Source organism: Mirounga angustirostris, unplaced genomic scaffold, assembly GCF_029215605.1.
Source record: "Mirounga angustirostris isolate CCGP_5_RB_7025 unplaced genomic scaffold, mMirAng1.0.hap1 SCAF_7, whole genome shotgun sequence".
Lineage (NCBI taxonomy): Eukaryota > Metazoa > Chordata > Mammalia > Carnivora > Phocidae > Mirounga > Mirounga angustirostris.
Genome location: NW_026991715.1, coordinates 126,168,972 through 126,441,487, shown reverse-complemented (window position 1 = coordinate 126,441,487; position 272,516 = coordinate 126,168,972). Strand labels below are relative to the sequence as shown.

The following is a 272,516-nucleotide window of genomic DNA, read 5'->3' as shown; positions in this document are numbered from 1 at the left end:
CCCAAATTCCCATAAATCCCTACCATCTCTTCTCCCAGTCAAAGGATAAGATGCCCCTCTGTCAGTAGAAGACCAAATCAACCATTACTGTCCTTTACTCCACCCTTCCCTCCCACTCCAGAACTTTGCCCCTTCAATTATCTGATATCTCCCATACCTTTGCTATTTTCATTACATTCATTGGCTCTTTACCTTCAAGATTTTCTTGTCCATCCAGACCTACACCCTGAGCTTTAGAATCATGTCTACTAAGCTGAACTTCAATGAGTAAATATATCATATGTCTTTTGTTCAAGGTTAAATTTCCAGCACCTAGGACAGTACTCACTGGTAGTACTGAATATTTGTTCAATAAATGCTTGTTGATTGAATGAATGAATACCCAACTGCCTATTGGATTTCTCACCTAGATATCCATAGATCTCAAAAGTGAGCTCTTCATCTACCCCACTGGTAGCTTCTCAAAGTTGTCATTTCCCAAGTATAGTAGAGAAGCTACCATGATTGGATGGACTTAAGAGACCCTGAAAAGAAGGATGGTAGATGTCTCAAGGATATCCTATATGAACTGAAGTTATACCCTTCCCTTCCCCTGCATGCCACATCTAAGAACCTTAGAACAGGGGGCACCTGGGTGGCTCAGTCAGTTAAGCATGTGACTCTTGGTTTCAGCTCAGGTCATGATCTCAGAGTCATGGGATCAAGCCCAGCATCAGGCTCTGCACTCAGAACAGACATCTGGAAATATATAGGTCAGAACAAATTACGGAGGCCTTAAATGCCATGCCATATGTCTGAACTCTTAAATGGGCTTGGGGAGTTACTGAATGTCTTTAAGAAATGAAGTGACATGATTGAACCTGAGTCTTAGGATAAATCATCCTGGTATTAGCATGAAGGGTAGAGGAAAAGGTATAAGACTGTAGGCACAGACTTACCTGGGGACCATTTCTTTATTTGAAGTAGGAAGAACTCAACATGTGCCATGGGAAAGGAGAGAAAGGACACCAAAAAAAAAAAAAAAATCAGTTGACTCTAGAAAGTGATGTAAAATAATAGCAAACCCTCCTATAGAGCTTATTTAGTACCAGCTAAAGTTCTAAGTGCTTTCCATATATTAACCCATTTAACACTCACCCAATTATATAGTTACTATTATCTCTACTTAGCAGATGAGGAACTGAGATGTGAAAGGTCAAGTAGTTCGCCTAAACTTATAAAGCTAGTAAGCCACACAGTCAGATTTTAAACCAGGCATGCTGACTCTGGCATTTGTACTCTTAACCATTTCTTGGCAAGAGAGGGGACAAAGATCCTTGGGTTTCTAGCTCCTGTAGCCAAAGACACAGACTGAGATAAAAGCATGCTCAGTGCAAGTAGAAGATGGGATGGAATTAATGGAGGGCAGGGAAAGGAGTAATGAATTTTATTTTGGATCTGCTGATTTCAAGTGAACCTGAGCAACATGTGCAAATGTCTACTACCTGGGCTCTTGCAACCAAAGAAAGTAAAGTCTCCCTTCCTGCCATTTTTAATAGCTGGCATTATGTGTTAGAGCTAATATCTTAATGATGCCCTGATTTTTAACTCTACTTGATTCTAAAATTTTTCCCTACAATTTCTATCTGTAATAATAGTCCACTTTGTCAGTATACAACTCTTTCAAACCCTGAAATCTTCCCATGATTTATTAAACTAGGATGATTAATTATTCTGCTGAATTATTTCCATATAAGATGGTTCTGATTTAATTTTCCCCTCCAATATGAAACAAGAAAGTAACTGATGTCTGTGGTCACTTCACTGTGGCTTCAGTAAGGTATACTCCAAATAGCATGGAAATAAGATACCCTTCAAAGCAATGTTATCTTTTTTTTTGTAAAGATTTTATTTATTTATTTGACACAAAGAGAGAGACAGCGAGAGAGGGAACACAAGCAGGGGGAATGGGAGAGGGAGAAGCAGGCTTCCCGCGGAGCAGGGAGCCCGATGCGGGGCTCCATCCCAGGTCCCCGGGATCACCACCTGAGTCGAAGGCAGCCTCTTAACGACTGAGCCACCCAGGCGCCGCAGAGCAATATTATCTTTACGTGATGTTTTATATACAATTATTTAAAACAGAGGTACATAAATTAACCTACAGAGACTAACATCACCCTCAAATGGCTGAGGCAGGCCAGATCCTGAGTGAGTTCACTGACATGTCTAACTGACATATCTACAGTGAAAAGTGTGTCCCTTCAATGGGTAGTTGCTGAGCTATGAAGCCCTGAGAAAGAGAGGGGTCAGGGAGGGAATCTTTTTTAGTTCCCTCCAGGGATTGTTGTAAAAGAATTTTATGGTCTCACTGGCAAGATGAATGCAATAAACTGTCAGCCTAATTTCATTAAATATTCTAATCTTCATGCCCTTTGTTCTTATTCCAGTGACCAAAAAACCTTATAATTATGTTTCCAACAAAGATCTGCCTCTAGAGCAAAAATTTTCTCATTTACTAACATGGATAACCTAGTTCCAGTATGCAAGATAGCAAATAGCTACAACTCCCCGCAGAAAACTCCTGCATGGACAAAAATGGAAAATTCCTAGCCCTAAACTGTAGAGGCAGATAAAGGATGAATACTTGCCTCAGTGTTGGTGTAGCATGAATTTCAAGATCTGGAATAGGGCCATAAGGCCAGTGACAAGGCTGGCTAAGTGGGGAATCATTACCTGATATGGTTATAGAAGCTGTTTTCTTGGTTGCTAACATGGCTAAGGAAAGAAAGACCCCAGTTCTATACTCCTCCAACTTGGCAAATATCTTACTCCACATGGGTTAGCAAGACCACCAAGCATGCCTCCCTAAGAAAATGGAAGGCAGGGGCACCTGGGTGGCTCAGTCGGTTAAGCATCTGCCTTTGGCTCAGGTCATGATCCCAGAGTCCTGGGATTGAGCCCCACATCAGGCTCCTAGCTCAGTGGGGAGTCTGCTTCTCCCTCTCCCTCTGCCCTGCTCATTCTCTCTCTCTTAAAAAAAAATGGAAGGCAACAGGGACTGCTATTTTAAGGGGCAGAAATAGCTAGTGGTCCACTAAAATTTGTACTCTCCTGCTGTTGGATAGATTTGCACTGGCAGGAAGATTTCCTGACCAGTACTACACTTCCCAGCCTCCCTTGCACTTAGATATAATCAAGTGACTGTTAATCATCAACAAAATGCAAGCAGAAGGGATGTGTGTCCCTTCCAGACCATAGCTTTTCAGAAAGTTCCTCAAGCCTTCTCTACACACTCTTCTCCTTCAGGCACCTGGATATCAGTGACTAAAGAGCCCTGAAAAACAGCAGAACTACGAAACGGAGTAATCCTGCAACCCAGAATCACCACCCGGAGAAAAGCTATTCACTGACCACAAACAGCGGATATGTAACACTGCTTCATGAATGAAAAAGAAATATCTATTTAAAGCAAGACATGAAGAATTAAACACATCTGAATTTAAATTAGGGAGGAAGAAGGGATAATAATATGTAGTGCCCAAAATATATTCTGTGGTCCTCACGGTGACAGTATTAACCAACAATTAGTCTCTATTTTAATCATTAGCACATAATCAGTTTGTTACATTAAACTGGTAGACTGTATTCATCAAAGAATAATAAAGACATTAATTTTCAAACAAGAAAAAAAAAGAAAAAGAAATATCTATTGTATGAGCTTTTATAAATTTTAGGGTTTGTTTACCACAGCAAACATTACCCTAACATGCCAAGTGTATGTCCTCTACATTGTTTAGTAGCCTCTGAGAATAAACTGCTAACAGTGACTGAACTGAGAGCTGAATTATTACTCTCTCTCATCCTCAAGCCCAGGGGAGGTCCTCTGATCTGGTCTTAGCAGATGTGAGAATTGCATTCTTCATAGTAGATGAATGACTTGGCATTCCAGTTTTAGCATCAGTTGCTATGAGCTTGCTCAACGTAGGTCTGTCTTAAAAGATGGACCTACTCTCAGTGCGCTGACACATTCAGATCCTTGAGGCTGGAAGGCTGCAGGACTCAGGCTGTGAGAAATGCTCCAATTGAAATGCCTCCACACAAGGCCTCTTGGGAGTTCTATTTCTCTCCTACACATGCCTGGGAGATACATACATTTTCTTGGTACTTCCTTCATATTTTCAGGACTTTAAGGGCAAAAAGAGGATGGCCCAGCAATCAAAAATCACAAACTACGATGGCCAACTAGAGATGGACAAATAAACAAAAAGCACTGGAAATATACAAGCTGGTATCTCTATCCCCTGCTACTTGAAGTGTTGTTACCTGAAGACCAGAGGCATCAACATCACAGGGAAGCTTGTTAGAAAGGCTAAAGTTCGAACTCCACTCCAGCCTTCTGAATCAGAATTAACATTTTAACAAGATCTTCCAGTGATTTGGGGGCTCATTAAAGTTTGAAAAGCCCAGCATTTCATCTCCTCTCCCACCTCATTTCTCCAAGATGAAGGCCTGTGGTTATATGTGTAGTCAACTTCCAGCCACCTTTCTTTTCTGAGAAGTAAATATTAGAGGAAGACAAATGGGTCAGGAAACCTTGTATCATCTGCCTTGTGGAGGAGCCTAAAATTGGGTTCCAAAGATGAATTCCCAAAACAGTTTTGAAGTCTTCCTCATTGATGTACCCTAAAGCTCCAAGGCTTCTCATAGGCACTTCGATTTCCCTGTATACTGCTTTATGTCCTGATAGGCTGGCCCAGGAAGTGATCCTACTCCATGAAAGCCTAGCCTTCTACCAAGAGGGCCAACTGAGCTCACCTTCTTTTTGTCACCAGAATCACTTATGTCCCCTGTTCATGCATGTGTGGGCATTTGTTGACTTTAAATCCCTAGATCAAAATATGATGATAGAAAAAAAAAAGGCCATTAAATTTCCGAATAAAATAGATTTTATTTGTATTCACCAAGAGACCCATTAAAATAAGTAAGCTCAGGAAATTTTACAAAGTCAGATGTTCCTCCAATCTTTTTATCATCACCCCCTGCTAAAGACTGTGAAGACAGGGAATAAATAAAGATGTGGGGAAACATCTACATTTATCCCTATAAGAGGAATAGCTGTAACAAGAGGTACATTATTTCACCTAAGAACCACTTTCTAGTCTCACTTCATAGCTTCCTTCCTTCCATCTGTTCTTCCTTTCTTTCTGATTTAAAAGTATATCCCCAGGCATTTAAGCAAATGATATGTTCCAGATCATTAAGTAAGATGACTGAAGATCTATTGCTTTTAAAATCCTAGATCTTTCAGAAACTTTAGTTTACACCTTATCAAAAATCTATAGCATTGGACTTCTTTCAAAGTCATTCCACTCTCTGAGAGTCCCCAATTTCCAAAAGAATTAGTAGATAGAAAGTCATAATCTCCAGGATTTTCTCATCATTAAAATGAAATAGGCATCGGTGTCAATAGAAGCACTAACACCAGCATAATAGTTCAAAAATTCTTCTTTTGAAACCTGAGAGGGATAAAAGGCAGGGGAAAAAGAAGGAAATGGTGTCAAAATATGTGAGGCATAGTGAAGCATTTTACATTGTCCCTGAAATGTTTTCTGGGGAGTCTGATTTGCCACTGGCAATCAAGCAGAGTCAGGTAACTGGGGATCAGGGAACCTGGCTTACCTCTCCCCTCTGAGGTGGGGCATTTGCAAGGTATGCTAAAGACCCACCTGTCCACTGGCCATCAGTTGTTGCATTAAGATAAAAATAATTAGAGCTATACTATCCAATACAGTAGCCACTAATCACATATGGCTTTTTAAATTTAAATTTGTTAAAATTAAACATAATGAAAAATTGAATTCCTCAACTGAACTAGCCACATTTCATTTGCTCAATAGCCATATTTAATTTGCTCAATAGCCAAGGTGGCTAATGGTTGACATCTTGGAGAGCACAGATCTAGAATATTTCCATCATCACAGAAGGTCTTATGGGACAGCACTACTCTAGAGCATACTTTGTATGATTATACTTATGATTATTATTACTTTAGAATAGAGAAATTTATAGCATAAATACACAGATTAAAAAGGTCTTTAAAGAAAGAAAGCTCAGACCAGTCACATAAATAAGGGATAGAACTAGAGCATGGGGCACTTCCCAGGATCCTTGGACGCCCAGGAATCCACAATGCCTGGGATTCAACAGCAGGATGCAAGGCACTAGCCATATGAGAGGTGCTAGAAGGCAAACTTCTCATTTTGGTCAGGTTGTGTATTCGTGTTTCATAGTTGGCCCTGTGCATTCTATAATGAGCAATTAAATTAAAAGAGCAGAAATCAGCCCCTAGGTTCCATTCCTTTTTCTTCCCTCTTAACCTCCCCTGTTCCTTAATACCAGCACACAGAATATATTCTATTCCCCCCAGTCTTAGGGGTACCAGTCAGAGGCTAGGCATTGTGGGAACTTGCTTGGCTTGCTAGATGGGAGCAGTTCAACCCTGCAGGAAAAGGAATATTGACATCAAATTTTCAAACTCTCATTCTTGGCTGTCAAAATAATTGGGGCGGGGGGAGTTACATTTTGTCCTTTTAAAAACATGAGCAAGTACAATTTGAACAGGGCCTTATCATTTTCAAAGAAGAAACTTCATCCCCTTCAACTGAAATATCACACAAGTAACATTTTTAAATGATCCAAAAGCACCCCCTGGGAAGCAAACTTTTAGAGAAGCATGATATGTAACACATTAGCTATTAAGAAGAAAAATATTTTGGAAAGACTTTAAAACAGAAACAAAAGCTAGATGAATTCTTTTGGCACGAGAGTTGTTAATGTTTCAAGCCTTCAGTTGAAGAAATTCTATTACATTAGAAAATCATGTGAATGGCAAAGCACAATATGATAATATGATAAATTGACAAAGTTGGTATTAGATATTAAACCATATCTAACTTTGTAGCTCAAAATCTTCTCAATTTCTGGTTCCTCAAAGCAATACCCTAACTGATGCCATTATGACAAATTCTTGCTTTCAATGCATACATAGCTTACCACTACAAGCATGTATAGCTTTTTAAACAGAATATTTGAAAATTTATATCATAAATGTCATGGAAATTCTGCTTTATAAAACATTGTTTTTCGGCTTCAATTTCTATTAAAGATACTATCTAGATAAGATTTACATATAGGAACTCCACACTATCTAGAAAATAGTTTATGTCACAGGTAAATAAAGTATTACCAATGAACAATTGGTCTAGGGCAGTTTTCAGATATGTGGGAACTTTTTATGACTAGCATGTTAATTACATTTATGTGCAAATAGATATCTCCAAGTACCTGTAAAACATATGTGCACATAGGCAGGCACAGCTCTTATAATCTTTATATACTGACTTGCTTAACAAGCCATTCTTTTTAGTATAGATGAAACAGAAGTAAATTTTCTCTCAAACCCTATCTAAGTGAGCTCAATTAGAGAAGCTTAAATTAATGGTGATTTACTATATTTACTGTACAGCTTCAAAGATAATCTTAAATAAATGGATGTGGAATGATATTGCTAAATGAGATTTTAGGCATGACTAAGGATGAAATCTGTGGAACAGAGTTTATTCCACAGTCCCCTTGGAAACTAAAAGAATGATCTGGGTTTCAGAAGGTAATGCCTAGCATTTGGTAATGCCCTGAGTTTGTGTTGCACTTTATCCCATCAAGGTGGAAGCACTCGGAGGCTCACTATAACCCCAGCAAGAGCAAACTGCTCTGCCATCTGTCATTTTCTCTCAATTACAGGTTCCCTTTCTGTTCTAAGTCTCTCCCAGAGCACTGACAGTCATCAGCTCTGCATGTAGCCTGAGTGTTTCTAGGAGACCAGCAACTCAAACCTTTCAAGTTTAAGAGCAAGATGTTTCCAGAATCAATACCAGTGTCTGAGTGCCAAGTGCTAAGGCTTATAAAGAAAAGTTGCTCAAGTCTTTCATGACAGAATTACAAACTACAAACTCAGATGTTGCTTCGAAATTTCAGTTGCTTGAGCTCTAAGTCACAGAGTCCCTCTTAAATTTATTATGGGCTCTCGTGCAGAATGAAACATCTGAGCTGCGTGCCACGTGTCTCCATGTTGGGAGCAAGAGTGGGAACAGGAAATGGTGCTTACAAGAACTTCAGTGAAACAGAGATTGCTTCAACCGTGTTCAGTGGCTATTAGAATTTGTATCATACTCCAGAGAAATCATAAACAAATAAATTCCATTTATGAAGAGTAAGAAGAATCTAGAACAAAAGAAAATAGGCCAGTACATTTTGTGATTTTTCTTTCCCTGATACGATATACCTTTCTGGTTCTTGCAAGGTCCATTATCAAAACCTCAGTTACAGGTCGGTGGCTCATATTTTTGGTGGGGTCACTCCTAAAGAGCACCTTTCACTCTATTCTGCTGAAGGAAGATACTGGCTTTGGCGAAGCAGGTGTGAAAATAAAACAAGAAGGTCATGCTATTCTGAGAGAGGAAGAACTGCTTCACCACAAGCTTCTCACCGCACCAACTGAGGTGGCAAAAGAACTCTTCTCACACAGCAGTGTTCTCAGAACCCCCATCAATCATTTGTTTATGTTTCTTTCAACAGATTTCACCCGTCATCTGTTTTACAAGACATAATTTTAGGGGATTCACTTAGTGAGGTTTTTTTTTTTATGACAAGGAAAAAACTAGTTATCTCTATCAAAGTTATGTAGCTTCCACATCAGCAACTTGGAGTAGAACTACGCTTAGAAACATTGGCTTCCAAAGGATCAGTTGCATGAAGATAACATTATATGACAACCTATCAGGTCCTTTGGCACCTTTGTTTTTCCTTGAATCATAAGCATTTCTAAAATTTAAAACTTCGCTGCTTCTTTCAACAAGCTTTTAATTTACAAGAACAGCCTATAATTTCCAGGAAAGCATGTTTGTTGACCGATCTGAGAAATTGGAATTTGTGGGGGTTTTCATTCTATGCCCCAGAGTGTTGTGTATAAATCCAAAAAGGTATACCACTCAGAGGGTATTAGTAGAATTTCATAAAGAAGGAGCAGAAGGGCACCCACACACCAGTCAAGAATACATATTTGGTTAATTTCATCTCTCCACTTGATTAAACATCAGCAGAACGAACTGCATCTGTAGGTTGCCTAAAGAAGGTTGAATCATTACCTACTTGTACTCTCATGGCTCAGTGAGGCTATCCACACTGGCCAAGAGAAGTGAAGGGCTGACACGATGATCTGCCTCCAAGAATAGAGGGGTATTTTCCTGGCAGTGTCTTGATAGATTGCCTACATTCATTAAATTTACTACATGGTCCTACAGCACACTGCTATATAAAGGGCCCCAACTGTCCTGGCTTCAGTGCCTATGCTTCCCCTCCTCTCTGATCTCTTAACTGGGGACTTTTAGTTTGGTTTCAAAGCCAGTGGTTTGGTTTGCATTTATCCTAGCCCCTTCCTCTATCCCCACAGCCTAGGGTAGAACAGGGCACATAGGAGTGACTCAATAAATATTTACTAATGGGATGTATTCAGCCTAAAACTGTAATGTGACAAAGCCAATCTACAGCCTACTTGGTGGGGACCCAGCTCTACTTTAAAAAGCTGCTCTTAGCTGGGGCACCTGGGTGGCTCAGATGGTTAAGCGTCTGCCTTCGGCTCAGGTCATGATCCCGGCGTCCTGGGATCGAGCCCCGCATCTGGCTTCCTGCTCGGCAGGGAGCCTGCTTCTCCCACTCCCTCTCTCCCTGCTCATGCTCTCTCTCCCTCTCTCTCTCTCTCTGTATCTCTGTGTCTCAAATGAATAAATAAAAAATCTTTAAAAAAAAATGCTCTTAGCTTTGAAGCTGTTCTTAGTATGAAGTGTTGCTCCATGCTGCCACCAAACCACAAAGAGCCAGGCATCATCCTCCAGAGTGCCATATGGGTCTGGGACAAAATCCTATCAAGGTTTGAATGTCTAGGAAAAATAGCCGTGCCGATGGGCTGGAAGAATTCTGCCTCAGGCTACAATACCAATGCTGTGGGATTACTCACTTGCACTCTGAATGGAATTCAGGCAGGATGGGAACCAGCCCTTAAAGAAGCCCTTAAAGAGGTTAAAGAAGAAACCAGCCCTCCATCCTTGCCTAGGTTTGCCTTTTGGGGGGAGTTAGAACTCAGATTCAGTACTGATATTGATGGCTTCTTCTGGCCAATCCTGATTCTCAGAATTTTTACATACACTGTTCTGTTTTGTGAAAGCTGCCAAGCTCATCCTCTTCTCTTTGGCTTGTTACTTCTTATCTGGGGTCCAGACCCCACAGGTAAGGTGCTCCTAAGGGTTGGGGATATTTTATTGTGTTTTATCTTCTGACCTCGGTATTTACTTTTTAAACTGCAAATGGAGTAATATTTAAATTGTGTAAGTTAAATAAACAGAAAATATATCCAGAAAAGTGTTGTTAGCAAATGATTTTTCTTAAATGACTCTTTGTTTCTCCCACTGCTACCAGAAGGAGTAAGAGTTAAATAATGAGTGAGTCCTGACTAGACCAGAAATCACTGGCCTAGAAGACTCAGAATGGGAGTGGAGTGATCCTTAACCATCAGGTTGTTAGATATTGTTTATGGGGGACAAGAGGACCTTGGTGGAATCCTCGCTTGTGGGCCCAGGACCTGACCTGCTAGAAGGGAGACAACTGAATGTGGCCAAATACACTCTGAGGTACAGGTTATCTGAAATCTGAGAGCTGTGCCCCAATTAGACAGGAAGCAAGAGTACGACTGGGGAAGACGAAGCTGATAGCTACAACCTAGTCCTTGTTCGGAATCACATGCTAACTCTATGGCCCCAGTTAAGCAGAGGCATGAGTCATTCCCAAAATCAAAGACACAAATCTATCTAGAGCAGTAAGCTTGAAATCATGGCCAGGAAACCAGAGACCTCTCCTTAGCCATAATCTGCAAGGTGCAGGTTACAGAAAACATGGATTTTTTTCCTATACACTCCATCATAATCTCTTCTAGATTTCTACCTCATTTCTACATATTTCTTCATAACACTTGGCATCTTTTGGCTTGTCAATCTCCATATAAACCTAAATAATATAAAGCCAGTGGAAAGCCAGAGTTGTACAATTAATTTCTGAAAAACCAGCTTCCCATAATTTGGGAATGCTCCCATCCTCAAGAAAAAGATCACTTGTCCAGCCTGTCATCAGAGTAAGTGGGAGATTAGCTTCTTGACAACAAACAAACTGCTATGATTCTCATCTGGAAACACCTGCTTTCACAAATTTTAAATCAATGTGTATCTTGATCTCCACTTCCAACTCGGCAATATAAAAAGTAAACAAGTGAATGGTACAAAATACAGCAACTGTGTTTGATTGACCCTAAGCCCAGAGCTACTTAAATACATGGGATCTTAAAGGGGACTATTATCCCAATCCATGTCCCCGAACCAGGGGATGAATGCAGCCAGGGACAGCGGTGACAAAAAGGACTGTCCTTGAGTAATAAGGCAGGTGGTCATTATCTCCAACACCATAGCCAAAGGGCTGGTCACTGTGCTTTCACCTCTGGCCCCAGACACAGAACACACAGAGGGACAGTGGTGTTTTCAATATCTATTTGCTAGCAGCTGGGGCTGCCTTTGCTTGGAAGCCTTTCATGGGGAGAGTCTCACACATTGACAATATGAAGCCAAAGCTTAGAGCTGGAAAGAGAACACTTTGGGCCATGAAGTTTTGTCAAGATGGAAAACCCTCTTTGGGGTAGGCCTGCTATCCTTGTCTATGTCATACCCCACCCCCTTGTACTGGTGGGAATATCAACATTATAGGCCCATGGCAGGGAGGGGGAAGATGAACATTCTGCTGGACAAAGGTTTGCTTATATGGTCTGCCCACTCACAGGGCAAGAGGTCCCACATAAAATCTGAGAGCACAGCCCAGCCTCAAACTTTAACCACATGGATGGTCCTAGCCCTACTGCTCAAGGAAATGGCCTCCCCTCCCACAGACACTTTAGATGACCCAAAAATGTCATTCTAAATCTATTCACCAAACTGAGGCTTCCCTAAACCACTGGCAGAGAAACTCAAGATTCAGGTATAAAAATTGAGGCTAATGTGTGGTTCTCTTCCAGTCCCCAATTTGGAACCGAAGCACTTAAAGATTTAAAGTCAGTTGTAAAAACAGGTGAATTCTCCCACCGAGAAATGGACCATCTATAAAGGAAGTGGAGAAAGACTGTGGGTGTGTGGGTGGGGATTGTAATTAAAATAGTCAAAATTTTATTCACGGCCAAGGAGGGCACCTATGTTTATTAGACATGTGTATGCATCCTAGACCTGGCTCTAGTAGCTTTTTGAATCTTATTTTCTTTAATTCCTCTAGTAGAGCTAAGGAAACAACTTCAGAGAAGTGAAGTACATACTGCCATTTCTGCCCTAGAAAATGTAGTGTGTCGACATGAAAGAAACACTGGGATGAACATGAAATCAAATGTGATTCTTGTTTGGGGCTGATGTTTAACCATTTGGAGCCAAGTGGCTTTACCCAAGGCCCTGTCCCCGGGGTCCTACATTTAGAGCTTCCAGGCAGTTCTCATCACGACAATGAAATACACATCGGTGTCAATGGATGCGCTCACCCCTGCATAGTAGTTCATAAACTCCTCGGGGGTCACCTGCAGGGGAAAAGTCAGAAACAAAAACAAAACTTTGCCTCCCACCACTTCAGTGGAGGCCCATCTCCAGTACCTGTAAATGGGAGGGAAACTTTGGTCAAGGCTTTTTAGTGACACAGATCAAGAAGAGATCTCAGACAAGAGGAAGCAGTCAAGTTGAGGATGACCGTGAGGGGTACAGAGGGGAAGATGGGTAGAAAGTCTTGAAAATTTCCAGACCAACCTAAATGGAAAGTGAGATACAGGTTCTCGCCTTTCTTTAAGAGCAGGAGCCCATCTGTTTGGATAAGTGCGACTGAAACTCAGAATAAGAAACAAGTTTCTTTAGCGGTAGTTAGTATGGGCTTTCTGTGACACGTCAGAAATAGCGCCTCAGGTTCTGGGTCAGGGCAAATAACGTTTCACCTTTCAGAAAGTGGGATTCTGTCCTGTGGATAAAGAAATAGATTTCTAGTGAAATACTCCACGGCTTCACGCTTTTTTAAGATAGAACTTACTCGTTTCAAGGCACAAAGTGAGTAAAAAAAAAAAAAGGCACCCGCTGCTCCATGCGTCTCCACCTCACCGGGGGTGGGTGCTCTCTCCATCCTGTGCCTATAACGGTCTCTTTGGAATATCAATTAATGTGTTTACCTAGGCTAGAATTTTATATTACTTTCTTTTTAGAAAGAAGAAACAATAGTTATCCATCTTATTTTTGACTAGGTGTAGGCAATATATACGCTGTAGTTCAACCATACTGGCTGAAGTGATTAGGTGACTCAGGAAAAGAACTGTCTTCCTGTTTGGCTGAGCTCTCTAACCAATCAATTTAGCCCAAAGTACAGCCCGGCTTACATGGGAGGACACAGAGACAATAATGATGGCTGTTTAAGAAACGTATTGTTCTCTAGTTAGTCCTCAATTTTAAGTGTCACAAGGGATTAAAAACATCACAAAAAGTGAAACCCAGAAATAATTCAAAACCCTTCTTCCACAGAGTGCCCACCTATATCTTCTAAGAATCATAGGAGCTGATTAACTCACTTACCTTTTTTTGCTGCAATCAGAAGTGAACAGAGAAAAAAAGTCACAGGATCCATATTTCTCTCCCTGTACCTACCCCTCACACAACCCCAAAATAGTAAAATGCAGAAGGAAGGAAGTCATTGGACTGAACTAATAGTTAAGCTGGGCTTTTCAGTGGCCTAGAAGTAGAAGTAAATATGTGCATAACTTTTACTAAAATTAGAATACCATTAATGTTCTCCTTTCTTCAATCTCTTTACTTACGTCCTCCTTTGCATTCCCCCTTTATCTAGCATTAAACCCCATCTGAGAGTCAGGTTACATAAAACTGGACATCAGAGCTAAGACATTTGATCACTTCAGAAAAGGCCATCAGTTATTCTTAGTGAGGGTTCTGCTTGTTTCCTGAGACTCAACTTATACTGAGGATAGCCTGAATCACAAATCCTATGATGTCCCCAAGTTTGCCCTCATCGTAGTAAATCACTTTTCAGTAATAATGACTACTTAATTATTTTGTTGGACATTAGTAAAAAGTAAGAAAGTGGACACCCCTGCCCTTGGCTAGCCTCTTGACTATGCTACCTTTAGTGGATAGAATATTTATCATATAATGGAGAAAGTCCCACATGGGAGCAATGGAAATATTTGAGTCATGATACAGAATACAGTACCTTTTTCTCTGCTTAAGACTGATTTTAAAAAATCATCAAATAAGTTTAGGTTATTTATATACACTCAGTAATATATTTAAAATAATTTTAATTATTAAAAAAATCTTATATGATATAGACTAGACAACAAGACCCATATTCTCTCAAAGGCTAATCTACTTCTGAGAGATTCTTTAAAAATATTTGTAATTGTAAAATAACATATAAAATGAAAACTTCCATACCTAGATATTAAAAAAATAAGAAGTGAAAGTTTCACCCAACTAGGGTAGGGTTTAGAGATAGAATAGGAGAGAGGGTGGCACCTGAGTGGCTCAGTCGGTTAAACGTCTGACTCTTGATTTTGGCTCCGGTCTTGATCTCAGGATCATGAGATTGAGCCCTACCTTGGGCTCCATGCTCAGCAGGGAGTCTGCTTGAGATTCTCTCTCTCCCTCTGCCTGTGCCCCTCCCCCCTGCCCACACGCTCTCTCTCCCTCTCTCTCTCTCAAATAAATAGATGAATCTTTAAAAAATAATCAGAGTGAAGAAGGTTCACTTCATACATTATTTGGTTGCTTTCATACCTCCATCCGCATGGTTTCTGGGACACAGGGTGCTCTGAGGGTAGGATGTGGGGATTATTAATACAGGATCCATTATGTCAAAATCCATGACTACTGTAAACCCCAGGAGCCTTCACGACTACTTGAGAGCTTAGCCCAGACTACTAAAAGTTCACAAATTTGAGCATAATACTTAGTTGAGGAGTCTACTAAATTTCTTGCCTTATTTTAAATTCTGTCTTACTTGGATATCAGCTATATTTTTTAACCATAAATGAGTGCACTGGCTTCAAACATAACTATGCTTCACCATAAGAAATCTTAATGTGTAAAACAACTCAATTTGGAAAAGATAAGTTAAGAACTCATTATTCTGTTTATAAAAGAATTTACCATGGAGTTTCTTTACACCAACAGTTCCTTGCACATTTAAAATATGATTCAATGTACAAAAGTCTGAATCACACATCACTTTTCAGAAACATTTTCATTATGTCTTTTGGTGAGATCTCCCTGTAAAACCCTTAGTACAATACCCAGTAGATAAGTAGTCAATAAATGATCCAGATCCATAATTATGCAAATGAGGTTCATGTGCGTATTATATGTAGTAATTAAAAAGAGGCACTTCTGAATCTTTTAGAGACAAGGATCTCAAATATGAATGTGAATAAGAGTCATCTGGGGCACTTACTAAAATTGCAAATCCTTGATCTCCACCCAAAAATGATCAGATTCTGTAGTTCCGTGGTGCACCCCGCAAGGTACATTATTAAAACATACCCCCAGATGATGATCATGCACTGTCAGCTGGGTATTAATACAGGGTCTGTGATATTCAGGTGATACCAAACGCTGTAACTGCTAAAAACCCCATTGACCTTTATGAGTATTTGAGAATTTAAGATGGCTTGTTAAAATAAATGTCAAAGGGACAGGGGTGGGAACTTTAAATCAGCTGAATCATAACAACCAGCCACTTTGACTTGGGTTAGAGCAAAGGGCAGCTGAGGTTTCCCCTGGCAATGAGGAGAAGGAACCACCTGCAGAGAGGAGGCAAGTACACCCTGGGATCTCATGTAGAGGTGGGCTAATTTGGGGGAAATGGCAGTTGACTATTTTTCCACTGCCATTTCAGAGATCAAGGGCCAGCAATGTTGGAAGAAAACATATGTTCTGTTATTTCTGTCCCTAAGCATTAGGCTGCCCTACAGAATCTAGAGCACCAGCCCCCCTTTCTTTTAATCCACCTCTGTAATCCCCTCAACTAAAAAGAAGGGTATTTCTCCATCCCCAGCAGGAAAATGTCAGCAGGAAGGAAATAAAGTTTGCCTTCCTAGGCCCCTAACCCCTTGCTAATAAGACTTACCATGAAGTTTCATAGAAAAGTTGGGGGAAATTCCCTTCAGAAGGGGAAGCCTTGTTTCCTATTCCTATCATTGCCATCTTTTGTTCCTTGCTGTGTGACACAGGGGGGTGAGGAAGAACCGTCCCCAGGGTTCTGTGGCTCTGACTGTCAGCCAAGGAGAACACTCCCTTCCCCATCATCAGAGCCTCCAAGACACTTAACAGCTGAACTGGGGCCGAGTTCAGAAGTCCAATCACGGCTGTTGATAAAAGTCATCTCAGCCTGGACACGGTCGCAGAGATACAATGCCTTACCCTACCCAGCTATGCATTTGTAACTTGAAGATACCAGTTAATGGAGGTGGGGTTGTGGCTTTTGTTCTTAAATTCACTGTAGTTTCGAAATGCAAGTTAATCTCAAAGCTCGCTATAGAGGAAATCAAAGTAAATTCTGTTATCTGGCATTCCCTTTACTGAAAGCCTCCCTTAAACGTCATTCCTACATAGCAAAATGTGATCATAAACAATGTTGTGAGGATGAGTGTGAAAAGCACTGCCACCTCCTGAAACACCTTGTGAATCATATTCCAAAAAATTAAGTTATGGTTTCATTTTGAAGTTCAATAAGCTTTGTTGTAGTCTAGTTCATTGGAACGTGGCTGGCTAAGTATGGTAACCATGAAACGGAGTGTTAAATCAAAATATCACATTCTCCAGATGATGGGTATTTAGCTGTATGTGGATCCCTTACCAATATATTGCACACACATATATCTTATCACTTTCTCTCCCAATTTTCTAGATAGTCTCTGAGGAAATATTTTACTTCTATTTATAAAGAATATGTTATACGTATTTCTTAAGGCTTTGGTCCTATTTCCTAATTACAATTACAAATTCGACAAAAGAAATTCCACTTAAACTCCTGTACTTACCAGTCCATCTTTGTCATAGGGTGAATCAAAGTTATCCAGAAATTTCCTGAACACTTGTTCCTCGGTCCATTCTCCATTTTGATACTTAGGGTGGTGTTTTGCGTTATATACCTCCCGAAGATCTTCAATTGTTATAACTCCGTCTCCAGTCTTGTCTAACTTCCTAAAAGCTTGCATAACTACCTCTTTTCTGGCTCTAGACATTGGAGGCTAGATAAATAGAAAAAAACACATACAGAGACAACACAAGAAAATGAGCTTGTTTTGTATCATACATCATGAAATCGCTGCTTCCTCTCAGTGTTGTATGAAATGGTTTGCATGTTTGTTTGTTAACAAATAAAATGTTTGTTAAACAACATTCATGACAATTACTCCAAAAAGACCCTCAACCTGTTATCAATCTCCTTCCCATCTCCTCTACAGTACACTGACAATTTCTGAAAACAAAACCTCAAATAGCCAACCCAAACCATGTGAAAGCCAAACTTAGCAGATACACTGATTCATGAGGCCACTTACTCTTAATGTAAGAAGAAATTCATTGAAGTCTATTGTTCCATTTCCATCTCTATCAAACCTCCGGAAGAGCTCTTCTGCCTCTTCCTTTTCCATGACCACGGCATAATCATTTAGCCCTTTCACAAATTCTTTGAAGTCAAGGGTTCGGTTATTATTGTCATCCATAATTCGAAACACTCTAAAGAAAATACACACACACATACACACAAAGAGAGAAAGAGAAAAAAAAAAAAAACAGAGAACAAGGTGTAAGGATGGAGATTTAAAAATGAACCACTCTCAAGGTTTTTCAAAGTAAAATACAGAAGCCCTAGATTTTGTTCTGTACCCTCCTTCCAAAATTAGAGAGCCTCTTCCCAGCATCTCATAAAATAAAATGTACTATGTGATTCTAATTCTATGACATTCTGAAAAAGGCACAGTTATAGAGACAGTAAAAAGACAAGGGGAAGGGGAGAAGAGAACAGGCAGAACACAGGGGATTTTTAGGGCAGTTAAACTATTCTGTACAATTTTATAATGGTGGATACATGACCCTATGCACTTGCTAATGCCCACAGAACTTTATAGTACAAAGAGTAAACCTTAATGTGTACAAATTTTCAAAAAATTATTTAGGAGGTCAGGGGAATTTAACTTAAGCAGACAGTGACAAGAGAACCTAACTGTATTACAAAAGTTTGAAACAATCTCACTGAAGGTGGGGGTGGGGTATGCTGACTTAAGTAACTGTGGAAATGAGTAGAGTCTGTAGGACTAAAGGGACAAGGAACCACACATAAGCACTGAACTCTAGTTGATAAAGATATTTCCCATGGAGATTTGAGTTAACAATTCTGATATGCTATAAGGTATACTGGAATTGAACAATTAAGTAAATAGATGGCAGATAGTGGAAGCTAGGTGTATCACGGTTGAAATGGGAATTTAGATAAGCTAGTTAGGTGTCTGACTCTTGATTTTGGCTCGGTCATGATCTCAGGGTGGTGGGATGATCGAGCCCTGCACTGGGCTCTGCACTCAGTGCAGAGTCTGCTTGTCCCTTTCCCTCCCCCACCACCCTCCCACCGCTTGGACTCTCTCGAGTAAATAAATAAATAAATAAATAAATAAATAAATAAATAAAATCTTTTAAAAAAGGAGAGAGAGATAAGGCACAGGATCTGACCACTGGAGGCTAACAATCTCTTTCTCCTTAGATTTCCTGGTCTTGAGGACTTCTCACACTATCAGAGGGTCCGAGGACAGGCCCTACCAAGCCAAGGGGATATTCACTGCAGTGGGATTCTCTCCCGTGGCCCCCCGGAGGTGAGCAAGACCGGACTGCCTGAGAACAACCTCCTCCCTCTTCCACGCCCGCCGCTATGGTCACAGCTGCTGGGAGTGTCTCTCTCCATGTCCTGCTGGGGGCCTCCTGGACCTGCACATGCCTCTCCCTTCACTTCCAGTTGTCCCGGTATCTGTATTCTCTTGTCGCAGACACAGCCTTGCTGAATCTGCGACGAAGACCTAAAAATTGTCACAAGGGACTTCAGAGATCACTTCTTCCAAACTGCATTTTATAACTAGGGAACGGAGACCCTAGGAGGCCAAGACTTGCTCAAGGTCATAGAGCTGGTAATAGCCTCACCCGCCTGTGTCCTGCCTCTTTACTTCATCCCCCTGCCACCCCCTGGCCTGGATCTTACCTGCCAAGTCCTTTGATGCCTGCAGAGCCCCTGGCCAGGCACTGCAGTCGGAGTCTTTCAATGGGGTCGGTGGCCGTGGTGAGCTTTTTCTTGGCCTGGATCGCCATCTCCCGATCGTGGCGTGCTGTCCCTGCCATCTGAGAGAATTCACAGCACCTTAGCAGAGCTTGGGCCTCATCACCTGCTTCTGGCTGGGCAAAGGGTCAGCAGCTTCTCCCAGAAGGAAAACACTCTCATCCATTTCCCCGGGAAAAGCCTCGAACCTTCCAGAATTTCCAACTTTTAGCTAGACCAACTATGTGCCTGGTGTATTTCTTGCTTACTTATCTAGTCCTGCGGACATCTGACTTCTCCAGCCTGGAAAACAGTTATAAATAAACAGCCTTTCCCGGATACACTTTCATCTTGCCGAAACCCTCCTCCTGCCATAAAATGAAAAGTCCCACTTCCCTATACTCTCCTTTTTGAGCCACCCTTCTAGGCTTTATTCTTATATTTAGCATTCTACACATTCCCTTTGACACCACATTTAGTATTCTCTTCTTTGGTCTAAACATTAATTTTTATTGTTTCTGTCTTGACTGAGATTCTCCATGCTGGGCCTTCATAATTCCTGCCCATAACTAGCAGGTTTTAACAGGTTAGTGTTCGTTGATACCTGGATTCTTAAGACAGAAAATGGTAAATAGACACTATCTCCTGACAAATAGATATAATATCTTTTTTTGTCTACAGTTTGGCTTTTGTGTTTTAAATATTCAGAAATAGGAGAGGATAGGTAAAGGGAAGCTCCCTCCTGAGAGGTCCCTGAGCCAGATACAAACTCTTGCAGTGAACTTGGGTTTTCAGAATGTGCAGGACAGTGGAAAGCTCTCTGGGCTGGGGGCCTGGAGACCCAAGTTCTAGTCCAGACTCCAACCCACTCCCTGTGACATCTGAGTAAGTCTCTGGGCCTCTGGTTTCTCTTCCTCTGTCAAGTGGAAGGACTGGATTAAACGATCTTACACTTCCTCCCTGTTCCAAAAACAACTAATCCTCCTATGAGCTCACTGACCCAGTAAATGAGGGATTCTAGAAATTACTTTTCTTAATGTGAGTTGTGAATGAAGGAGCAAGACAGTTGAGGGGTAGGCAGACACAGCATTCAAATTCAGAAAAGATGGTGTTGGAATGGACCTGCCCTTGGCTCAAGGGCCCCTCCTCCCTGGCCAAGTGCTGGCACTTCTCCTGAGGGCCACACCAGGAGCAGATTCTTTTCAGCGGGGATAACAACCCTCAGATTCATGCTCTCTAAGGCTATTCCTCTCCAATACAAGCTGTGAGTTCTCCCCACAAAGATGTCATTATTTAACTTTAGAGAGAGGGAATCTCAGACTGAAACCTGAGACCAGAATAGATAAGTCAGGGATGCGAATGCTCAACTGCCTCATTTCCTACCGCACCTCCTAAGAGCCAACTTATAGGTTCCCTCCTTCTTGATCTGCATTCTGATTCCCACGACATGAATGCAAGTGGGAGTAATTCTTCTCAGTTCTCTTGGACACCAGGGCAAGAAGGAGGCCTTTGTCTGTTAGGTCCTGGCTGCTTTATTGCACAAGAAGAAACTGCTCTGCCCAAAGCTGGGTGGATCCTCCCTTGCTTTCTCCAGCACCGACCGCACAGGTTTACCAGAATTCCAGATGGCCACCCACCACACTTTTGGAGACCTCCCTCTCTGCTCCTAGTGGGCCTGTACAGACAGTGTTCAAACTCATCCAACAATCTCACCCATGGCCCAAAATCACCTGTCTTCCTGGCAGCATTAGCTTTCTTAAAACCTGCGTTTTCGGGCGCCTGGGTGGCTCAGTTGGTTAAGCGACTGCCTTCGGCTCAGGTCATGATTCCGGAGTCCCTGGATCGAGTCCCGCATCGGGCTCCCTGCTCAGCAAGGAACCTGCTTCTCCCTCTGACCCTCCCCCCTTTCATGTGCTCTCTCTCTCTCTTGTTCTCTCTGTCTCAAATAAATAAATAAATAAATAAAATCTTAAAAAAAACCTGCATTTTCCCGTTACTATTTTGTCACCTGATGTCAAGGTGACAACTCCTGGAGGTTGATCCCAGCTTCCAGCCCTAACGCCACCCCCATGGAAGGCTTCAGCCACAGTCGGAACTCTCTCCAATACAAGCACTTCCTAGCCCTGGCCTTGGGCTGCTAGGGGCGTGGGCCCTGGCCTCACCCCGCCCGCCCTCTCGCCACGGGAGCTGGAACGGAAGCAATCAGCAATTGTGTGCCCTCCTCATTCTTAAACCCCCCTCAGGGTCTGCTCCTTCCTGCCCCTCCCCCGCACTCAGCACTACCTGCCCAGTGGTCGTCCCCCGCCACTCACCTCCACATCCTCATGTCCACTACTTGTCCCCGGCCTTTCGCACCCCGCCGTCCCCACTCTGGTTTCCCACACCAGCCTATAGGCAGGCGGGGAACGGAGAGACACACAGGCTAAAAACCAGTAATGGGGAGACAGTGAAATCTGGCTCCCATGTGTGTCAGACACAGCATGAGAAAGAACCCATGTGGGGCTCTTTTTACACACCTTCAAGATAAAATTAAGAACATCAATCATCAATGTTTATTGTGCACCCTCTACGTGGTAAGCGCGTGCCCCGTCCTCACAAACACCTTAGGAGCGGAATTGACAACAGAAACTCAAACAAATACACGTGCATCATGTTCGCAACAGCATTCCTCACAGTAGCCAAAAGGCAGAAACAACCCAAACGTCCATCCACAGATGAACAGATGGACAGACCGTGGTTCCGCTTGTCCAAGGCCACCAAGTGTTCAGATGCACTACTTCCATGTGGACCCAGGTTTAGGATCATATTAACACTGCGTTATCCTCTACTGTTCCCATGCTCCTGCCGGGTCCTTCTGTGTAATAAGTGTAAACATGACCCATGTGAGAAGAATCGACTCATTCACTAACTCAACAGCTATCTGTTGGGTAGATACTGTTGGTCAGATTCTGCTAGGTGCTAGGAACCCAAAGATGGACTAAGGTCTGTCCCTGTTCCTCAGGAGCCCAGATTTCACTAGCAGGTGGTGGTTCCACAACATTACAAACGTATATTTGTACGGTATATTTTTAAATGACTAATTTCATGTTATGTAAATTCCATCTCAATTTAAGAAAAAAAAAAGCCCTATGGGTAGTTACAGCTATGATTTCTATTTCACAGATAAAGCAACTGGGGCGCCATCGATGTGGCTCCCAGGAATTCACACCCCCCATCAGGACAGTGAGATGGCCAAGCCCCTCCTCCCCCAGCAGACTGGGGAACTAAGGCATGCGCTGGGAAAGCAACTTGCTCCAAAGTCTTCGCTGACACCCAAACGTAGACCTTCTGACGTTCAAGCAGAGCTCTTTGTACTTCACCACGTTTGTGAAATAAGACGAAAGAATCTCAAAGCACAGTTAGATAGGATCCACCCACAGGAGAGCAGGGCAGAGTCCAGGAAAGCATCCTGCGGGTTCTAGCCCCCGTGGCCGACCCTACACAGTGACCACGCACGTGGTGACCTCTGGAGGTGACTTTGGTATATTCAGGAAGAAGAAGTCCATCCTCTCCTGTCATTCTTGAAACGCCCATGCTGACCATTCGCTTTCATCACTAGTTACCCAGTTCATGGACAAACAGCTAATATGTTCTGTGTGCTGTTTTCAAGTCACGAGTGTCAGAGAGGAAGGATGACTCTGAGAAGCAAGCCCTTGAATAGCGTAGAATCTTAAATTTGATTTAAGATTAACCACTGAAGTCCCATGTTAAGCAGGACAGGAAACAAAGTTTGGTAAGAACTGGGGGTTTCAAAGAAAGCACGGCAGGGAAGGGTTTGGGTGAAGAAGGGTGACACCCTGGGCTTCTGGAGTGTGCATTAAGTCTCCGGGCACGTGGGCAAGAGTCTGTCCCCAAACGTGAGTCACCGACATCACTGCACGGCATGAAGCGTCCCTTGACTGCAGAAGGCCCTCCCTGAGCCTCTAGGAGCCCGCCCGATGATGACAGCAGAGGCGGTCCAGCCCGGCCAGAGCAGGGTCAGAAAGAGGATGCCCTCCCCAGGCACGTGGCCGCAGCGCCACCTGGTGTTGGCACCGCATCTGCGCACTTCAGCAAATGTTTATTAAGGGCTTAGTTTAGAGCGGGTCACCGGGTTAGACTGGGGAAGAAGGAATAAGAAACACAGTGTTTCCAGAGGAGGTGGGGGGAGAGCAACCCACTACTCAGCCACCGCAAATCAGAAGAGGGTGGCTAACCTGCCTTGGAGCGGGCTCTCTGAAGATTTCTCAGAGGAGGTGATGTCTAAGCTTTAATCCTAAAGGAAAGAGTAGTTATCCAGGCTAGGGTCGTGGGGGACGCAAGAAGGAAGGGCACGGTGCACTTCCCAAGTGCCAAGGCCCAAGCGAAAGAGAAAGTGGTATAATTACGGACATGCAAGCGTTCTGGCAGGATTGCCGCATGGTGGGCGGGTGGTGAGATGAAGCCGTTGTTGGGATAGGGAGGGAATATGGGAAGGGGAGATCTGGAGAAAGAGGGCACTGGGCAGGTAAGCAGGCATCAGATCACAAGGAACCTGGGACACATGCTGGGCAGTTTGGATCCTGAACTGAGAGCAACAGGGGACCACAAAGGGCTTCAACGAGGGAGTGACAGTTGGCGTTGTCAAAGAGCCCTCTGATTCAGTGTGGACAACGGGCGGGAAGGTGGCCCAGACTGGGGACAGCCAGCCAGGGGCGAGGTCCCGCTGACTGGGTGAGGTATGGGCAGCGGGGACGGAGAAAGGAAACGAGATCTGAATGTGTGGAGGAGAGGGAGGGCTCAGCGGTGGCCACCAGAGCGCTTGCTTACTGCTCCGCGCCCCCGGCCGCCAGCCCCGCCGGCTGATGAGGAGGAACGTTCACCGAGCAGCGAGAAGCAGAGGCCTGGAGACGTGGGGCACAGACCGGCTGGAGCCACCAGCAGCAAAGCCAAAGGAGACTTTGCAGCAGGGCTCACCAGGTCTCCTCCCGCGGGAGCGAGTTAAGGCTTCCTCATCCCACCGTCCTGGCGCACAGCTGCCGGCCGCTGCCAAAGCGCTCTGCTTGGATTTCAGAAGAAGCATTGTGAGGCAGGATATGGAAAAGCAAAATTGCATGGAGGTCTGTCTCTTCACGAGTCTCGGTGAAAAGTCTTCTTGGCTGAGTTCAGGGCCAGATTGAAACTCACTGAACTGTGGACAGCTTAAGCCCCAGGTTATGGTCTTCGGTGTCCTCTTGTGGTAATAATCTGAATTACATCTCGCTCGTGGCCATAAGCTGAGTTAGGTCTCTGTCTTCGTCTCTCTGTCTCTCTCTCATGAGACTACACCCAACAACCTGCACACAGACGCGAATCTTAAAACCCAAGAGACTGCCCCAGGACTCATTTATCCAGACATCCATAAAGAGAAAGCACCAAGATCTTCCACATCCTCTTTGATGAAATAACCCAAGGAGACGTCTCACTCCACCCTCTAAAGCACACTACCCTCTTTGTTTTCCGGGACATTACACTTCTGGTTTTCCTCTTTTACAAAAAGGATGGTTGCGTGAAGATGCAGAGGGAGCCGAAGCAGGTTTAGTCAGGTCAGACAAACTTTAGAGAAGGGGAGAGTTAGCCTGTAAGAGTTGGGGTGGGGCACGGAATTAGGGAAACATGGTAGGGGGAGCAGAGGGGAGATGGGTGGTGTGCCGAGGAGGAGGAGGGAAAGCAGGCTGGCCTCGCCTGGCTGGGCAGGGATGTGCACCATGATGATTGGACCTGGTTTTGCCTGGACAGTCCTCTTTGCACCCCACTGCCTGGGGCTCTGAGGCAGGGGGACAGGGTAGAGTGAGGGAACCTCCTCGTGAGGAGGTCACACAAGCCCAGCACTGTGAGAACAGTAACCATCCAGTCTTTCCCAAGACTTCTCCTGCCTCTTAATGCCATCAAGCCCAGGCCATGTAGTGAGTTTTGTCTCAAAAACATTTTTAGGCATTTCTGTAACTGTTAAATACCTGCACCATTACACTAACCATTCCAATAGCAAGGGACCCAGAGTTGCTATATAGTAGCTCCGTGTGATTTTAAACATTCTTCTATTTAGAGAAAAGAAAAGAGCAAGGCAATGTCACAAGTAGGTAGCTGCTGCTTAAACTGTAGAGCTTCAAAGTCATTCTTAGGAGATGAAAGGCATACTGGCCTTCTCTCAAGCCAAACCTTTCCCCATCTTCCAGCTCAGGCTTGACCCGGTGCCTAAGGCCATCCCCATGGGGAGGGAGGACAGGCGGGGGTCTCTAGCCTTTCTCTACTTGGGAATGGGATGTAAGACTCAAATTTTGATTTAGACTCAGTGCATCTTTTAATAATTGAAATGCCATCCAGGGGTGGGGTGAGGCATACAACAGATGGTGTTTGAAGGCAATGGTTGGGAAATATTAAGCCATCTCTACTGACTCCATCCAGTCCATTCGATAAACTAGTTACTGCTATGTGATAGATGGCAAAAGCCTGTAGTTCCTCAAGAGTTTCCCTTAGAAAATGCTCCTCTGGAATAAATTAGATCCCAGGGCTCAGAATACCCTAGCAGGTGGCTAGGAGGTGTCCCCTCTGAGACTGAAATGAAAGACTCAGACGATTTGAGGAAAGACATGGTTTCTGCAGTAGAGTCCGGGAACCCGCACCCCCAGCCCCAGTATAATCACAGGTGTGGGTCAGTGTTGTTGACATCCTGGGGATCCTTCGTTGAACCCATCTGAGCTCAATTCAGCTAACCAGACCCTTAGCATCTCTAGCTACTAATAAGGGACCGTGCTAATTCTTCAGACAGTATTATAGAGCTGTGCTTCCATTGATTTCACCCACCCTGCCCTCCCTCCCCGTCCCAGGGGATATTTGACAATGTTTGGAGACATGTTTGGTTGCCACAACAGGGGTCTGGTGTCCTACTGGCATCTAGCGAGTAGAAGCCAGAGATGCTGCTAAACATCCTACAATGCACAGGACAGCCCTTGACAATCAAGAACCCTCCAGTCCAGAATGCCTGAGGTTGAGTAGCCCTGCTGGAGAGAAAGAACTGGGAGCATCAGGGACAATGAGAGCATTAGAGGTGTTGTTGAAAAATAAATGTCCATGCCCCACCCCAAGCACAGTAAGTTAGAATCTCTAGGTGTGAGTGCAGGGATGGGCACGGGGCTCAACAGGGGGCTCAAATTCACGGCCCTGCAATCAAGACCCTGAGCTGAGATCCAGAGTCAGACGCTTAGCTAACTGAGCCACCCAGACGCCCTTCAGAGGGTTTTAATGTGCGCCAGAGTTTGAGAATAGAAGCAACAGGAGCTACAAGGTCCCTCTAGTGGCAGGAGTGAGACCTTGAGGGGAGGGGCTAGAGGAAAGACTGTAACATAACCCAGGATAAACAAACTGAGGGTTCTAGAGGGGAGGGGGGTGGGGGGATGGGTTAGCCTGGTGATGGGTATTAAAGGGGGCACGTACCGCATGGAGCACTGGGTGTTATACACAAACAATGAATCATGGAACACTACATCAAAAACTAACGATGTAATGTATGGTGATTAACGTAACATAATAAAATTAAATTTAAAAAAATTCAGGCATGAAAAGAAGTGGTAGTAACCGCAATTCTAACAGCTCCAGGGCCACGGCCGTGGCTCAATGCTTTACACGCACGAGCACATGGCCTCAGGTGGCAGGTTCTATCAAATATTGCCGCCCTGTTCCAGGAAGTCGGCACTGACCCAGAGAACCCGGCTCACTGGCCTGAGAAAGTGCCAGAGGCGGTGACAGTTAGCTCTGACACCTGACTGTGCTCTGCCTATGTCCCCATGTTCAACAGCGACGTCACGGTGCTCATACACTGCTTTGGGAATTCAGCGAAGGTCCATGAAATGAGAAGGAATGCAAAAGCTTCAAGGAAGTGACTGCCTCGGAGGTCTGAAGGCTTTCACAGCAGGGGAGGGAAGGGGGGAGCAGAGCAGAGCAAAGCCAGGCCACAGGAGGGTCCTAAACGCGCACCCTCTCCCTCCGGCCTCAGGGTCCTTGCTCAGTTAGTAGAGTGATGTACAAGGTGTTGGGTTTTCGTTTGTTTGTTTTCTGAAATCTAAATTCAAAGCTACTGTGCTGATTATCTTCCATTATATTTACTCTTTTCCCACAAATTATTTTTAAAATTTTTCCACAGCATATGAATAGAAGAAACAGCTGGGTTTTGTTTGGATTGCTAACTTCCACGTCGATCTAAAGTATGACGGTGTGTAATCCATACTTTAACATGAGCACACTGGAAATGAGATGTCACTGAAGTCTGGCATCTTATTGGGTTCCCTCTGTGCCGAAATACATTTTCTCAAGATGTGTAAAATTCATGCTTTAGCTGTTGTCCACAGGCACGTTTCTCTAGAGCCCATGTCTGCTCAATCATAGTCTTTTATTCTTTCTGCTGATCTTTGGGATGTGATTTAAGTCCTCGTGTTACTGTTTGTGATATGGCATGATTCGAGAATAATGTTTTATAAATATCAGTATTGTAAAGTGCCTACTTCATACATCTGCTTGAAATTTCATTTTATTAATTCAACCAGGGCTGGGATTCAGGCTCAGTAAGGTAGGTGGCTAGGGTGCAATGTTTAAGGAGGCCCTCAATCTCAGGACTGTGCAAATGTCAACCTTGCACTTGCCCAAGCCTAAGAGTCAGTGCCTCCTTAAATATTGTGCCCTAGGTGCTACTTTGCCTCACCCTAGTCCTGGTCCTGAAGTCAATGTATGTTTATTGAACACCTGTTATGTGCCACACAGTAGTAACGAATGAGACAGCCAAGGTCCCTTCCAGGAGTTTGCATTCCTCAGAGTAGTTTTAACTTTGTTGAATTTGAACTACATCCAAACATTGCAATTGGTTTATTCTAAGGTCGTTCCACTCTCCTGTGACTGCTGCATTCCTCTTTCAGTTGGGTGGCCACGTGAATGAGTTCTGGCCAGAGACTCAACTAAAAGTACTGAGGATTCTGGGAGAACTCTTCCATCTTGTTTGCCTCTTCCTGCCTTGAACAAGAATGCAATGTCCGGAGACATGGCAGCCTTTGTGCAGTCATGAGGAAAAAACCAAGGGAATCACAGAGGATACCAACTTGTAGCCCTAATATCACTGTGCTGCTGAACCAAGTCAGCAACTGCCTAATTCCACAGTCCTGTCATGAGGAACCTATTTGCTTAATACACTGTTGGTCAGGTTCTCTGTTACAGCCCAAAGTATTTCTAACTGATAGGATTTGCAAGAAGTTCCCCCTGAGAAGTGGGAAGGGAGATAATGTAACTCCATTATAATCTGTTCTCTCCGTAGAATTTTATCAGCATTTAGCAACCTCTGCAGCATTTTTGGCTACAAAGAGAGTGAGAAATACTGTTTAGCCTTCTATTCAAGGACCCATATAACTAACACAATGTGATACCAGGTTTACTAAAGCACAGAGGCCCCAGGGTTATGAGATCCTTATAATGAGCATCCCCTGGGAATCTCTGGAGGCAGGAGGCAATGTAATAACACTCTCCTTGCTGTCTCCTTCTCCATCTTGCTCTGCCTTGAGTCTCTGGGGTTTTTACCAGGAAATTGCTTGCAATCTATTCTGGTCAGGCATCATGATACATGAAAGATCTTAAAGAAGCAGAGTAAGAAAAGATCTAAGCTACACAAAAGTAAGCAAAGATTTGGCTGGATTTATGTACAAAATGCAAAAAAATAATAATAATAAGACAAAAGAAAAATAAAACTTTTGTTCCAAACTCCCTGGTTTTAGTGACCAGGCAATGTTCCAATATCCCACTTTTCAGGTACTGTGAGACCTTGGCCTCAGTGATTTCAAACCCACTGTGAAGATAAACCCCAACTGTGTATCTTCTACTGCTTTTAGATGGGAGTAAAGGTCTGACTACCATTTGTATTTTTGCAACATTAGAAACAAAATAACTTACTTAGTAGCTATTTTATAGTCACTTATAATGCTTCCTTTGGAGTCATTTGTCTATATAATGTTTATTTTATTGCCACTTAGAAATCCAGCCAATTATTTGCATCTTGCAGGCTCTTAACCCATACTTCCAGAAAACCAACAAGTGTTGATGGATAGAAATCCAATATCAGAGTGACAGCATCAGTGTAGACTGGCATATCAGACAGGAATTGTGTCCAGCTACTCATAAAAGAAACAGGTAATTTTCTCTGAAAATGATAGAGGTTTGTTTTCCTCTCACGTAAAGAAGTCCATGCCCCAAGAAAGTATGATCTTTCTACCTAACTGTTGTTTTTAGCCTCAAGGTTGCCTCCAGTTACAAAAGAACCATAGCTGTTCCCACCATTGCATCCACACCCCAGGCAGCAGAGAAGAGTGAGGACCAGAAGAGTGTACTTGGTGGCTGAGTCATCCCTCCTTAATGGCTCCCACAGGACTCCGCCCAACTCCTTCCACTGAAATCCCATTGGCCAGTCCCATAAAGGAAGCTGGTGCTATGGTCTAAATGTTCATACCCTTCCAAAATTCATAAGTTGAAGTCCTAACTCCCAGTATTAGGAGGTGGGGACTTTGGGAGGGATTTACATCATGAGGGTAGCACCTCCATGAACGGAATTAGTGCCTCATAAGGGAGGCTCTGGAGAAATCCCGTGCCTCTTCTACCACCTGAACAGCAGAGTGAAGGTGATGGCTCTAGACCAGGTAGACGGCCCAACCAGGCTGGTGTCTTGGTCTTGGATTCCCAGCCCGCAGAATTATGAGAAATACACTTCTGTTCTTATAAGCTAACCAGTCTAGAGCAGCCCGAACAGATAAAGACAGCTGAGAAACCTAATTTTGGGCTGGGTACTTTGCCATCCTTCAGGTTGTGTTTATAAAGAAGAGGAAACTGGCAACTGGCACTTTCTGCCACAATTGGCACAAGAAATAGAGTCCTTCTAGAAAGTGTGTGAGCACATCCAGATCAGTTTATTCCACGACATCATGCAAAACAACCAGATCACCCTGACGGAGGAGACTGAAGTGAATCCTGGAATCAGAAGTTAGCACATTGATGATTTCGGGGCTCTCAACCTCTGTTCCCCCAAAGAAACTAAGATCCGCTTTTCTCTGGGTAGTTATCAAGAAGACCCTGAGTTTAAACCAACATAACCTAAAATGATCTAGACCTGGTGACATCAAACCGCAGCCCATGGGCCAAATTTGCCCCTCCACCTAGTTTTGTAAATAAAGTTTTATTGGAAAACAGCCACGCACATTTGTTTATGTGTTACCTGTGGCTGCTTTCATGCTACGACAGCAAAGTTCAATAGTTGCCGCAGAGACCTCTGGCCCACAAAGCCCGAAATATCAGTTTGACATTGATTACATTGCTCTTTCAATCTTCTCGACCTATGCCACTCTCTTCCAAACCTTGTCTTGAAAATCACAGTAAAATGGAGATGAACTCACTCACATCACCTGCTCCAAGTCTATAAAGGTACAGACTGACTTTGTCCTCCCTCCCCCGAAGGAAGTGAGAATTGCCTCCCATATAAGGATAATCTCCACCTACAACACAAATTCCAACCCCTCTTCAACCCTCAGCCATCAGTTATGCCCCTTTCCTCCCCTCCACCAGCTCCTCTTTTTAGTTCATGAATCTGCAGTGGTCCCTCCATCCTAGGCTGCCTCTAGCTCTCTCCCTTCAAAGCCCAACTATCTGAAGGAGTCTTGCATTTCTCCACTTTCTCACGTCCCATTCATACTTCAGTCCACTGCAGTCTGCTCTCCACTGTCCCTCCATTGAGCATTCTCTCAGAAGCACTGCCAACCTGATTGACAACTTCAACTGTCACTTCTAGTTTCTATTTCACTTTGCCCAGCAGTTGACTCTATTGATCATTCTTCCTTCTTGAAACTTCTCTCTCAATGTCTATGAATCTACTTTCCTCTGTCTCCCTTCCTCTCAGGTCTGACCTACTTTGCCTCTCCCTTGTCCTCTGCCTGCTTTTTAAAATGCTACTGTTTCCCAGGATTTGACTATTTATCCTCATCATGCTCTCATGCCATCCCATGGCCATTTTAGCCACATCCACTGACAGAATGACGACTCCCAAATCTTTAACTCATGCACTGTCCTAGCTTCAGAGTCAGATTTCAAATTTCCCACAAAATGTGTGCACTTCAATGACCTACAGACAACTCAAGTTTAATGTTCCAGAACCAAGTTCATTATTTTTTCCTCTTACTCCTTGCCTCAGGAAATCATACCACCATTTCCCCAGGTCATTACCTTTGACTCCTCCTCACACTCTACATGGAATCAGCAGCCAAGTCCTGTAGAATTTCACCATCTTGACACCCCTTGCTTCTCTGTTCCTTCCCTCACCTCCATTGCCATGGATACCACCTTAGTCCAAGACCTGGTCACCTCCCATTTCCACTATTGCAGTTACCTCTTAGCTGATTCCTTGTCTCTAATCTTCCTCCCCTCCAACCATCCTCCAGATGACTGTCAAAGCAATCTTTAAAAATTGGAAATCTGAACTTCATACTCTAAAAAACGCTTTGGTGGCTCCCCACTGTGTGCAGGTAAACAGAAAATATCTTAGCATTTGAGGTATATTCTGGCCCTGCCTGTCTCTCCAGCCTTGTTTCTAGTATTTCTCCACCCCTTTAAAATCTATTCTGCATTTATACCCACTCACATTCCCCAAACACCCTATGGTTTTCTGTCCCTGTGCCTTTATACATGCCATCCCACATTAAGGAATACCTTCCCTCACTTGTTGGACTAGAGAAGTCCTGTTCTTCCTTGTATAGTCACTATGGTGAAGCCTCACATAACTACTCTTGCCAGAGTGAAACAGCTTGCATCTTTCTTTGTATAATCTGTGCAAAACACAAACAGTGTCCATGTTGAATCCTGATGCAACTCTTCGCTTTCAGAACTGCCTCTCCTACTAGACTGTGAGGTTCTTAAGGGCAAAGGCTGTAAACTTTGTGTCTCCCATCATATCATCAGCACTTAGCAGGATGCTACTAGATTGCTATTGGAATTGATCATTGCTATTGTTATTAGATCACTGTTATTTGAATATAAATAGAAATTAATGTCCACAATTTAAACCTCAATATTTAAGATGCACAGTTACAAAATAAAGACATTTCTGTAGTAATAAGATTTTGGTTAAAAAAAGAAAAATAAGAGCTCTAAAAACAGGAAACAATTTCATCTACTTAGTATGATTTAACTACACCCCAGACTAAAGGCAAGATAAACGGTATTGCTATTTAATAAGATCCTTTTCAATTTTGTGATCAGTCAAATCAACTCCACAATTTTTAGCAAGCTCTGTCCAGCCCACTTTAATACGAATTCTGTTTTTGTTTTCATTTTTTTAATCTAAGTGGTTAGTTCAGCAGGGTATGGCAGAAATACCACATCTTCCAATGTCGGAAAAACCAAGGTCTGAATCAAAGCTCAGTCTCTTAATTGTATTATGACTTGGAGATATTTCATCTTCTTGAAGTTCAGTTTTTTCACTGGTCATACAAGCTAGTGGAAGCAATTCACCCAAACACTTCCCACCTCGGTACCCTGTGCATAGTGACTGCTCAGTGATGTTTATTTCCTTCCCCTTTACAGACTAAAATTGATTTCTATACCTTTTTATCTGAGCATTTCTTCACAAAGATGGCAAATCCTCTCCCAGAACCATGCTATTTCCTCCTTAGACTGACAACCAAGAACTCTCATCAACTGCTGGTTTTCTCTTTAGAGAGTAACACCTTCCAGTCTTCTTTCTCTTTCTTTCTTTGTTTAGCTAAAACTAAACAAAGTGGTCAAGTCAGTATAATAGATCAAAAACATTGATTTACCTTAAATGCTAACCTGCTGCCACCAGTTGCTGGGAACTGAAACTACGGACGCTCTCCCCAGGTGTGTGTCTGGGAGGGCTCAGCCCCTACGATCCCCCTTGGCCTCCTCCCAGTCACCTTCCCCCGCAGTGTTGCTGGCCGCCCTCTTGGCGCTGATTGCACAGCTTGGACTCACTGAAGCAGAGTCACAGCCTGATTGGCTCAGTTCACTGTCAATCCCTACCCTGGCCCTGCCTTTTCTCAAGTTTACACTTTTGTTGCCTAGGAAATGCGGTGGCTGTGAAAGCCCAAGCAGCTTCCCAGGGAAGGAAGCCAGCAGGAAGAGTAGCTGGCGATTGTTTGGTTTCAAGGACATCAAAACTTGCCTCTTGGTTGTATAAAATAATGTTCAGCAAAAAAATAAATAAATAAACTTAAAAATAATAATAATAATAATAATGTTCAGCAAATTGCCTTACTCTGTTAGGCAACCCCTTCCTGCCCTTCTGTTGTCTCCAGATGGCATTCTGCTAGGATGTCTCATTATCTCTCGGGTGAGACTTAAAACCTCAACACACAGGAGATGCCACGTGTAATTCTAAGTGATTCAAAGCCCTCTCTCCTTCTCCACAAGCTCACACTGACAGGATGCCATTCCGTACAGTTTCCACCCTTGGTGTCCTCTTTTCTTCTTTCTTCTCCTCCCGCTTCTCATTTCTCTTTTTACACTTGTTCCTTAGCAATGAATTTGCCAGATTAGAAGCAGTCTAGTGTCCTGTTTAGAAAACAGTGCCTAACTCACACTCTCCTTCATTCTTGCACCCATGACATCCACCCAACCTCATCATTTCCACCCTTTCTCTCACTTCTGTCATGAAGTAGTCCAAAAAAACTGGGACTCTAATGATGAAGACTGGAGTTCCACATTCTCTTCTGCATTGTATGTTATATGGATTCTCAGATGAGTGTGGTCATTGATTTCTATAATCTCTACAGAGGACATTGTATTTGTCTTGTTCACTTCTCACCCTCGCACTGGAGATCAAAGAGGTATACTCTCTGTGGATTTTAATGAAGATTTGCCTTGGTTGAAGGAATTTCCATCGGAGTGTGACTTGAGGAACAAGAAGGGGCCACTTGCAAAATAAGTCCTTTGTCTCTCTTTTAGGATAAATGCTGTTTTCAGAAGGCCCCTCTCTATGGTACATGACACCCACCAAGCAGTAAAAAACTATTGACACTGACAAGGTACTTGATGTGCGACCCACTTCCACTTCAGGATAGCTCTGAGTGCCTTCCCCACACACCGTTAGCTTTTCATCCAAAAACATGCCTCCTTACTGCAGCTGACCTCAAGGTACTAAGCTGTATCATTCCATTTTCACTAAGTGAAATTACTAAACTAAACTAACCACTGAGACAAGATGCACTGCGAATATCAGATAGTGTACCTTTCAATTAATTAATCAGTAAGACTGCAGGAAGCCACGTGAGAGGGCCAGCATACTCTGGATCATCTTTGCATCTTCTACAGCCCACAGCACGATGCCTTGTACAAACAGGGAATCAGTCAATGTTGGCTGAGTCAAATTGTTGAACTGGGTAAAATGTACTCATATTAAAGACATTCAAAATATGAAATCTAGAAATTGTTCCTTGGACTAAGTAGAAGTTTGCTTAAACAAGTGGGTGGCTCAGTCGTTAAGCATCTGCCTTCGGCTCAGGTCATGATCCCAGGGTGCTGGGATCGAGCCCTGCATCGGGCTCCCTGCTCAGCGGGAAGCCTGCTTCTCCCTCTCCCACTCCCCCTGCTTATGTTCCCTCTCTCACTGTGTCTCTGTCAAATAAATAAATAAAATCTTTAAAAAAACAAACAAACAAGTATTCCATTTACCTCCTTTTTCAAGGATAATTGGTTGACATTTAAACAAATAACCATCTCACAGTAGCCTGCAATTAGGATGTGATAAACCAAACAACAGAAGATTGACATGGGGGGAAAGCACATCCATAAGAGCATTTACTGTAGGAACCAATACGTGATCGTAGTTGGTGCTAATGTAGAAACAGATAAGCAGAAGAATCATTACATAATGAAGGAAAACATAAATGACAAGTTGAACCTCATTTCAGAGTCTTAAAATGTACCTCCAAATACATGTATTTTATATGTAGATACTTACTTACTGTGTGTCATATTTCCTGCCATTTAAAGATCAACAAATTAAATATTTTGCCTGTGTTTATCATTTCTCAAATGTGTTATTTTAGGTTATAATTCTGGAACCATGCCAGGTCCCACGCACAAAATAAACTTGGATTAAGTCTGATATATGAACCTGATCCCTTAGTCTGTTTACCATCAGTCCTCTGATTCTTCAAGAAGTACCTCCAATTCTTATACACACTACTTCTTCTCTCTTCAAAACTATGCTAGCTCTACTACTTTAGAAATTATTAAAATGTATCTGTATTTCTAGTTATATTCAAATATAACAATAATTCATGAATACTACATTTTAAGGGACTCAACAGAGTGACACTGAAAAACACATCTCACACATAGAGATTTTCAAATCAATTTTAAAGTGTAATTTGTATACAACAAGCTGCATCCATTATATGGATATCATACAAATGTTACTCCATTCACCTACTGATGAGCGTGTATTTTTTCTTAGTTTGGGGTTATTATAAATAAAGCTGCTATGAACATTTGTGTACAGATTTCCAAGTGGACATAGGCTTTTATTAACTTGAGTAAATATCTAGAAGTGGAATGGCTGGGTCATGTGGCAAGTGTGTGCTGAACTGGGAAACTACAGAGCAATTTTCCTGCGTGGCTGCACCATTTTCATGCCCGACTCAGCAATGGAAAGGGTGTGAGTCCCAGTAGCTCCGTCTTCCTGCTAACTATTCATATGATCAGTCTTTTACATTTTAGTCATTCTAGTAGGTGTGCTATGATACTCTGGTTTTATTTTTCATTTCTCTAATGACTAATGTGTCAAATAATTTTTCTTTTATTTATTTATTTTAATTTTATTGTGTTATGTTAGTCACCATACAGTACATCAGTAGTTTTTGACGTAGTGTTCCATGATTCATTGTAATTTTTCATGTGATTATTGGCCCTTTGCACATCTTCTTTTGAGAAGTGTCTGCTCAAACCTTTTTGTTCATTTTTATATTGGTTGTAAAATTTGTTTAGATATTCTAAATACAAGTTCTTTGTCTGAGAAATGTGCTGCAATATTTTCTCCCAGTTGATAGCTGATATTTTTGTCTTCTTATGCATGTCTTTAGAAGAGTGAAACTTTTTCATTTTGATAAAATCCAATTTATCAAATGTCTTTCTTTTATGATTTGAGCTTGTGTGATCTGAACAATAAATCTGTACTACCGTACGAGTATACTGACTTTCCTTTAGAATGTTCATAGTCAGTGTTCTCATTTAGGGTGATGATACACTTTGAGTTCATTTTTCTGTATGGTATGCACTAACAGTCAATGTCTTTTTGTGTATGTTATTAAAGAAAAAGATCAAAGGCCATTCAGATATCAGTTGTTCCTGTACAATTTGCTGAAGAGATTTTTCTTCTCCCAATGACTTGTCTGTGTACCTTCTTCATGAATCAACTGAAGACGTCCTTGTGAGTCTATTTCAGAGTTTTCAAGATACACTTGGGAGTGGTAGCCAGAAACAAACCACAGAGGGCTTGTATTCCATGCAGTGAGAGCCAACAAAGGATCGGAACCAGGGAATGATGAGATCAGATGTCCATACCATCAAGGCCATGTTGACAGTCTGCCCAGTGGAGGAGGTTTCAATGGAATGGGCTGGAGGCATCATCTCCGCTCACTGGCTGCCTTGGATCAGATTCCCTGGATGGAGGTGGAGCCCAGGGAAGCAGCAGGCACAGAGTTGGCCCCCCTAGTTATAACTGTTCAGGGAGGATGACATGGTGGGAGTGGGAATAAGAGTCGTCAGCTGGAAGCCCCATCCCTTGATCCCTTTGTTGGTTATGAGGGGAAAAAATCTTGGCTATTTATTCTAATGACAACACAGAGAAAGCTTCAGGTCTGCCTTTCAAGGAACTATTACCAGAGACCAATTTCAAAGATTTCATAAGAATTGCAGAAATAAGACCTTGAATTATACACACACACACACACACACACACACACGTGTGTCCTCATGGGACATGCTTGTGTCTCTAGGTGACACTGAAGCAAGAGAACTCACAGAACTCAGTAGACACCTGGCACCAGCTTTGCATTCTACCCAGAAAATCTTATCCTGACATGGGCAAGGGTGGACCTCTTTCCACTTCTGCAGGGAGTATTCTGTAGTAGCATCCTCCATTTGAATTATTTCAACATGTGGTCACAACTTCGAATTGAGCAATCAAAAACTGTGGTGTCTGGGGCCATTCCATATATCTACTGTTTTCTTCACTATGTTTCATATACAAGATACTGTACATTTGAAACATTTAAGGATACATTGAATTCCACATGAAAACACAAAATCAAATATGATGGCACAATCATAGGAAGGTAAAATATATTAGACAAGGAACCTACCAGAGAGGGAGCCTGGTGTCTAGTAAAGGAGATAGAAAAGTCCAAAAAAAAGTGGGGGGGCGGGGGCTACACCAGCCTTTTTCAGAGAATCAAATGCCAAACATATAAAAACCCTGGTGGTTAAGGCACATGTTTTTGGGTGTATTTTGTGAGGAACAGAATGTAATTCCTATACATAGAGGAATATTCTGTGCCATATTTGGGGAGCAGACGGATGCTTCCTAAATCAATAAAGTCCTGGGAACTGTTGTTATCACAGGACCTGAGTTTCCAGAGCTTCATAGGGAGGTCCGGGATCTTCAAGTGAGGTTCTCATAACTATATCTTAACAGGGGCAATCTTGAGAAGGGAACTGTGAGAAGTGAAAACCACAGCATTAGCTGTGACCCAAAGGCAGGCTCCATGTCTGACCAGCAAAGGAGGTATTCTACACAGGAGGGGATTCAGCACAGAAACCACAGGTGGAGTCCTGGGAGGGTCATCCCTGCCTAGCTGCAGGGTGGAGACCAGACCTCCTGAGCTTGGAGGTGAGGTGAAAAAGAGATGCAAGAGGAAAACCCAACATGGAAGTACTGGCCAATATCTTATGTCATATCATGAAATGTGAGAAGGGGCAGAGAGACTGAGAGATGTCAGACACCGAGGATGAAGTAAGCATGGCCCTGTGTCTAGAGACAGAGTAGGGAGGATGGTGGGGCTGTCTGCTGAAGGTTTGGGTCTGAGTGAGGAGACCCCTAAACAGAGGCAAGTCAAGAAGCCGAGATCAAATTCATAGACACAGAAGTAGAACTGGGGTTGCCAGGGTGTGGGGCTGGTGGTGGGAGCAGGCATATGAGGAATTGCTGTTTGATCAGAGTGGAGTTTGAGTTTGGAAGATGAAAACTGTTCTGGAATGGGTGGTGGTGATATTTCCATAATAATGTCCGTGTGCTCAATGCCACTGACTGTATGATTACTGGCTAAATAGTAAGCTTTATAAAATATATATTTTACCACAATTTGAAAAAATAATCCCAAGATTACTTCATAACAATTTCCAAACAGAGGCAGAAACAGTGAGGAGATGTTTCTGCACCACCGTCAAGTACCACCAGGGGTGTCCTGCGCTGGGGAAAGCCTTCTACAACCAGTGGCTCCCCAAACACCCATCATGGATGCACCTCCATCAGGCCTTCTTCAGCTTCCTGGCCCCACACAGCCACCTGGCCACCACACCCAGCAGCTTCCCCCAGAGCCACAGGGTGCCCAGGGTGACCAGCAGCAGGAACAAGAAGACGTCCAGCAGGTACTGCTCATGCCATGGCTGCTGCAGGCCGTGGGGCTTGAGGTGTGCCGCACCCCCTGTCTGGAGGATGTGGTCGATCCAGCCCACCAGCCTCTGAGCAGGGGTCAGGGGGTGGGAGCGCCTGATGATGCTGGCGGCCACTGCTGCTGACTTGTACCTGTTGGCAGAGACAGAGGCAGGGTGTTACTCATGTGCTCTCAGAAGTCTTAGAGACCTCGTATCACACACACACGCACACACACACACACATACACTTTCATCCATATGCACAAAAGACTCAGTTTCAAGAAAAGTGGTTAGCTTGGCCTTGTCGCAGACTAGCTGGGTCCCATTGAAAAGTTCTAACTGGTCTTTCCATGCAAAGATCCATGCCTAGGGCTAAAAGTGTTAAATTATAAAAAGGTGACTAAGCTGTAAGGACAAGTCTTTACCCAAGGACACTTATGGTACAATAAAGGAAAAAGTGTATAGGAATATATGTGATGTAACATACATCCAATTCAAGGTAAATGTCCTTGAGACCCTAATAAGATATTCAGTCCATCATGATTATCTCATCATTGTGCTGGATGGCAATTTACATAAGAGAACATGAGCCCTTTTACTGACTCACTTAACAGAAATTCATCCCAACTTACTTTTGTGGCAGGCCCTGTACTAGTCCCTGAGAACACAGGGGAAAACAAGAGACACACTGGGCTGTCCAAGGGAGCTGACTCTCTACTTTCTGGGGGACAACCAATAAATTTAAAAAGAAAGAAATGGGGTAGTTAATGATCCTGAGAAGTGTTAAGAAGGAAAAATGAATTATGATTGAAGAGGGTGGGAGAGGGGAACACATTTAAAACCGTCACACAAAGACATCCTGCCTCTCTGCGGGGAGGATATTGGAGATGAGTCCAACTGTATGAAGGAGCTAAGTCTGTGAAGAGAAGGGAAGGATATCTTAGGAAGCAGCACTGATAAACCGTCTGAGGCAGGAAACACTGCGGCATATTGGGGGACAGGAAGGTGACCTCCTGCTCAGTGTCATTCTACTATCAGTAGTCCCAAAATATAAGACCTGTCACAGACCCTATGTAAGTAGGTCAGAATCCTCACAACCCTTAGGGAGAAATTGTTCTCAACATCTAACCCGAATTGCCTAGTCTTGCTCTCAGAGTAAACAAGTCAGCTGTTAGCATCACACACATACTATTCCACATCTTGGAAGTTTCAGCTTTTATTGCAAAAAAAGTGACACACAGTGCCCTTTGTGTTGGATGTCTTCATCAGCCTAAGTGAACACAAGCCCAGAGAGCTCCATACCTCTTGTCTTCTATGACTTCCTTCATCTTCAGAGCTAATGTCTTTGCCTTAACCTTCTTTAACTGGATAGAGACACCAAACTTTTTGGCTTCTACTCGGACCAGGTTTTCAGTCTGTTCTCCAAGGACAGGAATCCCTACCATGGGTACACCATGTTGGATGGCCTCCATTATGCTATTCAATCCACCATGAGTGACAAAGAGACGGATCCGTGGGTGAGCTGTTGCAAATCAGGAACAGAGCAGAATATTTCAAGGTGAAAATTTTCAGAACATCTTTGAAAGTATCAAGGGCAGAAAAAAATACAAAGGGATCTTAAAGTATGTTGGAGAAAAAGAATTTGCTGAATTAGCTTAGGGCACACTCAAGGGCACATATTTCCCCAAATACAAAATTCTGGTCTTGTCTCCATACAGAGATTCCTCTAAATCAATCCATCTAAGACTCAGAACCCAGGGACAGCTGCTGAGAACAGTACTAAGCACAGCATTTTCTTCCATCCATCCATCCATCCCTCCATCCATCCTTATCTATCCACTCTGTCTCTCCCTTTGCTCCTCTTTTTTTTTTTTTTTTTTTTTTTTTTTTTTTTTTTTTAAAGATTTTATTCATTTATTTGAGAGAGAGAGAATGAGAGACAGCACGAGAGGGAAGAGGGTCAGGGGGAGAAGCAGACCCCCCGCCGAGCAGGGAGCCCGATGTGGGACTCGATCCCGGGACTCCAGGATCATGACCCGAGCCGAAGGCAGTCGCCCAACCAACTGAGCCACCCAGGCGCCCCTCCCTTTGCTCCTCTTATGTCTGTTATCTCACTGTTACTTTCTCCCAGTGTCACTCTCTTTCTGTTTGTATGATTTACTATCTCTTTCTCTATCTCTCATTCTGTAGGTTTCATGCTCTCCCTTTCATTGCCCATTCATTTCCCTCTTATCTGAAGGCTAACACTTTTACTGACATCACATCTCATGTGGCATTCATCAAACTTACACTGTATGTCATTTCTACTCAATTTCACAAGAAATCCTCTAAAGTAGGCAATGATGGATCACCCATCTCAGTATTTCCAGTTCCTATGTGCTCATCCCACTCTTATTTAGAGAAAACTAAAACAAGTGCTAATAATGAAGAGTTCATCTCAAAACTGCCTCTCAATAGGGATGTGCATCAGAATCTATTTGTGTTTCTTTGAAAGTCAGAATCCTTTTCCCTACACCATGTCTTGTGAATAAATGTGCAGAACCCACTATCTTAAGTTCCCAATATGTTTGTGAGCCATAATCTTGGGGATGAATGTCTGATATAGTCAGTAGTTGTGGCACTGAGGGACTCCAAAATGTTGCGCAAGGACAAAGGGGTGTGAGGAGCTCTCTTTTGCCAGAGAATGTGATGGACAAAATAACCAGCTAAGGCAGAGAGCTTACTCAGCTTGACACTCAGATGTTTGGGCACACCCTTCAGACACTGTCAGCAAACCTTTGTGAAAGTATGAGTACACCTTTTGGGGCAAAGGAGAATGAACCAATATGTGTGAGGGTGTTTCTATAGTGGCATGGGGCCTAATAGATGCTCAAGAGTTAAGGGAAAACAGTGGCAACATGTCCCTTGGTATGTGATCGCAGAATCCATAAACTGTCTTTGACTAAGTTTGGGTAACCTTGTTGAGTGCCAAATATGGTATGGTCAAAAGAGCCTGATGACAATCATTTCTAGAAGCAGGTATCAGGACTGCAAATGAAAGAAAGAAGAAAACATGGCGGTTTTATCCATTTGGGAAACAGTCTGATTTCCCAAGAACTCCAGCTGGCTGCTCCATTCCTGTCCTCTAAAGATTACCTTTAGCTACCAGCTGCCCTTTCTCATGCTCGTGGGGTTGTCCAGTGTAAACCTAAAGATAATAAATGGAAAGAGAGAAGTAGACCTGAACAGTCCTTACCCAAGAGGTCATTCTGAGGAAGCCAGTCCACAATTTTCACATTTGCTGCCAATTTGACGTCTTTGGGCCAATGAGAAGGATTACACTTCCATATCACCCCTTGAGACAGATGAGCAAAGGCGCTGTTCATCTCCCTGACAACTTCTTGGGACTGACAGATGCTCACCATGGAGCCCAGGGCCACAAGGACAAAACCAGAGTCTCCAAACTTGGCAATGAAATTCTCAAATTCCTGGAGAGAGGTAACAAAGGAAAGCAGGTGAACACAGTTGCTCATGAAAGCCTAGACAGCCTTGAAATGAAAGTCAGCTATATACTGAATACACCCTCCTGTCAGTGGCCTAGAGCTCACTGTCTTGAAGAGGTTCTCAATAGCCCCTGGGACAGCTCAGTGCCCTCTGCACTGTGCTCATATCCATTGTGTCTGGTGGCCTTGAAGTCATTTCTCTGAGACCTCAGGACACATCCTACCATATAAACACTTTCAATAATCACAGATGAATGGGAAGACAGCTGTAGGTGTCCAGTCACTACCACAATAACCCACATTGCCTTTGAGGCACTCAAAGCACACTGTAGCACCAACATCTAAATCCAGGACTTGTGTGTGTAACAATGTTTTATAGAAGAGGAAAGCAGAGGTGGTGGGAATTTCTTTCTTCATTGAAAACATGGTCTCAGTACCAAGGTCATCCTCATCTCTCGTTCTAGGTGTGGGGAGATATGGTCATTTAGGAGGGTTCCAATGCCAGACCAGAGGTGCTAGTGCCTGAGAGAGTGCCAGTTGCTGTCCTGGCCCAGTAGGAGGCAGCATGCCTTCTGGAGGCTGAGGTAGATGCTGGGGAAATGTCTCTGGTGGTGTGTCTTCTTCATATGCTTATTAGCCATCTGTAGGTCTTTGTTGAGGGATCTGGGAAGGTTTTTGCCCCATTTAATTTATTGGTTTTCTTATTGTTAAATTTTAAGAGTTCTCTGTATACTATGTATATTTGTGTGTATAAAGTGTTTGCATATTTTGAATAACAGTCTTGAACAGATAGGATTGTTCCAAATATTTGCTCTTGTTCTGTGGCTCCTATTTTAATTGTCTTGACAGTGCCTGCCCAGAACAGAATTTTTTTTTGAGATTTTTATCTATTTATTTGAGAGAGACAGAACATGAGCAGGGGGGAGGTGCAGAGGGAGAAGCATGCTCCAGCTAGCAGGGAACCTGATGCTGAGCTCCATCCCACGACCCTGAGATCATGACCTGAGCCAAAGGAAGAAGTTTAACTGACTGAGCCACCCAGTCAGAAGAGAAATTTTCACAACAGAAATTTTCAATTTAGCACACTTATCAACTCCTTCTTTCATAGAACATGACTTAGGTTTTTCATTTAAAAAGTTTTCATCATCATGAAACACTACATCAAAAACTAATGAGGTACTGTATGGGGACTAACATAACATAATAAAAAAAAAAAAAGAAAAAATATCAAAGGGACTCCCTAAGTACACCTCCTCCTTCTGCCAATAGTGAAGGTGAAATAAATGCTTTTTTAGATAAATAGAACTGAATTCGTCTCCAATGTAAAAAAATAACTAAAAAAATAAGCAAAAGTTTTCATCAAACCATAGTTCATCCAGATTTTCTCTGATATCATATCAGAGAAAATTTTTATACTTTTGCATTTTATATTTAAGCTTGTGGTCCATTTTGAGCTAATTTTCTTGAAGGGTGAAGGGTATGAGTCTAATTTATTCTCTGTGTGCACATATCCATTTTTCCAGCACCACTTTTTTGAAAGTCTATGTTTTCTCTGTACTATTGTCTTTACTCCTATGTGAAACAGCAGTTCACGAAATCTGTGTGCATCTCTTTTGGGGTTCTCTATTGTGTTACATTTACCATTTGTCTAATCTTTTGCCAATATCATAATGTCTTGATTACTGTAGCTTTATAGTAAGTCATGAAGTTGAAAATGTCAGTCCTCCAACTTTGTTCTTCATTTTCAATATTGTGTTTGTTCTTCAGGATTTTTGCTTCTCCATGCAAATTTTAGGATCAGTTCATTAATATCTGCAAAACAATTTGCTGAGATTTTGATTGTACTTGCATTGAAGGTATAGATCAATTTGGAGAGAACAAATTCTTGACACTATTGACTCTTCCTATCCATGAACATGGACTTTCTCTCCACTTATTTAGTTCTTTGATTTCCTTCATTAGAGTTTTGTAGTTTTCCTCAAATAAATCTTTACATATTTTGTGGATTTATTCCCAAGATCACATTTTTGGTGGCGCTAATGTAAATGGTTTTTACATGTGCTTTTAATTTCACATTCCCCCATGCATTGCTAATATATAAGAAAAGTATTGATTTTATACATTAAACTTGTATCCTGTGACATTGCAATGATTGCTTTCTATTCCAGGAATTTTTATTTTTTATTTTTTGGCTTTTTCAGATTTTCAGAATGGACCATCATGTCATCTGCAAACAAAATAGTTTTATTGCTTTCTTCCTAATCTATATGCCTTTTATTCTGTTTTTTTGTCTCATCACTTTTGTTAGGACATCCAGTATGAGGCTAAAAGGTGGCAGTGAGGGGACATACTTGCCTTGCATCTGATAGGTTGTCCTCTCATTTTCTATATAATGTCCTTTGATATAGAGGTTTTTAATCCTAATGAAGTCCAATTTGTCTATTTTTTCCTTTGTTACTCATCTTCTCAATGTCATATCTACAAATTCATTGCCAAATAAGTCCATGCAGATTTATCCCTTTCTTTTCTTCTAAATATTTTATGGCTTTTAACTCTTTAATTATGTCATTGATGTATTTTGAGTTAATTTTGGTACCTGGTATGAGGAAGGCTCAAAATACGTTCTCTTTCATGTGAAAATCCAGTGGGATCAGCACCATTTGCTGAAGAGACTATTCTTTCCTTCATTGAATGGTTTTGGCACCCTTGTCAAAAATGAATTGGTCACAGATGTATGAGTCATCCAACTGTGTTCTTTTTCATATTGTTTTGGTTATTCAGGGTCTCTTACATTTCCATATGAATTTTTCGTTTCTATAAAAGGAAGAGGTCATTGAACTGTTGATAAGGATTAGACCAATTCTGTAGATCACTTTGAGTAGTAGTGCTCTCTTAACAAGATCTTTCTATTTATTTAGGTGTTCCTGAATTTCTTTCAGCAAATTTGTAGTGTCCAGTGTACATGTCTTTCAACTCCTCAGTTTAATTGGATCCTGTTGTAAATAGTTTTCTTAATTTCATTTACAAATTGTTCATGGTTGCTGTATGGAAACACAAATCATATTTGCATATTGATATTTTCCCCTGCAACTTTGCTGGGTTTGTTTATTAAAACTAATAGTTTCTTTTTGGTGTATGAATTTTTTGGTATTTTCTACATAGAGATTTATGTCATATGAAAATCAAACTATTTCTACATTGTCCATACCAATTTGAATGTCTTTTCTTTCTTTTTCTTGCCTACTTGCTCTAACAAGGGCATATTTGAATAGCAGTGATATAAGTGGGCATCTTAGACTATTGATCTTAAGCAGCACAATTGCAGTCTATCATAATGAGTATGATCTTAGCTGGGAGTGTTCCATATACTCTTTATCATGTTCAAGAAACACCTTTGTACTCCTAGTTTTGTGAGCATTTTTGTCATGAATGTGTGTTAGTTTTGTCAAATAACTTTTCTGCATTTCTTGACAAGATGCGTTTTTTTCTCCCATTCATTCTAATAATGTATTACATTGATTTTATGTTAAACCATTTATAAAATATCTTTTCTCTCCTGCAGAAGTTATGACATAAGGCTATTTTGTGTGGTATTAATTAGTATATAGCCACCCATAGATGATTCTTAAGAACTCTCTGATTTAATACCCTAAAAGCGAGCATTAATATATTTTTGTCAGTTCTTCAAAAACATTAATTTCTTCTTCTTCTTCTGCATTGTTTGGTTGTCCCTAGCTCAAAGCCTTTATTCTATTATTCAATCTGGCTCTATTTGACTCCATCCAACACCACACCATAAGACCTACCATCCCAGGAGACCACTTAATATCAGCTTTGCTGTCTTTTGATAATTATAAGATCAATGTAAATCTATTTTTTTAAATTTAAAATAGTAGAGTGTGACATCAAAATAAGAGGCTCCATGCTCTCATTCCCTAAAAGAAACATTAAAAAAGAAAGAAAGAGAAAAGAACTAAAGACGGACTGCACCCCAGGCAAATGTGTAACCAGTCTCACCAAGGCAAGCAAATAATTATGAAAACACCTTCTCACCAGAATCCCTACCCCCAGCATGTGGATATCCACATGAACAAATATAAAGTTCGATCCTCAACTTATACCATGCAAAAACTCAACTCAAAATTGATTAAAGATTTAAGCATAAGACCTAAAACTACAAAACTCTTCGAAGAAAATAAGGGGAGAAAATTTCATGATATTGGCCTTGGCAATGATTTTAATGATATTGTACAATGCACAAGAAAATGAAATATCTAACTCAAAACTAACAAATACTGAAACAAACAATAATAACAAAGAAACCAATTGAGACTACATTAAACTAAAAAGCTTCTGAAAAGCTTCTGCACAGCAAAAGAAACAATCAACAGAGTAACAGACAACCTACAGAATGGAAAATATCTGCAAACTGTATTCCTGATAAGAGATTAATCTCCAAAATGTATAGGAAAGACCTATAGCTCAATAGCAGAAAGAAGAAAGAAAAAGAAAGAAGAAGAAAGAAAGAAAGAAAGAAAGAAAGAAAGAAAGAAAGAAAGAAAGAAAGAAAGAAAGAAAAGAAAGAAGGAAGGAAGGAAGGAAGGAAGGAAGGAAGGAAGGAAGGAAGGAAGGAAGGAAAGAAAGAAAGAAAGAAAGAAAGAAAGAAAGAAAGAAAGAAAGAAAGAAAGAAAGAAAGAAAGAAAGAAAGAAAGATCTTATAACCCCATTAAAAATAGGCTAAGGACTGGAATAGACAGTCATCCAAAGACAACATGCAAATGGCAAACAAATATATGAAAAAATGCTCAGCAACACTAGTCATCAGGGAAATGCAAATCAATTCCACAATGAGATGTCAATTCATATCTATTAGTATGGTTATTACTAAAAAACAAAAGACAACTGTTGAGGATATGTAGAAAGAGCAACTCTTAACTACTATCATTGGGAATAAAAAATGGTGAAGGCATTATGGAAAACAGTATGGAAATTCCCCCCCCCAAATTAAAAATAGAACCACCATATGATGGAGCAATCTGATTTCTTTTTCTGTACCCAGGTGAATGGAAATCAGGATCTCAAAGAGATATCTGAATTCCCATATTTATTGACGCACTATTCACAATACCCAAGATGTGGTAATAACCAAAATATCCATCCAAAAGATGAATGGTTAAATTGTATATAAAATATATATGTATAATGGAATACTTTAAAAAGAAGGAAATTTTGCAATATGGGAAAACATGGATGAAATTTGAAGACATTATGCTAAGTGACATAAACCAGAAAGGCAAATACTGCATGAATTAATTTATCTGAAACATCTAAAATAGTCAAATTCTTAGAATCAAAAGTGGAAGTTGGTTTCCAAGGTTGGGAGAGGGGGAGCAATGAGGGGAAAAGGTAGTTATTATTCCATGGAGGAAGAGTTACAGGTAAATGAGATAAATAAGATCTCGAGATCTGAGGCACAACATGGTACCTAAGTCAGTAATTATATATTGTACTATTAAAAATTTGATAAGGAGCTAAGTCTAATATTAAGTGTTTTTTACCACATAAAATAAAAGTTAAAATATAATACAGTAAAGTCGATTAGAAAATTAAAAATAAATAAAATAAAATAATAAAAATGTATATTCTCATTTTTTTGCCTGTCTCACCATATTTCACTCCCTGTTCCCTCGGGCAAGGGAACCACCAATTCTGCACTGAATAGTTCTGCATGAAGTCCATATTGAGACCTAAGGTTTTACTTACTTGTGGCACTTGTTTAACAGCTCTGGCCATTAAGCCTCCAACATACACAGTGTTGGGAAGCAGGGGCCGAGCAAATTCAAGGGCAAAGTCAGAGTTAACAAACCACAGCTCTGCTTTCTTTAGAAGATGAGACAAAACTGGCCTAGAACCTTCTGGGAAGTGTTCCTTGATGGTGTTGTCAAATGTAGACTGGATTCGCCATTGCTTCATGGAGAAATCAAAGAGCATCAGAAAATTCTTCACTCTGCCCCAGAAGTCCATGTGGTCGGTTAGCCAGGAACGGTATACTGGAATATAAGACACGGGAATTGGTAGCCCATGGTCCACACTGCCAAACTGGGTGGGCAGAATTGACACAAATGGCTTCCCAAGCTTCTCAGCAACCAGGAAAGAACAGAAGTCAAATGCTTCAACAAATACCAGGTCAAAGTTCTCATTTTTTAAGAAATCCATGATATCACTTCTCCTTAGCAAATCACTGCATCGAATCCCCAGTTGTCCCATTAACTTTACAAAGTTGTCAAATGCTCCTCTGTTTAAAACAAAAGTAATGACAAATATTCATTGAAGGTGTTAATTTCACAATACTTAGGAGAATCTTTGGCTCAAAGAAAATAGCCCAGGTAAGTAAGACCATATCTGGCAGCAGCCCACCTATTTTACCAGTGTTCAAGGAATACTCTGCTCTGGGTGTTTCTGCTTCTTAAAATGTTCTCACTTCCTCCCCTCCCCTTTCTCTGACCAATCCATATGCCTGCACTAGCAAAGCTAATTTATGTCCTTCTGCATTGAAAACATTCTCTGTCACTAGTAGATATCAAAGTCCCATGTCTAGTTGATACATTCTGTGATGTTCTGTTTAACTTTCATTTGTATACTGACCTTTTCTGAGTGACTGTCCTGTTTCCTAACTAAACTGTGAAAGTAACTTCAAAGCATCAATATTCATGATGCAGCCCTTTTATCTGAAACTGGGTATATCCTAAATTTGACAGATTGCCTCACACAACGAACTTTCTGATGGTAATATTAGAATCCAACTTCTAAGCTGAACAGGAGATTTACATCTTCCTACCTGAAAAGATTAACATTTAAAACAAACAAAAATAAAAGCCTATTTGAAGCTAACTACTACCTTTCCACATCATTCCAGATGGAGTATTCATGCTTATTCCAAAAGTACATGCTAAAATTTTACCAATATCTATTAAGACTCTTGCCTATGGCACTATTCCAGAACTATTCTCTCAATGATTTCCCATCAATGCCTGCAAGAAAAATGATCTTTTTCATACAGCACATGGGCAACAGATGAGAATATTCCTGACCAGAGATTACAGGTCAGATGCTTTGGAGACCCATGGGCTTCCTACTTGAATGAAGGACTGAGAGAATCAATGACCTGGCAAACCTATAACCTGTACAACATTCCACCTTATCAGCCCACTGAAAGAAGACCCACAGGTGAGAGCTCATTAACAATATGAAGATGCCTACACATGCTATAGAATCAACTACAAGTGAAAACAGATAATTAACTAAAATTATCCTCTATAATATTTTAAATGATTTTCATAAAGAATGATTGCTAAATATTATTGACAAATTCAGGATATGAAGTAGAAATTCCTCTAAAATAGAGCATGAATCATATTGAAATTAAGATAATAAATTGAAAAAATACAGGAAAGCACTTTGTTCAGTATATTGCACCATATTTAACATGTGTGTGAAACCAGTCTTCAAGGGGCACCTTGGTGACTCAGTTGGTTAAGCATCTGACTCCTGATCTCAACTCAAATCTTGATCTCAGGGTTGGGAGTTCAAGACCCTTATTGGGGTCCATGCTGGCCATACAGCCTACTTAAAAACAAAAACTGAACAAACAAACAAAAAAAAACAGTCTTTGACACAATAAATCTGAGGGAGAAGAGATGAGACATATAATTCAAACATATATGAGTAACAATACAAGATAAAATAGACGTTTCAAGTGAGTACTTTTAGATCAGATCTCTTATAGAGGGGAGAATTTGGTCATCTAGTTTGACTAAGGAATTGGGCTTTATGAAAAAAGCCAGATTTTAGGACCACCTAGTAGCAAATAGAATTTCTTTATTTTTTTAAGATTTTATTTATTTATTTGAGAGAGAGAGAGCGTGCACAAGTGGGGGAAGAGGCAGAGACACAGCAGACTGCCCGCTGAGCATGGAGCTCAACAGGGGCTTGGTGGTAGGCTCAATCCCAGGACCCTGAGATCATGACCTGAGCCAAAGTCAGATGCTTACCCAACTGAGCCAACCAGGCACCCTGCTAATAGAATTTCTAGGGAAAGAAGGGGGATGGACATTAGGCCTGTGTATTAACCAAACAAGGGATAAATTTGGGTCTTTACCTTCTAATGTCAAAGATGAAGAACTTTCTATACATCTCAGATAATGACAAAATCCCTCAGGTTACTCACTGATTGTATATCACCAAGATATTTGGTTTTTTTAAATGAGTTTAAAAGACAGTGGTTCAAGGCATTAAATAACAATATTCATAAGCATCTTTCCATTCTTGAATTTATGTGAGGAAAAGGTAGGAAAAAGAAGTATAACCTGGTGGTTCATTGCGTACCAACAATGAGAAATTAAGTTGTCTATCCCAATTTCTGTGTTATGGAGAATATATAGGCAAACACTGTAGATGGAATGTTGCAAGGAAGATCCAGAGGAACAGTCCCCCTCACTATACAGAAATACATTCATGCTTTCAGTGGAAGAGCCACAGGATACACAGACTAAATGATTGGTAGTGCAAAACTCTACTCTATCCATCCACTGCCAATATCATTGATCTCCCCATCCATCCACTCATCCATCCATCCATCCATTTCTCCTAAACTCACACCAAGCATGCAACTATTCATCCCTATCACTAAAGTGGTAAGTCTTTCATTCAGAGAATAAAAGAAATTACCTGCCATGCAAAGCTTCTGTCACAAAGAAATCAAAAGTGTTATTAAAATCTTTTCTATGATCTTCAGGTGGAAGCCAACTGATAACTTTGTATGAAATTTCATTCTTTTCTAAAAATAAAAATAAAAAATAAAACACCAGTAAGGAAATGTTTAATTATACCATACAACCCAAATTAACATTGGCATGATGATATCATGGTTTCTTTATTCCAAGGATTGTATATATATTCAAATGTTTGCTTTTTGAACTTTGGTTTGGTTTGGTTTTTCTGCTTTCTCATTTCTTCAATCAGGCAACCTGCCGAACTTTACTGAGAACCATATAATGATATAGTCACTTTTATTCATTTTAAAGCACTGGGGGTTTCTACTTAAAATTTACACTTACAGGTGTAATTATTCACTATTTTATAGGTGAGAAAGGAGTGCCAGATAATTTGTCAAGAGTGCACATATAGCGAATGATATACTTTGTATTTAAATACAGATCTTAGTTTATGCCAGCTCCCCAGTCATTTCTCATTTAGAAAAAGAAATCATTTTCATTAAAATTAAAAGTGATACATGCAAAGGTTTTTCATTCTGCCAAAAATATGCCAAAAGCTAAATTAAAAATAGTAGTCCTCTGCAGCCCTACTTCACATCCTGGCATTTCCCCAATAACTCATGTGTAATAGAGTCTGACACCATTTTTGAGGTTGGACTGATGACAGCTTAGCAAGCTCCATCTCCCCCTTAACCTTCTGTGACGTATCTTGGCAAACACAGAAGAAAGCCTCAACATGCCATCCTTTTTGTGAGCAAGAGTTTCAAGCCAAGCAAGCCAGACCCAAGTAGGGGAATCCTCACCTCCACTCTACTCAGAAGCTTCCATAATTGGCATTTAGAGACAAAAGTGTGGGTTTAGCCTTTCAGTGGCCCTGGTCACGTGTCTCACACAAACCTATTTTCTGTGTCAGCCTGGGTTGTGCCTCTGGATCCCAGCATGAGCCGTGATTGACACTAAGCTAGGTAGAACCCTGTGACCAATGGCTGTGTGTCTCAAGGACTGCCCCCATTATAAACAGTGCTCTGGGTAAGACTGATACCAGTTTACAAGCCCACAGAACGGTGGAAGAAGAGTAGTCACTGTGTCATATGATGAGATTCACACCTGTAAAAGTAGAAGGCGCATACAACCCTAGAAAATGCCTTTGCTGCTGCTGCTGATTATATCCCTGTAGCTAAAAGAAATTATATCCCTTGCTTAAAAGAGGAAGAGGGAAAAACACTGATGACATGCCCATGGGGTTAATACAAGGGGTTCATTCAAACTCAGGTTAATTTCATGTCTCTCAAAATCACCACTAGGGAGGCCCCTAGCCTTGATGATACTAATTGGGACATTCTGAAGAAGAAACTTAAAAATATGAGCAGGTTAAAATGGACACCATCCCCAAAATACCTCTAATAATAACCCAAAGAAAGAGGAAAGAGAAGGGCAAGGCAGGGTGGGAGAGTCAGGAAAGAAATTAAAACAGAGTTCTCAGTTTTGATACATGTGGAATGTAACATTACTTTAAAGAAAAACTTTGTAACAGAAGAAAGGCACAGATTGGTTTTTGTGCCTTTAAATCAGAGCTTCTAAATACTTTTAACATCAGATGAGATGAGCCACTGACAAAGATTAATGGTCTTAATCAATACTGGGGCAAAAATAACAGGATGAGAAGAGCCCACTAAATATATCCAGAAAATTTCAGTACTCTTAGGAGTCAAAAATGTTACATAGAGGACAAATTTACATGCCCTATCTTAACTACTGAAATAGATATCCCATAGTCATAACAGCCATTTTTTTACATTATTTCCTAGTGGCTATGATTGCTCTTGATATGTAACAAGTCAAAAATTAAAATAAAATTAAAGTTTTGGCATTTACAATCAGCTTGACAGAAAGGGACCCTTTGAATCTGCCCAACATATTAAAACTGTTAATACAACCCATAAACAGTGCCTTTAAGGATTAAATCCCATTTTAAACAATCTATTAAGCAAAGGAGTGATTATCTCCACTGGCTTTCCACTTAATGGCCTAGGTTAGACTATTCTTAAACCAGGAAAGAAGTAATGATGCCTTGCAGTGGATTACTATAACATTATTGTGCCATGACACATCATATTAAGCACCCCCCCATTTCCAATGTTACTGAAATTGCTGACTACATCTAAGTACTAATAGATACTTTACATGCATAGATTTGGTAATATGTTCTGTTCAATTCTTATTTCAACAAGCTCTCAGCTGCAGTTTCTCTTCACCTTTGTCTTGGCAGGATACAAATCACTTGTAACTGGCTTCTCATGGACTACCTCAACAGTCTTGCTCACAAGCTTTGCCAGCAAGATCTTAACCACCTTCAACTTTCTCCAGAAACACACATATGACACTGCATTGAGGACAACCTTCTTTTGCAGACATTCATTGAGCACATTCATTCAGGACACAAACATTTACACAGGAGCTCACAAGAGGGTTGTGTTGCTGCCCTACACAAAGCACAAGCCATGGCACCTCAGTTGAATTCCTGGGAAGAATTATTTGTTGGTTGAAGGTCTTTCCATCCCTGACACCATCAAGAAACAACTACTGGGGTTCCACTTCCAGCATGAGAGTATAAGGAGCTTTCCTGGACACACATTTAAACAGAAACTGGTGAAAGTTTTCTTTTATATACACACACACATATTTAACTACATATATATATATATATATTCTAAAAGCAAAAGATAAGTCAAAAGTGTAGTAGTGAAGATTCTGAGAAGATGGTAGAGCACCAGGAATCTGTCTCCCCACCTAGATAACAATTGACTGGCAGAATCTGTCTAAAATATCTATTTTGGAACCTTGCAGTCAACTTCCAGGGAAGGCCTTAAGTGTAAAGTGCGGATAAGTTTAGTTAATTTCAGTTATTTCGGCTCTATCACAGTACCAGCTACCCATCTTCCGCATACATTTCATGGCAGGCAGCTGAACATGTGTTTGTAAAGCAGCTTGCCCATAGGTTTCAGAAGCCAGAATGGGTTAAAAAGGACCTTCAAATCTCAGATATCTGTGCTCTGACTGTGGATTGCTGCTTCTGATAACAGAGATGCAGACAAAGAGTAGGCAGCAATGTTTTTGCATCATGCTCTTTTTTTTTTTTTAAGCACATTCCATTCTGGCTGAATGGACTTCCAAGGGTCTTAAAAGACTGATGTCCTTTTTTTCTCCCTGATTTTTCTGTTTTTTCTATTATGGGAGACAAACATTAAGGGCTAGGACATTGGACAAAAACTACATATATGATGAATTTAGAAAGTGTCTACTCATGTCCAGGAAAAGATTCAGAAAAGACCTAAGAGACCAAAATTTACACCTCACATTGATCCTCACCCAAAGGCAGCTTAAAACAATCACAAAATAAAAACAAGAAACAAAATTAATTTTAAAAGATCTGCAAACCCTGGAGAAAGGAGGAGAGTCTCATCTCTAGATTTAACACATTGTTAAATTCAAATGGTTAGTGTTCAACAAAAAACTCAAGGCATTGGGCACCTGGGTGGCTCAGTCATTAAGCGTCTGCCTTCCGCTCAGGTCATGATCCCAGGGTCCTGGGATTGAGTCCCACATCGGGCTCCCTGCTCAGCGGGAAGCCTGCTTCTCCCTCTCCCACTCCCCCTGCTTGTGTTCCTGCTCTCGCTGTCCCTCTCTCTGTCAAATAAATAAATAAAATCTTTAAAAAAAAAAAAAAAAACAACTCAAGACGCACCAAACAACAGGAAACTGAGGCCTATTCAGAGGAAAATAATAAATCAACAAACTGTCCCTAAGAAAGACCTGATGGCAGATATACTAGATGATGACTTTAAAATAACTGCCATAAAGATTCTCAGAGAACTAAAGGAAGATGTAGAGAAGGTCAAGGAAAAAGTGTATGCAAAATAGAAATGTCAATAAAGGCACAGAAAATCCAGAAGAAGCCAAAAATAAAATTTAAAACTGAAAAATGCAATAAATGAAATGAAAATTTCACTAGAGGGATTCCAAGGCAGATTTGAGCAAGCAGAAGAAATAATCTGTGAACCTGAAGATAAGACAATGGAAATTATCAAGTGTGAGGAACAGAAAGTTAAAACACTAAATAAAAGAGAACACAGCCTAAGGGAAAACATTTGCAGTGTGGATGCTCAGAAGGAGAAGACAGAAATAAAGAGATAGAATATTTTACATAATAATGGCTGAATGAAAGCCTCCCAAACTGAATGAAAGATATGAATATAAACATCCAGGAAGCTCAACAAACTCCAAGGAAAATGAACTCAAACACACACATTATAATCAAACTTTAGAAAGATAAAGAGAGAATATTAAAAGCATTAAGACAAAAGTGACTTATCACATACAAGTGATTGTCAATGAGATGATCAATAGATTTCTAATCAGAAATTTTGGAGGCCAGAAGGCAGTGGGTTAATATATTCAAAATGCTAAAAGAAAAAAAAAGAGCAACAAAAAATTCTATGTCTGGCAACACTGTATTTCAAAAGTGAGGGCAAAATTAAGACATTCCCAGATAAACAAAAGCTAAGGTAGGTCGTTACCACTAAACCTATACTGACAGAAATATTCAAAGGAGCTCTTCAGAAAAAACGAAAGGATACCAGATAGTAACTCAAAGGTGTATGGAAAAATAAAGATTTTAGTATATGTGCTGCCGAAGCGAGCACAAAAAATAAAGGTTTTAATAGAGGTAAATGCATATGAAATTATAAAGCTAGTATAATAGTAATGCTTTCTTTTTTTTTTTTGAATGTAAATATTTTTTTATTTTATAGTGCTTAACCTATTTTTTTAATTTTATTATGTTATGTTAATCACCATACATTACATCATTAGTTTTTGATATAGTGTTCCATGATTCATTGTTTGCATATAACACCCAGTGCTCCATTCAATATGTGCCCTCTTTAATACCCATCACCAGGCTAACCCATCCCCCCACCCCCTCCCCTCTAGAACCCTCAGTTTGTTTCCCAGAGTCCATAGTCTCTCATGGTTCATCTCCCCCTCCAATTCCCCCCCTTCATTTTACCTTTCCTACTATCTTCTCTTTTTTTAATATATAATGCATTATTTGTTTCGGAGGTACAGGTTTGTGATTCAACAGTCTTACACAATTCACCATGCTCACCATAGCGCATACCCTCCCCAATGTCTATCACCCAGCCACCCCATCCCTCCCACCCCCACCACTCCAGCAACCCTCAGTTTGTTTCCTGAGATTAAGAATTCCTCATATCAGTGACATCATATGATACACGTCTTTCTCTGATTGACTTATTTCGCTCAGCATAATACCCTCCAGTTCTAGCCACATCATTGCAAATGGCAAGATCTCATTCCTTTTGATGGCTGCATAATATTCCATTGTATATATATACACCACAACTTCTTTATCCATTCATCTGTCAATGGACACCTTGGCTCTTTCCATAGTTTGGCTATTGTGGACATTGCTGCTATAAATATCAGGGTGCACATACCCCTTCGGATCACTACACTTGTATCTTTGGGGTAAATACCCAGTAGTGCAATTGCTGGATCATATGGTAGCTCTATTTTCAACTTTTTGAGGAACCTCCATATTGTTTTCCAGAGCGGTTGCACCAGCTTGCATTCCCACCAACAGTGTAGGAGGGTTCCCCTTTCTCCACATCCCCGCCAACATCTGTTGTTTCCTGACTTGTTATTTTAGCCATTCTGACTAGTGTGAGGTGGTATCTCATTAAGGTTTTGATTTGGATTTCCCTGATGCCGAGCGATATTGAGCACTTTTTCATGTGTCTGTTGGCCATTTGGATGTCTTCTTTGGAAAAATGTCTGTTCATGTCTTCTGCCCATTTCTTGATTGGATTATTTGTTCTTTGGGTATTGAGTTTGATAAGTTCTTTATAGATTTTGGATACTAGCCCTTTATCTGATATGTCATTTGCAAATACCTTCTCCCATTCTGTCGGTTGTCTTTTGGTTTTGTTGACTGTTTCTTTATGCTACCTAGAGCAATCTACACATTTAATGCAATCCCTATCAAAATACCATCCACTTTTTTCAAAGAAATGGAACAAATAATCCTAAAATTTGTATGGAACCAGAAAAGACCCCGAATAGCCAGAGGAATGTTGAAAAAGAAAAGCAAAGCTGGTGGCATCACAATTCCAGACTTCAAGCTCTATTACAAAGCTGTAATCATCAAGACAGTATGGTACTGGCACAAAAACAGACACATAGATCAATGGAACAGAATAGAGATCCCAGAAATAGACCCTCAACTCTATGGTCAACTAATCTTCGACAAAGCAGGAAAGAATGTCCAATGGAAAAAAGACAGTCATTTCAACAAATGGTGTTGGGAAAATTGGACAGCTACATGCAGAAGAATGAAACTGGACCATTTCCTTACACCACACACAAAAATAGACTCAAAATGGTTAAAAGACCTAAATGTGAGACAGGAGTCCATCAAAATCCTAAAGGAGAACACAGGCAGCAACCTCTTCGACCTCAGCCGCAGCAACTTCTTCCTAGAAACATCGCCAAAGGCAAGGGAAGCAAAGGCAAAAATGAACTATTGGGACTTCATCAAAATAGCAATGCTTTCTAACTGCACTTGTGGTTTCTACGTGATTTATGAAACTAGTACATTTTTAAAAATTTTTTATTGTTATGTAAATCACCATACATTACATCATTAGTTTTTTATGTAGTGTTCCATGATTCATTGTTTGTGCATGTTCAGTGCTCCATGCAGAATGTGCCCTCTCTAATACCTATCACCAGGCTAACCCATCCTCCCACCCCCCTCCCCTCTAGAACCCTCAGTTTGTTTGTCAGAGTCCATCATCTCTCAGGGTTCGTCTCCCCCTCCGATTTCCCCCCTTCATTCTTCCCCTCCTGCTATCTTCTTTTTTTTTTTCTTAACATATATTGCATTATTTGTTTCAGAGGTACAGATCTGTGATTCAACAGTTTTGTACAATTCACAGCACTCACGATAGCACATACCCTCCCCAATGTCTATCACCCAGCCACCCCATCCCTCCCACCCCCCACCACTCCAGCAACCCTCAGTTTGTTTCCTGAGATTAAGAATTCCTCATATCAGTGACATCATATGATACATGTCTTTCTCTGATTGACTTATTTCGTTCAGCGTAACACTCTCCAGTTCCATCCACGTCATTGCAAATGGCAAGATCTCATTCCTTTTGATGGCTGCATAATATTCCATTGTATATATATACCACATCTTCTTTATCCATTCATCTGTCGATGGACATCTTGGCTCTTTCCACAGTTTGGCTATTGTGGACATTGCTGCTATAAACACTGGGGTGCACATACCCCTTCAGATCCCTACATTTGTATCTTTGGGGTAAATACTGGTAGTGCAATTGCTGGATCGTATGGTAGCTCTATTGAAACTAGTACATTTTTAAAAGCCAAGTATTCGTTTAAAAACAAGTCTTAGATAAACTGTAACTCCAATCAAGTTTTCTCTGCAATTTAATATATTAATGCATTTAAATTAATGATAGTTTATGATTGGGGGCATACAATGTAAAAAAATGTAATTTTGTGATATCAACAATTCAAGAGGGTTGGAATGAGCCAAACATTATAGGAAGAGAATTTTTGAATGTTATTAAACTGGTAAAAATTAAAATGTGAGTGACATATATTTATCATGTTAAATTAAATCCCCATGGTAACACACATAAAAAAATTGTTATAGAATATACACAAAAGAAAATGACAAAGGAACTTAAACATTTCATAACAAAGAATCAACTAAGCATAAAAGAAACAGTAATACAGAAAGTAAGGGACAAAAAGCTATAAGACATTTAAAAATAGCAAAAGGACACACTTAAGTTTCTCCTTCTCAGTAATTACATTCAATGTACATGGATTAAATTCTCCAGTGAAAAGACAGATATTGGCACAATGGATAAAAATACAAGAACCAATTGTAATAGCCTTGTATGGTGACAGATGGAAGCTACACTTGTGGTGAGCACATCATAACATGTACAGTTGGAAAATCACTATGTCTCACAGCTGAAACTAATGTAACATTGTGTATCAGCTGTACTTCAATAAAAAGTAATACTTTAAAAAATTAAAAATAAAATGGGTTAACAATGGGGAAAGAGGGTGTGGGGTGTATGGGAGCTTCCTGTACTATCTTTGTAACTTTTCTGTAAATTTACAATTATTCCAAAATAACGAAATGTATTAAAAAATAAATACAAAAATAAGAAGCTCACAAACACACACACAAAGAAAAATATGATCCAACTATATATACTGTCTACAAGAGACTCACTTTAGATCCAATGACACAGACAGAAAGGCAAATGATGGGAAAAGATATTCCAAGCAAGGAATAAGCAAAAGAAAGCAGAAGTAGATGAGCAAATGCCAAACATAATCGATTTTAAATCAAATAAGATTGCAAGAGACAAAGGACATTATATACTAATAAAGACTCAATATGGCAAGAAGATATAACTATTATAAATTCATATGCACCTAATGAGAGACCATCAAAATAGCTAAAGCAAAAGCGGCAGAATAGAGAGAGAAACAGACACTTCCATGTAATCACTGGAAATTTCAACATCCACTCTCAATAATGGATAGAAAACCAGAAAGAAGATCATTAAGGAAATAGAAGACTTACACACATTGATCCACTAGATGTAGCAGACATATATAAAACACTCTACCAAACAACAGCATACACATTCTTCCAAGGGTACCTGGGACATTTTTCAGCAGAGTCCATTGTTCAGCCACAAATAAGTCTCAATAGATGTTAAAACATACTTACCACAGGCTATCTGACCACTCCAGGATAAAGTTAGAAATCAACAACAGACAGAAAACCGGAAAATTCACCAATTATGGAAATTAAACAACATCCTTTTAAATAACTCATGTATCAAAAAGAAATCACAAGGGAAATCATAAAATACATAGAGACAAATAAAAATGAGTATACAACATACCAAAGCTTATGTGATGTGCCAACAGAAGGAATTAAAAAGGAAATTTACAGCTTTCAATGCCTATATTAAAAAGGAAGTTACCAAATCAATAACCTATTCTGCCACCTTAAGACACTGGGGAAGAAAGTGCACTAAACCTAAAACAGAAGGTAGAAGTAACAAAGATTAGAGGGAAACTAATAAAATTGGAAATAGAAAACCAACAGGAATCAATGAAAGCAGAGCCAGTTCTTTGAAACTTTGAAACAGATCAAGAAAATTCACAGACAAGGAAGATACAAATTATTAGGACCAGAAAGGAAAGAAGGAACACCACTAATGACCACACCGAAATGAAAAGGACTATAGGAGAATTCTATGAACTTTAGATGGCAATCAATTAGACAATGGATGATATGGACAAATTCTTAGACAGACAGAAACTACCAAAGTTCACTTAAAGAAGAAAAAGACATTCCAAAGAGACCTGTAAAGAGGAGAGGTTGTTCCATTTGGGTAAAGAGCACAGAATCTCTTGCCATATAGATATCCAAAATATAAATGAAGGTTACACATGTGTCTCCACACACCAAAGGCACAATACACAGCCTCAAGCAAGACTCCTTATCGTCTACAGATTTTCAGACATTACTGATCATGACCAAGGCACTGATTGCCTTCTCTACATGCAAACACTAGTCTTTTAAACAAGACATTCAGTGAAACATTCAACTCCCTCACCAGCCTCAGGCAGCAGGTCTCATAAAATGCCATAATGACTTACTTATAACAGGTTCAAACTGAAATAAATGAAACACAGAACGTTCTGGGCATCAGTCAAACATGAAGGGAAATGGCCATTCCAGTCCCAAGACTGACCACCATAAAAGCCCAAATGCATCCTCCTTTTCCTGCTCTCTCAGTGTATGTTTGGACCAGATTGAGACTTGCTTTACTCTCTCCGTGAAGTGTGATTATATTATTAATAAACCATTGTGGGTTTTTTTAAAGATTTTATTTTGAAGTAATCTCTACACCCAAAGTGGGGCTGGAACCCACAAAGCTCAGATGGAGAGTCGAGCTGTTGAATGAGCCAGCCAGGTGCCCCTAATAAACCATTTTATAACCTCTTTGTGTATAAAAGGCCATAAGCCTCAACAACCAAACCTAACTTTGGGGTGGGTGGAGACTGTCTCTCGGAGTAGCTAAAACAATTTAGGAAGAAACAGTACTAATTCTAACCAAACTCTTCCGGAAAATTGAAAAAGGAACACTACCTAATTATTCTATCAGGAAAGTATTGCACTGTTTAACACTGCCAGAAAAGAAAAAGAAGAAAAGAAAAGAAAAGAAAAAAGAAAAGAAAAGAAAATCACATAATGATGGCCCATGTGGACACAGAAATAAAATTTTAAACCAAAATTTAAGCAAACTCGGGGCTCCTGGATGGCTCAGTCAGTTAAGCGTCTGCCTTCAGCTCAGGTCATGATCTCAGGGTCCTGGGATCCAGCCCTGCATCAGACTTCCTTCTCAGTGGGGAGTCTTCTTCTCTCTCCCTCTCCCTCTGCCACCACCCCGCTCCACTTATTATCTCTCACTCTTGCTCTTTCTCAAAAAAATCTTTTAAAAAATATTTAAGCAAACTACGTCTAAAATTACATAAAAGTGAAAATACACCTTGACCAATTGGTATTGTTCCCACAATACAAGTTTAGTTTAACATTTGAAAATCAATTAGTGCCATTCATTATTTTGACAAAATAAGTAAAAAAAAAAAATCATATATTCTTACTAATACATGTAGCAAAAGCATGAAATGACACTTCAACAAATTAAAAATTGTGCTCTTCAAAAGACACTGGTAAGAGTGAAAAGATAAGTCATGGACTGGGAAAAAATATTTGCAGATTTATACTTGATAAAATACTTATATCCAAAATATATGTCAAGAACTCTGAAGACTCTAGAATAAGAAAAAAATGGCCCAATTTAAAAATGGGCAAAATTTGGGAAACACTTCATCTGTGAAGATATATGGTTGACAAATAAGCACATAAAAAAATGCGTAGCATCATTAGTAATAAAGGAAATGCATATAAAAACCACCATGAAATATACCCACACAACAATGGCTAAAAGTAAAAAGACTAACCACACCAAGTATTGACAAGGATGTGGTGTGCATGGAACTTGCAGTCACTTCTGGTGAGAATGCAGAATGTTACAGCCTCCTGGGAAAGTGTGTGGCCATTTCTTAAAAACTTAAACATATACTGAAACTATGGTTCAGCCACTGTACTCCTACCAATTAATTTGGAGAAAAGATAGTACATATTCATACAAAAGCTTGTACACAACTCTTCAGAGCAGGTTTATTTGTAATAGCTCAAAACAGGAGACAATCCTTTTTTTTTTTTTTTACAGGAGACAATCCTAATGCCCATCAACAAGCAAATAAATAAACACATTGTGGTAATTCATGCATAGAACACTATTCAGCAATAAAAGGGAATGAACTATGCATATACACGCTATATAGGAAACTCAAAATATTTTTTGCTGATGGACCCCTGGAATGCTCAGTCAGTTAAACATCAGTCTTTGGCTCAGGTCCATCATCCCAGGGTCCTGGAATGGAGCCCCACATCTGGCTCCCTGCTCAGCAGGGAGCCTACTTTTCCCTCTCTCCCTCTTCCTCAGTCCCTCCCCCACCTTGTGCTCTCTCTCTCTTATATATGAGCTCTCGCTCTCTCAAATGAATAAAAACTTTAAAAGAAAAATAAATTTTAAAAATTCAAAAATATATATTTTTTGCTGAGCATAGTAAACCAAAATAATGGTACATGATTGTGATCTCATTTATATAAAATCTACGTGATACACTCTAACACATGGTGACACATTAAGGATTGACTGGCAGTGGGGAATAGAAAGGTGGGAGGGCCTGGAGGAGAGATTGCAAAAGGACATTAGAAATCTTCTGGTGGAGGAACAAATATATTTGTTATCTTGATTATGTTGATGGTTTCACAGGTATACACACACACGTGTGTGTGTGTGTGTATACATATATGTATATATATATATCAGCATATGTATATGTCCAAATATATCAACATGTATATTTTAAATATATGCAGTTTATTATATGTCAATATTACTTAAATACGAAGATTTAAATAATGAAGATAAGGAACTTCAGTCTGTGGCACAAGAAGGCCACAGGACCATATTGAAATTCCTGCTTTAAACAACTAAATAAAACCAGACCAAATACATGTTAAAATGGTTTTTAGACATTGCACCCCAGGTAGCACACAACATTCATGGATGGCTGGAGAAAACGTCCAGGATACAGCTCATGGAGGAGAAACCCAGATGTGGTCTGGCCATCTCCCCCAGGGAGCACTTCAGATTTGGGGGAGGACATGGCAGCTAGAATTCACAGGGCAGAATACCAGAATACCACAAGAGAGCTACAGGGAGAGAAAGCTCTGGGGTTGGGGTCTTCCTGAGAATAGTCAATGCAAACATGGGAGGAAACTACCCAAGGCACCATAAAGAATAAACAGAACAAAACCCAGAGGTTATACAGAGCCTCTTTTCAAGCCACTACTCAGCCTTGACAGTTAATGAAGATCTAAAGGAAAGCTCCCTGATCAGCTAGATAAAGGTGCATTTTGATCTAAGTCCTGTAACCTTCTCTCAATAGGTTCTAAAATTCAGAGGGAAAGGTGGTTGTAATTTATTAAACTCTATAAACCCCAGTAATAAGATTTGACCTGGGATCACCTGGGTGTCTCAGTTGGTTAAGCGTCCAACTGTTGGTTTCGGCTCAGGTCATGATCTCAGATTCCTGAAGATGAAGCCAGGCATCAGCTCCATGCTCAGCAGAGTCAGCTTGGGATTCTCTCCCTCCCCCTCTGCATCTCCCCTTCACTCGCTCTCTCTCACTCTCTCTCTCTCAAATAAATAAATAAATTTCTTCTTTAAAAAAGGAGAGAAAGAAAGAAATTGACCTCACCCTGATAACAGCAGACTAAGATACGGGGTTTTTTAACTCCTAGGGCTCAGGTGAGCACTACTTGATAGATTATCTGAGGAGCCCATGAGTCCAATCAAAGCCTGAATTCCAACACAAGGGCTTCCTAATGTAGCTGCTGATTTGCTCTCCTACCTCCATACCCAACAAAAGCAGAACTAACTGGCTGAAAGGGGTAAAACTACCTAGTCCCAATAATGTACCTCTAGGCAAAACTTTACTTCAGTGTTTGTAGGCAAGCCTCTGAATCAATGATGTAACTGCACAGATCCCCCAAAACAAAGAAGACCTGTCACTTGGAGAATGTCTACCTGGTAGACGGAGAGGTAGAGCAAGCTCTCTTAGGAAAAGGAAGAGTCAGAACTGCAGACATTTAAGTCTGCTAAGGGTGGCATCTTATACCTGTGATTTCAATTACTTATTGAAATAATCTTACAACTCAGTATTAGAAACTGAGGTTACAGTATTTCTGAAGTCATTTATTCATTAAAGTTGTAAATAAAAACCCTAAGGAGATTATCCAAGAGATATTTAATACAGGTTTAAAAGTTTCGATACTAAATGTTGAATCAGGTCAACAAAAATAATCCAATCACATGTTTCCTTATTTGCAGACCTCTACCAAAGTCTACTGCTGAAGAGAAAAATAAATAATCCATTTCAAAACCTCAGAAATTCCCAGTGAATGGTAAATATTGCAAGAAATTCTGGACTATTAAAACTTGGAACCAAGAATAAAACTAAGGGAATCCATGGATACCCTGGATGGTTTGTAGTTTGAGTGTGGGTATGTGTGTTAAAGTGGTAGAGGGTCTCAAGCTTTCAGCAGTTCCTCAATCCCTGGGAACCACCAAATGAAATGATGATGGACTACAATTACCATGGCTGGCAGTCAAAGCAAATACATAATCAGACTGATAAGGCAGATACAAAGGAATGTGTACAGAAAGGATATCTAGTGTGAACCTGATCTAGAGGTTGATTGAACAGCAACAGAGCCTGAAGTTCATCTTCAGAATTTCATAATTGCTCAGACTTGTTTTTCATCAAAAGTGATTAATTTTGGATGGTTTTTTTTTTAAGATTTTATTTATTTATTTGAGAGAGAGAATGAGACAGAGAGAGAGCATGAGATGGGGGAGGATCAGAGGGAGAAGCAGACTCCCCGCTGAGCAGGGAGCCCGATGCAGGGCTCAATCCCAGGACTCCAGGATCACGACCTGAGCCTAAGGCAGTTGCCCAACCAACTGAGCCACCCAGGCGCCCCTTGGATGTTTTTTTTAATTAAAGCTTCAGCAATTCTGAATGAGAAACCCAGAGCTTAAAGTTCCAGATCCACCCACTCTATTATTAACCTGCTGTGTGGACTTGAACAAAACTTTTGAGTTCTCTGTGTCCTTATCTGTCAACCGAGAAGACTTGACAAGATTGATGAGCTTCATCTTAGCTACAAACTTTTTGGATTTTTTTAAATTTAAATTCAATTAGCCAAAATATAATACATCATTAGTTTCTGATATAATATTCATTGATTCAGTAGTTGTGTATAACACCTTACATCAGTTAGAATGGCTAAAATTAAGACAGGGAACAACAAATGTTGGCAAGGATGTGGAGAAAGGGAAATCCTCTTACGTTGTTGGTGGGAATGCAAGCTGGTGCAGCCACTCTAGAAAACAGTATGGAGGTTCCTCAAGAAGTTAAAAATAGAGCTACCCTATGACTCAGCAATTGCACTGCTGGGTATTTACCCCAAGGACTCGAGAACTTCTGACATCACTATGCACAAGTCATGGGCTGCCAGTGACGCCTCAAGAATATAGGGTCATCTCACTGATAGATTCTGATCCTAGGACATGATTAAAAGAGATCCTTTTAAAAAGCTTTCTTAAAGTTCAGGTCTCATAACAGGAGAAGAAAGTAACCTCTGAAACAGGAAGAGCAGCTCTCCTTACATAACAGAAACTATAAATATGGCTGAACACTTCTGTTCAACACAATTAAAGTCACACCACAGAGTAGTAGTTATCAAAATGATCAATAATGATATGTAGAGTTTTGCCTAAATGAAGTGACACCTAGCTGAGGGGGTAAAACATGGAGTTATGGCATGTGAAGGCCAGGTCTACAGATCCTAATATGATATCCAGCAGGTAACATAAACATACGCCCACACATTTTTCCCCTTAATTCAATATAGCTAGATTCAAACAGATTTTATGCTAAGCAGAGCTATATAGAAGACATTGTCTCTCTGGGATAGAAGAATTCAATGATTACAAAAACAAAAAAACAAACAAAAAAACAAAACAAAAAAACATACCTGGGATTAAAAATTCTTCTCCATAAAGAAGCATACTGACATTATGACCATGATCTTGAAGAATCTGAGATACCCGGTCCAGCAGTAGATAATGGCTTCCACCTAGGAAAAATATGAAATTTCATTTTGTAAAGATGAGAGGAGAGGGTCTGAAATTGATGTGGTGGATAGATAAATCCAAGGCAAGAGGGCAGAGAGTGGATGGTGAACAGAGGAAAATGAGTTTCTTCAGTTCCTCTGTCTCACTTTGGGTAAGCAGCAGCCAAGACACCTACACAGTGTCTGCCCAAATCTTAACCTGTGGAAGTCCTCCATCAAGATTTCCTTTTGTGACTCATGGTCTCCATGTCAGTGTGACAAGTTTTTCTTCTTAGGCCTTAGGAGTTCCTGATCCTAGGTACATACTGATTTTAGCCAGCTCTTATGGGGACAGAGTGGAAATTACGCACAGTACTGTGTATGGGAATGGGAAGGGTTCTTATTGGTCAGAGTTCTTTATGGAATCCTTCCCTTTGGAAATTTATGCTAGAGTCAGACAGGAACTGGGAACTTGAATATCAGTCCAAGAAATGGCCATTGGAGCAGAAGGAGGTAGACCCACCACTTAGAATCAAAATCTTTGAGATTCAAAAATATTTGGCAGGATGTTTCCGGTTGGAGCTTGAAAATTGCTGAACATCAAATTAAGGCATTCAGGATAATTGTGGGCCCTTGGGAGGAACTACAGGATCCTGCACATGATAGACTGGGGTAACACCCCTCCTAAGATTCCTGAGATTCTAATGAAAGAGAAGCTTGATCCTCTAGGGAGGTACAGGTTCTATCACTGCAATGACTGTGTTAAGACCATAAGCCATAATGGGGATTTTTGTTGAATCTATGGGGTCAGCAGCAGAGAAAGTCAAAGTAGGAGGAAAGCAATAGAATTTGCCCACGTGGGAAGTGGGGATTATTTGGAAGATGAAGATCTCATGATGATTGGGTTGGCATAGAGGGATGTCGGACTACAGTAACAGTGTGTATCTGTGGAAATTAGTTTTTTATATCTATACTTGTCTTGCCTGAGGTAACACCAGTTATATAAAACACAAACCCCTACTCCCTCATACTGCCTTCTCTGGCTCACATTAAATCCGTGGAAGAAATGGATACAAGGGAGAAGCCATCCCACAGAGGCAGCCATTACTGAGAGTCTTGGTGAGCCCAATGCATTCTGGGCCAGAGACGGGGCTTCCAGCGCTTCTAAACCACACCTGCTCCCTCCCAGAATCCAGAGGACACGTATTTTCAAGCAGTGAGGAAACTCTTTTTTCCTGCTACCTCTATCATTAAAAACTAGATTGAAAATAGGAAACAGAGTTTTTTAAATACTGATTTTTAGGAATTCCCTACTGTGAAGAGTAGAGATTGGAGAAGAGGACAGGTTTAAGGTAAGAAACGGTGAGTAAAGTCTGAGTGTGTCCGTCAGGGAGGTCTGATGTGCTCCTGCAAAAGGCTCCTAATTTCCCTGACCTTCAGGTTCCCTGTCAGGAAATAAAAGGGGGATGCCTACACTTATTGCCCAATTAGATGAAATTTGTGGTTTTTTCCAGCTCTAGGATCCTCAGATTCAGAGGGATCTAAAAGTGATCCTGAGAGCCCCCTATCCTTTCACAATGGATCAAAAAAATTCATGGGGAAAATCCATCCTATGATGACTCATTATCCTAATAAATGTTTCTGTTTCCCTTCTGTTCCCTTTGGGGAAAAGTAGGGGGATAAAACTTAGTTGACAAAACCAACTGCTTCACTGTCCTTCAAAACCTTCCAGCAGCAAGGGCAAAAGAGAGGGGGGCTCTCAAGAACTTGATTGTTGTCCTGGGGCCCCTTCCTCTGCCCCATCAGTCCTCCAGGTATCCTATTGATGACACATTTTCAGTCTGTGCTGCCTCCTCCAGCTCTGAACCCCCATCCTTGGCCTCCAGAAGCCCAAAACTGACCACAACTTCCACTTTCTACTGGCACCTATTCTGCACCCCAGATTTTTAGGGTGTGCCTCTGCAAGTATCCTCCATTGGAGTAGATGACTTAAGGTCTCCAGGTCAGCACTGGATCTAAATTCTGGCCCAAGCTATGTACAATGGGAAGCACTTCCAGAGCAGATAAAATGAGAGGAAAGGACACCACTGATTTCTCCACAACTAACTTCTCCACCACCAGCAGGAGGGACCCCACTCTGCCACTCCAGGCCCACTCTCTCTTCTCCCTCCTCTAACCTGGGACCCAAGCCCTGTATGGAAAACCACATAGAATGACCATCTGACCCATGGGTGTGTGCCTGAGTCCTGGCTGAGGTGCCTGGGATGCAGCTGTCTCTGATTCTCCTGCCAAACACTCACCCAGTGAGGATACAGTCAGAATTTTGGTGGTCTCTGAGAGCAGGAACCCCAGCAGAAGGAAGCCTGCTAGCAACAACATTCTCTTCCCCACCATGCTAGCTCCTGTACCAGCTGTGTCGCCCAGGCCTGTGCCCAGAGCCCTGTGTCCTGAGCCCTGCACAGTGACCTGTGGGCTCTGGGGACACGTGCTTCACTGGCAGCCAAGGAAATGTGCTGGCAGGCAGCTGTGAAGAGGAGAGGGGTGGATCCTTCCTGTCTTCTCTGCTGTTTGTCACTTCTGGCCCTTCTGCTCCTCCTCCTAGGTGCTTACTCTACTGGTTAATCTGTCCTCTCTCTCCCTAACCTGGAGCAATGGGAAAGAGGGGTTAGTGAGCTCTCCTTAACCCCTCTCTGCCCCTGATATCACCACAGTCTCCATAGAGAAGATTCTCTGAACCAGGAATGGTAGGGACCTTAGGAAGTCACTTCCAAGATAGTTCTACCCCCAGGTGACTCAGTTCAATCTCCATTTTAGGGAACTTTTTATGAATTTTCCACTTTCTAACTGCTCTACTGACCTCATTGTGACATCCCCATGTTCCATTTCCCGAGGTACCTGCTTAAAATCTTTGCTAGTATTCCAATCTCAAGATCCCACAAGCTGATTCTCAAAAGAAAATTACCTACACTTATTGCTCAGAGAGTTTCTTTGGATACTAACTATTGGTAACAAGTCCTAGTGTCTCCTAAGTGTTAAGCCCCCCCTAGAAAGCCAGGTCTTGACCTGAAGCACTGAACCCTCTAAAGGCCACTCTGTAATTCTGAATGGGCATCACAAAATAGGACTGGGCAGTAGGAACCAAGAAGTTCTAGTCTTATAAATGTTTGAACTTATTCATTAGAAAGGTTGTAAAACTCTCCCAACATTATTCCAGTTTTCCCTTATACTATGTGATTGCATTCATGTGCATTCACAATTATCATCTGTTCAGGTATTCTATCTTCCCAGTGAGAAAATTAATCTGCATTAGGAAGGCACCATTTAATATTGATGCGATCACATTACTTTGTCTACAAACCTTATTCCAATCCCTCCAATTGTCTGATTAATATCCTCTGTTGTGATATGAATTTGCTGGCGCAGGAGCCAATCCAGGATCACACATTGCATGGAGTTATCAGGTCTATTCATCCCCTTTAGTGAGGATTGGTTCTCAGCCCCTGTCTTTCATGTCATTGATATGACTGTTTATTTTGAATGATGGATCCCAAGTTGGGTTTGCCTGATGTTTCTCATTATACTTCAGGTTACTAGGGAGTATGGTGGGAATACCACAAAGGTGGTGTTGATTTCATCTAGTGAATCACAATGGGAAGTACATGATGTCAGATGGTCCTGTCATTAGAGATGATAACTCTATCCTTTGTTTAAGGTGGTGCTCACCAAGATTCTCCACTGTAAAGTTGCTAATTTTTACCCTATAATTAGGAAGTAAGACATGGGGAGACATTTTGAAGCTGTGTAAATATTTTGTTCCTACCAAATTTCACTCACTCATTTTATCATCTTTTATACTTCTTACCTGAAGCAGTTATTACTGTCATGGTGGCCAATTAGTGATTTTAACTGCATTTTTCTTTCTTTTTTTCATGTTGCATTGTATTGTTACAAAAACCCTTCCTTTGCCCCATCTATCTAGTTGTCAATCCATCCATCCATCCATCCATCAATCTATATACCTATCATCTGTCTGTATCTGTTATCATTATTTATTCATAGATTTATATTTATTCAGTGGTCTATCATCTCTTACTCTCATCATGTATCAGGTTACTCCTGCTTAACCTCAACCATTTTGGAACTTTTTCTTTATTTCTTGCACACAATTTCCAGACTCCTCTTGTACTTTTCTTGTCTCTGTCTTAAAATCTTCCATTTCTCAAAGAGACCTTTTAGTAAGAAATGGTATTTAGAAACCTGAATGTGGTTGACAGAAGTGCTCATTGCTAATTTAGCTCCACTGTTCATAAATGCTCCTCAGTGGACAGAGTTATTAAATAGATATGTATATGGATATAAGTATTACAGATGTACATTGCCATATTTGTATTTGTGAAAAACTGTGAATTCATACTGATACCTTCCATTCCAATACACCACCACAGAGGTGATTTTAAGCTTCCCCATTTCCACATTAGTAAATTCCCCTTCTAAGATTAAGAAATCTCCTTTCAACATCTTTGGTATATTTACTCATTTGCTCAATCGTACTATGCACTGAAAAAAGGTTACCATGTACTCATCCATCAACAGTGAATATCAGCCCTACCCAACAAACTACTCAAAAAATAGTCTTCTCAAAAAATAGACTTTTTGCGGTACTTTTTTTCTTTAGACTGACAAGACAGATATTCAAAGCAATATGTTCAAAATGCAGTTGTGCTCACTGATGTTTTTTAGTACACTGCAATTATGTTACAACATTTGAAAACATTTTGAGAGTTACTCAGTTGGTTAAGCGTCTGCCTTCAGCTCAGTTCATTGTCTCAGCATCCTGTGATCAAGCAGGCATCAGGCTTCCTGCTCAGCAGGGAGACTGCTTCTCTCTCTCTCTCTCTCTCTCTCTCCCTCCCTCTACCCCTCCCCACCATTCATTCTCTCTCTCAAATAAATAAATCTTTAAAAAGAAAGAAAGAAACATTTTTAGTTCTCTTCTTTCTGTTTGTATTCCATTTTAGAGTTTTCTTCTCCATTATTTTTGTTTTAAATATAATTTTTTATGTAAAATACTAACATGCTTTGGAAAACCAAACTATGTAAATACAGAAATCCATAGGCCTTCATTTGTTTCCCTGACCTTCATGTTATTCAAAAACAGCCTTATAGATAATCTATCACATTATTCTGTTTTTTCCCTCCTCTCCTTTTCTTTTGCAAAGGAATGCAGATAGATTTATATTTCTACTCTCTCTCCCCCCTTTCTCTTGTCTTAAACATAAAAGTTAGTTTATTATATTTATCTTTAGACTATATTCTTTCTTTTTTAAAATGATTTTATTTATTTTGACAGAGAGACAGCGAGAGAGGGAACACAAGCGGGGGAGTGGGAGAGGGAGAAGCAGGTTTCCCGCTGAGCAGGGAGTCTGATGTGGGGCTCGATCCCAGAACTCTGGGATCATGACCTGAGCCAAAGGCAGACGCTTAACGACTGAGCCACCCAGGTGCCCCTAGACTATATTCTTTCTTACTGAGTAGATTACAATCCAGTCAACATTAGTTTAAAGTTGTTTTGTTCCGTGTAGTTTATAGCTGCCTACCATTCCAATGTGTGCATTTACCATAGCTTCATCCCTCAATTTTAAAAGTTTTTTTTTAATGTTGGGAATAATAGTCCTGTATATGTAATGAAAGTTACATATATTTCTCTCACTATTTCATTTGTATTTTGACCCTACTTGTGGTGATTTAGCCATGCAAAAGTATTTTAATATTGTCAAATTAAATTAGGTAACTTTTCTTTGTGGCATCAGGATTTTTAAGTCGTACTTAGAAAGTCTTCCCATACACCGAAGTTATGTAGAAATTCACCTTTTTCTTTTAGCCTCAGTATGTAGTCATTTTTGTATTAAATCATGTGTTTAGCGCTCACTCTTAAATATGGTATTAGATATGGATCAAATATTGTCTTTTTTCTAAAAGATTATCCAGTATTCTCAGCACTATTTGTCCGAGCCACCATGCCATGTGCTATAACAACAAGTCCCTGACCATTAGGGTCTTAGAGTTTCTAAATACAGACACATAAATGTTAACAAACAATTTCAAAATATTAAGAAAAATGCTTCAAAAGAGGATAGACAGTGAGCTCTGTTGCAAGTGTCAAAGTCAAGTCCAGTCACACTAATGTGAACATAAATGTAAAATAAATGTTTGGTAGGAAGGACATGTAGTTTTTGTTCCAAGGAAAGCCGAATGACATTTCTGACAGAGGACACAGCTGGGTCAAAGACACAAGGGTACAAACAACACAATGTGTTGGGGTGGGTTGGACAAAGCTTCCCTCCTTTGCCAGATTTTATCAGGATCCTCTGAATCTTCTTCTAGACTAAGATTCAACTTTGGCCAGCTGCCCTGCCCTTGGCGCACTGAGGCTGCTTTTAGCAAAGAATCTGCATCTTCCAAAGGCCCAGCATGGTGCCTTCTACAAACATAGAATCAGTCAGTGTTGGCTGAATCAAATTGTTGAACTGGGTAAAATGCACTCATATTAAGGATATTCAAAATATGAAATCTGCCTTTCAGAAAGAGATAGTTCCTTGAACTAAGTAGAAGTTTGCTTGAGAAAACAAGTGTCTATTTACCTCCTTTTACATGGATAATTTGTTGACTCTTAAATAACCATCTCACAGTAGCCTGTGATTAGGATGTGATAAGCCAAACAATAGAAGATTGACATGTGGGGAAATCACAACCATAGAGCATTTAGTGTAACTAGGCACACAAAGAATCAATACGTGATCGTGGCTGGTGCTAATGTAGAAACAGATAAGCAGAAGAATCACTACATTATGAAAGGAAAGATAAATGACAGATTAAATTTCATTCAGCATCTTAAAACATACCTTCAAATACATGTATTTTATATATAGTTCCTTACTGCATGTCATCTTTCATGCCCATGAAAGATCAACAAATTAAATATTTTGTCTGTGTTTATAATTTCTCAAATGTGTTATTTTAGGTTATAATTATGGAAAGACTTCAGGTCCCACTGACAAAATAAACTTGAATTAAGTCTGAACACGAACGCTTACTCTGTTTACCATTAGTCCTCTGATTCTCCAGGAAGTAACTCCTGCTGTTATACACACATATCTCCTCCTTCATCAAAACTGTACTAGCTGTACTATTTTTGAAATTATTGGGGCACCTGAGTGGCTCAGTTGGTTGAGCTTCAGACTCTTGGTTTTGGCTGAGGTCATAATCTCAGGGGCCTGGGCTGGAGCCAGCACCAGGCTCCCCACCTCAGAGGGAAGTCCTCTTGTGGATTCTCTGTCTCCCTCTTCCTCTGCTGCTCTCCCCATTCATGAGTGCACTCTCTCTCATTGTCTCTCTGGAGTAAATAAATAAATCTTAAAAAAAGAAAGAAATTATTAAAATGTATTTGTATTTCCAATTATATTCAAATGCAGCAGTGAATCATGAATACTACACTTCTAAGGACTCAGAGAAAGACACTGAGAAACACATCTCACACACAGAAATTTTAAATCAAATCAATTTTAAAGTATAATTTGTATACAAAAAACTGCATCCATTATATAGATATAATACAAATGTTACTACATTCACCTAATGGGCATGTAGTTTCTCTTAGTCTGGAGTTATTATAAATAAAGCTGTTATGAACATTTGTGTACAGATTTCCATGTGGACATAGGCTTTTATTAACTTGAGTAAATATCTAGAAGTGGAATGGCTGAGTCATGTGGCAAGTGTTTGCTGAACTGGGAAACTACAGAGCGATTTTCCTGCGTGGCTGCACCATTTTCATGCCCGACTCAGCAGTGGAATGGGTGTGAGTCCCAATAGCTCTGTCTTCCTGCTAACTATTCATATGATCAGTCTTTTTAGTTTTAGTCATTCTAGTAGATGTGCTGTGATACTAGGTTTTATTTTGTGGTTTTATTTTGCATTTCTCTAATGACTAACATGTCAAGTAATTTTTCATATGATTACTAGCCATTTGCATATCTTCCTTTGTGAAGTGTCTGTTCAACATTTTTTGTCCATTTTTGTAATGGTTGTAAGATTGTTTAGATATTCTAGATGCAAGTTTTTTGAGAAATGTGCTACAAAATTTTCTCCTAGTTGATGTTAATTTTTGTCTTCTCATGTATGCCTTTAGAAGATTGAGTTTTTCATTTTGATAAAATCTAATATATCCAGTGTTTTTCTCTATGATTTGAGCTTGTGTGATCTGAATAGTAAATCTCTGCAACCATAAGACTACAGTGACTTTCCTTTAGAAAGTTCATAGCTTCAGTGTTCACATTTAGGTCGATGATACACTTTGAGTTAATCTTTGTGTATGGTACGCAGTAACAGTCAATGTCCTTTGGTGTATGTCATTAAGTAAAAATCAAAGACCATTCCAGTACACTTTGCTGAAGAGATTTTTCTTTTCCCATTGACTGGTCTTTGCATCTTCTTCATAAATCAACTGAACATGTCTGTGTGGATCTATTTCAGAGTTTTCAAGATACATTTGGAGTGGTAGCCAAAAATAAACCACAGAGGGCTTGTATTCCATGCAATGAGAGCCAACAAAGGATCAGAACCAGAGAATAATGGATCAGATGTGCATACCATCAAGGCCATGCTGACAGTCTGCCTCATGGAGAAGGTTTTGATGGAACAAGGCAGTAAGCATCAATTTGGCTCACTGGATGCCTCTGATGAAATTCCCTGGATGGGAGTGTAGCCCAAGAATCAGCAAGCACAGAGTTAACCTCACTGAGTTACAAGTGTTCAGAGAGGATGACATAGTAGGAGCAGGAATAGGAGTCATCAGCTGGAAGCTATCCCTTGGTCCCTTTGTTGGTTATGAGAGAAAAAATATTGACTATTCATTCTAATGACAACACAGAGAAAGCTTCATGTCTGCCTCTGAAGGAACTATTGCCACAGACCAATTTCAGAGATTTCATAAGAATTGCAGAAATAAAACCTGAATTACACACACACACACACACACACACATGTGTCCTCATAGGACATGCTTGTGGCTGTAGGTGACATCATGCAGCATGAGAACTCACAGAACTCAGTAGACACCTGGCACCAGCTCTGTATTCTACCCAGAAAATCCTATCCGGACATGGGCAAGGATGGGCTTCTTTCCTCTTCTTCAGGGAGTATTTGTAGTAGCTGCTTCATCCTCCATTTGAATTATTTCAAGGTGTGGTCATAATCCCAGAATTAAGCGATCAAAAACCAAGGTGTCTCAGGCCATCCACTGTATCTACCATTTTCATCACTATGTATTAATACAGAAGATAACATACATTTGAAACTTTTAAGGAGACACTGAATTCCATGTGAAAATGCAAAAGTAAATGTGAAGACACAATCATAGGAAGGTAAAATATATTATACAAGGAAATTGCCAAAGAAGGAGCCTGATGTCTAGTAGAGGAGAAAGAAAAATAAAAATAAAAACTTAATTAATTTTAAAAAGAGGAGGGAGCTACAGACAATAGGATGGAGCCACTACACCAGCCCTTATAAAGAAACAAAGCAAACAAACAAAAACCCTGGTGGTTAAGGCATACTTCTGGGGTAAATTGCTAGGAACTGAATATAATTCCTAAGTGTCCACCACATACAGAGATACTCTCCGCCACAATTGGGAGGCAGATGGGTGTTTTATCAACAAAGTCCTGGGAACTGCTGCAGACACTGGACCATGAGGCCTCAAAATTCATGCAGAGCTTCTGCACTTGAGGTCTCCATGACTAGATTTTTAAGACTGGGGATCTTGAGATGGGAACTGTGAAAAGTGAAAACCAGAGGAACAGCTGTGGCCCAAAGGCAGGCTCTGGGCCTGCCCTGCAAAGGAAGTGCTCTTCACAGGAGGGGACCCAGCAACAGTGACCACAGAAGGAGTCCTGGGGGACCATACCTGCCTAACTGCAGGACAGAGACCAGGCTTCCTGTGCTTGGAGGTGAAGTGAAAAAGAGATACAAGAGAAGGCCCAAAATAGAAAAACTGGTCAATATCTTCTGTCATATCATAAAAAGTGAGGATGGAGAAAAGGAAGAGAGAATGAGAAGTGTTTAGGCACCCAGGATGCAAGAAGCAGGGTCCTGTGTCTAAGAACAAGAAGTGGGGAGGAAGGTGGAGCTGTCTGCTGAAGGTTTGGGTCTCAGTAAAGTATCCATTGATGAGGGGCAAATCATGAAACCATGATATAATTCATAGACACAGTAAGTACAACCGGGGTTGCCTGGAGCTTGCTGAGTTGGTAGTGGGGGCATGGATATGAGGAATTACTGTTTGATCAGCAGGGTGTTTGAGTTTGGGAGGCTGAAAACAGTTCTGGAATGGGTGGTAGTGATGTTTGCACGATAATGTTAATGTGCTTAATGCCATTGACTACACTAAATGGTTAAAATGGTAAATTTTATGTAATATATATATTTCTAGAATTTAAAATAAGAATCCCAAGAGTGCTTCATAAGAATTCTTAAACACAAGCAGAAAATAGGGAAAAGCAATTTTGTGCCACCCCCAAGTGTCAACACAGGGAAGATGCCAGGGGTGTCCTGTGCTGGGGAAAGCCCTCTATAACCTGTGGTTCCCCAAACACCCATCATGGATGCACCTCCATCAGGCCTTCTTCAGCTTCCTGGCCCCACACAGCCACCTGGCCACCATGCCCAGCAGCTTCCCACAGAGCCACAGGGTGCCCAGGGTGACCAGCAGCAGGAACAAGAAGACGTCCAGCAGGTACTGCTCATGCCATGGCTGCTGCAGGCCATGGGGCTTGAGGTGTGCCGCACCCCCTGTCTGGAGGATGTGGTCGATCCAGCCCACCAGCCTCTGAGCAGGGGTCAGGGGGTGGGAGCGCCTGATGATGCTGGCGGCCACTGCTGCTGACTTGTACCTGTTGGCAGAGACAGAGGCAGGGCGTTACCCATATGGTCTCAGAAGTCACACGCACACATTTTCATCCATATGACAAAAGACTCAGTTTCAAGGAAAAGTTGTTAGCCTGGCCTTGTCACAGTCTGGCTGGGTCCTCTTGAAAAGTTCAACCTGTTCCCTCCATGCAAAGATCCATGCCTAGTGCTAAAAGTGCTAAATTATTTTAAAAAGTGACTAAATGTAAGGATGAGTCTCTACCCAGGGAGCTTAGGATAAGCTAAAGGAAAGAGTATATATGAATATATGTGATACAACATACACCTAAATCAGGGTAAATGTCCTTGAGACCCTAATAAGATATTCAGTCCATCATGGTTACTACATCTTTGTGCTGGATGGGAATTTACCTAAGTGAGCATAGGTCCTTTTATTGACTCACTTAACAGAAATTCATCCCAACTTATTTTCTGGCCGGCCCTATGCTAGGCCTTGGGAACACAAGGAAAAACAAGAGACACACTTGGCCATCCAGGGAAGCATACTCTCTACTTTCTAGTGTGAGGGACATACAATGAATTAAAACAGAAAGAAATGGGGTAGTGACTGATCCTGAGAAGAGTTAAGACAGAAAAATAAATTATGATTAAAAGGGGTGGGAGAGGGGTGTATTTAGGACAGTCAGACAAAGACTGCCTGCCTCTATGAGGAGAAGACATTGAAGATGAGTTCAACTGTCATGAAGGAGCCAGCCCTGTGAAGAGAAGGGAAGGATATCCTAGGGAGCAGCACTGACAAAGGGCCTGAGGCAGGAAATCATGTGGCATATTGGCGGACAGAAAAGCTACATCCTGCTTCACTGTAATTCTACTATAAGCACTCCCAAAATATAAAACCTCTCAGAGACCCTGTGTAAATAACTCGGGGTGGTCACAACACTTAGGGAAGAAGTTGTTCTCAACATCTAACCTGAATTGCCTAGTATTGTTCCCAGACAGGTCAGGGGTTAGCATCACACACATAATATTCCGTGTCTGGAAGTTTCAGCTTTTATTACAAAAAAAAAAAAAAAAAAGCCACACAGTGCCCTTTGTGTCTGATGATTTGTTTCGGCCAAAGTGACTATAAGCCCAGAGAGCTCCAGACCTCTTGTCTTCAATGACTTCCTTCATCTTCAGAGCCAATGTCTCTGCCTTGATCTGTTTAAGCTAAATAGAGACACCAAACTTTTTGGCTTCTACTCGGACCAGGTTGTCAGGTTGGTCTCCAAGGACAGGAATCCCCACCATGGGCACACCATGTTGGATGGCTTCCATTAGGCTATTCAATCCACCATGGGTGACAAAGAGACAGATGCATGGGTGAGCTGTTGCAGATCAGGAACAGAGTAGAATATTTCAGGGTGAAAATTTTCAGAATACCAGGTAAAGTTCCAAGGACAGAAAAAACTACAAAGGGGTCTCAAAGTATGTTGTAAACTTGTATTTATTGATTTAGCTTAGGACACACTCAATGGTATGTATTCCAAGATGTAAAATTCTGGTCTTGTCTCTCTACAGAGATTCCTCTAACTAAATCAATCTAAGAGGCAGGTCCCAGGGAAAGCTTCAGATAACAGTGCTATCTAAACAAGACATATTCTTCTTCCCATCCATCCATTCATCCATCCATCCATCCATGCATCCATCATTTTCTCTCCACCCTGTTTCTCACCTTCCTTCTCTTATCTCTGTCCTCTTTTAGTCTCTCCCAGTGTCACTTTGTCTGTATCTTCTCTTATTTTTTATCTCTGACTGTCTCTGTTTCTTGCTCTCCAAGTCTCATGCTTTCCCCTTCACTTCCCTTTCACTTCCTTCTTATCTGAAATGTTAACACTTTCACTGACATCACATCTCACATGTCATTCATCAAAATTACATTGTATGTGCTCTCTCCTCAACTTCAGAAGAAATCCTCTAAAGTAGGCAATATGGACCACCCAACTCAGTATTTCCAGTTCCTGTGTGTTCATCCCACTCTTATTTAAAGAAAACTAAAACAAGTGTTGATAATGAAGTGTTCATCTCAAACACTGTCTCTCAATAGGGATGTGCATCAAAATCGATTTGTGTTTCTTTGAAAATCAGAATCCTTTTTACCTACACCAATTCTTGTGAATAAATGTGCAGAACCTTCTATTTTAAGTTCCCACAATGTTTGTGAGCCATAATCTGGGGATGAACCTCTGTTGTAGGCAGTGGTTTTGGTACTGAGGGGTTCCAAAAGGTGACACAAAGGACAAAGAAAATGTATTGGGGCATAGGGGGCGCTCTGTTACCAAAGAATTTGATGGAGCAAATAACCAGCTGACAGGTTACTCAGCTTGACACTTAGATATTTTGGCACACTCTTTAGAAACCATCAACATCAATTTTGAGAAAGCATGAGTCCATCATTTGCAGGGTAGGAGAATGTACTAAAGTGTGTGGGAGTGTGTGTCTCTAACGGCACATGGCCTCACAGATACTCGGGAGGCCAGGAACAGCAGTGGCCACGAGACACCCGGGATGTGTTCTCAGAGTCTACAAGCCATCTTTGATTGTGTCTGGGCTACCTTGGTCTGTGCCAAATATGGTAAGGTCAAAACAACCTGACAACAACATCATTTCTGGCTGCAGGTATCAGGACTGCAATAGAAAGGAAGAAAACATGGCAATTTTAGCCATTTGGGAAGCATAGCCTGATTTCCCAAGAACTCCAGCTGGTTGCTCCATTCCTGTCCTCTAAAGATTACCTTTAGCTACCAGCTGCCCTTTCTCATGCTGGTGGTGTTGCCCAGTGGAAACCTAAAGATACATAAATGGAAAGAGAGAAGTAGATCTGAACAGTCCTTACCCAAGAGGTCATTCTGAGGAAGCCAGTCCACAATTTTCACATTTGCTGCCAATTTGACGTCTTTGGGCCAATGAGAAGGATTACACTTCCATATCACCCCTTGAGACAGATGAGCAAAGGCACTGTTCATCTCCCTGACAACTTCCTGGGACTGATAGATGCTCACAATAGAGCCCAGGGCCACAAGGACAAAACCAGAGTCTCCAAACTTGGCAATGAAATTCTCAAATTCCTGGAGAGAGGTAACAAAGGAAAGCAGGTGAACACAGTTGCTCATGAAAGCCTAGACACACTTGAAATGAAAGTCAGCTATTTACTGAATACACCCTCCTGTCAGTGGCCTAGAGCTCACTGTCTTGAAGAGGTTCTCAATAGCCCCTGGGACAGCTCAGTGCCCTCTGCACTGTGCTCATATCCATTGTGTCTGGTGGCCTTGAAGTCATTTCTCTGAGACCTCAGGACACATCCTACCATATAAACACTTTCAATAATCACAGATGAATGGGAAGACAGCTGTAGGTGTCCAGTCACTACCACAATAACCCACATTGCCTTTGAGGCACTCAAAGCACACTGTAGCACCAACATCTAAATCCAGGACTTGTGTGTGTAACAATGTTTTATAGAAGAGGAAAGCAGAGGTGGTGGGAATTTCTTTCTTCATTGAAAACATGGTCTCAGTACCAAGGTCATCCTCATCTCTCGTTCTAGGTGTGGGGAGATATGGTCATTTAGGAGGGTTCCAATGCCAGACCAGAGGTGCTAGTGCCTGAGAGAGTGCCAGTTGCTGTCCTGGCCCAGTAGGAGGCAGCATGCCTTCTGGAGGCTGAGGTAGATGCTGGGGAAATGTCTCTGTGGTGTGTCTCCTTTATATGCTTATTAGCCATCTGTCTGTCTTCTGTGTTGAGGGGTTAGCCCATTTTTAAATTATTGGTTTTCTTACTGTTAAATTCTAAGAGTTCTTGTATACTGTGTATATTTTTGTGTATAAAGTGCTTATTTGCATATTTGAATAACCATTTTAAAAGATTAAGGAGGATCGGTATTGCAATGAGCACTGGGTGTTATACGCAAACAATGAATCATGGAACACTACATCAAAAACTAATGAAGTACTGTATGGTGACTAACATACTAAAATTTAAAAAATGAGAGTATATTGTGATCAAACAGGATTGATGCCAGGAATGCAGAAGTGGTTTACTATTCAGAAATCAATAACTGTGATCATATTAGTAAACTATTAAAGCAGAAAAAAAAAAAAGATGTCTTCCAAATATTTGCTCTTGTTCTGTGGCTCCTCTTTTTATTCTCTTGACAGTGCCTGTCTGGAACAGAAATTTTAATTTCAACTTCACACACTTATCAACTTCTTTTTCTTTATAGAACATGACTTAAGTTTTGCATTTTAAGTTTTCACCAAACCCTAGTTCATCTAGATTTTCTCTGATACCATATTCTAAAAGATGTATACATTTACATTTGCATTTTATATTTAGGTCTGTGGTCTATTTTGAGTTAATTTTCTTGAAGGGTGTATGTATGTATGGGTCTAATTGTGCGCGTGCACACGCATGCAGATATCCATTTTTCCTGCACAATTTTTTGAAAGTCTGTGTTTTCTCTATACAATTGTCCTTACTTCTTTGTGAAACATCAGTTTACTAAATTTATGTGGGTTTATTTTGGGGTTCTCTATTCTGTTACATTGACTATTTTCCTAATCTGTCAATATCATTCCATCTTGATTATTGTAGCTTTATAATAAATAATCAAGTTGACAATGTCAGCCCTCCAACTTTGTTCTCCATCTTCAATATTGTGTTGGCTCTTCAGGATTTTAGCTCTCCATGTAAATTTTTTCCCTCTCCCCCCTTTTTTTTTATTATGTTATGTTAATCACTATACATTACATCATTAGTTTTTGATGTAGTGTTCCATGATTCATTGTTTGCGTATAACACCCAGTGCTCCATGCAAATTTTAGTATCAGTTCATTATTATCCACAAAGTAAGTTGGTGAGATTTTGATTGTGATCGCATTGAATGTATTGATCAATATAGAGAGAACTAAATACTTGACAATATTGACTCTTCCTATCTATGAACATGGACTTTCTCTCTACTTATTTAGTTCTTTGATTTCCTTCATTAGAGTTTTGTACTTTTCCATATATAGATCTTGTACATATTTTGTTAGATTTATTCCCAAGGCCACAATTTTGGTGGTGCTAATGTAAATGGTATAGTGTTTTAATTTCACATTCTTCTGTGAATTGCTTATATATAAGATTGGTTTTAGACATTAAACTTGTATCCTGTGACATTGCACTAATTGCTTACTAGTTATAGGAATTTTTATTTGTTTTTTCTTTTTCAGACTTTTGGATTGGACCATCATGTCATCTGTGAACAAAAACAGTTTTATTGATTCCTTCCTAATCTATATGCCTATTATTCCTCTTTCTTGTATTATTTACCTAGGACCTCCAGTATGAGGCTAAGAGGTGCTAGTAAGAGGACATACTTGTCTTGTACCTGGTAGGTTGTCCTTTCATTTTCTATATAATGCCCTTTGATACAGAGCAGGCTTTAATCCTGATGAAGTCCTATTTATCTATTTTTTCCTTTGTTACTCATGCTTTTGGTATCACATCTACAAATTCATTATCAAATAAAAGTCCATGCAGATTTATGCCTTTCCTTTCTTCTGAGATTTTTATGGCTCTTAGCTTCTTATTTAGGCCATTGATCCATTTTAAGTTAATTTTGGTATGTGGTGTGAGGAAGCCTGAAATACATTCTCTTTCATGTGAAAATCCAGTGGGATCAGCACCATTTGTTGAAGAGACTATCCTTTCCTTCATTGAATGGTTTTGACACCCTTGTCAAAAATGAATTGGTCACAGATGTATGAGTCATCCAACTGTGTTCTTTTTCATATTGTTTTGGTTATTCAGGGTCTCTTATATTTCCATATGAATTTGGAAATTGGCTTTTTCATTTCTATAAAAAGAAGAGGCCATTGAGCTATTGATAAGGATTAGATCAACTCTGTAGATCACTTGGAGTAGTAGTGCTTTCTTAACAAGATTAAGTATCACAATCCATGGTCTGGAGATGTTTTTCTATTTATTACATCTCCCTGAATTTCTTTCAGCAAATTTGTAGTGTCCTGTATACATGTCTTGCAATTCCTCAGTTTAATTGGATCCTGTTTAAATAGAATAATTTACTTAATTTCATTTATAGATTGTGCGTAGCTGCTGTATGAAACACAACTCATAATTACACGTTGATATTTTCTCCTGCAACTTTGCTGGATTCATTTATTACATCTAGTAGTTTCTTTTTGGTGTATGAATTCTTTGGGATTTTCTATATAGAGAATTATGTCATATGAAAATCAAACTGTTTCTACATTGTACAATTTGGATGGCTTTTCTTTTCTTTTTCTTGTCTACTTGCTCTGTCAAGGGCATATGTGAATAGCAGTGATGTAAGTGGGCATCTCAGACTACTGATCTTAGGCAGCACAATTGCAGTCTATCATGACAAGCATGATGTTAGCAGAGAGTGTCCCATATACTCTTTATCATGTTCAAGAAGTACCTTTTTACCCCTAGTTTCTTTAGTATTCTTATCATGAAAAGGAGTTAGTTTTGTCAAAAATCTTTTCTGCATCTCTTGACATGATGTTTTTTTGTCCCCTTCATTCTAATAATGTGTTGTATTACATTGATGATTTTGTTATATTAAACCATTTATAAAATATCCTTTATCTCCTGCAAAAGTTATGATATGTCTATTTTGCGTGGTATTAATTAGTATGTAGCCACCCCTAGATGATTCTTAAGAAGTTTCTGATTTAAATCCCTAAAAATGAGTGTTAATACACTTTTGTCAATTCTTCAAAACATTCATTTCTTCTTCCTCTGCATTGTTTGGTTGACTCCAGCTCACAGCCTTTACTCCTTTGTTCAATCTAGCTCTATTTGAGTCCATCGTTCACTGCACCATAAGATCCACCATCCAAGGGGACCACTTAAAATCAGCTTTGCTGTCTTTTGATAATTATAAGATTAATGTAAATCTATTATTTAAAATTGAAAAGAGTAGAAAGAGTAGAGCATGACATCAGAATAAGAGGCTCCATGCTCTCATTCCCTAAAAGAAACACTAAAAAAATATATTAAAAGAACTGAAGACGGACTGCACCCCAGGCAAATGTGTAACCAGTCTCACCGAAGCCAGCAAATAGCTATGAAAACACCGTCTCACCAGAATCCCTACCCCCAGCATGTGGATATCCACATGAACAAGAATAAAATCAACCCTCACCTTACACCATACAAGAAAGTCAACTCAAAATGGGTTAAAGATTTAAACATAAGACCTGAAACTACAAAGCTCTTAGAATAAAACACAGGGGGAAAGTTTCGTGGTATTGGTCTTAGCAATGATTTCAGTGATATAGCACAATGCAAAAGAAAATTAAATATCAAATTCAAAATGAACAAACACCAAAACAAACAAGAACAACAACAAAACCAACTGGGACTACATTAAACTAAAAAGCTTCTGCACAGTAAAAGAAATAATCAACAGAGTAACAGACACCTTACAGAATAGAAAATATCTGCAAACTGTATTCCTGATAAGAGATTAATCTCCAAAATATATAGGAAAGGCCTACAACTACATAGAAAAAAATAAAATATCTTATAACCCCATTAAAAAATAGGCTAAGGCCTGGAATAGACATTCATCGAAAGACAACATGCAAATGGCAAACAGATATATGAAAAAATGCTCAGCAACACTAGTCATCAGGGAAATGCAAATCAATTCCACAATGAGATATTAATTCACACCTATTGGTATGGTTTTTATTAAAAAATAGAAGACATGTTGAAAGAACAACTGTTACATACTCTTATTGGGAATGAAAAGCAGTGAAGGCACTATGGAAAACAGTATGGAAATTCCCCCAAATTAAAAATAGAACCACCATATGACGGAGCAATCTGATTTCTCTTTCTGTACCCAAGAGAATGGAAATCAGGATCTCAAAGAGATATCTGAATTCCCATATTTATTGACGTACTCTTCACAATAGCCAAGATGGAGTAACAGACAAAATATCCATTCAAAAGATGAGTGGGTAAAGAAATTGTGATGTATATATATCACAGTATAATGGAATACTACTTATTGCTTACCCTTAAAGGAGGAAATGTTCCAATTTGAGAAAATGGATGAATCTTAAGGACATTATGCTAAGCGGCATAAGCCAGAATAGCAAATAGTGCATGAATTAACTTATAGAAAGCATCAAATATAGTCACATTTTAGAATCAAAAGTGGGAGTTGGTTTCCAAGGGGGGGGGTGAAGGAAAGGAGTAGTTGTTATTCCAAGGAGGAAGAGTTTCAGGTGAGCGAGATGAATAATAGCCACAGAGGTGAGGCACAACATGATACCTACAGTCAATAATTATGTTTTGTACTGTTAAAAATTTGATAAGGGTGTAGATCTCATATTAAGTGTTTTGTACTACAATAAAATAAAATTTGAAATAGAATAAAATACAAAAAAATAGACTAGAAAAATAAAACAAAATAAAAATATATATCCTCTTTGTTTGTCTGTCTCATACTAGATCACTCCGAGTTCACACTGGCAGAGGAGTCATGAACTCTGCACTAAAGAGCTCTGCATGGAGTCCATATTGAGGGCAAAGGTTTCACTTATCTGTGGTACTGCTTTAACAGGTCTAGACATTAAGCCTCCAACATACACAGTGTTGGGAAGCAGGGGCCGAGGAAATTCAAGGGCAAAGTCAGAGTTAACAAACCACAGCTCTGCTTTCTTTAGAAGATGAGACAAAACTGGCCTAGAACCTTCTGGGAAGTGTTCCTTGATGGTGTTGTCAAATGTAGACTAGATTCGCCATTGCTTCATGGAGAAATCAAAGAGCATCAGAAAATTCTTCACTCTGCCCCAGAAGTCCATGTGGTCAGTTAGCAAGGAATTGAATACTGGAGCATAAGACACAGGGTTTGGTAGTCCAAGGTCCACACTGCCAAAGGGAGTGGGAAGAATTGACACAAATGGCTTCCCAAGCTTCTCAGCAACCAGGAAAGAACAGAAGTCAAATGCTTCAATGAATACTAGGTCAAAGTTCTCATTTTTTAAGGAACCCATGATATCACCTCTCCTTAGCAAATCACTGCATCGAATTCCCAGTTGTTCCATTAACTTTAAAAGTTTGTTGAGTACTTTTCTGTAAAAAAGTAATGGTAAATATTCATTGAATGTGTTAATTTCACAATACTTAGGAGAATCTGTGGCTCAAAGAGAATATCCCAGGTAAGTAAGACCATATTTGGCAGCAGTCCACCTATTTTATCAGTGCCAAGGAATACTCTGGTCTAGTCCCTCTGCTCTGGGTATTTCTGCTTCCTAAAATGTTCTCACTTCCTCCCCTCCCTTTTCTTTGGTCAATCCATATGCACCCACTAGCAAAGTTAATTCATGGTCCTTCTAGTTTGTCTTTCTGTTTTGGTTTAGTTTGGTTTTTTGAGGTCATTCTACATTGAAAACATTCTCTGTCACTAGTAGATCTCAAAGTCCCATGTCTAGGTGATACATTCCATGATGCTCTGTTTAACTTTCATTTGTATACTGATCTTTTATAAGTGACTATCCTGTTTCCTAACCAAACTGTGGAAGTAATTTCATGGCATCAATATTCATGATGTAGCCCTTTTATTTGAAACTGGGTATATCCTAAATTTGACAGATTGCCTCACACAACAAACTTTCTGATGGCAATATTAGAATCTAAATTCTAAGCTGAACAGGAGATTTATATCTTCCTACCTGAGAAGATTAACATTTAAAACAAACAAAAATAAAAGCCTATTTGAAGCTAATTATTATCCTTCCACTTCATGCCAGCTGGTGTATTCACAAAAGTTCATGTTAAAATTTTACCAATATCTATTAAGACTCTTATCTATGGCACTATTCCAGGAACTATTCTCTCAATGTTTTCCCATCAGTGCCTGCAAGGAATATGACCCTTATTATACAGCTTATGGGTGGTAGATGAGAATATTCTTGACGAGAGGTTACAGGTCAGATGCTTTGGAGACCCATGGGCCTCCTAGTTGAATGAACAACTGAGACAATCAAGGCCCAGCAAACCTGTAACCTGTGCAACATTCCACCTTATCAGCCCACTTAAAAAAGGACCATAGATGAGAGCTCATTAGCAATATGCAGATATCTACCTGGGGTTTCAAATCGCCTTCATGTGACAACAGGTGATTAGCTGAAATCATTCTCTTTTATATTTTAAAAGTTTTACATGAAGAAATATTGGTTAATATTGTTGAAAATTAAAGATATGAAGTACCAATTCTTCAAAAGTAGAGCATTAATCATATTGGAAATTAAGTTAATCAATTGAAGGAATACAGGAAAACACTGTGCTTCACATATTATAGCATATTTAACATATGTGCAAAACTGGTGTTTGAAATAATCAAGTCAGGGAGAAGAGACAAGACACTTACACCAGTTAGAATGGCAAAAATGGACAGGGAAAGAAACAACAAATGTTGGAGAGGTTGTGGAGAAAGGGGAACCCTCTTACACTCTTGGTGGGAATGCAAGTTGGTACAGCCACTTTGGAAAACAGTGTGGAGGTTCCTCAAAAATTTAAAAATAGAGCTACCCTATGACCCAGCAATTGCACTCCTGGGTATTTACCCCAAAGACACAGATGTAGTGAAAAGAAGGGTCATATGCACCCCAATGTTCATAGCAGCAACGTCCGCAATAGCCAAACTGTGGAAAGAGCCAAGATGCCCTTCAACAGATGAATGGATAAAAAGATGTGGTCCATATCTACAATGGAATATTACTCAGCCATCAGAAAGGATGAATACCCAACTTTTACATCCACATGGATGGGACTGGAGGAGATTATGCTAAGTGAAATAAGTCAAGCAGAGAAAGTCAATTATCATATGGTTTCACTTATTTGTGGAACATAAGGAATAGCATGGAGGACATTAGGAGAAGGAAGGGAAAAATGAAGGGGGAGAAATTGGAGGGAGAGATGAACCATGAGAGACTACAGACTCTGAGAAACAAACTGAGGGTTTTAGAGGGGAGGGGGGAGGGGGATGGGTTAGCCTGGTGATGGGTATTAAGGAGGGCACATACTGCATGAAGCACTGGGTGTTATATGAAAACAATGAATCATGGATCACCACATCAAAAACTAATGATGTATTGTATGGTAACTAACATAACATAATAAAATTGAAAAAAATATATGTGAGTAACAACACAAGATGAAATAGACAAAGTTTCAAATGAGAACTTTAGATCAGATTTCTTATAGATGAGAGAATTTGGTCTTCTAGTCTGACTAAGGAAAAAGGCTTTACGGAAAAAGCCAGATTTTAGAACCACCTTGTAGCAAGTAGAATTTCTATGGAAAGAAGGGAGATAGACATTAGGCCACTGTATTAACCCAGCAAGGAATGAATTTGTGCCCTTTTTCCTCTAATGTGAAAAGTGACAACTTTCTATATATCCCACGTAATGAAAACATGTCTCAGGTTACTCACTCATTTTGTATCACCAAGATACTTGGTTTTTAAAATGAGTTTAAAAGACAGTGGTTCTAGACTCTGAAAAACAAACTGAGGGTTCTAGAGGGGAGGGGGGTGGGAGGATGGGTTAGCCTGGTGGTGGGTATTGAGGAGGGCACATTCTGCATGGAGCACTGGGTGTTGTGCACAAACAATGAATCATGGAACACTTCATCTAAAACTAATGATGTAATGTATGGGGATTAACATAAGAATAAAATTTAAAAAAAAAAGACAGTGGTTCAAGGTATTAAAAAAAATCAATATTCATAAGCATCTTTCCATTCTTGAATTTATGTGAAGATAAGGGAGAAAAAATAAGTATAACGGGGTGGGTCTCACTTGCCTACCAACAATGAGAAATTAAGTTGTCTAAACCACCTTCTTTGTTGTGGAGAGTATATACACAAACATCTAGGTGAAATGTTGCCTGGAAGATCCAGAAGTAACAGTTCCCTCACTATATAGAAATACATACATGCTTGCAGTGGAATAGCAAGCAAGCAAGACTGAATGCTTGGGAGTGCAAAACTCATCTACTCCATCCATCCACTGCCACCATCATTGATCTCCCCACCCATCCACTCATCCATCTATCCATCCATTTCTCTTAAACTCACACCAAGTATCCATGCATGCAACCACTCATTCCTATCACTAAAATGGCAAGTCTTTCATTCAAAGAATAAAAGAAATTACCTGCCATGCAAAGCTTCTGTCACAAAGAAATCAACAGTGTTATTAAAATCTTTTCTATGATCTTCAGGTGGAAGAAGTATGAAACTTTGTATGAAATTTCATTCTTTTCTAAAAATAAAAATAAAATACCAATAAGGAAATGTTTAATTATACCATACAACCCAAATTAACATTGGCATGATGATATCATGGTTTCTTTATTTCAAGGATTGTATATATATTCAAATGTTTGCTTTTTGAATTTTTGTTTCGTTTGGTTTTTCCACTTTCTCATTTCTTCAATCATGCAACCTGCTAAACTTTATTGAGAATCATATAATGATACAGTCACTTTTATTCATTTTAAAGTACTGGAAGTTTCTACTTAAAATTTACACTTAAAGGTATAACAATTCACTGTTTTATAGGTGAGAAAGGAGTGCCAGATAATCTGTCAAGAGTGCACATATAGTGAACAGTACACTTTGTATCTAAATACATATCTTATTTTATCCCAGCTTCCCAGGCATTTCCCATCTAGAAAAAGATATCATTTTCATTAAAATTAAAAGTAATACACACATAGGTTTTTCACTCTGCCAAAAAAATACCAATGCCTAAATTAAAAATAATACATTATACATTAAAAAAAAGAAGATAGTAGGAAGGGAAAAATGAAGTGGGGGGGAATCAGAGGGGGAGACAAACCATGAGAGACTATGGACTCTGACAAGCAAACTGAGGGTTTTAGAGGGGAGGGGGGTGGGGGGATGAGTTAGCCCGGTGATGGGTATTAATGAGGGCATGTATTGCATGGAGCACAGGGTGTTAGATGCAAACAATGAATCATGGAACGCTACATCAAAAACTAATGATGTAATGTATGGTGACTAACATAACGTAATAAAATAAAATTTAAAAAAATAGCAGTCCTCAGCAACCCTACTCACATCCTGGCATTTCCCCCATAACTCATGTGTAATGAAGAGTCTGACACCACTTTTAAGGTTGGGCCGATGACAGCTTTCAAGATCCATCTCCACCTTAACCTTCTGTGACATATCTTGGCAAACACAGAAGAAAGCCTCAACATGCCATCCCTTATATGAGCAAGAGTTTCAAGCTAAGCAAGCCAGACCCAAGTAAGGGAATCCTCACCTCCATCTTACTCAGAAGCTTCCATAATTGGCCTTTTGGGACAAAAGTATGGGTGTAGCCTTTCTGTGGCCCTGGTCACGTGTCTCACACAAACCTATTTTCTGTGTCAGCTTGGATTGTGCTTCTGGATCCCAGCATGAGCCGTGATGACACTAGGCTAGGTAGAACCCTGTGACCAATGGCTGTGTGTCTCAAGGACTGCCCCCATTATAAACAGTGCTCTGGGTAAGACTGATACCAGTTTACAAACCCACAGAACGGTGGAAGAAAAGTAGTCACTGTGTCATATGATGAGATTCACACCTGTAAAAGTAGAAGGCGCATACAACCCTAGAAAATGCCTTTGCTGCTGCTGCTGATTATATCCCTGTAGCTAAAAGAAAACCTTGCTTAAAAGAGGAAGAGGGAAAAACACTGATGACATGCCCATGGGGTTAATACAAGGGGTTCATTCAAACTCAGGTTAATTTCATGTCTCTCAAAATCACCACTAGGGAGGTCCTAGCCTTGATGATACTAATTGGGGCACTCTGAGGAAGAAACTTATAAATATGAACAGGTTAGAACAAACACCTCCCCAAAACACATCTAATAACAACCCAAAGAAAGAGGAAATACAGTGGAAAAGCAAGGTGGGAGGGTCAGGAAAGAAATTAAAACAGAGTTCTCAGTTTTGATACATGTGGAATTTAGTATTACTTTTAAAAAGCCTTTATAACAGAAGAAAAGCACAGAATGGCTTTTGTCCTCAACATCAAAGTTTCTAAATTACTTTTAACATCGAATGAGATGTACCAATGACAAACCTTAATGGTCTTAACATTTACTTGGGCAAAAATAACAGATGTATAAGAAGAACCCACTAAATTTATTGAAGAAATTCCTGTACTCTTAGGAGTCAAAAATATTAGTTGTAGAGGACAAATTTGCATGCCCTGTCTTAACTACTGGGAGTAAATAACCCATAGTCATAATAGCCATTTTTTACATTATCTCCTAGTGGGTATGGTTGCTCTTATGTAACAAGTCGTTAATAAAAATAAAATTAAGGTTGTAGCATTTACAGTCAGCTTGACAAAAAGGGATCCTTTGGATCTGCCCAACATATTAAAACTGTTAATACAACCAAATACATATTAAAATAGTGCCTTTAAGGATTATAATGAGATTTAACCATTACATAGAATGTATTAAGCAAAAAGTGATTATCTCCACTGGTTCTTTAATTTATAACAATTATAATAGCCTAATTTAGACTATTCTTAAACCAGCAAAGAAGTAATGATGCCTTGCAGTGGATTACTATAAAGCTATGGACATGATCGATCATACTAAGCCCCCCATTTCCAATATTCCTGAAATTGCTGACTATATCTAAGTACTAATAGATACTTTGCAAGAATAGATTTGGTAATATGTTCTGTTCAATTCTTATTTCAACAAGCTCTCAGCTGCAGTTTCTCTTCACCTTTGTCTTGGCAGGATACAAATCACTTGTAACTGGCTTCTCACGGACTACCTCAACAGTCTTGCTCACAAGCTTTGCCGGCAAGATCTTAACCACCTTCAACTTTCTCCAGAAATACATGTTTGACACTGCATTGAGGACAAACTTCTTTTGCAGAGATTCATTGAGCACACTCATTCAGGACACAAACATTCACACAGGAGCTCACAAGAGGGATGTGTTGCTGTCTTACATAAAGCACAAGCCATGGCACCTCAGTTAAAATTCTTGAGAAGAATTACTTGTTGGTTGAAGGTCTTTCCATCCCTGACACTATCAAGAAACAACTATTGGGGTTCCACTTCCAGCATGAGAGTATAAGGAGCTTTCCTGGACACACATTCAAACAGAAACTGGTGAAAGTTTTCTTTTATATATACCCACATATTCAACTATATATACATAAATTCTGAAAACAAAATTTGGTCGAAGGTAGTGGCGAATATTCTAGGAAACGGTGGACCATCAGGAAACTGTCTCCACACCTACACAATAATTGTCCATTTGTGCCCAGGAAAAGGCTCAGAAAAGATCTAAAAATAGCAAAATTTACACCCCAGATTGATCTTCACCACAAAGGCAGCCTAACACAATCACAGAACAAAAACAATAAGCAAATTAATAGCATAAATCTGTAAACTCTGGAGAAGGGAGGAGAGTCTCATCTCCAGAGTTAACGCATTTTAAATTCAACTGGTCAGTTTTCAACAAAAATCACAAGACACACCACGAAACAGGAAACTAAAACCTATTCAGAGAATAATAATAAATCAACAGAATCTGTCCCTGAAAAAGACCTGATGGAAGATATACTAGATGATAACTTTAAAATAACTGCCATAAAGATTCTCAGAGAACTAAAGGAAGATGGAAGTAGGTTAAGGAAAAAGCATATGCAAAATAGAAATGTCAATAAAGACATAGAAAATCTAAAAAGAAACCAAAAACAAATTTTGGAAATGAAAAATGCAATAGACGACATGAAAATTTCACCAGAGGGATTCAAAGGCAGATTTGAGCAAGCAGAAGAAATAATCTGTGAACCTGAAGATAAGACAATGGAAATGATCAAGTGTGAAGAACAGAAAGTTAAAACATTGAAGAAAAGAACACTGCCTAAGGGACCAACATATGCATTGTGGATGCTCAGAAGACAGAAAAATTGGATGAAAGATATGAATATAAACGTCCAGGAAGCTCAACAAACTCCAAGGAAAATGAACTCAGACACCCGCATCAGGACACATTATAATCAAACTTTAGAAAGATAAAGAGCGATTAGTAAAAGCAGCAAGAGAGGGCACATGAAATGATGAGCACTGGGCATTATATGCAATTGATGAATTATTGAATGCTACATCTGAAACTAATGATGTACTATATGTTGGCTAATTGAATTTAAATTAACAAAGTAAAAATAATAAAAGCAGCAAGAGAAAAGTGACTCATCACATACAAATTATTAATTTACTGAACAAAATTATTTGCCAGAGAACATCAATGAGACAAATAGATTTCTTTTCAGGGAGGGGGGATAGGCATCCAATGAAAGAGGGAGAATCTCAAGCAGTTTCCTTGCCAACATGGAGCTGGCCATGGGGATGGACCTCACAACCCTGAGATCATGACTTGAGCCAAAATCAAGAGTCAGATGCTTAATCAACAGAGCCGCCCAGGCACCTCTAAGATTATCAATAGATTTTTAATCAGAAATTTTGATGGCCAGAAGGCAGTGGGCTAATATAGTCCAGGTGCTAAGAAAAAGAATGATCAACAAAAAATTCAGTTATCTGGCAACACTTCAAAAGTGAGGGTGAAATTAACACGTTCCTGGTAAACAAAAGCTAAAGTAGGTTGTTACCACTAGGCCACACTGACAGTAATGCTCCCTGGAGGGGAAAAAGGAGGCCGCCAGATAGTAACTCAAAGGGTATGGAAAAATAAAGATTTTAATAGAGGTAAACGCATAGGGAATTATAAAGCTAGTATTATGGCCATGCTTTCTAACTTGACTTGTGGTTTTTACATGTTTTTTGAAACTAGTATATTTTTAAAAATGTATTATTAGTTTGAAAACAAGTATTATTTAAACTTTATAACTCCAATCAAGTTTTCTCTGTAATTTAATTTACTAACACATTTAAATTAATGATAGTTTAGGTTTGGGGGCACAGAATGTAAAAAGATGTAATTTTGTGATATCAACAATGCAAGGGGTTGGGGTTGAAAAAACATATATGAGGAGAATTTTTGAATTTTATTAAACTTAAACTGTTATAAATTAAAATGTGAGTGACATAGATTTAGCATGTTAAATTAAATCCCCATGGTAGGGTGCCTGGGTGGCTCAGTTGGTTAAGCGACTGCCTTCGGCTCAGGTCATGATCCTGGAGTCCCTGGATCGAGTCCCGCATCGGGCTCCCTGCTCGGCAGGGAGCCTGCTTCTGCCTCTGACCCTCCCCCCTCTCATGTGCTCTCTCTCTCTCATTCTCTCTGTCTCAAATAAATAAATTAAAAAAAAAAAAAAATCTTTAAAAAAAAAAAATCCCCATGGTAACACACATAAAAATATAGCTATAGATATACACAAAAGGAAATGACAAAGGAATTTAACATTTCACAACAAGAATCAACTAAACACAAAAGAAACAGTAATACAGAAAGTGAGGAACAAGAAACCTATAAAGCATATAGACAACAAATAGCAAAAGGACAGAAGTAAGTTTCTCCTTATCAGTAATTACATTCAATGTACATGGACTAAACTCTCCAATGAAAAGACAGACATTAACACAATGGATAAAAGCACATGATCCAAATGTAATAGCCTTGTATGATGACAGACGGAAGCTACACTTGTGGCGACCAGCACATCATAACATGTACAGTTGGTGTATCAATATGTCACATACTTGAAACTACTGTAACATTGTGTGTCAACTATACTTCAATAAAAAGTAATACTTTAAAAAATTAAAAATAGAATGGGATTAACAATAGAGGAAAGAGAATGGGGGTCTATGGGAGCTTCCTGTACTATCTTTGCAACTTTTTGTAAATCTACAATTATTTCAAAATAACAAAATGTATTTAAAAAATAAATACAAAAATAAAAAGCCCACAAACACACACACAACGAAAAACACGATCCAACTATACATATTTTGTTCAACAGACTCACAGTAGATCCAATGAGACAAACAGAAAGGGAAATGATGGGAAAAGATATTCCAAGCAAGGAATAAGCAAAAGAAAGCAGATGAGACAATATCAATCACAATAGACTTTAAATGAAATAAGATTGCAAGAGACAAAGGACATTATATATTAATAAAGATTCAGTATGGCAAAAAGACATAACCTATTAAAAACACATATGCACCTAATGAGAGACCATAAAAATAGCTAAAGCAAAAGTGGCAGAATAGAGAAACAGACACTTCTATGTAATCACTGGACATTCAACACCCACTCTCAATAATGGATAGAAAAACCAGAAAGAAGATCAGTAAGGAGACAGAAGACTTACACACATTGATCCACTAGATGTAACACACATACACAGAACACTCTACCCAACAACAGCATACACATTCTTCTCAAGGGTACCTGGGACTTTTTCCAGCAGAGACCTTATGTTCAGCCACAAATAAGTCTCAATAGATGTTAAAACATACTTATCACAGGCTATCTGACCACACCAGGATAAAGTTAGAAATCAACAACAGACAGAAAACCGGAAAATTCACCAATTATGGAAATTAAACAACATCCTTTTAAATAACTCATGTATCAAAAAGAAATCACAAGGGAAATCATAAAATACATAGAGACAAAAAAAAAAATGAGTATACAACATACCAAAACTTATGTGATGCGCCAAAAGAAGGAGTTAAAAAGGAAATTTACAGCTTTCAATGCCTATATTAAAAAGGAAGTTACCAAATCAATAACCTATTCTGCCACCTTAAGACACTGGGGAAGAAAGTGCACTAAACCTAAAACAGAAGGTAGAAGTAACAAAGATTAGAGGGAAACTAATAAAATTGGAAATAGAAAACCAACAGGAATCAATGAAAGCAGAGCCAGTTCTTTGAAACTTTGAAACAGATCAAGAAAATTCACAAACAAGAAAGATACAAATTATTAGGACCAGAAAGGAAAGAAGGAACACCACTAATGACCACACCGAAATGAAAAGGACTATAGGAGAATTCTATGAACTTTAGATGGCAATCAATTAGACAATGGATGATATGGACAAATTCTTAGACACAAACTACCAAAGTTCACTTAAAGAAGAAAAAGACATTCCAAAGAGACCTGTAAAGAGGAGAGGTTGTTCCATTTGGGTAAAGAGCACAGAATCTCTTGCCATATAGATATCCAAAATATAAATGAAGGTTACACATGTGTCTCCACACACCAAAGGCACAATACACAGCCTCAAGCAAGACTCCTTATCGTCTACAGATTTTCAGACATTACTGATCATGACCAAGGCACTGATTGCCTTCTCTACATGCAAACACTAGTCTTTTAAACAAGACATTCAGTGAAACATTCAACTCCCTCACCAGCCTCAGGCAGCAGGTCTCATAAAATGCCATAATGACTTACTTATAACAGGTTCAAACTGAAATAAATGAAACACAGAACGTTCTGGGCATCAGTCAAACATGAAGGGAAACGGCCATTCCAGCCCCAAGACTGACCACCATAAAAGCCTAAATGCATCCTCCTTTTCCTGCTCTCTCAGTGTATGTTTGGACCAGCTTGAGACTTGCTTTACTACCTCCATGAAGCTTGATTACATTATTAATGAGCTGTTGTATATTTTTAAAGATTTTATGTTGAAGTAATCTCTGCATCCAAAGTGGAGGCTCAAACCCACAATCCCAAGATTGAAAGTTGCGTGCTCTACTGACTGAACCAGCCAAGAGCCTCTAATAAACCATTTTATAACCTCTTTATGTGTATATAAGGCTATAAGTCTCAACATTCAAACCTAACTTCAAACCTAACAGCCTGTCTCTCAGGGTAGCTACAACAATTTAGAAAGAAACAGCAATAATTTTACCCAAACTCCTCCAGAAAAGTGAAAGAGAAACACTACCCAATTCATTCTGTCAGGAAAGTATTGCACTGATAACATTGTCAGAAATAAAGAAAGAAAAAAATCCCAAGAAAATCAGAGAACATGGAACCACACTGACACAGATATAAAATTTAAACCAAAATTTAAGCAAATTACATCTAAAATTACATAAAGGGAAAATACATCCTGACCAAGTGGAATTTGTTCCCAGAATACAAAGTTAGCTTAACATTTGAAAATCAATTAGTGCCATTCATTATTTTGACAAAATAAGCAAAAAAATCATATATTCATACCAATACATGTCTCAAAAGCATGAAATTAGCACTTCATCAAATTAAATATTCTGCTCTTCAAAAGATACTGCTAAGAGAGTGAAATGATAAGTCATTGCCTGGGAAAGAATATTTACAGATTTATACCTGATAAAATACTTATATCTGAAGACTCTATAATAAGAAAAACATGACCCAATTTAAAAATGGGCAAAATTTGGGAAACACTTCATCTGTGAAGATATATGGCTGACAAATAAGCATATGAAAAAATGCATAGCATCATTAGTAATAAAGGAAATGCATATAAAAACCACCATGAAATACAACTAAACACCCACACAACACTGGCTAAAAGTAAAAAGACTAACCATACCAAGTATTGACAAGGATGTGGTGTGCATGGAACTTGCAGTCACTTCTGGTGAGAATGCAGAATGTTACAGCCTCCTGGGAAACAGTGTGGCCATTTCTTAAAAGCTTAAACATACATCGAAACTATGGTTCAGCCACTGTACTCCTACCAATTAATCTGGAGAAAAGACAGTACATATTCATACAAAAGCTTGTACACAACTCTTCAGAGCAAGTTTATTTGTAATAGCTCAAAACAGGAGACAACCCTAATGTCCATCAACAAGCAACTAAATAAACACATTGTGGTAATCCGTACATAGAACACTATTCAGCAATAAAAGGGAATGAACTATGCATACACACATTATAAATGAATCTCAAAATATTTTTTCTGAGTATAATAAATCAAAATATGAGGTGGCATACTTATGATCGAATTTATATAAAATCTACATGATGCAATCTAACACATGATGATGTATTAGGGCTCGATAGGCAATGGGAATAGAAAGGTGGGAGAGGCTGGAGGGGAGATTGTAAAAGAACTTAGAAATGTTCTGGTGGAGGGGCGCCTGGGTGGCTCAGTCGGTTAAGCGACTGCCTTCGGCTCAGGTCATGATCCTGGAGTCTCGGGATCGAGTCCCGCATCGGGCTCCCTGCTCAGCAGGGGGTCTGCTTCTCCCTCTGACCCTCCCCCCTCTCATGATCTCTCTTTCTCTTTCTTTCTCTCTCAAATAAATAAATAAAAATCCTTTGCCAGATCGATGTGGTGCTCTCGCGCTCCCCCCGGGCCGGGTCTAAGCCGCGTCACACGAGGGACGGACATTCATGGCGAATGGGACCGCTCTTCTCGTTCTGCCCGCGGGCCCCTCGCTCCTTCGCCCCTGCCCGCCGTGGCGGTGAGGTCGGGGGTGCGGGGCGGGGGGGGGGGGGTGCAGGCTCCGGCCCGACCCCGCCTTCCCGTGTTCTGCCTGACGGCGCTCGCGGGACCGGGGGCCCCCGACGCAGCGACACTCTCGCTTGCCTTCCCTGGCTTCGTGGGGTGCGCGGTCCTCCCCGCCACGGGGAGGGCCGTCCCGGCGCCGCGCTGCTCACCCGCTTGGGCGCGCTGAGCGCGTTGTGCGCGTGGCCCTCCGTGGTGCCCCTGGGGCGCTCCAGGTCGTCTCAGGTGCCTGAGGCCGAGCCGGGAGCGTCGTTTCCCGTTCCCAGCGACCCCCTCCGTCGGGCCACCGCTGTCGGTGGCGTGTCCGAGGAGCGGGTGGTGGAGTCGGTCAGGGAGGCCCCCCCCGCCCCCCGTGGGACGCGGGCGCCTCGTCGTCCCCGCCGCAAGCTGTGCTGGTGGTGTGGGGACTGGACTTGGTGGGGCGTGTGAGCCGGTTGCGGCGGGCCGAGCCGCGCTCTGGCGCTTGGCCAGCCGAGGGGCCGCCGCCTTTTTGCCCGGCATGCCGTGCTTGTCTCCGCTCGTCGTTGCCTCGCCGGGGGCGCGAAACTCCCGGTTGGTCGGGGACGCGAGCACAGCGTGCGTGGCGGGGCGAAGGGCGGTCTCCTCCTGGGGTCCCGGCCGCGAGCGCTCAGGATTGCCTTGTTGTGCCTGTCCCTTACCGCGTTTGTTTGTTTTGTTTTGTTTTGTTTTCTAAAATTTTTAAAAGAAAAAAAATAAATAAAAATAAATAAAAATCTTTAAAAAAAATGTTCTGGTGGAAGAAGAAATACATTTGTTATCATGATGATGTTGATAGTTTCACAGGTATAGATACATATATAGGCCAGCACATGTATGTCCAAAGATAACAAATTGCCAATATTACTTCCATACAATGGTTTAAACAATGAAGATAAGGAACTTAAGTCTGTGGCCACAAGAACACGATAGGATCATATGGAAATTCTTACTTTATTTTTTTTTTCAAGGTTTTATTTATTTATTTGAGAGAGAGAGAATAAGAGAGAGAGAGCATGAGGGGGGGAGGGTCAGAAGAAGAAGCAGACACCCCACTGAGCAGGGATCCCGATGTGGGACTCGATTCCAGGACTCCAGGATCATGACCTGAGCCAAAGGCAGTCGCTTAACCAACTGAGCCACTCAGGTGCCCTGAAATTCCTGCTTTAAACAACTAAATAAAACCAGACCAAATACATGTTAAAATGGTTTTTAGACATTGCACCCCAGGTAGCACACAACATTCATGGATGGCTGGAGAAAACGTCCAGGATACAGCTCATGGAGGAGAAACCCAGATGTGGTCTGGCCATCTCCCCGAGGGAGCACTTCAGATTTGGGGGAGGACATGGCAGCTAGAATTCACAGGGCAGAATACCAGAATACCACAAGAGAGCTGTAGGGAGAGAAAGCTCTGGGGTTGGGGTCTTCCTGAGAATAGTCAGTGCAAACATGGGAGGAAACTACCCAAGGCACCATAAAGAATAAACAGAACAAAACCCAGAGGTTATACAGAGCCTCTTTTCAAGCCACTACTCAGCCTTGACAGTTAATGAAGATCTAAAGGAAAGCTCCCTGATCAGCTAGATAAAGGTGCATTTTGATCTAAGTCCTGTAACCTTCTCTCAATAGGTTCTAAAATTCAGAGGGAAAGGTGGTTGTAATTTATTAAACTCTATAAACCCCAGCAAAAAGAAACCGACCTCACCTTGATAACAGCAGACTAAGATACTGGGTTCTTTAACTCCCAAAGCTAAAGTGAGCAAATCTAGAGAGATAAACTAAGGAGCCCATGAGTCTAATCAAAGCCTGAATTCCAACATAGGGCTTCCTTACATTCGCTGCTGATCTGCTCTCCTACCTCCAAACCCAAAGAAAGCTGGACTAAATGGCTTCAAGGGGTGGAATTGTCTGGTCAGGACAATGTCCCTCCAGGCAGAACTTCACTTGAGTGTTTGTAGGCAAGCCCCTGAGAACCAAAGATGTAACTACACAGAAGCGCCAAAACAAAGAAGACTTGTCACCTGGGGAATATCTACCTGGTAGAAGGAGAGGTACAGCAAGCTCTCTTAGGAAAAGGAAGAGTCAGAACTGCAGATAATTAAGTCCACTGGAAGGTGGCATCATATACTTGTGATTTCAGTTATTGATTAGAACAATCCTACATCTCAGCAATAGAAACAGTAGCTAATTGAGTTTTTCTGCAGTCATTTATTCATTAAAGTTGTAAATAAAAACCCTATATAGAAGATATCCAAACAGGTAGTTAATACAGGCTCAAAAGGTTCAACAATGAGTATTCCATCAGGTCAATAAAAATAATCCAATCATGTGTTTCCTTATTTGCAGACCTCTACCAATGTCTACTGCTGAAGAGAAACTAAATAATACACTTCACAAAACCTCAGAAATTTCCAGTGAATGGTAAATATTGCAAGAAACTCTGGACAATTAAAACTTGGAACTAAGAATAAAACTAAGGGAATCCATGGGTCCCCTGAATGGTTTGTAATTTTGAGTGTGGGCATGTTTGTTAAAGAGGTAGAGGGTCTAAAGCTTTCAGTAGTTCCTCAACCCATGAGAACCACAAAACAAAATGATCATGGACTACAACTACCATGGTTGGCAGTCAAGGCAAATACACAATCAGACTGACAAACAAGGCAGATACAAAGGGGTGTGTATAGAAAGGATATCCAGGGGCGCCTGGGTGGCTCAGTCATTAAGCGTCTGCCTTCGGCTCAGGTCATGATCCCAGGGTCCTGGGATCGAGCACCACGTCAGGCTCCCTGCTCGGCAGGAAGCCTGCTTCTCCTTCTCCCACTCCCCCTGCTTGTGCTCCCTCTCTCGCGCTCTCTCTCTGTCAAATAAATAAATAAAATCTTTAAAAAAAAAAAAAAAAGAAAGGATATCCAGTGAACAAAATAGAACCTGATTTAGAAGGTGATTAAACAGTAATAGAGCCTGAAGTTCATCTCCAGACTTTCATAATTGCTCAGACTTGTTTTCATCAAAAATGATTAATTTTTTATTTTTTTAAATTAAACTTCAGCAATTCTGAATGAGAAACCCAGTTAAACTTCCAGAACCACCCAACTCTATTATTAACCTGCTGTGCGAACATGAGCAAATATTTTTAGGTCTCTTGTCCTCTATATCCTTGTCTGTCAACAGAAAGACTTGACAAGATTGATGAGCTTCATCTTAGCTACAAATTTTTTGGATTCAGTGACTCAAGAACATCTGACATCACTCTGCACAAGTCATGGGCAGCCAGTGACTTCTCAAGAATATACCATCATCTCATTGATAGATTCTGATCCTAGGACATGACTAAAAGACATCTTTTTAAGAAGCTTTCTTAAAGTTCAGATCTCATAACAGAAGTAGAAAGTAACCTATAAAAAAGGAAGAGCAGCTCTCCTTACATAACAGAAGCTATAAATATGGCTGAACACTTCTGTTCAACACAATTAAAGGCACACCACAGAGCAGTAGTTATCAAAATGATCATAATGATGTATGGAGCTTGCCTGAAAGGGAATGACACCTAGCTAAGCGGGTAAAACATGGAGTTATGGCCAGGTCTACAGAGCCTATTATGATATCCAGCAGGTAACATAAACATACACACTTACAGATTTTTCCACTTCTTTCAATGAAACTAGATTCAGAAAGATTTTGTGCTAAGCAGAGCTGTACAGAAGACACCGTCTCTCTGGGATAGAAGAATTCAATGATTCCAAGAAAACATACCTGGGATTAAAAATTCTTCTCCATAAAGAAGCATAGTGACATTATGACCATGATCTTGAAGAATCTGAGATACCCGGTCCAGCAGTAGATAATGGCTTCCACCTAGGAACAATACAAAATTTCATTTTTGTGAGGATGTGAACAGAGAGTCTGAAATTGATGTGGAGGATGGGGATATGCAAGGTAAGGGGGCAGAGTGTTGATGGTGATCCAAGGAAGATTAATTACTTCAGTCCCCCTGCCTCACTTTGGGTAAGTCCCAGCAGAGATACCTATATCCGGTCTGCCCAAATCTTGACCTGAGGCAATCCTCCATCAAATACTTCCTTTTGTATGGTCTTCATGTCAGTGTGATGAGCTTCTCTGCTTAGGCCTTAAGGAGTTCCTGATCCTAGGTACATATTGATTTTAGCCAGGCCTTATGGAGACACCGTGCCCCAAAGAAATAACTGTACTAGAAATTAGACACAGTGCTGTGTGTGGAATTGGGAAGGGTTCCTAGTAGACAATCAGTCAAAGCTCTTTATAGAATCCTTCTCTCTGGAAATTTATGTTAGAGTGGGAACCAGACACATGGGAACTTGAATATCAGAGCAAGAAATAGGATTTGAAGCAGAACGAGGTAAACCCACCACTTAGAATCAAAATCCTTGAGATTCAAATATATTTGGCAGGATGTTTCCAGTTGGGGCCTGAAAATTGCTAACCATCAAATTAAGGCATTCAGGATAACTGTTGGCCCTTGGGAGGAACTGCAGGATCTTGCACATGATAGACTGGGATAACACCCATCCTAAGATTCCTGAGATTCTAAGGAAGGAGAAGGTTGAACCTCTAGGAGGTACAGGTTCTATCAATACAATGATTTTCTAAAACCATGAGCCAACACGGGGCTTTTTTTTTTTTTTTTTTTTTTGAGTCTATGGGTCTCAGAAGCAAAGAAAGCGAAATCAGGACTAAGGGAATAGAATTTTCCCACATTGGGAAGTGAGGGTTATTTGGAAGATGAAGATCTCATGATTATTGGGTCAGCAGAGAGGGATGCAGGACTACAGTAATGGTGTGTATCTGTGGAAACTACTCTAGTTTTTTATATCTATACTTATGCTGACTGAGGTAACAGGGATTATAGAAAACAAAAATCCCTACCTCTTCAGACTGCCTACTCTTGCTCACATTCAACTCACGGAAGAAATGGAACAGGGGAGAAGTCATCCCACAGAGGCAGCCATTCCTGAGGGTCTTGGTGAGCCCAGTGAAGTCTGGGCCAGAGCAGGGGCTTCCAGCGTCCCCAAACCCGAATTCTCCCTCTCAGAGTCTGGAGGACATGTGCTTTCAAGACGTGAGAAAGCTTGTTTTGTTCTTGTTTTTGTTTTTTGCCATTATCATTAAAAATTAATTTAAAATAGAAATCAAGGTTTTTAAATATTGATTTTTAGGAATCCCCACGGTAAAGAGTAGAGTTTGGGGAAGAGGACAGGTTTGAGGTAAGAAACAGTGAGTAAAGTCCAGAGTGTGTCCATCAGGGAGGTCTGATGTGCTCTTGCAAAAGGCCCCTCCTTTCCCTCACCCTCAGGTTACCTATCAGGAAATAAAAGGGGGACGCCTACACTTATTGCCCAATTAGATGAACTCTGTGGTTTTTCCAGCTCTAGGATCCCCAGATTCAGAGGGATCTAAAAGTGATCCTGGGAGCCCCCTATCCTTTCACAATAGATCCAGAAACTTCTTGGGGAAACTCCATCCTATGATGCCTCCTTAGCCTGAAAATGTTCCTGTGCCTTCTGTTCCCTTTGGGGAAGAGTAAAGGAAATAAACCCGACTTCACGCAGAATTAACTGCTTCACTGTCCTTCAAAACCCTCCAGCAGCAAGGGCGAAAGAGAGAGGGGATTCCCAAGAACTTGATTGTCCTGGGGCCCCCTCCTCGGCCCCGTCAGTTCTCCAGGTGTCCTATTAATGACATTCCCAGTTTGTGCTGCTGCCTACAGGAGCCCCCGTCCTTGGCCTCCAGGGGCCTGAAGTTGACCTCACCTTCCACTTTCTACTGGCAACTACTGCACACCCCATAACTTTTAGGCTGTACCTCTGAAAGTCCCTGCCTTCCCTGGAGTAGGAGGCTCGAGATCTCCAGGTCAGCACTGGATCTAAATTCTGGCCCCAGCTATGCACAATGGGAAGCCCCTCCAGAGCAGATAAAAAGAGGAAATGTTTTTTCTCCTGACCTACACCCTCTTCTCCATAGCCTGGGACCCAAGCCCTGTTTGGAAAACCACATGGAATGACCCTCTGACCCAAGGCTGTCTGCCTGAGCCCGGGCTGAGGTGCCTGGGATGCAGCTGTCTCTGATTCTCCTGCCGAGCACTCACCCAGTGAGGATACAGTCAGAATTTTGGCGGCTTCTGAGAGCAGGAACCCCGGCAGAAGGAAGGCAGCAAGGAGCAGTGTCCATTGCCCCACCATGCTTGCTCCTGTTCCAGCTTTGGGGCACAGCCCTGTGCCCAGAGCCCTGTCCCGGGAGCACTGCACAGCGACCTATGGACTCTGGAAGCATGTGCGCTGCTGGTAGCCAAGTGAATGTACTGGCAGGCAGCTGCGGAAGAGGAGAGGAATGGGTCTTGACTCTTTTCTCTTCTCTATGTTACTTCTGGCCCATCTGCTCCTCCTCCCAGGGTACCTGCTCCACTGGCTAATCTGTCCTCACCCTCCCCAACCTGGAACAATGGGAAGGAGGGGTTAGGGAGCTTTCCTTAACCCCTCTCTGTGCTGTAATCACCACAGTCTCCACAGAGAAGATTCTCTTAACCACGAATGATAGGGACCTTAGGAAGTTCTTTCAAGAGTCACCTCCAGGTGACTGAGACCCATCTCCATTTTAAGGACTCTGAATTTTCCCACCTCCTAACTGCTCTATTGACTTCATACTGCCACCCCCATACCCCATTTCCCCAGGTACCTGCTTAAAATCTTTGCTAGTGTCCAATCTCAAGATCTCAGAAGCTGATTCCTAAAGGAAAATTACCTACATTTATTGCTCAGAGAGTTTCTTTGGGAAGTAACTATTGGTAACAAGTGCTAGTGTCCCTTAAGGGTTAAGCCCTGCTGGAGGGCCAGGTCTTGACCTGAAGCACTGAACCTCTAATGGTCAGTCTATAATTCTGAATAGGCATCACAGAATAGGACTGGATGGTGGGCACCAAGAAGTCCTAGCCTTACAAATGTTTGAACTTATTCATTAGAAAGGTTGTAAAACTCTCCCAACATTATTCCAGTTTTCCATTATACTGTGTGGTTGCATGCACGTGCATTCACAATTATCATCCGTTCAGATATTCTATCTTCCCAGTGAAAAAATGTATCTGCATTAGGAAAGCACAATTTAATATTGATGTGATCACATTACTTTGTCTACAAACCTTATTCCAATCCCTTCAATTGTCCGATTAATATCTTCTGTTGTGATATGAATTTGCTGGTGCAGGAGCCAATCCAGGACCACACATTGCATGGAGTTATCAGGTCTATTCATCTCCTTTAGTGAGGATTGGTTCTCAGCCCTTTTTGTCTTTCATGTCATTGATATTTTAAAGAGTACAAGCTGCTTATTTTGAATGATGGATCCCAAGTTGGGTTTGCCTGATGTTTCTCATTATACTTCAGGTTACTAGGGAGTTTGGTGGGAATACTATGAAGGTGGTGTTGATTCCAATCACAATAGGAAGTGATGTCAGATGGTCCTGTCATTAGAGATGATAACTCTATCCCTTGTTTAAGGTGGTGTTCACTAAGATTCTCCACTATAAAGTTGCTATTTTTTTACCCTATAATTAAGAAGTAAGATGTGGGGAGACATTTTGAAAACTGTAAGTATTCTGTTATCAAATTTCACTCATTCATTTATCATCTTTCATATTTCTTCTCTGTTCCAAGTATTACTGTCATGGTGGCAAATTATTAATTTTTTAACTTCATATTCTTTTTTTATCATGTGGCATTATATTCTTACAAAAAAACTTTGCCTTCTCTCCCATCTACCTAATTATCTATGTCTATTTTCAGTGTTTACACTTGAATCCATATTTATTCAATGGGTTATAATTTCTTACTATCATTATTTATTGGGTTGCTCCTGTGGAACTTCTATCATTTGCGAGGTTTTTCTTTCCTTTTTTCACAAAATTTCCTGACTCATCTTGTACTCCCTTATCTTCATCTTAAAATCATCCATTTCTCAAGGAAGTCTTTCAATAGGGAGTGGTATTTAGAGATCTGGATATGTTTGCTAGAAGTGCTCATTGCCAGTGAAGTACTGCTATTTATATTCCTTTTTGGTGGACATAGTTATTAAATATATAGATATAGATATGGCTATAAATATTAAATATCTATCTTTATAGCCATGTGTATATTTAATTTGTAAAAAAAATTGTGAATTCATACTGACACCTTCCATTTCAATCCAACACAGAGGTGATTTTAATCTCCTCCATTTCCATATTTGTAATATCCCTTAGTAAAGTTAAGAAATCTGACTCTCAACATCTTTGGTATATTTACTTATTTGCTCAAACATCTATTCACTGAGGTAAGGTTACCATTCCCATTTGGCTTCCCCAAATGGGAACAACAAACCTACTCCAAAGACTACTCAAAAAATATAGTACTCAAAAAATAGATCATTTGCAGTTCTTTTTTTCTTTAGATTGACAAGACAGTGAGTGTCAAAGCACTGTGTTCAAATGCAATTATGTTCATTTTTTTCCACTATCATAGGGGGGTTATATCACACATTGGAAAAATTTTGAGTTCATTTGTTTCTGTGTGTTCCTATTTTAGGGTTTCCCCCATTATTTTTTATTTAGATATAAATTTATCACGTAAAATACTAACATGCCTCCAAAAACCAAACTGCCTCCAAATTCATGGGCCTGCCACCTACATCAATGCCCTTCCACCCCAGTTAACAGCAGCCTTGTAAATAATCTATCACATGGTTCTCTGGTTTATTCTCCCTCTGCTTTGTTTTGCAAAGGAATGCAGATAGATTTACATTTTTGTTCTCTCCCTCTCTTTTTAAAAAATAAAAATGAGCTTATTTATATTCTTATACTTTGTTCTTTTTTACTTAACAGATTCAAATTGTTTATAGTTGTCTTGCTCATTGTAGTTTATAGCTGCTTATTATTCCAATGTGTATATGTACCATAGCCTCATTCCTCAATTTTAATAGCCTTTTTTTATAAGTATTAGGAATAGTAGTCTTCTATGTGTGATGAATATTTAAATATTTTTCTCCCATTTTTCATTTGTGTTTTGACTGTACTTATGGTGATGCAGCCATGAAAAAAAATTTTAATATTCTCCAGTTAGTTGAATTAGCTAACTTTTCTTTGTCATTTTTAACTCATGTTTAGAAAGTCTTTCCATGCACACAGGTCATAGAGAAATTCACATTTTTTTTTTAGACCCAGTGTGTTATCACTTTTTACATTAAATCTCTGATGTATTTAGTGTACTTTCTGCTTTGGTGTAGATATGGATCCAATATTGTCTTTTTCCTAAATGACTATCCAATCATCCCAACACTGTTTGTACGAGCCACCATGTAGGTGCTGTAAAAAGAAGATAAAAAGAACCCAATCCCTGACATTTAGGGCCTTATGGCTTCTAAACAGAGAGACATGTGTGTTAACAAATAGTTTCAACATAGTGAGAACAATGTTTCAAAGAGGATACAGTGAGTTCTGTTGTGGATGTGGTGATCAGGTCCAGCCACACTAATGTGTTCATTAGTGGGTATTGAAGAACATGTAGTTTTTTTGTTCTAACAAGAGCAGAATGCGTTTCTGAGAGAGGATACAGCATGGCAAAAGACATAGAGGTACAAAACAGCACAATGTGTTGGGATGAGTGACAAAGACTCCATCCTCAGCCAAATTTTAGTCAGGATCATCTGAAACCTCTTCTAGACTAGGGTTCAACCATAGCCTGCTACCTTGTCCTTGGCTAGCTGAGCCCACTTCTAGCAAAGAATCCTACTAAACTAGTTTATGGAGAATTCCTCCACCCTTGGTAACTGGTTACTTTGGTTTTCCTGTACCTTTATCCTTGATATCTAATTAAGTTGCTCTAGTAACTGAGCCTTAACAAAGATTCTCTCCTTGACTAAACTGTAATGAGTAGCCTGTGAATGTCTTCTCAACTAGACCCTGATTTTGGAATTGAATGTTCATCTCTACATGATCCAATTTAGCAAGAAACCTAAGTCAGTTTAGGCAGACTCCCATTCTCCATATCTGATCACTCTCTATAGCTACTCAGTTTCCTCATCCTCTACCATTCCCCAGGTGAGGTTTGATCATGTTAGCCCACCTCTCAGCAAGAATTCTTTTAGGTAGGTTTAGTCAGAATCCCCCCTTACTGCTGACATTTCTTCATAGTAATTTTCCACCCACTGTCCCCCAGTCAGCAACTCAACTAAAATTCCTACTTTTCATTGTTGTGTTCAGGACGGAGCCCAATCTCTCTCCCCTGTTACAGTAGTCTCTAAACCTAGCATGATAGTCCTCCATTGAGTAGTCTTGCTTATCATCTTGAAAAAGAGCCATTCGATAATTTATCTTTAACACCCCTTCATTCTCCTTATTGGCTATGAATCCCCACCTGCCCTTGCTGCACTTGGAGTTGAGTTCAGTTTCTCTTCCCTGCTGCAATAGTCTTGAACAAAGTCTTCCTTAACAGGTTTCACAAGTGTCTACGTAATTTCTCTTTAACAGGTGTAGTAGACATGGGAAATGGGCAAGGGGAGGGTAGCTAATGGTGTGCCTACAGTGGTAACCAGAGAGAAATCGCAGAGACCTTGTATTCCATGCAGTGGGAGCCACAAATGATTTTAAATAGGAAGTGATGAGATTAGATTTTCATGTCATCAAGACCATGATGTCAAGCCTATGGAGGATGCTTGGTGGGAACAAATTAGAGGCATCATTCTCCATGGCTCACTGGCTGCTCTTGATCTGATTTCAGGGAAAGGGGTGGGTCTGAGGAAGCACCCACCACAGAGGTGGCCTCACAAATTACCAGATGTTAGGGGAGAACAGCATCCTGGGGATGGGAGGGAGGGAGTTACCAGCTAGGGAACCTCAGCTCTCAGCCCCTGTGTTGCTCATTGGGGAAAACATGGGGGCTGTTGACCCCAACAACAACACAAGAAACTGTCATATCTTCCTTGAGGTACTATTGCCACAGATCATTTCAAGTAGTTTCAAAAGAATAACAAAAATAAAACCATACTTCACAAACATGCACAGTCACACACCCCAAGGACACACATTTCTACATGTGACATGTTCCTGACTGTCTGTGACAATCTTACAATACCAGATTCTCAAAGTGGGTAGATACCAGACACCCAGTCTTGCAGACTTCTAAGAAAATGTTTTGTTAGAATTGGCAAGTGAGTGGGCCTTCCTGTATCAATACAAGAATTATTTATCAATACTTTCATTTTTTAATTTTAATTATTACAAGATCTGTTTCACAAACCCAGAATTAAGCAATCAAAAACTATGGTCCTCCCAGGGCCACTACATATATCTAAACATTTCCTTTTCTGTATTTTTAGCCCATGAGATACCATATATTAGAAAATTTTAAGGAAGAACTTAATTCATCTAAGAAGGAAAATCAATTATGAGAAAATAATCATTTGAAGATGAAATATTTCATGAAAACCATATACCAGAAAGGCAGTGTTTAGGATGATTTTAGGAATTTAGGAAAAGAGTATAATTCTATATATGAAGAAGGAGAAAGAAGAGGCAGACGAGAGAGAAAAACTTTTGTAGACATGACAGAACCACCAAACCAGCCCTCCATTACCTGAATCTAGGCTTTGTCAATGAAAAGAAAAACCAACCAAACACAAACCCTGGTGGTTAAGCCACACTATTTCTGGTTTATGTTGTTAGGAACTGAATGTAATTCCTAAAGATATACCACATAGAGAGATATTCTCTGTCATATTTGGGGGGCAGATGTGTGTTTCCTAAATCAACAAAGTCCTGTGAACTGCCATAGCCATGAGACTTGAGGCCCCAGAGCCTCCTGCAGATGTCCACATTCTGCATTTGAGTCTCCATGACTACATTTTAAGAGTGGGAATCCTGAGAAGGGAATGGTGAAAAGTGAAAACCACAGCATCAGCTGTGGCCCAAAGGCAGGCTCTAGGCCTGCCTTGCAAAGGAAGTGCTCTTTGAAGGACAGAACTCAGCAGAGAGATCACAACTTGAGTCCTGGGAAGACCATCCCAGCCTAGCTGCATGATGGAGGCTAGGCTTCTTGAACTTGGAGGTCAGATGAAAAGGAGATGCAAGAGGAAGGCCCAATATGGAAGAACTGGCCAATATCTTGTCATATCATGAAATGTGAGGATGGAGAAAAGGCAGAGAGACTGAGAAGTGTCTAGGAACCCAGGATGAAATAAGCAGGGCTCTGTGTCTAGGGACAGGGAGTGGGGAGGAAGGTGGGGGCTGTCTGCTGAAGTTTTGAGTCTGAGTGAGGAGTCCACTGATGAGGGGCAAGAAGCCAAGATCAAATTCGTAGACACAGAAAGTAAAACTGGGGTAGCCAGGAGCTGGTGAGGCGGGTGATAGGGGCAGGGATGTGGGGAATTACTGTTTGACCAACATTGCCTTTTAGTGTGGGAAGATGAAAACAGTCTTGGAATGGGTGGTAGTGAGGTTCACATGATAATGTCAATGTGCTTAATGCCATTGATTCTACACTTAGTGGTTAAAATGGAAAATTTTATCACAAGAAATCCAAGAGTGCCTCACAAGAATTTTTAAACACAAGCAGAAAATAGTGAAACACAATTTGTGTGCCAATCAAGTGCCAATACGGGGAAGACACCAGGGGTGTTCTGTGCTAAGAGAAAGCCTTCTACAACCAGTGGCTCCCCAAACACCTGTCAAGGCTGCACCTCCATCAGGCCTTCTTCAGCTTCCTGGCCCCACACAGCCACCTGGCCACCACGCCCAGCAGCTTCCCACAGAGCCACAGGGTGCCCAGGGTGACCAGCAGCAGGAACAAGAAGACGTCCAGCAGGTACTGCTCATGCCATGGCTGCTGCAGGCCGTGGGGCTTGAGGTGTGCCGCGCCCCCTGTCTGGAGGATGTGGTCGATCCAGCCCACCAGCCTCTGAGCAGGGGTCAGGGGGTGGGAGCGCCTGATGATGCTGGCGGCCACTGCTGCTGACTTGTACCTGTTGGCAGAGACAGAGGCAGGGTGTTACTCATGTGCTCTCAGAAGTCTTAGAGACCTCGTATCACACACACACGCACACACACACACTTTCATCCATATGCACAAAAGACTCAGTTTCAAGAAAAAGTTGTTGGCCTGGCCTTGTCACAGTCTAGCTGGGTCCCACTGAAAAGTTCTAACTGGTCTTCCCATGCAAAGATTCATGCTTTGTGCTAAAAGAGCTAAGCTATAAAAAAAGTGACTAAGCTGTAAGGACAAGTCTCTAACCAAGAACACTTATGGTACAATAAAGGAAAAAGTATATAGGTATATATGTGATGCACCATACATCTGATTCAGGATAAATGTCCTTGAGACCCTAATAAGATATTCGGTCCATCATGGTTACCACATCCTTGTGCTGGAAGGGAATTTACCTAAGAAACTTTTATTGACTCACTTAACAGAAATTCATCCTAACTTACTTTCTGGCAGACCCTGTGCTAGGCCCTGGGAACACAGGGGAAACAAGAGACACACTTGGCCATCCAGAGGAGCTTACTCTCTATTTTCTAGTGTGAGGGACACACAATAAATTAAGACAGAAAAAAACTGGGTTAGTTACCGATCCTGAGAAGTGTTAAGAAGGAAAAATGAATTATGATTGAAGAGGGTGGGAGAGAGGAGCACATTTAGGACTGTCAGACAAAGACCACCTGCCCCTCTGAGGAGAGGACACTGGAGATGAGTCCAACTGTCATGAAGGAGCTAACCCTATGAAGAGAAGGGAAGGATGTTCTAAGGAACAGCACTGACAAAGGGCCTGAGGCAGGAAACAGTGTGGCATATTGGGGGACAGAAAGGAAACCTCCTGCCTCAGTGTAACTCTACTAAGCACTCCAAAATATAAGACCTCTCACAGACCCTGTGTAAGTAGGTTGGAGTCTTCACAGTCCTTAAGGTAGAAAATTGTTGTCAGCATCAACCTAAATTGCCCAGTCTTGTTCTCAGAGGAAACAGGTCAGCTGTTAGCATCACACACATATTATTTTGTGTCCTGGAAGTTTCTACTTTTATTGCAAAAAAGTGCCACATGGCGCCCTTTGTATTTGATATCTTCATTTAGCCTAAATGACCACAAGCCCAGAGAGCTCCATACCTCTTGTCTTCTATGACTTGCTTCATCTTCAGAGCCAATGTCTCTGCCTTGATATGCTTTAACTGGATAGAGACACCAAACTTTTTGGCTTCTACTCGGACCAGGTTGTCAGGTTGGTCTCCAAGGACAGGAATCCCCACCATGGGCACACCATGTTGGATGGCCTCCATTATGCTATTCAATCCACCATGGGTGACAAAGAGACGGATGCGTGGGTGAGCTGTTGCAGATCAGGAACACAGCAGAATATTTCAGGGTAAAATTTTCAGAATACCAAGGAAAGCATCAGGGTGGAAGAAAATACTAAGGCATTTCAACGTATATTGGAGAAAATGGATTTACTGATTTCGCTTTGGACATACTCAAGGGTGAATATTTCAAGATATGAAATTCTGGCCTTGTCTCTGTACAGAAACTCCTCTAAATCAATCCATCTAAGACTCAGAACCTAGAGAAAGCTGGAGAACACAGTGCTAAGGCATATTTCTCCTCCCATCTATCCATCCATCTCTCCATCCACCCATCCTTGTCTTTCCACCCTGTCTCTCTCTTTATTTCTCTTCTCTGTTCTCTATTACTCTCTCCTAGTTTCTCCTCTGATTTTCTATCTTTGTCTCTTTCTATCTCTGTCTCTAGCTTTCCAGGTCTCACACTCTCTCCTTCACTGCCCATTCACTTCCCTCTTATCTGAAGTCTTAACACTTTCACTGACATCACATCTCATGTGTCATTCATCAAACTTACACTGTATGTGCTATCACCTCAACTTCATAAGAAATCCTCTAAAGTAGGCAATGATGGACCACCCAACTCAGTATTTCCAGTTTCTGTGTGTTCATCCCACTCTTATTTAGAGTAAACTAAAACAAGTGTTGATAATGAAGAGTTCATCTCAAACACTGTCTCTCAACAGAGATGTGCATCAGAATCTATTTGTTTTTCTTTGAAAATCGGAATCCTTTTCCCTATACCATGCCTTGTGAATAAATGTGCAGAACCCTCCATCTTAAGTTCCCAATATGTTTGTGAGCCATAATCTGGGGATGAACCTCTGATGTATTTAGTGGTTAAGGCACTAAGGGGGCTCCAAAAAGTGGCATAGGACAAAAAAAACCATATTGGGGTATAAAAAGCCCTACGTAACCAGAGAATCTGATGGACTAAAAAACCACCCAAGAGGTTACTCAGCTAGACATTCAGATATTTTGGCTCACCCTTCAAACACCATCAGCATCAATGTTGACAAAGCATGAGTCCATCGTTTGCAGGGTAGGAGAATGTACTAAAGTGCGTGGGAGTGTGTGTCTCTAACGGCACATGGCCTCACAGATACTCGGGAGGCCAGGAACAGCAGTGGCCACAAGACACCCGGGATGTGTTCTCAGAGTCTACAAGCCATCTTTGATTGTGTCTGGGCTACCTTGGTCTGTGCCAAATATGGTAAGGTCAAAACAACCTGACAACAACATCATTTCTGGCTGCAGGTATCAGGACTGCAATAGAAAGGAAGAAAACATGGCAATTTTAGCCATTTGGGAAGCATAGCCTGATTTCCCAAGAACTCCAGCTGGTTGCTCCATTCCTGTCCTCTAAAGATTACCTTTAGCTACCAGCTGCCCTTTCTCATGCTGGTGGTGTTGCCCAGTGGAAACCTAAAGATACATAAATGGAAAGAGAGAAGTAGATCTGAACAGTCCTTACCCAAGAGGTCATTCTGAGGAAGCCAGTCCACAATTTTCACATTTGCTGCCAATTTGACGTCTTTGGGCCAATGAGAAGGATTACACTTCCATATCACCCCTTGAGACAGATGAGCAAAGGCACTGTTCATCTCCCTGACAACTTCCTGGGACTGACAGATGCCCACCAGGGAGCCCAGGGACACAAGGACAAAACCAGAGTCTCCAAACTTGGCAATAAAATTCTCAAATTCCTGGAGAGAAGTAAGAAAGGAAAGCAGGTGAACAAAGCTGTTCATCAAAGCCTAGACAGCCATGAAATAAAAGTCAGCTATTTACTGAATACACCCTTCTGTCAGTGCCTAGAGCTCACTGTCTTGAAAAGTTTCTCATAGCCCCTGGAGAGCTCAGTGCCCTCTGCACTATGCTCATATCCATTGTGTCTAGTGTCCTTGGAGTCATTTCTCTGAGACCTCAGGACACATCCTACCATATAAACACTTTCAATAATCACAGATGAATGTGAAGACAGCTGTAGGTGTCCAGTCACTACCACAATAACCCACATTGCCTTTGAGGCACTCAAAGCACACTGTAGCACCAACAGGACTTGTGTATATAACCATCTTTTATAGAAGAGGAAAGTTGAGGTGGTGGGAATCTCTTTCTTCATTGAAAACATGGCCATCCTCATCCCTCATTCTAGGTGTGGGGAGATATGGTCATTTAGGAGGGTTCCAATGCCAGACCAGAGGTGCTAGTGCCTGAGAGAGTGCCAGTTGCTGTCCTGGTCCAGTAGGAGGCAGCATGCCTTCTGGAGGCTGAGGTAGATGCTGGGGAAATATCTCTGTGGTGTGTCTCTTTCATATGCTTATTAGTCATCTGTCTATCTTCTTTGTTGAGGGGTATGGTAAGGTTTTTGGCCCATTTAAAATTTTTGACTGATTGGGTTTTTTATTGTTATTATTGAGATTTAAGAGTTCTTTGTATCTTTTGTATATATGGTTTTGTACTTGTGTGCATAAGTGTATATTTTGAAAAATAGTCTTTATCAGATATGTCTATGCAAATATTTATTCTTGGTCTGTGGCTCCTCCTTTCATTCCTTTGACAGTTCTGTCCCAGAACAGAAATCTTTAAGTTCAATTTGCCCACTCTTCAACTCTATCATAGAACATGTCTTAGGTTTACCTCTAAAAACTATTCACCAAACACTAGTTCATCTATTTTCTCCTATGACCCCTCATAGGAGTTTCATATTTTTGCATTTTACATTTAGTTCTGTGATCCACATTGAGTTAATTTTTGTGAAGAGGTAAGATCTATGTCCATTTGTTGGAAAGGCTATCTTTTTTTCATGGCATTTCTTAATGCCTTGTCAAAGATCATTTGACTAAATTAATGTGGGCCTTTGTGTACTCTCTATTCTATTACATTGATCTATTTGTCTATTCTTTCGCTTATACCATACTGTCTTGATTGCTTTAGCCATATAGTACGTCATGGTGTTGACTAATGTAAGACCTCCAACTTCACCTTCAGTTCTTAATCTTCAATTCTGTGGTGGTTCTTCATGGTTTTTACCTCTCTGTGCAAATTTGAGCATCATTTTATGAGTATCCACAAAATAACTTGCTGTGATTTTCAATGGGATTGCATTGAATCTATAGATTGAATTGGAGATAATGAATATCTAGCAATATTGAGTCTTCCTATCCACAAACATGGACTTTCTCTCCGCTTATTTAGTTCTTTGATTTCTTCCATCAGTGACTTGTAGTTTTCCTCAAATAAATTTTATACGTATTTTGTCAGATTTATTCCCAAGATTTCATATTTGGTGGTGCTAATGTAAATGGTATAGTGTTTTAAATTTCACATTCCTCCTATTCATTGCTGATATATAAGAGAAAGGATGGATTTTTTATATTGAACTTGTAACCTTTTGATATTGCTATAATTGACTATTAGTTCCAGGAATCTATTTCTTGACTTTTTCAGAGTCTTGAAATGGAGCATCATGTCATCTGAACAAAAAAAGTTTTATCTCTTCCCTCCTAATCTACATTCCTTTTATACCTTTTTTTGTCTTATTAATTTACTAGGACCTCCAATACGATGCTGAAAAGCAGAAGGAAGGGACATATTTGCCTTGTACCTGATAAATTGTTCTTTCATTTTCTATATATGTGTCCTTCAATATAGAGAAGTTTTCAATCCTGATAAAGTCCTATTTATCTATGTTTTTCCTCTGTTACTCATGCTTTTGGTGTCACATCTACAAATTCATTGCCAAATCCAACTCCATGCAATTTAGCCCTTTCTTTTCTTCTAAGAATTTTTTGTCTTTTAGCTCTTTATTTAGGCCATTGATCCATTTTAAGTTAATTTTGGTATGTGGTGTGAGGAAGGTTCAAACTGCATTCTCTTTCATGTGAATGAATATCCAGTGGTCCCAGTACCATTTGCTGAAGAGACTATTCTTTCTATTGATTGCTCTTGGCACCCTTGTCAAAAATGAATTGGTTGGGCGCCTGGGTGGCTCAGTTGGTTAAGCGACTGCCTTCAGCTCAGGTCACGATCCCGGAGTCCTGGGATCGAGTCCCACATCGGGCTCCCGGCTCAGCAGGGAGCCTGCTTCTCCCTCTGACCCTATCCCCTCTCATGCTGTTTCTCTCTCTCTCAAATAAATAAATAAATAAATAAATAAATAAATAAATAAATAATGAATTGGTTACAGTTGGATGAGTCATCCAACTCTGTTCTTTTTCATAATGTTTTGGTTATTCAGGGTCTCTTACATTTCCATGTGAATTTGAAGATTTTCCATTTCTGCAAAAAATAATAATAATAATAATAAGGCCATTCAAATGTTGATAAGGATCAGATAAACTCTGTAAATCGATTTGAGTAGTATTGCTCTCTTAACAATATTAAGTATCACAATCCATGGAATGGAGAGGTCTTTCCATTTATTTAGGTCTTCCTTAATTTCTTTCAGCAAATTTGCAGTGTCCATGTCTTTCACCTCCTCAGTTTAATTGGATGCTGTTGTAAATAGAATAATTTATTTAATTTCATTTTCAGGTTATTTATAGTCAGTGTATGGAAATACAACTCATATTTGCATATTGATAGTTTTCCCTGCAACTTTGCTGGATTCATTCATTAGATCTAATGTAAGGTGTATGAATTCTTTGAGATTTTCTATATATAGGATTATGTCATACGAAAATCAAAAAATTTCTACATTGATCATTCCAATTTGGATGACTTTTATTTCTTTTTCTTGCCTACTTGCTTTGCCTAGGGCATATTTGAATAGCAGTGATGTGGGCATCTTAGACTACTGACCTTAGGCAGCACGATTTCAGTCTATCATAAAAAGTATGATGTTAGCTGTGAGTATTCCATAGATATTCTTTAGCATGTTCGAAAAGTACCTTTCTACTCCTAGTTTTGTGAGTGTTTTTATCATGAAAGGATGTTAGTTTTGCCAAGTGTCTTTTCTGCATCTCTTGGTATGATGTGCTTTTTTATCACCTTGATTCTATTAATGTGTTATATATTATGCTGATTGATTTTGTATCCTTTATCTCCTATAAAAGTTTTGACATCAGTCTATTTTGTCTGATATTAGTTAGTATGTAGCCACCCCCAGATGATTCTTAAAGAATTTCATGATCTAATACCCTAAAAATTAGTTTTTGTCAATTCTGCAAAACATTTGTTTCTTCTTTTCTCTACATTTGTTGGCTGTCCCCAGCTGCCCGCCCCTTACCTCACTGTGCCATTCTGGCCCTACTTAACTCCATCCAGCATAACACTGTAAGAATTACCATCCCAAAGGACCACTAGAATCAGCTTTCTTCTCATTTGACATTTATAAGGTCAGTGTAAATCTATAATCTAATATTGGCAAGGGCAGAGCATGATGTCAAGAAGCTACATACTTCCAGTCCCTCAGAGAAAAAATAACAGGAGAAAAAAAGCAAAAGACTGACTCAAATAATTTTACAGACTTGGAAAAATGGTCACTGATATACAGAAACCAATCAAATAAACACACTCAGAATGGTGAGAATTTCCATGCCATTTTTACTCTTTCTTGCCCCACAATCTTCCTGGGGTGGCATGCCATGATCCTGAGGTAGCAGTGCTGGCCCTGACTTCAGCAGCAGGAGCAGAACTGAAATAATTTGCAAGATTGTAGCCACTCTGTAGCCTCCCAAGTGACAAGTTTAGGCCTCACTAGACTTGAAGCTCTGCCTGGAAATGGCAATATAGTTAAGATATCAGGCTGGTGGGAGTCTTGCAAGAGGGCACCATGCCATGTAAAACCTTCAGGGACATTACAGAACTTAGAATCTTGGGGGCAAGAAATTATGGGAATAAAATACAACAGAACACCTAAGGCCTGGAGCAGAATCTGGGTAAGACTCTTTGGGAATTTAAGACATTAAAATCAGCCAAGTGTACAAGAAGAATTAGGTGAATAAAAGCTTACACAAAGGTCCAGACAGGAAAAATGTTCAGAAAATACCTAAGAAGACTTAGGTATTAAGTTGCCTTCTCTGGCTGATCCAAAGTATTAAAACATTCCCCACTAATAAGTGAAGGTGTTCTACGGCAGCCTGCAAATACAAGTAGAGGTGACTGTTTTTTACAAATGCCCAAAACTCTCTACAAAAGATCACAAGGCAGGGCACCTGGGTGGCTCAGTTGGTTGAGCGACTGCCTTCGACTCGGGTCATGATCCTGGAGTCCTGGGATCGAGTCCCATGTTGGGCTCCTTGCTCAGCGGGGGGTCTGCTTCTCCCTCTGACCCTCCCTCCTCTCATGCGCTCTCTCTCATTCTCTCTCTCAAATAAATAAATAAATAAAGATCACAAGGCATACCAAAAAAAAAAAGAATAAAAAGCCAAAACGTGTCTTATAAAGGGACAAAATAAATCTCCAGAAACTCTCTTTAAAGAAACAGAAGTTGGATTTACTAAACAAAGCCTTTAAAATTGACTAAATATATGCGCAAAGAGCTAAAGAAAAATACGGACAAAGATCTAAAGTAAATCTGGAAGACAATATATGAACAAACAGAAATTATTTTTCAAAAAGAGCAAACAAAATCAAAACAAAAAAATACAATAACTGAATTGAAAAATTCACTAGAGTAATTCAAGGCAGGCCCAAACAGACAGGAGAAAGACTTAGTACACTTGAAGACAGGTCATCTAAAATATCAAGTCTAAGGAACAAAAAGGAGAAAGGACAAAAAAAGTGAATAGAGTGTAAGGGACTCGTAGGACCCCATCATGTGGATTAATATATGCATTACGGAGGTCACAGGAGAGGAGAAAGGGAAAATAGCAGAAGGATTGCTTCAAGAACATATGACACATGACAAGATATTATATGTAGACAACCCTAAGGTTCCTCACACACCAAAAACCTGTCAGAACTAATGAACAAATTTAGAAAAATAGCAAGAAACAAAATCAGCTCAAAATATCAATTGCGTTACTATACATTAATAACGAACATTTCAAGGAGATTAGAAAAACAATTTCATTTACAATAGAATCAAAAGAATAAAAATATACTTAGGAATAAACTTAACTAAGGAGGTGAAAGATTTTACATTGAAAACTCTAAGACATTGCTGAAAGAAATTTAAAAAGGCACAAATAAATGGAAAAAGAAATCCAGGCTTCATGGATTAGAAGACATAATACTTTAAAGAAGTCAGTACTTCCCAAGGTGATCCACAGATACCATGCCCTCTCTATCAATAGTGAACAACATTTTCTTTTGGCAGAAATAAAAACCAATCCTAAATTTGATATGGAATTGCAAAAAACCTAAGTACCCAAAGCAGTGTGGAAAAAAAGAACAGGATTGCAGGTCTCACATTTCATGATGTCAAAAGTTACTACAAAGCTATAATAATCAAAATAGTGTGCTATGACAAAAAGACAGATATACAGATCAATAAAATAAAATAGAAAGTCCAGAAATATCCCCAGGTACATTTGGTCAAATAACTTTTGACAAAGGTGTCAGGCCATTCATTAGGTAAAAGACAGTCTTTTCAGCAAATGGCATTGGAAAACTGGATATCCACATGCAAAAGACTGAAATTGAACCATTACATTATGCCATATACTAAATCAACTTACAATAGACTGAATATCTAAAGAAATGAGCTAATAGGATAAAACTCTTAGAAGAAAATAGAGAGAGAAATCTTCATGTCATTATATTTCGCAGTGATTTCTTAGATAAAACACCAACAGCATAGGCAATAAAATAAAAAGCAGTTAAATTGGATTTCATCAAAAAGAAAAACTGTGACTCAGAGGACACTATCAACATAGTGAAAAGGGCAAACCAGGAAATGGGAGAAATACTTGCAAGTCATATATCTGATAAGGGATTGATAGCCAGATTGTATAAAGAACTACTCTACCCAAAAAACAAATATGATTCAAAAATGGGCAAAGATTTAAACAGATAGTCCTCTAAAGAAGATATATAAATGTCCAATAAGCTTATGAAATGGTAAACATCACTAATCGGGAAATTCTAATCTAGCCACAATAAGACACCACTTCCCACCCATTAGGATGGCTAATAAAATTTTTTAAAACCCACAAAAACAGAAAATGACAAGTGTTTGTGAAGATATGGGGAAGTTGGAACTCTTATGCTTTGTTGGTGGAGATGTAAATTGGGACAACCACTGTGAGAGACTGTATGGCAGTTCCTCAAAAAATTAAATATACGATTATCATATGACCCAGAAATTCCATTTCTCAGTATATCCCCAGAAGAATTAAAAGCAGGGACTCGAACAAATATTTGTACACTACTGTTCATGAATATAGCAGCATGATTCACAATAGCCAAAATTAGAAGTAATCCAAGTATCTATGGACAGATGAATAGATAAACAAATGTGGTATACACATACAATGAAATATTACTCAACCTAAAAAGGAAAGAAATTCAGACACATGCTACAACATGGTTGAATCTTGAAGACATTATGCAAAGTGAAATAAGCCATCACAGAAGAATAAATATGGTATGATTCCACGTATATAAGGTACCTAGAATGGTCAATTCATACAGACAAAAGGAGAATAATTGTTGCCAGGATCTGGAGGCAGAGATGAAATGAGGAGTCACTGTTGAGTGAGTATGAAGTTTCAGTTTGGAAAGAGGAAAATGTTCAGGAGATGGATGTGGTAATGGTTGCACAACAGTGTGGAAGTTCTTAATGCCCCTGAACTGTACCCTTCAGTATGGTTAAAGTGGTAAGTTTTATACTATGTATATTTGGTCACACAAAAAAAAAAAATTGGGAAAGGAGAGAAGAAAAATTGTACAAGCATTTGTTGTCTCACAGATTACACACCCTAACTTCCATTATACTCCTCCTTAAGGACTCCTGTCTCAGTTCCAAGACCTGATCCACCATCCCATCGGGTAAAACCTATGTTTTGGCCTAGTTTTATTTCTGCAACTGAATCTTCCACTACTCTAGTCTGGCCAGTGTCACTGAGGGAACCCAGCTTCATGGCCACCTCACTTACACCTCCACACATTGGACCTCCTGTTCTCTCAACCTGCTGTGTCTTCCTCCTCAATTCCATTTCTTTAAAAATGCTACCATGAACCAAAGTCCATTTTGCCCATGAATCATTCCCCAGCTCTTTCTGTTTACTCAATGCAAGGTCAGTAGGGGAAGGGTAGAGACTTTGGTGCCCAGAAAGCCCAGGCCAGATCTAGGCTTTTGCTACTCTGAGCTGAATGGTACTGGAAATATTACGTACGTCACCTGAACATCTGTCCTCTCATTTATAAAACTGGAGACCATCACAGTTCCCTCAAGGTGGCAATGATATACAATATCTAAGATAACTTCCATACAATAGCAACCCAGTACCTACTGGCAACAGGCAGCCACTGATCTCAGCTCTACTTCATTTTGATAACTTCTAGAGCAGTGGTTCTGAGTTCAGGCTCTGCATTCAGACCACCTGAGTAGCATTTAAAACTTACAGTACCTAGACCTAATCCCAGACCAATCAAATCAGAAAATCTAGACTGAGTTAGGAATGGGAGCTCTACAGGAAGGAGCCATCGGAGATGATGCCTGCAGGTCTTGCTATCAGTCGCACCCAGTCCTGGTCATTACACTATGTCTCTCTTTTTTTATATTTCATCATGGATAACCAATCTCCTTAAAATCCTTTCATGTGGTAGCCTCTCACTTCATAATTATTGTACATGTGATCATTAAAAATGAAAATGAAAATATCAACATAGTGAAGCATTTTTACCAGCAAGGCTAGGACTCAGGTAAGGCATAGGAAGAGCTTAGGGCTGTTCCTCAAGGAGGTTTTCAGTAACAGGATCATGTAGGACCTAACAGTACTTCCATGACCCTTACAGGAAGGGCTTCCTTAAAAGTGGGCCCTGGGATCAGCAAGATGGCAGAGCAGGAAACTCTGGACACTCCTTCCCCCTAAAAACACACCAATTCGGCAATGTTTCATGGTCAAATTCCCCTTGTAAGAAATCCAGAGACTAAATGAAAGGGTACTTCACCCCAGCCAAATGTGTAACCAGTCTCACCAAAGCCGGGAGATAGTTATGAAAACACCCTCTCACCAGAATCCCTACCCCAAGCATGTGGATATCCACATGAACAAGAATAAAATTGGATCCTCACCTTACACCATGCAAAAACTCAAAATGGATTAAAGATTTAAATATTAGACCTGAAACTGTGAAGCTCATAGAAGAAAACAGGGCAAAAACCTTGGTATTGATCTTGGCAATGATTTCAATGATAAAACACCCAATGCACAGGCAACAGGAACAAAATAAATTCAAAAAACAAACAAACACAAGTGGGATTATATTAAACTAAAAAGTTTCTGCACAGCAAAAGAAACAGTCAACAGAGTAAAGAGACAATTTACAAATGGAAAATATAGGCAAACCATATTCCTGATAGGAGATTAGTCTCTAAAATGTATTGAAAAGGCCTACAACTCAATAGAAAAAAAAAAATCTTATAACTCCATTAAAAAATAGGCTAAGAACTTGAATAGACATTTATCCAAAGACAACATACAAATGGCAAAAATATGAAAAAATGCTCAGCAACACTAGTCATCAGGGAAATGCAAATCAAAACCACAATGAGATATCACTTCACACCTGTCAGTATGGTTATTATCAAAAAATAGAAGACAAATGTTGAGGATATGGAGCAATTACAGTCCTTACATACTGTTGTTGGGAATGCAAAATGCTGCAGCCATATAGATGCCCCCACCCCTCCCTGGCCAAAAAACATAGAATGGGCATATGATCCAGCAATCCCATTTCTGTGTATATACACATGAGAATGAAAATCAGAATCTCAGAGAGATATCTGTATTCCCATGTCCACTGACGCACTATTCAAAATAGCTACGATGTTGAAAAAACCTAAATGTCCATCAAAAGATGAAAGGTTAAAGAAAATATGGTGTGTGTATGTATATATATAGATATATAGATATAGATACACACTATATATTGATATATATATACATACACCATATACAGTATATATATACACATCATATATATACAATATATATACACCTATCATTTTGTGTGTGTGTGTGTGTATATATATATGGTGTGTTTATATATATTGTATATATATGTATATGTATATTATATATTGTATATTGATATATATATCAATATTTATTAAGATATACACACACACATATTTACTAAGATATATATACACACACCATATACAATATATATATACCCACCATATACAATATATATATACACACCATATATATACAATATATATAAACCCACCATATTGTGTGTGTGTGTGTATATATATATATATGCTGTGTGTATATATATTGTATATATATGTATATATGTATTATATATTGTATATATTGTATATTGATATGTACCAATATTCATTGAGATATATATACACACACCATATACAATATATATGCACACACACACATATATATATACACCACACACACACACACACACACACACACATATATATACACACACAATATATATAATGTCCTCAGGGCTCATTCATTTTTTCACATATTGCAAAATTTCCTTCTTTTTAAAAGCTAAATAGTATTGCATTGTGTGTGTGTATATATATGTATTGTATATGTATGTGTGTATATATACAGTATATATATACTATATATAGTATATAGTATTATATATAGTACACATATTGTATTTATTGTATATTGAATATATATTTATTGTGTATATATATATGGCGTGTATATATATGTTGTATATATATTGTATATATTGAATATATTGTATAAATATTATATTGTGTATATACTATATATACTGTGTATATATATGTATGGTACGTATATATACAATATATACATGGTGTGTATATATATATTGTACATATATATACTACATAATGCAATACTATTTAGCCTTTAAAAAGGAAATTTTGCAGTATGTGAAAACATGAATGAACCCTGAGGACATTATGCTAAATGACATAAGCCAATCACAGAAAAGCAAGTATTGCAGGATTTCACTTATATGAAGCATCTAAAATAATCAAGGTCATAGAATCAAAAGTGGGAGTTGGTTTCCAGGGGTTGGGGGAAAGGGATAACAGATAGTCACTATTCCATGGAGAGGAAGAGTTCTAAAGTTAAGTGAGATGAGTAAGATATAGAGATCTGAGGCACAACATGGTACCTACAGTCAATAATTCATATTGTACTTTCAAAAACTTGTTAAGAGGGCAGATCTCATATTAAGTGTTTTTATGAAAACAATTAAAATTTTAAATAGAATAGAAAAAATAGAATAGCAAATTAAAAATAAAATAAAATAAAAATGTATATTCTAGGTGTTTTGTTTGTCTCACCCTACTTTAATCCCAGTTCCCTCTGCCAGGGAAGCCACAGGTTCTGTCTGCACTAAAGAGCTCTGCATGGAGTCCATATTGAGAGCTAAAGTTTTACTTACCTGTGATACTGGTTTAACAGGTCTGGACATTAAGCCTCCAACATACACAGTGTTGGGAAGCAGGGGCCGAGCAAATTCAAGGGCAAAGTCAGAGTTAACAAACCACAGCTCTGCTTTCTTTAGAAGATGAGACAAAACTGGCCTAGAACCTTCTGGGAAATGTTCCTTAATGGTGCTGTCAAATGTAGACTGGATTCGCCATTGCTTCATGGAGAAATCAAAGAGCATCAGAAAATTCTTCACTCTGCCCCAGAAGTCCATGTGGTCGGTTAGCAAGGAATTGAATACTGGAACATAAGACACAGGGTTAGGTTGTCCAAGGTCCACACTGCCAAAGGGAGTGGGAAGAATTGACACAAATGGCTTCCCAAGCTTCTCAGCAACCAGGAAAGAACAGAAGTCAAATGCTTCAACAAATACCAAGTCAAAATTCTCATTTTTTAAAGAATCCATGATATCACTTCTTAGCAAATCACTGCACTGAATCCCCAATTGTTCCATTAACTTTACAAAGTTGTCAAATGCTCCTCTGAAAGAAAAAAAAAAATGTAAGGGCAAACATTCACTGGAGGTGTTAATTTCACAGTACATAAAGGAATTATAGGCTACAAAAAAATATTGCAGGTAAGTAAGACCATATCTAGCATCAGCCCACCTATTTTACCAGTGTCCAAAGAATAACTCTGCTCTGGTCATTCTGCCCTGGATATTTCTGCTTCCTAAAATGTTCTCACTTCCTCCCCTCCCCTTTCACCAGCCAATCGTATCCACCCATGATCCATGCCAACTCAAGAGCCTTCCACTTTGGGAGCCATCTCTCACTGTAGCAGACCTCATTGTTCCTTGTCTACTTGACACATTCTATTAACTTTTTTCTGTATACTGACTTTTTATGAGTGACTTTTCTTTCTCAACCTACCTGGGGAAGTAACTCAGTAGCAGAGTCCACCAATATTGATAATATAGACATGTTTTGTTCTTTAAATTTTGTACAGTCTACATTTGACAAATTGCCTCATACAAGGAACTTTTTGGTGGTTAAAAATTAGAACCCAAATTCTAAGCTGAACACGAGATGTACATCTTTCTAGCCTATGAGGTAAAAATTTAAAAGAAAAATACAAGTCTGCTTGAAGCTTATTATTAACCTTTCCATTTCATGCTTCCTAGAGTATTTAAAGAAGTAATGCTAACATTTTATTGATACCTAATTAAGACACTGTCTATGGCACTATTCTCCTTTAATATTTTCCCATCAGTGCCTGCAAAGAAAATGATCCTTTTTGCACAACATATGGGCAATAGATGAGAATGCTCTGGACCAGAGGTTATAGGTGCAGGTGTTTTGGAGACCCATGGGCCTCCTACTTGAATGAAGGACTGAGAGAATCAATGGCCCAGCCAACCTGTAACCTATACAACACTACACCATATCAGCCCACTTAAAAAAGACCCACAGGTGAGAGCTCCTTAGCAATATGCAGATGCCCATGAGTGCTTTAGAATTGATGTTAAGTGACAACAGATGACTAGCTGAAGTGATCCTCTATTATATTTTTAAATGATTTTACATAATGAATGACTGCTACATATTGTGGATAAAATCAAGATAAGAAGTACAAATTCCTCAAAAGTAGAGCATTAATAATATTTGAAATTAAGTTAATAAATTGAACACAGTACAGGAAGGTACTGTTCTCAGTATATTGCACCAGATTTAACATGTGTGTACAACCAATCTTCAAAGAAATAGTGAGGGAAAAGAGACAAGACATATACTTTAAAAAATTGAATAACAATCACAAGATGATATAGACAAAGTTTAAAATGAGTATTTTAGGTAAGATCTCATAGACAAGAGAATTTTGTCGTCCAGTTTAGGTAAGGAGAAAGGCTTTATGTAAAAAGCCAGATTTTAAGGCCACCTTGATGACTGAATAAAATTTTTAAGGAAAAAAGGGAGGTGGGTTAGGCCTGTATAATTAACCAAGCAAGGCATGAATATGTCTTCTCTCTCTTATGTCAAAGCTGAAGATCTTTGAGGGCACCTGGGTGGCTCAGTTGGTTAAATGACTGCCTTCGGCTCAGGTCATGATCCAAGGGTCCTGGGATCAAGTCCCACATCGAGCTCCCCCTGCTCTGTGGGGAGCCTACTTCTCCCTTTCCCTCTGCCTGCCATTCCCCCTGCTTGTGCCTCTCTCTCTCTGTCAAATAAATAAATAAAATCTTAAAAAAAAAAAAGATGAAGATCTTTCAATACATCCCAGGTAATGACAAAAACTCATCCACTCCATCCATCCACTGCCGCCCATCATTGATCTCCCCATCCATCTACTCATCCACTTTTCTAAAATTCATTCCAAGTATCCATGCATCCAACCATTTATTTGTGTCACTAAAATGGTAAGTCTTTCATTCAGAGAATAAAAGAAATTACCTGCCATGCAAAACTTCTGTCATAAAGAAATCAAAATAGTTCTTTAATTGTTTTTCATGTTCCTCAGATAGAAGCCAAGTGATAACTTGGTATGTATTTTCCTTCTTTTCTAAATAAAAGAAAATTTAAAACACCAATAAAAATATGTAATTATGTCATACAACCCAGATTAATATTAGCATGATGATACCATAGTTTTTTTTTATTCCAATAATTTTATATATATTTGAATGTTTGCTTTTAGAGGGGTTTTTTTGCTTGCTTTTTCATTTCTTCAATCATAGGATCTGATAATTTTACTGAGAACCTTATGATAATTCAGTTATTTTTATTCAATTTAAAGCCTTCAGGTAAAGGCATAGAGATTCTTCATTTTACGGGTGAGAAAACAAAGATAAATGGAGTGTCAGGTAATTTGTCAAGGTTGCACATATAGTAAACAGTACACTTTGCATTTAAATAGAGATCTCATTTTACCCCAGTTCCCCAGTCCTTTGTCTCTTAGGGAAAAAAAACTTCATTTTTGTTACTTAAAAGAGATACATGCAAAGGTTTTTCATTCTGCCAAAAATATGCCAAAAGCTAAGTTAAAAATAGTAGTCCTCTGCAGCCCTACTTCACATCCTGGCATTTCCCCAATAACTCAGGTGTAATAGAGTCTGACACCATTTTTGAGGTTGGACTGATGACAGCTTAGCAAGCTCCATCTCCCCCTTAACCTTCTGTGACGTATCTTGGCAAACACAGAAGAAAGCCTCAACATGCCATCCTTTTTGTGAGCAAGAGTTTCAAGCCAAGCAAGCCAGACCCAAGTAGGGGAATCCTCACCTCCACTCTACTCAGAAGCTTCCATAATTGGCATTTAGAGACAGAAGTATGGGTTTAGCCTTTCAGTGGCCCTGGTCACGTGTCTCACACAAACCTATTTTCTGTGTCAGCTTGGATTGTGCTCTGGATCCCAGCATGAGCCGTGATTGACACTAGCCTAGGTAGAACCCTGTGACCAATGGCTGTGTGTCTCAAGGACTGCCCCCATTATAAACAGTGCTCTGGGTAAGACTGATACCAGTTTACAAGCCCACAGAATGGTGGAAGAATAGTCACTATATCATATGATGATATTCATACCTGTAAAAGTAGAAGGCACACTAGAACCCCAGAAAATGCCTTTGCTACTGCTGCTGATTATAGCTCTGTAGCTAAAAGAAAACTTGATTAACACAGTAATGAGGAAAAACATTGATGACACCCCCATGGAGTTAATTCAAAGAGTTCATTCAAACTCAATCTCAGGTCTTTCAAAATCACCACTAGGGAGGCCCCTAGCCTTGATGATACTAATTGGGACATTCTAAGGAAGAAACGTAAATATGAGCAGGTTAGAAGGGACACCTGCCCCCAAAATATATTTAATGACAACCAAAGGAATGGCAAAAAAATGGGAAATTGCAGGATGGAAGAGTCAGGAAAGAAATTAAAACAGAGTTCTCAGTTTTAACATATGTAGAATCTAACATTACTTAAAAAAAGAAATTATTACAGAGAAATGACACAGACTGGCTTTTGTGACTTTACATCAGAGGTTCTAAATTACTTTAAACATCGGATGGGATGCACCAAAAACAAACCTTAATCATCTTGGTCAATACTGGGGGGAAGTAACAGATATATCATAAACGCTCACCAAATTTGTCGAAGTACATTTGTACTCTTAAGAGTAACAAAATATTAGATAGAGGACAATTGTGCATGCCCTGTCTTAACTACTGGGATTAAATGTCTCATAGTCATAAGAGCCATTGGTTAAGTTATTTCATAGTAGCAATGGTTGCTCTTATGTAACAAGTCATAAAATAAAATTAAGGTTTTAGTACTAACAGCATGACAAAAAAGGATTCATTGGATCTGCCACATAAATTTAAACTGTTAATACAATCAAATATATTTTAATAGAGTGCCCTAAAGGATTAAATCCCATTAAAAAGAATCTATTAACAAAGGAGTGATTATCCCACTGGTTCTCCATTTAATAGCCTAATTTAGACTATTCTTAAACCTGAATGAATGGTGCCTCTCAATGGACTGCTATAACTTGACTGCCAATGTCATCATATTAGGGCTACCATTTCCAATGTTACTGAAATTGCTGACTATATCTAAGTACTAATAGATACTCTGCAAGCATAGATTTGGGAATATGTTCTGTTCATTTCCTATTTCAATAAGCTCTCAGCTGCAGTGTCTCTTCACCTTCCTCTTGGCAGGATACAAACCATTTGTAACTGGTTTCTCATGGACTGTCTCAATAGCCTTGCTCACAAGCTTTGCTGGCAAGATCTTAACCACATTCAACTTTCTCCAGAAGCACATGTATGACATTGCATTGAGGACAATCTCCTTTTGCAGAGATTTGTCCAGCACATGCACTCAGGACACAAACGTTCACCCAGGAGCTCACAAGAGGGATGTGTTGCTGCCCTACACAAAGCACAAGCCATGGCACCTCAATTGAATTCTTGGGCAGAATTACTTGTCAGCTGAAGGTCTTTCCACCCCTAACACTGTCAAACACCTATTACAGTTCCACTTCCAGCATGAGAGTATAAGGAGCTTTCTTGGATCTACTTTCAAAAGAGGAACTGGTGAAAAATTTTTATATGTATGAAATGTATTTACATGAAAATTGTATTATATATACATATATGTGTGTGTGTATATATTCACATATATATTCAACTATATCAATATATATAAAATTCTGAAAAGAAATAATAGGTCAAAAGGCAGTGGGGGAGTTTCTGCTACGATGGTGGAGTACCAGAATCTGTCCCCTGACCTAGACAACAATTCCATTGACAGAATTTGTCTGAAATAACTGTTTGGGAACTCTGCAGTCAATTGATGGTTTACAACTACCAAGGGAAGTCTTTAACTGTAAATTGCAGATAATTTCAGTCAATCTCAGCTCTTTTCACAGTAGCAACTACCCATCCCCCACCCCTCAGTGTCTAAGAAGAAAGCTGTATAAATGTGTTCATATAGCAGCTTGTACACAGGTTTCAAGAGCCTGAGTGGGCAAAAATGACCTTCTTCAAATATCAAATATCTGAGCTCTGATTGCTGATTGCTGCTTCTGAGCACAGACGTACAGACAAAGAAGTCAGCAGCAACATTTTTGCATCACACTTATTGTTGCAAGCATATCCCTCTGGCTGAATGGATTTCAAGGGGTCTAAAAAGACTGATGTCCCCCTTTTCCCCTCATTTTTCTCATTTTCTCCTTTTGGGAGGGAAACATTAAAGACTGGAACATTGTAAAACAACTACATATACCAGGAAAATTAGAAAATGTCCTTTCATGCCCAGGAAAGGCTCAGAAAAGACTTAAGAATACTGAAGTTTATACCTCACATTGATCCTTACCACAAAGGCAGCCTAGAACAATTGTAAAAAAATGAACAAAATTAATAACAAAAATCTGCAAACCCTAGAGAAAGGAGGCGTCTCACCTCCAGATATAGCACATTGTCAGATTCAAATGGACAGTTTTCAACAAAAATTACAAGACACACCAAGAAACAGAAAACTCAGGCTTATTCAGAGGGAAAAAAAAATAAATCAACAGAAACTGTCCCTGAGAAAGACCTGATGGCAGACATACTAGACGATGACTTTAAAATAACTGCCTTAAAGGTCCTCAGAGAACTAAAGGAAGATGTGGAGAAGGTCAAGGAAAAAGTGTATGCAAAATAGAAATGTCAATAAAGGCATAGAAAATCTAAAAAGAAACCAGAAACAAAATCTAGAACTGAAAAATGCAATAAATGAAATGAAAATTTCACTGGAGGGATTCAAACGCAGGTTTGAGCAAATGGAAGAAATAATCCATGAACTTAAAGATAAGACAATGGAAATGATCAAGTGTGAAGAACAGAAAGTTAAAAGATTGAAGAAAAGAACACAGCCTAAGGGACCAACATATGCATTGTGGATGCTCACAAGGAAAAGAGAGAAAGAAAGGGATAGAGAGAACATGTTAAGTAATAATGGCTGAAGACCTCCCAAATGGATGAAAGATAGGAGTATAAGCATCCAGGAAGCTCAACTCCAAGGAAAATGAACTCAGATATTCACATCAGGACACATTATAATCAAAATTTAGAAAGATAAATAGAGAATATTAAAAGCAGCAAGAGAAAACTGACTCATCACATACAAGTGTTTGTCAATGAGATTATCAATAGATTTCTAATCAGAAACTTTTGAGGCCAAAAAATAAATAAATAAATCGGAGTCCAGAAGGCAGTGGCCCAATATTCAAAATGCTAAAAGAAGGGGCACCTGGGTGGCTCAGTGGATTAATCATTCAACTCTTAGTTTCAGCTAAGGTCATGATCTCAGGGTTGTGAGATGGAGACCTGTGTCGGGCTCCATGCACAGTGGGGAGTCTGAGATTCTCTACCACCTCCTCTCCCTCTGCTCCTCCCCCCACTCACACTCTCCCTCTCTCTCTCTCAAATAAATAAATAACATCTTTTTAAAAAAAATGCTAAAAGAAAAGAACAATCAACAAAAAAATCTTATATCCAGCAAAACTGCCTATCAAAAGTCAAGGAGAATTGAGACAATCCAAGATAAAACAAAACTAAGGGAGTTTGTTATCACTAGACCTGCCCTGGGAGAAATACTCAAGGAAGTTCTCCAGGGAAAAATGAAAGAACACCAGAGAGTAACTCAAAGGTGTATGAAGAAATAAAAGGTAAATGAATGGGCAATTATAAAAGCTACTGTTATTGTAACAATGGCTTATAACTACCTTTTTGTTTTCTACATGATTTAAGTGACTAGTACATTAAAAAAATTATTAGTTTAAAAACTACTACCATTATTTGTACTTTATTTGTAAGTAACTTCATTCAAATTTTCTACATAATTTAAGATACTAATATATTTAAATTAATGATAGATTATATTTGGGGGCACACAATGTATAAAAATGTAATTCTGTGACATCAACTAACCAAAAAGGTGGGGGTTGAAGGCATATAGGAGCAGCATGTTTGAATGTTATTAAGCTGGTATAAATTAAAATCTGAGTGTCATAGATTTAGAAGGTTAAATGAAATCCCCATTGTAACCACACACATAAAATAGCTGTGGAATATATACAAAAGAGAATGAGAAAATAATTTAGTGTTTTGTAAGGAATCAACTAAACACAAAAGAAACAGTGATACAGAAAGTGAGGGACAAAGAAGCTATAAAGCATATAGCAAACAAATAGCAAAAGGACAGAAGTAAGTCTCTCCTTATCAGTAATTACATTAAATGTACATGGATTAAACTCTCCCATCAAAATACAGAGACTATCAGAATGGATAAAAACACATGATCCAATTGTAATATCTCTGTATGGTGACAGATCGTGGCTACACTTGTGAGCACAGCATAACATACACAGTTGTGAAATCACTATGTTGTACACCTGAAACTAATGTAACACTGTGTGTCACTATACTTCAATAAAGAATAATAATTAAAAAAATTAAAAATAAAATGGGATTAACAATGGGGGCAAGAAGGTGTGGGGTGTATGGGAACTTCCCATACTATCTTTACAACTTTTCTGTGAACCTAAAATTATTCCAAAATGAAATGTATTAAAAAAATAAAAAGGCCACAAACACACAAAGAAAAGCATAATCCAACTATATTCTGTCTACAAGAGACTCACTTTAGATCCAATGACACAGATAGACTGAAAGGGAAATGATGGAAAAAGATATTCCATGAAAGTAATAACCAAAAGAAAGCAGAAGCAGATAAGCAAATATCAAACACAACAGATTTTAAATCAAAAAAGATTATAAGAGACAAAGAAAAACAGTACATATTAATAAAAGGTTCAATACAGCAAGATGATATAACAATTATAAACATATATGCAACTAATAAGATACCATCAAAATGTCTAAAGTAAAAACTGACAGAATTGAAGGAGAAATAGTTCTATAATAATCATTGGAGATTTCATGCTCCATTCTAAATAATGGGTAAAATAACCAGAAAGAAGATCAGCAAGGAAATAGAAGACTTAAACACATTAATCCACTAGATGTAACAGACATACAAAACACTCTACCCAGTAACAACAGCAAACAGATTCTTCTCAAGGGTACATGGGACATTTTCCAGCAGAGACCATGTGTTAAGCCACAAGTAAGTCTCAATAGATTTTAAAAGATAGATACCGTACAACATATTTTTTCTGATCACAACAGGTTTAAGTTAGAAATCAACAGAAGGAAAACCAGAAAATTCGTAAATAATAGAAATTAAACAACTTTTATATAAGCAATGTATCAAAAGAAATCACAAGGGAAATCATAAAATACTTAAAGACAAATGGAAATGAAAATACATACCAAAACTTAAAACACATACACACATTTTTTTTCCATCTTTTCAATATGACTAGATTAAAAAAGATTTTGTGTTAAGCAGTGCTATACAAAAGATATTGTCTATCTTTTCCTGGGATAGAGAAATATAATAATTATAAAAAAACATACTTGGGATTACATAATCTCCTCCATAAAGAAGTATGGTGACATTATGGCCATGATCTTGAAGAATCTGAGAAACCCGGTCCACCAGTAGATAATGGCTTCCACCTAGAAACAATACAAAATTTCATTTTTGTAAAGGTGAGAACAGAGAGTCTGAAATTGATATTGGGGATTTGGAAATCTAGGGTAAGGCAGCAGAGAGTTGATGGCAGTAGAAGAAAATGAGTTTCTTTTGGATAAGCCCCAGACCAGATACCCACATTCCTTCTGACCAAATCTTGACATGTAGCAATCTTACATAAAAGATTCCCTTTTGCAATTCAAGGTCTCTGTGCCAGCACAATGAGCTTCTCTATGCTTAGGCCTGAAGGAGTTCCTGATCCTCAGTACATGCTGCAATTTAGGCAGGCTTTATGAAGATACTGTGTCCTAAAGAAGTAACTATTCAGTGGAAATTTTGGCACAGTGCTATGTATGTGAGAATAAAGGGTTTCTATGGGAAAATCAATCAGAGATATTTCTGGAATCCTCGTCTCTGGAATTTATGTTAATGTGGAAGCCAGAAACATGGGAACATGAATATCAGTCCAAGAAAGAGCCACGGAAACAGAAGGGGATTAGAGCCATTTTTCAGAGCCAAAATCCTTCAGATTCAAATATATTTGGCAGGAGGATCTTCATTTGGGGTCTGCATCTTGCTGAATACCAAATTAAGGCATTCTGGATAACTGTGGGCCCTAGGAGTGGAACTGCAGGATCCTTTATGCAAGAGAGACTGGACATCACCCATCCTAGGAAAATCCTGGGATCCTAAGGAAACAGAAGCTTGATCATCTGGGGAGGTACAGGTTCTATCACACCAGTGTCTAAAACCATGTGATATCACAGAGCATTTTTCTTGAATTGTTGGGTTAAGGAATAGAATTTACCCACATTGGGAAGTGGGGGTTATTTGGAAGATGAAGATCTCACAATGATTGGGTCAGCAGAGAGGGATGTAGAACTATAGTAATGGTGTGTATCTGTGGAAATTACTCAAGTTTTTTATATCTATACTTATGCTGACTGAGATATCACGGATTATGGAAAACACAAACCCCTACTCGCTCAGACTGTCTGCTCTGGCTCACATTCAGCCCGTGGAAGAAATGGAACAGGGGAGAAGCCATCCTGCAGAGGCAGCCATTCCTGAGGGTTTTGGTGAGCCCAGTGCATTCTGGGCCAGAGATAGGGCTTCTAGCCACACCTGCTCCCTCTCAGAGTCTGGAGGACATGTGCTTTCAAGAGGTGAGAAAGCTTTTTTTTTTTCTACTGTTACTTCTAACTATCATTAAAAAGTAGATTTAAAATAGAAATCAAGGCTTTTTAAGTACTGATTTTTAGGAATCCCCATGGTAAAGAGTAGAATTTGGGGAAATTAAACAACTTTTAATTTTTAACTTTTAACTTTAACTTTTAAGGACAGGTTTGAGGTAAGAAACAGTGAGTAAAGTCCAGAGTGTGTCCATCAGGGAGGTCTGATGTGCTCTTGCAAAAGGCCCCTCCTTTCCCTCACCCTCAGGTTACCTATCAGGAAATAAAAGGGGGACGCCTACACTTATTGCCCAATTAGATGAACTCTGTGGTTTTTCCAGCTCTAGGATCCCCAGATTCAGAGGGATCTAAAAGTGATCCTGGGAGCCCCCTATCCTTTCACAATAGATCCAGAAACTTCTTGGGGAAACTCCATCCTATGATGCCTCCTTAGCCTGAAAATGTTCCTGTGCCTTCTGTTCCCTTTGGGGAAGAGTAAAGGAAATAAACCCGACTTCACGCAGAATTAACTGCTTCACTGTCCTTCAAAACCCTCCAGCAGCAAGGGCGAAAGAGAGAGGGGATTCCCAAGAACTTGATTGTCCTGGGGCCCCCTCCTCGGCCCCGTCAGTTCTCCAGGTGTCCTATTAATGACATTCCCAGTTTGTGCTGCTGCCTACAGGAGCCCCCGTCCTTGGCCTCCAGGGGCCTGAAGTTGACCTCACCTTCCACTTTCTACTGGCAACTACTGCACACCCCATAACTTTTAGGCTGTACCTCTGAAAGTCCCTGCCTTCCCTGGAGTAGGAGGCTCGAGATCTCCAGGTCAGCACTGGATCTAAATTCTGGCCCCAGCTATGCACAATGGGAAGCCCCTCCAGAGCAGATAAAAAGAGGAAATGTTTTTTCTCCTGACCTACACCCTCTTCTCCATAGCCTGGGACCCAAGCCCTGTTTGGAAAACCACATGGAATGACCCTCTGACCCAAGGCTGTCTGCCTGAGCCCGGGCTGAGGTGCCTGGGATGCAGCTGTCTCTGATTCTCCTGCCGAGCACTCACCCAGTGAGGATACAGTCAGAATTTTGGCGGCTTCTGAGAGCAGGAACCCCGGCAGAAGGAAGCCGGCTAGCAGCTGTGCCCGCTGTCTGGCCATGTTCACTCCCGTACCAGTGTGGAGCCCAGCCCTGAGCCCCGAGCCCCGCACAGCGCCCTGTGCGCCCTGGGACACGTGCAGCGCTGGCAGCCGAGGAAATGCGCTGGCGGGAGGATTGGGAAGAGGTTAAGAGGTGGATCCTGCCGGTCAGCTCTGCAGTCGCTACTCGCCCTTTGCTCCTCCTCCCAGGGTGCTTCCACCACTGGCTACTCTGTTCTCACCCTCCCTAACCTGGGGCAGCGGGAAGGAGGGGTTAGCGAGCTGTCCTTAACCCCTCTCTGTGCTGTAATCACCACACTCTCCGCAGAGAAGATACTCTGAACCAGGAATTTCGGGACCTTAGGAAGTCGCTTCCAAGATAGTTCCACTTCCAAGTGACTCAGACCCGTCTCTATTTTAGGGATTTTTTTCCAAAATTTCCCACTCCTAACTGCTCTGTTGAATGCATACTGCCATCCCCATTACCCATTTCCCCACGTACCTGCTTAAAATCTCTGCTAGTGTTCCAATCTCAAGATCTCAGAAACTGATTCCCAACGGAAAATTACCTACATTTATTGCTCAGAGAGTTTCTTTGGAAAGTAATTTACTGGTGATAAGTGTTAGTGTCCCCTAAGTGTTAAGCCCCGCTGGAGGGCCAGGTCTTGACCTGAAGCACTGAACCTCTAAAGGTCAGTCTATTATTCTGAATGGGCATCACAACTAGGACTGGGTGTTGGGCACCAAAAAGTTCTATTCTTATGTTTCAAATTATTCATTAGAAAGATTTTTAAACTCTCTCAATATTATTCCATTATTTCCCTTCAAGTTCTCTCTCAGTTTGGCCTATGTAGTCCTTGAGGCCATGTGATTACATGCATACACATTCACCATTATCATCTGTTCAAGCATTCTATCTTCCCAATGAAAAAAATAATTTGTATTGGGAAGGCACCATTGAATATTAATCTAATCACATTACTTCATCTACAAACCTTATTTCAATCCCTCCAATTGTCCGATTAATATCCTCTGTTGTGATATGAATTCGCTGGTGCAGGAGTCATCCAGGATCACACACTGCATGGAGTTATCAGGTCTATTCATCTCCTATAGTGAGGATTGGTTCTCAGCCCTTCTTTGTCTTTCATGTCATTGATATTTTTTGAAGAGTACAAGCTGCTTATTTTGAATGATGGACCCCAAGTTGGGTTTGCCTGATGTTTCTCATTATACTTCAGGTTATTAGGGAGTTTGGTGGGAATACTACGAAGGTGGTGTTGATTCCATCTCAGTGAATCACAATGGGAAGCACATGATGTCAGATGGTCCTATCATTAGAGATGATAACTCTATCCCTTGTTTAAGGTGGTGTTCACCAATATTCTCCACTGTAAAGTTGCTATTTTTTGCCCTATAATTAGGAAATAAGATGTGGGGAGACATTTTGAAACTGAAATTCCATTTCTCATCAAATTTCTCTCATTTTATCATCTTTTATATTTCTTACGTGATTCAAGTATTACTGTCATAGTGGCAAATTAATGATTTTTTAAATCAACAGAATCCTGGGAACTGCCATAGTACTGGACCTGAGGCCCCAGAGCCTCACACAGAGGTCCAGGTACTTGAGGTCTCCATGACTACATTTTTAAGAGTGTTAATCTCGAGAAGGGAATTGTGGGAAGTGAAAACCACAGCATGAGCTATGGCCCAAAGGCAGGCTCCATGTCTAAGCAGCAAAAGGGGTGCTCTTCACAGGAGGGACTCGGGACACAGACCACAGGTGGAGTCCTGAGAGGCCACACCTGGCTAACTGTAGGACAGAGACCAGGCTTCCTGAGCTTGGAGGTGAGGTGAAAATGAGGTGCAAGAGAAAAGGCCAAAATGAAGAACAGGCCAATATCTTATGTCATATTATAAAAAGTGAAAAAAGCAGAAAGAGGGAGAGAGACTGAAAAGTTTCTGAGATGGCAAGTATATGAACCAGACTAAGGCCATCTTGAGAAATTCCACCACGATAACTGCTCTGTGGCCTAAAGCCTTCTTGAGTACAGCCCCTTCCTCCATTCTTTTCTTTTGTTTAACACACCCTTAAGTATACCCTCCAGGCAAAGCTTCCTTGATCTGCTCAGGATATGACCCCTCCTGGTAGCCCCCAGTATGTACTGCCCAGTCTTCAGGGCCATAAAAGCAGGTCTAACTGGAGATGGTGTTGTGGAGCTCTACTCATCTTGTGGCAGCCCAAGACAGGCTTCTGTTCATATGATAATTGTTTATAATAAACCATTTCTCATCAAGCTGGACCTGTTTGCCTTTTTCTTCAGTCTCATGGCTTCTTTGGCCTTTGAAGTTAGTTTTGCATATACCTCCCTTTCAGAGAACAACAGGATGACTAGGCAGGGTGTTGTGTCTAGAAACAGGGAGTGGGGAGGAAGATGGGGGCTGTCTGCTGAAGGTTTGAGTCTCAGTGAGGAGTCCACTGATGAGGGTTAAGAAGCCTGAGATCAAATTCATAGACACAGAAGTAGAACAGGGATTTGCCAAGAGTCAGGGGTGGGCGCATGGTATGGGGAGTTATTATTTAATCAGTGCAGTTTTAGTTTGGGAAGATGAAAAGTTCTGGAGATGGATAGTAGTATTATTTAAACCACAATATGAATGTACTTAATGCCACTAAACTCTATACTTAATGGCTAAAATGGTCAATTTCATGTAATGTATATTACCATAATTTTTTTGAAAGACCCCCAAGAGCGCTTCACAAGAATTTCTAAACAGAGGCAGAAAATAGTGAAACACAATTCACAATTTGTGTGCCACATCAAGTGCCAATATAGGGAAGACACCAGGGGTGTTCTGTGCTAGGGGAAAGCCTTCTACAACCAGTGGCTCCCCAAACACCTGTCAAGGCTGCACCTCCATCAGGCCTTCTTCAGCTTCCTGGCCCCACACAGCCACCTGGCCACCACGCCCAGCAGCTTCCCACAGAGCCACAGGGTGCCCAGGGTGACCAGCAGCAGGAACAAGAAGACGTCCAGCAGGTACTGCTCATGCCATGGCTGCTGCAGGCCGTGGGGCTTGAGGTGTGCCGCGCCCCCTGTCTGGAGGATGTGGTCGATCCAGCCCACCAGCCTCTGAGCAGGGGTCAGGGGGTGGGAGCGCCTGATGATGCTGGCGGCCACTGCTGCTGACTTGTACCTGTTGGCAGAGACAGAGGCAGGGCGTTACTCATGTGCTCTCAGAAGTCTTAGAGACCTCGTATCACACATGCGCACACACACACACACACACACACACACTTTCATCTATATGCACAAAAGACTCAGTTTCAAGGAAAAGTTGTTGGCCTGGCTTTGCCACAGTCTACCTGGGTCCCATGGAAAAGTTCAACCTGGTCCCTCCATGCAAAGATCCATGCCTAGCGCTAAAAGTGCTAATCTATAAAAACTGACTAAGTCTTATAAGGGCTAGTCTCTACCCAAGGAGGCTTATCACATACTATAAATAATTATATGTATAATAAGCAGCTATTTTGTGCTGGTGTCTGGGCTAGATGTCAAACATGACTCTGGGGACGGGGGCCCAGGACAAGGCCTGTACTTTCTGCCTCTTCAGAGCATCATACTGGCCAGCACTGGCTTCATGGGCTGCAGCCCACACATTTGCACAAGACCCTATACTTAGACAGGTCCTATGCTTGCTTTAATTCTCTGCTGTCATTTTCTTGAAATTCTTAAAATTTATAACAATGGGCTCCACATTTCCATTTTACTTTGGGCCCCACAAATTATATACCAAGCCCTGATGTGCAATGTGTAGGGACCATCCCAGCCCAAATGACACCATCATAGGGCTAGCAAATTATGGACATTTCAGATCTAGGTCTTTGAATAGCCAATGAAATTCACAGACTCATTCTTCAGAAAGTGACCATTTGCTCTTCATGAGATACCAAACATAATGAAATGTCTGAGGTTATCTGACCCTGGAGCTTACAACTTTTCTAGGGTTAAGAATCATAAGCTATGTGGGGACTTCCAGTCATCTAACAAGAACTTATTTGGGTCTCCTTTGTGCAAGGTAATATGATAAGTCTTGAGTTCTGAGTCAGTTTATGCCCTTGAAACTTTAGGTTATTCAGTCCTTCTTATTTATAAGGTAGAAAGAATAAATTTTTCTCTTCATATGAGATCACTGTACTAGATGGGAATTTACCTAAGAAAACATAGGACCTTTTACTGCCTCACTTAACGGAAATTCATCCAAACCTACTTTAGCAGGCCCTGTGCTAGGCCCTGGGAACACCAGGGAAAACAAGAGACACACTTGGCTGTCCAGAGGAGCTAACTCTCTACTTTCTAGTGTGAGGGACACACAATAAATTAAGACAGAAAAAAACTGGGTTAGTTACTGATCCTGAGAAGTGTTAAGAAGGAAAAATGAATTATGATTGAAGAGGGTGGGAGAGAAGAGCACATTTAGGCCTGTCAGACAAAGACCACCTGCCCCTCTGAGGAGAGGACATTGGAGATGACTCTGACTGTCATGAAGGAGGCAGCACTGTGAAGAGAAGGGAAGGATGGTTCTAGGGAGCAGCACTGACAAAAGGCCTGAGGCAGGAAACACTGTGACATATTGGGGGACAGAAAGGCAACCTCCTGACTCAGTTGGAATTCTACTATAAGCACCCCCAAAATATAAGACCTCTCAGAGACCCTGTGTAAGTAGGTCAGGGTCCTCCCAACACTTAAGGCAGAAATGTTTTCAACATCTAACCCAAATTGCCTAGTCTTGTTCTCAGAGGAAATACATCATCTGTAAGCATCACCCACATATTATTCCGTGTCTCGGATGTTTCAGCTTTTATTGCAAAAAAGTGGCACACAGTGCCCTTTGTGTTGGATGTCTTCATTCAGTCTAAGTGACCACAAGCCCAGAGAGCTTCATACCTCTTGTCTTCTATGACTTGCTTCATCTTCAGAGCCAATGTCTCTGCCTTGATCTGCTTTAGCTGGATAGAGACACCAAATTTTTTGCCTTCTACATGGTTCAGATTTGCAGGCTGGTCTCCAAAAAGGGGAATCCCCACCATGGGTACACCATGTTGGATGGCCTCCATTATGCTATTCATCCCACCATGGGTGACAAAAAGACGGATGTGTGGATGAGCTGTTTCAATTAAGAAATAGAGCAGAATATTTCAGAATGACAAATTTCAGAATGAAAAGTTTCAGAAAACCATGGAAAACAGGAAGGGTAGAAGAAAATGCCAAGGGAATTTCAAAGTCTGTTGGAGCCATTATAAAGATATTTTGCTTGGGACATATCCAAGGTGCATATTACTAACATAAAGGATTCCAAACCTTGACTTTTTATGAAAATTCCTTGCCCTAGCCAGAACCCAGCTAAGACTCAGACTCCGGGGACTCTCTAGACAATACTCCTAAGCAAGGCACGTATCTCTCTCCATCCATCCATCCATCTTTCTCTCTAACATCCTAGTCACTCCCTTTGTTTTGCTCATCTCTATTTTCTCATTGTGTCTGTCTCTATCTCTCTCTCTTTCTCTTTGTCTTGAGCACTCTTTTCTCACCTGCCAACTTATTTCCCTCTTCTCTGAATTCCTGACACATTCACTGGCATCGTAACTCATGTGGCAATCATAAAATTTATACTATATGCATTTTCTCCTCAAATACATGATTAGCCCCTTGAAAGCAGAGACTAGACCCTACACTTGAGTATTTCCATTTCCAGCATTTCCATCCCATCCTATTTAAAGCTAACTAAGATTATTGTTGAAAATGAAGAGTTTGTCTCAGCCTGTGTCACTCAACTGGGATGCACATCAAAATCTCCTTGTCTCTTCTTTGAAAGGAGCACCATGTGCCCCACTCCAGACTTAAAGAATTAAATTTGCAGAAGAGGAGCCAGGAATCTGTTCCTACAATTCCCCAGGTTATTTTGAGTCATTATCTTGATCATGAGCCTTTGATTCTGTCAGTGGCTATGGGAGTAAGTGGTCTGTAAAAAGCAGCACTGGGCACAAAGAAAACCTATTGGGGGGGGGGGGGTTGGTGAGGGAACTCTGGTTCCAGAGACAAAATGGACCAAGTAACTGATTATGAGGTTATTCATCTTGGCACTCAGGTATTTTGGCGCATCCTGAAGACACTATTGGCATCAGTGCTGTGAAGCTATGAATTGCTCCCACCTTAATAACTAAGAAAGATGTGTTTGTGGGAGGAGTAGGTGTATGTATATACATGTAAGTGCATGTGATGAACAGTTACTCTTGAACCACTAAATACAGTGGCAACATCCTTCCGGTATGTTTTCTTTAGAATCCATAGGTTGTTTCAGATTGTGTTTGGGTGACCCTGTTCAAGACCAAATGCAGTAGGTCAAGGTGACTTTGATGTCTGCCGACATCTGGCCTGGGATAGAAAACAGTGAAGGGGAGATGGCTGTTTGGGCACTGATCTCATTAGAAGTAGGGTCTGATGCCCCAAGAACTCCAGCTGGCTGCTCTGTTCCTGCCTTCTGCAGACTTACCTTTAGCTATTAGCAGCTCCTTCTAGTGCAAATGGGATTGCCCTACTAGAGGTCAGAGCCTGATGAGTTCTAAAAATATGTAAATGACAAGGGTGAAGCAGACCTGGGCAGTCCTTACCCAGGAGATCATTCTGAGGAAGCCAGTTCACAATTTTCACATTTGCTGACAATCTGATGTCTTTGGGCCAATGAGAAGGCTTATATTTCCATATAACCCCCTGAGAGAGATGAGCAAAGGCACTGTTCATCTCCCTGAGAAGTTCCTGGGCTTGAAAGTTGCTCACCATGGAGCCCAGGGCCACAAGGACAAAACCAGAGTCTCCAAACTTGGTGATAAAATTCTCAAATTCCTGGAGAAAGGTAAGAAAGGAAAAGGAGGTGAGCAAATTTGTTCATGAAAGCCTAGACAGCCATGAAATGAAAGCCAGATATTTACTGAACACACCCTCTTATCCTTCTCTGAGCAAATAGCCCCTGGCACAGCTCAGTACCCTGTGCATGGTGCTTATGCCCATGGTGTTGGTGGGAATATCTTTCTTCTTTAAAATCCTGATGTCAGGGCCATCCTAGACCCTCTGCTCATCGTAGGTCAGTGGAGACATGGTCACTTGGGAATTTTCCAAGGCCACCAGAAAATGGTAGTATAGGAAGAATACTGGTGGGGTGTTAGGGTCCAGCAGAGAGAGGTGCTACATCTGAGGCTACATTGGAGAAGCTGGGAGAAGGCCTCTAGCATAAGTATTAGAAATGGAGAAAGGCTCCTGACTACTCACACTCTGTACCACGTACAATGCTTTGCTCTGATACATTGTGATATTCTTATTAACTGATCTATGTAATTTATCTTCTACCTCAGTGGCTCACCCACACAACGGCAAATTATATCCACATAAGAAGATAAAAAATGGTAGTACCCAGTCCTAACTCCAAACTTGGGCAGTTTATTTTTTAAAGTCCTCAGGCAATACTTAAGGAAGGTTGGGATTTAATGTTGTAATCTTGGCTTTAACACAGTTTTGGTCAATTCTTGCTTCAAGTATTTCTTCAGACCCTGACTCTGGACTACTGGAGCCCCCCTTCCCCAGCTTCTAGACCCTCATCCCTGGAATGATTCCATCCAGCATAACACTGCTTGATTTACCATCTCAAAGGACCACTTTGACTACAGCTTTGTTGTTCTTTTTAATTAAAAAAACCACATGAGACACTACATAAAAACTGGAAAATATAGAGAAAATTTTTTGAAAAAAGCCTCTTCTTCTCACAGCCATTACAACCCTTACTTCCATTATGCTCCTGCTTAACAATCCCCTCCCCCTACCCTATAACGAAGGCCTATAACCCACCTTCTTATCAAGTAAAGTCTCCTGCAATCTGGCCTGGCTATATTTATGCAATTGAATCTTCTGGTCCAGTCTAGCTAGAGTCACCAAAGGAACCCAGAGTCATGCCTGTCTTATTTTTACTTTGACACTCTGAGCTATTTGTTCTCTCCAACTGGAACTCCTTCCCTCCCTAGCTCCATCCATAAAATCCTGCCATCAACTCAAAGCCCATCTAGCCCATGGATCATTCTCCAACTCTCCCTGCTTACTCACTTTAAGGTCAGTCGATGAAGGGTGGACGCTTGGGGGCCTGGAAGACCCAGGCCAAATCAAGTCTCCCTCGCTCGGAAATGAATGGCAGTGGGAAAGTCACTTATGCCAAGTCCCTGTCTCCTTGTTTATAAAAATGGAGATCATCATACTTCCCTCCAGGTGGCAAGATATTAAATAAGATAAATTCCATAAAATGGCAACCCAGTGCTGATAGGCAACAGGAAGCCAACTCATCTTAGCTCCCCTCCCTTTAAAAACTTCTACTGCAGGAGTTCTGAGTTTATGCCTTCAAACCAGCTCGGCAGCTTTCACAATTTACAATGCCCAGGACTGACCCCAGATCAATCAAATCAGAAGGTCTATGTGGAATCAGGAACTAGGGCTCTACAGGCTGGGGATGCTGGTGATGATGTCCACAGTTCTTACTGTCAGTCCCACACAGTCCCACCTTGGTTACATAGTATTGTGTGTTTCATTGTGACTAACTCATCTCTTTAACAATTCTCACACGTAATGGATGCTTGCCCCACAGTTACTATACATATGATCATACAAAATGCACATGAAAATATTAACTTATTAAAAGCCTTATCCCAGGGCACCTGGATGGCTCCGTGGAAAGAGCATGCAACTCTCAACCTTCGTGTTGTGAGTTTGAGCCCCTTGTGGGGTTTAGAGATTACTGAAAAAAAAAAAAAAAGAAAAGCTTATCCCACCAGCGCCAGAACTGAAGAGGATCCCGGGTATACTACGTAAGGAGGTCCTCAATCTCAGGGTTATTCAGTCCTAACACTATAATTGCATGACCCTGAAAGTGAGTCTTCCTTAAAAACCATGTCTTAGGTGCACTTGCCTCACCCTACTCTGTCCCAGTTCCCACTGGCATGGGAGCCACCAACTCTGCACTGCAGAGCTCTGCATGAAGTCCATATTGAGTACTAATCACTTACTTGTGGCACTTGTTTAACAGCTCTGGCCATTAAGCCTCCAACATACACAGTGTTGGGAAGCAGGGGCCGAGCAAATTCAAGGGCAAAGTCAGAGTTAACAAACCACAGCTCTGCTTTCTTTAGGAGATGAGACAAAACTGGCCTAGAGCCTTCTGGGAAATGCTCTCTGATGGTGTTGTCATACACAGACTGGATTTGCCATTGGCTTATGGAAAAATCAAAGAGCATCAGAAAATTCTTCACTCGACCCCAGAAGTCCATGTGGTCACTTAGGAAGGAATGGAATACTGGCACATAAGACAAGGGGTTTGGCAGTCCAATATCTATAGTGCCAAACGAGGAAGAGAGAATGGACACAAATGGTTTTCCAAGCTTCTCGGCAACCAGGAAAGGACAGTAGTCAAAATTTTCAACTATCACTAGGTCAAAGTTCTCATTCTTTAAGGTGTCCATGATATCCTTTCTCCTTAGAAAATGACTGCACTGAAGCCCCAGTTGCTCCATAAAGCTTAAAAACTTTCCAAATGTGTATCTGTAAGAAAGAAAAGAAGAATGGTGAATATTCACTGGAGTTGTTAATTTCACAATACATAAAGGAACCTTGGTCTACAAAGAAAATACCGCAGGTGAGCAAGACCACATCTAGCAGCAGTGCACCTATTCTACCACTGTCCATAAATACCCTCATCTCAGTTACTCTGAGAACATGCTCTGCTCTGGAGAGTGTTCCCTTCCTCCCCTCCTCTTCCTTCTCTCATCCAAATCCCAAGCACTCTCTATGCCACTTTATTCAAAAAACTATGACTTTGAGTTCTTAATTCTTGAAATCCACAAGCACAACTGAATTATGTTAACTGAAAACAAATTGTCACTGTTGGACCTTCTGCTCTGGGAACCTTCTCTGACCATAGCAAATCTCATAGAACTCTTTCTTTCTTTCTTTCTTTCTTTCTTTCTTTCTTTCTTTCTTTCTTTCTTTTTTTTTTTTTTTAAAGATTTTATTTATTTGACAGAGAGAGAGACAGCGAGATTAGGAACACAAGCAGGGGGAGTGGGAGAGGGAGAAGCAGGCTTCCTGCCGAGCAGGGAGCCCAATGTGGGACTCAATCCCAGGACCCCGGGATCATGACCTGAGCCGAAGGCAGATGCTTAACGACTGAGCCACCCAGGCGCCCTCATAGAACTCTTTCTACTTGATAAATTCTGTAATGTTCTCATTACCATTTCTTTTACACACTGACTTTTTATGAGTGATTTTCTTGTTTACTCAGCCAAACTGTGGAAGTCACTTGATGACACAGTTCCATAAATATTGATCATATAGGCTATTTTTAAAAATCACTGTATTCTAGGGCATGTGATGTGATGAGCACTGGGTGTTATACGCAACTGATAAATTATAGAATACTACATCTGAAAAAAAAATCACTGTGTATTCTAATGTGATAGATCACCTCACCCAAGGGACTATTTTATCACATTAGAACTCAAACCTCAGCTAAGATGGGAATTTCACCTTTCTATGCCCACAAGTTTGGCAATGAAAGAAAAAGAAGAGAAGAGAGGGAAGAGAGAGAAGAGAAGAGAAGAGAAGAGAAGAGAAGAGAAGAGAAGAGAAGAGAAGAGAAGAGAAAGAAGAGAAGAGAAGAGAAGAGAAGAGAAGAGAAAAGAAGAGAAAAGAAGAGAAAAGAAGAGAAAATAGAGAAAGGAAAAGCAAAGCCAAGCAAGGCCTGGTTAATAATAAACATATTATCAGCTTTTTTACTTCAATGCAGATTGATATGTCCAGAGAAGATAGTGATAAAGAGTACTAACATGTAATTAAGACTTTGCCCATGGGAATATTCCAGGGACCTATCTCCTTACAAGGCTCTCCCATCACTGCCTATATAGAATATGACTCTTTCCTTCCTGTTTGTACACCTATGGGGAAATAGATAAGAATGTCCACCTGCACTTTAAGGTATCAGAGGTAACAAGTGCAAAAGCTCAAGACATCAGTGGCCTGCTGGCTACATGGAGGACCAAGAGAATCAATACCCTGGCACCCTGTAATTGTACACTACTGTACCATTGCACCCCAGATAGAGAAGGACCAGAAGCGAAGAACTTATTAACAATATACAGATCTCTGCCTGATATTTAGGAACAACTTCAAGTCATACAATGGAAGTAATTGGCAAAAATCATTCTTGGCTGTGTATTTTTGAAGATTTCATGTAACAAAGGAGCGTGATTGTCAGATATTTTAGGTAATTTCAGTAGTGTTGTAAAAATTCCTAGGATATATTGCATTAATCATATTTAAAATTAAGCTAACAAACAGAAGAAAATGTTTAAGAATGCATGGTCACCTATGCCTGTCTCCAAAAATATTACATTAAGGGAGAAGAGACAAGGCATGTATTTAAAATATATAACTAACAGTGCAAGATAATATAGACTAAGTATCAAATGAATAGGTTACATCAGACCTAGACAGGAGGGACTGTGGCTTCCCAGTTTAAGGAAAAAGACTTTCTGAAAAAAAGTAAATGTAAGCAAGATCTTGACTAGTAAGTAAAATTTTCAAGGTAAAAAGAAGGCAAGGCCACTGTAATTATTCAAAATAGGCATGGATTTTTGTCTTTCCCCATTTATGTCTAAGACGAAGGAGTTATGTGTTCCTTTCCATTCAGATAAGGCAAAAGGAGTCATGTCTTATTTTGCATAAGACAGATGGCTTTTTACAAGGACTTTATATGGCCAGGTGCCTGGGTGGCTCAGTCGGTAAAGCATCCAACTCTTGATTTCAGCTCAAGTCATGGTCTCAGGGTTGTGAGATTGAGCCCTCCATCGGGCTCCATGCTCAGCAGGGAGTCTGCTTGAGATTCTCTCCCTCTCCCTCTCTCTCTCTCTGGCTCTTACTTTGCCCCTCCCCCCACTCCTGCTCACTCCCTCTCTCTCTCTCTCTCTCCCTCTTTCTCTCTCTCTCTGGGTTGCCCCAGCATATAAATTTTTTTTAAAGGACTTTACATGACCAGATGTTCAACTACTACAAAATCAATGTTCATAAGTCTCCCCCACCATGAATGGAATATATGTGAAGAAAAGAAGGAAAAATAAGTGGAAGAAGGTCACTTTCATTTCCCTACCAACAGTGATAGGTTGAGGTACCTATACTTCTGTGTTGGGGAGGTTATAAGCAAAGATGTAAGAGAAGTGTTGAAAGGATGTCCCAGAAGGAACAGCCTCTACTTTCTACAGAAATCCATTCATGGAACAGGGACAGTGCAGAGCAAAGAAGAATCTCCAGTGACTGAATTGGATAATTTGGTGTGAATACTTGTTTCCCCAACCATCCACTCATCATGTATCCCTTCATCTACCCACCCATCCATCCATCCCTTTCTTATATCTTCAGTCCAAACATCCATCCATCCATCCATTCATTTGTATCACTAAAATTGACTCTTTGGTTCAAATAATTAAAAATAACAATTACCTGTCACTCAAAGCTTCTCCCATAAGAAAATCAAAATTCTCCTTCAATCTTTTGTTATAATCTTCAGGTGGAAGCCAAGAAATAACTTGGTATGATTTTTCCTTCTCTTTAAAATCTAAAAAACACCCATGGGTTAAAAATGTTAAGTATGTCACAAAACATGGATTAACATTAGTGTGATAAGATCAATATTTGTTTGTTCAAATAATTTTATATTTATTTGAATGTTTGCCTTTTGAACTATTTTTATATGGTTTGGTTGCATTCTCATTCATTCAATCTTATAAAATGATAACATGTATTGAGAACCTTACACTGATTAAGGAGTGCTTCTCAATTTAAAGTTATGGAAGCTTCCATTTATTTTTTTAATATTTATTTATTTGAGAGAGAGAGAGCACATGTGAGTGAGGGAAGGGGCAGAGGGAGAGAGAGAGCGAGGAAGAGAATTTCAAGCAGACTCTGCTGCGTGCAGAGGCCGATGAGGGGCTCAATCTCAGGACCCTGAGATCATGACCTGAGGCGAAATCAAGAGTCATATGCTTAACTGACTGAGCCACCCAGGCGCCCTGGAAGCTTCCTGGGATCGAGCCCCACATCTGGATCCCTGCTCAACAGGGAGCCTTCTTCGCCCTCTCCCTCTACCCCTCCCCCGTGCTTGTGCTTTCTCTCTCACACTCTCTCGCAAATAAATAAATAAAATCTTTAAAAAAAAATTTTTAAAGCTTCCATAAGGTATAGCTATTTGTCTCATTTTACAGATGAGAAAACAAAGGTAATTGAAGATACAAAGGTAATTACCTTAAGCAAATTAGGATAATTGGTGAAAATTGCACACATAGGAAGTGATAAAGTCTGTTTGATTCCAGAGCCTCTGCTCTTTCTGTTTTAGAAAAGCTCATTTTCATTATTTAGAGTGATAAATCCAAATCGTTTTTTGATTCAGTAAAAAGTACAAAAAAGTACTAAGAAGCTTACATAAAATAGTAGACCTCTGTACCTCTACTTACCAGCATGACTTTTCCCACATATCCATGTGTAATGAAAAGCCTGAGTCCATTTATGATGTTTGACTCCTGACAGTTTTCAAGCCCTATCTCCCACTCTCTCTTCAGTGTTTCACCTGGGCAAACTATTAAGAAAGTCAACATGCTCCTACCCTTGGCCATAGTGGAAGTTTCAAACCATGCAAGTAAAGACCAATAAGAGGGAACCCTCAACACATCTCAACTCTCTACCCACAATGAAAACTCAAACTAGTCATCCCTCCCTCCTCTGGAAAGCCATTTTTCAGATTGACTTAGGAGCCTTTCCTACTCTTCTTAAAAAAATAATAATAATAATAAGCCTTATTATTTGAGTAATAAATATTCCATACTCTCTTATACATGTATGCTTTCATCAGTCATAACATCCAATCAAATGTGTGTAAACTGGGGATAGATTAATGCACAGTCTTACACATTGAAACTACCAAGCCCAATCCTAGTGAAAGTACTGCTATCCAAGTATGTTCTGGCAAATACTTTGCAATCATAGATTTGGCTAGTAGGCTCTTCAGTACCTATGTCAACAGACTCTCAACATCAGTTTGCCTTCACTTTGGAAAGGACACAGTGCACCTTTAACTAGTTATCCATGGGGTATTTCAACATCCTACCATTGGCCACAATTTTATTGGCAAAATCTTAACCATATCCAACTTTCACCAGGAGCCCAGGTAGGACATTATATTGAAAATATCCCACTCTAAGGAGATTCATTTGACATACTTATTCAGGACAGAGAAACATTCCCACAGGAGTGCACAGAAAGGGATGTGCCATTGCCCCACACAAAGCTCAAGGCCTAGGACATCGGTTAAATTCCTAGGAATTATTTGATCATTTAAGGCCTCTCTATCCATGACACTATCAAGAAACAACTACTGGGCCACCTGGGGGGCTCAGTCGGTTAAGCATCTGACTCTGGCTCAGGTCAATCTCAGGGCCCTGGGAATCGAGCCCCAAGTTGGGATCCCCTTTGAGTGAAGAGTCTGCTTCTTCTTCTCCCTCTCCCTCTGCCCCTCCCACTGCTTGTATGTTATCTCTCTCTCTCTCTCTCAAATAAATGAACCAAATCTTTATTAAAAAAAAAAAAAAGAGGGGCGCCTGGGTGGCTCAGTCGGTTAAGCGTCTGCCTTCGGCTCAGGTCATGATCCCAGGGTCCTGGGATCGAGCCCCGCATCGGGCTCCTTGCTCGGCAGGAAGCCTGCTTCTCCCTCTCCCACTCCCCCTGCTTGTGTTCCCTCTCTCACTGTCTCTCTCTCTGTCAAATAAATAAATAAAATCTTTAAAAAAAAAAAAAAAAGAAACAAATATTGATTCATAACACCACAATATCTCATGAAGTCCAAAAACTTTTAAGCCTTTTTGCAATCTGGAGGCAATATATTTCTGATTTATACATTTTCCTTAAATCCATTTATACTTATTTTTGAAAATCAGCCCACTTTGAATAAGGCCAAATAACAAAAAGATCTAAAATCTGTCCAAACTACAATACAATACGCACTGTCATTAGTGCCCCCCACATTTGCATTCATTATAAAGGCTTCAGCAACCTCTTCCCATGCTTCCTGGAGTTCTCTAGACCACCTGTTGATAGCAGTATTAGTCTCCAATCTCTACTGTAGTAAATGACTATAAACTTATTACAAATTTATTATCTTATAATTCTGGAGATCAGAAGTCCAAAATGGGTCTCACTAGGACAAGAGCAAGTTGTGGGCAGGCCAGCATTCCTTTTGGAGCCTCTGAAAGACATTCTCTTGCCTTTTCCATCTTTTAGTGATTGTCTTCATTCCTTGGCTCATGGCCTCCTTTTGACTGACAATGACATCATCCATCATCTGACTTTCCTTCCATTATCACATTTCCTTCTTTTACTCTCCTGTCATCTCTCTTTTTTTTAAATCGGTTAATTAACATATAGTGTATTATTAGTTTCAGAGGCAGAGTTTAGTGATTCATCAGTTGCATATAACACCCAGTGCTCATTACATCAAGTGCCCTCCTTAATGTTCATCACCCAGTTACCCCATATCCCTCCCACCTCCCCAATCATCTCTTTTTTTTTAGAAGGACTCTTGGAACTATATAGAGCCCAAATGGATAATCCAAGACAATATTCCCATCTCAAAATCCTTATGTTTATCACATCTGCAAAGTTCCTTTGCCATGTAAGGCAGTATATTCATTGGTTCTAAAGATTAGAGCATATCTTTGGGTGGGGACATTATCTTCTACCACCATGTTCTGCTTTCTGGACCTCAAACACTCATGTCCATATCACATACAAAATATAATCACTCCATCCCAACATTCCCACAAGTCTCAAACCATCACATCACTAATTCATAGTTCAAAATTTCATCTTAATGTCATTAGCTTGAATGTCCCAAATTATATTATCCAAATAATTCAATAAAGTATGGGTGTGACAATCTTGATACGATCCATCTGTGGACCTATGAAAATTAGGAAATAAGTTTATCTGCTTCCAAGAAACATTAAGATACCAGTTACAGATATTATCATTCAAAGTGGAACAAAATGGAAGGAAAATATGAATTTCTGGTCCTAAGAAATGTTGACATCCAACTGGGCAGACCATGTTAGGTTTTAAAAACTGGAAATAACCTGCTGTGACTTGAAGCTCAGCACTGTAAGCTTGAAGTTCTACCCTTTGTACTCACTGCTTCACACTCAGACTTTTCATTTGTTCTTCATGAAAGGTAGCATAAGTTCTCAGCTAAATAGTTTACGAGTGTGTTTCTGAGTTCAGTGACCTTCTTTCATGTCACTCTTTCTCTGTCCAAATTGGCAGTATTTATCCTGTATAAAATTCGCAAGTACCTTATGGATCTTCTGGGTATATCATGGGAATTCACTCTGCTAGACAAGAGCTGCTACACAAATCTTTAAAAAGAATTTCACCTCTACTTTTGGCTTCAGCCAACAGGGCTGAGGGTACTCATGATTCACACACACAATATTTAAAGAGCTCTGTGAGACTGAATATTCTGATCTATTCAGAGGCAACAGCAAGAGGTTATCCAGACACACCACTGGTTTTCTCTTTGCTGGCAGCAAATCCCCTAATTTTAGACTCTTTTGCAATCTGGATAGGCTGAGAATTTCCCAAATCATGAAGTCTTCATTTCTTTATGCTTAATGGTTCTTCCTTCAATTTATCTCTTTCCTCTCACATTTTACTATAAGAAGCAAGAAATCCTTACCATCTGTATTTTTACCAGAAGTGTGTTTATGATGATTTACATATTGTCTCAGACAACACAGATTTTCTCTACCATGCTCCTTACTTCCTTCTTAGTCCTCATTAGCAGAGTTCTTATATTTTTTATTAAGACACAAATGACATGTAACATTACATTAGCTCCAGGTGTAAAACATAATGATTTGATATTTTTATATATTGCAACAGAGTTCCTAACATCCACATTTCTACCAATAGTCTCTTCAAGACTATCTAGACTTACTCTATCATGCTTCTTAATATTTTTCCAACCTCTATCAATAACCCAATTATAATGCCAGATATTGGTTGGAGCAGTAGTGTATGTGAATATTGAAAATCTTTGCTTCTTCAATCTGATATCATTTCTTTATTAAAGTAGTAAATAAATGAACAAGATGGGGAAGTGTGTCCAAACAAGGAGTTAATAAATGGTTCAAATGTTACAATGCACTGAAATGGGCATCAGGCCAGAAATAATAACTCAATCATGTGTTTTCCCCATTTGCAGACATCTAGTCAAGCTCTATTCCTAAGGTAAAGAATTAATACGCTGTTTCAAAGCCTCAGAAATACCTGTGATTGGGGAATATTGGAAGAAACTCTAGACTTTTAAACCTGGAAACTAAGGATAAAACTGAAGGGATCCAAAAGAAGACATAAAAATGGCCAACAGACACATGAAAAAATGCTCGACATCACTCGACATCAGGGAAATACAAATCAAAACCACAATGAGATACCACCTCACACCAGTCAGAATGGCTAAAATAACAACTTAGGAAACAGACAGATGTTGGTGAGGATGCGGAGAAAGGGGAACCCTCCCACACTGTTGGTGGGAATGCAAGCTGGTGCAGCCACTCTGGAAAACAGGATGGAGGTTCTTCAAAAAGTTGAAAATAGAGCTACCATACGATCCAGCAATTGCACTACTGGGAATTTATCCAAAGGATACAAACATAGTGATTCGAAGGGGCACCTGCACCCCAATGTTTATAGCAGCAATATCCACAATAGCCAAAATATGGAAAGAGTCCAGATGTCCATCGACAGATGAATGGATAAAGAAGATGTGGTATATACACACAATTGAATACTATTCAGCCATCAAAAAAAGGAAATCTTGCCATTTGCAACGACATGGATGGAACTAGAGGGTATTATGCAAAGTGAAATAAGTCAGTCAGAGAAAGACAAATACCATATGAATTCACTCATATGTGGAATTTAAGAGACAAAACAGAGGATCATAGGGGAAGAGAGGAGAAAATAAAACAAGACAAAATCAGAGAGGGAGACAAACCATAAGAGACTCTTAACTCTAGGAAACAAACTGAGGGTTGCTGGAGGGGAGGTGGGGGGGGCATGGGGTAACTGGGTGATAGGCATTAAGGAGGGCACTTGATATAATGAGCACTGGGTGTTATATGCAACTGATGAATCACTAAATTCTACCTCTGAAATTAATTTAAAAAAAAAAACTGAAGGGATCCATGAACTCCCCAAATTGTTTATAGATTTTTGTGTACATATATTTATTAAAGGGGTAGAAGGTCTGAAGCTTTTATTAGTTTCTCAAAATTCATGGAAACTACCAGAATTATTTTTTAATCAATCTAAAATTTTAATTTAACTTAATTTCATTAAAATTTTTAATTAAATTTAATTGCAATTTTCAAAATTAAGAATAACTACCTTGAAAATAATACACTACAGCTATTTAATCATGTCTGTGGTCAACACAGATGCAAAAAGATATGTATATAAATAACGTTCAGTGATGAATGCAGAACCTAATCTAGAAGGTGATTTAAATGATTTTAAGTAGGGACTCAAATAGATATTGGTACACCAGTTTTCATAGCAGCATCATTCAAAATATCCAAAAGGTGGAAACAACCCAAATGTCCATCGACAGATGTCTGGATTAACAAAATGTGGTATATACTTACAATGGAACATTATACAGTCTTAAAAAGGGATGGGAATTGTGATCCATACTACAGCATGGATGAGCCTTGAAGACATTATGCAACGTGAAACAAGCCAGACACAAAAAGACAAATATTGTATGTTTCTACTTAAATGAGATATCTAGAATAGCCAAATTATTGAGAAATAAAGTAGAATAATGGTTACCAAGGGCTGCCCACAAGGGGTAGTTGGCAGTTACCATATAATCAGTACAGAGTTCTCATTTGTGATGAGGGAAATGTTCTAGAGAGCAACAGCAGTGATGGTTGCATAACAATATGAATGTACTTAAAGTCACTAAACTTAAAAATCAAATGTTTAAGAGGTCAATTTTATGCTGTGTATATTTTACCACAATAAAAATCTTGAAAGAAATTTTCACAGAAAAAATTGTTTTAACAAAATCTGAACAACAACAAAGCCTGATCACCTTCAAAGTTTTATAATTTTTCAGAATTTTATTCCCTGAAGATGCTGCTTAAAACTGCATCTTTTTTTAAATCAAAGCCTGAGAAAACTTCAGATTGAGCAATCCAGAGCTTAAAGTCCTAAATCCACCCAACACTATTATTAACCTGCCATATCACCTTAAGCAAACCATTTCAGTTCTCTGGGCTGCTGTTTTCTTGTCTTTCAACAGAAAAGAGTTGATAAGATTTGCTCATTTTAGCTAAAATTCATTGGATTCAATGATTCATTTAAGAACGTCCAACATCATTATACACAAACTGTTGACCAGGCATTGATTTTTCTAGAAAACAAAATCATCTCAGTGATAGATTCTGATCTTAGGTGGATAAATAAGGGATTTCTAAAGAAAGTTTTCTTAGATTTCAGATACCATACAAGGAGAAAGTGATGTATGATATTAAAAAAAGGAATCTGTGATATAAGAAAAGAAAATGGCATGTTTGGCTGAACACTCTGTTCACATGCTTTCAAGCTGTTATGAAGTACCATTTACCAAAATAATCTGCAATATATGGAGGGTTGCTTGGGATGAAGTGGAAGGCAAGGTAAGGGGGGAAAATATGGGACTACAGAGTGTGGAGTGCTGGGAGATAGAGCCAAGAAGTTTTCCAACACCTTACATTAACACACACGCAAACACAGACACACACAAACACACACACACACTTTTCATTCTTTCAGTCCAATTAGATTTTAAAAACAGTTTTCTAAGCAAAAGGTATTGTTTTACTCTACACTTTGCATAGAGTAGAAGAAATAAAAAAAATGGTGAGAAAAGATACCTGATATTAATGAATTTCCTCTCTGGTGAAGCATAGTGACATTATGACCATGATCTTGAAGAATTTGAGACACCCGGTCCAGCAGTAGATGATGGCTTCCACCTAGGAACAATGTACAACTTCACTTTTGAAATGAGGATAATAAAATGCCTAAAGCTGATAGGTTAAGAGATCCAGGAGATGAGAATTAGCCGACAGAAAGCTGATGGTGAGTAGAGGAAGATGAGCTTCATCTCCATTTGGGTAAGCCCCAGCCACTCACCCAGGGCCCAGTGGCCCAAATCTTGACTTTGGCAAACCCCCATCAGATCCTCATTGTGACTCCAGTCACAAAAATGACCAAACATCAGTGTGACGAGCTTCTCTGCTTATGCCTTAAGGAATTCCTGATCCTAAGTATATGCTAATTTTAGCCAGGTCTTATGGAGATACTGTGCTCTAAAGAAATAACTGTACTTGTGTAAAGTGTGGCACAGGGCTCTATATGAGCGTGAAGGATTCCCAATGGACAATTAGTCAGAGTTTGTTCTGGAATCTTACTCTTTGGAAATCTATGCTAGTGTAGGAGGCAGAAACATGCGAACTTGAATATCAGTCCAAGAAAGAGCCATTGGACCAGAATGAAGCTGAGCCACCACTCAGAGCCAAAATCCTTGAGATTCATATATACTTGGCAGGATGTTTCTCAGTTGGGGCCTGAATTTTGCTGAACATCAAATTAAGGCATTCCGAATAACTGTGGGCCCTTGAGGTGGAATTACAGGATCCTGTGTGCATGAGAGACTGGGGCATCACCCATCCTAGGAAAATCCTGGGATCCTAAGGAAACAGAAGCTTGATCATCTGGGGAGGTACAGGTTCTATCACACTAAATCTTATCCAAAACCATATGAATCATGGGACATTTGGTTGAATCTATGAGTCTCAGTAGCAGAGAAAGTCAGACCAGGAGGGAAGGAATAGAATTTGCCCAAGTTGGGAAGTGGGAGCTGTTTGGAAGATGCAAGTCCCGGCATGACTGGGTCAGCAGAGAGGGATGTCGGACTACTGCAAAGGTGTGTATCTGTGGAAATTACCGGAAATTACCCTAGTTTTTAAAATCTGTGCTTGTGTTGCCTGAGGTAACACGGATTATATAAAACACAAACTCCTACTCCCTCAGGCTCCCTGTTCTGGCTTCACATTTAACCCTTGGAAGAAAAGGATACGCGGGAGAAGCCAGCCCGCACGCGCGGCCTTTCCTGAGGGTCTTGGTGAGCCCGGTACATTCTGGGCCAGAGGTGGGGCTTCCAACGCCTCCAAACCACACCCGTTCCCTCTCAGAGTCCAGAGGACACACGCTTTGAAGAGGTGAGGGAGCTCTTTGGTATCGCCAGTATTAACAATCAAAACGCGACAAAAAAAAGAGTTCAAAAGGAGTTATAGGGTTTCTTAAAGAGTTGTTTTTTTTGTTTGTTTGTTTTTTTTAAACCCACTGAAAAGTGCGCGAGACTGGAAGCTGTGGACAGGCTGGTCTTGGGATAAGAAACCCCAACTAAATTCCTGATGTGTACCATTAGGGAGGCCTGGTGTGCTCTGACAAAAGGTGCCTGATGTCCTGACCCTTAGTTTCCTGTTCAGGAAAACACTGTGGGGGCTAAATGCGATTATTTATGGTTCTTTCCAGCTCTAAGATTTCCCCGATTCCCAGTGATCTATACACAGTTACGTAAAAGAGCCCACTGTGGATGGAAATACAATCTTGGGAAAGCTCCATCTTATGATAACCCTTTATCCTGATCCTTGTCCCTTTATCTTATGATGACCCCTTATCCTGATCCTTTTCCCTTTATCTCTTTTCCTTTTCATCTTCTATTCCCTTTGGTGCAAAAGTAAAGGAAGTAAAACTGGGGCCACAAAATGCAGAATTAACAGTCTCCCGAATCCTTCAAACACTTCCAGCAGCACTGGTGAAAGGAGCGGGCATTGGCGAGACCCGAATGTCCAAGGTCCAGTCCCCAGGCCTGGCCAGTTCTCCAAGTTTCCTCGGGATGGATAGCACTCCACCCTCCTAGGTGTCATTGAAATACCTTCCCTGCTCCACTGTGGCTCCCATGCAGTGTCAGAAAATTAGTGCTTCTGCCCCCCATAAGCTCCTTTCCCTGGCCTCCAAGAGCCTGCACAAGCTCCTACAGTCTCTATTGGCAATGGCTGCGCGCCACCCAGAAGTTTAGGGGGAGCCTCTGAATTTGCAGCCCGCTCCCTGGAGGAGGCAGCCCCGGGTCTCCAGCACTGAGAGGGATCGCAAACTTCTGGACCCATTTCCCGCGCCTAGGAGAGCAAATCTGAGTAGGAAGAGCGAGGAAAAAGTATTCTATTTTCTCAGGAAGTTTCTTCACCTCTCGGTGGTAGGGGCCCCTCATTGCCCCACAACCCCCTCCTGCCTCTTCCCCCTCTAGCCTGGGACCCAAGCCCAGTCTGGAAAACCACCTGGAGTGACCCTCTACCCAGAGCTATTTGACTGAGCCTTCCCGCGGGTGTCTGGGACGCGCCTGATTCTCCCGCCAAGCACTCACCCACCAAAGACAGAGTTAGAATTTTGGCGGCCTCCGAGAGCAGGAACCCAGGCAGAAGGAAGCCAGCGAGCAGTAGCGCCCGCTGCCCCGCCATGCTCGCTCTGCTGTGAGCCGGGGAGCCCAGCCCAGTGCGCTGAGCCCTGCGCCCCGCGCCTCGCACAGCGCAGCGACCTGTGCGCCCTGGGGACACGCTCCGCTCGGAGCCAAGGAAATGCTCTGGCGGGCAGATTGGGAAGACGTGAGAGATGGACCCCGCCTGTGTTCTCTTCCGTTTGCGGTTTCTTGCCCTTCTGCTCCACCACCCAGGGTGCTTGCTCCACTGGCTAATTTGTCCTCACCCTTCCTAACCCCGGACATCGGGAAGGAGGGGTTAGTGAGCTCTCCTTAACCCCTCTCTGTCCGCGGAATCGCCACACTCTCCGCAGAGAAGGTACTCTGAACCAGGAATGCGGGGACCTCAGGAATTTGCTTCCAAGATAGTTCCACCTCCAGGTGACCCGCACCCATCCCCATTTTAGGGACCCTTCCACGAATTTTCCCACCTCCTAACTGCTCTGGTGACCTCATACTGTCACCCGCATACTCCATTTCCCTAGATATTTGCTTAAAATCTCTGAGACGCTACTCCCTGGAAGTAGTGTCTACTCCCTGGGAGTAGCTTGTGTCTACTCTCTAGAAGAAAACCCCCAAGAGAAGTCGACCTCCATTCCTGGATTGTGTTCTGAAGACCTCTTAAGGAGGTCATTCATTCATGAAGAGGTGCTAGAGTCCTAACTCCAGAAGTCCAAGTCTTTACCTGGAGGTTTGAACCTCTAAAGCTGAGATTATAATTCTGAATGAGAATTATAAAATAGGACTGGGAACCTTACCACAGTCTCCTCAGGCACCAAACTGAAGACATCTTGTAATTCTGCCTCTTTGTAATGTCAGCCCTGGCAAGGACAGGGCATGGAAACCCCAGAAGGCATCTTTACATTCTCTATCCCCAAAGCAAATCTCTTGTAAAGGTTTTCAGTGCAGCTTCCCTTACAGCCTGTCACAGGTAACAGAATTCTCTTTTCCAAGGGGCAGGGGAGGATAATTCTGTGAAAACTTTTACTTTCCTGATCAAAGAGCTATATTTCTTTGAAAGCTATATTATATAGCTTTCTGAGCTTTGACAAGAGTTTACAGAAAGGCAAATACCCATTTTAGGTGTGATTCCAAGTGGTAGAGGCAGGAGAGAGGGAAAGAGGCTGAGAAGATACTGGACGTGGAGGCTGGAATGGTTCAGGCTCAGTGCTTCGAAGAGAGGCGTGACGAGGAAAGTGGCCTCAGGGCTTAAAATATGAAGGCCACTGTTCCAAATTACCCTGGGACAAAATCACAGAACAACCCTTGCTGACTGGCACATAAAGAAGGCCATAAGGGCTGAATAAAGAATTCCAATTCTAGGAAGAAGCCAATGAGCAGGAATTTGCAACAAAATCAGCAAGTGGATATGATGTGGGGGACAGGAATTGCCAGAATCGCTGGGAATTTCATAAGAAATGGTAACCCCCCCCCCCATACTTTGTCTCCTAAGGCTACACTTGGCATCAGGTCTTCTTCTGTTTCCTGGCCCCACACAGCCAGCTGACCACCACACTCAGTAGCTTCCCACGGAGCCGCACATTGCCCAGGATGACCACCGGCAGGAACAAGATGTTGAGAAGGTACTGTTCATGCCGCGGCTGTTGGAAAGTGTGGGGCTTGAGGTGTGCTACACCCCGTCTGGAGGCTGGGATAGATCCAGCCCACCAACCCCTTGGGTGGGACAGGAGGGAGACGGGGTAGGAGTGTCTGATGATGCTGGCAATCACTGCTGCTGATTTGTACCTGTTAGCAGAGACAGGGCTGGTGACAGCATTAGACGATAGGTTCTCACCAGCTTAGGCTCGACAGAGAAGGCTGGTTTTCAGGTAATTATAATCTGGCCCTGAAATTTACCAGCTGAGTGCCTATGAACAGTTTAATTTTATAGATTCTTGTATGCACAGAATCCAAATTAAGGCTGAAAGGTAAAGTTGTGCCTAAGTCAGTCCCTGTCTTCATGGAGTTCACGATCTACGAGACCGAAAGATACCCGTATGGTTTCTAAGTGTGCTCATTGCTAACAAAGCACCACTGTTTATAATCCTTTCAGTGGACAGAGCTAGGAAATATATGGTTATAGATATAGATAGCAAGATCCCATATTTATTTCTCTGCTTATAGATGCTGTACCTATGTCTATTACCTAGTTACAAAAAATCAATTTATAATTTATACTGATAATCTCAATTCAATACATCACAGGGGTTGTTCTAATCTTCCCCATTTCCACATTTGTAATTTTCTTTTCCAAAAGTAAGAAACAACATCAATACATTTACTCGTTTGCTCAGTCCTATCATGCATAGAAAGTGAGGTCAAATATACTAACCCACACAACTGTGAAAAACCTACTCAATAGACAAGTTTTATTTGCAGTTCTTGTTGTCTTTAGACTGGATATACATAGTTGACCCTTGAACAAATGGGTTTGAACTTCATGGGTCCACTTATATGTGGATTTTTTTTCAATAAATACGGTACAGTACTGTAAAGATATTTTCACTTACGATTTTCTTGATAACATCTTCTTTTCTCTAGCTTATTTATGGTACATATTACGTACTATATGGCTTTTTTATAATACATTTATTTAAAACACATATTAACTTATACATGTAGTGTATGTTATACATGTACTAGTAATACATATACACCTGATATATAATACATATGACATACAAAGTATATGTTAATCAACTCTTTATGCTATTAGTAAGGCTTTTGGTCAACAGTAGGCTATTAGTAGCTAAGTTTTGGGGGAGTCCAAATATATGCAGATTTTTTACTATGTGAGGGATTAGCACTCCTAACCCCATGCTGTTCAAGGGTCAATGGTACTAGGAAACCAAATTCAGCAGCATATAAAGTTGATTACACACCAATACCAAGCAAGAATTACCCTGGAATGCAAAGAGGGTTCAACATATGGAAATTGATCACTGTAATATACCACATTAACAGAATGAAGGAAAAAACCCACATGATCACTTTAATTGATTCAGAAAAAGCATTTGACAAAATTCAACACCCTTTCACGATAAAAACATTCAACGTAATAAAAGCCATTAATGAAAAACCCACAGCAAACAGTGTACTCAATGATGAAAGACAAAGCTTTCTCTAAGATCAGGAACAAAGCAAGGATGCTTGTTTTTACCACTCTATTCCACATAGTACTACAAGTTCTAGCCTGAGCAATTAAGCAAGAAAGAGAAATAAAAGGCACCCAAATTGGGAAGGAAGAAGTAAAATAATCTCTATTCACAGATGACATGATCTTACATGTAGAAGATTCTAAAGATTATACACACACACACACACACACACAAACCTGTTAGAACGAATAAATGAATTCAGCAATATAGCAAGAATACAAAGTAAGCCACAAGAATCAATTGCATTTCTATACTGACAGTAAACAATCTGAAAAGAAATCTACAAAACAATTCCATTTACAATAGCATCAAAAAAGAATAAAATACTTAGGAATTAACTTAGTCAAGGAGGTGAAAGACTTGTACAATCAAAACTGCAAAACACTGCTGAAAGAAATTAAAGAAGATACAAATGGAAACACATCCCATATTGGTGTGGAGCCATAACGCTGATCCTGCAGCTCCCTCCTTCAGCGTCTGTGAGTCCTGGGCCAAGCGCACATGCAGCTCTGTGATAAAGGGGCCAGCTTCTCTTATAGGTCCCCCAGGGCATTGAGGTTGGCGGTATGAGAAACATACACAGGTTCTAGTCATCCTTACAAGTCCCAGGTCATCCTTGCTGGTTCCAGTTTATTCCTGTTCTCATCTCATCCACTTTATTTTTCCTCGCATCCAGTCTGGCTGACTTAAATCTCAATACTAGAAGCTCATATGGGCTGTTCCACCTGCTACCACAGCTATGTAAGTTCTAGCCCCAATGATACATCTTTTTTTCTACATAATTCATAGTGTTCTCTCTTCTCTGATCAAAGCCTGACCTAATATTCCTTTTCCCATTCTGTTTTACTAACCAAACCTCAATTTTATTTGGAATAAAACAAACAAAAGGAAAGCCTCTACATTTTCCAACCTCTCTTGTAACTAGGAGTCATCATGTGACAGAGTTCTTATTAATGGAAGTTAAATGGGAGTCACTGAATAGTTAACAGCTTTCAAGGATGACATGCTCTATTAGGTTTCTATTTCCTGCTGTAACTAATTACCACAAACTTGGTGACTTAACGCAACATGACTTTATTATCTTACCCTTTTGTAAGTTAGAAATCTGATGTTGGTTTTTTTTTTTAACATTTATTTATTTGACAGAGAGAGACACAGAGAGAGGGGGAACACAAGCAGGGGGAGTGGAGAGGGAGAAGCAGGCTTCCCGCAGAGCAGGGAGCCCGTTGTGGGGCTCGATCCCAGGACTCTGGGATCATGACCTGAGCCTAAGGCAGACGCTTAACCGACTGAGCCACCCAGGCGCCCTCTGATGTTGGTTCCTAATTCCTAAGTATTTTATTCTTTTTTGATGCTATTGTAAATGGAATTGTTTTGTAGATTTCTTTTCAGATTGTTTACTGTCAGTATAGAAATGCAATTGATTTTTGTGGCTTACTTTGTATTCTTGCTATATTGCTGAATTCATTTATTCATTCTAACATGTTGGTTTTATGGGCTAAAATCAAGGTGTTGGCATGGCTGTGCCTTTTGGGGACCCTAGGGATGGATTCATTTCCTTGCCTTTTCAGTTTCTAGAGGTCCACAGTCCTTGGTCATAGTTCCTCTTCTGTCTTTAAAGCCAGCTACATTGCATCTCTCTGGCCATTCTTCCATGGTCACATCTCTCTCTCTGCCTCTCCTCTCCTTCAACTATAAAGGGTCTTTGTGACTGCATCGGGCCCGCCTGATAACCCACGGTAATCTCCTTATTTTAAGGTTTGCTGATTAGCAATCTGAATTCCATTTGCAATCTTAATCACCTTTGCCATGTAGCATAACATATTTACCTGTTCCAGGTATTAGGACATGGACATTTGCGGGGAGCCATTATTCTGCCTGTATCGCACAGAACTCTTTTTTCCTCCTTCTTCCTTGCCTAGAGCACATATATTCTGGCTCCAGCTACAGAAAGCACATAGCACCCATGAAGAAACCTTTTGATGGAAGCAACCGGCAAGAGTGGCTGGCCAGAAAGGAAAGAGGGGACTGGGGAACTGTGGACATTAGGGAACTGCCATTCTAGTCCCACATTTCCAACCTCCAGCCATCTTTCATGTGAGAAGGAAATAGACCCTTCATATGGTTAAGCCACTATTTTTTGAACTTCTATGACTACTAGTCAATTTAATTTCTAGTGATACGTAACATATAGGAAGGTCCATTGCTATGAAATGAAAAGGGGATGGAATTCTTTTCCTGAATCAAAATAGTCTTAGAAATCACCACATATCCTGCTGCTTGACTCACAAAAACATATTAAGGCTAAGTACAAATTTCATGGTCCCGTTTGACTTTCTCATAACCTTATTTTAGAAAGCAGGTGTCATGGAAAGATTTCATGAAAGTAGAAACTGTAGAACAACCGGTAGGTCCTATGTGTAGTCAGCAGAGATGGTGCTCCCCGCCGGAGAGGATACTGTATCTGCAGTGGAGTTCTAAGAGGGAAGATTGTGGGAGGGAGGATCTGCACATGTTTAGGGGGCCACTTTCTGGAACTTTGAAGAGAACTCAGAAGAAGAGGCAATTTGGGTTTCTCTTACTCAGTTCTGGCTACTATATCAAAATACCATAAATCTGGTGGCCTATAAACAAAAGAAATTTGGGGCATCTGGGTGGCTCAGTTGGTTAAGCATCTGCCTTCAGCTCAGGTCATGATCCCAGGATCCTGGGATCAAGCCCTGCATCAGGCTCCCTGCTCAATGGGGAGTCTGCTTCTCCCTCTCCCTCTGCCCTCATCTCATGATCTCTCTCTCTCTCACACACACTCTCTCTCTCAAATAAATAAAGTCTTTAAATTTAAAAAAATTTAAAAAACAAAAGAAATTTATTTCTCACAGTTTTGGAGGCTGGGTAGTCTGAGATCAGTGTGCCAACATGGCTGGCTTTGGGTGAGGACTCTTCCTGGCTTGTAGACAGCTGACTTCTCATTTTATCCTCACATGATAGGAAGGGAACTAGGGACACCTGGGTAGCTCAGTCAGTTAAGCGTCTGCCTTTGGCTCAGGTCACAATCCCCGCATCCTGGGATCGAGTCCTGCATCGGGCTCCTTGCTCAGAGGGGAGCCTGCTTCTTCCTCTGCTTCCCACTCCCCCTGCTTGTGCTCTCTCTCTTGCTCCCTCTCTGACAAATGAATAAATAAAATCTTTAAAAAAAATAAAAAAGTAAAAATAAAATAAGAAAAGAAAGGGAACTAGCTAGTTCTCTGGCCTCTTCCTATAAGGGCACTAATATTCACGGGGGCTCTATCCTCATTACTTAATTGCCTCTCAAAGGCCCCACCCCCAAATACCATCATATTGGGGTATGGTTTTCAACATATGAAATTAGGGAAAACATTCAGTCCATTGCAGTCCCAGAAGCAGACGCTGAGACAAGGACTTGAGTACAAGTAGTTTATTTGGAAAATGCTTGGGAACACTGGTGTGGAAATGGGAAACTGATACAGAGAAGGGAAGTCAGTCAATAAAGGGTGACTCAATAAGCCAGTTACCATACTTTAATTTCATAGGAAAACTGCAAAACAGTGCAAAAGACATGACTGAGAATTATCCCACAAGAGAGAAAAGGGAATTGGGCTATTTACATGCTAAATCTCAAGAACCATTGGTTGAGGGTTGCTCCCAAGGGTGTTAATTAATTGGAACTTCCAGACTGTCTTATACATGGGAAGCATAGCCTACCACAGTTATGGGGAAAGGATCGCTCATGCTTATAGTTGCATATACTGACCTCTGGCACTTGTAAAAGCACGCTGGAAAGTCCAGAGCATGAAGCAGGATTTGATAGCATCTACTACAGGAATGGAAGCAAGAGTGGCAGGAAGAGACTGAGAAAGTGGCTGAATCAGGAGACTGGAATCACTGGAGCATAGTGCCTAGGAGAGAATAGTGATGAGCTAGGGACAAAGTTTTAAATCTGAAAAGTAGGTCAAATTACACATGGGCAGAAACACAGCATAGTCCCAGCTATTCAGTAAGCCAAGAAGCCAAAGAGTTCTGGCAAGAAAATGTTAATAGACAAAGAAGCATCCATGGGTGATATATGCAACTAATGAATCATTGAATACTACATCAGAAACTAATGTACTATACAGTGGCTAACTGAACAACAACAACAAAGAAAAACAGGTTGTGCTAATATAAACAAGAGGAGTTGATGTCAATTGGAGCCAGGGTAGTGGAAGACCAGCATGGTCTATGCTAGTGTGAGACATACCAAGAACCAGTGACTTCCCAACACACCCAGCCCTAGGATGTATCCATGTCACATCTGTTTCAGCTTCCTGGCCCCACACAGCCTGACCATGCCTAGCAGCTTCCTACACAGCCAAATGGTACACAAGGTGACCACTAGCAGGAACAAGAAGACATCAAGAAGGTACTGCTCATGCCACGGCTGCTGGAAGGCATGGGACTTGAGGTGTGCCGCACCCCCTGTCTGGAGGATCTGGTCTATCCAGCCCACCAGCTGCTGGGTGGGTGTCAGGGGGTGGGAGCCCCTGATGATGCTGGTGGCCATTGCTGCTGATTTGTACCTGTTGGCAGACACACACACACACACACACAAGCACACACAATATACATATATATAAATATACATCTCTGTGTGTATATATAGAGAGAGAGAGAGACAGTTTGGAGAAATGTCAAAAATCAAATGTTAAATATTCAGCTGACTCAGGCTAAAGTTAATTCTGATCACCATAGAATGAACTTCTGAAGAATTCCCAAGTAGGGCTTTTCTTGAAATTCTCATGTCCTAAATGAAATTAGGTGATTAAAAAATAAGTTTTAAATTAACAGATTCTTTAGGTTATAAATTCTAGAACAACAAACAATTCTATAAAACTTGAATTATGATATAATAAAATCTCTATTACTCTTCCTTATTTTCTATATTTAAATTCTTATAAATTTTAAATGGAAGACACCTAAATTTTTGGTCTAATAAACTGTAAAAAAGGAGTTACAATTTACTGAAATGGAGATTTGATGAGCAGATTTAGGGGTGTTGGGAGCAGTCCAAAGTTGATATCTGGTCATGTTAAGTTTGAGATGCTTACCTGACAGCAAAGAAGAGATGTCAGTTAGGAAGGTAAAATGATATACTGCCATTAGCAGAAAGGTTTGGGCTGTAGTTATCCATTTAGGAATTAACATTAGTCTACAGAGAGGATTTCAAACCATAAGACTGGACAAGCATCCCAAGAGTGAAGTGCGGATTAGAAATTAGATGAGGGCGCCTGGGTGGCTCAGTTGGTTAAGTGACTGCCTTCGGCTCAGGTCATGATCCTGGAGTCCCGGAATCGAGTCCCGCATCGGGCTCCCTGCTCTGCGGGGAGTCTGCTTCTCCCTCTGACCCTCCTCCCTCTCATGCTCTCTGTATCTCATTCTCTCTGTCTCAAATAAATAAATAAAATCTTTAAAAAAAAAAAAAAAAAGAAAGAAATTAGATGAGATCCAAACACCAGACCTTGATCTGGAACCCGAGCACATCTGGAGGTGTAGTGTTGAAGAGGCATCAGCCATAGAGATTGAAAAGGAGCAGCCAGTGAGGGGTGAGAACTAAGACTGTGGTGTCTGGGACCATGTGAAGGAATGTTTAAGGTGGGGCAGTCATCAGTTGACATAAATGATGCTGGTAGGATAGGTAAGGTAAGAACTGAGAAGTGGGCATGGGCTTTGGCAGCATAGATGCTACTGGTGACCTGCGTGAGAGCAGTTTTGTGGAGTGATTAGGAAAATACAATCAGGCTGTCGGGCTTGTTGGGGGCCCATGTCAGGCCTATGGTCATGAATTTAAGTTGCAACTGGTCAGGGTGGTTGTGAGTTTCCTCTTTCTGGGGAGGCAGGCTCATAGTAGTAAAGAGGACCACAGGAAAGTGATAGTCAAGGCATCTCAGAGGAAGAAAGCCCATTGCTTCTGAACTGCCCAGATGTGTCTTCAAACCAGAGAGTCACCCTGATACACAAATGACTGAATCCAAATATCTTGATTCGCAATACAGTCTGCACCATTTAATTTATTTATTTGCAAATATTAACTGCCTGCCAGGAAGGGAGCTAGATGCTAAAGTGTCCTAGGGAATGCTGGTACTGCCTTTCATTAGGTGTCATGCTGAACATCATCCAAGAATTACTTCAGGTATGGAATGATTCCTCCACAAGCAGCAGTTCTCGGCCTTTCTGGGTATTAGGTCCCATTAACAATCTGATGAACATCATAAAAACACACTCTAGGAAATGTATATATGCAAACACATACCATTCACAATTTTACATTTCTAGGGGTTCATGAGGCCTAGGAGCCTAACTACGTTGCTTGGGCCAAGAACCCCTGATATAGAGGACTAATATTTAGTTACTCTTTACTTGTTCAACAATTACTTATGCAGTGCCTACTGTGTGCAAAGCAGTGAGAGAGGCCATGATAAACGAGAAAGATATGACCCTACTCTCATGAAGCTTACATGCTAGTTGGAGGAAAGAGTCAATAAACTAATAAACAGAATAATTACAAAGTATGACACATTTTGTGAAGGAAATTATATGGAATAACTGGCATTGATCAGAGAAGGCCTCTCTGAAGAGGTGACATTGGAGCTAAATGGAAAGAATGTTCCAGAACAGCTAAGGGCAAAGACCTCTAGAGGAAAGAATGATGTGTTTGAAGAAGTAAAAGGACACCCGGGTACCTGGCTAGAATTGTACATTAACCATCTCAAGAGAAACAAAAACTCTAAAAAGAGAAACTTTTGGGGCACCTGGGTGGCTCAGTTGGTTGAGCGACTGCCTTCGGCTCAGGTCATGATCCTGGAGTCCCGGGACCAAGTCCCACGTCAGGCTCCCTGCTCAGCGGGGAGTCTGCTTCTCTCTCTGACCCTCCCCCCCTCATGCTCTATCTCATTCTCTCTCTCTTAAATAAATAAATAAAATCTTAAAAAAAAAAAGAGAGAAACTTTTGTAAGTTACTTCTAAATACAGAAAGTTCTTCCTTCATCTGCCTTCAATTTGCCTTATTGAAATATAAGACTCATTTCTTTAACTTGGTATTCAGTAAAAATAGGTCAGCTGGTATCTTAGCTTAGCTGAGTTTTAGCTTATATGGGGTAAAAAAAAAAAAAACAAAAAACTTCCAGCCATTTCCCCTAGTGCTACCCTAAGGGCTACATACATATCTCTTGTCTCCCATGACTTGTTTCATCTTTAGAGCTAGGGTCTCCCCCTTGAGCTGCTCTATCAGAATGGAGACACCTAGGTCTTTGGCTTCTACTTGGAGTAGGTCTCCAGGCTGGTCTGTGAAGAGAAGAAACCCCACCATGGGCACACCATGGTTGATACATTCCATCACACTTTTCTACCCTCCATGAGTGACAAATAGGTGGAGGCTGGGGTGAGCTTGGACAAAGAAGAAAGACAGAAAGGTGATGCTGGAGAAAGAATTTGGGGAATCTGGAAAAGCAGCAATGTCAGGGAAACACACAGGGGATTCTAGAGGTATTTGGGAACAATTTAAAGAGTCCATTACCTGGAAGACACTCTATAAGCACCCTCAGAAACATGGGTCTAACACCTGAACTAGAGTCCAGCTAAAGCTAAGAATGCAGAGAGAGCACTAAGTTCAGCATATACCACCATTCATCCATTTATTCCTTCATTGTCTCTCTACATCATTTTAAAGCTGGGATTATGCCTTATACCTTAACACTGCCTGTCCCTGCCATACTGCTTCTCTCTTATTTGGAGTAAAATAAAATGTTGACGAGGAAGAGTTTATCTAGCTCAAGGACTTAGAAACTGTTAAAGTGCTTTTGGAAAATGCAATTTGTGGTCTCTACCACAGGCTACTGAAATATATTTGCAGGGACAGAATCAAAAACTTGTATCTCCAATTCACTGAGTGATTCTGATCCAATCTGCAGCTATACACATGAAGCGTCCCCAGAATGCAGCACTGGACAGAGAGAAACCTCCTTGAAGATGCGGTAAGACATCTCAGACAGGACAATGAGGAATTGTCTCACATTAGAAAGACACCATGGCACCCAGGTCTCTCACACTCCTCGTGAGAAGGAACTGGATACTTCCTTCCTGCTCTGCATAGTTATGTCTCAGAACATTTGTAGGCACTTCTTGGAAGGTGTTTGATCCTGATCACCTACCAATTACAAGAGGCCACAGTAACCCCACTTGAATATCACTAGCGGCTACAGATAACCGGTCTGGGTTACAGATGGATGAAGTGACCCCAAAGTGCCAATCTCTTCTGGTGCTTTGACTTTTGCTAACAGATGCTTTCCTTTTCAAGGATGGTGGAGTGCCCAGGCAGGGGTGACAGCGGCAATAAACCCTAAAGAAAAAGTAACTGGAGAGAGAGAAGGGCAGAACAGCTGCAGCCTGTAGAAGGAGGAAGTCCTTACCCATGAGGTCATTCTGAGGAAGCCAGTCCACAATTTGATCTCAAATTCTCAGTTTTTTGAAGGTTTCCGGTGACCTATGTGGGCTTTGCCACAAGGCAAGCTAAATTCATGGGTATTTTTGTCCTTCCCAACCTCCACTCTCTCCATACGGGTACACTTTTGAGAAGGCCTGTAATCTCTGCTCTCTCCTTTTTCTGGGCTTCCAGAGTCAACCACTACTCATGTGCTTCAGCTCATTCTTTTCCCCATGGTAGTGGCTGCTATAGGATAAGGGAGGACCTAATGAAAAAGATGATGATAAATCTCTCAAGAATGCATAGAAAACTATAAGCCAGACTGAAATGTAGAGCATCAAAAATAAAGAAGTAGGTGGATCTTTACCTCCCAGTTAACACTAGCCAAGGGGCATGTGTCTGGTTTTTCAGTCCTTGTTAACTGAGATGTAACAATAATAATAATAAAGACCCACTTAGTCATGCCCAGCATGTGTCAGACACTGCAATGGAACTCTTAAAAACATATATCCAATCCTCTCAACAATCCTGAGTGCTAAGATTATCCCTCTTTCACACCCCCAGAAACTGAGGCTTAGACACAGGCACTTGTTGGAGAGAATATATCAAATGAATGGCAGAACCAGGATTCAATTCAGATTGTGTCTGACTCTGAAGTCCAAGTTTTTTCTACTACACAACATCAAAATGGACTAACATTTGGAGAGAATGATGATTTTCATATATTTCTCTTAGAATATTCATGGATGGACTCATAGTGAAAATATATTTTAATTTGCTGGCTCACGTTGGGATTTAGCACAAACTGTGGAGGGAAAGAGTAAAAAATAGTGGTTGCCTCACAGTCAATCTTACAGATTCAAGTATTTAGTCTGTATAAATGCAGTTTGGGTGTTGTTGAAAATGCAAATTACCAGGATTCAAACCTAGAGATTCTGATTCACTAGGTCTAGGGTGAGGCCTAGAATCTACATTTTTTTATAAGTATCTCAAGTGAACCTGACAAAGGTGAGCTAAGAACGACACTTTGATGAAGACTAATGCAAAGCATGACCTGCATATTCCTGAAGCATCAGTGCGGAAGGGTACAGCTCACTGGAGCTATCTACATATCCTGGGGCTGGGTTGGGAAAGGCTCTGACAAAGCAGCATATATAACTGATAAGATACCCATAGTAGAACACCAATTGTTTCAGAGCTCCCAGCTCCCATATATCTCCTCGTTTCTATGAAAAATGAAATATCTGGTTGTCAGATATGTGAAGTGAGCATTATTTGGATAAACACAATTTATCAAAACTGGCACTAGAAAAATGAGAAATTTTAAATAGCTTTAAGTAGCTTAATTTAAGTTTCAAAATTTTTTTACAAAAATTGAATTCAGAATTGAAACCTCTAGAAACATAACCTCATAAAATACAAGAAGAGAGTACAATTCCAATGGAGTTTTATGAGGCCAGCTTATCCTTTAAAATATTTTTAAATGGAATCCAGCAATATATAGAAACCAGTATGTCATGACCAATTCTTTTATCTGAGGATGCAAGGTTAATTTAACAGTCAAAAATTAATCATTATAATTCACCACAATAAAAGAGTAAAAAGGAAGTATCATATATGATCTCCTCAATAGATGCATAATAAATCTTTAACAAAATTCAATATCCTTTTATTATAAAAACTCTCAACGTGGCTAGGAATAGAAAGTAATTTCTTCAGTGTGATAAAAGGCATATGTTGAAAAAAATTCTTGATCTATAATCATACTTCATGGTAAAATATTGAACTCTTTCCACCTAAGACAGGAACAAAGCGGAGAGGTCTACTCTCACCACTTTTATTCAACATCATGGTATAAACTCTAGCTAGAACAATAAAACAAACAAAAAAATAAGTAAAAGAAATAATGATTGGAAAGGAAAAAGAAAATGTTGTTAGTTGTATGAGACACCATTGTCTATATAGAAAACCCTATGCATCAGGCTCTGCACTCAGCACAGTCTGCTTGAGATTCCTGCTCCCTCCCACTCTCTCTCTCTCGCTGCCCCTCCCCCTGCTTGTTTTCTCTCTCTCTCTCTCAAATAAGTAAATAATATTTTTTTCTTAAAAAAAGAGTAATATTTTTTTCTTAAAAAAAAAAACTACCTAGATTTAACCTTTGTCTGAGCAATTGCTATCTGTGCACTAAAGACACATCATGAGGGTGATTCCTCACATCCAAATGAGGCATAAAGGTTTTACTTACCTGAGTATTGGTTCAACAGGTTTGACCATTAAGCCTGCAATATAAAAGTGTTGGGAAGCAGGGGCCGGGCAAAATAAAGGCATAGTCAGAATTAACAAACCATAGCTCTGCTTTCAGTTAAAGATAAAATAGCTCTGGCCTAGGGCCTTCTGGGAAATGTTCCCTGATAGAGTCATCAAACAGCATGAATATACCATTCTCTCAAAGTCTAAATGAAGAACACCAGAGAGTTCGTCACTCGGCCCCAGAAATCCATGTGATCTGTCAGGGAGAGTAGAATGCTGGAACCTAAGACACAGGCTCAGGCAGCCCAAAATCATAATTCTAAATGTGTTGGTAAGGATGGTTACAAATGGCCTTCCAAGTTTTTCAACAACCAGGAAAGTGCAGTGATCTATAGCATCAACCACCACTAGGTTGAAACTCTCATTAAGGAGCCCATCATATCTGTCCTTCCTAACAAATGACCACACTGAGTTGCATCTAGAGCTTCATGACCTTTGAAATGTTTTAAATGAAATCCTGCAAAAAAGAAAGAAAAAGAAGAAAGAAAGAAAGAAAGAAAGGAAGGAAGGAAGGAAGGAAGGAAGAAAGAAAGAAAGAAAGAAAGAAAGAAAGAAAGAAAGAAAGAAAGAAAGAAAGAAAGAAAGAAAAAGAAAGAGAAAAAAAGAAAGAAAAAGAAAGAAAGAAAAGAAAGAAAGAAAGGAGGGAGAGATATTCAATATTCATGGACAGTGTTAATCTTGAAACACATGAAAGAATCTTGGCACCAGAAGTGAATATTTAGAAAGCACTTTTGGTAATAACCTGTTCTATTGTTCTCTCCTGAGAACTTTCTGCTCTAGATGCTGGTCTTTTCATGATCTCTAAATCTACCATGTCATTTCCTTGTTTTTTTTTTCTTTGCTACAATTCTTTCTGAGGCTTAGAATATGCCTGTTTTCCTCCCTCTTCCTTTCTTCCCCTCATGGAAATCCTACCCATCTTTTGATGCTCTTCCTGCCCTGGGAGATGTTAACAGCTATAGCTGGTGCCCATGATCTCTCTCCACTGGCTAAATGCTGAAGCTCATCCATGATGCTCTGTATGACCTTCATTCATATGTGAACTTTGTTCTTGAATGTACATGTGTAGGATTTATTTTCCCGGGGCTATAAACATCTTGATGTCAGGGTCCCATGAACATAAGTGAAAAAACAGCATTTTCCATTGGAGAAACCACTGTAGAAACTGTGTGCATGTGATATCTGCTGGTTTCTTGCTTTCAACTACTGGGCCAATGGATGCCTTCACACTCCACTGGCAACAAAACTTTCAAAAAGATCACTGTTGCTTGGGTTTCCCACTTAAGGGCCAGTGAATAAGGACTTTGAACTTTTATCTACCTCTAAGGGCCTCTTCTGTGGTACAAATTCTGAAAACCTTGCTGAAGATTAATGTCCTGTGTCAGCTTTTTTTTTTTTAAGATTTTATTTATTTATTTATTTGAAAGAGCGAGAATGAGAGAGAGAGAGAGAGAGCACATGAGAGGGGGGAGGGTCAGAGGGAGAAGCAAACTCCCCCCTGAGTAGGGAGCCCGATGTGGGACTTGATCCCGGGACTTGAGGATCATGACCTGAGCCGAAGGCAGTCGCCTAACCAACTGAGCCACCCAGGCGCTCCCTGTGTTAGCTTTTACTTGAGCATTTACTTTGTTTTATTGGGGATTCACTTACTTTTCTTCTAATAATGTTTAAACATTTGCTATGGTGATTCTGCACTGAATTCAGGATCCACAATTGGGCTGAAAAATGAGATTCCAACTAGGATACAGATTTATAAACTGAAGATCAGCCATCAGTTGCTTGATTTCCTTTTGCTAAAGTGAAGACCCACCACTTAAAGATTACCCTTAGGTGAGAGCCCTGCCCTATGCCCTCTGGTGAGTGGCGAAGGGAGAGATAGAAACATGGCTCCAGGGGCAAGGTCTCTACCCTGACTACGTGCTATAATTCCTAGGGAGCTTTACAAATATAGCTATGCCTGGACTTCACCATAAATAATTTACATAAGACTTCCTGAAAGTGGGCCCCAAACATAAGTATTGTTCAAAGTTCCTCAGGTGATTCTAATATGCAGCCAAGGTTGAGAAATACCATCCTGAGAGAGAGAGAGAGAGAGAGAGAGAGAAAGCAAATACACATTTATCCTAACATAAGGACACAGGGTATACCACTATTCATGTGTATTTAAATGGTTCAACTATTTTTTTAAAGATTTTATTTATTTATTTATTTGAGAGCAAGAGAGTGGTGGGAGGGGCAAAGGGGTTGGGAGAGGGGGAGAGAGAGAATCTCAAGCAGATTCTGTGCTAAGCACTGAGCCTGATGTGGGGCTCAATTTCACAACTCTGAGATCATGACTTGAGCTGAAACCAAGAGGCAGACCCTTAACCAACTGAGCCACCCAGGTGCCCCTGGTTCAACTATTTTTTTTTTAATTTGTTCAGGAGAAAGAAGAAGATAGAATGAACTAATGTTGGGACAAATTTGTTAAAAGTTATGTTTCAATGAAGAAAATTATTTCTCTGAGGATAATTTCTGATCATTATTGGGGGCAAGAGAGAGGAAGATGTTTTGTCATTTCAGCAGAGTGCAATGGGCAGGGCAGGCTTCTTCCAAAAGGACACAAGATTATGAGGAGAAAATAAATGGGACCAAACGGCAGTCAGTTTAGTAAGTTTAACGAGGGTGTTCTGATTGGATCGGGGAGTGGGGGTGGCAGACAGACCACTACTTTAAGCCAGAGAGGAAGCCAAGGAGGCTTCTTGAATTCAATGATCAAATCAGGATAATTTTCCTAATTATATCTGGGGCAATATCAAAGGTTTCAATAACTGTAAAAAGCTAGTCAAATAAGATGTAACTTACAATCTGACCTAGTCTTTTTATAAATCTTGACCTTTCAGTAATAAATGTTTACCTTCTGCCTACTATGTACTATACACTATGATAGATTCTGTGGATCTAGTTCTATGCAAGGAAAACATGACCTTTCCCCTGATGGAGCTTACAGTTTGACAGGGGAAGCAGATGTCTAGCAAATCATTACAGGTAAAAAATTATCAGTGTGTTAAGTGTTTCAAAAGAAAGAGCTAGGCATTATGAAAGTGTACAAACAACCTAGTTAGCTTAGCAATTAGTACCGTGATTCTCTCTGTGTGCTACCACCAATTCCACATACATCAGTAGGGATACATTTTTAAAATTAAGCATTTAAAAAAATGTTTAAAGGGGCACCTGGCTGGCTCAGTTGGTAGAGCATGTGACTCTTGATCTCAGTGTCATGAGTTCAAGCCCCATGTTGGGTGTGGAGCCTATTTAAAAAAAAAATAACCCAAATTTATTCTTTAAAAGTATACAATTTAGTAGGTTTTAGGATATCTGCAGAGTTGTGCAGCCAACACCACAATCAATTTTAGAACATTTCCTCACCCTCAAAAGACAATTAGTAGTCACTCTCATTGTTCTCATACTTTCATTTAGTTCTTTAGACACAACTGCCATTAGTTCTTTGAATACATTTGTAATCACTGGCTTAAAGTGGCAGGATATAAAATCAATGCACAGAAATCAGTTGCATTTCTATACACCAACAATGAGATGGAAGGAAGAGAAATTAAGGAGTCAATCCCATTTACAATTGCACCCCAAACCATAAGTAACCTAGGAATAAATCTAACCAAAGAGGCAAAGGATCTGTAATCAGAAAACTATAGAATACTCATGAAAGAAATTGAGGAAGACACAAAGAAATGGAAAAACGTTCCATGCTCATAGACTGGAAGAACAAATATTGTTAAAATGTTTATGCTACGTAGAGCAATCTACACATTCAATGCAATCCCTATCAAAATACCATCAATTTTTTTTCACAGAACTGGAACAAATAATCCTAAAATTTGTGTGGAACTGGAAAAGACCCCAAATAGCCAAAGGAATGTTGAAAAAGAAAACCAAAGCTGGTGGCATCACAATTTTGGATTTCAAGCTCTATTACAAAGCTGTCATCATCAAGACAGTATGGTACTGGCATAAAAACAGACACATAGATCAATGGAACAGAATAGAGAGCCCAGAAATGGACCCTCAACTTTATGGTCAACTAATTTTCGACAAAGCAGGAAAGAATGTCCAGTGGAAAAAAGACAGTCTCTTCAACAAATGGTGTTGAGAAAATTGGGCAGCCACATGCAGAAGAAGGAAACTGGACCATTTCCTTACACCATACACAAAAATAGACTCAAAATGGATGAAAGACCTAAATGTGAGATAGGAATCCATCAAAATCCTTGAGGAGAACACAGGCAGCAACCTCTTCAACCTCGGCTGCAGCAACTTCTTGCTAGACACATCTCCAAAGGCAAGGGAAGCAAGGGCAAAAATGAACTACTGGGACTTAATCAAGATAAAAAGCTTTTGCACAGCACAGGAAACAGTCGACAAAACCAAAAGACAACCTACAGAATGGGAGAAGATATTTGCAAATGACATATCAGATCAAGGGCTAGTATACAAAATCTATAAAGAACTTATCAAACTCAACACCCAAAGAACAAAGAATCCAATGAAGAAATGGGCAGAAGACATGAACAGACATTTTTCCAAAGAAGACATCCAAATGGCCAACAGACACATGAAAAAGTGCTCAACATCGCTCAGCATCAGGGAAATCCAAATCAAAACCTCAAAGAGATACCACCTCACACGTCAGAATGGCTAAAATTAACAAATCAGGAAAGGACAGATATTGGTGAGGATGCAGAGAAAGGGGAACCCTCCTACACTGTTGGTGGGAATGCAAGCTGGTGTAGCCACTCTGGAAAACAATATGGAGGTTCCTCAGAAAGTTGAAAATAGAGCTACCCTATGACCCAGCGATTGCACTACTGGGTATTTACCCCAAAGATACAAACGTAGTGATCTGAGGAGGCACCTGTACCCCAATGTTTATAGCAGCAATGTCCACAATAGCCAAACTATGCAAAGAGCCAAGATGTCCATTGACAGATGAATGGATAAAGAAGATGTGGTACACACACACACACACACACACACACACAGAGGAATATTATGCAGCCATCAAAAAATGAAATCTTGCCATTTGCAATGACATGGATGGAACTAGAGGGTATTATGCTAAGCGAAATAAGTCAATCACAGAAAGACAATTATCATATGACCTCACTGATATGTGGAATTTAAGAAACAATGCAGAGGATCACAGGGGAAGAGAGGAAAAAATGAAACAAGATGAAACCAGAGAGGGAGGCAAAACATAAGACTCCTTTTTTTTTTAAACACTCAATAAATGTTATTTATTATTCTATTAATTTGACAATTATTGAGGATTATTATTTTTTTAGTCTTGATATTTATTTATTTATTTATTTATTTATTTATTTATTTATTTATTTATTTTTTGGTGTTGAGTTGTATTAGGTGTTTTTTTTTTTTTTTTAATTTTATTGTTATGTTAGTCACCATACAATACATCATTGGTTTTTGATGTGGTGATCCACGATCCATTGTTTTCATATAACACCCAGTGCTCCATGCAGTACGTGCGCTCCTTAAAACCCATCACCAGGCTAACCAATGCCCCCTTCCCCCTCCCCTCTAAAACCCTGTTTGTTTCTCAGAGTCCATAGTCTCTCATGGTTCATGTCTCCCTCCAATTCCCCCCCCATTTTTCCCTTCCTTCTCCTAATGTCCTCCATGCTATTCCTTATGTCCCACAAATAAGTGAAACCATATGATAATTGACTTTCTCTGCTTGACTTATTTCACTTAGCATAATCTCCTCCAGTCCCATCCATGTTGATGTAAAAGTTGGGTATTCATCCTTTCTGATGGCTGAGTAATATTCCATTGTAGATATGGACCACATCTTCTTCATCCATTCATTTGTTGAAGGGCATCTCAGCTCTTTCCACAGTTTGGCTATTGCGGACATTGCTGCTATGAACATTGGGGTGCATATGGCCCTTCTTTTCACTACATCTGTGTCTTTGCGGTAAATACCCAGGAGTGCAATTGCTGGGTCATAGGGTAGCTCTATTTTTAAATTTTTGAGGAACCTCCACACTGTTTTCCAAAGTGGCTGTACCAACTTGCATTCCCACCAACAATGTAAGAGAGTTCCCCTTTCTCCACAACCTCTCCAATATTTGTTGTTTCTTTCCCTGTCCATTTTTGCCATTCTAACTGGTGTAAGGTGGTATCTCAATGTGGTTTTGATTTGAATTTCCCTGATGGCTAATGATGATGAACATTTTTTCAGGTGTCTGTTAGCCATTTGTATGTCTTCTTCAGAGAAGTGTCTTTTCATATCTTCTGCCCACTTTTTGACTTGATTATTTGTTTTGTGGGTGTTGAGTTTGAGAAGTTCTTTATAGATCTTGGATACCAGCCCTTTATCTGTAGTGTCATTTGCAAATATCTTCTCCCATTCTGTGGGTTGCCTCTTTGTTTTGTTGACTGTTTCCTTTCCTATGCAGAAGCTTTTTATCTTGATGAAGTCCCGAAAGTTCATTTTTGCTTTTGTTTCACTAGCTTTTGGAGATGTATCTTGAAAGAAGTTGCTGTGGGCGATGTCAAAGAGGTTACTGCCTATGTTCTCCTCTAGGATTTTGATGGATTCCTGCCTTACATTGAGGTCTTTCATCCACTTTGAGTTTATCTTTGTGAATGGTGTTAGAGAATGGTTGAGTTTCATTCTTCTGCATGTGGCTGTCCAATTTCCCCAGCACCATTTATTGAAGAGACTGTCTTTTTTCCATTGCATATTTTTTCCTGCTTTGTCGAATATTATTTGACCATAGGGTTGAGGGTCCATATCTGGGTTCTCTATTCTGTTCCATTGGTCTATATGTCTGTTTTTGTGCCAGTACCATGCTGTCTTGGTGATCACAGCTTTGTAATATAGCTTGAAGTCCAGAATTGTGATGCCCCCAGCTTTGTTTTTCTTTTTCAACATTCCCTTGGTGATTCGGGGTCTTTTCTGATTCCATACAAATTGTAGGATTGTTTGTTCCAGCACTTTGAAAAATGTCATTAGAATTTTGATCGGGTTGGCATTGAAGGTATAGATTGCTCTGGGTAGCATAGACATTTTCACAATGTTTATTCTTCTGATCCATGAGCATGGAATATTTTTCCATCTTTTTGTGTCTTCTTCAATTTCTTTCATCAGTGTTTTGTAGTTCCTAGAGTATAGATCCTTTACCTCTTTGGTTAGGTTTATTCCAAGGTATCTTATGGTTTTTGGTGCTATTGTAAATGGAATCATTTCTCTAATTTCTCTTTCTACAGTTGCATTGTTAGTGTATAAGAAAGCAACTGATTTCTGTGCATTGATTTTGTATCCTGCCACATTACTGAATTGCTGTATGAGTTCTAGTAATTTGGGGGTGGAGTCTTTTGGGTTTTCCACATAAAGTATCATGTCATCTGTGAAAAGAGTTTGACTTCTTCTTTGCCAATGAATACCTTTTATTTCTTTTTGTTGTCTTATTGCTGTTGCTAGGACTTCTAGTACTATGTTGAACAACAGTGGTGAGAGTGGGCACCCTTGATGTGTTACTGATCTTAAGGGAAAGGTTCTCAGCTTTTCCCCATTGAGGATGATATTCACCGTGGGTTTTTCATAGATGGATTTTATAAACTTGAGGAATGTTCCCTCTATCCCTATACTCTGAAGAGTTTTAATCAGGAAAGGATGTTGTACTTTGTCAAATGCTTTTTCTGCATCAATTGAGAGGACCATATGGTTCTTCTCCCTCCTCTTATTAATGTGTTCTATCACATCAATTGATTTGCGAATGTTGAACCACCCTTGCATCCCGGGCATAAATCCCACTTGGTCGTGGTGGATGATCCTTTTAATGTATTGTTGGATCCTATTACCTAGGATTTTGTTGAGGATTTTGGAATCCATATTCATCAGGGAGATCGGTCTGAAATTCTCCTTTTTGATGGGGTCTTTGCCTGGTTTGGGGATTAAGGTGATGCTGGCCTCATAGAACGAGTTTGGAAGTTTTCCTTCTGTTTCTATTTTTTGAAACAGCTTCAGTAGAAAAGGTATTATTTCTTCCTTGAATGTTTGGTAGAATTCCCCAGGGAATTCATCAGACCCTGGACTCTTGTTTTTTGGGAGGTTTTTGATCACTGCTTCAATCTCATTACTGGTTATTGGCCTATTCAGGTTGTCAATTTCTTCCTGTTTCAGTCTTGGCAGCTTGTAGGTTTCCAGGAAGGCCTCCATTTCATCCAGATTGCTCAATTTATTGGCATATAGTTGTTGATAATAATTTCTAATAATTGGTTCTATTTCCTTGGTGTTAGTCATGATCTCTCACCTTTCATTCATAATTTTATTAATTTGGGTTCCTTTCTCTTTTCTTTTGGATAAGTGTGGCCAGTGGTTATGAATCTTATTAATTCTTTCAAAGAACCAACTTCTAGTTTCGTTGATCTGATCTACTGTGTTTCTGGTTTCTAATTCATTGATTTCTGCTCTAATTTTAATTATTTCTCTTCTAATGCGTGACTTAGGCATTGTTTGTTGCTTTTTCTCTAGTTCTTTAAGGTGTAGAGTTAGTTGGTGAATTCGGGATTTTTCTATTTTTTTGAGTGAGGCTTGGATGGCTATGTATTTCCCCCTTAGGACTGCCTTTGCAGTATCCCATAGGTTTTGGACCGATGTGTTTTCGTTCTCATTGATTTCCATGAATTGTTTAAGTTCTTCTTTGATTCCCTGGTTGACCCAAACATTCTTGAGCAGAGTGGTCTTTAGCTTCCAAGTGTTTGAATTTCTGCCAAATGTTTTCTTGTGATTGAGTTCCAGTTTTAGAGCACTGTGGTCTGAGAATATGCAGGGAATAATCTCAATCTTTTGGTATCGGTTGAGACCTGATTTGTGACCCAGTATATGGTCTATTCTGGAGAAAGTTCCATGTGCACTCGAGAAGAATGAGTATTCTGTTGTTTTAGGGTGGAATGTTCTGTAAATATCTATGAGGTCCATCTGGTCCAATGTATCATTCAAAGCTCTTGTTTCCTTGTTGATTTTCTGCTTAGATGATCTGTCCATTGCTGAGAGTGGAGTATTGAGGTCTCCTACAATTAACATATTGTTATCAATATGACTCTTTATTTTGGTTAACAGTTGGCTTATGTAGATGGCTGCTCCCATGTTGGGGGCATAGATATTTACAATCGTTAGATCTTCTTGTTGGATAGACCCTTTAAGAATGATATAGTGTCCTTCTGGGTCCCTAATTACAGACTTTAGTTTAAAATCTAATTTGTCTGATATAAGAATTGCTACCCCAGCTTTCTTTTGAGGTCCGCTGGCATGAAAGATGGATCTCCATCCCTTCACTTTCAGTCTGGATGTATCTTTAGGTTCAAAATGAGTCTCTTGTAGACAGCATATGGATGGGTCCTGTCTTTTTATCCAATCTGCAACCCTGTGCCATTTTATGGGAGCGTTTAGGCCGTTCACGTTGAGAATGATTATTGAAAGATATGAATTAATTGTCATCATGTTGCCTGTGAAGACGTTGTTTTTATAGATTGTCCCTGTAAATTTCTCTTGTAGATCACTCTTGGGGTCTTCTTTTATAGAACCCCCTTAATATTTCTTGCAGGGCTGGCTTAGTGGTCACATATTCTTTCAACTTCTGCCGGTCGTGGAAGCTCTGCATCTCTCCATCCATTCTAAATGAAAGCCTTGCCGGATAAAGTATTCTTGGCTGCATGTTCTTCTCATTTAGTACTCTGAATATGTCTTGCCAGGCCTTTCTGGCTTGCCAGGTCTCTGTGGATAGGTCTGACGTTATTCTGATGTTCCTCCCTCTGTACGTAAGGAATCTCTTCCCCCTAACTGCCCTTAAGATGGTTTCCTTGGTTCTAAGATTTGCAAGTTTTACTATTACATGCCGGGGTGTTGGCCTGTTTTCCTTGATCCTAGGAGGGGTCCTCTCTGCCTCTAGGACTCGAATGTTTGTTTCATTCCCCAGAGAGGGAAGTTCTCAGCTACGATTTGCTCAAATACATCTTCTAGCCCCCTCTCTCTCTCCACTCCCTCTGGGATTCCAATTATTCTGACATTGGAACGCCTCATGGTGTCACTTATTTCTCTGATTCTATTTTCATGGATTCTGAGTTGTTTTTCCCTGGCCTCCTCTTTTCCCTTTTTATCTATTATACTGTCTTCCAGATCGCTTATTCTCTCTTCTGTCTCAGTTACCCTAGCTGTTAGATTATCTAGATTGGATTGGATCTCATTGATAGCATTTTTAAGTTCTGCTAATTCCCCTTTTATTTCTGCCCTTAGAGACTCTATGTTGCCATTAATTGAGTTCTCCATTCTAGCCATTGTCTTCACAATTGCTAGCCTGAATTCCATCTCCGACATCTTGGTTATGTCTGCATCCATTTGTAAATCTGCAGCATAAGTCATAATCTCTGAGTCTTTTCTGTTTTGGGGGCTCCTCCTCCTAGTCATTCTGTTGATGGCTGCTTGAGGGAATGTATAGAGTCGAAATTATTGACCAGAACCCAAGCAAGATGCACCTGTTTTCTCGGGACCTTAGGGTTGCCGGCCTCTTGTTTTCCCAGCCTGTCTTCTGGGGGAGGGGCCTGCCTCGCTGTTACTCAGGCAACCCTGTTTGGGCGGAGTTGCCCTGCGCCCCTGTGGTGGGAGATGGGCTCAGTGGGAATCAGTCTTTGGGGTTTTTGTTCTCTGGCACCTTTCCCTGGTGGCTTTCCGCGTCTCTTCCACGAGTCAGAGCAGAAGAGACCGTTTCCAACCCTCTGCCTTGGAGCAGAGAGACCGCAGGCTGTTCTTCAGTGAGCTCTCCAGGCCACACCGTCTCCATTTCTGTCCGTGCTGCTATAAACTGCAGCGTCCTGGGTTGTGGCCCCTTCGTAGCGCCCCCAGTCCTGCCTCCAGGTCCGGGCACATCTCTGCCCCTTGTGCTTCTAAAACCGCCAGCTGCTCCCAGTTCACGCGCCTGACTCCGCCGCTTGGGGTTTCCACCCCTGGGGGTTGCAGTTCACCGGCGGGACACTGCGCACCGGGTTTCCGTCTCGGAGGCTGCAGTTCGCGTGCGTGGGACCCTTGCTCCGGGTTTCTGTCGGGGGGGCTGCGGTTCGCGTGTGCGCGACCCCGCCGGTCTGGTCCTCCACCCCGGGGGCTGCCCTAAAGTCCTTTCCCAACGCTATCGGTCTGCGAGTCTGTGCCCCTCCGCAGCGCGCGAGGCTGTCACTCACCGGCGGTGTAGGATCCCCATGGCCAGGCTCCCTCCCGCTGCCATTTATCCTCCGATATCTGCCCGCAGGATCACGGCTCTCCACTTCGTACCTCAAAACCAACTGCCTGCAATATTCTGTTTGTAGAGATCCAGATCTTCTTACATCTCAGGCTGGTTTCGTGGGTGCTCAGGGTGGTCTGGTAGATATCCAGCTCAATTCCGGGGACCAGTTGAAATAGGGTCCCCTACTCCTCCGCCATCTTTCCCCCTCCTCAAACCATAAGACTCTTAATCTCAGGAAACAAACTGAGGGTTGCTGGAGGGGAGGGGGCTGAGGGCTGGGGAGACTGGGTGATGGACATTGTTGAGGGTATGTGTTGTGGTGAGCACTGTGTGTTGTGTAAGACTAATGAATCACAGACCTGTACCCCTGAAACAAGTAATATATGTTAATAATTAAAAATAATAATAAAATAAAATAAAAAACAACAGCAACAAAAGTCTGTCTAGTAAAGCCACTGTCTGGGCTTCCTCAAAGACTATTTTTATTGACTGCTTCATCTATGTTGTTGCATAGCTGCAATTAATTCATCTTCATTTAGTTTTTCATGTATATATCCATCATGTTGGATAAATAAATCTATTGTTTATTGAACTGTTTGTGGTTGAGGCTATTATGAATAATGCTGTTATGAACATTCTTCTTATATGTCTTCTTGTCCACATAAACACATTTTTGTGTGATATATACTCATTGCCAAGCCCAAAGTCACCTATTTTTCTGTTATCGTCTAGAAGTTTTATAGTTTTGTGTTATAGTTTCAGGTTTATGATTCATTTTAAGTTAATTTTTATGAAAGGTGTAGTGAGCAGTGTCTAGATTCCTTTTTTTTTTTTTCCCTTTTGGCATGTGGCTGTTCAGTTGTTCAAGCATCATTTGTTGAAAAGACTATCCTTTCTCCATTGAATTGCCTTTGTTCCTTTGTCAAAGATCAGTTGACTATGTGTGGTCTATTTCTGGGCTTTCTATTCTGTTTCAGTGATCTGTCTACTCTTGTCAATCTCACAATGTTTTGATTATGCAGTTGTATAGTAAGATTTGAAGTGTCAATTCTCTTTGTTATTCTCCCTCAATATTGTGTTAGCTCTTCTGGGTCTTTGGCTTTGCCATATAAACGTTGGAATGTTTGTCAATATCCACAAAATAACTTATTGGAATTTTGATTGGGATTGCATTGACTCTATAGATCAAGTTGGGAAGAACTGATATCTTGACAGTGTTGAGTCTTTCTGTGAACATAGAATCTCTCCATTTATTTGGTTCTTTAATTTCTTTCATCAGTTTTGTAATACGTTTTATACATATATATGTATAGATAGATCGATAGATCATATATATAGTTAAGTTTATACCTAAGTATTTCACTGTTGGAGGTGCTAATATAAATGGTATTGTGTTTTTAATTTCAAATTTCACTTGTCCATTGGTTATATGGGAAAGTGATTGACTTTTGTATATTAATCTTGTATCCTGCAACCTTAGTATAATCATGTATTCCAAGAGGTTTTTTGGTCAATTCCTTTAGATTTTCTACAGAGACAATCACGTCATCTGCTAACAAAGACAGTTTTAATTCTTCCTTCCAAATCTGTATATCTTTTATTTCCTTTTCTTGCCTTAAATTGCATTAGCTAGGACTAATATAAATGGTATTGTGTTTTTAATTTCAAACTTCAATTGTTTTTGGTATAAAGGAAAGCAACTCTGTTTTCTTAGCCTGGTTAGGATTTAATCAATTTTATTGATATTTTTAAGCACCCAGCTTTTGGTTTTGCTGATTTTATTGTTTTCCTGCTTTAAATTTCATCGATTTCTAATTTTTGTAACAATTACTTGTTTTAATTATAAACACTGGATAAAGTAATGTAGAACCTAAAGTACACGTATTTAATTATCTTAAAATATTTTGTTTGTAATGTAATGTTACTAATGTAATATAATATTAGTGGTAATATATTTGTAAGGAACAAAGAAAGCTTCAGGCTCCTTAGGAGTTTAATCTCAAAGATGGTATGAAATGAAACACATAATCAGCAAAATTCTTAGGAACTTGTAGAAATGTACTTTATTTCATGCAAAGCCACATAATTTCCTCTATTTTAATAGCTAGTCAAATAAACATTTCAAAAAAATTCATTACATCACAATAAGTTAAAATACTACAAAGCAATTGCAAATCCACAAGTTTGTCAAAACCAAACCGAGAGAACATTATGCATAGATAAGGCCAAAGATGCTAACTTACTTATAGGTAGCACTTTGCAGCTTTTTCCAAATACATATTTGAAAATGTAGTGAGAATCTGCAGAGAAAAATAGTTAAATCTACAACCCATTGGTCAGATACGAAAACATTTGTCATTACATATCAGGTAGTAATGGCTGATTAAAGATAAATTTGGCATCATGCAGCAAAGATGAACATAATGAACATTTAGAAAAATTATGATCAGATGCACATTTGAAAAGACTTATCTTCTATTTCATCTAATCCACTGAATTAGATAAATAACAAGTACTTTACTAATGCAACAGAGAAATTAGGCTTTTGGTATACTTTGCTTGGGTAGTGGTATATATAAAAAGACACTGAAGGGGGGAAGGAATATTTCAAATTCACACTGGACTACTAAACTTTGGAATATTGCCCTAAGGAAACACGATGTGGGCAGAACTTATGTGAGAACGATTTTTAAACTGCTTAAAAGCACTACAATTAGTTACAAAAACATTTTACAGAAATTAAATACCAGAAAATAACATCAATATTAGAGCTCTTTTTTCAATACTATAATTTATAAATATTTATTAGATTACAGTAATTTAAAAGACATGTCCACATACATGTTTTCTACCTTCTAAAATGAGAAAAATCCTTCAAGCTGTTTTCAAAGTATGGACAAAAATAAATCCATTGGATTGCTTTTAATAAAATAAATACAAGTCTCTCCCCTACAACTTGGTGTACTAAATAGGGAAGATGCTAGCCAGCATTCTTTTGAGAAATTCAGCTCTAAGTGACTAGGTTGATATGATTTATATCAGTAATATTGACTCAAAATGGTGTTGTGCAGTCAGATTAATAAATTATTACTTTACCCTACATATATCTGCCATAGTAAACCACTCTTTCTACTCTTTTGCACTAAATACAGAAGAAAAAAAAAAACTCCTTTTATAAAATGATTTGAGATCAAGATACCCACTAAAGAAAAGATTTTCAGGAGAAAAAAGTTAATTCTCTCCAGGGAGTATGTTAAAAACAAATGTCTTTTAGGATATCAATGAGAAGAGGAACGTGCCAATATTCTTGCTTCATTAACAAATTAAAAATTATAGCAAGGCTTCAATCAACCTCAATGGACAAATCTTTTGACAATGATAATGAAATTTTAGGAGGACCAGGCTGAGTGTGAAAGGAATTAGAGGTGAGGTTATGTCCCCATTGATGGGATTAAGGATGGGGTAGGGCTAGGGCCTGCTCTGCTGGGCAAGATGATTCATAGGGCCTAGTCTGCAGGAGTTGGGATAGGGGATGACACGGCTTGGTCTTCTAGCTCTCTGAGCAGGAAAAAGTCCATTGGGAAAAAGAACCCTACATGGAGGGAATTCATATTTTAGAAGGCCTCCTGTAACCCTCTTTCTTGTATTGTTCTAACCTCTCCTAATGAAAACTTTGACAACAATGTAGGGTATTTATGAATTCCTTTTCATAAAAAGGTATCTCAAGTTTCTTAATCTTTCTGCTTTTCTGTTTGTTTTTAACAATCACTGTTTTTGGAAATCCATTTTTATGCCAAAACATGACACTGAGAGTAATTCATTTTAATGAAGTGCCCTCTTTAGTGACCTAAAGACAAGACACCAAGCCAGCATACATCACATTTACATTCAGATATTGCTTAGTTGTCTAGAAAAATCTGTTTCACTACTTTAGGTGCAATACTGCTATTCAAGTAGTGGGATGTGAAATCAGAACTAGTTCCTTTTGAGTGTACTGATCATCAGAAACAGCTGTGTACGCAAAACAAAAAAAATCTGTCAGCACGTTAAAAGTCATGCTGTAAAGACAGGCTTCAGAAAGGAAGGAGGATATAAAAGCAATGAGGAAGGAAGAAAAGAAAGGAAAGATAAAACTCGAAATCCATTTACTCCTTAACATTTAGAATTTAATGCAATATGATCCATTACATTTTGGAGATTCAAGTATGTTAAGATTTTTCAGGGACATGTTTTGCCTCTAGTGCAAACATACTTATCCTTGTGATTTTCAGGCATGGTCCACTCAAATCACAAGTACAAAACTCACATTACTGAACAGTGAGAATTATATGGAGAGTTTACTTTCCTTTAAGATGGTAATCAACACACCATCAAGAATGTTCCCTGACTCTATTACAAGATAAAAAAATGAGGTTTGTTACTGTTACATAAATGAAATTCTTTCATCCATACACTGAAGTGTACTTAAAAAAAATCCCACAAATTGACTTCCTATCCACTTTTAATTTCATTGGGGTACACAACCAGTGTAAATTTAAGAACGGATATTCTAATAAACAGTAGAGTCCAAAAACAAATCAATTCGCAGTATTTATTTTTGATGGCGTGGATTGTCCAATTTTCTGATCTATTTTTTATAAATGGAAAACCTTTGAATGTTTTGATTTAGCTCTTACCACTCTTGTGAAATGAGGACCTCTTGTGTGTTGAAAGTACTCGAAAGCCCTTGATTCATTTGGTAAGAGAGCAAATTTTAATAATTAGGCTTATACCTTACTTCTTATTTTAATAATGATTTTTATAAAAAAGCTCCACTGATAAGAACAAGTTACTGATGTAGTAACAAAAGTTAATTGGCAACTTACAGGTGATTACTTTCTGCAGTGGTTGTTTTGAATTACTGGCTTACTGGATATCCTTATCCTAATGATTATTTAGAAAAATAATTTAGAAAATTTAACCAGGTATCTATTATTACATAAGAAAGACATCACAAGCTAATTATCAGAAGTAATTCTTCAGGAAATTACTTTGCATTTATAGTGTATGAATTTAGTAGTAATGTTTTGCAGTAGAGGTCATTACATTTTAATAAGCTTCCCCAAACAGAAAACTTCTGTTCTTACTCCACCTTTTTTTACACAAGGTGGCTTAACAAATATTAACTTAGTTCCCCCCACCAATAAACTCTTTATTCTTCAGGGGTTAAATCATTACCTTATGAACTCAAATTTTCCAGCCAGGTAACCTTCCTATATGATCATATATAAAATCCTGTAAGATAAATTCTGCTTAAAAAGTTGAACACTCTAGACTTAAACAACCAAAAGTTATTTTGGAAATAACTCAGAAGTCACAAAGGAAGCTAGGTTATTACATACACTTCAATTATTATAAAGGAAAGTAATACATTCCCCTACATATTCCTATCAATTTATTTTAGGGCATTAGAAGTTACAAAAGTGACTGGATAATCTCTTTTTCTGCTTCTATTTCTTCTACAGCATCTGGGTTTCATGACAAAACCTGATGAGAAACAACATTATACTTAAGGAAAATATTCCAAGGTAAACCCAAAGACCAAATACACAACAATACTATTTTCAAAGCACTTTAGATAAATTAGTCCAAAAACAGTTTTTGCTTTGGGGACTTAAAAGCTTCTCTGTAATTGTAAGAAACTGGGCTGATCGTTTCTCCGTTTAACACCGTCAAGTATCACTAGGGAAAGTAGCACAGGAAACAATTTATTTTGTTTTGTTTTTTAAACTCCAGCATATCAACATCAACTCAATATACCCTCACAATAGTTGTGTGAGGTAGATCAGTAGGTAAATAGCAAGTATCATCTCCATTTCACGAATGAAGAAATTGAGGCACTGAAAGGTTACACAATTTGCCCGAGATATTCAATGGTCAATCATGAAATTACAAACAGTACCAAATGATCTCTGCTTCTGGCCTATAGCTCTCTAACCACACTTTAGAGTGAAAGGCTGTGTGTGTATTCTCAAATGGGCAGCCTGTATAACCTTTGACTGAGAATAAATTCTATCCGTTTATAATTATTTTAAAAGGGACCTAACCTCAAATATCATAAAACTGAACAAAATCAGATAATTAGGATGATACACTATTCCTTTCAGTATCTGCATGGATCTGTCTCTTAAAATTTACATGATAATACTAAGTAAAAAGCAAAATAAAAAATTTAAAATTATGAGTCAAGGGAAGATTACCTTCAAGAAACATACAATCTTATTGTTAGGGTGATCATATAATTCATTTTCAACCTGGGATACTTCAGAGTGAAAGCGAACACTATTAAAAATTACACGGAATAGCAGGTGTTAAACTGAGACTGTTGTGGCAAGCTCACAAAGAGTCGCCACTGGATGAATCCACAGCAGGGATTCTCTGAGTTGTAAACATTTCAGGGACATGAAAAACTCTCTGCAAGCATGTTGTGTTCTACTGTGCAATATTCACTGTGCAATAAAACATGGATGATTGCAAATATACCCAACTTTGGCTTAAACACAAAAGTTTAAAAATGCTTTTTTAAAATAATAAGCATGTTTAACAAAATTATTACACATAAACCACAATTTAAGTGTTAATAATAATAGTAAGTGGATTCACATTTTACCTTTAAATAACCAAATGTTATTTTCCAGAAAGCATCAATACGCACCTTTAAAAATTAGAGAATTTTGTGGGACTCTTTGGTTATTAAAAACAAAACAAAACAACAACCACCCACTATTTCCCATTAATGCTTCAGATTCTCTTTGAGTGGAACGATCAATACTTAAATCAATATGCTGAATGATAAAGGTGAACATTTCTCCCTGAAATGAAAATCTTTTACAAAGTAATACCAAAAGCATAATGTAATTTCCAGTTACTAGCAAAGACTGAAAGAATAATACATCACCCAGTTATAGTACACATGCCAAAGATACTAACACTATCAGTTGAAGTATAATCTTAATTATACATGCAAAAACTTCACTAATTTGCATACAGAGTTGAAAAAGAGCTTTCTACATTCAGTTATGTCTGGTAAGTAAGCCTTGTTTTAAAACGTGGGTTCTGTAAATACCATTATTATTTGAGGTCTCCATCTCGTTGAGAAATACAGGATTAACATATTCTTTAAAAACAGCAAAAACGTAAATCACAATAATAAAACCGTATGATGTTATTTAGTTATGACGTATGGCTTTCTTGGATCTTTAAAACAACTTTCCCGAAAAAAATGAATCTGAAACAAACCGAACTACCTGTTCTCAACATATACGGATCTTTCTCATGAACTGAATCCTTCCACTACACTGGTACTTTTAAGGCAGACACTTCAGGAATGGTGTGTAATAAAAAAGACGACCGTCTATTCAATGGGCAATAAACTATTATTACTAAGATGTGAGTAACTTTCAGTGCCTTTTTTTGTCCTGACACTTTTCACTACGAGTACAGTGTAAATTCTGGGGCACACATATGTTCATAAAGACTGGACTGATGTGTTGATCTTGGTTAGTTGTTCCATAAATTCTTTCAGACTTTACACATCATCAAATATTCCGGTTTGAGACATCGAGAGGTATCGTCCACCAGGCTGATACCTGAAAGGTGGATAAAGAAATGATCTGAGGCATCAAAAATAACAAAGGAGGAGAGAAAAACAAGGACACATTAAAAGGAAGCGGCTACATAATTTGTAAGCATCATTTGTAAAATCTATTCAGTAGCTGAAAGCAGAAACTTACAAAGATGATATCCCAAGGGGGTTTACTTAATTATAAATTAATCAACAGCTTTTTTAGAGCCTAGAATACACATATGACAGGGTGAGAGATATAAAAAGAAAGGGATAGGGAGATGTGAACACATCATGGAACTGAAGATTTAATAACCACTCTTGATTATTCAACAGAAATAGAATATCCCAGGGTTTCTGCTGTTTACAGGCAATACTGTAGCAAATAACGTCATGCAGATGATATTTTGCTTCTGTTTAATTATTTTCCCAGAGCACAGTGGCTAAAAGCACGACTCGACTGCCAGAGTCCTGGGTTTTGAATGCCTGACTTTGCCATTTGCAAGCTGTGTTACTCTGGGTAAGTTACTAAACCTCTCTGGATTCAAATCCAATTGGACTGACAACCATAAAATACAGTACTGTCGGTAATGTGCTTAGAATAGTGTCTGACACCCAGTCACGGCTATGTAGCCGTTGCTAAATATGATTAATTTCATAAATGGGATCATAAGAAATAGGCATATAAACATTGTTAAGATCCTTACTATCAATTTCAATTTTTCTTTCTTATTTAGAATACCACTAGTAGTTTATGGAGATAGCAATTTCAGCTATCCAGCACCACTGGATGCTATAATTTTTAAAATATAAAAGCATTAGCAGGTATAAAAAGTTACCAAAGGTTGATTAATATGGTTATTATTAGCAGTAAAGATGAACATTTTCCTTATGTTTATCTCATCAAGTTGTTATGTTATCAAAATTTCAGAATGTTGAAGCCAAAATGACCCAGCCAGAGCTTACCTTTCTGATTTAGATTCAAGAGGATCATCAGTGAATGTTTCTGCATTAAAATCCAAAGGTTCTACATCTTGGAGGAGTTCTATTCGGTCCCTTTCAGTCCTGTTATTGGCCCTGGTGTATTTAGATGCTGCTGTAAAGGAAGGAAAAAAAAATATGTCTACTTTTCTGTTGTCTTTATGGGTTACCGTCTCTAGACTCACGAAAAAAAGTCAAGATTATAAAGGATCTGAATTTTGATTGTGAAGACAATAGTAAGAAAAGATAACTACTTGATTTCTTAAAAATCAGATTAAAATGAGAAATGGTATGATAGAAAATAAGGAAAAGTTTCTCCCTTGCAGCTAGCCTAAGCTCAGAAGCAGGTACAATGCAAAGATTCAATTAATATGAATCAGAATTAACATTTAACATATGAACTATGAAATTGTTCATTATCAAGTTTCAACTGGTTTCACAGTGAATCCAGGGGCTGCTGTATCTCAGTTCTTGGCTAGAATTTTCTTTAAGGCGTACTCAACTCCAGGTCTTCAAGGAGGACTGAGTCTTTTTCCCAGGAGACAAGAGTTTAGGGTAGCTAAGTCCAACAGAAACAAAATGCAAGCCTGGTATTTACTTTTAAATTTTCTAGTAGCGACATGAAAAAAGTAAAAAGGAACAGGTGAAATTAATTTTAACAGACTTAATCTAGTTCAATATATCCGATATATTATCATTTAAACATGGGGCACCAGCCACATTGCCAATGCTCAGTGGCCACATGTGGGTAATGCAGACCATCCTGGTCAGTACAGATCTACTGCACTAACTCTCCCTTCTCTCTATGTGGATGGGGTGGGTTTTCTTCATAAACAACCTAAATTTTCACAATGTTCTTCTGAGCAGTCCAATAGCTTCAAAAGAACTTTATGATATAGCTCTTTTTGAAAACTTAAGGTAAGCTAATTCGATCGTATCTTACGCTTTTGTCATCTTGGACTCTGCCCTTCATCTTTTCTCTCATTCATTCAGCAAATATTGGTTGCCTCCTACATTCCAGGTTCTCCTCAAGTCATTATCCTAAGGCGTTGTATTTCCTCTTCTCTTGAACATTCTCCCACACTCCCACATCTTTCTACCATGTCAACTCCTACTCCGCGGTAAGCAAGCTTCCAAATCTTTGTAGAATCCCCTCTCTTTTTCCTAGCTCTTTTTTTTTTTTTTTGAAGATTTTATTTATTTGAGAGAGAGGGAGGCAGAGAGGGAGAGGGAGAAGCAGGCTCCCCGCTGAACAGAGAGCCCGACCCTGGGATCATGACCCGAGCCCGAAGACGGACGCTTAACCGGCTGAGCCACCCAGGCGCCCCTCTTTCCTAGCTTTAACTACACCTTCAGCTCTCTCCCATATCTTCTACCCTAAATATCATTCAAACACACCCTTTCCTCCTCATCCCCAGGATCACTGCTTATTTTAGGCCCTCATTTCTTTTTTTTTTTTTTTTAAAGATTTTATTTATTTATTTGAGAGAGAGAATGAGACAGAGAGCATGAGAGGGGGGAGGGTCAGAGAGAGAGGCAGACTCCCTGCTGAGCAGGGAGCCCGAAGTGGGACTCGATCCCGGGACTCCAGGATCATGACCTGGGCCGAAGGCAGTCGCTTAACCAACTGAGCCACCCAGGCGCCCAGGCCCTCATTTCTTGATCGCATTACCAACACAGACATTAAATTGGTTTCTGTGTCCCACTTCCCCGGAAATCATGCTTTATGTTCAAATTTATCTTTTGAAACCAAAAATCTGAGCATGCTCCTTTCCTGACTGAAATCTTCACTTGAGAGAAAGTCTTCACTTCTGAGCATGGTAATACCTGCTTCCCAACTGTCTCTGCAGCCTTACCTCTTATCAGGCTCCTCATACTTTAGGATCTTGTCACAGAAACAAACTTGCATTCTCCCAAAGGTACTCTTCAGTCACTCATTCATCTTTCTGCCTAAAACACCTTCACCTGGCTAAGTACCATTCATTCCCAAATGCTCAGTTACTATTATTTTATCACAGAAATCCTTTCCCAATAAAGAACTCTTTTTCTATCCCCTGAGCTGAGCTCCCTCAGCATCAGGAGTGTCCCCTTCTACTCTCTCAGCATTCCTGCATCTCCCCCAAAGACAAACCTCCTCTACCATCTACTCTGGTCAGAGTCCTGGGCAAAAACAGGGTTCTTGCCACCTTCCCAGGGGCAGATGGCAGGGTCAAGGATGTGGGGAGGTATCCTAACTCAACCCACTGGCAAATGTTTTCTACTTGGTATCAGTCCCTCACAAAATTAATTGGCATCCCAAGGACAGGAAATTAACTTCTCTATATCCCTGTATACCTGGGAAAGTATCTGACATATGGGTCAGTCAGGCAACGGTTATAAAAATGAGTGAACTGCCTACATCTACTAACAGAAAAGTAAAGAACAACATCTAGGTAAATAGTAGAAATCAACACCTGCCTACAACACGCCTGGGATAAGTACTGATATTATTTAGGGTAGTATGATTACAACTCTTCATGCGTTGTCCCAATTCTCCATCTCCTATCAGAATGCATACTTGAGTTTCCCTTTCCTTCTATACACTGAGGTGTGAAAAAGGAAAGACACTGCAGAACCACCTCTACAGTTCTCTAAAGCATTTTTGAATGGCTGTCTTAATTCTCAGTCTCTATGCAAGCAAGCATAAGAAAACTTCTAAGGGAACTAGAAAATAAACGACTTACATCGGGTGGTACTAAGATCTGAGAGGCTTGATTCTTTCGAGTCAACATGAATATTTCTGTTTCTAGTGGAATCTTCTCTACTGTGTCCATAACGTTCTTTCCATTCCTAAGTCAGAAACACAAATGAATATGTAACAAAGGAACTCATAGGCAGAAAGTATTCATCAGTGTCAACAGACTGTATGTATAGAGTAAGAGAATTTAGTTATTTTCATCAGAAATTCACCAGATAATCAGTATGATTAGCATAGTACCATGAAAATTTTCAAAAATAATTTTTCTTGTCTCTACCTGATTTTAATAGTCTCCAAACTTTCTTCCAAATGAAGATTTATAGACATCTTTGCTTGCTATAATTAACCTTTTCAATTCTTCTGTCTAAAATGTCAAAACAACACGATAGCTACAACAGGCTTAGCTTGACCACATCAAAGTTATGAGAACTCCTAATAATTCATGAAATGTTAACAAAATTTTCTCCTATATAAATAAACTACAAATATCAGAGACCTGAAAAGTCACTTTCGAAAGCAAAATTAGAGTTGTATACAAACATGATTAGATAGCTGTAGTCAAACCATATGAAGTGGGATGCTACTCAATCAATTCTTAGAACTGAAAGGAACCTTAGAGGTCACCTTATTCGACCTCCCCTGCAGTGTAGGGTTTCATTCTAAAATAGCCATGTCATTGGCTCTCTTATTAGATGACATGGAAGTTTCTATTGTGAGCAGCCCATCACAATTTTGATAAACTGTGGAAGTTAGAAGTTTTCACCGAGAGGTGAAATCTATCTCCAGTAACTTCCACTCTCTGGTTCCAGTTATGGCTTCTGAAATAAAGAACAAGTCTCCTTTTACATGACACACACTAACATATATGAAGACAGCTATCATGTCTCCTCTGAGTCTTCATTTCTCCAGTATAGATACACCTAGGTGTTGTAAACTTGTGGTAACCGTGACTAAATTTTTCTAATTTTCTGCTTTTTCACTCTCTAGGTGAAGTTTAGTTTGCCTCAGCAAACAAAGGACTGAAGAAAATTGAAGAGGAATACAATTAATGTCATATTACCAAAAAGCATAACAATTTTAAAGCAATCAAAATGACTTTAATAACAAGATTGCATGAATTTATTAATTCTTTCATTAAGTATTCACAGAGCACTGACCTTAGGCAAGAAACTGCTAGATGCTGGACACAAGTAATTTAATACTAATGACTTTTTAGAACAGGTCTGACAAAACACTTAGAATGTACATCTGAAAGTATTAAAATTACCTTTTTTAAAAAACGTGTCCTATGTCATTTTCCCACTGTGCTTTGGTCTTTAGCCAATTCTAAATCAGTAAAATTCTTATGATTAGGTTAAGCAAATTAATAAGTACTATACTTACTCTTCTTCGATTTTCACCTTCTTCTTGCCTTTGCCTTTTTCTCTTCTCTAGAGACAGAAAAGTGGTCTCAAATTTGGTATAACATGGTTTAATTAGACGTAGAGTAACTGAAGTAAAGGTATCAGGCTATGACCAATTTCCTTTAAATTACTACAAAGTCAAAAGTAATAGGTTATTGTTGGAAAGAACCTAAGAGGTCACCTAAGTCCAAAGAAAATACCTTCTGTATTTTTGTTGGAGATGACCTTTAGGCCTTCCCTAAATAGTTTTAGAGGAATAAGTTCTTCCTCATGGTGATCTCAAATTTGTTGGTAACTTCTTTTTCTTTGCCTTATCTTCTAAATTAAGTTGATACTTCTTCCTGCATAAAAGTCCTTCCCCTTATTCTTTTCAGGCTATATACTCAGTATTTTTTTTTCATAAGATACACTCTACAGTCTCATAGTTCTGGCTGTCCTTCTCTAAATACCTCTAACTTATCAGTTCTACTGTTGAAATCTTACCCAGGACTGAAATATGATACTCCAGATGAGATCTAATTAATGTAAAAAGCAGTAGAACCATTATATCAGCTAGACCCCACCTTCCTAGAAGAGAATTGGAAGGTTACAATAGCTTCTATTGGCGCCACAAAATATTTTGGTTTAGATTTAACTAATGATCACACAAAAGCTCCAGACCCCCGTAGGGAGAATGTCTAGGAATCAATGTCCCCACACTCAAGTTTTGTTTTCTTTTTTCCCTACCATCACTTGAACATCAGGAAATTTGATGTACTCAGTGTTGGGATTAGACTCTAGTAGGGTGCCATGTATTCTAACAGGTTGTTAATGATCATGGTATTCTCAAAACCAGCCTTGGCTTGAATGATTTCCTGTGCGGTATTAAACTGATGATTCTTTCAACGCATGAATTTGGTAGTTGTACTGAGCTTGGCAAATCTGTTTCCAGAAAAACACGAAAATGACTCCAACGCCATCCAAGAGCATTATTTAGTTGAGGACATACTAAATTTCTGCTGCAGTATTTCTTAAAGATGGATGAAACCATCATTTGTTTTCAAATTATTTTTGCTATGAAGGTTGTATGTAGATTTTTAGCTAAAAAACATTAATTTCTTTTTTTTCAAGATTTTATTTATTTATTTGACACATAGAGAGAGAGAGAGCGCACACAAGCAGGGGGAGCAACAGAGGGAGAGAGAGGAGCAGGCTTTCCGTTGAACAGGGAGCCCAATATGGGGCTCAATCCCAGGACCCAAGGATCATGACCTGAGCCGAAGGCAGACGTTTAATCAACTGAGCCACCCAGGTGCCCCCAAAACATTCATTTCTGAAGATAGACTAAAAATTACAAATTATACAGGGCGCCTGGGTGGCTCAGTTGGTTAAGCGACTGCCTTCGGCTCAGGTCATGATCCTGGAGTCCCGGGATCGAGTCCCGCATCAGGCTCCCTGCTCGGCAGGGAGTCTGCTTCTCCCTCTGACCCTCCTCCCTCTCATGCTCTCTGTCTCTCATTCTCTCTGTCCCAAATAAATAAATAAAATCTTAAAAAATAAATAAATAAAAAAAAATAAAAATTACAAATTATACAAACACTAATTTTCTATTTTGAGTCTTAGTACTTTCCTTTCATTTATTTTAAAAGACAAATCTTACCTCGTCTGATTAACTCTTTTCCTTCATCAACCAAGTCTGATGTCATATCATTATCTCCCATGAACTGCTGGAAACCAAGTAGATTCAAACAACGAGTTCCCAAACTAATAAAAAAGTAGATTTAGAAAAGACAAACATTATTTCTCATTGTAAATGTTTAGATAAACTGTTCTTTAGTATTGTCACCCCAAAGAAGCCTATGTTTTATTATTAGTTATCACAGCAAGCTATGTAGTTATACTTGTCTTTCTTTAAGAAGGACGTATTTCTCTTCCTAAGAAGTTTATATAGCCAGTACTCCACTGACACGGTATTCATTATACCCAGATTTCTTACAAAAATAAACTGAGTTGGGCCATTAGGTTTTCTGAAGGTATTCCTTCAGAAAATTATTACATAATACAAAACAGTGGCTGTAATACAAATGCAATTTATTCTTTTCTTATAGTCAAACAATTCTAATGCTGAAAATACACACAACCAGTATTCCCAAGTGTAAGATAACCTGATTTAGAAAATCTTAATTATGCAAATTGATTTTCATGTTCAATTTTTTTAATAACCTGAGAGCTAGTCAATTCCACTTAAATAGCTTTAATTATACACTCTGAATTTATTACGATATCTTGAGGGCTATTATTTTATCTTATTTGGTATTTACTTTTTTTTTTTTTTTTATTCATGAGAGACAGAGCGAGAGAGAAAGGCAGAGGGAGAAGCAGGCTCCCAAGGAGCAGGGAGCCTGATGCGGGACTCGATCCCAGGACCCTGAGATCATGACCTGAGCCGAAGGCAGACGCTTAACCATCTGAGCCACCCAGGCGCCCTTATTTGGTATTTACTTTAAACCTCACTATTGTATAGGACAAGAATACTCTGAAAATACGATACACAAGGAAAGAAGCAATGGATGGATAGGCAGGATTAATATTTGTTAAGATCCTACCATATACATCAGCCAATTTACAGTTACTCTCTCATTTTATTCTTACTGTAATCCTAAGAAATAATCACTTTACAGATAAGGAAACAGAGGCTCAAGGGGTTAAATACTTTGCTAATCATCATTTAGGAGTTTTAGAGCTGAGATTTAAATCCAAGACAAAACAAAGACCAAGCTCTTTTTATTGCCTTAGTTTTCAGACTTTTTCACTGATGTACTTCTAATGGCATAAGCCTGAACACATACATGGAGCAAGAGGGGAGAGAGGAAGAAGGAGAAAGCGGGGAATGAATGTGTGTGTGTTGGGGGGGATTCAGGCGTATGTGCGCTGGGAGGAAAGAAAAACAGTAGAACAGCTACAAGAAAGTGAAGGTCTTCCATTTTACATGACCGATATGCAAAAAATCTGACTGTGTAAATCTGATGATGTGTAAAAAATCATAATATATTTCCTTGCTTTAATATACCATTTACCATTGAGCAAAACTGGGGTTTTGGGTAGATGGTCATGTTAATTCAGTGACTTTAAATAATTCCCTTACTATTTTCATGTCCTTATGGGAATACAATACCCTAGGACGAGAAGCCCCAAACTAGATCCTTGTTTCTGGGAAGGTGATAGCTTTCTCTAAAGTGTCAGGAAACAGCCTTACACTCTCTAGGCAGATAAGTCTGAATATTAACTCTGGGGATGGCTGCACTGTTAGTAACATGGGAATTAGTAGGGCGCCTGGGTGGCTCAGTAGGTTAAGCATCCAACTGACTCTTGATGATTTCAGCTCAGGTCATGATCACAGCGTGGTGGGATGGAGCCCTTTGTTGGGCTCCACACTCAGCGGGGAGTCTGCTTGAGATTCTCTCTCCTCTCTCTCCACCCTACCCCCCTCTGTGAGTGCTCTGTCTCTCTCTCTCTCTCTAAAAAAATGAATAAATAAATCAAAAAAAAAACACTAAAACACGGGAATTGACTAACTACGGCAGCATTTCAAAAGAAAATGGACCTATGAAGCAATATACCATTAAAATGTCACTAAGGCATTGCTTCATACATCTCTATAATAGAATATCTATTTTGAGAGATAATTTGAAAATTAAAGAATCTGGCCTGCCTTTTCCTAAAAGACAAACTGGGACTCAAAGTTTATCCCATTTAACTCTAAAACAAAACCTTTAATGAATAATTTTCTTTTTAGACATAGTAATTCTTTATATTTAAGATTTTATAGCTGATAAAGCACTATCCCACCCATCTATTCCTTGATCCATATAACAACCGGTAGCAAGAGATGCTAATCCTGCAAACGTAACTACTAACATGTGAAGACCTAAGTCACACATTACAAGCTCTTAATGTTTCATTAATAGTTTTATAAACCTTTAAAATAAATAAGCATATAACCAAAACTAAGTTTTGGACATGCGAAGTATGGTCTCTTCCTTTACTACATCATTTTCACAACGATGACACATTTTCACAAACCTACTACTGTTTCTACCTTCAGAAAAACACTTGAAAGTTAGATTTACTATCAGTTCACACTTACAGTTTTATTTTAAAATACAATCTTTTATTTTACCTATGAAATGTTTTAAAAAGAAATGTTTTAAAACATTTGAGAGAATTTATTTCAAACAATACTTGTGTGTTTATTCAATACCTTCTTAATAAGTACACACATATATTATTTGTAATAACTATAATAATGGCACTGGAAGATTTAAATGAAAAGTGGTTGGGTGAAACATTTTCATCAGAAAAACAAACTGATTAACATCAATAAATATATTTTTAAGGGCACCTGAGTGGCTCAGTTGGTTAAGTGTCTGACTCTTGGTTTCATTCAGTTCAGGTTGTGATCTCATGGGTTGTGGGATCGAGTCCTGCCTCAGGCTCCACACTGCGTGGAGTCTGCTTGGGATTCTCTCTCTCCTCTCCCTCTGCCCCTCCCCTACTCACACATGCTTGCATGCTCTCTCTCGCAAATAAATAAGTAAATAAATCTTTAAAAATAAATATTTTTTTAAGAGCGGTCTTTTTGGTGTGACACGGAGCACTTACGCAGTTAGCGAAGACCGCAGACCTAGTACAGGAGGAGGGCACCTGCCATGTGCAAGTAGGGAAGACAAGGTGCTAGAAGACAAGCATATCTCTCTTTACCTCCTTTCGAGTGGTACCCTAGCAAAGATTCAATCACTTTTTTCTAATCCTATAAAAAACAGTAGCCTGTATCCTTTCCAGCCTTAAATGTACTGCCTAATTACAATTGCTCCTCATCTGATGTTTTGTGCTGGCGAAGGTCTGAGGCCTCTAGAAACCTGGCAATGATTGTGGGGAAAGCTCTAAGACTTATTTATGTTACTGGATAAAAGATGGTCATGGGGGGCGCCTGGGTGGCTCAGTCGGTTAAGCGACTGCCTTCGGCTCAGGTCATGATCCTGGAGTCCCTGGATCGAGTCCCGCATCGGGCTCCCTGCTTGGCAGGGAGCCTGCTTCTCCCTCTCCCGCTCCCCCCTCTTGTGCTCTCTCTCTCTCTCTCACTCTCTCTCTCAAATAAATAAATAAAATCTTAAAAAAAAAAAAAAAAAGATGGTCATGGGGGTATTTTATAAGCTACACTGCCTGTCATTGTTGAAGGCTGGGACTTAGAGTTAACATTCTGTAATCAATCCTATCACTTTGTAGCCTAAATACTTGTAAAAGAATGATTGTACTTCTCTTTTCTGAAATCTACCTTCAGAGGGAGAGCCTGACCTCATCACTTAAGCAAATCCTTTAAACTACCCCCAGCTCCCCCAAAGCCACAATAAAACAAACAACCAAAACCTAACCAGTAAATATTTAAAAGGGCAGATTGGACAAGAGTTAGAGGAAAAATAATCGACGCTACGATTCTTACCTAAAGTAAGTAGCAATGCAGAGAATTACCACCAACATAGGATAATATATATAGAATCCATCTGCAATAAAGGATAAAACTTTCATGGAACCCATAATCTAAAGAGCAAAAAAAAAAAAAAAGAAAAAAGTTAAATTAGTACAGTTTTATATTTTCTATATTCCTTTCCACCATTGGAAAATTCACTCATAACCAACCATATTAACAAATTTGGACTTTTTGAAAAGTAGAAATAAAGCACTAAATGGATTCATTTTTAAGTTCTCATCACAAGGAAAAAAAACTTTTAAGTATGTGAGGTGATGGATGTTAATAAAGATACTGTGGCAGTCATTTCAAGATATATACATACATCAAATCATTGTGTTGTACACCTTAAACTAATACAATGTTATATGTCAATTATGTCTGAATTTGCTTATTTATTAAGGCTTTCAAGAAAATTATTATTTTATAAATATTACTGAAAATTATCGTGTCCATGAAGATTATAAATATAAAAGCTAATAATGAGGTCTATTGATATTGCTCAGCTGCACAACCTATGTGAACCAAAAAACTTTTTTTACAGTAAAAGAGAGCGAAATAATTCTTATCCAGTCATTAGTAATTACAAATTACATACACAACCTTTAAAAGAAAGTTTGATATCAAAAAAAAAAAAAGATCCTAATAACACTACAGAACTTTTCTGCTGGCATTAAAAGAAATCCCACAATAATACATCTCAGAGAGACAATGAATCTAAAAAAACTGCGCTCCAACCATACTTACAGATGTATAAGCAGTTGGCTGTGTATTTTGGTGAGAGATGGATGAATCCATATGTGTCAAACCCAAGAAATTAAGACATAAAGGAGGAGTCAAACGGCAAAATAACCTGTAATAAACATTTATAAACAGAATATGTAAAAAATATGGTAGCAAATGCATTTTATTGTTTTCATCTATTTGTATTACATTTATCTTGAATTCTTAATATGAACTGTCCTTACTTGAGAGACATTCTGAAAATCCTATTAATTGCATCTCCCTAAAACATCAACACCTACAGGGCAAAACTCCAGCCTCAGGCTGCCTGCTTTGGTGGTGTTTGCCACTGCTTTAGCCTAAGAATTTGTGGAGTGCCTGTGTATGCACTTTTTCCAAGTCTACCCTCTGTGTAATCTGTCTCAGTATGGCAAGGATGGCAATATCCTCAAGGGGAGCTGTACTCACTACATAAAACCTGAAGTTGTATCGAAGTATGTCACTCTGACAAGTTCAGGTATAAAGAACTGCCTAAGCTCAGTTCTGTCCAGCTCAAAAGAGACTCTCACAGAACTAGAGTTGGAGGATACGGGGAGAGGGAAATGAAGGGAGGATGCGAATACAAAGAGGAAACATGAGGGGTTATTTTGTGTGATCGAACAATTCTGTATCTTGATTGTAGTGGTGGTTACATGAATCCACACACACACATACACACACACACACACATGCACAAATTAAGGATAAAAATGGTGAGAACTAAATAAGTCTATCATCTAATTAACAGTAATATATCAATGTATAATTCCTGGTTTTGATACTATACAACAGCTATATAAAACGTCTCCATTCGGAGAAGCTGGGTGAAGGTTAATAGGACTCTTTGTACTACACTCACAACTTCCTATGACTCTACATTTGGAGGAAAACTGGCAAAAGAAAAAAGTCTTAAAGATGCTCAGATATGGATTCCTCTGTGAACTTCCCTAAGTCCACCCCTTCTAAATACCCAATATGACAATTTAACAATAGGGACAAATAACAGCCCAAGCTAGAGCTGTCGCTCTAAACTCTTACTAAATCTCTTAGCAAAGATTCTTCTTGTTTGTTTTCCTAAGCCCTTCACGATGCAGTCTGATGCCATGGAATCTCAGAACTCTCTAGGTCTGACTTAGCCTCTAAACTCTCAAATGGCCCTAGTATTTACTCACCTATTTATTGAATCTCTGAACTGTAAATCCAGGCTCTTTCTTTGCCTCCCTAACCTAGTAAACCTACTGTAACCTTAAACTTCAAGCAGGATTCAGCTAGCAATCAAAAGTCTAACTCATGCTTAAACCTGATCAGTGAGCTCACATAAATACAGGGGTGAGTGGAACACCCATAAAGGACAAGCAGTAAATGAGAGATCCATAGACTGCACGCAGTGGAGGCCGTCCCGTGTTTGTAAACACCCTTCTACTCACATGCCGCTGAATAGAAGGCTGTAAGCATCAGTCTGGTGATGTGAGGCCAAGTAATAGTAGTTGAACACACGGATCCTGAACACAGTAGAGTAAACGCAGATGCTGAGAAAGAAGATGGAAAGGAAGCAAGCAATCTGAAAAACAAGCAAAACCAGTTGAAGAAGAACAGACCTGAGCACTTTGCATACGTTCGTGAGCATCATCCTTTATTTCCGGCTAACATTTACTGATGTTCTAAAATTTAAACATGGGAACAGTTTTTCTTAACCATCTACGCAAATGAATTTATGGGAAAAAAATCTACATCTTAACCAGTTCAACATCCTGTCCGTGGGTTTCAAATCTACCTCCTGAAGTGAGCCCGTTCTCCCACTCCCTTGGCAACTCTCCACATGAAGACTCTTTAAGTTCTGTGCCTTCACTGGCATAAACAGGCTCAATGTATTCTCATAAAAGAATTCTGTACTATTTGGCACCTTGTCATCTCTCCTCAAACACAGCTCTTAGTTTTTAGGGTCTGGGCAAATGGATGAAGCTCATTTTTGAAAATCTGAATAGTAACACTGCGGGGCACTTCAATGCTCTCCTCATTACTAGAGTATATAAAGAAAAAAACAACAGTTGACAGCTATTCTATGAACTGACACACGTTTATGACAGATACAAAATAAACTGACCTCGATATAAATGTAATTGTAAGTTTTTTCAGCCAGCTGTATGAAGACTGCAAAGAGGGATAAGACAGGTGTAGTACTAAAGAATGTGCATTCTGACCACACAACAATCACAGAGAAGACAGACAAAACCACGGCAAGTATCCTATAAAACCATGGTCGCAAGAGACATTCCCAGTACCATTCTGGAAGATAAAAGAAAAAGGTGATTAGGAAAACCACACAGGAGTAACAGGGTATTTACATTGTTCCAAAATATCTCTGTACAAGATACATAACTGCAAAGAGGAAAAGAGTAAGTTCGCAGTGCAGGAACCAGGCAGATCTCCTCCTCACCAAATAATCACCAGGAACGGGACAAACTGACATCCTGTGCCACCTGCCACGGAGCACCGAGAACACAGGATCACTGTGGCAGTATTCCCACCAAAAATGCAAACCTGCATCCAACATGAGGAAATGTCACACTCAAATTCGGGGACACCCAATAAAAAACAGGCCTAGAGTCTCTGAAAACATCAATGTCATAAAACAGAGAGAGAGGCTGAGAAATTGGTCCAGATGAAAGGAAACTAAGGGGACATGACCCCGAATGCAATGCATGATCTGGAATTTTTAACAAAGAATATTTTGGGACAATTTACAAAATCTGATTAAGGTCTATAGATAACAGCTCTGTTTCAAAGTTCATTTCCTGATTTTGGTCATTTTATTTGGTTATATGGGAAAATGTCTTTATTTTTAGAAAATACACGCTGAAACATTTAGGAGAAAAAGTCATCACGTCAGGATTCAATCCTGAAAAGATTAAGGAAAAATACGTATACAGAGAGAAAGATAAAGCAAATGAATATGGTAAACCATTAACATGTGAAGAATCTGGGTGAAGGATATACAAGAATTCTTTCTACTATTCTGGCAACTTTCAGTTAAGTCTGACTTTAGGTAAAAAATAAAAGTTAAAAAAAAAAAAAAAAGCTGCCCAAATTGAAAAGGCTGTATTTTCACTTCATTCACTGAGGTGTTGAGCTCTTGGCTCACACTCTAAATCTTTCAACCTTACTCTCAGCACAATTCCTGGTGAGTTCAAGATCCACACTGGTGATCCTTTTTTCAGTACCCTAGGGCCTTTCACTTCCTGGCCCTCCTTTCCTCCTGTGATCTCATCCTCCAACCCACCTTCACAACTCATTCCCACTGCCATCCCTAAACCTCTTACTGCCAATAACTCCTTTTAATCTCATTACAGTGGCCCTGTTTCCAAGCAATATCTTCACCTAATATTCCATTTCCACTGACTGACCTTACCTGAACCCAATGATCCATTCATTCTACCACCTTTGTATTGCCACTTAACACCCTGGTATCCTATTGCTTTTTTCACCAGCTCCGATTCTATGGTCTTTACTCTCCAACATCCCAATTTCTTTGCCCTCTCTTGCTTCTCTGCCCTTGCTAAGAGAAACCACAGCCTGGCTAGATCCTACTCTCCAGCTGCTCTGAACCTGCACCCACGGAGCACCCAACCATATGCTGCAGAAGTGAGACACACACCTTGGCTGACTGGTCTCACTCTAAATTTTTAATCCCCAGCTTCAGGTGGACCCTGAGCACTGCCTGGCTAGCCTACTACTATTCACCAATCTTCTCCCATGCCTTCTTTCCTTAGCAACTATTTTGTACCTTTTTTTCTTTCTTCAAATCTCCAAAATTTCTTCCCCTACACTTACTCTCAGCATTTCACTAAGACGCTGGCAGAAGGGAACCTCCCCAAGTTCCCACCACCACCTCTTCTTACTTGCTCAGGCACATTTGTGCCTTACTTCCTAATCTAAGGGCATTCTCTCTGCACTGTTCACTATTTCCCATTGCATCGCTCCTCCTCATGAACATCATCCCAGCCATTTTCTTCTCTCATTACATTTCCTCTAAGGTATCATTCCCAAATTACATGCTATAATTGGTCTTGACTCTGCCATCCTCTTTCAGCTACTACATCTTTTCTCTACTCTCTTTTATAAGGATAACATTTTGAGAGTTTCTATTCTCCCTGCTTCTAATGCTTTTTAAACTCCAACTGGGCTTTCCTATCCCCTCAACCTCCACCTTACTTCTCTGAAATCCAATGGTCAAGGCTTCATGTGCATGACACTAGACTCATCTACAACATCTGGAAAGGTATTTTACATATCCCTTTCCTCAAAACACCTTACCATCCTGCTTTTCTTCCTACTTCACTGGCCACTCCCCTTTTAGCCTTTTCCTGGTACCTCCGCATCAAGCTGAAGTCCGCCTTCTGAAGTGCCTCGGGCTTGGTCCTCAGACTTTGTCTCCTCTCTCCCAATCACTTCTTTGTTGATTTTGTTCTGACCCAGGGCCCACACATACACTGATGATGCCCTGATTTATACTTGTAGACCAGACTTCTCCCCTGAACTCCCACTTCTACGTACTCAGCACCTTCTTCAAACCTTTACGTGTACATTGCCTATTTTTCTCACTCCATAACGAGGCACTTGTCTTTACATTTATTGATATATACCAAGCACCCAACAATAGATAGCAATACATTCTCAAATATTTGTTGAATGAATGAAAACAAGTATTTCTTCCATTAAATTAGAAAAGATCTCTGCTGAAGAAGTTTTACGAGATATTTTATGGCCATATGTCTTCGTACTCAAGACCAAACATGAGAAAGAGAATCAAGTGAACATAATTGTTTATTTAGATAAATAAGGTAAATGGAAGTTTTAATATGATGACACTTTGGCATGTTTTCATTAAGTTCTTCATACTAAATCTGATAACGTTTGACGAGAATGTCATAAATAATCATTAAAGAGAATGAAATAATCATGACTACTTAGTCTCGGTCTTGTAAGTAGACCAACAGATGTAAATAATCAAAGACGATTTTTTAGGGGAATGTTTTAGTAGTATGTCAAGACTGAAGAAGGGACCCAAGCTTGTGATGTAAAACTGCTTAAAATTCTCATTATTTTAAGTAGATATTATGAATACATAATATGCCTGATGTATTGCATATATTTTTGCATAGGATTTTGATTAACTGTGAAGTAACAGTGGAAACTGATAGATTATCTGTTATACGATCAGTAAAATAGTTTTGGAGGGGGAAGTTTATCATATATATAATATTACCACATGGTATACATCAAATGGTACAAATACAATTCAACTCTGTACTGGTGAAATTATATACTTTTTCCCTTTAGAAAAATTATCACTAAATTTTGAAATTTATGTCAAATTACATACCAACTGTAGGATTATAAAAATATTGGATAAATTTATTTTCTGGCTCTGGTGACTGAAAGGTGTGAACAAACTGACGAGTGGCACTAGTTTCATTTTTTGCTACATCTTCTAGATAAAACGCTTGCTCCAAAAGAATCCGCCACTGTACTTGAGTTCGACGGTGCCTCTGAACTGAATAAATCACCTAAAAAAGAGAATGGGGGTTATATCTGTCAGTGTTCTGATCCAATAGTGTTTCATCTTCCTGCTAGATAGTATGCTTTGGTTATCAAACAGTGGGGAAGTGTTAGTGGCATTTGCTGGGTTGGGCCAAGGATGTTAATATTCTATGATATATGTAACGATTTGGCTCAGTGAGTAATTCTCCCTCCCCAAATACCAAGAGTACCCCGTTGAGAAACACAGTTAAAACACTTCAAAGAATAATGCACAGGATCAAAGAAAGTTTCAAATACACATTCACTCCAAATTCCCTTTTTGTGGGCAGTAATTATAAATCTAACTAAAATCATCAGTAAGTAAAGAAGCTATTATTAATAAAGTTACCTGCTTATGTAGTTTTACAAGACTCTTTTCACTTGGGTAGGTATTATGCTTTTCATCAAAATCTTCATAGTCATCCATGTTTCTACCCATTTTTTCCTGATACTCTGTAGGGCACTAAAAGGGACAAGTAAATTTTTTTTTAAATCTCATTTGCAAAAAAATTAAAATTTTATTTTTATTATAAAATCTTCCATTCTGGGGCGTATCTAATTTTCTCAAAAACATCTTCTTCCTTTATTGGCATCTCTAAACAATTGGATTTTTAGTTGCTGACATTTTCTTCAAAATGTTTTAGATGTAGAGTGCCTTCGTACCCCTATTAATATTAACCTTTATGATCAGATATACTAGCTGTGGTAGGGAAGGGAGCTAACCTACATGAAGCAACTAGTATTTGAGAGGATTAGGCTATGCAGGCACCTGATAAAACTGTCAATTATCTTCCTAGGTAAAAATGAAGAAGAATCACAACAAATCCAAGATGTTGAATTTTTAAAAGCCATGGTACAGAAAAACAAACACATACATGATTTGGAGTCATCTGCCCTATTAGTTATTCCTTACTTGGGCAAGTTACTTAACCTCCCCAAATAGGTCTCAAAAGATAGCAATGTAAGAGAAATGATTAGAGAACTGATTCTCATGACCATCATCTTAGCTGAAGGGAACATTAGCTAATAATCAGAGTAATAGATTTAAAATAGAGGGAAAAAAATAGTTCAGTGGTTCTATGGTTGCAAAGACAACGACTGAGCAGCTCATTTTAGGAATAATCAGTTTAGAAGTATATGAATACCCCTAATTCAATCTCAATGCAGCAAAACCTTAATTGTATGGTTTCTTGTCTGTGTTAAATATCTCATAGGGTCATTCATTTTACGATGTACTTCATATACCGTAAACTGACATGTAGGAAGTGAGTAAAAGAGATTATTGAGGCCCTAGTTTATTAAGGAGATAGGTCTGTACGGACCACATTCAATGACACTTAGAAACTGTGAAGGTCCATCTCCATCACTGCGTCATAGCAATGATTATACATTATTTAACATAACCTCTACATCCACATTTCAATGAAAAATACTGCCAATAATTAAATGTCAAACTTGTAATAACAACTGAACAAATTCTATGTGCAGATTACTACTGGTTTATGGTTAATATTTCCATGAAAATGGAAAGGAGATGGGAAGACCTCATTCATAGGCTGTTCTCATATTTTTATTACAATATTCTGTTCTAAAAATGTGTATGTCGAAAGAAAAAAGATGAGGGTATGATTAATTACCTTTTTAAGTATCGTATCAACACATTTTCTCAATGGGTGGTTATACTTGATGCTTTCATTCACTTTACGAACCTCCTATAAAAACAGTAAGAGGAATAAAAATATTTCCATTTCTGTACATCATACATTTCAAATGAGACTGTTCTAGGTACTATATATGTTCTCACAAGTTTAATTTCAACCCAAACTACTCAGCATATACATGAAGCTCCATTCGCTGAATAAAAGTTCTTAAGAACATAAGTAAAAAATACATAGTGCTAGAATAGCAATGCCTATACCCTCAGGTTTTTTACTACTTTCTAAGATTTATTCCCTTATCATTTGCTTACTTGGTACACAAAGATGAGTAAGCATTATAAAAAAGTCATGAAGGATCAGACAAACTGTGATGCTATGGTCCTCCACCCTGCTCAGGAAGCTCAATGATCTCATCATCTAAAATATGGTGAAGAAACTGGAGGAAGCAACAGGCAGCAAGCATCACAAAGCACCTGCTCCTTTCCAATGGGAGAATCCTCTATAGCAGTCCCAACTACTGACTCATTCCACATTTGTTTATTTTTTTTATTTTTTATTTTTTTTTAAAGATTTTTTATTTATTTATTTGACAGAGAGAGAGACAGCGAGAGAGGGAACACAAGCAAGGGGAGTATGAGAGGCAGAAGCAGGCTTCCCACCGAGCAGGGAGCCAGATGCAGGGCTCGATCCCAGGACCCTGGGATCATGACCTGAGCCGAAGGCAGACACTTAACGACTGAGCCACCCAGGCGCCCTTCCACATTTGTTTATTAAGAGCACACTAGATGCCAGCACTGTGCTAGGTGGAAAGTCACCACAATCCATGCTGGAGGGTGTGGTAGAAGACAGGATGTTACAGGACTTTAAAGATTGCAGGCTGGTGGTGAGGTAAGAAGCAATTTAGTGAGTATGAAAGGTATAAAGGGGTTTGGGAAGTAGTTCCCAAAGAACAATATTCTATAATACTAATGAAATTTTTTAAAAGTTAGAACCACTGTTCTAGGCAAAAGCAATGGCATATCCAAGGGCTGGGAAGCAAGAGAACTGACCAGGGTATTAAAAAGAACATTCTGATTGTAGACGAGAGAATGGCCCTAAGGGATACAAAACTGGAGTCAGGGAAACCATCTGGCATATAGACAAAATTATGAAAAAAATACTTATATGACAAAAAAAATCCACTTCCCTTAATATATGGAGAGTGCTTACAAATCAAGCGAAAATTGGGAAGACACATAAGAAATACTATTGGTCGATAAATGTCTGGAAAGAGAGTCAAGCTCGCTAAAAGCAATTACAAATTTTAAAAATAAGAACAATTTTCTGACAAAATTATATAACCTCTTTGAAAGGTAAATTAGTAATACCCATCAAAATTGAAAATACATAGACCTTATGAATAATTTGTACCAGCAGACATTGCTCCTGTCAGGAGCTTAGCTTCATGAGAAAAACAGACACTACTCAAGAAGAAATGGTATGGAAAGTGCTGTGTAATCTAGTGTGGGAGGCCTTCTGATAAACTGATCATTTAAGCTGAGATAAAAAGCATGAGTAGGAGTAAGGTCAGCCAACCAAAGGAGGGGGCAAGAATATTCCAAACAGAGGGGCAGCCTGTCTGCAGGCTCCAAGCAGAAGTACACAAGGAGCTTCAAGGAACTGAAAGAAGTACAGGGTGACAGGGGGGAAAGGAGGGTAAGCGCCTGAGCAGCACTTGATCAGGCTGAAGAAAAGCAAAGCACTCCAGAAGGCCTTAGAGTAAGTTTATCTGAGGCCAGTGAGTGAGGCCTAAATATGGGAGTAACAGGGTAAGATTTGGGTTTTTAAAAGACGCTTGAATCGTCACTGCATTACAGTTTTCTATTACTAAATTGCCTTCAAGTTTTGTTGACTTGTTAGCACAACTCTGAATATGAACCATACAGTCTGGTTATACATTATACATAAAAATACTGTATTTTTCCTTTAAATTCTTGAGCCATATTATACAAAAATAAGTATTGAAATAGTTAATTATTGATATTTACTATAGCTGTTATAAATTTAAAAGGTTCCTTTAAAAGTTCATAACTTTGGGGCTCCTGGTTGGCTCAGTCATTAAGCGTCTGCCTTCGGCTCAGGTCATGGTCCCAGGGTCCTGGGATCGAGCCCCACATCGGGCTCCCTGCTCAGCAGGAAGCCTGCTTCTCTCTCTCCCACTCCCCGATTGTGTTCCCTCTCTCGCTGTGTCTCTGTCAAACAAATAAATAAAATCTTTAAAAAAAAAAAAAGTTCATAACTTTTATGAAGTGTGGAAAGTATTTGAAATATTGCTTATTTTCTTCATAAATAAAATAACAAAACTTCGAGCACTGATATTACTGTGCCTAATCACTAGGCAGGGCACACAACATCTATGAAGTCAGGCTAATAGGCAATTTTCAGCGGGAATAAGTAGCTGTTTCCCCCTCTTCCAAATTCTCCACCTTAAAAAATGACTAAAGGTAGAGGTGATCTCTTGAAGGCCTCTAGCAAATACCTTTTGAATGGTCTGACATGGCTTGGAAGTTTATTAACGTTTCAAAGAAAAATAACAGACACACAATTGTATATATTCACTTCAGAGAAAAACATATAAAATGCTAAACTGGTTTTTACAAAACTGCATTTGGGAGAATTTATGGATTGCTGAAAAATGTAATTAATAATTACCAAAAAAAGGTGACTAAACTTTGTGATGTTAAAGGTGTATTTGGAACGTTGTTTTTTTTTTTTTCCTCAAACTATGCATATTCTTGTTCCATGCCTTATTCTGCACACCTCCATCAGACAGATCAGAAACCACATATAGGATCAGGTCTCTTCCACTGTAAGGTGTTAATGATTCCTCACTGCTTTCAAAAGATAGTCTGGACTTTTCAGTATGACATTCATGGCCCTGCTCTTTTGGCTACAACCTGTCTTTCAAACCTTAAAGCTTTTATCTTTCCCACATCAACCTTATGCTCAATTAATTTGGTTTTAAAACCTGATACCTGACCAGGATGCTGTCAGCTATGAAAATTCCATCCATCCTTCAAGACCCAGATCATATTTCACTTCCTCCTCTGATCACTATTCAGAAGTGAAACCTCTCTACACTACAGCATTGCCTTCGTATCATTCACCAATCATGTCACATTGGCCACATAGTGTCTAATTTTCCACTCCAGGCAGTTAGTATCCTAATGGCCAGTCCTGCACAGCACTTAACACATCAAGAAGACAAGTATTTATTAAGTGATGAAAACATTTTCTCAAGTTTACAAATTTTTAGATATTCAGAAAAACATAAAAGATCCCAAATTCCCTTGAAATATATAGGCAAAGAAATTCATACCTGACAAATCACGATGTTTGATGGGGGGGAGAAAGGGCGGGAGTTCTGCTATCTATGTAGACCTGCTGCTATTTTCAAAACATTCATTACAGAAAGAGGGGTTTCTCTTTTTGACGCAATACATAAATGCGTCAAATTAACATTTTGTACACTTTAAATTTATACAACACAATATGCCAAATATATTCAATAAAGAGAGTGGTATCTAATTTACACAGAAAATTTTCTCTAAATCTAAAAATTTTTAAATCCCTTACACCTTATACCTGTGTTAAAATAACAAAGAAAGCACCAATGCCAGTCCTGATTTTCCACATCCTATTCTTCAGAAGAGGGTTCTTACTTAACAAACGACAACAACAAAATCCATCTTTCTTCAGCGACTGAGGATTTCTCCTAGCCAAATCCAGGTCTTGCCATAATTAGCTGGATTTATGTTTCTTAAAAGAATATTGAGTAACTGGTGTAACCAATATTCCTCAAATCTGAAACAAATGAATTTAGTACCAACTTTTAAGGCAGACACTATCAAATTTAAATTATCTTTTTAAGGGGCGCCTGGGTGGCTCAGTCGGTTAAGCGTCTGCCTTCGGCTCAGGTCATGATCCCAGAGTCCTGGGATCAAGCCCCACATCGGGTTCCCTGCTCAGTGGGAAGTCTGCTTCTCCCTCTCCCACTCCCCCCGGCTTGTGTTCCTGCTCTCACTGTCTCTCTCTCTCTGTCAAATAAGCAAATAAAATCTTTAAAAAAAAAATTATCTTTTTAAAATTATTATATATTTATTTATATATTTATTACATTTATGTATTATATATTATAATTATATATTACCAAATATAAATTTTCACGTTTTTTAAAAAAACTCCAATTTTCAAAAATAAACATAGATACAAATACAAAAATTATCAAACATAAATTATTTCTTTTGAAAAATGTTATAATAGCCATCAGATGCCTGAGGAAATGTAACAGACTACTATTTGTAGATTTACTCCTACGTTTTGAATCAATGTCTTCTATCATTCTTACATTTTGTAGGGAATGAATGCAAAAAAGCCAACATCAGATTTTTTTAATCCTAACATATATTCTTTTGTTCATTTATTCATTCACTTAAAAAAATGGGTGCTGAATGTCTAAGAGTCTAGAGGACCAGGGAAGGCATGTCAGCATAACCATTAATTGATCATCTAATCTGGGAGTCTTTTAAGAGTAAAAGAGGGGCGCTATTCAAAGTTATCCCAAGATGACAAGCATAACCCTGCACTGTTGAACATATTCGTGCTCTTTGGTGGCTGGAAGGTGGAGGGGACATCTCATGAAGCTGAATGGCCAGTAAGAAGTCATGCTAACGGACGGGACATTCTGAAGGACCGCACATCACCAAACATTCAGGGTAAAGCCCATCGATGTGCTAACACAGCAGCAAAAAAACAACCATGACTGACTGTAAGGTTGGAACTTGCTTACCTCCATGACATCTTCTAAAGTCTCTTCTGCATCTGCTTTCTCTGTCATCAGTTTGGCTGCCTTAAAATACGTTTTCATAAGTAGATAACCTCTTTTTGCTCCGTTCCAGTACGACCGAGGAATTTCTACCAAACCGTACCCCAGCAACAACACGAGAAGAAACAGGCCCCATGTATTTGCGGCAGCTATCCCAATTGTCTGAAGCTGGTTCCTGAGAAAGGGAAAACACAAGCAGAGAGCTGTGATAGATCAATTTTTCTAACAAAAATGTAAAATAGAACTAACTAGTATTAAATAGCTTTTCAGAAAACAGTCCTAAAGGATGGTTAGGATTTTATATGAAAAAAATTACATCTTCCAAGCCTCAGCTACTCTTTTAGCAACAGCAGATAATCTGCGTGTTTTAAGAGGAAGTTAGAGCGTGACTGCAGAAATAGACTTTAACACTGCTTCCACTACAGTTATAATGAGAATCTAGGATAATTCCTGGCAAAAGAATATATGTATTTTGTCCAGATTTTTTCATTAGGGTCTATCTTACTCAGTGTTAACAAGAGAAGCCTGAAAAAATGTTAAAGCCTAAAAAACGTTTAACTTACGTTGAGGCACACCAACACAAATCTCAGGAATGCAACAGTGAGAATCATCATTACTGCTCTATTCCTAAATTTCTGAGCTCTATCTCTTTACATATATTACACAGATCACAAGTATAATACAGATTTCAATTTTATTATAATGTCTGAATCTAACATCAGAGAGAAATATGCCCTCAAACTACAGTCAGAACAAAAGAAAAAATTTTCACAAGTCCTGGAGCACCTGGGCGGCTCAGGCAGTTAGCATCCGACTCTTGGTTTCTGCTCAGGTCATGATCTCAGGGTTGTGAGACTGAGCCCTGCACTGGGCTCCAGCTCAGCGTGGGGTCGGCTTGAGATTCTGTCTCTCCCTCTCCCTCTGCCCAACCCCCTCTCAAGTGTGTGTGCGCACCCGCTCTCTCTCTCTAAAATAAATCTTTAAAAAAATATTCACAAGTTCCAATGAAAAAAGAAAACTAGTTATTTTGTCATATACAAAATCGTACACCTGAAACTAACATTACACTGCATGTTAACTAACTGGAATTTAAATAAAAACTTAAAAAAAACATAAGGGTTAATACTTCTAACATAGAGCTATTAGACAAAGCATTAGTCCATCTAATAGCTTATATTTAAATATATTGTTCCATTTTTTCTTCTTAGTAATAGGGATTATTTAGATTTCTTCTTGAGGAATCCAGAAAACACATAACAATACGTTTCTCAATGAAATGTGTTTATCTGCGCATGTGAGATAAAAACAAATTTTAAAAATGCAAATACACCCAGAAACAATGTTAAGAAGGCAACTTTTCTTACCATTCTAAGTGCAAATGTGGGTTCACAGCTACATAAATTAAAAATGCTCCAAAAATCAGCAAATAGGTGCCATAGTAGATTGCATTCTCAATCAGTGCAGTTTTGATCTTTCCAGTGATGGAAAACCCTCCTGATCTTGCATATGACTGCATAAAAGGTAACAGAATCCTAGATGGTTGGAAAAAATATGATTAAAGAACCAATTGATATGTCTGTTTAATCTCAAAATACCAGAATTATATGAATCTCAATTTTAATGTGTAGTTCTTTTCACAAATAAATAGGATCTTGAGTAATTATTAATACTGAACAAACTCTAATATGACTGAGTATTTTTGTAATACTAAATTTTGGAGAGAGCAAAGCACATTTCTGGTCACAACAACTAGCAGAGAGTACAACAGTGTGAGGGACTTATGATGAATCTTAAAAAAAAAAAAAGCCTTTAAAGTCTTTGTGAAGCCTTTGGACTGCATTCAGACGAGGAACCTTTTTCTTTACAGGAGACATGATCAAATTGAAGTCTTCTAAAGACTGATAAGGCTTCAGCAGGAAGAATGGACTGAAAGGGAACAAAACTGGGACTACGTGGGAGAGGGTAAGGGGTGGCGATGTGGTAAGAAGCAGGAGGCGAGAAGACTGGCTGTGAATCCACTGAATTGAAGTACTTAGGACACATCTCAAAGGAGCCACACAGGAAGTAGTTGGCTATCCAGCTTCAGAATTCAAGAGAGGGGTGGAACTGACCTGACCTGACACCGGTAGATGAGATTTAGAAGCAGAAGGAAAGAGCTGAGGCTAAGCCCTGAGAAAGAGTATCTTTTAAAGGAGAGGGAGAGAAACAGGAGGAGGAGGAGCCTGCAAAGGACACAGAGACAGAACAGCAGAGAGGGATGGAAGAAAACCAAGGAGCATATGGAGGAGAAAACAGGAAAAGGAAGTGTTTCAAAGTGGAGAGAGAAAACAATAATCAAATGCTGCCAAGAAGTCAAGTCAATGAAGACTTGTATGTGAGTGGAGAAGTGGGGCTAGAAAACAGGATTCCATGGGTTGAGGAAAGAGTGAGCAATGAGTAAATGAAGACAGTACATGTAGACAATTCACTTGAGAAGTTTGGCTGGGTAGGATAAACTGTGGCATATTCATATCATGGAATATTTTCCAGAAATGAAAAAGAAAAGAATACTGATACACACAATACAACATAGATGAATCTTCCAAATTTGTGAGCCAAAAAAGGGATGCAGAAAAATATATACCATATAACTCCATGTTTACAAAGCTCAAAAATGGCAAGACTAATCTATAGGGATGGATGTCAGAACCACGGCTACCTTTGGGAGGGTATGACTGGGAGAGGGGTATGAGGGAAGCTTCTAGATATAGCATAAACATTGTTAATGTTCTATAATACCACCTGAGTGCTGGTTATCCAGGTGTATTCACTTTGAAAAAAGTAAAACTAAACACAATTTGTCACTTTTCTGTACCAATTTATACTTCAAGAAAAAAGTCTCCCTCCAAAAATTAAGCTGTGATGAGTAGATCAATAAGGTTAGAAGCCAGGAAGCCGGAAAGGGCTGCATTTGAGAGATTTTTTTTGTTTTTTTTCTTTCTTTTTTTTAAAAGGATGAGAGAATTGTGTATGCTTTGTTGAAACTGGAAGCTGCAGGCATAGGTAACAAGAGCTGAAGGAGATGGGTCCAGATTTCAGGAAGAGGGATTTCACTCTGAAGTCACTTTGAGAGTGACTCATTCTTTGAGAGGAAGGGAAAAGGACGGGTTGGTAGGTGTGCTGGCGAGAGGCTGAAGAGCTGCCATCTGATGACTTCTATTTTCACTGTGAAGTAGAAAGTAAAGTCCTCTGCAAGGGAGAAGGTGACTGATTCTAGGCCGTAAAAGAGAGAGAAAGAGCCACAAAGAGAACAGTAGAGGTTTGAGGTTTGAAGTCTTGCTGTGGAGAATGAAGAGCAAGCAGACTAGAGACACAAAGGAGGAAAGTCTGGCAATGCTGAGGGCCCAGATGAGTTCAATGAACATGAATTTACAGGGGTGCTACTCTACTCTGCTGTGTGATTTTTCTCATGCGATGTTCACTAGCTTCAGTTTTAGAGCTTAGTTACCTGCAGAGTATCTAAAATGCTCAGTACGTAGTGAATAATGTGTTTGGAGCGCAGCAGAAAGACAAAGCTTCAGGGCGCCTGGGTGGCTCAGTCAGTTAAGCCTCTGACTCTTGATTTTGGCTCAAGTCATGATCTCGGGGTGGTGAGATCGAGCCCCACGATAGGCTCCGCGCTGGGAATGGAGCTTTCTTAAGATTCTCTCTCCCTCTCCCTCTGCCTCTCCCACCACCCCTTCTCTTAAACAAACAAACAAACAAACAAACAAGAAGACAAAGCTATAATGGGTAGAAACATATGGAATACATCGGGACTATAGCTATAATTAGAGCTATACAGGGAGGATCAGGTAACAAGATGACCAAAGAGCGGACCCTAGGGAACACCAACATTTAGGAAATGGGCCACAGAAATAGAACCCATGAAGGAAATTCAGCAGGTCGGGCTAAGACGAAAGAAAGAAAACCAGGAGACAATGATGACCTTAGCAAGAGCAGTTTCATGTAAAACTGGGACTAGAAGAAGATTGAATCGAAGAAGGTCAAGAGAGAAGGCACTAACTGGAGGGGAACGGTGACAGGAAAAATTTTTTGTTTCTCTTTTCTATTTCTCGTTTGCCTTGTTTTCTTTTCATTTCTTTTAAGATGGGAGAGAACTGAATGAGCAGAAAATAGAATATACAGATTAAAGAAAAAAATAAGTAACACTTGAATTCTGAAAGATGAAGTTTCGTGAAGAAAGCATACTTTTTTTTTCTTTTTACTTTAGCCAAAATTTAAAGAACTTTTTATCCTCCACTGCCACTTACCATGTTAAAAATTGTGATGTCCAATATACTACCCTCCAGAAAATTGGCATGATTCCATCAGGAATGTAGCTCCATGGCATGAAACATGGATGCTGGCTGTTTAATAACAATTTATAGCCAATTAATAAATGATGACGACTTAAATTATACAATTAATTTATGCATGCAAAGCTCATTTACATTCAGATATTAAGTTACTGATTCTAACTTCTAAAATTTCACAGAAAACTAGTAATCCAAAGCAGACTATCAAACTAAAAAAACACACAGAAGGGAAACAAAGGAATGCCATTTAAATTTTCAACTTTCAGTGTATTTTTAGTTCTTGAGTAAAAAGAGGGCATAATGTTCACCTAATAGACTGATAATGTGACAGCATCATGAAACTAAATCTGATTTGATTACCTTTAAAATACACACCCCCTAAAAAAAAGAAAAATTAAATAAGATAAAGAAAAAAAGAAAGAAAATAAATAAAATACACACCCCATTTGTTGCCTTGGTTATTTTCCAGGGAGGGGGGAATAGGGAGGCAAAAGACATTAGGTGATTAACTCCTGAAGCTGGAGCCTTAAAACTCAGTCACTGTAGGATGGCTCCCATGGAGAGAGATGCCAGCATTTGCACACAATTGTTTGAACTTTCTGCAGATATATATATCTGACCATAGATTCCTCCATTGATAGTCTTCCTAGACTGTGAGGATGTCATTTAGTCCAGGAGCTTCTAGCCATTCACAACGGCTGCTGATCTATGTCTGATTTTTAATGTGCTTAAAAGGAGAGTAACATCTACCTTTCAAATTTACCCTTACTCAGGTTAGATTGAAAAAAATAATAAAAGCTGCATAAAGAAGCATGCAAACACTGCTTAAAGCCTTGGTAAAAGCTATAGTCAACATTTATTAAAGTTTTTTACTTGGAAGTTCGATAAGAATTTAACATAACCTTTCGATAACATGAACTTTATTTATTCTCAGTTTAAAACTATAAATGATTTTGGAGCACCTGGCTGGCTCAGTCAAGAGGGCGCAACTCTTGATCTTCGGGCTGTGAGTTCGAGTACCATTTTGGGTATGGAGATTACTTAAAAATAAAATCCTTAAGAGTGAAAATAAAAAATAAAACTATAGTGATTTCAAAGAATGCACGATATGAAAGGAACACCCTACATACAGAATCATCTCCTTACCCTTTATACAACCTTGTAAATCGGGTAAAAGAGAAAATGAATGCCTCATTTATTTAGACCAGAGAGAGGCTGAGGAAAAAAATAGCCATTGGAAGTCACATTCTTAGTAAGAGAGAGAACCAGGGCTAAAAAAATCAGGTCTTCTCCAAGTTTCTCCTTAGCATCTAATAAAAGGCCTTGTGCACCAATAAATATTTAAAATTTATTTAAGATTTAAATTTAAATAGAATACAAAGTAATTAAAAGTCTACTAGCAAAGGATAGAAGTGAGGTGGGGGGGATGAGTAAGGATCAACTTTTATAAAATCCAAATGGTAAGAACTGACCATTTTAAAGCAATTTTTTCTCCTCTACCCTATTTTTTTTTCAGTTATATATGGTTTATTTTTTTAATATTTAATAAAATTTTCATTTTCTTTTTTTTTTTTTAATTTTTTTATTCTTATGTTAATCCCCTTACATTACAACATTAGTTTTAGATGAAGTGTTCCATGATTCATTGTTTGTGCACAACACCCAGTGCTCCATGCAGAATGTGCCCTCCTAAATACCCACCACCAGGCTAACCCATCCTCCCACCCCCCTCCCTTCTAGAACCCTGTTTGTTTTTCAGAGTCCATCGTCTCTCATGGTTCGTCTACCCCTCCGATTTCCCCCGCTTCATTCTTCCCCTCCTGCTACCTTCTTCTTCTTCTTCTTCTTTTTTTTTTTTCTTAACATATATTGCATTATTTGTTTCAGAGGTACAGATCTGAGATTCAACAGTCTTGCACAATTCACAGCGCTTACCGGAGCACATACACTCCCCAGTGTCTATCACCCAGTCACCCCATCCCTCCCACCCCACCCCCCACTCCAACAACACTCAGTTTGTTTCCTGCGATTAAGAATTCCTCATATCAGTGAGATCATATGATACATGTCTTTCTCTGTTTGACTTATTTCACTCAACATAATACCCTCCAGTTCCATCCACGTTGTTGCAAATGGCAATATCTCATTCCTTTTGATGGCTGCATAATATTCCATTGTATATATATACCACATCTTCTTTATCCATTCATCTGTCGATGGACATCTTGGCTCTTTCCACAGTTTGGCTATTGTGGACATTGCTGCTATAAACATCGGGGTGCACGTACCCCTTCGGATCCCTACTTTTGTATCTTTGGGGTAAATACCCAGTAGTGCAATTGCTGGATCATATGGTAGCTCTATTTTCAACTTTTTGAGGAACCTCCATACAGTTTTCCAGAGTGGCTGCACCAGTTTGCATTCCCACCAACAGTGTAGGAGGGTTCCCCTTTCTCCGCATCCCCGCCAACATCTGTCGTTTCCTGACTTGTTCATTTTAGCCATTCTGACTGGTGTGAGGTGATACCTCATTGAGGTTTTGATTTGGATTTCCCTGATGCCGAGCGATATTGAGCACTTTTTCATGTGTCTGTTGGCCATTTGGATGTCTTCTTTGGAAAAATGTCTGTTCATGTCTTCTGCCCATTTCTTAATTGGATTCTTTGTTCTTTGGGTGTTGAGTTTGATGAGTTCTTTATAGATTTTGGATACTAGCCCTTTATCTGATATGTCATTTGCAAATATCTTCTCCCATTCTGTCGGTTGTCTTTTGGTTTTCTTAACTGTTTCCTTTGCTTTGCAAAAGCTTTTTATCTTGATGAAGTCCCAATAGTTCATTTTTGCCCTTGCTTCCCTTGCCTTTGGCGATGTTTCTAGGAAGAAGTTGCTTCGGCTGAGGTCAAAGAGGTTGTTGCCTGTGTTCTCCTTTAGGATTTTGATGGACTCCTGTCTCACATTGAGGTCTTTCAGCCATTTGGAGTCTATTTTTGTGTGTGGTGTAAGGAAGTGGTCCAGTTTCATTCTTCTGCATGTGTCTATCCAATTTTCCCAACACCATTTGTTGAAGAGACTGTCTTTGTTCCATTGGACATTCTTTCCTGCTTTGTCGAAGATTAGTTGACCATAGAGTTGAGGGTCCATTTCTGGGCTCTCTATTCTGTTCCATTGATCTATGTGTCTGTTTTTGTGCCAGTACCATGCTGTCTTGATGATGACAGCTTTGTAATAGAGCTTTAAGTCCGGAATTGTGATGCCACCGGCTTTGCTTTTCTTTTTCAATATTCCTCTGGCTATGCGGGGTCTTTTCTGGTTCCATACAAATTTTAGGATTATTTGTTCCATTTCTTTGAAAAAAGTGGATGGTATTTTGATGGGGATTGCATTGAATGTGTAGATTGCTCTAGGTAGCATTGACATCTTCACAATATTTGTTCTTCCAATCCATGAGCATGGAACGTTTTTCCATTTCTTTGTGTCTTCCTCAATTTCTTTCATGAGTATTTTATAGTTTTCTGAGTAAAGATCCTTTGTCTCTTTGGTTAGATTTATTCCTAGGTATCTTATGGTTTTGGGTGCAATTGTAAATGGGATCGACTCCTTAATTTCTCTTTCTTCTGTCTTGTTGTTGGTGTATAGGAATGCCACTGACTTCTGTGCATTGATTTTATATCCTGCCACTTGACTGAATTCCTGTATGAGTTCTAGCAGTTTTGGGGTGGAGTCTTTTGGGTTTTCCACATAAAGTATCATATCATCTGCAAAGAGTGAGAGTTTGACTTCTTCTTTGCCAATTTGGATGCCTTTGATTTCTTTTTGTTGTCTGATTGCTGTGGCTAGGACTTCCAATACTATGTTGAATAGCAGTGGTGATAGTGGACATCCCTGCCGCGTTCCTGACCTTAGGGGGAAAGCTCTCAGTTTTTCCCCATTGAGAATAATATTTGCTGTAGGTTTTTCATAGATGGCTTTTATGATATTGAGGTATGTACCCTCTATCCCTATACTCTGAAGAGTTTTGATCAAGAAAGGATGCTGTACTTTGTCAAAAGCTTTTTCTGCATCTATTGAGAGGATCATATGATTCTTGTTCTTTCCTTTGTTAATGTACTGTATCACATTGATTGATTTGCGGATGTTGAACCAACCTTGCAGCCCAGGGATAAATCCCACTTGGTCATGGTGAATAATCCTTTTAATGTACTGTTGGATCCTATTGGCTAGTATTTTGGTGAGAATTTTTGCATCCATGTTCATCAGGGATATTGGTCTGTAATTCTCCTTTTTGATGGGGGCTTTGTCTGGTTTGGGGATCAAGGTAATGCTGGCCTCATAAAATGAGTTTGGAAGTTTTCCTTCCGTTTCGATTTTTTGGAACAGTTTCAGAAGAATAGGTATTAATTCTTCTTGAAATGTTTGGTAGAATTCCCCTGGGAAGCCATCTGGCCCTGGGCTTTTGTTTTTTGGGAGATTTTTGATGACTGCTTCAATTTCCTTAGTGGTTATAGGTCTGTTCAGGTTTTCTATTTCATCCTGGTTCAGTTTTGGTAGTTGATACATCTCTAGGAATGCATCCATCTCTTCCAGGTTATCTAATTTGCTGGCATAGAGTTGCTCATAATATGTTCTTATAATTGTTTGTATTTCTTTGGTGTTGGTTGTGATCTCTCCTCTTTCATTCATGATTTTGTTGATTTGGGTCATTTCTCTTCTCTTTTTGATAAGTCTGGCCAGGGGTTTATCAATCTTGTTAATTCTTTCAAAGAACCAGCTCCTAGTTTCGTTGATCTGTTCTACTGTTCTTTTAGTTTTTATTTCATTGATTTCTGCTCTGATCTTTATGATTTCTCTTCTCCTGCTGGGTTTAGGCTTTATTTGCTGTTCTTTCTCCAGCTCCTTTAGGTGTAGGGTTAGGTTGTGTACTTGAGACCTTTCTTGTTTCTTGAGAAAGGCTTGTATTGCTATATACTTTCCTCTTAGGACTGCCTTTGCTGCATCCCAAAGATTTTGAACAGTTGTGTTTTCATTTTCATTGGTTTCCATGTATTTTTTTAATTCTTCTTTAATTTCCTGGTTGACCCATTCATTCTTCAGTAGGATGCTCTTTAGCCTCCATGTATTTGAGTTCTTTCCGACTTTCCTCTTGGGATTGAGTTCTAGTTTCAAAGCATTGTGGTCTGAAAATAGGCAGGGAATGATCCCAATCTTTTGGTACCGGTTGAGACCTGATTTATGACCTAGGATGTGATCGATTCTGGAGAATGTTCCATGGGCACTAGAGAAGAATGTGTATTCCGTTGCTTTGGGGTGGAATGTTCTGAATATGTCTGTGAAGTCCATTTGGTCCAGTGTGTCATTTAAAGTCTTTATTTCCTTGTTGATCTTTTGCTTAGATGATCTGTCCATTTCAGTGAGGGGGATGTTAAAGTCCCCCACTATTATTGTATTGTTGTTGATGTGTTTCTTTGCTTTTGTTATTAATTGCCTTATATAATTGGCTGCTCCCATGTTAGGGGCATAGATATTTACAATTGTTAGATCTTCTTGTTGGATAGATCCTTTAAGTATGATATAGTGTCCTTCCTCATCTCTTATTACAGTCTTTGGTTTAAAATCTAATTTGTCTGATATAAGGATTGCCACCCCAGCTTTCTTTTGGTGTCCATTAGCATGGTAAATGGTTTTCCACCCCCTCACTTTCAATCTGGGGGTGTCTTTGGGTCTAAAATGAGTCTCTTGCAGACAGCATATCGATGGATCTTGTTTTTTAATCCAGTCTGTTAGCCTGTGTCTTTTGATTGGGGCATTTAGCCCATTTACATTCAAGGTAACTATTGAAAGATAGGAATTTAGTGCCATTGTATTGCCTGTAAGGTGACTGTTACCGTATATTGTCTGTGTTCCTTTCTGGTCTATGTTGCTTTTAGGGTCTCTCTTTGCTTAGAGGACCCCTTTCAAGATTTCCTGTAGGGCTGGTTTTGTGTTTGCAAATTCCTTTAGTTTTTGTTTGTCCTGGAAGCTTTTTATCTCTCCTTCAATTTTCAATGACAGCCTAGCTGGATAGAGTATTCTTGGCTGCATATTTTTCTCATTTAGTGCTCTGAATATATCCTGCCAGTCCTTTCTGGCCTGCCAGGTCTCTGTGGATAGGTCTGTTGCCAATCTAATGTTTCTACCCTTGTAGGTTACATATCTCTTCTCCCGAGCTGCTTTCAGGATTTTCTCTTTGTCTCTGAGACTCGTAAGTTTTACTATTAGATGTCGGGGAGTTGACCTATTTTTATTGATTTTGAGAGGGGTTCTCTGTGCTTCCTGGATTTTCATGCCTGTTTCTTTCCCCAAATTAGGGAAGTTCTCTGCTATAATTTGCTCCATTATACCTTCTGCCCCTCTCTCTCTTTCTTCTTCTTCTGGGATCCCAATTATTCTAATGTTGTTTCGTCTTATGGTATCGCTTATCTCTCGAATTCTGCCCTCATGATCCAGTAGTTGTTTATCTCTTTCTCAGCTTCTTTATTTTCCAGCATTTCATCTTCTATATTACTGATTCTCTCTTCTGCCTCATTTATTCTAGCAGTTAGCGCCCCCAATTTTGATTGCACCTCATTAATAGCCTTTTTGATTTCTACTTGGTTGGATTTTAGCTCTTTTACTTCTCCAGAAAGAGTTTCTCTAATAACTTCCATATTTTTTTCAAGCCCAGCTAGTATCTTTAAAGTGATGATTCTGAACTCTAGATCTGACATCGTACTAATGTCCGTATTGAGTAGGTCCCTGGCAGTCGGTACTGCCTCTTGTTCTTTTTGTTGAGGTGATTTTTTTCCGTCTCGTCATTTTGTGCAGAGGAGAATAGATTAATGAGAGAACAAAATGCTAGCAGAGTAACCACGTCCCCAGAAAATATACTCTAAACAAATCAGAAAAGACCTGAAGCAGTGGGATAAGAAGGGGAAAGAGAGAAAAAAGAAAAAGAAAAAAAAAGAAAAAGATAAAGATAAAAACAAAAACAAACAAAACAAAACAACAACAACAAAAGAAAAACCAGAATGTGATCAAATATGATCTATATGGTATATAGATCAGTGCCACACACTAGATTTGGGGTGTGTTTTGGTCTTTTAGAAGAAAGTGTCTCCCAAAATTTTAAAGAAAGAAAAAGATATATGTACAAAAATAAGGGTTGATATGATGAAGGGATAGAAAATGACTGTAAAAATGGAAATTATAAAAAATTTTATAAAAGGAATTGATAAGAAGTTGTTTGAAAAAGAAAGAAGAAGATTTAAAAAAAGAAAAAAGAAAAAGAAAAAAAAAGGGAGAGGATGTGATCAGGCAGGGGAATAGAAAACACCATATACTAGAGATTTAGGGTATATTTTAATCTGTTAGAAGAAACTATCTCAAAATTTTAAAGAGAGAACAACTTATATATATAAGCCAAAAATATGGGTAACTACTATGAAGGGATAGAATATGACTCTAAAAATGAAAAATAAAAATGTTTTTTTTTTAAAAAAAGGGATTGATAAGATGTTGTTTGAAAAAGGGAAAAAGAAAAATTCAAAAAGAAATAAAAAGACAAAAAGACAGTTAAAAAAAAAATTAACTTTAAAAGACTAAGGAATCATGGTAAAAAAGCCGTGAATTCTATGTGCAGTATTCCCCTAGCGCTGGAGTTCTGCCGTTCTCATTGATCGGTAAACTTGGTCTTGGCTGGCTGTTCTCGCTGATCTTCTGGGGAGGGGCCTGTTGCCGTGGTTTCCAAATGTCTCTGCCGGAGGCGGAATTGCCCCGCCCTTGCCCCCTCCCGGCTGAGTAATCTGCTCGGGTTTGCTCTCCGGGGCTTTTGTTCCCTGCGAGCTTTCCATACAGCTTTGGAGGCGGAGCGTGAAAATGGCGGCCTCCCAATCTCCGGCCCGGAGGAGCCGAGAACTCGGGCCTGCTCCTCAGTGAGCCCCCAGAGAAAAGCCGTCAGTCACTCCCGTCTCCCCGGTCTCCGGCTGCACTCCATGCTCAACCGGCCTGTGACCGCGCGTTTCTATCTCTGGCACCCGACCCGGTCTGGAGTCTCCAAACCCAGCAGATCCCTGCAGTGCCCTCCCGCGCGGCTCCTCCCGGGGGAGGAAGGTGAGTCTCCCCGGATCTGCCGCTTGTTGGGTCCCTGCTGGAGGAGCAGGGGCCCGACTGGGCCGCGGATCCCGGTTTATGGCCACCCCGAGCTGAGAGCCCGCGCCTGGGCTCCGCCTCTGCAGCCGGCTTCCCTGCTCCGATACCTGGGAGCTCTGCCGCCCTCAGGCACCCCCGGTCCTTCTGTGACCCCGAGGGTCCTGAGACCACACTGTCCCGGAGGGTTCCACCCCCCGCTTAGCCACCAGAGTGACGTCCCTCGGCGGAGCAGACTTTTAAAAGTTCCGATTTTGTGCTCCACGGCTCTATCACTTGCCAGAAGCGGCCGATGGAGGCCCCTCCCCCGCCGTCTATCCTCCCGAATATCGCCTCGGATTCACTTCTCCGCACGTCCTACCTTCCAGAAAGTGGTCGCTTTTCTGTTCAGAAAGTTGTTGCTCTTCTTTTCTTTGATCTCCTGTTGGGTTTGTAGGTGTTCAGAATGGTTTGATCCCTATCCAGCTGAATTCCTGAGAGGAGACGAAATCCAGGTCTCCTACTCCTCCGCCATCTTGCTCCGCCCCCCCTCTCCTCTACCCTATTTTTAAAAATAAACAAACAGGGGCGCCTGGGTGGCTCAGTTGGTTAAGCGACTGCCTTCGGCTCAGGTCATGATCCTGGAGTCCCGGGATCGAGTCCCGCATCGGGCTCCCTGCTCGGCAGGGGGTCTGCTTCTCCCTCTGCCCTCTTCCCTCTCGTGCTCTCTGTCTCTCATTCTCTCTCTCTCAAATAAATAAATAAAATCTTTAAAAAAATAAAATAAAATAAAATAAATAAAAATCAACAAACAGGAAGCAAATACCTGGGACCTGGGGTAGCAGGTGCATATAATCCTGTGATGTTGCTGTTCTCAGGAGGGCTTGAGTTTGCAGCAGCATGCTTACACCGGTTGTATATAGTCTAAATCAGTGAACACAAGGTTTAAAAATGAAAACCAAAAGGTTACCAAGTACTTAAGGGATACTGGAGGATATCAACCTATCCACCAATTACCTTCCTGGCTATGCTTTTTAATGATCAAATTCCTAAAGTAAGACTTAAATACAAAATATTCAGTATAGCCTTATATAATTTAGCTGTCTTAAGAACTAGCATATCTCAAACATGCTGTATGATTACAATTGCCTTCTGAATTCCAAAACTCGGTTTCACCTCTTACCGTACTAACATCCAGAGGCAGTATGAAGACGATAAGAAAGCAGAGATACCAAGCTAGCAGTGTTCCGACAATCACAAGTCTATGCTGTTTCTTGAAATCTCCATATCGATGAAGTAGGAATAATGCCAGAAAAAAGACAAAAACAATCTCGAGTCCCAAAGCTGCACCGCTCATTATTGAATGTTCACTCTGACTAACCAAAGTCACTCATGTACAGGTCTGGGTCATATCTGTAAACTGGAAAAGAAAAAAAAAAAAAGCAGGATTAACAAAGGAAATAACCACTTGAAAATTTCCTAAATATTCGTTTACTAATAAATTCTTTGGAAAATCTTCAGTCTTTACATTGAACTACAAATAAAAGGAAAAGGATAATTCTTATTCTCAAATATACATCTTATTTTTTAAAGCAGATCTTAAAAATTTCACATAAATTATATCTTCAGGAAAAAAGTTATCTTAATAAAAATTACACTAGTTCTAAAAATATTACAGTATAAGAATACTAAATGTGAACAGTTTTAATAGTGTCATTTGGAGTTTGTTCCTTAAGGTTATAAGTCCCAATAGAAATTTAATACAAATACACTACTAACTAGATCCTAGGAAATGAGGTATTTTCTAAAATAAAGTTTTCTAAGTCATCCATAACCCATTACTTAAAATGTTCCAAAAGAGGGAGAGAGAGCATGAAAAAGAGCATTTGAAAGTAACATTTCCTTTGTTTAAAACAGTTTTATTTTCTTGTGATAATCTTGGCTAACAAATTTAACAACTTGAAATTCTTATTTATTTACTGCTTCACAAAATACAGTTGACCCTTGAACAACATAAGTTTGAACTGTGTGGGTCCAGTTCCACACGGATTTTTTTGATAAATAGAGTACTATAAATTTATTTTCTTTTTTATGATTTTCTTAGTAACATTTTCTTTTCCGTAGCTTACTTTATTGTGAGTATATAGTTTACATACAGTATATGTTGAATCATGATGTTGTACACCTGAAACTAATATAGTGTTGAATATTAATTATATTTCAACAAAAAAGTACTCATACTACAAAATAAATATCAAGTTCATCCAGTAAAACACACACACACACACACACACACTATTAACCAGCTGTTTATGTTATGGTAAGGCTTCTGGTCAACTGCAGGCTATTAATAGTTAAGTTTCCAGGGAGTCAAAAGTTATACACAGATTTTCGAGTGGACAGGGGATTGGCACCTCTAATTCCTGCATTGTTCAAGGGTCAACTGCATACTGATCACTTTCCATTAGCTATATAAATCTTATTTTCTTTAAAGAAACTTACTATTAAATGCAGAAAAATTTATCAACGATTATTGAATAAAGTCATACACTTGAGAATATTTTTAATTATAAATGCTGATAATAGAGACATCAGCAATGGTTTGTTATCTCTTTACTCTTATAAAATAATTTACCTTTTTTTTTTTAAGATTTTATTTATTTGTTTGTCAGAGAGAGAGCACAAGCGGGGGGAGCAGCATGCAGAGGGAGAAGCAGGCTCCCCGCTGAGCAGGGAGCCCAATGCGGGACTCGATTCCAGGACCCTGGGATCATGACCTGAGCCGATGGCAGACACCTAACCAACTGAGCCACCCAGGCATCCCTAAAATAATTTACCTTTACTAACTGAATGCAATATGTTCTTTTCACTTTTGTAAAATCAATTTTAGGCATTTTTGTTTGTCCATAGACTACAATATTCTAAGGAATTAATATCTTAACAGAGAATCAAGATTGTGATGCAGAATAAAATAAGGCAGAATCAATAAAATACACCAACATCTCCAACCAAATAAAAAAATAAAACAAATAAAGAAAGTTTGGGTATTATCAGGCTAAATTTAAATTCATATAAGAAATATCCTTACATGGAATACCACAAACAAAAATCACATATAATAAACTATTTTCTTCACTATTTCTTCACTATAGAAGTACTTTCTATTCCTCTGTGCATTTCAACCAGTATTTTCATATTTCTTAAATATCTAAAATCGACCCCCTTTCATCACTATCACCACATCCTGCTATGTTTTTCTTCAAAGCACTTATCCACCTAATATAATGTATATTTACATTTATTGTCTCCCTGTAACCCCTTCCTCCCCACCTCTACCCCCCAGACTTCATGAAAGCAGAGACTTGACTATTCAGTACTACATCCCAAGTCTCTAATATAATGTCTAGCATACAGTAGATACTCAAAAAGTATTTGTTGAATGAATAAATGAATAAAAAACTTACTCTATACTTCAGTATATACACTATTTTTATTAATGCTGACTATAAAGACAACATAAAATTCCTGTTATGGTCTCCAAAATTGATATAACAAATACTTATTACAACACAAAGACTTATTAAAACTGTCATTACTACTACTCAAAATTTCAAATTTCATATTCTATGAAAAAAACCTATACCATCACAATAAGAGTAAGTCAAATCTTATTTGTAAGCCAAGAAAAGATTAAGTGGATAGTTCAATATAGAGTGTGCTGATGAAAACCATTACCTCCTTCAAGATCCAGCTTTAAAAAAACGTAATTCAATGTGAATTTAAATGTAAGACAGTTTTTTGTAAAGTAAATGTAAAGACAGGGATTATTTGTAAACCCCTTCACAGTTTGACCTAGATGTTTATTTTCCTGAAATTGTCCAGTCCAAGGAATATGGTAATCATAGAAAAAAGACTGAATATCAGAGATTACCAAGGAAATGCTAAAGTATGGCAGAAGCAAATGATGGAATATTATTGAAGTGTAAGAAATGATGTTTTGTTAAGATTATTTCATAACATGAGAAAATTACCATAATATTAATTGAAAAGAACCCTCAATTCACACATTTTTACATTTATTATAATATGCATAAAAAACTAAGACAAAAAGGAAATACATAAAGACATTAATAACAGGTAGGAAGATTATGGGCATAAGCAAACAACAAAATCAGTTATAAATTTGCTACTAGCTACTAATATTTTTTTATAACGGTTGTCAATTTTTCAGTCTGATTCATAGCACTTTAAAATCTTGTAGATGAATAAACAGAATTATGGATCCTTTATTCTAGTAACAAAGAAATGATTTGCTTACATCTCTTCCCATTCTCAGTGTATTAGTCACCTATTCCTGCTAAAAACAATTCCTATAAACTTAGAGGCTTAAAACGACACCCTTATATGATAGTTTCTGTGGGTCAGGTGTCCAGGCACAACTTGGTTCAACTAAATTCTCAAGATGGAAATCAAGGTGTCAGCAGGTTTGTGTTCCTCTCTGGAGACTCTCGGGAAGAATGTACTTCTAAGTTCATTCAGGCTATTGGCAAAATTCAGTTTGTTATGTTTATAGGACTGAGATCCCCATTTCCTGGCAGGCTGTCAGCTAGCATTTGCCCTTAGCTCCAGAGGCCTCTTCCCAGTCTTTGCATGTGGCCCTGTGTACCTCAGAGTTAGCAATGGCTTTTCAAATCCTTCTCAGGCTCAAAATCTCAGACTTTCTCTTCCACCCTCAGCTGGGAGGAAACTCTGCTTTTAAGGGCTCATCTGATCTCATTGGGAAAATCTGGATAATCTAGTCATATTAGTAACCAAAGCTGTAAAAAAAATAATTCCTCACTTGATGAAGGCATAGATACCCTTGGGGGTCTATTATTCTGTTTAACACACCATCTATTTCTGTTCAAGCTGAACTGTTGTCTTGTTATGACACAAGGTTAGGCCTAGGGGTCCCACTAAATTGGAGAAGAAAATTGGGGTTTCCCTAATCTGAGATGAGAAAATAATAGTTTTAAAGTCTATATCTTTGACCTTGTACCTAAATTCAAGTGAGGAATTATTTTTTTACAGTCCAGAATGACAGCACTTTCCAAGGTTCTTTATGAACTCCTATATCCTATAGCTTGTTTTGGTTCTTTCAACTGAAAAATTTTGTGTTCAAAGCTAGGTGCACCTTCTCCTCCATCTGATCTAGTTACTTATATCTTAAATTCATAAAATCACTGTTAATTAAAATCTAAAAAAATAAAGATTAGACAACTCAGGTTTGGCTTACTGAAAAGAACTTACCACCAGGGAGTACAGCAATGTGGCAATATATACCAAAGACCTTAAAATAAGTACATATCTCTTGTCCTAGAAATTCCTCTCCAAATAACTTAAAGAAAACCCAAAATGTGAACAAAGATTTACCTATAATGTTTCATGGCAGCATTATTTAAACATGAAAACATAGAAACAACTTAAATGTTTGTACTAAATAGTCCAGGAAGTCTTAAAAATGTCCTCCAGTCACATCGCTGCCCATTGCCTTTTTGAAAAAAGCAGCCAAGGGTTTCATAAATCACTAATCCTGTTAACCTGTCCATGACTCACGGGAGCAGGGATCTGCAGCAAGTCCCCTGCACCTAAGTCAAGGACTACATAACAGCAAAACTAAATTGCAGGCAGTGATTCAAGGAGGACACCAGATTCTCCCAGTCTACAGGAAAGGTGAGATCCACAGGGACACTTTAGAGATGTCAAAAGGGACAGGGGTGGGGTCTAAGGGAGTACACATAAGAAACACATGGGACAAATACACACCAAAATGCTAACAGTGGTTGTCATAAAATGGTAAAGAGATGATTTCTATTTTCTTCTTTGTGCTTTTGTGTGTTTTTCATTTTAAATAATGAACATTTATTATTTTGTAATTTCAAAATTATTTAAAAATCAATGCAGTAATATGAAAGTAAAGCACATGGCAAATAGGAAATGAGAAATTCTGCTGCAGTGTTAAGTGCCTAAAGTTACAACTATTTTAAAATACAAATGTTTTGTTATACTGTGGTAAATCCGGGCTCCAAATCTCAACTTTATTTAATTGTGTAATTTTATGCAATTTAAAAGGTTAAGGGAGGATAAATAATCACCTCACACAGGTTGCTGTGAAGATCAAATGAGATACAAAAGTGAAACACCAACTAGGAGTTCTAGAAACAGAGTAGGTCCTCAAAAAATGCTAGTTGCTCATCTCCACCTCCTTCACATCATGTGCTTCTAGAAGATAACTAGTTGCTTCAGTAGTCTCAAAGCAAAGCTTTACACTAATAGCTTCCTCTCCTACCATCCCCCCAAAATATGAATGGATACCAAATGCTTTTTGCTTCTCATTCTCTGTAGTTACCACAGCCTGGGCCCACCCGGATTCTTATAAAACAAAAAATGATCTTTGCTCCAAGAAATTGCTCCCTTTGCCTCTCTCGACAAATTGGGATTACCTCTCTAGGTCTACAAGGTAGCCCAAACACCTCTTCAACACTCTGTTGAAAAGTGGGAGAACACATCTCAGAGCCATGTCAAGAAGGTGTATTAGATACCTTCTATAGACACCAGTATCATATAGAAAGACAATGCCATTCTTCTAGGCACATGATCAAAATGGAGGTGGATTAAAATGGATCATTTGCTGACCTGCAACCATGTACAGCTGTGCAAAAATATACTCAAGGGCAAAAGAGGAAATATGCCTCTGACCACAAAAGTGGTACTTCTAGCAATATTCCTCAAATATTAAAATAATGTGTTTAGGCTAACTGGCAAAAATGAAAGAAGAACATGCAAAAATTTGGAGGCAAATCAAAATTCAGTTCCGTGTGATTAGAAATTGAAAGAGAAATTCAAAGCTATCATAGGTTGGCATTAACACCACAGCAGCAAAAGTAGATTTTACTCAAAATCAAAATGCCAGTTCATTCATTCTAATTTTAGTGCTTGATATCCAGACATAGTCTACCTTTCAAAATACCAGTTCTGAAAGTCTTTAAACACTTAAAATCCAATTTAGTCCCATACCAATTATTAAGATACCATACAATGTCTTTCAAATGCCTTTCATAATTAGCTTGTTAATGTTACTGACTTGGGGTACTGTTTCCCAAGTACTTTATGGTTTATAGTGGGTTTTTTAGGCTAAACACACTTTAAGTGGAAAACTTACAGGTTAAGATAATTTTGGAACTTGAAGCATCCGCCAAATATCTTCAAAAAGAAAGAGAAAGAGAAGGAAAAGACAAGAAGGAAGGATGAAAGGAAAGATTTGTGGTAGCAACTGAAGAGAACAAAGACAAAAATTTTGTCCAAACCTAAGATTCTGAAGCTGAATGAAAAATTTCTAGCCAGAACCTAATGATGCATCAGACTTGGGCTATGCTAACTTAAGTACGTATCTTTATTCAGATATGTGAAATAATAAAAACTAGGAGACAACTCAAGATCTTAATAATGAAAAATTGAAAGTATCAGAACTACACGTGAGTGTTGTGGAAGTCAACAATTCTCTACTACCAATAAAAAGTTAAATCTCCCAAATATAACCACCATTATTCCCTGTTTAAAGATTCCAGGTATAGGGAGGATTCAGCTTAGGATATACACAGAATTCCCCAAGACAGTGTGGCTCCTACTCTAAAAGTACAAAATAGCTGTAATATCTTTTGAAGTCATTTTCAAAAAATGAGCTGAGTTGCTAAACCAACCAGGTAAACTGAATTCCAAAGTGTGACAAGCCCTTCTGAAGACAGACATGTACAAAGTACTTAACCTTTGGTAAGACATGAGAGAGAAAAGGGAGCAACCATGTAAGCAAGTAAGAAGAAAACAACTGGAATTGTAATGGATTCTTAAAGATTTCACGTAAAGAGATTATAAGACTTATTTTGGTAATTAAAGAATAATCCTTAGAATCCTTCTTAATAAAATAATTTTTAAAAAAAGAATAGCTAACATTTAGTATGAGTTTACTAGATTCCAAGCATTATGCTAGCACTTAACATACTTTATCAGATTAGACCACACAAACCAGTAAGAAAGGACTATTAGTATCCTTGTTTAATAGAGGAGAAAAAGGTACAGAGAGAGCCAGAAGTTCGTCCACATTCCCACACAGCTGGGATTCAAACCTATTCATCCTAACTATAATTGGGATACTACACAGTCTTTTTTCAAATCCAGACATACTTTCTTAATGCTATTTAAATTGTTTAAATAATTTCTTTTGTTTGGTTTTTACAGTGAACAAATTAGAAACATTCTATTAATTATTCCTTTAGATATATCAAGATAGAATGCTAGAAAAGTCATGTTTAATACAGAATTTAGCAAAGTCTTTTCACCTTCCAGGTAAGACTACTATATTACTTAAGGGTAATATATGACTCTAATTTACGTGGGAAAGGTAGAAAAGCAAACATAGAGCAAATTAGAATAGGGAAAGAACCCTTCTGTTCTTGCTCCAATCTGTCCATCACAGACAGCATTAAACTACAGAGATCTAAAGATCTACTTTAAAAATAATGGAGGGAAAGGATCCTTCTGAAATTTGATTGGCAGGTAGAAACTTCTTGCTATATAATCGTTCTTGGTCTTTTGTTCCCCCAAGCTAAATAACATTAAAAAAATCTAAAGAAATCTTTAAGATTTATTTCATGCTTTGATGGAACTAAGAAAAAAAGCACATCACTCTTCTATTTAAATACAATCGCTTTTGTCATATGTGATTTTCAAAAAGAACGCTAATATACTACTGAATATACACATAGCTTACAGTGAAATGTAGTTTCCAGTCTTTTTTTGCCCCTCCTGTGCCCTCACAATATTGACCATCTTGTCTCTTACAATAAACACTTTCCCAATTTACAAAGTCACTTTGTATTCTACCTCAAGCTTCTAAAGAGTACTAAAAATTACTCACTCTAATGTCATTTGCAGAGATTAAAAAAAAAAATTGTAATTCATCTGTCCTAGGTACTGATCTAGTAATTCTAGTTTTAGAAATTTAGTTACACCTCTCACTCAAATGGGACATGGGTGTGCTGAGCAAGATTAAATAAATAAAATTAACCAGGAAAAAAAAATAATCCATATCAGTAGCAATCACAGTGTAATTCTTGAAGAAACCAGACTGCAATATCTATGTAGCTGATAATCTCATCTCTTCAATAGACACAATTCCTTATATCAAACAGACTCCCATGTACCAATTTAAACTTTTATTTACTATATAAAGAGAACGAACACCTGTGATTAGAATAATGAAGAAAAAAAACTGATTATTTCAGCAAGCTAAAGTATTTTTGTTACCAGGGCAAACTGTTAGTAAAATACCTATTCTAGAATTTGAAGACTGATTTTCAAAGCTGACAGGCTTTCTTTGAAGTTCTATAGAGGGCCTCCTGTCCACCAATTCCGCTATTTCAAGTATTCTAAGAACTAGAAATGTTCCCTGGCTCCTAGGAAACTACTTACTAAATCCTACTACCAGGATATTTCTCATCTTTAAATTTAAAATCATCCCATTAGGCCTTCCTATCTATAAGATCTACTTTGTATCTCAAAACTTTGTTTATGCTCATCACGGCATTTAAAATATTTTTTCCTTGTTTCTTTCTCCTCCATTAGTGTATACACTCCCTCTGTTTTACTTTCTTGAAAGAGACTATAACTTTTTTTAAAGACAAAATTATGTTCTCTAATGAGTTGCAATTTTAAGGAAAAGGATGTAGATTTCAAAGGAAGGCAACTGCTTTCTCCTTAGCCAAAGTAACATAAAGGTAACTTGCATTTAACAGTATTTTCCATAATATCAGTTTAATGAATTGTGAACATTCAGCCTAGTATTTTCACCTAGTTTAAATCAACTTGTTATGAGCATATCCCTTCTTTACACCAATTTCACTTATGTTCAAGAAAAAAACTAAAGATTCGTGAATACCTTAATCAAGAAGTGGTCACTTTTCAGGCTAGGCACCAAGCCTGAAACCAGCACATACCCGGGCAAGAGAGGTTTAATTCCAGCATAAAGCGAATCGGTTTTTTAATGGTATGTCATACTATTTTTTAAGGTATGTCATACTGCATACTGAAGTAATACTCTAATATTTTTGTCTGCTTACTTCTGAACTTCATAAATCCTCTGCATTTTTATGAGGGTTGGAATTTATTTCCCTTCTCTCTTCCACTGTTTTCCAGGGGTCACAGTCATGGTGTAGTGTGCACAATGGATTTCGCATGGTCATCCTACCTTAGAATATGGCACACTCCCTCCTCTAACCGCCTTCAAACTCTTCTTGGCGGAGATAGGCTGAAAGCAGCTCGGTTTTACACGGCGACGCAACCAGACGTGGCCCGTTGAACACGAGCAACCGAATGGCTCCGTTGGTGGCCCCTAGCGTTGCGCTAAAAAGCCCTTTGCAAACATATAGTCACCTTATTTGTTCCCGTGCTGGCATTTCTGAAACTCGTCAAGGCTGCAAGGGGATGCGCAGCTTTCCCACCGCACACAGGAACCACGGTGTTCTCCTGCTCCCCTAAAATTAAACCACCGCCTCTCGTTCGAACTGCGCTTTAGTTTACAAAACGCCTTCACGAGCGTTATCTGACTTGACCCTCACGGCCAAGCGCGTTCTCGAGATAAGCCTCGAAGCCGTAGTGCCTATTTTACTGTTGAGGAAAGGATCCTGTGCACAGACCCAGTGCCAAGGGTCACTCTCCCCCCGATGGAGGAAGCAGCTTCCCGGCGGAAGGGAGAGCAAGTGTGACGCCCGCGGCCCCCAACCTCTCACCTGGCCGGCGGACCTGGCTACCGCCTATCAGTGGCCGGGACGTAGGCCCGCGGTGGCGGCCGCTCGGGGTCTCCGACGTCCTCTCGATCTCCGCCTGCGCTCGGCCTCAGACCCCAGACCCCAAAGTGCCTCAGGCTCTCCCCATCAGGCTCACCGTCCGATCTTGCCAGACAGCACCTGGAAGGACCGGGAAACTCCGCGTCCGCCACAGCCGTCCAAATCCGGGACCTACGGTCCGAGGCGACGGCGGTGACGATCACTGAAAGGCCTGCAGGCTCTGGGGTAAGGAAAACCCGTCCCCAGTCAAGCGGCTGACATTTCCCAGCCAGCCGAGCACCGCCCACTTCCGCTTCCCCGCCTACCCCGTGGGTAGCCCAGCCTCGCAGCCGCGGGGAGTTCTGGGTATCTCGAAGGCGGGTGAAGTAGTAAGGGAGGAAGCATCGGAGAGCCGGCCGGACTACGAGGCACAGCAGAAACTACAGTTCCCAGCAGGCCGCGGGGCCGCAGACGGCAGCGGCGGAGGAGAGCGAGTAGAAGAGCCCTGCGCGCGCGGCGAGGATGGAACGTTGCTAGAGTTCGCGGGTCTTGCTGCTGGGGGTCGGAGCTGCAGGCCGTGAGCCGCCGCGCGCGCCAAAGCGGGAATCCCGGAGGCGGGCAGTTCTGCAGTTAATGTACGCATTTAAAACTCCAGAACCCGTGGACGCCATGCACAGGTAACCCGATTGCAAAAGGGGGCAGAGAGTGAATGAACGGTCTCAGTTTTTTTAGGCCGCGAATATTGCTACTTGCTAATATTGTTACAAATGCTGTAAAGTGAATACTTGCTTAGCTCCTTTGGGAAAGAGTGGATGGCTGGATACTTTAGCGCGGTGATAAGCGTGCGGTTTTATTTGCCTTCCCTTATTGAGCTTTCCTGCTACTGTTTTCCATCGTTGTGCTCTCCCGCTTGTCTGTTCCCTCCACTTTAAGACATTCTTGAGGCCTTCTCCGTGATCGTAAATCAAAAAGCCCTTTTGGTTTTCTGTTATTTTCTCTTTCCTTCTTAGAAACTTGCCGCCGGCATTTAAAAGCAATTCTATGAGACGCTGTGAAAGTTCTCTGCATTGCATAACTTGCAGTTTCATTTAGGCCTATCTTTGAATTATTCACGGGTGTGTTTTTGAAAGAAGCAGGGGCTGTTGTGCATTTCTGCAGGAAACACCTCCAGGAGATTCCCGACCAGAGTAGCAACGTTACCACCAGCTTCACGTGGGGATGGGATTCTAGCAAGACATCTGAACTGCTGTCGGGCATGGGGGTCTCTGCCCTGGAGAAGGAGGAGGTGGACAGTGAGAATATACCCCAGGAACTGCTCTCAAACCTGGCCCACCCTCAGAGCCCTCCCCGAAAACGGCTGAAAAGCAAGGGGAATGACAAGGACTTTGTGATAGTCCGCAGACCTAAGCTAAATCGAGACAACTTTCCAGGTAAGGTATGAGGGTAAAACTGTCGGTCACATAAGAGGCGGATTGAAGTATTTTATTGGTAATCTTTGTTTAGCGATCTTTAGGATGGCACGCTTTTAAAATTGCCTACTTCTGAAGTCGTTTTTCAAAGAAATGGGACAACTGGTCACTGAAATCTACAGGAATCTTGGTAGGTATATATTTTCAGGTGCACAATTGACTTTTAACCCATGTGAAATTTTAACCCAGAAGACATTCCTGCCTCTTTCCTTTGAAGGGAATCTGCATGTACAAAGGCCAGTTCAGTGCCACTGATAAATGGGGACATAAGCAATAATCTTGTAGGATTTTTTTGTTGTTGTTGTTTATATTCTGCTGATCTATAACCTTGATTGAGTTTGTTGCCATAATTGCTTTAGTTATTTGTCAAAGGACTAATAAAGTGAATGTTAAACTGAGTGTAGGGACTTATATCCCCAGGGACCTCCCAAGTGGGATTTTTCTGGTATGCTCTGTCTCCATTACTGGCAGCATTATCTGTTCAGTCAGTCAGTCCCTTCCCACCATCCTCCAGCATCCAACCAATCATTGAATCTTTCCCTTTTGTCTCCTAGGTGTTTTTCAAACTCTCACTATCTCTTGCCTGAATATTGGAATGGACTCATAATTCCAGTCTTATCCTCCACAGATCCACCCCCCAGAGCTAGAGCGGACTGACTGAAATGTAGAACTCACCGTATCATTTCCCTCTTTGATAGCTCCCCATCCCCAGGCTTCTCAAACAGGTCAATGAGTGCCTCCCAGAGTGGAGCAGAACCCCAAGGGTACAAAAAGCCATAGGGTAAACACAGTGCAGTGACTTGGGTTATCAGTTTTTCTTGCCAGTAAGTCATTTAAAACAATCCCGCAAATATTTGCTGAGCACATGCTATGTGGGGGGCATTGTTTTAGGTGTTGGGGATAAGGCAGCAAACAAAACCTAAACATTCCTGCCCTCGTAAAATTTCTGTTGGAGAGAGTAGATGCAATGAACGTAATAAACATTCCTGCCCTGGTAAAATTTCTGTTGGAGAGAGTAGATGCAATGAACATAAACAACTACATAATAAATGTAGTATGTTAGAAGGTGATAAATGTTGTGGCCAAAATCATATATAGAACAAGGCATGAGGGACTGAAGTCCTGGGGTGGGAAGATGGGTTGCAACTTTAAATAGGGTATTGAGGGAAGGCCTCACTTAGACGCGAGCTTTTTAAGCAAAGGCATGAAGGAAGTGTGAGGAATGTGCCATGCAAATATCTTGAAGAAGAGGGCTCCAAGCAGAGGACAAAGTCAGTGCAAAAACCCTAGGGCAGAAGCATGTCATGTTTGTTTAAGGAAGAAGGAAGCCATATGTGGAATGAGCAAAGGGGAGAGTAGTGGGAGATAGGGCTAGAGGTGGTGTTGAACAGACTTGTGATGTGACCTTTTAAAAGGACACACCGAGGGGCGCGTGGGTGGCTCAGATGGTTAAGCATCTGCCTTCGGCTCGGGTCTTGATCCCAGCGTCCTGGGATCGAGCCCCATATCGGGCTCCTGGCTCGGAGGGGAGCCTGCTTCTCCCTCTCCCTATGCTTCTCCCTCTCCCTATGCTTCTCCCTATGCTCATGCTCTCTTTCTATCTCTGTGTCTCAAATGAATAAATAAAATATTAAAAAAAAACAAAAGGACACGCTGATGTGTTGGGATTAAACTGTGGGGGGGGGGTCAGGCCTAGAAGTTTAGAGATTTATTAAGAGGTGTGGGAGTAGTGATAAGTGTGCTCCCATCTGACTTTCTTTGAAGAAGGGTTGGTTGGTTGCTTTGCTTAAAAAAAAAAAAAAATCTGTTGTTTTGGGGTTTTGACTTTCATTAGGAAAGAGAACCTACAGATTATGGTCTAGAAATCTACATCAAGAAGGGGTGAATTAATTAGAAAGGCAATAAGGGTTTGTGAAGTCAGACAGGTCTGACTTTACATCCTAATTCTGCTGTTTACCAACCTTGGGAAGTTATTTGAGCTCTCTGTGCCTTTGTTTCTTTGTGAAATGGAATAATAATACTCACTTCATAGGTTGGTGTGAAGATTAAGTGAAAGAGTGCACATAAAACTTAGCATGCTGCGTGCACGTAACATGTGATAAGTAACCCCAGTTAATTTGGTCAAAATTTCTGACACTCGTTTTGAAGTCACTTCACTTTTTCTTTTGTCCTTAATCCTGTTAGCCGGACCTTGTTAGTGTAGAATTTTTTTTTCTCAAAATTTAATGTTAATGTTATTTTTAGTGTCTCGAGTGCAGCCCTAGCAATTTGGTGCTTGACCAACCAAATGTGGTGAAAGACGCTTTCTGCTAAGATGAGCAGATTTTGATTAATTTGTCCAGTGCCGATTACTTTTAAACGTTGAGCGTGATTCCTGTGTGTCCTTCCACAGTCATACCCAGAGAGAGCTGTATAAATAAAAAGTCATTTTTTAAGCAAGGCACTACAGAAGATGAAGGTATGGTTCCTGGCTTGTAGGAAATTGCTAGTCAAGTTGAGAAGAGATAATACACACTAAGAGGAGCTCACAGCAGAAGATGGCGGCTAAAACACTAGCATCTGATGAGCAGTTCAGGTAGTGAGTGCTCTAGGAGGCCAGAGGAGGGGACCCCTTGTGCCAAATTGAGGCAGGTGCACCTTCCCAGGTACAGAAGGACTTCCAGGTGATTCCCAGTGGACGTGGACAGTCTTCCTCCTCTCAGCACAAGTGGAGGCTCTGCAGAAAGAAAGATCTGGAAATGGTCCAGTCAGTGAGTCTAGATTAAAATTGCCCTCAAATACATATGTCTGAAGTGAGAAGAGGGAAAAAAAAAGTTTTTATGTTTGTTACTACCTAAAAGAGAGGCAGAGAAGGATACTAATTGTATACATCGTATGTGCGTGATATTACACACAACATGGATTGGTTAATTGGTGTGGGGTGTGGGGAAGTAGATTCACTGATGCAGGAGGAGGGACAGCTGGGCTAGAGGATTCCCAGTGGGCCTCCAGGAGCCTGGGCTTCCAGTGTATCTGGATCATCGTTCCAGGGAGTTTGTCTGCAGTTGTCAAGACAGGTGGCTAAGAGCTCTGCCAGGATTAGGGTAGAAGAGGCCACACCTGCTTTATGTAGCGATCTGATGACAGAGGCCCTGGGCTGTGAGTTTTTCCTGGTTCTTCACTCAGCAGTCTCCCTGCAGGCCCCATGCCAGACACACACATCTGTCTGGTGACTAAATCCTTGTCATCGTTTTATTTTGGAAGTTAAAAACTGTGTGGCAAACCCGTATGAGGACAGGTCTTTGTGGCCCTCGGGGTGAGTATATGGAAGGAGTTGGCAGTAAGTGGCCTAGTCGTGAGGTTAATAATAGGCACAAAGAGGACAACTGTATTTTATTTGTTGTGGTCATTAAATGCCTGTCTTGGTCCCTTTTCTCCCCATCCCCCACCCCCCACAAACAAGAGGGCCATGAAAACACTGTCGAACTAATTTGTTGATCAGCTTTTCCATGGCTGTTAAACTACTTGACATTCCCAGACCTTGCAATGGTTCTCAGAGTGGAGACTCTGAAGTTTAATGTCTGCTGATATCCCTGAAGGAACTTGCTCAAAGTGCAAAATTCCTGAGATTCTGATTCAAGAAGTCATGTCTTGAGCCTGGGAATCTGCTTTTTAATGTCCCCAGGCAAACATTTTTCCTCCAATTTTTTTCTTTAAGCCAGTAATAAATGTATTTTACGTTGTAATCCTGGGTGTGTGCCGGAAACAGTAATTTCACAAAACTATATTTCCCCTTACTAAGATAATTTCCTATTCTGTTCCATTCCATTCTTTCCAAACAGTGCTGCTCAAACCAAATTGATTCATGACTCACCAATGAATCTTAGCCCACAGCTCCCAAAGCTCAGCTCGGTAAGAGCCATATTTATGGGGCCCTTGGAGGCATCTTTTCTTTGCCCTATAGCTTCCTTTCATTTATTCATTCAACAAGTATTTATTGCACATTCTAGGGAGTAAGAATACAGCAGTGCCCATAACAGACAAAAGCCTGGCTCTCAGATCTCATGTAGAGCGTGTATATTATACCTTGTTCTCTAAATCGCAATTTCCATGGTTTCTCCACTGCTGTTCCCACATTTCAGGGTTGAGCAAGTCTCTTACGGAAACAGAGGGTTGGACTGAAGGGTCGTTGAGGACCCTGTTTTTGTTTTGCTGTGTTTTGCTTTTTTAAGTTTTGCCCACTTAGCCAAAACAAAAACCAAAAATACCAAGTTCATATGGTCTAGTGTTCTTATGATTTGTGGGCAGAGGAAGGAAAACTCATCCCAGCATGGCAGAACGTTTGCGGTTTCCCAGAAAGGAAGCATAGGTTGTTAATACTTCAAACAAGCTAGCACAAGCAAACATAACGTGAGCCCCCACCCTTAAACAGTAAAAAACCGTAAGTGTGAGCACCAGTGCCCGCTTGTTCTTCAAGTATCATTTGTTGATCCATGTTTAAGGAGAGGAGCAGTTTTAAGAGTTTTGTTTATGATTAAGATTTGGAATTTTAACTTGAATCTGAGTGTAGGTGATAGTCCAGGAAATAAATAAGCCAAGTAAGATGAGTAACCTAGACTTGCGAAGATCTCATGCATAGAAAACTCTTCCCTAAGCTGCTCTCCCCAGAGGATTTGAGGCATGGGCAGCGGTGAGGTGACAGACGTGGACAGCTGGGGTTGCACGTGAGGGAGAAGTGGAAATGACAGTGGCCAAGGATGACGACCAGCAGCTTTGTGAATCTGGCCAGTTTGCGCCCCGTTTGTGGCTCTGAAGTATGTTTAACTGCCTTCATGCAGTTGAAGAGTGGCCACTGTGGGCTTGAATAATTGTTTCCTTTACTGCCCGGGGCTGGTGTGCAGCCTTGGGGGGCTTAGAAGAGGCGAGTGGAGGAAAGACCTGCTCTGGACTCTCGCATCCGCTCGGGCAAACAGACCAGACAGCAGAGTAGTTAGGAATCCAGGAAACAGATGGTTGATGTTTTGAGAATTCAACATGGCAAGTAAAATTAGATTAAGCATATCACCAGCCTGGATGCCAGCCACTGGAGCTAGAGGACAGACTTCTGCTCCATCTGCTTGGACAGCGGCCAGTCTCAGGCTTCAGCTCTCCAGCCAGGGGCCCTGCAGTCAGTGTCCTCTGGCCAGACTGAGGGAGCCCTGGGCACTTGGCTGCCAGCTGAGGCCATGCGTTGTCTCGGCCGTTGTTGATTCCCTCTGGAAGCCCACTTGATAGCTCTCAGCATCTTTGTTTTACTCCCTCTTCCTGCCTGCCCTCCCTCCCTCGCCCTGATAGCAAGTCAGGTGTAATTCTCAACCTTCCCTAACCTTGTAGAACATCAAGAACTCAGGACAGGGGAGAGCGTAGAATGTTAGAGCAGCCTGTGGTCGAAAGGGAATCATTTGGAGTCAGACGTAGGGTTGAATCCCCACCCTGCCACTTATTTGGTTGTGTGACCTTGTCTCTTTTGCACGGTTGCATCTTCTTCTGAAGTCCTTCCCCCATCTCACAGACAACTCGTATACTGACCTGGGGACGTTACCTTTGTGCACTGGGTTTTGGTCTCCAGCCTCAGCCTCGTTCCCTGGACACCCAGCAGTGCCGTGTCATTCCTTTGCAGGTACAGCGCCCTCCGCTACCTGACCAGCCTCCAAACATCTACCTCTTGTGTCTACGCCTGCACCTCAGGGCGTGGGCTTTTGGCATGCTCAGACAGGGCAGCCCCAGCTTTGCCTCCTGGCTCTGCCGCCCCACAGTTAATATCACCTTGGTGGGGTTACTTAACTCCGCTGAGACCAATGTCCTCATGGGTAAAATGACACATACTGAATACACAGGGTTGCTGTGTTTCGAGTCCGTGTGCGTGAATAAATGCTTTCAGTAAACAGCAGTTTTTAAATGCGAGCTTATGTGTTTGTTGATTAGTCTGTCTCCCAAGCGGGGCTGGGACTGTGGCTTACACGCAGCTCCCAGCACTGCTGTGTTTGTTCGGCACCCGGGAATGTTTATTGAAGCGGAGCCATAGGCCCGCCCTCTCATTTTACAGATAAGGAGCCTAACTGGTCTCAGAGGCAGCAGCAATCTTGCCTGTCTCTGGGTTAAAGCCAGAATGCTTCCTCTGGGTGTCAGTCGTTCCTTTGTGAAATACCAGCTGAGCACTTTCTGATACTCATTGCCAGGCCCTCCCCTAGGCACTGGGTGTGTACTAGTTACTTGGCTAGCAGAGGTTAACCAGTCACACAAATACAAAATTAGCACATTCACAAACGGCATGAAGGGAAAGTAAAAGGTACAGTGCATCCAGCAAAGATTTATTGATTGCCTAGGGGCCGGGTATAGCGCCGTGTACTGGGTCTGCCAGTCTGGGTCCGGGGGCTGCGATGGTGACCTGGGAGTGCTCCTCCGAGAGGGTGACGTTTAAGCTGAGATCTGAAGGATGAATGAGTAGGAGTTGGACAGATGAAGGTAGAAGCTGCAGTGCAAGGCCCTCCTCATTCTAGCAGTATTACTGGCCTGGCTTCAGTGCCCGGCTTCGGCGTCCTCTGCAAACCTCTGCCTTTGTTGCTCTGACTAGTTTTCCTTCAAGCCTTATTACCTAGCTCATATTGTTCCAGTTGTTTCTGATTTCTTATGTGTTCCCAATAAAATAAACACTAAATTCATTAATTTATTTCTCCCACCCTGCCCTTCACAAGAAGTCTCCCTAATTTCCTTTCCCACCGTCTTTAGTAGATGCGTGGCAGCCCATCGAGAGCCCCTTGGAGCTCAGCGCTCCTTTATATGCCAAAGGCTTTCTCCTGCATGCACATGTGCCTGCTTGACACCTCTCTGGGCAGGCGTGCGGGGAGGTAACATGTCTGCCCCGCTCCCTGAAGCCCCCACCCAGTGACTGACAGGCGTTGGTGGATTAATACCCCAGCCCCTGTGCCCTCAGCTGGGACAGCTCTAGGGCAGGAGCTGTAGGGTCTCCTGGAGTCCCCAGCAGACATGAACTCCACTTGGCCATGGCCATAACCTGCTTATTAACATACCCCGCGCTGGCTTCCTTCCCTTCCATATCTCTTCACTTTCCAGTTCTTCCTGGGATTACTTACCAAATAAACTATTTGAATTCAGGTCCTCCAGCTCTGCTTCTGGGGATCCCAAACTTAGATAGAGCGCTGTTTGGGGCTCTCGGTAAATCACACCACGTAGCCCTTGTCCAAACCCTATTAAAACCTGGTGTGTTTTCAAACAGGTGAAAATTCCAAACAGCATTGAAAAGAAAAGGTCCTCACAAAAGGCAAAGGCACGGATTTAATGGAGAGAGGAGAAAAACGAGTCAAGAAGGAGAAAGGAAGTTTGACTCTGCTGCGTGATCTCTTCCCTTACATTATTTAGTCTTCATAGGGAACTACTTTGCAAAATAAATCCCTTTATTCGAGTTCCTGCAGATGAGGAAACCAAGCCCGAGGGATTAAGTAACATGCCCAAGCTTTGTAAACTTGGGCACCAGAGGTGCGTTCCCGCAGTTCTTGCACTCGGGGAGGCCAAGCACCTGGTGTCCTGATGAGCTGACGGGTCGTAGTGCAGTCTCAGCCTACTAGATTCAGAATAACTAAGTGTGTCATCTTTTGCCAGATGAACTGCTAGAATCTGATCTACAGGGCAAGAGGCGACAGAGGTCAGGGAGTTAAGAAGAATTAATGGAAGGAAAACTTAGAAAACACGATCAGCTTTTTTCCAATTTGGGAGGCGGAGCAGGAGCCCTGTTTGAGAGCCTCTGTCCTCTGCCCATGCTGAGCTTGGAGGAGCCTTGTGGTGGTGACGGAGGGTTGCTGCCACACGGAGAAGCTTCCGGGTCCTCTCCAGCTTGCCTCCCCAGGTCATGGTCCAGGGTCAGCAGGGATGATCTGCCTTTATCTGTTTACCCCTCGTTTCAGGGCTACAGTGATTCATTTTGTCTTCCAGAGAGGGTGGGTAGTCATTCATTGAGCAGCTGCGTATCTCCTCATTTTTCAGTAGAGGCCACTTCCTCCAGGAAGGCTTCCCTGATCACTGCTCTACCACCACACCCAGCACAGCACCATGAACCCTGTTGCAGCCCATTATGATACTTTACTGAAATTTCCTGTTTGTTTCTCAAACTCTGAGCTGGCCATCCCTTATGCATCTTCGTAGAACAGACACCTGCATATACTACATGTTCAATAAATATATGCATGGACGAATGTATCAGACATTGAGCTAGTTCATGGAAGTACAAAGATATTTAAAAAAAAAAAAAAATCATTTTTTTGCTCTCCAGAACTCAGGGCCCAGCAGGGGCAGGGGCTAAACAGATAAGTAAGTAAATAATAAAATTGTGGTTAAAAAAAAAAAGTGACTTGTTCTTGGTGATGTCATGGGAAGCCTTCCATAGGCATCAGGGCTTTAATGGCAACTTGATTTTAAATCAGTAGCAGTTGGGGGCAGGCACAGTGTGTAGAGGGCTCCTGAGATGTGGCACAGAACAACTCATTCTGAGAATTACAAGTAGGTCCAAATGGCTGGAACATATCTCTACATAATGACCCGAGAAAAATGAGTGGGGCCCTGACATGAAAGCTTTGAATTTCATGCCTAGCAGTTTAGACTTCAGGCTACATATCTGGGGGCACCACTGAAAGGTTCTAATTGACGGAAGGGCATGATTGTTTTAGAAAGATTGCCCGAGAATACTAACCCGAGGCAGCTTTTCTCCATCAAGTTCTCTGCAGAGCCTGGCACGGTGTACCTGTGCAGTAAATGCTGACACCTTTTAGATGGGGAGGGACGGTGTGTTAGCAATCAGGGATCTCCAGAGACGCCGAAGTAGGGGACGTAGGCAGATTTATTATAAGGAACTGGCTCATCCGGTTATGGAAGCTGAAAAGTCCCAGCATCTGCAGTCCAAAGGCCTGGGAACCAGGAGAGCAGATGGTTAAGTTCCAGTCCAGCTCTGAAGGCAGGAGGAGATCCATGTCCCAGCTCAAATTTTTAAATAATCTTTGTACTTCCATGGGACATGTTCTCCCTTCATCAGCCTTTTGTTCTCATCAGCCTTGGATTGGATGAGATCCACTCTCATTGGGGAAGGGAATCTGCATTTCTCAGTTGATGGACTCAAATGTTCATCTCATGCAGGAACCCCTCACAGACACGCCCAGAATACTGTTGAACTAAACCTCTGAGCACCCCTTGACTCAGTCAGATTGACACGTGAAGTGAACCATCACAGAGGGGAGAGGATAGCACTAGGCTTGGTGTACAAGAGCGATTGGGGGCAGAGGGAGACTGGGAAGATGAGTTACTGAACTCATACTCATTTCCTTCTTGGCCATTGTCCTGTTGTCCTGTTCTTGTAGGTTATTCTGTATGCTCATAACGTAAGAATTCTATTTAGAAATTGCTTTTATAAGACAAAACTGACCTTAATGAATCTACCTTTTTTTCCCCTCCAGTTTTTTATTTTTAACACAGGAGCCTGAGCAGTGCTTTTAGAACTTTCTATGCTCAGAACCCTCTAGTGGTTCCTCATGATGTTGAGCATCACAGCCAGAGTCCTCATCATGATGTAGAAAGTCCTGCATGACCCGGCCCCTCTCACTTCTCTACCTCATCATCCTCTATCATCCCTCTCCTCGCTCTTCTTCTGCACTGGCCTTGCTGTTCCTCAAAACAGACATGCTGTTCCCTGTATCTAGAACATACCCTGGGTACTCATAGGGCTGGCTCCCTCACTTTGTTCGAGCCTTTGCTCGGTGATCACTGTCTCGGAAAGACCTTCCTTGACCTCTTTGTTGAGTTTCTGAACACTGGCCCCTGTACTTCCTCTCCTCTCCTTTACCCTGCTTAATTTTTCTGCATAGCAATAATCCAGTTTTTACATATCATGTAATTTACTTGTTTTTTTATGTGTGATTATTTCCTCCCACCAGAATGTAAGCTCTATGAAGCTAAAGTGCTTTGTCTGTCTTATTTCCTGCTCTCTCCTCAACACCTAAAGTGCTTCATGGCACCATAGTAAGTGGAGAGGTACACGAAAGCACCCTTTGGATATTGTACTTGTAGGCAAGTTGACTTCTGAGTGCTTTCTGTAAATCTGAAAGGAGGAGGAGGAAACTTCATTTGCCTTTTAGATAAGGTCACTACTCAATAAATCCACCACCAAATCCACTTCTGAGAGAAACAAGGCATTTCTTAGTGACCAGAGGCATCATACCTTGGACATCGTTGAACGCTCTCTGAGGGGGTGGGGACTTGGTGTGTACCACCGTTAATATGGGCCTGGCCTAAGGTTGGCTGGCAGGTGCTGAAGACAAAAACGGTATGAAAAAGTATTCTTGGTTTTGTCTTTTCTCCTTTGCTGAGAAAGTGTGGTGCTTACCCCTGGGTACAGAGACCATGAGTGAACAGAAAAACAACTGTGGGATGAGTCATTCGATTCATGTTAAATTCCCCTTTTAAGTTCAATATTGTGTACCCTTGACGAGCATGAAAAGACTGAGTAGACTTGATTGGGTAAAAGAGTGGTGATGAGAAAACACTTTTTTTTTCCCTTAAAGGTGTTTCATGGGACTCACTTCCAGACGAGCTGCTCTTAGGGATCTTTTCCTGTCTGTGCCTCCCTGAACTCCTAAAGGTCTCCAGTGTTTGTAAGAGGTGGTATCACCTAGCGTAAGTATTTTTCACCCCTCTTGGTATATGTGTGAAAGAAGGGGAGAGTTATTTATTTATTCATTTGGGCCTAGTGAAACTAAAAACTAGGAAAAATGTAGGAGCAGAAAGCAAACTAGGTATCTTCGTATTTTTATGAATATTAGGGTGTTCATTTCACAGTGGAAGGGAGGAGTCTCCTGGAGGTGTAACCTTACCCACCTCAGAAAACTTTCTGTATTCATGCGCTTATTGGATTCTGACTCTGCATCTGATACACTAGAAGTGAAGGGGGCTGCAGGGGGCTGCATGAGGGCCTGGCCACTCCCCACACCAGGGTGGGGGGTGGGGGGAGGGGGTTGGGTGCTGAGTGCAATAGGGAGAGCGGTATTCGACCTCAGTGTGAACCCCATCTCTGCCACTTAGCACTCTGTGACCGGGGGACATACTTGACACTTCTGAGCCTCGGTCCACCCCGCCACATATACAATGGAGGTCATAGTATGTTCCAGACAGGGCAGTGATGAGGATGAAATCCGAAGATGCCGGAGTGGTGCCTGGCTCGTGGAAGCGGGCGGCACATGGCCGCCAGTAGTTGTTGATGCCTTTGTTGGTTCGGGGGCACACCTTCAGGTTTGCACAGTGAGCTGCGCATGGAAAGTCCTGGTGCGCTGGAGGCAGTAACAGGCCAGGAGGGGCGGGGTGGGGCAGGCTTTGTTTTTCAGTTGGAACTTTTTCCATCAATTCCACTTGTCACCTCCAGCCAACCACTAGCCATCCTTTGCGCTTGAAGACCATCTGCGTCTCGCCTCCCTCCACGTATCTAGGGCTCTCACTGGGAGATGGCAAGAGCGCCTTCCCCTCCATTCAGGGCTGTGTGGGCAGTAAGACACTGCAAGCATTTCCAGGAGTGGGCTCCTGGCTTAGAAGAGCCCCAGGGGGCGGGAGTATGCACCCGGAATGCAGGAGCGAGTGGTGGGGGAGGTGCGCTGATCGCTCCCGGGTGACCCCATAGTGATTTTCTTTGTCAGCCAGCTGACCTCTTCATGCAGAGTCTATGAATCCTCACATCACTGTCATACAAGTAATAGCCAGCATCTGTGAAGCACGGCCTTCTTAATAATAGAGTTCACGTAATGCCTTGACAATTTCATTACGCAGAATTATTCCAGAGCCCAGCCAGTGGCCTGCTTATTTCAAGCAGTATTAAAAAATACGATTCTAGTAGGCATTTAAAATGTTCCCTCCTGTGGTGGATCTCATGCTTTCTTTTTTTTTGTTAAATTGAATTAATCTGTGGCTGTTAAAGCTACCTTATTGTACTGTTTAGTACATTTTGGTACTTCGTACTTCATTTTTGCTTTAGAAACACTATCCAAAATCTAAGTAACGTTTTTCCTTTCACATTAGTTCATACATATATATATATATATATTTCTGTCCGTGCATACACTTTTTTTTTTTAAGCTTAAAGGGTATTGTAAAACACCCGAACTCCTTTGTAGGGTTCCTTATTTCTCGTAGATATTTGATAGTCATCTCTTAATAATGTAGTTGACCCTTGAACAACATGGGGTTAAGGGGGACTGATCTCCCTGCCCAGTCAAAAATCCACATATGACTTTTAACTCCCCACTTAACTACTAATAGACTGCTGTTGACCGGAAGCGTTACCCATAGTATAAATAGTCAATTAATACATATCTTTTAAGTTATATGTATTATATACTCTTATTCTTACAATAAAGGAAGCAAGAGAGAAGAAAATGTTATTGAGAAAATCATAAGGAAGAAAAAATACATTTATGGTACTGTAAAAAATCTGCATGCAAGTGAACCTGCTCAGTTCAAGCCCATCTGCAAAGATCAGCCATAGCACTAACTTTCCTCCTTTTAGTTGTATTTCCATGTTACTTAGGGTAATTGTGGTAACTCATGTATGCTTTACCAAAACAGCAACTGGGATCATTGAGGCCATTTTGAATCTACCCACCTATTCATTAATTAGTTAAATGATTGGAGCAATCATTTTTAAAATTATCAAATTGTATTGAACACTAAAATTTTATTCTCCAGTTCCAGATCATTATATTGCTAATGATAGCGTTGAACCATCTGAAGGAAATACCTACAGGGGTGGGTGTGGGTGTGTGTGGAGGGGGGTGTGTGTACAGCTGAAGGTGGAAGCTTATCCATGATATGAGCAAGAAATATTCAGTTGTATCCTAAAAAAAATACCATGGCTAGTTGTGTAGTTAGCTCAAAACCAAAGCTTCCTTTAGAATCTGCTCCAAGGTGACTTAGTGGCCAAAGCTTCCTTGTTGAGTAGCAGTGGTGGGGCCCTCCGGTATCCAGTGCCCCCAGCTTACTAACTACCCCTCTTTTCCAGGTTTGACGAGTCTCTGTGGCAGACATTAGACCTCACAGGTAGAAACCTGCACCCAGATGTGATTGGTCGGTTGCTGTCTCGAGGGGTGGTTGCCTTCCGCTGCCCACGATCATTTATGGATCAACCATTGGTTGAACATTTCAGGTAAAAAAGAAAAATCCCCAGAAAAGGTTGTTTGTAAGACTTAAGGTAGAAACAGATGGAAACTTTTTTTTTTTTTTCCTTTCCTGTAACCAGCCTTACGGCCTGTGACGAGTCTATGCAATGGAATGCTAATTGCATTTTGCTGTGCGGTCTTTGTGTTGAAACATGGAACAGGTTTCGGTGATGCCATTCCCACTTTAAGTCAGGGTTACTCTTGGGCTCTTTCAGGGGGTCAGGGATGCACATTTTGCTTCTCAAGTGGGGTCCTCGGAGGATGGGCATCCTGGGTCCCAAGGGGCAGGAGCCATGTGGAGCACTCACTACCAGACTCAAGGCAGCCTCGCTCTTGCCACGCTGCCCATTTCTGATGAAGACAAAGCGTGAGGAGTCTTCTCACTTGAAGCTGTGGGTATCCGATCCTATGGGGGACAAATTTGCAACCTGAGCAAGAATGCCCTCTTTTTGTTCGTTTTGTGGAAGATTTTGAAAGACTACTTCTCTGTTACTGATAGTTTTTGCAGTATGGTTTAGAGCCATCTCAGACTCGAGTGGAATAACTAGGTACTGAACAGAAAAATAAGCTAAGGACAGCAGAGTTAAGGACAAAACCTACATCCCCACTCTGATACTTTCCCCTTCCCTCCATGGCCATATGGCAGCACCCCTCCTCCCCTGGTGGTTATCCTTCTCCCGTGCCTGTTCCTTCTGGGTCCCCTTCACGTGTGCACTTTCCTCTGCTACTCTGGGTTCTGTCCCTGGTCCCTGGCTGCCTTCTCTTGATCCACACACTGTCCTTGGACACACTGTCTTAGACACCCACAGTTGTGCTGGAACTTTCAGATTCTCTTCTCTGGTTCAGCCCTCTCTTTCAAACAAACTCCTGGGCCCAGTTACTTAGAAACTTCCACAACTGCGTTTCTTCCAGGTACCTCAATATAAGCCCTTTACAGCTTGCTCTTCCACTGTCTTTTCTGTTTTAGTAATTTACTCACTCACCTTTGTCAGGAAGATTCATAGGCATAATCTTCTTGTCACCCAGATTCAGCTCATTCTCATGATGCCCACGAATTAATTTCCTAAGTGGGACTATATCGGCAGCACCATCTTGACTTGGCAGAAATCCTCCTGAACATAATTAATTTATTTTTTTTAAAGAATTTATTTATTTGAGAGAGAGTGCGCACACATGAGAAAGCATGGGGGGCGGGGCAGAGAGAGAGGAAGAAGCAGGCTCCCCACTGAGCAGGGAGCCCAAGGAGTGTAATCCCAGGACTCTGGGATCATGACCTGAGCCAAAGGCAGACTCAACCGACTGAGCCACCCGGGCGCCCCCTAAAATCCTAAATTTTAAAATGAACGAGGGGAGGGAGTTATTAGTAGCAATTCATTTTAAGACGGAAACTATACTACTTGAAATGTATATTTAGGGTCATGTTTGTGATTGGCTGCTTATCTGGGGAGGAGATGGGGTTGGATTTGATCTGGAGGTACATGTGTGAGCGACCTTAATGGAGCCTCTCTTTCCCCTCCTCTGTGTCCAGCCCTTTCCGAGTGCAGCACATGGATCTGTCCAACTCTGTTATCGAGGTGTCTACCCTCCATGGCATTCTGTTGCAGTGCTCCAAGTTGCAGAACCTAAGCCTGGAAGGCCTGCAGCTGTCGGATCCCATTGTCAAGTGAGTGGCAGTCAGGAGCATGTGACTAACGCCGTTGTTTTTGTGTGTGTTAACTTTGTTTCCTGAATATAATTGGGGTGCCCTTCTGTCCATATCCAGATGGACTCAGAAAATATCCATGGGGTACCCCAGCTTGTCCAGTACTTTGCAGGACTCGTTCAGGCAACCCAAGTTTGCCTGCTGCCTATATGCATATGCCAGGTTCTAGACATACAAGGATGATGAATAAGGGCATGGGCCCTGCCTCATTCGTGAGAGAGACAGATAATTACAGTGCACTGTGTTTGTTATATGTGGCGTCACCCAGAGAGACCTAATTAAATTGAGGGAGGGCAGCCTTCTTAGAGGAAGTGACTCTCATGCAGAGTATTGAAGGTATTCAGGTTGGAGAGCTCCACGTGGTGAGGTAAAGAAGCCGACGAGGTAAAGCTGCCTGTGTGGGTCTAAACGCTGTAGCAGGTGAGAACTGTTAGGGCACAGGGTGCACTGAGATGCCAGGAGGGGAGGAGCGGCTCGTAATGGGCCCCTGCCACGCTGTAGGAAGTCCGGACTCCACAGTGGGCTTGGAAGAGGGAAGCGTGCTAAAGAGAGTGGTCCTAAGAATGGAGAGAATGTGCAGAGTTGAAATTTAGAAATAAAATCTGCTGGTCACCTTGGAGTGTTAACCAGATGTGGAAAAAACTGGACTAGTTAAGATACCGTTGTGTTCATTCAGGTGAGAAATGATGAAACCTGATGTAAAAAAAACCCAGCATCATCATAATTATAATAAGTACCAGCGTTTATTGAGCACTTCCTATGTGCCAGATACTCAGTTCTTCAAAGGTCAGCCACAACGTAAGTTCTGATTGTTCCCCTTTTTACAGATATGGAAACTGAGGCACAGAGGCTGAATAACTTGTCCAAGGTCACACAGCTTGTAGGTGGCAGAACCAAGATTGGAACTTGGCAATAGAATATGGTTCCAGAACTCTCGCTCTTAATCAGGGAGTCCCACTAACACAGGCATTTGGGAATGTAGAGAGGTCAAATTTGAGAGATGTTTAATTGGAGGAACCTGGAGACTCAACAAGTAGAAGTAGGCCTACCGGCTAATTCTAATTATGGGTGAAATAGAAATAATGTTTATTCAGGCACTCTCTTTTCAATTTAAAACTTACATTCTTGGTGTTTCTTGTGTGCTTACTTTGGGCTAGGCACTGTGCTGAGCCCTTTATCACATTATATAATTTAATCGTGACAACCGTACCGAGAAGGTACTGACTCTGCAATTTCACAGATGAGTAAACTGAGGCAAAGCATCCTGCTTGGTGTCATACAGAGAGTGAGACATGAACTGAAACTCACTTCTGGCTCGAAGGCCTGCGTGCTTATCTACTGACTTCTCTAGCCTGCTTTCCTCAGAACGCTTATTGAGTAACAGTGTCTTATTGGTATTCCTCTGACATTTTCTTCTTTTTCCAGTAATCTTGCACAAAACTCAAATTTAGTGCGCCTGAATCTTTCTGGGTGTTCTGGGTTCTCCGAATCTGCCCTGAAGACCTTGCTGAGCAGCTGTTCCAGGTAGGAAAGATTTGAAACTTGATTATAGAACTGTTTTTGCAAATATACAATTATCCCCCACAGGAGCGAGGAATTGGATCTATTTCTTGAGCTATTCCTAACTCTGAGCTCTTGATGATACGCAGTATCCTTTACCCTCTAAACTTTCTATTCAAACTGAGGAGCCAGATCAGTTAGGTTTGCAGAAGACTTGTGTAGTAATCCTCCCCACCCTTTTTTTTTACTATGAAAGTAAGAAAAATTTGGTAATGTGTTTATCGAAATTAATCTGTTTATACCTGACTATAAGGCTTTTTTCCTGTAGTATCTGTAGACCTAACTTATGCAGACACCATAAATTTGGGTGACTCCATTAAAAACATCTTTATATCATGTAATAATGTCAGGATATAAATAAAGGTTACAGTTACAGATATTAGTAAGAGGAGGACGTGGCTCACAAAATACTCTGTGTGTGTGTGCGTCCTTTTTAATATCCCTTGATCTTTCTGCTCTAGCATTTTACCTGTGTCGCTAAGGATCTGCTCAAAGTAGATTGCCTTTGGATAAGGGTGTTATCCGTGAGGTAAAAATGTATAACCCTACATGTATTCAGCAATGTCAGGAATGGGGTGTGTGGCTTAATCGTTGGATATTGTCTTTGAATTCATTTGCTCAGTCAGCAGAAGCCAGATAAGATGAAGTGGCCTTTTGCAACGTCAGCGTCTCTTTATTGAGAATCCCCGGTATAACCCATCGAATTTTTAAAGCCTCTCGAGTGATTGTTCAGTCTCTGTGGTTGTTTGCTGACAACCTGGGTGGTTGAGAAAGAAAACAAGAGGCTAGAACTGTTCCATCTAGTCCCGTAATGAGGTTTGAGCCATGAGGAGGAGAGGAGAGTGTTCCCTCCATTTCCAGAAGGGGGCATCACTCACTAAGACGTGGGCTCGGATCCCCTGGCAACTTTCTAGGGCACACCAGGGCAGGGGATTTGTGTCAGGAGGGGAGAAGGCAGTTTCAGGTGAGCAGAGGTAGCTGCTTAGAGAAGCAGAGGTTCTATGCGTGAAATGGTAAGGAATCTGTGGCTTTGTGTTTTCTTTGCATCTTTGAGACTGTGCTTCTTAGAGCTCGTTCCTGTGTCCTGGTTTCATGCTTTCCCTATTTCTCCTCTGGTGTGCAGATTGGATGAGCTGAACCTGTCCTGGTGTTACGACTTCACCGAAAAGCATGTGCAGGTGGCTGTCGCGCATGTGTCTGAGACCATCACCCAGCTCAATCTCAGCGGCTATCGAAAGAATCTGCAGAGATCAGGTAAGCCCCTCCGGGCCCTGGACCCTTCCCAGCAACCATGGCATTAGTAGGTTTGATTTCTTGAAGAGCTCCTAAGAACTCTTGAAGAGCATCATTTGTCGCATGTAATCCAGTGCACCTGTTCTTAGTCCCATTTTTCAGGTGAGGTCGCAGCTGATCGGAAAGGGTAGGTAAAGGCAAACAGCTGGTGGGGTAGCATCAAGATCGGAATCCAGAATCTCGAAGTGGAAACCTTTATACTTGAAACCAGTTTATTTCTAAGCAGAACGTCTTTTAATCCGCTAAACTAGTAGGTACGACCTGCAACAGAAAATAGATGAATGCCGTGTTGGTCAGTATGAAGCAGTGGTTCTCAACAAGGGGCAATTTGCCCACCCGGGGACATTTGGGGAGGTCTGGAGACCTTTCTGATTGCCATAGCCGCGGGGGTGTTCCTGGCAGCTAGTGGGCAGAAGCCGGGAATGCTGGTGAGCAGAGTGCCCAGGACAGCAGCAGAAGAACACAAAAAGATAATCTGATCCAAAATGTCAGTAGTGCCAGGGTTGAAACCCTGTTATAAACTCTGTTTATAGGTTTATATTTACAGCTCTTTTTAATTCAACGTAAGAGGACGATGAGGTTGTCTAGTTGAACACGGGCATTTGAAGTGAGGGGTAATGCGTGAACATTAACAGTCTTCATGAGCCTCGACGTTCATTCATGCTTTGATTTAATTGTCTAATATTGGCGGAATCCTGATCGGCAGAGAGAAGTGTTTGCAAATGGCAGGGATTCTTTTGGATGGCTTCCCCTCTCGATCCCAGGCCGTGGGCTACACAGAGCCTCGCTGAGCTACCACACCTCAGCCGTATCTTCACGACTTGATGTTGGCTCATGAAAGTGCTTCGTTTTTATAGTTTTTATGATACTTTAAAAGATTTGAATCAAGCATTTGCAGAGTGTGTCTTCTTAGAATTTAAGTAGTAGTTGAAAACTGCTTCTCCAGAACAGGATGTGCCTCTGCCAAGTAAGGTGTATCAGGCTATTGAAAAGAGGAGCTGGGTTCTTGGGGGCGTCCAGGCGGTTGGGGCCTTTGGCTGTGCTCGAGTCCGGATGCCTGCATCTTCAGGCGAGAATTTTTTTTTTCAACAGCCATGACAGCAGCAGTGTGTCTCTCTTCCCACTCTCCTATACACACAATATTTGTGTTCTGCAATTTTTTCCCCTTTAAACATTGTTTGATATCTGATGACAGTATTATATAGTCATTCTCAAAAATACATAAAATATGGAAAAATACCAAGAAAAACAAAACATCAGTAATCTCACTAACCTCTTGCTGGTCTTTTTCCTGCATAAAATTGTTTTTTAAAGTGGGACATAGTGCATGAAATACTTTGTAGTATGCTTCCCCCTCCCCGCCCCGGTAATCCCATTTTTAGTAGTTACACCACATCATTTTCAGTGGCTATGTGGTATTCCATGAAATAGATATGGAATAATTTGTATCGATTCAATAATAATTTTTTTCACTTGATCTCCTTGTAATGGACTTTTAGAGTCTTTCCAGTTTTTTTCCTTTTGTAAACAACCTTGTCACGGACAGAGACAAATCTTGGAGTGCATTTCTCAGGGTGGATTCTTAAAAGTGGAATTGCCGAGTCAAGGATTAGGCTCTGTTCTTAAGCTTTGGGTCGTTCTTGCCAAATTGCCTTCCAAGGATTTTCAGCTCCTACCAGCGAGCAGCCTCTTCACATCAAATCCCACCACTGGTTCTTCCCTGTTCATCCCCAAGCTGAGAAAAGGCAGTGCCTCATTGACATTTCCTTCCCATATCTGAATTTCCCATTTCTTTATTGAGAGTTTTTCTGAATGAAACAGAGCTCTAGGTGCAAGGTTGAGAGACTCTGCTGTAGGCAGGCTGCTGTTAATCTGTCCAAGTTTGGCTTAAAACTCTTCTCTTTGTTCCTCCAGAAAAGAATAGAGAGCCTGTTTACCAAGCTCTGGCAAGAATAACAGGTAATCAAATCCTGCTTGCTGGACACATTCAGGGCAAGGGCTAAGATCTGGAGTTTAAGTTGGAGTGTGTGTATTCTTAGTTATACAGTGGGCATTGGAGATTTTTTTAATGTCTTTAACAGTGGCACCCACTTCTTCACTATTTAGAAGATAATACGAATGTCCTTTTAGCTCTTAGACTGGTGCCAGTCCGCCCGGTTCAAGTTCCTGTTCTGCCGTTTACTCGGTAGTTTTGAGCAAGTTGCTATACTTCCCTGTTCCTCAGTTTCCTCATCAGTAAAACGGAGATAGGAGTGGAAGCCATCTCTTAGAGTGGTAGTAAGGAGGAAGTGGGTGAATCCCATGGAGCGCGTTAACCCTAGTGAGTGTGCAGTGATCATCCCTGTTATTTTTGCCAGCCCCATGGGGCAGTCGGGAAGCACAGTCAGGGTCCTGGAGGACCAGCTCTTGGTCTTGGATTTGACATCGCCTCCCTCCTTAAAATGACAGGTTAGATTTGGGGGTTTGTAAGATGCCTTGTGTCTCGGGTAGATCTCCAGCTTGTGGCAAAATGAAGGGGACAGTGTGTAGAGGGACTCTTAGCAGTGACTACTGTTTACTACCCCTTTCCACTGAGGGATGCCAGGGCTCAAATGAGGGCTGGAGACTGACCAGTTCTACCCCCCAAGGTTTTGTTCTTTCCTAGGTGGCATCGAAATGAGATTGGATCTGACTGGGGATTTGGGAGATGGCTGGTGGGCTGGCTAGGTAATGGGTCACTCAAAATTGTACTGTGCACTTCTTCGTTTTTTAGTCACTCATTAAACCAATGTTTATTGAGCACCTACGATGCACAAAGCCCTATTCCCGACTTGGGAGCTGTGGCCTTGAACAAAACCAGTGAAGTCACCGCTGTGCAGCTTACACACAGGGTAACACACAGCGGGCAGGGATCCAGGCAACCCACAAATAACCAAATGTGATGAAAGGAGGTGAAATGCAGGGAGGAAAAATGGAGCAGAGAGACCAGGCAGAGTATTGGCCAGAGGGGGACTGTTTTCAGATGGAATGGCCAAAGAGAGGGCCTCTCCCCAGAAGTGACACCTGAGCAGAGGCCTGACTGAGTGAAGGTGTGAGCTGTACAGATAAGTGAGGAAAGAACGTTCTGGAACTGGGACCAGCAAGTGCAAAGGCCTTGACATGGGAGCCATTGAGAGCGGGAACAAGAAGCACAGTAATAGGAGGTAAGATAGCCTAGGATTCTCTAAGCCAAGGCAGAAGCTTTCGTCGGATTTTCTCTGAGTGAGATGAGAAGCCACGGTAGCATTTTGAGCAGGAAATGATAGGATCTGACTCCCCTTTAAAAGTCGTCTTCGAGTGCTGTGTTGAGAAAAGGCTGTAAGAGACTCGGGGGGTGACACGGGACATGGTAAGAAATGATCGGACATTACAAGCCAACAGACTGGATGTGGGATGTGAGAGAACAGTTGAGTGTGCCTCCCAGGGTTTCGGCCTGAGCAGCTGGATCAGTGACATTAGCACTTTCTTAGAGACAGGGAAGGACCAGATTTAGAAGAGAAATGAAATACTTGTTTTTAGGCATGAATTTGAGCTGCCTGTCCCACATCGCAGTGGATGTGTTGAGGAGCCAGTTTAAAATGCAAGTCTAGGATCCAGGGGAGGGAATGGGGCTGAAGACAGAACTGTGGGAAGAAAAAACCCCAACCGTGAATGAAGCTTGTTTATTTTTAAAAATAAATAACATTGGGGCGCCTGGGTGGCTCAGTCGTTAAGCGTCTGCCTTCGGCTCAGGTCATGATCCCAGGGTCCTGGGATCGAGCCCCACATCGGGCTCCCTGCTCGGCGGGAAGCCTGCTTCTCCCTCTCCCACTCCCCCTGCTTGTGTTCCCTCTCTCGTTGTCTCTCTCTCTCTGTCAAATGAATAAATAAAATCTTTAAAAAATAAAAATATAAATAAATAAATAAAAATAAATAACATTTATTGATTGATTTTCTTTTTTTTAAGAGAGCGCGGGGGCGGGGAGGGGGGCGTCCTTGACCTCACGACCCTGAGGTCATGACCTGAGCCAAAATCAAGAGTCGGACGCTTAACCAACTGAGCCACCCAGGCGCCCCTATTGATTCATTTTCTGAATACAAAGTAGCACATGTGACTCTTCAAATTCTGAAAAGTTACCTTGTAATCCTACCACCCTTGGATGTATTTCCGTCCAACCTTCCCCTCCTACCCCCAACCCTATGAACCTTTTTTCTCTCTGTGAGTTTGTATATAAATATGAGTTTTTGAGTGTATTTTTACTAAATTGAGATTATAGTGCATTGTATATATTTTGTTTTCACTATACAGTATATCTTGAGTACTTTTTCATGTCATGAAATGCTATTTAAAAGCTTTAGAGTAACTGCCATTGGTATTGTGTTCCACAGAATGGGTGGAGGTTAATGAATTGAAATAATTGGGGAAGGGGCTATTTTAACTATTGCTAAAATGAGTATCTTCATGCACACCTCATTGTTTTTCTTTTTTTTTTTTAAGATTTTATTTTTATTATTTATTTGACAGAGAGAGACAGCAAGAGAGGGAACACAAGCAGGGGGAGTGGGAGAGGGAGAAGCAGGCTCCCTGCAGAGTGGGGAGCCCGACGCAGGACTCGATCCCAGGACCCCGGGATCATGACCTGAGCCGAAGGCAGTTCCTTAACCGACTGAGCCACCCAGGCGCCCACACCTCATTGTTTTTCTAAAAGTGGAATTACTGAGTCAAAGAGTCAAGTGTAAAATGCTCAGAACACATCAAAAAATCAGTTCACCCCCCCCAAAAAATCAGTTTGCTCCCCTGAAAGGCTACATAAAATTAAATATGCATTTGTAGTATATGTGGGACATGCTTTATTATATTTCATCAATTCTGGATATTATGATAGAATTTTTTTTCATTTGATAACTGAAAAGCAATATTTTAATTTTATTTTGCCTTTCTTGCTCCATATTTCTCTGTTTGGCCAAGTATCACATCATATTCTTTGCCCATTTTCTATGTTTATCTTTCTTTACTCTTCATATAAGACCATTAACTCTCTGTTTAATGTATGTTGGAAACATTCCCAGTTTTCTGATACTTCTTTAATTTTATGTTTTGTTTTTGCTTTGGCATGGTAGACTTAAAATTTTTATGTAGTAAATTATCAGTGTTTTTGTGTTTTCCTTTGTGTTTAGAAAATCCTTACTTATCCCAAGATCCAATGAATAATTACCCTATATTTTTTGCATTTTAGGACTTCATAATATACGTGGAATTTATTTGGAGATATTATTTGAGTTGGAGAAACAAGTTTCTTTCTGCTTATAGTAGCAATGTCATTTTTAAAAATAATCCATGATTTCCCCCATTGATTTTAAGTGCTACCTTTATAATACAATATTTGTTTATAGATGATGGTGTTTGGTTTTGCATTTTGCTAGTGTGAGTAGGATTTTTTTTTTTTCCTTTTTCCCCCAGCTAGGTATTGCAGATACACAGATAAGCTATGGATTGTTATTAACTTATCATATTACATAGTTCTCTTACTGTTCCCAGTTGATTCTCTTGGATTTTCTGGGTTCAAAATTTTATATGCCAAGATGGTGATTTTGTGTTTTATTTCTAATAGGGTGACTCTAATTGCATTCATTGTTCCAAGCTTCTAGCACAAAGTTAAATGATGGCATTGATAGCAGATACCCTTGTCTTGTTCTTCATTTAATAGTGACCATCATTTTTTTCCCTAGATGTCTCTACTTTAGTTGGAAGATGCCCCAATCTTGTCCACCTAGACTTAAGGTATTTTTTTTTCATTTATTTATTTTAAAACAAAAATTGAAAAATCATGACTGCTCACTTTTCCTCACTGAAGGAGGAAAGCATCTTAACATGTTGAATTGAAGGAACCAAGCGGTTGGTTATTTCTGTTTTCTCCATCTGAACTGATGCATAGGTTTTGAATCTTCTCTTCTGCTCTGTTCCAGCGATAGTGTCATGCTGAAGAACGACTGCTTTCCAGAATTTTACCAGCTCAACTACCTCCAACATCTCTCACTCAGTCGGTGCTATGATATAATACCTGAAACTTTACTGTAAGTATTTCATTTTCTAGAAGTAGGAGAAGACAGGGGAAAAAAGAGATGTCACTTGGTGTTAATATCTGTTATTATTAATAGCAGATGCTTAAAACTGGAACATCTGGAGGGGAGGTGGGTGAGGGACTGGGGTCACTGGGTGACGGGCATTAAGGGGGGCACATGATGTGATGAGTGCTGGGCGTTGTATGCAACTGATGAATCACTGAACTCCACGTTGAAACTAATGATGTACTATATGTTGGCTAATTGAATTTAAATTAAAAAATAATTAAAACGTGAACATCAATATTGGTGTACCACAAATAGGTTAGGGAAGTCCAGCAAAACAGAAAAACCAAGGTAAAAGTTCTTTGCTTAAAAATATCTTGGAAAGTTGACTGGGATAGTTTACTAAACATTTATTATTTAGCTAGAAGCAGGTTTAAATATTAGAATACCATACTCCAGTATTTGGAAGACTTGCAAAAGGAGAAGACCACTTTTACCTCCAGGGAGCTCAGAGTATAAATGGGGAGGCAGACCCAATGGGGGCTTCCCCTCCTGCCCCACATTTTTCAAATCAACTCCAGTTGATTCTGAAGGGCTCCCTCTGGGCTGAGAGGAAAGTTCTGTAATCTTCTAGAAATGTCTATCCTGGACGGTGGTCAAAGAATGGGAAGAATGGCATCATGTAATGGTAAATGTCATGAGTCCAGTGCTGTCTTGGAATGGGGGAGACTGAAGTCCAAAAGAGTGAAGTGACTTAATCTGAAGCTATAAAGTAAGTTAATGGCTGAGCTAGGTCTGCATCCTAGGTTTTCTGGACAGATGAAAATAGTCTGTAGCTAATCCGGTAGCTCTTATGAGGGTTAATTTTATACCTGCTCAGCAACTTTTCACCAAATCAAGGGAGTGCAAAAAGGAGTCTGGTCTTTCTTTTAGAAGGTGCTATTCCCAAGTCATCCTAGGAATAACGCTGTCTATTTATTTTCCTTTCTTTTATCCCCAACGGGCTGGAAAATCCTTCCTCGTGTAGGATGTAAATGTATAGCAGTTTTATTGAAAACAACAAGAAGTCAGTATCTTGAATTTGGCCAGGTGCCGTTCTTATTCCAGCCAGTATGCCCTGATTGAGGCTGCTGCCTTCTTGTAGCCCACTCCCCAAATGAAGGGGATTTAGCTTCTGGTTCCTACCAAAGAAGGGTGGTGAATTTGAACAAAGAATTTAGTCCTTGAATGATTGGTTTGGATCTTCTAAGTTAGTTTCAAGAACTAATAAATCAGATACTTAAGCTATACAGGGTTAACTAGTAGAATTAGAGATAGAGAATCCAGTAATAACATTTTTAATTAATCACTTTAATTAATCTTGGGGCTCAGGGGCTCAGCCAGTATCTCATTTGAAAAAGCACTGCCTAAAAGGGACGCCAGTTTTTGCTTCCATGGCTCTTAGACGGTAGGGTGTGAATGCATATACATGGAACCCTTATTAAAATCTTGTGCCCTCTAGTATCCAGAACTCCTAGGAGCCTCTGACGTCCACCAAGAAAGGCGTCTCTGTCATCCGTCTTTCCTGTCCTTGCCATCTAGGCTTCATTACCTGTGCAGCCCCTGGGGACTACAGTGATCAGTCTTTTTCAGTCGCTTTTCTCAAGAGAATCTGTCCCCATGTCTCACTTCTTTCTCTCCAGATAAAGAAGCTAAGCAGTAATCCCCAAATGTTTTTTCTTGAGCAGAGGCTAAGGGAAGGCTGTGAGCTCTCACAGTTTTAATATCTTTATCCAGTAGGATAATAACACTTATGGAGTCCTACCTGCAGGCAGTGTGAGTTGGTGGTGGACCTCAAGTCACCTATGTTTGAACCCTTACTGCCTTGTTGTGACTTGTCTAAACCTTATCTTGAAATAAGAGAAACAGGCATCAAGAGTTTAGTTACAGACCACCAAAAAAGAATGCAAACAGGGGAAAAAAGATGCTCTCCTTGTACTTTAATGTAAAAGAGTATGTTTCTTCAGGCATTATGTAAGTAGTACACTAGTTAACCTCATGAATCCATGAAGATGAGTTTGCCTACACCCTATCCTTAGAAGTTTTGTAAGATAAAGTGTTATTTTCTCTAACTCCATTCTGGCAGCTGATGTACTCGAAATTCATAGTAAGAATTCTAAGATCCTCAGTAGTAATTTTGAGAAAGCCATTTATGCTAAAGAATTTTTATTTCTCAGAAGTGGGAAAATAAAATTTGAGCGACTTTCTTCTGTAATACTAGTGCTTTAGAATACTTGGGAAACTCCAGGTTTTTCTTCTACAGGATACATCCGCATTGTATCTGTTTCCTTCAGCCTGAATTGATCTTATTCCTTATGTCCAAACTTTCTTCTGATTATTCCATATCTCTCGTTCAAGTAAGAAAGCCACACTGGAGGTAATAAACTGATCTGAGATTAGGAGAGACTAAATAAAAAGTCTGTGGTAGGAGAATTTGTAGTTAAGCATTTATAAGATTTTATAAGGAAAACAGGATTGTGTAGTTGAGGTAAGGTGTGAACCTGTGAAAGGGTCTATAAATATCTTTTGTTTACTCAGATGAAACAGAGATACACAAGACATTATCAGTGTCCTTTTATACTACTTAAATTGGAAATAGTGGCTCTTCAACTGTTCATTGCTATTTACTGTCCTTTGGTTGCTCTTCAGTCTAAAGAGATGCTTATAAATTTGTTCTGTTGTGTTGTAGATGACACATGTACTAAGGGGCTTTCAGTGTTTTTTTTTGTTTTGTCTCCTTCAACTTTTAAAGGACTTTCTGGCTTTTTGATTCAGATCGCGCACCATCCCATGGTATGCAGCTCACTCCTTTCTCACCTAGGACACCTCAGTGTCTTCTGAGAGTGTTGCTGTCATTTCCTTACGCCCACCAAGGCTCCTTCCTAACGCTGTTGTGAGAACATTTCTTCTGCTCTATCTGCTGTATATCCTTTCCTCACTCCCACCTACAGTGTCTGCTTCTCGTACTGCCTGATACTCTCCACCGTAGGATGACTTACAGTTTGGCTGATTCAGATATCCCAGCACCCAGATTCTCATTACAAAGTCCTCAAATACTCAGATTTCACATAAGAGGGAGTTAAGGTTGGGGCAGAATTGCTGTCATCTTAAGTGATGTTGAATATAAACATCTGTGTGCTGCGACCTTTCTTTGCACTCCTGTTTCTGTATTCCAGAGGTTAGTTTACTTTAAGAAGAATAGTACTTTGTTTTTCCTGATTTTCTTTTTTTGTCTGTTGTAACCTCCAGCTCTTATTGTCCTTTTATGAACACCAAGCATATTTATTTTACTTAGATAGTACTTTTATTTTTTAAATTACCCTTTATCTTTCTTCAGCTAACATGTATTAAACATCTGTGGTGTTTAATACACTTGTTGAATGTGGAATAAGTACATTTGGGGGGTAGTGGGGTGACTGGGAGAGTGGGTTGAACGTGGAGAGTCCTAAGGCCAACAGAACAGTTTGAGTTCCGTAAACACGAGGGCTGCATCAAAGGCCTGGGGGCAGAGGGGGTGGAGGGGTGACATAAGCTGAGCTAGGCTTTAGGAAGATGCCTTGGACATTGGTATATAGAATAGGCTGGCAGGAAGAGAGATTGGAGGCCAGGTAACTGTTACTATGAGGAAAGTTTGGGGGGTTTTTTTAGTAATTATTGGCAATATGAAAATATAAAGGATGCTTCTAACGCCAGGTCATTGATGTGTTCATTGATCTGCAGTGGGATTTTGTTGATATTCCAAACTAAATATTCCCTTTCCTAAGACTTTGTACTGTGTGTCCCAACCTGGAGCAAATACAGATCAGAGAGATGAATTTCTAAGCACATAGATCTGAGTAAAAGAAGAAAGAATCATTACCAAAAGTATTTACTTTGGGGAAACAGGCTCCCTTTTTTGTGGACCGGAATGTCACTGTTGACAGAGTCGTATTTCACTTAATGGGAAATAGCTGAGAAGAGGATTGGCATATACGTGACCCCCCCCACCCAAAAGTAATATGTTGAGAAGTCAGATGGCTTTTGCCTCTCGTATAAAAGGTGTGACCAATTACTCCTTTTCTCCATCTGCACCCAACTACATAGCCCTATCTGAAGTACCTTAGCAAAGTTGCTGTTAGGTTTTATCACAGGTAATGGACTTATTAAGAAGTTACCTTAACTTCTGCAGCTCATCTTTTGAGAGGAGGAAACTAGTTCAAATAAAGGTCAAGTCCATGCTTTGAAATTACATGTAACCTGTGATGATTCTTTACCATCACTAGCTTCTAGCTTCTCACCACACAGTAACTCCTCTCAATTTAAATCAAGAATGGAGAAGGGAAACAACTATGGTTGGATTTTAAATAAACCTCAGCGTGTTTAGGTGGTGAGAAAACATTTAACAAAATGTGCCTGCGTGGGTCCTAAGGCCATGTTGTCCAAGCTGTGGTCCGTGCTTTCTGGTTTGACTCACCTTTGCTATTTTCTCAGATCATTGATTGTAAATTCTGTTTTCAGTTTGCATTCTATAGACTAGGATACAAATGGTCAAAATTGGGTCATATAACTCTAGTGGATCAGTCACCATAGATACTGCTACTCTGAAAGGTCTCTCTCCTTTCCAGTGAACTTGGAGAAATTCCCACACTAAAAACACTACAAGTTTTTGGAATCGTGCCAGACGGTACCCTTCAACTGTTAAAAGAAGCCCTTCCTCATCTACAGATTAATAGCTCCCATTTCACCAGCATCGCCAGGCCAACCACGGGCAACAAAAAGAACCAGGAGATATGGGGCATCAGATGCCGGCTGACGCTGCAGAAGCCCAGTTGTCTATGAAGTATTTATTGCGGGATGGTGTCCCCTCTTTTCTTTGGAACAGGGAAAATAGGCAGGAAGCCCGCCTGCTGGAGCACTCAGCTATTTTTATTCTTGGTTTTCCCTTTGCCTTCTTTCTGCAAGTATATTAGATGACCATTTGAGAGCGAAAACTATGAAGTTTTGCTTTTTCTAAATAACCAGAAAAGGTCTGGTCACTGCTTCTAGTGCACTTAAGAGCCTAAGTTTAAGGCCTTTTGGAATTTTAGGAGAGCCTATTAATTTCAGGATACCTTAAACAGCAAGATTTGAGCCACCTTTCAAGTGCCCTTCTTATTCAATCTATTTAGAATCAAGCGTAAGAATCATGACCAGCAAATCATTTTCATGATCTATATGGTAACTTTCTTCTATTTAATTTCTCAGTATTGCTTTATGAGACGTAGATTGGTAGAAGTATTTGTATTGTGAACGGAACAAAAGGAGAATCTAGGATAGTAGCATTTTGGCAATCTCTTCTGGAGAGCGAAAAATAGGCCTTTCACCTTTGCCTTTAGGTTTGAAATTAGGTTCATGGAAACAAAAAACCTAAATGAAAAACAACTAACCAATCAGCGGTAAAGAATTGGTACAGCTTTTGAAGGCTCAAGAGGCAATTTTCTATGACGGGTTAATCTGAAGTATCGAAGTTTCCTTCATGTCCTGTGCTCCCAGAATTCCGAATTAGCTGAGGAAACATAACTCTGGTCTTCTGACTTTATGATCAAATGATGTTAACGTGGGTTCTTTAGCTTTTAAGATGACTCGCTGTGTTTTAGAAAGGTGGTAGTAGCCAGTCTTTATTCTTGAAATGTTGGCTGGAATGCCAAACTGAAGGTGCCTGCCATTTTCCTTTATTGCCAAGGTTCTTCAAGTTATTTTTATGTTACTCTGGAATCAAGTATTTTAAATTGCCTTCTTAAAAAAAAAAAATTGTCTCCCACAATAATTGTTTGAAAGTCATTGTTGTCTAAAGCTCTTGGACCTAGAGTTCCCTGAGAACTACGTGTTCGTTGACTCAGAAATACACCCTCGAAGTAGGTTCGAGTTCCAAAGCAGTAAAAAACAACTTGAAACTACATAAAAGTTAAGACTCAGGTGTGGAATCTTTGGATAGCAACAGTGATTTTTTTTTTTTAATGGTGTCTAGAAGAAAACGGATTAAATTCTACTTAAAAAAAAAAAACACTAATTTCTTTAAATTGATGACCTTCCCATAGGTTCAAAATGGAACAAAAAGAGCTAAAACCTGTTATTTCTATTAACATTGTTTTTAAATCAGACTTTTCAAATGTTAGAAACAACGATATGAAGTGCCCTGATCTGCTCAGACCTAAGGAAGAACATTTTAAAGTGGCGTTATATGGGAAATGATTATGTTTCAATTTTGTGCTAGTTAAAAAGTGCTAAATATAGTACATGAAATTATTGTTTACAGATTAGTGATGGGGCTGATAGTAGGATCCATTTGGACTGTGATTTCCAGATGCCCTCAAACATACAGTACTTCCAAACTCAAGTCTAGCCATAAGCTATTTTGCTAACATGTCAGAGTAATCTGTATTTTTGTATGTGATTTCTACTTTTATAGACCTGTTTTAAAATAAAACACATTTTTATAAAAATGAGTACTTCCGCTAAGTTGTATTCCTTTGTTCTTTTTTTCTTAAGTACTGTGGTTAAAATTAGAAAGCACTTGGTATGGTGTGCCTTTGGTATGTATGGTGTGCCCTTGGTCCCAGCCCTCTAGTTAAAGACCTACAAAACTAGCCCTAAAATGGTCTTCTTTGTTCCATCCACTTCATATGGATTTAATTTGACACAAAAAGTCAAATTAAAATGATAGTGTGTAATGCTTTCTGAGAAGGTGCTAAGTACAGACTTACTCTTATCTTTAAAGTGCTTCTAAAATAGTAATATTTATAAAACATTTGAAATGAGGGTGATACTAATAAAAGGCAGCTGGTAGCACTTTTTAAATACAGACTGGACCAACTTTCACTGTATATTTTACTCCCGTTAGGAAGCTGTTTGACTAGATCACTCTGGACCTAAGAGGTCTTGGGAATTCAATTCCCTTTGAACCATCCATTCAAATGGTAGAATAGTGATTCTTGCTGAACATCACCCTTTTTTTTTGCTG

The 272,516-nt window shown here is 40.1% G+C and overlaps 7 protein-coding genes and 2 pseudogenes across 11 annotated transcripts; 1 reads left to right on the top strand and 8 right to left on the bottom strand.

Annotated features, from left to right (window-relative positions):
- Window positions 1-12,586: 12,586 nt before the first annotated feature.
- Window positions 12,587-19,544, bottom strand: CAPSL (calcyphosine like). The gene is made up of 4 exons (XM_045887975.1): window positions 19,408-19,544; window positions 17,720-17,897; window positions 17,198-17,407; window positions 12,587-12,688 (listed from the first exon to the last, which is right to left on the bottom strand). The coding sequence occupies exons 1-4, from the start codon at window positions 19,542-19,544 to the stop codon at window positions 12,587-12,589; spliced, it is 627 nt and encodes a 208-aa protein (XP_045743931.1).
- A 19,513-nt stretch (window positions 19,545-39,057) lies between these two features.
- On the bottom strand, window positions 39,058-69,302 carry LOC123853337 (UDP-glucuronosyltransferase 3A2-like). The gene is made up of 8 exons (XM_045887973.1): window positions 69,209-69,302; window positions 66,831-66,932; window positions 65,130-65,135; window positions 51,393-51,501; window positions 48,429-48,960; window positions 42,419-42,650; window positions 40,486-40,705; window positions 39,058-39,334 (listed from the first exon to the last, which is right to left on the bottom strand). Exons 1-8 carry the CDS (start codon window positions 69,300-69,302, stop codon window positions 39,058-39,060), a joined length of 1,572 nt encoding a protein of 523 aa, XP_045743929.1.
- A 7,601-nt stretch (window positions 69,303-76,903) lies between these two features.
- LOC123841876 (UDP-glucuronosyltransferase 3A1-like) lies at window positions 76,904-105,610 on the bottom strand. Its single transcript, XM_064595609.1, is given in 8 exon segments — window positions 76,904-77,857; window positions 78,982-79,201; window positions 80,710-80,945; window positions 86,466-86,993; window positions 90,079-90,186; window positions 90,542-90,548; window positions 103,149-103,250; window positions 105,517-105,610. Coding segments are annotated over 8 exon segments (1,572 nt in total). The 3' UTR covers window positions 76,904-77,580.
- Window positions 105,611-111,382: 5,772 nt separating this feature from the next.
- Window positions 111,383-137,893, bottom strand: LOC123853321 (UDP-glucuronosyltransferase 3A2-like). Of its 2 annotated transcripts, XM_064595607.1 has the most exons (8): window positions 137,664-137,757; window positions 135,310-135,415; window positions 133,619-133,620; window positions 128,742-128,850; window positions 126,305-126,833; window positions 115,254-115,485; window positions 113,553-113,772; window positions 111,383-112,412 (listed from the first exon to the last, which is right to left on the bottom strand). In XM_064595607.1, the coding sequence occupies exons 1-8, from the start codon at window positions 137,755-137,757 to the stop codon at window positions 112,136-112,138; spliced, it is 1,569 nt and encodes a 522-aa protein (XP_064451677.1). In that variant the 3' UTR covers window positions 111,383-112,135. The 2 variants fall into 2 exon arrangements, with proteins under 2 accessions (XP_064451677.1, XP_064451678.1); XM_064595608.1 differs by lacking the exon at window positions 133,619-133,620 and having other exon boundaries at window positions 135,314-135,415; window positions 137,664-137,893.
- Window positions 137,894-139,149: 1,256 nt separating this feature from the next.
- Window positions 139,150-160,501, bottom strand: LOC123835710 (UDP-glucuronosyltransferase 3A1-like). 2 transcript variants are annotated; one of them, XM_045864912.2, is made up of 7 exons: window positions 160,408-160,501; window positions 157,853-157,954; window positions 150,327-150,441; window positions 146,843-147,374; window positions 144,413-144,644; window positions 142,689-142,908; window positions 139,150-140,937 (listed from the first exon to the last, which is right to left on the bottom strand). In XM_045864912.2, the coding sequence occupies exons 1-7, from the start codon at window positions 160,499-160,501 to the stop codon at window positions 140,661-140,663; spliced, it is 1,572 nt and encodes a 523-aa protein (XP_045720868.2). In that variant the 3' UTR covers window positions 139,150-140,660. The 2 variants fall into 2 exon arrangements, with proteins under 2 accessions (XP_045720868.2, XP_064451676.1); XM_064595606.1 differs by lacking the exon at window positions 157,853-157,954 and having other exon boundaries at window positions 140,661-140,937.
- Window positions 160,502-167,982: 7,481 nt separating this feature from the next.
- Window positions 167,983-174,000, bottom strand: LOC123835707 (UDP-glucuronosyltransferase 3A1-like; annotated as a pseudogene).
- A 13-nt stretch (window positions 174,001-174,013) lies between these two features.
- LOC135365460 (UDP-glucuronosyltransferase 3A1-like) lies at window positions 174,014-190,034 on the bottom strand (annotated as a pseudogene).
- On the bottom strand, window positions 187,797-240,507 carry LMBRD2 (LMBR1 domain containing 2). 3 transcript variants are annotated; one of them, XM_045862421.3, is made up of 18 exons: window positions 240,153-240,507; window positions 230,513-230,749; window positions 230,156-230,253; window positions 221,146-221,241; window positions 218,218-218,385; window positions 216,818-217,028; window positions 211,969-212,043; window positions 210,681-210,794; window positions 210,135-210,318; window positions 206,856-207,037; window positions 206,179-206,312; window positions 204,737-204,842; window positions 203,963-204,060; window positions 200,123-200,226; window positions 198,464-198,510; window positions 197,067-197,172; window positions 194,329-194,458; window positions 187,797-193,411 (listed from the first exon to the last, which is right to left on the bottom strand). In XM_045862421.3, exons 2-18 carry the CDS (start codon window positions 230,684-230,686, stop codon window positions 193,327-193,329), a joined length of 2,112 nt encoding a protein of 703 aa, XP_045718377.1. In that variant the 5' UTR covers window positions 230,687-230,749; window positions 240,153-240,507; the 3' UTR covers window positions 187,797-193,326. The 3 variants fall into 3 exon arrangements, with proteins under 3 accessions (XP_045718377.1, XP_045718398.1, XP_045718387.1); XM_045862442.3 differs by having other exon boundaries at window positions 187,797-193,387; XM_045862431.3 differs by having other exon boundaries at window positions 240,307-240,507.
- A 119-nt stretch (window positions 240,508-240,626) lies between these two features.
- Window positions 240,627-271,287, top strand: SKP2 (S-phase kinase associated protein 2). The gene is made up of 10 exons (XM_045862396.3): window positions 240,627-240,865; window positions 241,347-241,618; window positions 252,241-252,352; window positions 254,721-254,864; window positions 256,406-256,540; window positions 258,005-258,103; window positions 259,263-259,393; window positions 265,160-265,211; window positions 265,397-265,504; window positions 270,142-271,287. The coding sequence occupies exons 1-10, from the start codon at window positions 240,822-240,824 to the stop codon at window positions 270,353-270,355; spliced, it is 1,311 nt and encodes a 436-aa protein (XP_045718352.1). The 5' UTR covers window positions 240,627-240,821; the 3' UTR covers window positions 270,356-271,287.
- The last annotated feature ends 1,229 nt before the right edge of the window (window positions 271,288-272,516 follow it).

Bases quoted from the DNA above. Each gene is read 5' to 3' on its own strand.
- LOC123835710 (XM_045864912.2), bottom strand. From the start codon at position 160,501: ATGGCGGGGCAGCGGGCGCTACTGCTCGCTGGCTTCCTTCTGCCTGGG. The intron at 150,442-157,852 runs GTATCTTTTCTC...GGTGTTTTTTAG, and splicing joins AGGAAATTCATTAATATCAG to ATTTTAAAGAGAAGGAAAAA. The intron at 140,938-142,688 runs GTATGAAGCTCT...CTCTGCCAACAG, and splicing joins CAAGTCATAGAAGACAAGAG to GTACAAGTCAGCAGCAGTGG.
- LMBRD2 (XM_045862421.3), bottom strand. From the start codon at position 230,686: ATGAGCGGTGCAGCTTTGGGACTCGAGATTGTTTTTGTCTTTTTTCTG. The intron at 204,843-206,178 runs GTGAGTAGAAGG...TGTTTATTACAG, and splicing joins AGCCTTCTATTCAGCGGCAT to GTTATTTTGCCGTTTGACTC. The intron at 194,459-197,066 runs GTAAGTCGTTTA...CTTCCTTTACAG, and splicing joins AGATCTTAGTACCACCCGAT to CAGCATCTAAATACACCAGG.
- CAPSL (XM_045887975.1), bottom strand. From the start codon at position 19,544: ATGGCAGGGACAGCACGCCACGATCGGGAGATGGCGATCCAGGCCAAG. The intron at 17,898-19,407 runs GTAAGATCCAGG...TATTTTCTTTAG, and splicing joins GGCATCAAAGGACTTGGCAG to AGTGTTTCGAATTATGGATG. The intron at 12,689-17,197 runs GTAAGTACAGGA...TTTCCCCTGCAG, and splicing joins CCTATGACAAAGATGGACTG to GTGACCCCCGAGGAGTTTAT.
- SKP2 (XM_045862396.3), top strand. From the start codon at position 240,822: ATGTACGCATTTAAAACTCCAGAACCCGTGGACGCCATGCACAG. The intron at 258,104-259,262 runs GTAGGAAAGATT...TCTGGTGTGCAG, and splicing joins TTGCTGAGCAGCTGTTCCAG to ATTGGATGAGCTGAACCTGT. The intron at 259,394-265,159 runs GTAAGCCCCTCC...TTTTTTCCCTAG, and splicing joins AAAGAATCTGCAGAGATCAG to ATGTCTCTACTTTAGTTGGA.
- LOC123853337 (XM_045887973.1), bottom strand. From the start codon at position 69,302: ATGGTGGGGAAGAGAATGTTGTTGCTAGCAGGCTTCCTTCTGCTGGGG. The intron at 66,933-69,208 runs GTGAGTGTTTGG...TATTTTTCCTAG, and splicing joins TCTGACTGTATCCTCACTGG to GTGGAAGCCATTATCTACTG. The intron at 40,706-42,418 runs GTAAGGACTGTT...GATTTGCAACAG, and splicing joins TCCTCAGAATGACCTCTTGG to CTCACCCACGGATCCGTCTC.
- LOC123853321 (XM_064595607.1), bottom strand. From the start codon at position 137,757: ATGGCCAGACAGCGGGCACAGCTGCTAGCCGGCTTCCTTCTGCCGGGG. The intron at 115,486-126,304 runs GTAAGTAAAACT...ACTTCTCTCCAG, and splicing joins CTGTTAAACCAGTATCACAG to GAATTTGAGAATTTTATTGC. The intron at 113,773-115,253 runs GTAAGGACTGTT...GATCTGCAACAG, and splicing joins TCCTCAGAATGACCTCTTGG to CTCACCCACGCATCCGTCTC.